Source organism: Lissotriton vulgaris, chromosome 11, assembly GCF_964263255.1.
Source record: "Lissotriton vulgaris chromosome 11, aLisVul1.2, whole genome shotgun sequence".
Lineage (NCBI taxonomy): Eukaryota > Metazoa > Chordata > Amphibia > Caudata > Salamandridae > Lissotriton > Lissotriton vulgaris.
The window spans coordinates 228,050,869-228,339,226 of record NC_141699.1 but is presented as its reverse complement, the minus strand read 5'-3'; positions in this window follow the sequence as shown (position 1 = coordinate 228,339,226).

Genomic DNA, 288,358 nt, shown 5'->3' with positions numbered 1-288,358 from the left:
TCGCGTCAAGGTCATTTTCAGTTTCAGTTGGACTTGGGAGAGTCATAATCTGTATTGGTGGGTCAAGATGCCTTCCCTATCATTTTATGTCAGTTATTTTGTTTGTCTTTCTAGGGTAATTCCTTATCATCTTTAAATAGACTTGTTTTTAAACAAAGGGGCCCTAAAAAACTGGAGTAACAAAATGCAGCTCAATTCGCTGTGTTGCATTACTCTGCCCCAGGGAAGGCCTTCACTGGCATTGTGTGGGTGCTCCCACGCAACTCGTATGGTTTTTGATGCATTCCCCGATTTACAAGACCTTTTATACCTGGGAATGCACCAAAAAGATATGCCTCATCAGGAGAAGCATAATGAGGAGAAATAGCTTTATTTCTCCTTGTTACTTCATCTGTTTATGTGTGCTGCATTCTGCAGCACATATGCATAGACAAATATGCCTCTCAGGATTGTCTTTGTCCCTTTCTGCACAAAAATAATCCTGTATGCAATGCAGGGTCTCTCCCTTGCAACTTGGTGCGTTGGCGCTAGGCAGCACATTGTGTGCCAAGGCAGGGAGAAAAGTCAGGAATGCGCCATGTGCCTTAAATGCTGTGCTTTCCTGCCTTTTCTCAGCAACTCAGCACAGCACAACAAGAAGATTTGCTGCACTGCGCCACTTTTTCATGAATTTGTTCAAAAGTGCATTGCCCAGAGGTGCAGTTTGGGATTAGCAATCAGACTTTGTGAGTTTAATTCTAGGTGCAGGTTGGAAAATTTAAATTTTGCTTTCTTTGTTCCATCTTTAATTTTCAAATATGTATTTGTACATTTAATGTAAAAGAAAGCTGTAACTAAAACTGTTTTGCTTTAAAAGGGTCTTTATCTCCTACTATATGGTTGTTATATAGCAATAACTTTAGCCGAGTTGTTTATTCACTGTGTGTGGGCGTTCAATTCCCTAAAGTGGAAAATGTTAGGGGAAATGTTTTTAAAAAACTATATATATTATATATATATATATATATACATATATATACATTTCTTGACACTTCAGTGGCAAATTCTATATGAAAAGTAGAATCTTCCTCTTTTAACAACTCTGACCTGAGATATAGGAATCTCAATGGCCACAGCGATAACAAGCTCCTTGGCACTCCCAAGGGGCAAAACAAAATTAAAAATAAGCACGTTTGCGCAGAATCATGACCAGGAGCATGATAAATTAGGCTGCAATTCAATTCCACATACTGATATTAATTTTGTTGGTAATAAGAGACAATTCATTGACAGTTCTGAGGTATATTTGGATGATGTGGACTATGATGATAATTGGTATTACCAGCATATTAATCCTAATATAGCGAAAATGTTGAAAGCAGATACACTGTGAACTGTTATTTTCAACGCTGGGGGCAATCCTATGCTTGATCCTGAGTTTCTGGGTTGCCACAGCACACCAATTCAGCAGTGTGGTTTCTACCTCCATTTCTGGATGAATATCTAAAAATAGGGATTAGGACTATTATGGATAGGGCAACTAGGGCTAGGATGAAGGCTGAGTGCCGTAGGGCCTCTATTACAGTTAGGACAGCCATTACAACTAATAATGACCCTATAATTGTAAACTTTAAGGACAGGGAAGGCAAGGACCTCCGGAACGTACTTGGCAGGGTCTGGGAATACTATCAGGACAAGCTTCTGTACACTTTAGGTCCTTTGTCTAAGATATTATAGTTCTGGTGAGCCTTTGCTCTCTATGTGGGCCCAGAGGGCAATTATATTTCTGACCAAATACAAATTTGAGGTATTTCGTTTTGCGTCCTTCTTTTTCTTTTCTTTTTATTTATCACCTCCCTCTTTCTTTTTTGCCTTCCTTTCTTTATTTCCTGTCTTCTTTCTTTCTGACCTTCCTCTTTCTTTACTTCCCATCTTTCTTTGTTCTTGCCTTCATCTTTCTTTCCTACTTTCTTGTCTTCCTTTCTTCCATGCATTCCCCCTTTCATTCTTTCCTTCTGTCTTTCTCCCGTACTTTCTCACCTTCTTTCCCTAACACAAAAGACTGGCTGCCTATGCCAGATCAATTGGCTCTTTTAAGTCTGTGTTAGCCTAGACCATTTGATTTTACTAATATTATGTGTATAACATAGTTACCTATAAGGGGTACCAGCCAGACTTCATCCATTAATTAGTCTGTGGTTCTGGTATTCCCATTTTTCTTCCACCAGTTCCAGCATACATCAAAGGGCAATGGGTCACCCCACCTAAGCCATTGACTGAATTCACTATGAGTTGGGGTTGCTGCCATTTCACAAGAAAAAATCGATACACAAGATAGTTCCCCCCGTGCTGGAGAGTACAATGCAATGTATGATTTTTTTTTTAGATCATACCAAATTTTTTGCCTTTAGTAAATGTTTTGTTTAGATTGATACTGCCCTGGTTGTTTCCTTTCAAATAAAGGTTTGCAAAAACCATGCTTGTTAATAGTGTAGTTATTGGCTGCTGCTTTCACGTAGTTTGTGCAGTTGGTAAACTATGTTAAAATAGTTTAAACTGTTGATTCGTATTTGTTTCATTACTTCATCTGTGTAGATTTTATTTTGCTTTGTATACTATTTGCACGGCATGCTTTTGATTGAACAGGTGATTACATTTTTACAAGTGTGAGGGAAGTCATTATTTGTTTTTTGTTCAGACAATATAAGTGCCTCAGTTCAGTAGTTTTAAGTGCATTTATTCTTCAACATTTTTCCTTTGACTTTTTTTGCTATACATCTTCTGACGTGGCTTCATGTAAGATGTTTTCTGCTGCAGCATAGGAGCTGATTCTAGAATTCAATTCAGTACTTGAGCCAATGCATGATTCAGAGACTGACACCATATCAGATGTTGAGAGTGGAGAGGACTGTGGCTGAGCGGAACTCAAAGGAATCTGATTTCTTTGATAATGGTGATGCATATGTTGTCGCAGGGTCAATGTCTTTCACTGTTGAGCATGAAGTGGAAGCTCCATCAGTATGGGTACCTTGAGCTTATACAGTCTCTTAGAATTGTGCCTGCTGGAGCAAGAGTGCAGGAAGAGCTAATGTGTGTTGCTCTGGATGTAGATCAACATGTTCTACTTTATTTTACAGGGATTCCTGGTGGCTCTGTGGACACAGACAATTTTACTCCAATAGTTTATTTAAATATATTTGTGGATGATGATTTTTTCGGCAAGATAGACTATGCTGAAAAATATTTAACACAGCACTAGGACAGGCGTCATCCCAATTCAAGAGTACATTTGGGAAGATGCTGTTCATGCTGTGCAGATTGTGGCACTGCATAAAAACTCAAAATGTGCAATTTTGGGATGCAGAAAGTCCCCCTCTGATCATCACAAGGGCTAGAGGGTCAGGGTATTCCTACCCTGCCCCTTCTGTCCTTAAAAAAAAAAAATCAGGACAGTGAACCAAGTTCCCAAGTCCTTTAATTAATGCTGCAACATTTCTGTTCATGTTGTCACCAGCCAATCAGAGTACTCACACTGAAAAAGCCCCCGCTGCGAATTAGAAGGCTTGAATTTAGAATTGTATCCCAATGGTGCAGTTACCTATTAGTTTTGAACGTTAATTTGTCAAAAACTACTTAACATAATTACACTAAATACCATAAAGCAACACTTTCGAGATAGGATAAAGATATAACTTTCTGCAAATATGGTGTAAATTTGTTCAGTCTTTTAGGCTGTAGCACTGTTCAAAATTCCCTATAGAGACTGCCTAGGGAAATTTTGTTTTGGGACTCCCTATTTTCTTATCACCCGGGTAACAGAATACCACTAAACTTTCTAGGAAGCAGCTGAGGTTGCTGAATCTTTTTGGGAAACTTTTGTGAAGATTCCTCAGTCTATTTTGAATAATTTTGACCTTCCACAATGCCTACTGCATGTATGTTGTGCAGCTCTCCAACATCTGAAGTGTCTTAGTTTGTTTTCAACTATAATAAACAAATCTGAATGTGGAATGACAGTCATATGTATGAGGGATTTTAGTGCATCTTATGATAGAAATGAACAAAGTTGTTACAATAAGTGTGAATTAATTTTCTACTATGTTAACAGTAGAGTTTGAATTAGAAATGGCTTTGTTTACCGAGCATAGGAAATTGGAGAGAAAGCTTAGGTAAGAGTTTTTTTGGGGGTACATTATTAATTTGTCATGCTGAAAAGCTGGTTCCTAAGACAGCTTCTCTACAAAGCCCTTTTGTATGTATCCTTGCACAAGCATTGGACGAGATATAAAATAGGCCCAGGCACTAAAATAAAAGTGGCCCCCATTAGAAAAGCAGATGTCTAAAAGAAAGTGGCCCATATTGGCAAATTATACTAGTTTTGAACTTGTAAAGACGGTATTTAGGTATTTTCCAAGGTAAGGGAGACTGCATGTGTAGGAAAGTGGATTATTGTAGTGGCAAATAGGCATCTACCACTGGCAATAATGCCACTAACACAATATAGGGCTCAAAATAGGTCTTAGAAAATTATTCCCATGATCAGCCCTTGGTAGCTTGTCTGTGAGCAGGCAGGCTTAACTTCAAAGACAGGAATATAAAGCATTTACAAAAAAATAAAGTAAATAAATAATACACAACACACAATAAAAATCCAACACCAACTTATAAAAATAGGAAATATTTTTATCTTTTAAACGACACCAAAACAAAAAGAGATCCCATGTAGGGAATCAGAGATATGATTTTTTCAAAGATGTAGCACTATATAGCGCATAATGCCTATTGGGAAATGGTCGTGACGAAGTCAAAGTTTTAGGCAAATCGCATTGGAGCCCTCTGCCACTACCCCTCGCAGTAGGTCTTTGTCAAAGTATTTACCTAATGACTTAAACTTTTCTGGAGCTTTTCTTCCCTGGGTCCCTTGAAGCTCTCAGCTAGTCTGGATTCAGTGACTGTTCACTGGCTTTCCTTGCAATGAGATCCCAGACAACTTATGGAAGTCAGACCTCTTGAGCTTTCCATTGGGACGAACCAGAGATCCAGGCTGACTTGTGGTCGAAGGTGGGCGGCTTGACTCTTGCGGTTGATCCCAGTCACACTTTCTACGTTCGGAATTAGAAACGTATACAGACCTTTTTCGTCTGGAGTCCCTCGATGCTCTTCACTAGCCAGATTCAGTGAGGGTTTGCTGGCTTGGGTTGCTACCAACTCCCGGTCAAACTCTGGAAGTGGAATATCTGGAGCTCTCCAGCAGGAGGAACATGGAGGGCAGGCCAGCTCATGTTTGAGGGTCATCGGCTTGGCTGGTAAGATAGATTCCGTCCACTCATTGAGCTTTTATTAAAAGTTGCTCTAAACTTCTTCAAACGTCCGGAACTTCTTTCTGAAGTTCCTTTGAGGGTCCCAAAGTGTCCAAAACGTACTACAAGGGTCTGGAAGCTCCAACATGGTCCTTGGAAGTTTAGGACTTCAATTCCCACAATCCACTTGGACAAACCCCTTACAAATTCACTGGCAGTACTCCAGGGTGAGCTCCGTTAACCTATAGCTTGCAGGGAGTCCACTCTTTAGTCCTTTTGAAGCAGGTTTGATCCACATGGCTGTAGTTGCAGACTGTGTAGCAGGCGTAGTCAGTCAGAGCGCAGGGCCTGGTTGGTGCAAATCAAACTTCTCAGCATAAACTCTTCTGCTTCCTTTAGTTTCAAGCAGCAGATCTAAGAGACTCTGCCCCTCTCAGGAACGTTTCAGTGTTATTTGGCTCAAGCAGGGTGGCAATCCTATCCAATGAGGTACATGGTAACACCCCAGAGCATGACCATTTCCTCCAGAGTGTGGAATTATGGTCTCCCAGAAAACACTATTCTTCCAAAATTCAATATGGCTGAATTCTCAGCAGAGAAGCACGAGCTGGCTAAGTCAAACTCCAGGATGGCTCATTTCCATATTCTCTCTCCCCCTGTCATCTGAACACTCCTTTCTTAAGCCTACCATATGGCTGGGTTCAAAAGATAATGTTATAGGTGGGCTTTGCTTCTTTGACTTGTCCCGTCCTCACTTTGAAGATCATTGTTTACGACCCCTCCCCCTGCTCTGGTATTCTTATGCAGCAGACCCCTCTCCTCTCAAAATGGCTCTTTCACTCCAGGGGCTACTTATTACCTCATCAAAGTAGCCTGGCTAACCCACTTTATTCTGACCAATCATGGAAGATCACTGGAAGGCTGAATTTTGGCTTACATTCCAAGAAAGTCTTATAACTTATTGTCTGTACATTTTAGGAAAAATTCAACAGTAGCATATTGTTGGCTTTATCAATACCATTCTAGTAAGTCCTTGAATTATATTTTTTCGGGTTTTCCTGGAGGAAGTTATTCATTAATAACTTTTTGCCATGTTAACCTATATGGCTGGGGATCTACAATGGGGAAAATTAACTGGGCAAGTTCTCCAACACCAGAGTTTATAAAACATATTTTATAAAGTCCCTGCCTATATATCAAGGACCCCTCACCCCTGGAACATCCAAGGGAGACTTTAGGGGTACTGAATATGCCAAAATATTCCAGATCCTTACTCCATAGTGCTCCTAGCACAACATTCGATTCTGGAAAGCACGTTACTGCAATGGGGAAAGGGAAATGTGCAATTTCACTAAACCCAAGGCATATAAAACCTGTTTTATGAGGGTCCTCCTTATAAATACTTGACCTTCCCTCTCCACTGAGACACATTGGTGAGACCCTTGGAGTACCTAATATGTCAACATATTGTAGTTTATTCATTTTTAAGTACCCCAAACACCAAAGTAAAGTTTGGGCACAATTTGCATTTTAAAAGTAGTCCTGCAACACAGGGCTGCTTTTAAACTTACCTCAGGCCTCAGCAGTGCACACATGCGAGTGCAGGAAGAGCTGCTGGCCTCTAAACTGCCTTTCCCTGTTATATATTAGGGACTTAAAGGTTATGTTCATCCCCCTATCCTATTATGTACTAGGGCCTAATAGGCGAGGTCATTGTATACCCTATTGTATATAGGTGTTTTTACTGTATTTCAAGTGTGCCCTTGCATAGCACTGGGCCCTTGGCCTGGTTACGCAGAGCCCAGGGACAGTCAAAGTCAGTTACAACCAATACACAAAAAATGGAGGTACCCAGGGCACAGGACGACTTTGCAACAGCATGCTTTGTATTTAATACAGGCAATGCTTGTGGTAATATCAGATATCAACAGTAAAAAAACAGCCAACTGGCAATGAAAGAAGCCCACTAACCACTGAAAACCGGCCCACACCTTGACCAGTCAGACCAAATCTTCAGCCATTGCTATTTTGTTCAATAGGCCAGTCGGTCCCTCTCTTGCTCACACGCTGAGATTCAGCTGACATGTGAGGTGGCGTGTTGTATGTCATCCCATCAGCCAGCATGGGGCATGAAAAGGATTACACAAAAACAGGTAGTGACCTGTTAAAAAACATGTCCACTGTCAGGAGATTTAGGTCCTGGTTTAGATTTAGTCTTCACCACTTGTTATGCGCTTTTGCTTTGCATTGAAATAATATTATTGATATTTTTCTCTGTTCACCGCTTCCCGAAAGATGTAACATTTCTACTCTTTGTCACTTTTTTGATGTTTTCATTGCTGAACCATTGATTGTAGCTTTGACTCATGTTACCATGGGAATACAGACATTTTGTTAAGTTACATGATTTTATTTATCTTTGCTATAATAATGGCATTTAGAAGTCATTTTATGGCATTTTCGAGTTGTAGGAGCTGTCTTTAATTATATCCACGATTTGCCCGTCATTTTTTGCCTAAATGCATTATGGAACCTATAGCAGAAGTTTTATCATTCATAAGGATAAAAAAACAAAAAAACTAATGCAGATAAATACTGTCAAAATACACCACTTAACATCTCTTATCTGGTTTAAGGATACATCAAGTGCATCCGATATACTCATACTTCACACTATTCATATTATTCGTATCTTTCAGCGGATTAAACATACACAACTTACATCGACATAAGTCAATGTATATTCAGTATACTTAGCAACTGTTCTACTGAAGACACTGTGGAGCAATTGGCTGCCCAAACATCTCCATCTTCTTTTCCCATCGGTAATAATAATGTGAGATTTTGCATGAAAATGGGATATCTTAAAAAATGAACATTATTGAAAATTAATAATCATTACAAATACAAAAAAGACAGCAATATGACATTGACATGGACAACCTGTACCAAAGGCATTCGTAAAACTAAAACCTGCCATACATAAGCAACATTTTAGGATTTATTTAAATTGTTGTAACCTCTCGAGGTATGTTAGTGGTGCTGCCTGGATTCCAGATATAAACCAATGCCTCGACAGTGGAACTTTGATGTGCCACACACTCCCTCCTGGGAGAAGCCTGTTAGCCAGCGCAGACCTCTCTGAAATGGGAATCGCAAATGCCAGAAAGGCTTCAGCCACTTAAAAATATTCATGAGCCCGTTTTTTCAATCAACCTTGCATTTGGTGCCTTAGATTGACAAACTGAATGTGATCTGCATTCCTGCCCTGGAGCATATCTTGTTATAGCCGGCTAGACTGCTCACATTTTTGCAAATGTGAAGTTGTTCAGTACATAAAACCTGCTGCAAACTGTACCCTTTTGGGTTCTTCCCGTTTCTCCTATGTTCCATTACAAAAGCTTTAGACGCTTCCTCGTCGTAGCCTAATTGGGCTGAAAAATGACAGATGGGATTCCGAGCACATAGTGAAGATTGTGTGTACTTCTTATAAAAGCTGCACGAAAAGCATGGACACCATGGGGCATATTACCAACGATTAGCGATATTTATCTCTAACTAGGCTTAGCAACACATTTTTTATCGCTAAGCATCGCCGGGAATTAGCGCTGAGATAACATGCTATTAGCAACGTTTATCTCCAAAGCGATAAATTTTCCGGCGATAGCGTGAATATCGCTGAGAATACAGCGATTTTCACGCAATAGCGGCAAAATGCTCTTAGCCATGGTATCCACCTCCCATTGGATAACATGGCTAAGAGCTGGTCAGAGCAGGCGTTAGTTTTTGGCGATAGCGGGAATATTTGCATCGCTACACCTGCCTTGCTAATAGGCAATAACGACGTTGGCGACTGCTTTCAGTCGCTAACAGGTTGGGTACGCCCACTTTGCATGTCATTAGCGATAAATATCACTGACATGCAAAGTGGGACCCAAACCGCTCCCTATCGCCTAAAGCTGTCGCTAACTGCTGTTAGCGACAGCTTACTAATAGAGCGATAGAATTATTGCCGCTTAGCGGCCGAAAACAGCCACTAAAGCGGCGATAATTGCCCATCGCCCTGCTTGGTAATATGCCTCCATTTGTTTTCCTTTTAGGTATCGTTATGTGAGTGTGTTAGTACCACTGTGACACATTAGTTTTACCTTTAAAAGCAGTTGCTTAAAAAAGGAGACTCTGGGAAGAGGCCAAACATTTACCACCTTAAAACTTTTGAACAGCTAGGCTATCAGAGGTTTGAGTTCTAATAAGAATTCAGAGGACTGAGCCTGGATTTCGGTGACTTGAGGTATAGTCTAGCTGTATGAATAATGAGCACACACCATGTCTGTAACCTGAGTATATCTCAGCAGTTTGAATCCTGAGCAGTCTTAAAATATTTATATATATCTTTATTTATATATATCCCTAATAACTCTGGCACAGATTGACTACTCTTCACTAAACTTTCCAAAAGAATGCATGTGTTTAGTGTCTTCATCAAACGTTTTTGGGGTATGCGTCAAGCAGGGGCCACAAAAAGTGTCCCAAAACACAACATCCCCATTCAATTTCCATAGGGAGTTTAGAAAAGGACTACAGCAAATATGTTTGAATGGAATTACATCAAATTTGACAGAAAGCAAGTTCTAGGACCAGAATGCATACGTTTTGTGATTTGGTGTAAATACTTCAGTAGTTTTTGTAAAAATTAAGGTACAAAAATCTTTGTATATCTGAATGGTTGGGTTTCAGGGACTCTTGCAAGAATACTGTGAGCATAACTTAAAAAAACAGAGCGTTGTGATTAGTTAATGGAGCCGGTTATCCCTTGACTGACCTCTCCTTCACGGGGGTGAGGCTGTCACTGGAGTGTGTGCTCTGATTGGCTGGCTGCAACATGAACAAAACTGCTGCAACAGCCATTACAGGTTTCTTGGGAATCAGGGGCATATTACCAAGCAATAGCGATAATTATCGCTATTGCTTGGTTAGAGACAAAAATTTACCGCTGAGCTGCGGCGATTTTTACCGCAAATAAACCTTGGTATTACCAAGGTTTATCGCAAATGCGATAAAAATCACTGCAATGCATGAATATCCCTGACAAGTCAACGATATTCATGCATTACCGAGCTAATGCTCTTAGCCATGTTATCCACCTCCCATTGGATAACATGGCTAAGAACTGCTCAGGGCAAGTGTTAGCTTTTGGAGATATTCGCGCTTAGTGCGAATATCTCCAAAAGTTGGTAATAGGAGATAGCGATGTTAGCGACTGTTTTCAGTCGCTAACATCTTGGCACGCCCACTTTGCATGTCATTAGTGATAAATATCACTGACATGCAAAGTGGGGCCCAAGATGGTCGCTATCTCCTACTAGCTGTCGCTAACTGGTGTTACCGACAGCTAGGTAATAGGGAGATAATTTTATCTCCGCTTTCCTGGCTTTTAAAGCCAAAAAAGCGGAGATAAACCCCCTTGATAATATGCCCCTCAGTCACCTAAAAATAGTTAAGAAAAACGAAATAAGAGGGCAGGTAGGGATTCCCTACCCCTTCTAGCCCATGTTGGGGGACCCCACCCGGGACCAAAGGTTTCTTTTTTAAATGGGGTTTTGCCATTATCCTGCGGTAATCCTGAAGGATAATGGCAGGAAAAAAACAACAAAATAGCAGCTGCCTTTATTTGATTAAAATAACTACTAGTATTGCACAGGGCCATGTGGTCAAAATGTAGGCAATTATTTGGGGGGTGTGTATGGGACCCCTTCTCATGCCAATTCTGGCCCCAGGAACCCCATCTACTGAGACCCACCATGATAATGAAAGGAGAGGGGGCAGGTGACTGCCCTCCCCGAGCCTTGGAAGGCCCCAGGGACCCCAACCCCTGGGGGTGATTTTTTAAATAAGGGAAGGGGCCCACATATGGGGCCTCTTCCTTGAGCCAATTTCGACCCTGGTGACCCCATCAGCTGGGGCTGACAGCACTTGAAGGGAAAACCTTTTTGCTCCCACTTGGCAGGAGCTTCTAAAAAGGGCTCAAGGAGGGTGGAACAGACATTAGTTTCCCTGCCTGTGCTCTTGAGGTCAAGAAAACACAGACTGCTGCTGCCAAGTGAGAGCAGTGCAGGTTCCTTATGCACCCAGTATGGGTGCGTGCGGGGAGCCGGTGATGGCTGCAGGAGGGCTATGTCTCCATCTACGGCACCCAACATAGTGTTTTGTGGGTGCCACAGTAGGCACCAGGGCCACCACCTAAAGCCTTAGGAATGGGGTCCCCGGGGTCATTATTGACTCTGGGGGGGGAGGGTGCATGCCCCTATTTTCCTCCTTTGATTAAAGCAACAGCCCCAGGGGATGAGGTTCCCCGGGCCTGTAAAGGCTCTATATAGGCTCAGGGAGGGGTCGGCATGCTGCTCCCCAATAATAATAACATTAAAGAAATTGCTGACTCCCGTTGTCACCCAAAATCGATGCTGGCAATAGATTGGTGGAGCTAACCACGGGGGCCCTGAGGTTACCACCCCCCCACTCCCCCCCCCGCCCAACTAAAAATAGGCATCTGGGTGGGCACCTGGAGACCAGAAATATAAAGAAAATAAAAAATGAACATTAGCTGAGCAGCCCCGGCTGCTCATTATCATTTACTACTCCTAGCAAGGAGTATCCCATAATGTCATTGGGCATATTTACCTAATATATTTACATGCTTTTGGTGCCACTAGAAGAGGTATGGGAAGCACTTAACTTTTTTTATGTTATAGCGGGTGCAGGGAGTGCCCCCAGCGACAATAAAAAAAACTAAAACAGTAAGTTTCCTGGCTTTTTGAAATAATGTCCCCTGGATAGCTCACCATATTTTTTCAAAGCATTCCTATTTGGAGATCTCTGCTCTTCAGCTAGAATGTAAGGTCACCCTGTTGTGGTTTTATGATTACATTTTGTAGGTTGAAAAATGTTAAAAGAAAGACTCAGAAAGAAACATAACGGTTTTAATAATTATTTGTAAAAAACAGCACGTTTTTCATTCAATCAATCAGGGAATTGTAAGCTCTCTACTCACCCGTGAGTGTCTCAAGGTGCTTGGAGGTGTGGAGCAGCTCCGTTCAGTCGAAGAGCCAAGTCTTGAGTGTATTCCTGAAGATGTTCACTGAGGGGGCACGTCTGATGTCAACCGGAGCTCGTTCCAGGTCTTGGCTGCGATGTAGGAGAAGGCTACTATGTATGATGTCTTTGAGTCTATTATAATTATTCAGCCCACAAAGTTCAATCATAAAAACTATGTAAATAGAAAGACACACAGACATATGGATTTTATGTTTTTTAATTATAACTCTATAAACTCTTTTTTTATAATTACTATTATTAAACATTTTATTGTGTGACTAACTAAAACATATATGTGATTAAAATATTGGTGATTTTTGGAGAAAGATAATAGATCTGCCTAATATATACCGATATGCCCACTGCTTGATAAAGCCAATAGGTCTACCATTTATATTTGGGTGCTGTGCCTCTTTGACAAAGTCAAAAGTCTGCCTGAGTGTGGTCAGTACCTGCAAGACCAACCCCATGCTGCTCATGCCTTTTGCTGTGCATAGTGTTGGGATGCTTGCCTGCAAGGGGTTGGAAGTCATGCCCTGGGGCCAAATTCCCAGTGACAATGTAACGTTTTAATCTAAAAAAAAAACACTAGCCAATTATAGTTATCTCTATAATGCATGCCATAAAGTAACTATGACTATGACCTTCACTATATATATGTATATATATTTTTTTATGTAAAGTTAGATATAACTACAATCCCTCACATAATGTTACTTTAACCTTTGCTTTTTCAGTGAATTTTCTGGGATTTTTAGTGTAAAGTAATATTTTATTACCATAGATAAAGCCAACTGCAAGCTGCATATGTATGTATATAAATATATAAATATATAAATATATAAATATATAAATATATAAATATATATATAAATATATATATATATATATATGCACTCATGTCGAGCCTCTGATGACGAGCGATAGGCTCAGAAACGCGTCAGGCTGAAGAACCCCAGACTTGAGAGCTGAAGTCTATAACCAGAATGCTGAGGTGTGCTTTACCCGCCGAAAGCCGCTGCTGCAGTGCTGCCTCGCCTGAGGGCACACTAGTGCTTGAATATTTACGCAGCAGCCCAGCCGCGGAGGCTTGCACCACCCCATAATGGAGGTCACGGGTTCGAATGGTGCCGAGCCCACTTGTGAAGCAGCGGCTAAAGGGATCAATGGACGCTTCAAATACTGGGGCCCATCCAGGGCTTTTGTAGTGTATTGTATCAGCTGTTACTTCAAGCACCCATCTAGGGAATAAATACGAACTGCAAATCCCACAAGACATTGCACGCCCATCTGAGGGCAATTGAGTATAAATGGTGGGAGTGTCAGTATGGATGCACTCATGTCGAGCCTCTGATGACGAGCGATAGGCTCAGAAATGCGTCAGGCTGAAGAACCCCAGACTTGAGAGCTGAAGACAATTACCGGAATGGTGAGGTGTGCTTTACCCACCGAAAGCCGCTGCTGCAGTGCTGCCTCGCCTGAGAGCACCCTAGAGCTTGAATATTTAAATGGCAGCCCAGCCGCGGAGGCTTGCACCACCCCATAATGGAGGTCACGGGTTCGAATGTTGCCGAGCCCACTTGTGAAGCAGCGGCTAAAGGGATCAATGGAGGCTTCACATCCTGGGCCCATCCGGGGCTTTTGTATTGTATTGTATCAGCTGTTAATTCAAGCACCCATCTAGGGAATAAACACGAACTGCAAATCCCACAAGACATTGCACGCCCATCTGAGAGCCATTGAGTATAAATGGGGGGAGTGTCCGAACGGATGCACTCATGTCGAGCCTCTGATGACAAGCGATAGGCTCAGAAACGCGTCAGGCTGAAGAACCCCAGACTTGAGAGCTGAAGACAATTACCGGAATGCTGAGGTGTGCTTTACCCGCCGAAAACCGCTGCTGCAGTGCTGCCTCGCCTGAGGGAACTCTAGAGCTTGAATATTTACGCGGCAGCCCAGCCGCGGAGGCTTGCATCACCCCATAATGGAGGTCACGGGTTCGAATGTTGCCGAGCCCACTTGTGAAGCAGCGGCTAAAGGGATCAACGGACGCTTCACATCCTGGGGCCCATCCGGGGCTTTTGTATTGTATTGTATCAGCTGTTAATTCAAGCACCCATCTAGGGAATAAATACGAACTGCAAATCCCACAAGACATTGCGTGCCCCTCTGAGGGCCATTGAGTATAAATGGTAGGAGTGTCAGAACGGATGCACTCATGTCGAGCCTCTGATGACGAGCGATAGGCTCAGAAATGCGTCAGGCTGAAGAACCCCAGACTTGAGAGCTGAAGACAATTACCGGAATGCTGAGGTGTGCTTTACCCGCTGAAAGCGGCTGCTGCAGTGCTGCCTCGCCTGAGGGCACCCTAGAGCTTGAATATTTACGCGGCAGCCCAGCCGCAGAGGCTTGCACCACCCCATAATGGAGGTCACGGGTTCGAATGTTGCTGAGCCCACTTGTGAAGCAGCGGCTAAAGGGATCAATGGACGCTTCACATCCTGGGACCCATCAGGGGCTTTTGTATTGTATTGTATCAGCTGTTAATTCAAGCACCCATATAGGGAATAAATACGAACTACAAATCCCACAAGACACTGCGCGCCCATCTGAGGGCCATTGAGTATAAATGGGGGGAGTGTCAGAACTGATGCACTCATGTCGAGCCTCTGATGACGAGCGATAGGCTCAGAAACGCGTCAGGCTGAAGAACCCAAGATTTGAGAGCTGAAGATAATTACCGGAATGCTGAGGTGTGCTTTACCCGCCGAAAGCCGCTGCTGCAGTGCTGCCTCGCCTGAGGGCACCCTAGAACTTGAATATGTATGCGACAGCCCAGCCGCGGAGGCTTGCACCACCCCATAATTGAGGTCACGGGTTCGAATGTTGCCGAGCCCACTTGTGAAGCTGCGGCTAAAGGGATCAATGGACGCTTTACATCCTGGGGCCCATCCGGGGCTTTTGTATTGTATTGTATCAGCTGACAATTCAAGCACCCATCTAGGGAATAAATACGAACTGCAAATCCCACAAGACATTGCGCGCCCATCTGAGAGCCATTGAGTATAAATGGTGGGAGTGTCAGAACGGATGCACTCATGTCGAGCCTCTGATGACGAGCGATAGGCTCAGAAACGCGTCAGGCTGAAGAACCCCAGACTTGAGAGCTGAAGACAATTACCGGAATGCTGAGGTGTGCTTTACCCGCCGAAAGCCGCTGCTGCAGTGCTGCCTTGCCTGAGGGCAACCTAGAGCTTGAATATTTATGCGGCAGCCAAGCCGCGGAAGCTTGCACCACCCCATAATGGAGGTCACGGGTTCGAATGTTGCCGAGCCCTCTTGTGAAGCAGCAACTAAAGTGATCAATGGACGCTTCACATCCTGGGGCCCATCCTGGGTTTTTGTATTGTATTGTATCAGCTGTTAATTCAAGCACCCATCTAGGGAATAAATACAAACTGCAGATCCCACAAGACATTGCGCGCATATCTGATGGCCATTGAGTATAAATGGTGGGAGTGTCAGAACGAATGCACTCATGTCGAGCCTCTGATGATGAGCGATAGGCTCAGAAAAGCGTCAGGCTGAAGAACCCCAGACTTGAGAGCCGAAGACAATTACTGGAATGCTGAGGTGTGCTTTACCCGCCGAAACCTGCTGCTGCAGTGCTGCCTCGCCTGAGGGCACCCTAGAGCTTGAATATTTATGCGGCAGCCCAGCCGCGGAGGCTTGCACCACAAGATAATGGAGGTCACTGTTTCGAATGTTGCTGAGCCCACTTGTGAAGCAGCGGCTAAAGGGATCAATGGACGCTTCACCTCCTGGGGCCCATCCGGGGCTTTTGTATTGTATTGTATCAACTGTTAATTCAAGCACCCATCTAGGGAATAAATATGAACTGCAAATCCCACAAGACATTGCGCGCCCATCTGAGTTCCATTGAGTATAAATGGTGGGAATGTCAGAACGGATGCACTCATGTCAAGCCTCTGATGACCAGCGATAGGCTCAGAAACGCGTCAGCCTGAAGAACCCCACAATACCAGCTAACGGATGAAGAACAAACTGTCTTGAACAAAGGCTTATCATTCTGTCCCGAAGCTCACTTTGATTATCCTCAGATGAAAATCGATCTATATAAGTTTGTGAGAAAATTAAAATTAGCAAAAGTTCATGCTAATAAAGTGATATCAAACAACTTGAACAATATGACAGAACAGGCAATAGAGGAGGAATGTATAACAACTATTGAACAATTACCTGACTTGAGAGAGAGATTTGAATCGATGTTCAACCCCATGGGCGATACAATAACAGATTCACAAATGTTGGAACAAATGAATATCAAAACCAATCAAAGTAAAAATACTGGTCTAAAGAAAAAGTCTCGATTCTATCCAGTCCTATCACCAGGGAACAAAGTTGATCTGTTCTCAGATGCCATGACAGAAGAATTGGATAATCTTGTTAAAATCAAAGACAACAAAAGAGAAAACCTGTCAATGAAAGAACGTAAGGCAATTCAGAATCTGATGGACAATGAAACAATAACAATTAAACCCGCCGACAAGGGGGGAATATCGTTATTATAGATACTAGTGACTACATCAAGGAGGCTGAGAGGCAGCTTAACATACAACAACACTACAGCAAATTAAAATCCAACCCAATATTGAGAATGACGTCTGATTTGAAAGAACTATTGCAAGGTTGGCATGCAAAAGGATTGATAAACGATGATGAAAATAAATATATGACTACAGAGTATTCAATTACTCAGTGCATCTATTTTTTACCTAAGATTCACAAAACACTGATCAATCCGCCAGGAAGACCCATTGTCTCGTCATGCAGTTCACTATATGAGAACGTCTCAAGGTACGTCAATACCTTCCTTGCACCGATTGCCCAGAGCATGCCATCCTACCTAAAGGACACAGGAGACTTTCTTAGGATCCTAATGGATGTGACATGGGATCCAGGCTACCTTCTGGTGACAATTGATGCTGTGTCACTCTGCACATCGATAAGACACAACGTAGGCTTGAAAGCTTGTAGACATTTCTTGCAACAACGTAGCATTAAGGAAATGGATCATACATTAATGCTCTTAAGAATGATAGAATTATGTCTTATGAACAATGTGTTTCTTTTTAACAATGATCTGTACAAACAGGAATGTGGCACTGCCATGGGGATATCTTTTTCTCCAAATTACGCTAATATCACCATGGGATGGTGGGAAAAGACAATTGCATGGAACAATACCAACCAGGAAGAATTAGATCGAATAATTCTTTGGGTCAGATATATTGACGACCTTTTCCTAGTATGGAACGGCACCAATGAACAGTTTCAAAAATACTTTGCCGCATTGAATCAAAACGAGGTTGGACTGCAATTTACATGTTCAACAAACAGAAGAGAAATAGACTTTTTAGACACCAAGGTTTATATCTCTAATGGCAAGCTCGAAACCACTTTGTTCCGCAAAAAAACTGCAACTAACAGTGTGCTACACGGCACTAGTTTCCACCCGAAGGCATTACTGAAGAGCATCCCATATGGAGAATTTGTACGCTTAAAAAGAAATTGCTCAAAACCAGAAGATGCCGAAAGCAAAATATATGAAAGCAAAGCCAGATTTCAGTCAAGAGGATACAAAGACTATGTCCTAAAAAACTGCAAAAATAAAGTGGATAAGATCAGCAGAGCAGAGACTTTGATTGAAAAGCCAAAACCCCCACAAGACAAAGATCCTCCAAGATTTGTCACCACATACAGCAAGGAAAGTGGAGTAATTGCCAAAAAAATGAAAAAATATTGGCACCTGATATCCAGTGATCCGGACATAGCCTCAATGGCTGGCAAACATCCTTCCATCACATACAGAAAAAACACCTCACTTCAAGATCTACTAGTTAAAAGCTACTTCCAGACCAAACAACAACCTAAATGGTGGACAGAACAAAGTATAGGCTTCATACCTTGCACTTCATGCAACGCGTGCAAAATAGGTAAAAGAATGAGAAATGTGGTAGAACCGGATGGGAAATGCATGCCTATAAAACAATACATCACGTGTACATGAAAAAACGTGGTATATGTCATTGAGTGCAAGTGCGGAATGAAGTACATAGGATGCACCACATGCATGCTTAAAAAGAGGATACTGGAACACATCCGTGCTGTAAAAAACTCCAACATGTTGTATGCTACAGCGAAACATTTGAGTACCTGTCAAAATGGGGATTGGGGAGCAATGAGCTTCTATGGATTGAAAATGCTCACCAAATTGGAAAGAGGAGGGGACACTGTCCGTCTTCTTCGACAAATGGAATCACGTTTAAGCATGGGCGAATTTTGTTTCACCACTGCCACCCTCTCTTTCACCCATGCCACCCTCTGTTACATCAATGCCACCCTCTGGTTCATCATCACTGTAGATGATGGGGGGTAAAAGCAAGCACACCTGCCCTGCTTCAACTGACATGAATTAATTTGGGGTTAGTTTATTAATGTGTCACTGTTTTAAAATTCCAGGTCTGGCACCTGCTTCCTTATCAGTAATTTGCTTTCTGTTGCAGTGCAATTTTTTTTCCAGGACCTTTGTGGCCTACTTCTAGCTATTCTATGAGCCTGCTGTGAGGGTCAGAGCAGGGTCATACAATTGTTGCATCTAGCAACTGAACTCTGGAGGGGCCCCAGTCAGGAAGCATTACAGTGAATTGTTACTAATGATGAGTTTGAACTCTTGCACCTGCCGAGTGCTTTCAGTTTTGCAAAACTCGTTTTTCTGCAATTTCGCGGGATTCGCGGGGCGCGAACACGCGCAAGATCGGATTCGGAAGCCGCGAATTCGTGCGAATATGCGATTTCTTTTTTTGCGGCGTGTCAGTTCGCAAGGTTTTGTGCGTTTTCGGGAGCCGCTTGTAGCGCAAGGCGCGAAGTTACCCTCGCGGTCGTTCAAGGGCGTGGCCATCTTGTTTGCATGATGTATTTCCGTTTCCGGGCACGAAGGGTAATCTCGCAAAGTGTGCGGCTCGCAAGTACAATTTCGCGAATGTTCGCGAGGAACATCTCGCGCGAACTTACCCGCGCGGTCCTGAACGGGCGCGGCCATCTTGTTTCTCATTCATTGCAATGGTTCTGGGCATGCTTCTTGTATCCTCTCTAAATCTGTGCCATCCTTTGCTTGTTTGAAGTTTTTTTTTATCTATTTTACTTATTATCTATCCCTCTATTTTTCTAGCCCTATATTTTTGTGTTTACTGCTACTTTTTGTTAATTTTAAACTACTTTTTTAAACTCTTTTCTTTTCTTCTCTTCCCTATTCTATTTTCTTTATTCCTTTCCACCCAGACCATGGTGAAGGGAGCCGGGAAGCATCCCGAGAAGGGGAAGGGTCCCGCACCCCGTGCCCGGCTCCCGTGCGGGCGTTTGAGGGGGGAGACAGTCGCACCCCGGGAGATTTTCAGCCCGGAGGAGGTGGGCGCACTAGTGTTCTTTGTACAGCGCCACCTCCCCAGCACCATAATGGCAGGCGGCAAGATCGGAGGCGGGTACGGGATGCAGGATTGCCGGAAGCGGTGGGATAAGGTGTGCCGGGCCATGTACCACCACTCTCGGGTCCGGCGCACCTACAACCAGGCCACCCACCGCTGGACGGATGTCCTGAACCGTGAACAAGATCTGCTCAACCTGCTTGGCCTCGAGATCCCCGGGCTTGGTGAGTAGTAGTAGTAGCTATTTCTTTACTACTCTGTTTTCTCCTGCTGTGTTATTATAATGCATTTTTTTTTTACCAAGAGCAATAATGCTGCTCATTACATTGTAGGTATATTATATTTCAAAATCTTCTGTGCATTTCAGGTGCACTGCTCTCCTTCTCAGTGGTGTTGCTACTATGCTTATTTGTTTTCGATTTTGTGTTCATTTCATTGGCCTGTGAAATTATGTTTGAGTGTAGTTTAAAGAACTGTGTAATACTACACACTAAGGTTCAGATGTTTAATTACCGGCGCATCCCTGCAAAGTAGCAGGGATGCGCCAGTAATTGTGCGCCACGCCACTATCACCCATGGTGCGCCGTATTTACAATGCGGCGCACCATGGGCCCAAAACGTCACCAAAGCGTTACGCATCTGTGCAGTAAGGGCGGCGCATTGCTGGAGTTGCGTCGCAACGATGGCGCAGCTCCATCAATGCTATGGGGTGCCCTATCTCCCCAATGCTGCGTCAAGCCGTACGTCTGCTTCAAGCAGGCGCAGGGTTTGAGTCACGCATCATTGTCGTTAAAGTGAGTGATTGAAATCTTGTAGATTTCCCTCAGCCACTTTTAGGATGCGTTCCTGCGCAGGAACGCCCTCCCTTGCGCCGGAACGCCCCCTGATGGCGCAGGGCTTTACAACGTGATGCATCTCCTATATGCGTCACGTTGTTAATATACGCCGTACCATTGCGCCTCTTTTGTGCTTCCGCTGCGTCACAAAAGTCACGCAACAATGGAGCAAAAGAGCCGCAAGGGGCTTCTAAATCAGCCCCTATAGACTCAAGTCCAGTCCTTCCTTTGTACACATGGCGATAAGAAGAAATAGTGGTGGTGGATTGATAGTTTGAGTATTTTAATGACTGGTTAATGTAGTAGGAAACTTTAGTGTTGTCGCTGATCAGCAATCATGATGGACTTTGGCTGTCACTTCGCGTGCTGCGGACTGCTGCCTGCCAATCCTAGGCAAACCTTTTTAGTACTTTGTGTAGTGAGTTACATAAGAAGTTTCCAATTGGACGGTCCGCAAATCAAGCAATACTAATAACGTAGTAGACCACATGAGATTGGTCAATAATATATGCCGTTGAATAGTTGTCTATTTGCTATTTCGCCAAAATATTTTGTTAGATCTTTTGAAATGTTTGATTTGGTTGACAAATATCATCCATGTTTTCTGTTTTTCTTTCTTTCATGTTGTACATCAGCTTTCCCCAGGGGCAAGAGGAGGACGCAGAAGGAGGAGGAGGAGGAGGAGGAGGGTGCTGTTGAGGATGCAGGCCAGGATCGGGCAGGCGAGGGCTCCTTTGCTGGCCCCAGTAAGTTTTAATTTTAATATAGAGTACTTATTTTTTCCCAGCGTTCCTCATTCGATTTTTTCTAAATCGTCTTTGATATTCTTGTAGACTGGATCTAAATTCTTATCCTGCCTCGACTATGACTCCGTGTGGTATTACTAGATTATTCTTATTAGTCTGTCTGTGTAGCTAACTAAGATTGCACATTTGGCAATTCCATTGGATTCCCATTCTAGTCAGCAATAGCTCTATGCACAGAGTGCAGTCCTCTGGGATTGTCCATAATATCTTTTCAAGTCTTCTAAATGTTTATGCCTTGACAATTGCCAACAATAAAAAGGTGAATGACCACCAAGAAAGAATAAGATACTACTTACTTTTGGTTTGTATAGGAGGACAATCCATTCTACTACTGTTGCAGGGACAAATCTGCTCAAACAGAACTATGGACACTAAATAATGCATTGCTTAGCTTATCAATTGTAATAGGTGCTGTTAGACTTTCCACATACCTCAGTGATAACAGACTTTGTAGTTGAACCCCCAATCTCCTTACTGACTAGATAGTGTGGCAGAGTCATTTAGCTCCCAAAGTCACCGATGATTATTCCCCAATGATGTCAGAGGCACGGACTCATGCTTGCAAAAATTGCAAAACCTTTAGCTCATCCACTCTAGTCTGGAGGACCAAAAACCACAGAGTCTATTTAAGTTTAAAAGCTTTACTAAAAGTAAACACATTTCTTAAAATCAAGTTTGTCATAAAAGTAAACGTTTAACTGAAAATGGAAAAGTGCTTAGTGCTGACGATTAATTGGACACATTTCTTGTGGTCGAGCCGAGCTCTCACCTGGTTTGAACTTGATCCTGCTTGTGTTCTTAGAAGTCAAGCTTCTGTCTGTTAGGAGAAAAAGTGGTGCGTGTTAAAAATAAAAAGCAAGCATTCATCAGTTGTGCCAAAAAGTGCAGCAAGACAACAGCCTTCCCTGGAAAAAGGGACATTTTTACTTTAGAGTAGACAGTCACAAATTATTAAATTGTATTCTGTTTTTTTAACATTTCTTTCTTCCTCCTAGACCAAATATTATATAGTAGTGAGTGGTGTATTCTAACATTATTAAATGTACTTTGTAGGTGCAACATCTGGAGGCGGGGCCAGCGCGGAGGTGAAGGTGGCATTGGACGAGGACAACTCTGGGGAGGAGGCGGTGGAAGTGCCGGACGATCCTGTGAGAGTTCACACGGTGGTGGCGGGCAGAGGTAAGCTATATATTCCTTACTTATTGAGATTGAAGACTGCAGAGTGTGCTTTCTGCACGGATGTATTATAAATAAACCAGGTAGTAGCCTCCTCTAAATGTACTTTGACTTAGCTGTGAAGTTTTTGGCGAGAAGAATCCCAATGAGATCTGATATGAACTTGATGGATGGGATGAACGAAAAGCGAAAGAAGGGTGTAAGTAAGTGTGGAAGGACGAGAAATGTAATGATGACTGGCAAAGAAGAATGATATGTGTTTGCTTGGTCCCCGAGGTGGCTGGGAAGGAAAGAATATGGTATGGTGCATGGCTGGGTGAATGATGAAGCAAGGATGGGTGGAAGGAGAACAGCCTGGGTGGGTGAAACAGAAACTGTATGTGTGCATATACTTTGAATGGATGGATGCCTGGATCAATCATGGTACTATCTGACACTTAGATAGCATATGTGTATCTAGAGAGAATAGACGGTCACTGGATGAACTAAGTGTTACTTTGAAGAGCATGTAACACCACACCCGCACGTCCGTTCCAGTGTAGGAAAGGCAAGGAAAAAAAGTTGTAATTTTGTCCAAATACTACCATGAATAGTAGCACTAGTTTGTATTGCAACTGCAAGCACAGCATATATCCGGTTATTACGGTGGACACTCCCTACCTCTCTTAATAACTTTAGTTTAGTAGTAGTACGTCATTCATGTGTGGGGGTATCACTGTTCACTCAATAATAAGCAAAGCACCTAAAGTCATCCCATATGTCATCAAATACATCCCATGTAAAGTGATAGATAATCAGATTATTTAGCTTCTTCATTTTCCTTTTCTAATATTCATTTGCACTGTAGGGTGAAAGCTAAATTAATTAAGCAGTAGCCCTTTTAACAGAGCATTCTCAGTGCCACCCGTAATAGAAAAGTAAGAGCTTCACCACCTGCATGTACTGGACCGGTACAGTAACGCAAGTCTGTCTCACTCACCATGGTGTGCGTCTGTTTTTCTCGGGTGCAAGTTCACTGCGCTGGCATTATGCCGGCTTGCATAAGATAACGTACCAATTTTCCTAAACAAGAGAGAAGAAGAAGAATAAGACTGGTGTACTGTCATAGTCGACTGTAATGGAAGTCCATAGTGCTCGTAGAATTTGTTCCTTAAACTCCCACTAATGTTAGAGCAAGGATGAAGAAGTCGAAGGTTACATAGATACTGTCCTCAATAGTTATGTACTGTGCTTTCAATTTGCTACTTGTACTGTGACAACTTTCTGCTCAATCATTTTGGGTTAATCTTGAGGAGCATTGGTTATAGACTATGTCTTTCTTTCTTCATGTAGTTGCTCCTTCCAAACCCAAGAGACCATCAAGGAGGAAGGAGCTGGCTCGAATGGCCCGGCAACGGAGGCTGGATGCCACTGTCACTGAATATCGGCGGCTGGTGGCCCTGGAGGAGGAGGAGACGCAGTCTGGTACAACAACAACGTCCACTGGGACAGCTGCATCCTCCTCCGTGCGGGCTGCCAGCCAGTGCAGTGCTCCAGCGGTACGGAGCCGGGCTACCAAAGCCAAACGCCACCGCCGAGCAGCAAAGACAGCAGCTGCCCCCCACAGGATTTGCAAGGCACACCGGCGCCGCTTATCCCTCAGACTGTCCTACCTGCAGCAGGAGGTCCTGAACTATAAGAACTTGGTGGAGGGCCTCCGCTTCGAACATGCCACCCTCCGCAAGGAGCATGATGCCCTGGCTGCTAAAGTCAACAGCACCCTGCCATAGTGTCCCTTGCCCCTTTTTTAGAGACTTTTGGGGGGTGGGAATTGGGAGTTGGGTTTTTTGGGGACTTTTGATGGACAATCGTTGGGGTTAGGGAGGGTCTTGCGAGAGATTATTTTGTTAGGGCTATAAAAATATACTTTTTGAAACTTTATCTGACCATACCTGTTTTTTACTGCTTTTGAGTCTGGTGGGTGGGGGTTTAACAGTAAGTTTGTTTTCCTGAATAGTCCTAGGACTTTAATAGTACTACCGTCAATCTCTCATCTCTCCTAATACTCCATTATACTACCTCCAACCAAACGCCTATCTTACCTGCAATTTCTGTTTGCAAGTAGGGCTAGGCCCAGGGCTGGCTCCACGGGAAATGGCGATTAAGGTTGCAATCCAGGGCAGCTGAAATTTCCTCCTCATTGTGGTGGTACTAGTGGTGTGACACAGTGGCAGTTGCATGGCTATGGAAAAAAAGAAAATGAAACCTGGTTTGTCCTTACTGTAGCATTACAACGGTACGATAGAGAATATAGCAGGTGACAGTACACTAGACTACAACAGTGCCACAATGTAGCCTAACAAATGGTAAAGTATTTATAGTATAACTTGTACTTGTTTCCTTGACATTGGCTAATACTACAAGAAATAGTACTGAAGCTGAGTAAGTCTAGAATATATCCTTGGATTCCTTCACCAGCCTGTTGCTATGACCTTATCCTCCCCAGCAAGTGTGTGGAATTATTGATGTCATTTAGTCACACATCAAGCAAAACCACACAACCCGGGGGAAGAGGGTTAGGGTTTGTAAAATGGATAGGAATGGGGGTTTCTTTTTGGGTAGGTTTTGTTGAGAGAAAAAAAAGAAAGCACAGCATGGACACAAACAATAATTGAACATAAAGAAATGTTTGAGTACAAAGCTAACCATAAATCTTTTACATGACATAAAGGAAGTGCATGCACTACTGAATGCATTGTTACAGAAAAGTAAGTAGTACTTTCGACAACCGTGAATGACAGAATGCGACAGTACAGGGCTACATTAAATTAGGTTTAAAAAATAGCCGAAGTAAAACCTATAGAATGGCTGTAGGGATCAATTTAGAAGCAGAGAGAGATCCAAGAAATGCAGTCACACACACTCATTGAATAAAAGAATGGACACTGTACCTGTATTGTTGTAGTTGTCCTGTTGAATTTGGTAAGTAAGTTGCATGCAGCAAACAATTCCTCTTATTAGCGGCACTCCTCCATTCCAGCTGACGCTTCGTCCATCAATGTTGGTGACCAGAAGACACCCTGTCCATTGCCTGCCTGGAGGATGCTGAATTGCGGCTCGCTAATGTGAAGCCTGACTCCATCCTTTTTTCCCCATTGCAGACTGAAACCCGGCCTGTAATTATTGAACGAAAAACAGCACTGATAAATAAATATAAGGTATGTACGCTGTGTAGTGCAAAAAGTCACACTTTGATTTTCCTAATAGACAGTACAACATTTTTGAAAGTGCGTACTCTGTCTGAGTCACCTTTTCAAGGATAAATAAGTATGGGCAAATTAATTTAGCGGATCTTTCCCCTCAAGCTAGGTGTACTGTAAACTGTGTTTTAGAACAAAATTAGACCTTCCCAGCAGTGCTTCCACCCAGACCCTTACTAAAGCCAGTTGCAAAAATGTAGAAGACCCCCAATCAGATCTGAAAAAACGAGGCCTAGCAGAAACCTGGTGACAAAATGTACTTCGAAAGTAAAAGTAGGCCCAAATACCCCCTTACCCACCGTGGATTGTATTCAAACCACTTGCAAGCAAGCAAAAGTATCCATAGCCAGCATCGCTCCAAGACTCGAAAACCCCCCCACCCAAACACATGCAATAGAAATACAGCTAACCATAACGAGCCATAAGTTAAGAATAGTGGCAGAGGCTTTCTTTAACTATGCCAAATCCCCCCTTTCCCACCATGGATTTTCTTCAAATGACTTGCAACCAAAATTACACTTTCTCACGAGTGCTCTAAGACCCCAGAACTCAGTTGCAAAAATCTAGAACAGCCCAAAACACATGCAATCCTGCTGCTAGGGCTAACCCCAACGGACCCTAAGTTACAAAACTTGCCAAAAGGCTTTTCCTTATGGATTTTGTCCCAACCACTTCTATCTGGTATTAGACCTTCCCAGGAATGCCCCAAGACCCGCCAACCCACCCGCCAAAAAGCACAACACCCCCAAAAAGCCCAAAAGCAAAATCTCATACTTAAAATATTTCTCGGCCTTCGGTCCAAACGCGCTGTGTAGCTAGGCCATAACTCCAGTTTACCACCACGGATTTCCTGAAAAGCAAATGCAATCGAGATTAGAGTGTCCCAGCAGTGCTCCCAGACCCCGAAACTCACCCACAAACAGCCGGAACCCCCCCAAAGAGCTCCTCAAAGGCAAGCAAGTCAGCAAAAACACAAAAAAAATTCCGCCTCCGATTTGGTCCAAACCACTTTTATCCGGTATTAGAGCTTCCCAGCAATGGCCCCAGAGCCGTCAACCCAGGAGAAAACGAGTAGAAGACCCCCAAACAGCCAAAGAGCAAAAGTACAAAAATGGGGACAGTAATTTTTTGGCCAATTTCCCAAATCACTCTGCAGCTAGGCCCTAACTCCCCTCTGCCACCATGGATTTGCTTCAAACCTCTTGCAAAGTAAAGTATCCATAGCCAGCAGTGCTCCCAGACCCCGAAACCCACCCACAAACACCAGCAAGCCCCCCAAACAGGACCCCGAAAACGCCACATTGAGCAAAATGTCAGAAATAGCAAAAAAAAAATCAGCGTGGATTTTGTCCCAACCACTTCTATCCGGTATTAGACCTTCCCAGGAATGCCCCAAGACCCGCCAACCCACCCGCTAAAAAGTACAACACCCCCAAACAGCCCAAAAGCAAAATCTCATACTTACAATATTTCTTCGGCCTTCGGTCCAAACGCGCTGTGTAGCTAGGCCATAACTCCGGTTTACCACCACGGATTTCCTGAAAAGCAAATGCAATCAAGATTAGACTGTCCCAGCAGTGCTCCCAGACCCCGAAACTCACCCACAAACAGCCGGAACCCCCCCAAAGAGTTCCTCAAAGGCAAGCAAGTCAGCAAAAACACAAAGAAATTTCCGCCTCCGATTTGGTCCAAACCACTTTTATCCAGTATTAGAGCTTCCCAGCAATGGCCCCAGAACCGTCAACTCACCCGCAAAGAAGTAGAACCCCCCCACAAGTGCTGAGTCTTTCTTCATTGGGCGTAATCCAGCCCTCTGCTTTGATGGAAATAGGAGGCTGGAGGAGGAGGATAGAGGAGCATGTTCTTCTGAACTTGTGAACCTGAGGAATGCAGACTGCGGCACCTTCAAATCAATAAGCAAACAAGTGAAGACAGTTCTGCTGATGGGCTTGTTTTTGTGATTAGGTGATTAAAGTTTGAATTATATTAACTGTGCACAACAAAGAAAGACAGACACAGAGGAATGAAAGTGAATGAGGACGAAAAAGAAAGTTATTGATTCATTGTCTCATTTTCAGGCCTCGGTGTTAAGGTCCAGGAATAAGAATAAGGCTTCGTCATCATACTCTGCGAATTCAGGCAGGGTGAGCTCAGTGTCACCTGACAGAGTAGAAATTCCCTCATCTACGCTGCTGTCCACCTCGTCTTCATCCGGCGTGCTTTCACGTACTCTGTAATCTGGTGGCATGAGGTGCTGATTCATCTTGATCATTGTTAACCTCTCCACATTTTTGGGCGAGAGGCGGCTCCGTTTGGGAGTTACAATGGCACCAGCAGCACTGAAAACACGTTCAGAAGACACGCTTGTGAGTGGGCAAGACAAGTAGTTTAAAGCCAGGTTGGAGAGCTGTGGCCACAATTCTTTTTTCCCATGCCAATACGCCAATGGGTCAGCATTAACATAGACCTCTGTTGAGTCATTCAGATAGTCCTTCACCATCGACTCAAGGTCCTCCTCCAAGGTTCCTCCACTTTGCTTAGCTGTTGCTGTGACCTTTTGAGAACCAAACCCAAGCCGAGCTAGCCAATCCTCTTCAGCCTCCAATGTTTCTGTTGTGTCTGGTGCAGATGATCCGGTTTCCGGTGTCTTTAACGGCTGAGAGGTCACTTGTGCCACAGCCACAGGTGCAGAAGTGGATTGTTTTGACTGGGGATGGCCTGCTGATGCTGATGTACTGCCTTTTCCTTCAATTTTCTGCCGTTCTCTTTCAAACCTCTTGGCTGACAAGGCTAGCCAACGTTTGTACTTTGGAACATGTTCATCATCAAAAGGAAAGAATGCTCGGCCTGCCAGCGCCTTTTTGTAGCGTGGATCGAGAATAGTAGCACAAATGTAATGCTGGTTTGAGTGGATCATTTTAAGACGTTCATCACCTTGTAGGCGCTCTAATAATTTCTCCACCAAAACAAAAGGGTCTTTGTTTTTTTCATCTTTTTGAAACACAGAAAACACCTCCTTCAGTTGGTGCTCCAGCATGTACAACAATGGGATAGCTTTTCCCAAATTACAGTCCTCCTTGCTGACTGCACGCGTGAAGACCTCAAAAGGACGAAGCATGCGTGTCAGGCTTTTAACTATGTCCCATTGCGCCGCACCCATCCTCAGGTCCTTCTGAGCTGTACCCTGTGTTAAGAAATACTGATTGAGTACCGTATACTACTCATACAGACGCTCAAGCATATAGAAGGTTGAGTTCCAACGTGTTGCCACCTCCTGGATGAGTGCTTTCACTGGCATTCGACGTTGATGTAGCAGGCTCCTCAGGTGCTTCCGGGCCTTAAAAGAATGGCTGAAATGGTTGCACATTTTTCAGCAGGTCTCCACTATCTCGTACGCTGGACTGCCTTTATCATTCAAGAATTTTTTGACAACCAGGTTTGTACAGAGCGTCAAACACGGCACTCTGAAATACTCACCCAGCTCCATGGCCTTAACTACATTGGCGCCATTATCCGTGGAAACATAACCAATCTGGCGTTTTTTTAGGGACAGCCAGTCAAGGACCTTTGTGTTAAACTCATCCAAAATGTTTTGTGCTGTGTGACGTTTCTCCAAACCAAACATGGCTAGTGTAGCATGTTTCCGAGCAGCTTTAAAAACTTGGTCCGGGTCAACACCTGCGTTTAGCTTTGCTTTATCCCCTGAAAAAGAGACCCAGTGTGCAGTGATGCACATGTAATCAGCGCCTGCGCCACTGGTCCACATGTCTGTTGTCAGATGTATAGTGTGAACAGCACTCTTCTGCAAAGCTGCCCCAATCACCTCCAGAACATCTTCATGTAGTGCTGGAACCGCAACTCGGGCAAAATAGAACCGACTAGGAACCTTCCATTTAGGGCAGAGCGCTGCCACTAATTCTAGAAAACCAACCCCTTCTACAAAAGAAAAAGGGAGAAGGTCCAGAGCTAGCATTTTAGCCAGCTTAGTGTTATACAGACGCGTCAGTGGGTGGATGCGTTCATCTTGCGCTTCTGGAAACAACATCTTTTTAATGTTGCCCTGGACCAAGCATTTATGGGATGATGATGATATCTTCGACTCAGTTACGTTCGCTGATGAACTTTTTCGCATTGGTGTTTCACTCTCTCCCACACTCTTAGTGTGGCTCACATGGGGTGTGCTGCTGACAGGGGTACTGGGTGTAAGAGAAGTGTTTGACACGTCTTCTTCCTCCTCGTCATCATCAGATGAAACATCAACGTTTTCTTGACTTGCACTTCGGGCTTCCTTGATCTCCTTTAGGTGCGCAAACCATTGGACAGCATGCTGTCTCTCAAGATGACCTCTCTGGCCTCCGGTACCAAACTTACCACGACTAACTGCAACCTTACAAATGCTACAAATGGCGAAGTTTTCCCTTTTTGGGCAAACACTAAAGAAGTCCCAAGCTGGGGACTTGAATTGTCTTTGGGGGCCGGAGGAGGCGGCGATACTGGTGGCGGTGGTCTTGCTGCTAATGCCAGATGAAGTGGAGGATGTGGATTGCCGAACTTTAGTACGTTGTGCACTTTCACCACCACTAATTGAGGTCGAGGTGGATGGAGGTCCCTTCTTGCGAGGAAGAAATATGGAAGCGGTAGGTGTTGGTGTACTAGTTAACTCCAATGATTGTTGTGTTTCCATTGCCTCCTCGTCGACATCATCATCACACTCAGCAGCTTCTCGGGCTAGGGTTAAAATGTCTCTTTGCTGCATGCCCGCTGGGGCTGCAGTGACCTTCATGATGACTGGCTCGTCGTCGTGAGAGGCTTCATCAGCAGCAGTATCCGTCACTTCTTGTTGAGCCTCATCACACTCCATAGCTATGAGTTTTTCGACGACCTTCCTTTTACGCTTAGGTACCTTTGTCAGATCATGGTGTGCCTCACTCTCAGACGGCCGTGATGGTTCCCAATCTTCATCCAGATCATCAGAAGGAGGTGGGCTTGAAGAAGATGTAGACACCCCCCTTGATCTTTTCCTTGCTAGGGATGTGGAAGACAATGAATGATCATCAGGAGTACAGTGGCTTCCTCAAATGATACCTCGGTTTGATTGTCGATTTCCTGATGTGCCCCTACTTCGGGAGGAACAACTATTGTGGGCACTTGTGACCCTCCATGCACCTCTGCTTGCGCATCTCCTTGTGCTGCCTCTCCTTCCACATGTACTTGGGCCTGTACTACTACTTGCACATGTGGTTGTTGTTGCGGCTGTGGTTTTTCAACACTTGTCAGATGAGTTACAACAACCTGTGTTGATTCAGGGACATTGCTGCTACTTTCTTGCGATGAGCCAACATCACTGGTCGATGGCGATTGAAGAAGTACACTGACTGCCTCTGCAGCACTCAAGGGCTTGAACTTAAGTTGGCGTGGTGGTGGTGGTGGAGGCACTGAGCCCAATGGAGCCGGGGTGCTGCTCCCAGCTTGGTCCCCAGCAGATCCCGCTGCTGCTGCAGGCGTACTTTTTTTTTTACTCCCAAAAAACGCGGCGGCCGGCACACCAGCCTCCTTGGTAACTTGCTTCTTCTGCTCCTTACTGGCAACTTTCTTGCTAGAGGAGCTACAGAGAACTTTTTTTGGGGCCATCTTCTTCAGAGCAGGTCAGAACAGCAGGCCGCAGTTGCACGAGTTGCAGAGTTGTCTGTGGTCAGACGTGACGTCGCGTGACGTTATGCTGCACACACACACCGCTGCAGGACTTCTTCCTGGCACTGGTGGTTCTCTTGAGTCTTGTGCACCTAAAAGCAATGGAAGGCAGAGGAACATCAGTTCCGTTATACACCCCCAAAAAAATAAAAAAAAAACAGAAAAATCAGCACAATCCCATGCCCTCCCTGATGTTTGAATTGAGGACACCCCACAGAAAGACTAGGCTCATGCACCACTCACTACCCCTGGTGAAAAAGCCACAACAGGCCAAAAAAACGAAAATCACAGAAAAATCAGCACAATCCCAAGCCATCCAGCCCCTCCATGATGTTTAAATTCAAGACAACCCACAGAAAGACTAGGCCCATGCACCACTCACTACCCCTGGGCATAATGGATGAAAGCTAGGCAAAATGGGCGCAGGCCTGAGAACACTGCCTGCATTCAAAATGGCCCCCTCCCTCCCAGCATATGGCCAGGGCCTGTAGCAGCACTCAAAATGGCCCCCACCCACATGGCCTGTCCCCATGAACACCCCAAAAAATCAAAAAACACAGAAAAAGCAGCACAATCTCAAGCCATCCAGCCCCTCCATGATGTTTAAATTCAAGACAACCCACAGAAAGACTAGGCCCATGCACCACTCACTACCCCTGGTGAAAAGGCCACAACAGGCCAAAAAAAACGAAAATCACAAAAACATCAGCACAATCCCAAGCCATCCAGCCCCTCCATGATGTTTAAATTCAAGACAACCCACAGAAAGACTAGGCCCATGCACCACTCACTACCCCTGGTGAAAAGGCCACAACAGGCCAAAAAAACGAAAATCACAGAAAAATCAGCACAATCCCAAGCCATCCAGCCCCTCCATGATGTTTAAATTCAAGACAACCCACAGAAAGACTAGGCCCATGCACCACTCACTACCCCTCGGCATAATGGATGAAAGCTAGGCAAAATGGGTGCAGGCCTGAGAACACTGCCTGCATTCAAAATGGCCCCCTCCCTCCCAGCACATGGCCAGGGCCTGTAGCAGCACTCAAAATGGCCCCCACCCACATGGCCTGTCCCCATGAACACCCCAAAAAATTGAAAAACACAGAAAAATCAGCACAATCCCAAGCCATCCAGCCCCTCCATGATGTTTAAATTCAAGACAACCCACAGAAAGACTAGGCCCATGCACCACTCACTACCCCAGGTGAAAAGGCCACAACAGGCCAAAAAAACGAAAATCACAGAAAAATCAGCACAATTCCAAGCCATCCAGCCCCTCCATGATGTTTAAATTCAAAACACCCCACAGAAAGACTCAGTGCACCCACCACTGAGTACCCCTGGGCAAAAGGTCCCAAAACAGCCCAAAAATCGAAAATTCCAAAATTGCAGTTGCAGCAACTGTAATGCCCCAAACAAACTTACTTGTGAAATTTCTAATCCAAAAGTGATCCAAAGAAAGGCTAAATGGCCTCAAATCCAAATATCAAGCAGCATCCACAAAAAGTAATCCTTCCAGCTCCAGATCCAAATGAAAAGTGACCAGGAGATGGACAAAGCACTGGGAGGAGCCTGCTGGACAGGAACAGGAAGTTGAAGACTGTGGGGCACTTCCTTCCTCCCACCCCCCCCTCCCCCAAATGGACTCCTCGCAAAAAAATTGCAGGGAAATGTCAACCTGAGGAGTTATTCAGATAAAAATCATCATTTCCAGAAGGTTTATGCTGCTTGCTGGTGGATTTCTTGTGCAGAATTGCAAATTTTGTATTTTCGCGAGTGCGAGATTGTTGCTGCTCGCCGCATCTACAAGCTCGCAATTGCAAAGTACCGCGATACGTGATCACGGCGTACTCGCGTTGACAAACTCTCGCTGTGCAAGTTGGCAAGCCGCGATTACATAATCGCGCTCGCCAAATTCCCGCGGGATCCCGCAGCAAGATCCAAAATGGCGCAGCACTCGCAAAATATCAAGAAAAACAACTCGGCAAACGCTGAATGACGGTAAGTAAACGCCACGTGCCGCAAAATTGTATCACCAAGAAAAATAAAAATCCGATTCGTGCGAATTTGCGGATTTTTGGTAAATTCACGAGCGTTCGCGGATTGCGAATTTACCGAAAATCCGCAAAATCCGCGAGCGTAACGGATTTTCCGCCCATGCTTAATCACGTTTCATTGTTAGGTTCCGAACAAAACATCCTAGAGGCATGAACTTTGGAGAGGACCTCCACATACATCTGGAGTAAACATGAATTCAACCGGCTAATAAACAATGGAAAAGGGTACTATACCCAAAACAGTGAAAAAACTCACATGTATAAAGGAAAGTGAAACGATACATGCCCTAAGTGAAATTAACTTTGGACGTAATGTACTATACATGAACGAAAGGAACACACCAGTCCTTTGTCTGTTCTAATTGTTTTTAAATAATTGTTTCATAAACTACGTATCCCATAATGCCACCTTAAGGCTAATATGGGGCAGTATATAAATGAAAACTAAGGACTTGCTGACCGTGAGAAAAGCTGTGAGGCTGAAACGGGTCGGTGGGGTGTTGTAAAGTGCGAATAAAAGCTTCTTAAAAAGTATCCGGTTGTGCCGCCCTTCTTGTGCTCTAAATAAATATATATATATATATATATATATATATATATATATATATATATATATATATATATATATATATATATATATATATATATATATTTTGAAAACGCACTCCACAGCAGACCAGTTAAGATCAGACAGCTTTTTATTTGTGGCTGTTTCATCTGACCTGAAGCGTTTCGGAGCCTTGTTCACAGGCTGCCACGATGTTTGAGATGCTGAATGGGGGCCAGGAGATCCTGACAATCAGGAACTTAATTGTGGAACAGCAGGGTAGCGTAATTACTGCTTTTTACTAGTTGGAGGCCCACTAAGGGTAATGTACTATTGCTTATTGCACGATGTTGCGCAGACTCTTCTATAGAGCAGTCACCAGTAGGTAGTCATAGTTAGGACCTAGTTTCCATAGAAAAAGTGTTTTTTGTTTTCTCAATATCTTTGGCGCCGGTTGACAAATCTTTATGAAATATTCAAAACTAGTGGCCCGCTCCGGTCAGATCCTGTCTTGAAAGTTTTGGGGTGATTCGACAAGCAGGGGCTGAGAAAAAAGGGGGGTCCCAAAACGTGTTTTCCCCATGTAATTTTCCATAGGAAAATTTAGACACCGCCACAGCCCGAAGTGCTAAACGAAATTACACCAAATTGGCAAAAAGCTAGCCCTTGGTTCAGAAAGATCCCTTTCTGTTAAATTGTGTCAATCCGTTCAGTAGTTCCTGAGAAATTTGAAAAAGAATAAGTTTTGATATCTAGGGACACGGTGGAGTTGCGACCCCTCCTGAGCATGAGCTTCACCCTGATTAACTGCCACACTCCAAACCAGGAAGTGTTGCCAGCCATCTTGTGACTCTGTAGAAGCGAGTCACAAGAAAAAAGTGAAACACAGTGAAAAAACAAGAAAAGGGGGCAGGGTAGAAATACCCTGAACCCCTAGGCCTGCTCAGGGGGTCCCAAAAAAGTATATATATTTTTTAAATCCTCTGAAATCACGCTTGGGTCACAAATCCGGATGTGAAAATTAAAAAAAACAAAGTGCGTGCTCCCACACTTCATTGTATTTAAGCCCCCGGGTGGGCCAGGTCCCGGTGGCACTGAAGAAAAATATCCCCCAACCCCCTCCCCGGGGCAAGATTTATGAGTTGCGGGGGCACACAGCCCCCTACAGCCCCAGGAACCGCGACCTCCCCGGGCCTCAGTTTAATAATAAAAATAATTTGTGGGGGGCCAAACCCCCCACACTGCCCCGAGGACCACCACCTCCCTGGGGCTCAGTTTATTAATAAAAATAAAGTGTGGGTAGGGCACGAGCCACCCCACATGCTCCGGGGACTACCACCTCCACGGGGCACTGTATATTTAAATTTGGGAGTCTGTTACAGACCCCCAAACCACGGGGACCACCACCTCCCTAGGGCATTCTAATTGAAGGGAGGGGGCCATGTGTTCCCCCTACTCGAGCCCTTGATTGCCCTGGGGACCACAACCGCCCCAGGACCAGCTCCTGCAGTCTCCCGGTTGCACGACCTCGGGACACTGCTGTTTGCTATGGCAGGGTAGGAGCCGTGCGGCTCTCGCCCTGTCATAGCAAACACTGGTTTGGATTTTGTAAGCGAGAGCAGGTTTCCTGATCTCGCTTACAAAATCCAAACCAGATTGCTTTTCCACAAGGGGAGCTGCATTTCAGCAGCTCCCCGTGTGGAAGAGCGATGCCGGCTCCCGCAGGAGGAGGGGAGTAAGTGGGACTGTGGGGGAATTGGGGTCCACCCCGGTCCGCAACGGAAAGGGGGATAGGGTCCCCAGAGCCATGAGTGGCCTGGAAGGGGAAACCAGATAACTTCAGTAAGAACAACAGAGTTGAGTTGCAAAGAGGTGGAAAAAGAGGCTTGGCCTCGGACCACCTCTCTACAACACAGTTCTGTGGAGCTTACTGTAGGTACCTGGTGGGATAGTTGGTCCTCAGGGACCCTCAGGATTCATGGGACTTAATCCCCCAACTTAAAACACAACACAGACATGTTTGCACACTTGTCACATCAGGCCCCACCCCGTCCCTTCACCACTGTGCAAAGGGGCCCTCTGGCGTGTTGTAAATTGGGGGATTAAGTCACCTGAAATACTGAGGGTCCCTTGGATCCAACTTGGGTCCAACTTACCCACCAGGTACCTACAGTGAGAGGTGTAAAAAGGGGCATGGCCTTGGACCACCTCTCTGCAACGCAGCTCTGTGGTGCTTACTGTGGGTACCTGGTGGGCTAGTTGGCCCCAGGGACCCTCCGGATTCAAAATGCAAATTAACATTAACATTAACTTGTGCCACAGTGGTGGCGCAAGAGGTTTTGACTGTACAGCAAAATAACTGGCGCATCCTTGCTGATATGCAGGGATGCGCCCGTTAATGTAAATCTGCCCCTTCGTACTTATCCAATCACTCCGCCAAAACCCAAGCAGTTATAACATGCTTTAATCATCCAGTCTCTACCCATGTACTTATGCAATGACCCATTCACTAACATGTGCACTGCTGCATTCCATTGAGGACTACCTATGCAGTCCAGTAATCTCCCTGGTACTACCAATACAGTCCTCCAATCACCCAGCCAGTCCTATGTCCTTATCCAATCACTGCGCCTAAACCCAAGCACTTATAAATTCACCATGCACTCTCCCGGCAGTACTCTAATCATCCAGTCACTACCCATGTAGTCATGCAATGATCCATGCACTAACACATGCACTTCTAGCAGTCCTTGTGTACTACCCATGCAGTCCTCTAACCACCTGCACACTTCTCATTTGCTCCTTCAATTCCCCTGGTAGTACCCATGCAGTCCAGCAATCACCCTGTCACTCCCCGTGTAGTCCTCCATTCACCCACCTACTACCATGTACTAATCCAAACACTCTGCCAATACTCCCTTGATTGCCTGCATCGTACAAAACAGCTCGCGGCCCCCGCTTCGCGGGAGCCGCTCGCAGCTGAGTCAGTCTTCGTGCCATAGTGTGGATTTCTTCCTGTTCCTAAGCCTCTGCCAAAAGGAGTGAGGAGAAGGCGTTTCAGAGCCTCAACTAACATCGGGAAGCCTGCTGCTTCAGGGGACGGGACTGCGAGACCCAGGGTTCCGCGCAGGAGCATCGGAGCGCACCTGGAGTCTCTTCCCGCCCCCTGCTCCTCCCTTGATTGCCTGCATCGTACAAAACAGCTCGCGGCCCCCGCTTCGCGGGTGCCGCTCGCAGCTGAGTCAGTCTTCGTGCCACAGTGTGGATTTCTTCCTGTTCCTAAGCCGCTGCCAAAAGGAGTGAGGAGAAGGCGTTTCAGAGCCTCAACTAACATCGGGAAGCCTGCTGCTTCAGGGGACGGGACTGCGAGACCCAGGGTTCCGCGCAGGAGCATCGGAGCGCACCTGGAGTCTCTTACCGCCCCCTACTCCTCCTACAAAAAACGTGCAACAGACGCACAGCGGGACGCGTGTGCTGGACGCCGGACGAAGCCCGGACAAAGGGCGGACAGTCTTAGACAGTCCGAGACAGGCTGAGAATGGACTGGACACGTTACTCTGCCCCTGTTGAACCTGACCTTTTTGGTTACAGTAAGACTAATAATCCCTGAAATTCTCGTTCAATCTTTGAAATTCTGTATTGTATTATTGTGTGCCCTCTTGACTTATTAGTTCGCTAAAGTCTAGGTTTTAATACCAACCTCTATCAGAATGCCAAAAAAGAACGTTGTGGTGGGGGGTAATTCCATTGAAAATGATATGGTACAAGTAGTGTCAAAGATCAATAACGATAGGAGACAATCCTTAGGTCTTAGTCACTCCCCTAATTTATCTCCCTTAAGCCCATCACCAGAATCACCATGGATTGATATCCCTTCTCAGGCTGAGGGAAGTGTAATCTTAGATCCTGATACACTTGACATTGGTCCCTCAAATTTGAGTATCAACATAGCACAAGGTCAAGATACAGTCAGGATTAATGATTCGGACTCGCAGATAGTTGATCTTGAAGAAGATCACACTGCACAAGAGAGTGAGCAGACAAATACTGATGCTGACCCCCCTGCTCAAGCCCCAGCACCTCGAGCTATTAGAAAGTGTAGAAAAACACAATTACTCCGTGGTGGAGTTTGCTCAGGGAGGAAGAGGGCCGCGTCACCATTGAGAAGTAGGGAAAAAGGTAGGAGGAAAGTAGAAGATGTGGAGAACCCAAACGTGGATGAAGAATTTATAGCTAGGATAGCAGATTTAATTGACACCAAACTCAAAGCTTTAATTAAACCGGTTGTGACTAAACTGGATAAGTTATCTGCAGATGTAAAAAAGCTGGGTGCAGATCAGAAGAAGATAATGGAAGAGGTGTCAATCATATCTGGAACAGTTAAAAACTTGGTTTTACCTGTAAAAGAGGTTTTTGGCCTTCGATTAGATGAGGGTACAACTCCCAACACCATACAGGTAAATCATTTAGAACAGACTCCAACTATTGCGTCCAATCACTCTCCGTCAAGGGAGATCCAACCTCCACATCCTCCTGAAATAACCCTACCAAGTGTAGAAGAAGATACACTACACTTCATTGAAGACGCAGCCCCATTAGTGCTGGTATTAGCAAATGCTCCCCCATTAGCACCGGATCAATCTGAATCCCCCACGGCGCTAACAAGTAAAGCCCTGCATTGGCTATCAGGTAATATGCGGTTGGCCCCATGGGGGAAGCAACAGCTAGCTAGAGATATTAAATCAGCCAGAAGGGCCACATGGATAGGACAAAATCCTAAAAAATTTAAGGGCGACTGCATAATTATAAATTTTGCAAACTCTGCAGTCTTACCAAATATCCTTCCTAATATTTTACCGCCGCAACGAAGGAGAGGTACCATCATCCCTCTTACTCTGGAATTCTTTGGTAAAAAACAACGGAGTATGACATACCCTAAGCCCTTTCACACCTATACTAGGCCGATATGGCCAGAAACAACAAACGGATGGGGTTTTGACGCACCAACTAATAACTGGGGCCATAGTAGGGACAGATATGACCAACCATTACGACCATACCACACAGATCACCAATACTTTAATATTCTCATCTCCAATAGGTACGATGTCTTCTCTGCTGAGGGTGGGCTGGATGGGGTAGAATGACTATTAGATACATTCTGCAACACTGCCCCTATTGATTGCCTACCGGAAGACACAGGTTTAGGGATTGTTAACCAAGTTTTAAATTCAGTGGCTGGTAATGTTGTGGTAATGGGTGCAGACATCCTTCAAAATGATAATCCTGGTCCACATACTGATACAAATTTAGCTCTTCACCTGGCTCACATCATGGAGAATCCTGGGACAGCTCAAGAATATCACAGTACTGTTATTCCCACTAGCCCACTTGTATGTGAGAATATGGATATAACACAAGGTGGACGTCAAAAATGTAAGGAGGGATTATCACTGCTATCATGGAACATAGCTGGAATCTCTGACAAACTGAAAGACAAAGATTGGTTGCACTTTGTTAAAAAATATCCCATAATATGTCTCCAAGAAACTTGGGTGGTAGGGAGAAATTTACATATTGAAGGATATCAGAGCTTTATAATCCCGGCAATTCCATCTGCTAGTGGAAGAGCCAAAGGGGGTTTGGCTATCTTTGTTAACTTGTCGCTCATATGTCACAAAACTGAACACTATTCTGGTAATAATAACATCCAGATCCTAGAATTTAAAAGGGGTAAAACTAACTTTGTATTGATTAATTTTTATAATGTTGTTAACCAGTTTGGAGATTGCAATATAGAGTCTTTACGTGACTTGCTAGGGGCAAATGATAGCTCTCTACCACGTCATAAAATCTTAGTGGGTGACTTTAATACACATTTATGTGGGAACCCTAGCGTGAGACCTGCTGGACAATTGGGTTGTAATAGTATGGAAGGAATACACTTTGAACACTCGCGGAGGGGTGCAGGTTTAAACGACTTAATGAATGAAAACAATCTATTCACGGCAATGTCGACAGTACCTGATCAAACTGTATTCTTAACCCCTACCTTTAAAGGTCATGCTACAGGATCATATATAGACCATATTCTTCTTTCAGTTGACTTTGTGTTAATATTATTGAGGAATTTTTGATCCTTATGAGTATTTACAGCGACCACAACCCTTTATGCATTACTATGGGCATGAGTTTACTTGAAAAGTACAACTCTCGAGAGAACCGTGGCCTTTTAAAATGCATTAATGGCAAGCGTCGCCTAAAATGGTCAATGGTGGACTGCGATCAATTTTATACCTCTATTAATGTAGTATGTAACCACGAACTGACGGTATGCACATCTCCTGTATCAGCACCTTTGCAAATCTTGACATCCTTCAAGGAGATAGCCAAGAAGGTGGAGTCATTTTTAACGATACCTATCAAGGGGAAAATCAATTCAAATAGTAACCCGAAATGGTTTGACAGTGATTGTTCGAAGGCTGGCCGTGAGCCTAAGAAAGCTTTAAAAACAAAACCAAGAGATCCACTGATCATCAAGGGCTTGCGGGCTGAATATAAGAAGTCACTGGCCGCCCGCAAGCGAGCAGTTAAAAAAAGTGTATGGGAGTCACTGTTAGACCCCGAGACACTAAAAAACAGCTCGAAGTTCTGGGAGATTATCAATAAACCAATATTTGATTGTCCTAGTATCTCAAGTGTGGGCACAAACATCCCAGAGGATGAATGGATAAATCACTTCAGCTCTATTTTTAAAAACAATGAGTCACAGGCAGAACACAGCTTAATGAAAAGTAGAGAAATTTCACTATGCTTCTCAAATGATGAAATAATTAAAGGAATTAAAGGTCTATCAAATAACAAGGCCCCAGGTCCTGATGGACTTCCGCCTGACCTCTTTAAATCATGTGTAGCACTATGGGCGCCGGTACTTACAGCAGTACTTAACGCAGCCGTGTTATGTGGATGCCCAAAATCATGGGGGGTATCTACAATTGTACCTATATTCAAGAAAGGAGACAGTAGCAGCCCGGCCTGCTACAGACCAATATCACTAATAAACTCCGTGGCAAAAGTTGTTGGAGGAGTCATCTTAAATAGATTGATCAGTTGGTCAGAGGAAAATAACATAATATCTCCAATCCAGTATGGTTTCAGGCCTGGACATTCTACTATCTCTCAATGTCTAAACTTGTATCTTATCATTGGGAAGTATACCAAGGCTCGAAGAGGAACGATTCACATGGCCTTCATGGACCTTTCCTCGGCTTTCGATTGCGTGATTCGGGAAAGGCTCTGGGGCGTCATGGAAAAAATGGGCGTGGATAAAAACCTAGTAAATTTTTTAGAAGATATGCACTCAGATACTAAAGCGAATGTCAGATACACCCAGGACCTAAAAGTGACTAAAGACTTTGGAGTGTATCGGGCGTCCGACAAGGGTGCATTCTGGCCCCGTTCCTTTTTAATTTATACATTAATGACTTGGAAGAGCACCTTTTAAGCACCAACACAGATTATCCGTACATTGGTAGAAAAGGACTGCCGGTTCTATTATATGCGGACGACGCAGTCCTTTTATCCAGAACGGCAAATGGACTCCAAATTTTATTAGATTCCTTTTATTCTTTTATGAAGACAAGAGATTTAAGTATTAATAACACCAAATCCTACATAATGAAGGTTGGTCAAGGCTTTAAAAAATCAAATCGCTTAAATGTAGCTGGAGTAGAAATCCCTGTAACCCACACATTCTCCTACCTCGGGGTCCTCTTTGACAGTCAACTAAATTGGGGACCCGTGATCCAAAAAAAGAAGGGAGATGTTACTAGGGTAAATGCGGCTATATTGGATTTCTCCAGAAAAATGGGAAATAGCCCAGTTGCCGCTCTACTCCAACTTTACAAGGCCAAAAGCATTACCACAGTTTGTTATGGCAGTGAAATATGGGGATATGTTCCACTGGATGCACTACAGATAGTTGAAAATAATTTTTTAAAACAGGTCTTAAGGGTCCCCAGGGGTACAGCAAATCTTTCTGTGCATGAAGAACTGGGGGTCCCGTACGTATGTGATAAAATTGCAGTGAATCCCCTGTTATGCTGGATGAATTGTTGGCTAAATGACAATATCCCACTTACCAAGCTTATTCTAAGAGAAGCACTTACATGGGACAACAGGAAGGAGGTTCCCTGGCTTAAGTACTTATCTAAGTGCTTTACTGATCTAGGCCGCCCTGAACTTTTTCTATTCCCGGATTCTATCACTAAAATGGATCTTATTACGGTCAAAAATGCTTTTATTGACTCAAGACAGCAGGAAAGGGAATCATGTGAACTAAAAAAAGAAAGTGTACGTAATCATATACTAATCAAAAGCACTTTGTTTACGGAACCCTACCTGACATGGCAAATGTCGAGTTATGACCGTTTCTTGCTGACAAGGTTCAGGTTTAACCTGTTTCATTTTTTGCTGGCTGTTCCTGGGGGCTCTCATCGAGGTCAAGTGTTGCCGGCTTGCGGCTGCGACGATAAGTCTCCGCAAGACCTGGCACACTTTCTGTTCTTTTGTCCTTTTTATGCTATACCAAGGAAGCTATACCTGAAACCCTGTTTGAAAAAATTGAACTTTGTACAATTTCGTCCTGCACAACATTTTCTACAGCTGCTAAACTGTGAATACACTTTGTTTATATGTAGTTTTTTAAAGCTGGCAGTTAAATTCAGAAACAGTATGGAAGGATAATAATACTGATATATGAATTGTTATTTATAACTGTTGCTAAAGGAATTCTATTTTTTAAACGGTCTTCAATTTCTGATATAGTTTAGTACTTCTAATCTTGTGATTTTTAATAACAATTGAATTCTCTCTTCTAAATGAATATGTGTTTTTTTTTTTAATTGTAATGTAAATACTTTTATGGTTGTCAAAACGAACAACCGAATAAAGTTTATTGACTTGACTTGACAATACTCAAGTACTTAAAAGTTCACTCACGCACTCTCCTTGCAGTATTATAATCTTTCAGTAAGTAGCTATGTACTCATGCATTGATCCAGGCACTAACTGATCACTGTTATAATCCCATATGCTCTACCCATACAGTCCTGTACCCACTTACACACTTCTCATTTGCTCCTTAAATTCCTCAGGTAGTACCCATGCAGACTGGCAATCACACTGTCACTCCCTGTGCACTCGTCCAGTCACCCAGCCACTACCATGTACTAATCCAAACACTCCTCCAATACCCAAGCACTTATAAATTCACCACGCACTTTCCTTACAGTACTCTACTTATCCACTCAGTACCCATGTACTCATGCAGTGACCCATTCACTAACACATGCACTGCTTCAATACCTTGAGGACTACCTATGCAGTCCAGTAATCTCCCTGGTACTATCTATGCAGTCCTCCAATCACCCAGCCAATCCTATGTGCTTATCCAATCACTGCGCCAATACCCAAGCACTTATAAAATCACCATGCACTCTCCTTGTAGCACTCCAATCATCCAGTCACTACTCATGTACTCATGCAATGACCCAGGCATTAACTAAATGGCAAATACAGAGGAGTTCATGCTAATCCCAGGGGTACCCCAATGAGTAGTGTTCCCTAGTGTATGTAGGTATTTTCACTGTATTCTAAGTATCTTTTAGCATAGCATTGACTCTAGGCCTGGTTAGTCAGAGTCAGTTACCACCAGTACCCATCAGCAAAAAGTTGGAGGCACGGGAGGAGTTTCTGCTCCTCTGTTGGTTCTTTCTGCACATCTCTTCTTCTTCCTGCACTTTTCTTCATTTTTCTGGACTTCTGTTGCCTCTTTCTGCATTTGCCTTGCTTCTTTCTGTGCTTTTCTTGCTCTTTTTTCACATGTCCTACCTTTGTAGGAATAGTTAGAAATTAGCATTTATAAAACCTTTGAAATTCACTGAAAAAAACATAGGTTTCTGGGACGTTATAGTTAGAAATTAGCATTTAAAAAACCTTAGCAATTCACTGAAAAAAAACATAGGTTTCAGGGACGTTATAGTTAGTTGGAAATTTCCCTCGTACAAAACCATAGAAATTTGGCTGTTATAGTTCGTAGAACTAACGAGTCAAATGCAAAAGCATTGAAACCCTTTCATGAAGCTGCAGTTCCACTAGTCTTTACAAGGTGTTCCTCATGAGTCAGATGCAAAAGCTTGATGTAATAATTTCAGCATGTAAAGTTGTTTTATCAAAGCATTTGTGGGTGCAGTTTAGTAGCTGACACAGCTACGTGGAGGAATGGAGTTTTTGCCTGAATTCCGTGTTTTTAATGGAATGCGTAGTTACCAAATCTCCGCAAACTTCGCTAGCGGAGCGGAGTTCGTTGCCCAGGCCCACATTATGCATGAGTGCATCCCTCCGATTGCTACCCCTCCAGTAGGTTATTCTGGGTCTAGTAGGGATTGATTTGCCTATTATGCGTTCTTTAGAGAATATTTCCCAGTTTTTGGGAAGGATCTTTTGAACTTCCTGCGAGTCATTGTTAAATGTCAAGATGACCCTGGTCGTTTCTGTCTTGTCCTCAACAGTTTGAAGAGAATACTGCAGTAACGTGTCCCTATCTTTCACTTTTACTTTTTCAATAGTTTTCTGTAAAACACACCCAGGGTAACCTCTTTCCGAAAAACTATCAAGCATGATTTTTGTTCCACTAGAATGAACTCATCAGAGCAGCAATTGCGCTTAGCTTTGAAGTGTTCCCCATAGGGGATACACCATTTAAAATTTTCTGGGTGGCTGCCCATAGCGTGTAAAAGACTGTTGCCAGCAGTTGATTTTCTTTAGAGTTCAGTGTGTATTTCATTATCCTTAATCACCACTTTTGTATCTAAAACTTCCACGGGATTACTGCTAACGTTGCTGGTAAGGGTAAGATTGTTGTTGTTGAAGTTAAGTTTGTTGACAAAATTAGAGCTCTCTGTCTCTGTGACTCTCCAGATCATGAACAGGTCATCGATGAACCGTAGCCATGCGTCGACCTGTTCAAAATCCTTTGTCAAATTGGGGTCAGTCGTGATGTCTTCCTCCCATGCCCCCAGAAAAAGATTAGCAAAACTGGGGGCAAAACAAGAACCCATGGCGGTACCAAGGGTCTGTCTGTAAATATCGCCATTGAATAGGAAGTAATTGTTGGTGAGGCAGTAACATATCATATCCACCAGTATTTTGGTATGTTCTAAATACCATACTGGACATTGTTTGAGATATCTCTGTCAGGCTCATATCCCTTCATTGTGATCAATTATAGTGTATAACGAACTGACATCAATGGTCACCAATAGAAAATCTGCTTGCCACTGGATGTCTTTGATTTTAGTGAGGAAGTCTTTTGTATCTCTAACGTGTGAAGGTAAGGTAGAAACTTTGGCAATGAGAAAGTGATCAACATATCTGGAGACATTCTCCAGTGTGCTGTCCATTGAAGAGACTATGGTCTCCCTGGTGGATTAAGGACATCTTTATGAATCTTGGGGAGAAGATAAAGGACAGATATCTTGGGGAAATCAAGATTGAGAAAGCAGTATTCCTCCCAAGTTGAAAGTCCCCAGTCTCTCCAATCTGTGAGTAATCTACAGATACCAGATATCAGTGACACTGTTGGTGTACTCATCCCTTGTGCTCTTCATGTAAAATCCGGAGTCACTTAATTGGTGCATAGCCTCAGCAACATACATGTTTCACCCGTTTTTAGCCTGTTACGGCAATCTTGCAATTCGTGACACCTTGTCTGCATTGATATCGGCCCGATATATCACGAATATGGGCAGGTCCGTAACAGTATTCTGTGTTACTCGCAATTACAAAAGTAAACAACTATGGATTGTCCAACTGTACATTTCCTAACATACAACAAGCTCTAAATTTTGCTATTAGCGGTTTAGTTTGCTTTTGAATTTAATGAAGGGTTCAACTGTGACATAATTTTGTGATGCAGTCCGATTTTTGATATATAATGTACCACTTAAAATGGCTGCCATACAACCTGTAGGGTGGGTTCTATGTTGATAGTCCCACCTTAATTTCTATGTATTGCTTAAATCACAGAGTGGTGGCTGCACTATTTTGTTGTGATCAAGGCAGCAGGTCTATTAAAACGCATCACGTATGGATTTATGAAGTAATAAATTATTTAGTATCAGAACCTGCCTGTCTGCTTCCAGAGTGCGTACATACTTGCTGCTATTTTGGATTAAATTGTAAATTGCTGGTTTCTCCTCCAGCGTTGCACACCACCTCCCACGGGTCTATTTTGTATATACATATATATATATATATATATATATATATATATATATATATATATATATATATATATATATATATATATTCAATGAAAAAACCATTGGTTTTAGGCCATATATAGTTAGGGATTTGCATTTACAAAACCTTATTTTACTCGCATAAAACCATTGAAATTCCATATATAGTTATAAGCGCTAACTATATATCGCGCACCCGCAATCCACTGCTGATGATGTCACATATTACATCATTCATGACATGGTTAGTGACATCACTGATGACATCACTGATGACATCTCAAATGACATCACTGATGACATCACTGATTACAACATCCAGTGACTGTATGTTTCTGTAAAGTTAAAAAATGTTTTACATATTGAAGAATGAGTTGATATATAAGTGTCTGGATGAAGGATTTACTAGGTGCATGACTGACTGATTGAGTGAGTGATTAAATGTGTCTCACTGAGTGCATGGGTTAGTGACTAAACTGTTTTAATTTGTGCATCATTATATCTGTTGTTCTACAAACTGCTGCATATGTTGATCAATAGCTATATGAGTAACTGTATGGGTTGATTGGTTGTCCAAGTATTTGTATGGGAAACTGAGTGTGTGTGTATGGGTGGCTGGAAGGTGTGTGACTCTGTACATAGATGTGTGAGTAGTTGATTCACTATATGTATAGATTCAAAAGTGCATGTGCAAACAGCTGTATGGGCGGTTGACTGTGCATGAGTGTATTAGTGAGTGAATGGATATCTCAGTGCTACATGTCAAATTAAGTACATATGTAAAACACAGTACATGTGAGAGTTGACATCTATAAATAACTGTGCATAAGAGCCAGTGAATGTGTGAGTGGCTGTATGGATCATTGTGAACATGTATCAGAGATTGTATAAGAGAGTAAAGTAAATATGTGTTAGTATATGTTTGAATAAGTAAGGTGTGTATAACTGTATAGTTGAGAAAATGGAGGTGTGATTGATTTTTGGCATAACTGACTAGGTGTGTGAGTAACTCCATGGATGAGTGACAGTCTGTGACTGTCTGTTTACACTGATTGTATCTAAGGTTATATTAGAGTCTGAAGAGGTTCATGGTATTATCACATGAATGATATCATCAGTGATGTTATCAGTCATGTAAAATGAGATGTTTTCAGTGATGTCATCAGTGATGTCATTTGAGATGTCATCAGTGATGTCATCAGTGATGTCACTAACAAAGTCATGAATGATGTAATATGTGACATCATCAGCAGTGGATTGCGGGTGCGCGATATATAGTTAGCGCTTATAACTATATATGGAATTTCAATGGTTTTATGCGAGTAAAATAAGGTTTTGTAAATGCAAATCCCTAACTATATATGGCCTAAAACCAATGGTTTTTTCATTGAATTTTCAAGGTTTTGTAAATGCAAATTCCTAACTATATATCCACTATAACCTATGTTTTTTTCTGTGAATTTCATTGGTTTTTTAATAGCAAATATGAAAAGCTTTAAAATGTCAAGTACGTGATAGATAAAAACATTTTCGTATTTATGCACGCTGATGTGCTTTGAACGCTGCCTCCCTCCCCTCTTTTCTCTTAGTAGTACTCTCTCTTTGCAGATAGTGAAGAGTAGTTAACGCAGGCCTTTACCCCCGTTGTAATCCGTCCTGCCTGCTTGTCTCTCCATTTGATTGATTATTATCCAAGCATTTACTGTTTTACAATTGATTCTCTTTGGTTCATTCTCTATTTACAAACAAGCACAAAGTCGCAATACTCTGTTTAGTCTTTGCAGATCGTGAAAAATCGTGTAAAAAAATAAAAGTAATCGAGCAAAATCAGTAGGCCACTAATTGGATCTCTTTTTGACCTCGCTAAAATAGAAATATTATAAACAACCCTTCATGAGAAATACGAAAATAGTGAGATGAACTGAGCTCCACACCATGAGGGCTGCAAGACAGCTCGGCTCCGTCACCCACCCCGCCCAAAATAACGACAAACCCTATGCAAATATTAAAAATATAGACAACACACCAGCAAAGAAACAGGGTAAAACATTTTATTAAATACCTATTTACATAACGTTGGTTTATAAGATGATGTCAGTAGTGGACCGATGTGTGAATAGGTCGGAAGCAGCACAAGGCGCCAAGATCCGGATGGAAAGTCCTGGATGTAGGGTTATAGTTCAGAGTTCTGAGTTTGAGCCTTTTTCAATGCCTGTGCTTTGTTGTTTCCCCTCCATCAAAAACAAAAAAATATATAAAACTGTGCAAAAATACAAAAAAATCAAAAAATGTTTACAAAAGCAGTGCTTGTAAGACTGTCTGAAGCTTATTTCCACCTACTGCAGCTTCACTATTCTCAAAGTAAGTGAGGGTCGTTTGTGGACCTGACTGCATTTGAAAACAATGTTATATGGTACCTCCCTAAACCGCTTGACGGAGGCCCCCGAGGGGCGGTGTGATGGCACGGACTCGGAGAAGACGCTTGGCTCCGACCCCCTCCCCAAGTCTTATAGCACTGGTGTAGCCTGAGATCGCCCCCGACATAGGCGGCCGGCACCCGGGGTCCGGCGGAACTTTTTGCCTTTTGATGACTCTTCTATTCTGGACTTTGTCCCACAATCCGTTTGACCCGAAGACACGCTGTAGTGGGGCGCCCCTTTACCGTTTTAGTTGCCATTCCGCCCGCTTTTGCTACACTGTGCCTCTTCCGCCATTCAGCTGTTTACCGCCCGCTCTTGCGACTACAGCGTCTCGCTCACCATGTAGTTAAGTTGTTCCCGCTCTTGCGGTGCAGCGATAGGCGGCTGCCACAGGACTCTCAAAATGGCGGCCGGCTCTTCGGTTTTGGGCCTGGTCCACTAAAATGGCCCTGGGACACCTTGGAACTCGGACGCTTCCCTGATAGGGCTTGGGTCCCATTCTCGAAAGCGTCCCCTCAGCCGTGAAGATTCTACAAAAGTCTTGGGGGCCCCCGACTCCCGCAGGCTTCTGGTGGGGAGCGGCTGCCATGTCTGCTCGTGGAATGGCCATATATACATATATATATATATATATATATATCTCCACTCCACAAGTGCCGGAAAAGAGAAAAAGGCTGTCTAGGCGGTCCGAGTTGTTAATGCCGGCGCTTTACAAAAATTCACTCCCAGGCTCCCTTCCACAAAGGAACCACTCAGACACTTCAAGTGCTGTTTCAGTATTTATTCAACAAGGGAAAAACGACGCGTTTCGGGGATTAGCCCTTGATCACGCTCGAGTATACTACTGTCCACCATGTTTAAATACATTATGTAAACAAACTAAACACCTCATGTGACTACCAGGAGCAACAATGGCGGCCATCTTGTAATGTGCAAATTCGCATCTAATACATACAATCGATTTATATACACAATTGTTGAATAAAAAAGTGTTCGTCAGTATATGTACATATGAAAACATTGACATTATATTGTTTTCATATGTACATATACTGACAAACACTTTTTTTCTGGGGCAGTGATATGTAAAATGACCTTCCAGCTCCAGGGACCTGCATTGTCTGGAGTTTTTTATTAATGTTGGGAGGGTGGGCTTGATAATACGTCCTTTTAAATTCCCATAGAAGCTTATATTCTGGTGTTAACATGGGCTTCTATGGAAAATAATAAGGCCGTATTATGAAGCTCAATATCGCCATTTTATCGGCAGTTTTCTGCCAATAAAACAGCGATAATTTTAACACCGGTCCTTGATAATATGCACCTAAGTTTACTGGTCAAAAAAAAGAGCAATGGGCCATATTATGAACAAAAGGTGATACATTATTGTTGCTTTTATTGGTAGGAAACTGCAGATAAAGCGGCGATAATGGGCTTGATATTATGCCCTTGTGAATAACCATAGCAGCCCAGGTTAACATCAGAACTTGGGCTGCTATGGGAATTTACAAGGGCCTATGTTTTTTTATTAATGTTGGGAGGGTGGGCTTGATGTTACGTCCTTGTTAATTGCCATAGAAGCCTATGTTCTGGTGTTAACATGGGCTTCTATGGGAAATTACAAGGCCGTATTATCATGGTTACTATCACCGTTTTATCAGCAGTTTCTTGCCAATAAAACGGCGATAATTGTAACACCGGTCTTTGATAATATGCATCTAAGTTTACTGGTCAAAAAAAGAGCAATGAGCCATATTATCCACAAAAGAAGATACTTTATCATCGTTTTTAGCAGCAGGAAACTGCTGATAAAGCGGCGATAATGGGCTTGATAATATGCCCTTGTGAATAACCATAGGAGCCCAGGTTAATAACAGAGCCTGGGCTGCTATGGGAAGTTACAAGGGCCTATTATCAAGCACATTATCGCAGCTTTATCGGCAGTTTCCTGTCAATAAAAGCGGCGATAATGTATCGCCTTTTGTTGATAATATGCTCCTTCATTTCTATGATAGTATGTACAGCTTTCCTTTATTTTTGGTGTAGCAGTTGTACTCTCTTCGCATGCTCAGCATCGTTTCGAATCCCAAGTTTTCTTTTTCTTCAAGTTCAACAAGCAAACCTTTCTTTATATCAGTTAGTAAATCTGTCGCTTTCTTTTCCCGGTGCGTGTGTGTCATCCGCTGCTGTACTTTTGTACAGTATTATTAGTCATATTTTTTATATATTTATTTGAAAGGTAGTGCTGAGGCCCCAAACGTTGATTACCTACTCCATCCATCGCCATTTTCGTAGTTTCTCACCGTTGTTTTTATTATATCCTTTAGTTAGAACTCAGTAGTTTTCAATCCTAGTCTTGAATATCTTACTATAGTATTTCAACATTATTTTTATTGTGGCCCGTCATACCCCTCCCCCACAAAATAAAAGAAGTATGTAGTTTTTTTTAATTAACATTTATTAAAGAATAAATATAAATGAAACTGAATTATAACTATATTAGAACTGGAAAAATAACTTAAACAATGTTATAAACAAATTGTGAAATGGATTCCAAAAGGTTTCCGATTGGTAATCTGCAAAAGAAAAAAGAAAATTAGAGTTTAGAATTATGTAGATGTGAGTAAATGAGCTGAAGCATTACGGGGCATATTATCAAAAACGGCGATAAAATTATCGCCGTTTCAGTGGCAGGAAACTGCAGCTAAAGCAGCGATAATGGGCTTGATAATATGCTGTTGTGAATTCCCATAGCAGTCCAGGTTCTGGTGTTATCCTGGGCTACTATGGGAATTCAGAACGGCATATTATCAAACCCAATATCGCCGCTTTAGCTGCAGTTTCCTGCTGCTGAAACGGCGATATTTTTATCGACATTCTTGATACTATGTCCCTACAAGTTATGGTAACTCTACGGTTTTACGTGTGCAGTGTGACTCGTACATCCCAGTTCTGTTATAGTGCTGCGTTCAAGTGGTGTCTATATGTAAGTGCGTACTGCGTTACTGATGCCCGTTATGGCGACTTATTTCTAATGCATTCCTATAAAGGCTTTGTACATCTAGGCCTCTGTGCTTACTGTTGTATAAACCTTGCTGGTAAACATTTCAGGCAGTTGGTGTCACAACTTATTCTGAACAATTCTTCTACATGTCTACACATCCAAGACAGAAGTGTTTAAGTTTAAGAGAGAAAGAGAAATGATGTCACAGAGAGTGAGAGAGAGAAAGAAAGAGAAACAACATTAAAACTGTGTCGCAGAGTCTGGAGTTGAGATTTTTTCTTGAAAAGTCAGACGTAGATTTACTAGCTTCTTGCATCACTTTACCCATGTTAAAAGTGACTCAAAAGTGGCGTAATAAGGTTGTGGATATGTTTGTAAGACAGTTGTAACCTGTCTGTTGTCACTGCTCTGAGGTAATTATAGATTTTACAGAGAAGGTGCTGTACACTACGCACTCTGGGTCATAATATCAAGCCTGGGCGACAATATTATCGCCACTTTATCGGCAGGAAAGTGTCGCTAAAGTGGCGATAATGGGTTTGATAATATGCTCTATGGAATTCCAATCAAAGCTCATGTTAGATGTCCTTCACATCTAACATCAGCTTCGATTGGAATACAATACAAGTCTTTGTTTCAATTTGCGCTGCTGGTGAAAGTGCCTGGGTGAATTTGCATGTGTTAGGGGCGGATTTACAATCCCCTTGTGCCTCTTTACACAGCCGTTGCGTCACTTTTGTGATACAGCAGTGGTGCAAAAGATGTGCCATGGTGTGAGCTATTAATAATGTGACGCATCTGGAGGGCGTATTACATTGCAAAGCGCTGCGCTAGAAGAGGCTTTCTTGTGCAGAAGGGGGTGCAGCAAGGCCTCCTAAAAGTGACTCAGTGAAATGTATAACATTTTATTCAGTGACTTTTGAGCTTATGCTGCATCAAAACCTTGCACATACTTGAAGCAGGTGTAAGGATTGATACAGCATTATGAGCATAGGGCCCCAAGAGAATTGCTGGAGCTGTGTTATACTTGCAACCGACTTCAAGCAATAATTCATCCAAAAATTACTTTGCAATTTAGTTTTGTGGTATTATTTTATAATAAGAATATGAAATATAATCTATAAAATAAAATAAATATAAATATTTATATTAAAAATATCAGAAATTAGTATAAAAAGAAAGACATAATAATTAATACATTCATAAATCATCATTTACAAAACCTTTGAAATTCACAGGAAAAAAACCATAGGTTTCACACACGTTATAGTTAGGAATTAGCATTCAAAAAACCTTGCAAATTCATTGAAAAAACCATAGGTTTCACACACGTTATAGTTAGGAATTAGCATTTAAAAAACATGCAAATTCATTGAAAAAAACACAGGTTTCACACATTTTAGTTAGCTGAGCATTTCTCTCATACAAAACCTTTGAAATTCCTCCGTTATAGTTAGCTCAGCTAACTATAACTTGTGCGCCCGCAATGCACTGCTGATGACGTCACATATTACATCACTCATGACATGGTCAGTGACATCACTCATGACATCACTGATGACATCTCAAATGACATCCCTGATATTAAGCATGGGCGGAAAATCCGTTTCGCTCGCGGATTTTGCGGATTTTCGGTAAATTCGCAATCCGCGAGATTCGGGAATTTCCCGCAAAATCCGCGAGCGGAACGGATTGGGTCAAAAGTTCAATCTGACATTTTTTTAACTATTTTAGAATGGCGCCGGCAAGCTGCCAGAGCCTCTAAAATAGTTACAAAAAGTCAACTTCAACAGGAAGCACTAATAGATAAAGTAAAGCAGGTGCTAGAGTTGAATCTCAAATTCAGTTACACAATCATTAATCACCCCAAACATGGGGTGATTAATGACTGTGTAACTTAATTTTACCTTCAACTCAAGCACCTGCTATACTTTATCTATTAGTGCTTCCTGTTGAAGCTGACTTATGGCTGAGGGCAGAAGGGCACACAGTGGGACAGATGGCATGAGTTAGGCAGAGGGCAGAAGGGCACAGAAACCAGTGGGGCAGAGGGCAAAAGGGCACAAACAAGAGTTGGGCAAGGGGCAGAAAGGCACAAAAACAGTGGTACAGAGGGCAGAAGGGCATAAAAAACGAGAGGGTGGCAGTGATGAACCAGGCAACAACAAAAAAAACGCGAACACGCAAAGCGCCCCGTGAATACGCAAAGTTCCCCGCGAACACCTGCGAACACGCAAAAATAAAAAATCCGCTAATTCGCACGAATTTGCGAATTTTGCGGATTGCGAATTCGCAAATCCGCAAATTCGCGGATCACGAATTCGCAAAATTCACCCATGCTTACCTGATAGCCCTTAACCCCTTCCATGCTCATGATGGAACGGTTCCGTCATGAGCGTCGGTTGGCCTGTGCTTATGACGGAACTGTTCCGTCATGGTTCCATTGGTTCTTTAGAACCTATAGCACCGCAGCGGAATTCGCGCAGCGCTGAAGGGGTTAATATATATATATATTACCTACTGGTTATAGTTAGGACCTAGTTACCATAGGAAAATGGCAACATTCTATTCCCAATAACTTTGGTGCAGATTGAAGAATCTTTGTGAAATTTTCAAAACTCTTTGTTGAGATCAGCTCCTATGTTGAAAGTTTGGGGGTGATTTGTCAATGGGTGTCCGAGAAAAAGGGGGGTCCCAAAACTTGTTTTTTCAATGTTAATTTCCATATGAAACTTTAGATAAGGCTACAGGTCAATCGGGTGAACCGAATTACCCCAATTTTGGCAGGGAGAAGGGTCTTGGTTTAGAAAGCACGCTTTTGTTTATTTGGTGTAAATCCGTTCAGTAGTTTTTGAGAAACTTACAGATATCCATATTTGGGAATTCTGCCATATGATTGGCTGAAGCGTTACGAGCACGAGCTTGCTGCTGATTGGCTGCAAGAGGTGTGAGCGGTTGCAACTAGGAAGTGTTGCCCACCATTTTGTGATTTTGTTGAAGCAAGTAAGGGGAAAAAAGTGGGAAAGAGGAGGGTAGGAGCACTGTAACCTCTGTGGGTTGTTTGGGGGGTGCTATAGAGGGGGTGCAAAGTGAAGTATTCACCCCTACTGGTGTGAAAGTGCTGTGCTACAGAAATTAAGTGAGGTATTGCGTAGTGTGTGATCTTGCTAAGGTGAGCTGGTGTGTGAATCAGGATTAATGCGTGAGCCCAAAGTGTGTGTCTTATGCTGTGAAGTCATGTTCGGTGGCCGCTGCACTACAGTTGTGAAAGTAGTTTCTGCATGTGTTCATAACTACTAGGATGAACTACTGACCCGTACTGGTATGAAAGTCCTGGGGTACGGCAAATATCTGAGGTATTGTCTAGAGTCTCATGCTGCTAAGCTGAACTGCTGCCGGAATCGGGGATTAAAGCGTGAGCCCAAACTGTGTGTGATATGCTGTGAAGTCATGTGCTCTGGCCACTGTGACATACCTTTCCAAGTAGTTTGAGCATGTAGTTATAGATACTTGGATGAACTTTTGTTTCGAACTTTGTAGCTTGTGTATGGTGTCTAGGGGGCGTTATAGAGTGAGTGTGAAGGTAAATTTGCAAGTATCAAATCAATTTGGTATTTGTGAAGTGCTAACTACTCACTCCTATGGGTGTGATGGCACTGGGGTGTAAGCTGAGATGCTGATGGACTCAGGGTATAGTCGCTGAACTACTGACCCCTACCAGTAGTGAAGTAGTGTGGCTCACTGGTTAGAGGCGGCAGACCCGAGAGCAGAGGACGGCCCGGGACCAGGGTTCGATTCCCGGCGCGGCAGGTTTCTGGACCAGGGTCAGCGGACTCGATAATTCTCTCGCCTCGGTGCCCACTCTGATCAGCGATCACACTCGGCAACTCTGGGCATTAGCTTGCCTCATCTTCACTAACGGCCCCACCAGACCGCCGGGGATGCCTGGTCTCACCCTGGAGATACCCATTAAGGGACCATCTCTCAGGGAAGCCAGGAAGGGTTTCGCAGCGGTCGAAGCTCCTTGGGACCGTAGGGGTAAGTAGTGCGCTATATAAATGCCTATACAGTCTGAAAGTGCGGGGTATGGAAATTAAGTCAGGTATTGACTAGAGTGTCATGTTGTTAAATTCAGCTGCTGCTGGAGTCAGGGATGAAACCATGAGCCTAAACTGTGTGTGGTATGTGCTCTGGGCGCTGTGCCACACGTGTTCAACTTGTATATGGTGCTTAGGTGGTGTTGTATAGGGATTGCGAGGATAAATCAATACGGTATTTGTAAAGTGCCAACTATTGATCCTTATGGGTGAGTAAAGCCGGTGTTCAAACCGAGAGCTCTGTGCTGCAAAGTGAGATGGTCTGGCCGCTGCGTCACAGCTGTGTGGGGAATACATTTTGGCGAGGGTCCGGGAGTTGCCATTATCTGGCCCTAAAATAGCGGGCCTAAGTTGTCAGTAATAGGGTGGCTCTATAAAGAACCCTTGTGTTCATTATTTGGAGCTACATATAAGTGTGGATGCACAGCTTCAAGTTATTAAGGAAAACTCTGTTTCCCTGATCTGTGAAGTGTACTCCATCACTTCTGTATATATCTGCCATATCAAGACGTATATTGTTGTTGTATTTGGACCCCATTTTGTGGTCTCTGAGGTATGCAGAGAAAGCTTTGTTGACTTTTTTCCGAGATTTTTTATTCTGAGGACAAAATTATTTGGACAACTTCCACTTCTGTCTTTGGCATATATTGGAATATACAAAGACAGTTTGAGGCAAAAGTAACATCAATTGTCCAAAGGTGTCCTTCATAAGTATTTCGAAACCTACCTCAGTCAATGTGCCTAGGTTGTTTCCACCACAGTGCACTATCACGAGGTCAAGGTGTTAGAGATGCAAACAAGTTTTAACCAAAGGCAAAAATTGGTGCCACTTCAATCCTCTCTGTCCAAACCATTTAATATCCACATTTTGTAAACCCAGGTCTAAGTCAATACGTCTCTGTTCTACACACCTCTTGCACCAGAAAACATAGCTATGTCCAATGATCCACAATTTTGAAGGTATGGCTGGAAGGTATGGAAAGATGTCTGCAGTAGAATAAGAGATATGTTTAAAGATGGGGAACTAGTTTCTTTTTGCATTCAAAACGGTACCTGATTGGGAGATGAAAAGCATTGTTTTTTAAAAGTAGGGTGCACATTTGTTATGTGGAAAAGCATCTTTGTGATTGGTTAAGAAAAAGCAGTTTGCACGTGAAGTACATAGTATAGGATAAAATTTGCTAACTCAACCACACCTGCTACTTGCATTTGGAAGGCACTGTTCGAACTTAAAACAATCGTGAACTTTTAACCTAAACATGCCGTTACATGTTTGAGAAAATGTTGCAAAAAAATATTGTTAGGCTTAAAAAAATTGATAAACTTTTAACCTCCACATGTTGTAGAATGTTCAAGAATGTGTGTTGAGAATACGTTGCATTTCTGACTTCGATGTGTACTTGAATATTAAGAAAATTGTTTATATGGAAAATTAGAAAGACAGTAATAGAGAGAAGTTGAGAAGTTTTGAAAGCTAAAAGATTGAAGGAACTATTCCAATTTGTTCTTCCTTACCTACTGGCGGTTGCCAGTAGGGAGTTATCACTGTTATCGGTCTGAAAGTGCGGTGTTGCTCAAAGGGCATACTGATGATATGATATGGTGCTACACTCGGGTACGAAACCGAGAGTCTAAACCATGAGGTCATTGCTGTAAAGTGATGTGGTCTGGTGTTTGTACCATACATGTGCAAGTAGTGTTAGTAGGCGTTTATATCATACTGGAAGTGGGAAGCTAACTACTGACCGCTACTGTGTGTTGATAGTTTACTGGAAGCGGGAAGCAAAGTAGTTAGGCCTACCGGTGTGAAGACTTGGGGATGAAATCAAGGTGATTGCTGTAAAAGGATAGGCTCTGGCACTGAAGTATACGTGTGTAAGTAGTGTTAATAGGCGTTTATACCATACAGGGAGTGGGACGCGAACTACTGACTGGTACTGTACATTTATACTATACTGGAAGTGGGAAGCGAAGTACACACGCCTACCGGTGTGAAAACTTGGGGATCAAATCGAGCCGATTGTTGTAAAGTGATGGGCTCTGGATGCTGTAGGATACTAGCTGCTGTAGTATAAGTGTGTAAGTAGTGTTAGTATGCGTTTATAGTATATAGGGAGTGGCATGCAAACTACTCACCCCTACTGGTGTGAATTGTAAGCTCATTGCTGTAAAGTGATGTGCTCTGGGCTCTGTAGCATACCTGTGGAAGTAGTGTTAGTTTGCGTTTATGCAATATAGGGAGTGGGAAGCGAAATACTTACCCCTACCGGTCTCAAGACTTGTGGATGAAACCATGAGCCCATTGCTGTAAAGTCATGTGCTCTGTGTATGTGTAGTATTCCAATGTAAGTCATAGTAGAATGTTAGTATGTAATTCTACTAGAATCTAAGTATGTAATGTTAGAATGTAGGGCTGTCATGAGGGGAACCTTGCAGAGTTTGTACACCCTGCTGGAGAAGACGGTTGCCTTGCTGTCTGCTCCTGTTGGTGGTTGTTTTAGCTGTCTTGTTTTCGTGCAATAAATCTACTTATTGGATCCACTACTGTCTGCCTCTGCAGTACATACATTTGGTGACGAGTGGGAGAAGGTAAAAAGAAGGCAGCACTCACCAATATTTCGAGGGTGCTTGCGTTGTGCTGAAGACCCATTTTTTTCATGTAGCTGTTTCTACTCATGCCAGTGTCGTCGGTTTATTGAACTTTCATCCGACTTCTGGTAGGATTTATATTTTGCGCTTCCTCTGCTTCTTCACTACATTCTGGTCGCTGTACTACACGTGTGTAAGTAGTGGTAGTATGAGTTTATACTAACAAATGCATCATGGTCTTAGGGAGGGGGACATGTCAGGCTCAGGGCATACAAGATCCCGGGGTGTGCATTCGCTGGACATTTGTGTTTGCTATTAGAGGGCTGGTGCATGGCTTCCACCCTGTGATAGCAAATACTTGTTTGACTACTTGAAGCGAGAGGAGGAAAACCTTGTATCGCTTTAATAGAGGGGATTGCGGATGGTAAAAATGGAGAGAAAAAAAAACAACCCAAACAAAAGCGGAGTCTCACCTGTTCTTTTAAATGAGGCCCCTGGTGGGTAATAATCCATGTCCAATCCAAATATTATATTGTGGGGTCTTTGTAGGACTGGGGATCTTCATGTCACATGTAAATTAGGTGCGGAAGGGCATAGAGACGTTTTGCAGCCTAGGGGACCGCCACACCTTCCCGGGTATTGTTTACTAATTGTTCGGGGGTCCCTGAAGCCTCCGTGGTCCTACCAGTGCCTTATTTGTTCAGTAATCACACGGGCAGTATTTATGGTGTTATAAAGTGATACATGCATAGAACTCTTGCAGTTGTACAATTACCCAGGCTTCATTTGTCTAGCAGTCAGTTAGATTATGTTTGGTAGGTGCACTCTAATATTAGATATGTTTGTCCTTAAAATCTCCTATAAACAGGTGATTTTCACAATAAATAATAGACAAGTATTGTCAGAAAAAGAAGACCTATACACTCAGTTATTTATTTGAAAAAAGTAACCTTTATTAAAATACAAATAAATAGAAATGTAACTTTAATAAAAGAAACAGTATAATAAAAAAAATGTGGGTTGGACTCCAGTGGAAGTAGCGTAGGAAACCTGCAAGACAAAAATGAAACATAAGTATGTGTGCTGTGTGGAAGAAGTAAAGAAAGGTAGTACAAATGAAAGGACGAGAGTGAGAATGGAAGGGAGGGGGAGTGGGTGGAAGGGAGAAGGGGAGGGTGAGTCAAAAGGAGAGGGAGGAGGAGACAGAGCGTTGGCCTACTGCACCCAGCCCTTAGTATTTACCCTCCCCTCACCCATTTGTCTAGGACGCTGAGATCTCTACTGCACCCAGGCCCTAGTCTTTACCTTTCCGTCACCCGTTTGTCTAGGACGCTGGGGTCCGCCAGAAAGAGTGTGGTTCAGCAAGTCCTTAAAATGAAACACACGAGGCCAGAGATTATGGGCCATATTATCAAGGAACGGCAATAACATTATCGCCACTTTAGTGGCAGGAAACTGCCGCTAAAGCGGCGATAACGGGTTGATAATATGCCCTTGTGAATTCCCATGGAAGCCCAGGTTGTGGTGTGAACCTGGGCTTCTATGGGAATTCGCAAGGGCATATTATCAAGCCCATTATAGGCGTTTTAGAGGCAGTTTCCTGCCGCTAAAGTGGTGATAATGTTATCGTCGTTCGTTGATAATATAGGCCTACATTATTAGCTACGGGAAAATTTCTTGCATGCACAGGTGCACCCAGGGTGCTGCACCCCAGCCCCTTTCCCACACTATGCTCAATTGTAGGTCTTGCACACAGAGGCTTCACTGCTCACCTGCCACCACCGGTGTGTCCCACAACGTGTTGGTGCAAGCTCAAAGTCCTGGGGTACGTTTGTATGGTAGACCAGGTCACAGGTCATGGATGGTGTCTTGATACCATGATGGAAGGTGTCAGAATGCCCAGGGCATCATTGCAGGGTCAGCTCCCTCTCTGCCCTTCTTGAGGCAATCAATGGAATGTCTGAAAAGGGAGAAATAATTTAATGGTGGAAACGTCTGGAGGTAAATGAAGGTTTATTTCAAGCTTGATAGAAAATAAGAGTCGAGTGCATCCTTCGTTTTAGAAGTACGATCTACGAACTGTGAGTGGTAATCATGGTTCAAAGAGGAGTTGGCGTGCACGAGAATACACAAGGTAAAATAATATGTTATACCAAGTTTGACATAAATGAGGAACAGAGCACATGCTAGAAGCATGATGTGCGTGTGTAATGCAGTGGGGGAAGCCTGTGTGCATGTACACTTAGTAACGAGCTCAATATAGTGTCCTAAAAGCCAAGTGCGTGTGTCTGTAGGGCAGCGCTGCCCGCTGGCTCAGGCCTACAGTAAGGTCCAGCAGGTCCTTAAAATGAGACAGATGTGACTGAATGAGGTCAGAGATGTATGTATGTATGTATGTATTGGTATTTTTGTATAGCGCAATGACTGTCGGGTATCCTAGCGCTTCGACTTGGATGATACAAACACAGTGTTTAGGCAGTTGCGCAGCTTACAGAAAAGGGCTTACCGAGTTTTTGGAAACAGATACGTTTTCAGAGCCTTCTTAAAAGGAATAAGATTGTCCGTGCTGCGTAAGTATATTGGTAAGGAGTTCCACAGTCTCGCCGCGGTGAACCTAAATGATCGGCCTCCCATCCGGGTCCTCAGAATCTTGGGAACTACCACCATACAAGCTGAGGCCGAGCGGAGAGATCTAGACGGTACATACCAGGAAAACAAGTCCTGCAGAGAAGAAGGGCCCTGTCCGTGAAGGGCCTTATGTACCAAGCAAAGGGCTTTAAAATCAATCCTCTGGGGGATTGGAAGCCAATGGAGATCCCTGAGTGCTTTTGTGGAAGAGTCAGAGCGACGGCGCAAGAGGGCCAATTTGACGGCAAAGTTTTGAACGCATTGCAGTTTTCCCACCAGGGTCTTAGGTGCCCCCTGAAGTAGTGAGTTACAGTAGTCAAGCCTACTTAAGATGATACTCCTCACTACTTCTGGCCTGGTTTGTACCGGAAGCATAGGTAGTATCTTCCGCAACATCCGCAGTAGTGTCATACAGGTGGCCACTGTTTTGTTTACCGACATGTCTAACTGCAGGCTGGAGTCGAACATCACCCTCAAGTTACGAACTGATTCGGCCGGCAGGCTGGTGTCCTGTAAGGATGGAGGCCAAAAGTTCAGTGGAAGAGGCCTGGGGGTACGATCCATTGAACAATGTAGTACCTCAGTTTTGGAACCGTTGAATTGTAAAGAATTGAGGCTCAACCATTCCGCCGTGGTGGACATGCACTGATGGAAAGTCTCCTGTGACACAGCCTCCTTGCCCTTAAACGAGAAGACAAGTTGGGTGTCATCAGCGTAGTTGGTGACTGCTATGCCAAATGATTTTATCAGCTGGATCAGGGGACGTAGGTAGAGATTGAACAGGATCGGACTGATGGCCGATCCCTGGGGCACTCCCTGCCCTACCATTCTGGTGTTGGATTTAAAAGGAGGCAGGGCCACCATTTGGTCACATCATTACACACGGCAATATCGCTTATTCGCACGTGCGCACTCTGGCTGAAGTATCCCACCCCTCCTGCAGGACCGCGCTCAAGAGGTATCTGTAAGGCAGCGCTGCCCACTGGTGCAGGTCTACAGTACGGTCTAGGAGGTCCTTAAAATGAGGCTGAGATGAGACTGGATGAGGTCAGAGTTCACATCATTATGCACAGCAACATTGTTTGTTCGCACCTGCACACTCAGGCTAATGCAGCCCACCCCTCCTGCAGCACCGTGCTCAATTGAAGCCCCTGTGCATCCAGGCCCCACTGATCACCTGCTGTCATTGTTGTGTGAGCGAACACTATGGGCAGCAGTGCTCACAAATCAGATGGAGTGTTGATTGCAGGATAGTGTACACCTCATGGATCCCTTTTGTAGATGACAGGCAGTAGGGCTCACAATTTAGAGCCCGTGTTGATTGCCAGGATGATGTACGACTCATGGATCCTTTTTTTTATTGCACATTGTGATATTCGAGGTGGATGCGCCATATCACCTGAGGCAGTGTGGAAGAAGAGGGACGTGTGATGTTGTCGATATATCATATATACTTACGCAAAGTGGGCTAGGCTTGCATATGCCAGTCCAGCGTAGGGGTGTGAATAATTATTCCAGAGACCTGGGCGTTGCTCAGTTCCAGTCTAGCCAGGAAGTGTACTTATGTGTGTTTCTTTTGTAGTTTTGACCTCGCAGAGTATGCAATTTAGATTAGTGTAGCATGTGTCGGCAGGGCAGAAACTATTGTTAATGAGATGGTGTTTGAAAATATTGAACGATGAACATTACATGTCGTTATCACGGTTGTGGATATGCGCAGACAAGCATGTTATTGGTGTGCGGTATTATTGAAAGCGTTGCTATCACAAAACGTACACGTAAATGTGCTCGGATGGAGGGAAGATCAGCAGTGAGACTACATCATACACAGTGATAACACTCATTACAGTGAAGCAATGCATGTCAAAGGTTTATCTGAAAGTCTTACATATAACACACTACTATATTGGTAAAGCCTGACAATAGATAGTACAGCAAAAGAAATCTACACATTGCCGTTCACTGTTTGTCACATGTGATCTAGGATGTGCACTCTGCCCGTCGGTCCTGATACTTCTTAGAGCCACGAATACCAAGGCCGAAAGAGAGCAAAATAATGTGTGCACACAGACATCAGGGGCATCGTATAACGCATATTTTTTTTTAATGGAACGTTTGAGAAGCATGGCAATAACACGTGGAAGGCTAATGTATAGAGCATAAATATTGATCAAGATGATCGTTGCAAGTTGTGTGTAGTATAAGATATGTGTATACAGGAAAACACTTTTCAAAATAGCTTTCTAAGCAGAAGAGGTGTCTCATCCCAACGCTGTAGAGAGAATGAGTAAAATGGGTGGGGTCGTCCAACTGTTACAATGGGAAAAGTTCTAAACCGATCAAATGCTTTTTTTTTAGGTCACATGGCAATCGCACACCGAGCGCGCAAGGAGGCAGCATCCGACTCGATTTTGACAAAATATATTTATCATTATATAAGTTTATTACAGTTAGAAATATATAAATGTTTAAAATATTTCAGATTATTACTTGCTCATGTACTGTTTAAATTTATTTAGATATACTTTTGATACAAAAAAAAGGAAATGGCATACTCTGCGCGATTCTATACGTCTGTGAAGTAACTCAGGGCCTGGCAGCGTATACTTGTTGCATACGCAAAGCGCTGCCGGCGCGACCCAATACGTACATGACGTAACGCGTGGCTTGGTACTGTGTACCCGTCGGACACCAAAGTAGCACTTGGGGTGACTTAATGCGTATATGATGTTACCCGGGACGCGGTGACATGAAGTCGTCGGATACAAAATATGCATCATTTACGAGTTTAGTAATGCGGCAGATAGGATTTGTGTGGTAATGGAGTTTGGTACGCTACCAGTATAGGAGTGCCATTTTCTCCCCCCAAAAAATATATACATATTTTTTGGGGAAGATTTTAAACATTACATAATTTTTAAAGTTAAAAAAAAAGAATTATAATAGAGTTCCAAAATATTTAACAAAAATATTTGAAAAAATATATATTTTTTAGAAACATTAAAATATGAAATGAACATTTAAAAAACTTTCGAAATTCACTGATAAAACCATAGGTTTTACAGACGTTATAGCTAGGAATTAGCATTTAAAAAACCTTAGAAATTCACCAAAAAAAACATAGGTTTCAGGGACGTTATAGTTAGTTGAACATTTGACTCATATAAAAACTGAGAAATTTGCCTGTTATAGTTAGTTGAGCTAACTATAACTCGCGCTCCCGCAATGCACTGCTGATGATGTCATATATTATATCATTCAAGACATGGTCAGTGGCATCACTGATGACATCACTCATGACATCATCAACGTGACAATCTGATGCACATACTGATGCTGTAATATAAACTTTGATACACCCATTCTAAAATGTTGACTACTATTTTTGAATCATACACAGAAGAATGCCATATACTACATAGCACTCACTATTTCCTAGGTCTGCACACACATCCAGTCACTTATACATGTAGTTACTATTCGATACAGGACTATAATATGCACTGATACATCTATACTTTCAGTCACACTCTGCCAGTCATCCATAGAGTTACTCACACACCTAGCCAGTAATGCAAAGAATCAATCATCTCAAATGACATCTCAAATGACATCAATCATAACATCACTCATGACATCATCAACACCACAATCTGATGCACATACTGATGCTGTAATATAAACTTTGATACACCCATTCTAAAATGTTGACTTGTTGGTTCGCCGCACTACTCTAGAGAGACTCTTCTTTATATTGGTGAGCACCACGCTGACAGGGGTACACTTGGTTTGTTGGATTCAGCTTATCCTCTGGCTGACTTTCTCGCTGGGGATCTCCTTAGGTGTGGGCTCCTTAATGTGAGGTCCCTGCCAAGACATAGTGCTGAAATCCAACTGCTGATAGAAAAACACGAGCTGGACATGCTGTTTATGACAGAGACTTAGACTCGTCCTGACTGTGAGGTTGACCCGGCTGGGCTTGCCCATCTGGTTTTAAATTCCTCCATCTCCCTAGGCCAAACGGGAGAGGTGGTGGGGTTGGGGTCATATACAACTCATCTTGGAAGATTGGTACCATCAACATGGATCCGGTTGATGGAATGGAACTGCTTGGCTTATCTATAAAAAATTGCTCCGAGATTATTTTTACTGGGGTTTTATGCTATAGACCTCTGGGGCCTTCCAGTGCTCAGCAGCAACAATCGCTACTAGCTACCTTTACTAATATGGCAGCCACGCACCACAAGCTGATAATATTAGGGGATTTTAATTTATGGCTAAATGGCTCCCTAGACTCAGGTTTATTCTCTTGTGGAGGCCTTGGCCTTTCTCAGCAAGTCGCAGAAGCTACTCATAAGGCGGGTGACCTCCTTGATTTAGTTTTCACTGTTCCCCGCTTGTTGTTTATGGGGGAAGTTATGCCTATGGATTGGACTGATCAGCCCCTTGTTAAGTTCTATGTTAAAATTAAGGGTTCTCAGACAAGGGCTCCATGGGCTCCAAAGGAGTTTTTGTGTAGAGACTGGAAGGCCCTTGCTCGGCTGAAGTCCTCTGACTCAGTGTTTAAAGTTGGAGAGTGCTTCGCCTTGGATAAACAAGTTGGTGAGAATTATGCCTCAGTCTGTGCTAAGATTACCTTGGCGCTGGACTCTCATGCGCCCCTTAAAGTACGTAGTTGTGCAGGCAGAACCTTTGCTCCCTGGTTCAATGATACTTTGAAAATTATGAAACTGGGTTGCAAACAGGCGGAGAGAAGTTGGAGGCGTGATTATGAGGAATCGGACAGGATGCTTTGGAAGCGTAGAATCCTGGACGATAAGAATCAGATTAAGAAATCTAAGGCTGACTATTTTTCTTCCTTGATCTGTAATGCTACTAACAGTTCCAGGAGTATTTTTAACATATTAAATAGTCTCACGAGCCCTGACTGTTCCAAGAACCCCATAGTCCCTTCTCAGGTACTTTGTGAGAATTGGGCTAAATTCTTCAAGGAAAAAATTGAGCTAATTATTAAGGATTTGGAGGATTCTTCCGAGATTAGCAGCCCCTTTGTCACCGGGTACAGGATTCCGGAGGACACGGCTAACTGTCCAGTTTTGCCATCAGGAGAACTATTATCAGAGTTCCCGCTTCTTACGGAAGAAGCCTTTAGTGGGCTGGCACGGGGTATTTCCTCCGGCTCTCCTTTGGACCCCGTGCTCCAGAAGATTTGGAAGGAGTATGAAGATGAATTATTCCCTACTCTTCGCCTGATCTGTAATCAATCGCTTGCCAGTGGCACTGTCCCAGTCCATTGGAAGCAGGCTCTGATATCTCCCCTGCTGATGAAGCCTTCCTTAGACCCTGAATGCTTTAAGAATTTCAGACTTATCTCCCTGCTGTCTTTTCCTTCTAAAATGGTTGAGCGCATGGCTAGCCTTACTCTCTCGAAACATCTGGAACAGCATCACTTATTGGTGGATGATCAATTTGGGTTCTGGCCGGCTCATGGGACCAATCGGCCCTGGTGACCGCTATGGATGAGCTTCAAAGGAGTGCAGACAGGGGACAGGCAGCAGTACTGATTCTGCTTGACATGTCTGCCGCCTTTGATACGGTTAACCATGAGATTTGGCTGAGTCGACTAAGTGATGCTGGGGTGAGGGGTAGTGCTCTGATGTGGCTTCAGTCATTCTTGCAGGATAGACAGCAGGCGGTGTCCCTTCCCCCTCTTCAGTCTGTGTTTTCCCCTGTTCCTCACGGAGTGCCACAGGGCTCGGCAATTAGTCCTATCCTTTTTAATTTATATCTAAGACCTTTGATCACGCTTATAAAATCTTACAAGATCAATATAATAAATTACGCGGACGATACGAAGCTGATCCACTCTTTTGAGGGAGAGGACTCAACACCGGTGGATGTGTTTCATAAGTGTCTGTGGGATACGTAACGGGGTTGCAGAACAACTCCCTTCAGTTTAATGCTGGCAAGACTGAGGTGCTTTTTTGTGCTGGGAATAAGATCCCCTTCTTTTTCCAGGGAATTTCTGGCATCTTGAAACAGTGACCAAAGTGCGGCCAGTGGAATCAGTCCGTAATTTAGGGGTCATGCTTGACAAAAAACTTAGCATGGAGACTCAGGTTGCAAAAATGACATCTTGCTGCTTTGCAATTCTGCGATCTCTGCGTAAGATCCTGCCGCTAATAACATCTCAGGCGCGCGCCCAAGTGGCAAGATGTACGATACTTAGCAGGCTGGATTATTGTAACGCCCTGCTACTTGAATCACCGGGCTTCTTGTTGGATAGGCTCCAAAGAATTCAATCAGCGGCTGCTAGGTTGGTCTTGGGGCTTCCCAGAAAAGCGCCTGCGCCGGCAGCTCTGGCGGAACTTCACTGGCTCCCCTTGAGACAGAGGGTACAATTTAATTCCTATGTCTCGTTTTTAAGGCTCTTCATGGGATAGGACCTTTACCTCTGCAATCAAAATTTGATTGGTACACCCCAACTAGGCTGCTTCGCTCCTCATCGGCTAGACTGGTGAGAGTGCCTAGGTTTAGGAAGGTTAGATCAGGGGGTAGATCCTTTGAGGTAGCAGCTGCCAAACTATGGAGCACGCTCCCGTGTGAGATCAGGCAAATTAAGGAGCTTCTTCCTTTTAGGAAAAGTGTCAAAACTTGGCTGTTTCCCAAGTAACTCAGTTTGGCCGGCCTGACCTTACATTCCCCCCCCCCCCCCCCCTATTTTGATCCCAGCACCAGGATGCCTGCAAGGTGATAGTGCGCTTTATAAGACAAATAAATAAATATAGTGCCTTAAAATATATGTAGTTAGTCACAGATATACCACTGGCACATTTATTCACTCACCAACACATCCATAGACATACTAATTCATCCATACCGCCCTTCCTAGATACACATTTTAATCCATACAACCACTGAATTACCCACTCAGACATCTATGCACAGACTCATACACCCACCCACCCACACAGAAACTCAGGGACCCATACAGAACTCAGACAACAAATCAATAACCTATATATACACTCATGTAGCTATTCAGCAACCCATGCAGTTGCTTACACACCAATGGAGAGACTAATATAGACTTTCACACAGTTTAGTCACTAACCACTGCAGTCAGTAAGACATGTTCAAACACTCACTTACACAGTCAGTCAAGCACCTACGAAATAATTCCTTTAGGCACTTGTAAATGCATTCATATTCAATACACCTTGGCATATATATATATATATATATATATATATATATATATATATATATATATATATATATATATATATATATATATATATATATATATATATATATATATATATATAAAACATATCTAAACTTTACAGAAGAAACAAACATTCATTGGATGATGTCATGAGTGATGTCATGAGTGATGTCATTTGAGATGTCATTAGTGATGTCATCAGTGATGTCACTGACCATGTCATGAGTGATATAATATGTGACATCATCAGCAGTGCATTGCGGGCACGCGAATTATAGTTAGCTCAACTAACTATAACAGGTGAATTTCTATGGTTTTATATGAGTCAAATGTTCAACTAACTATAACGTCCCTGAAACCTATGTTTTTTTAGTGAATATATATATATATATATGACAGCTCCACTCGCACCAGCCTGTAGCACTCAAGAGTGCTACAGGCTGGTGCGAGTGGACCTGTCATTTATAATCCAGTTGCACCGCGGAACCAACGCTTTGGATATATTAGCGGTTTTTCCCACTACAAGGACGCCGTTTTTCGAGGGAAACAACAGAGCAAGCGTCCCTGGATTACACCGGGTAAGAGACTAACCGCTTTTGAACCACACATGTAAAGTTGGAACACCGCTGGCGAGATAGGTTCACATTTCGTGGTCACGGCTGTAACCACGAGCGTTAACAATGTTCTGTGAAACGGAGAGATGGAAGGCTGAAGAAGGCATGTTCAAGAACAAGAAATAGGCTGCTGGGGCACAGGGGGAGGCACCTGACACCACTGATAGAAACGCAACAGACTTGAATGCGAAGTTGATTGCGTTAGAACGTCTCTATGAAAGAGAATGCAGAAAATGGTGGGAAGCGACGTCGCTTCAAAATTACATAGATGTTGACCGTGTGCCTAGAGGGCTGAGGATCTACACTATCCCTGCATACGAAAATCCGGACCCCCTGCTACTGGACACATGGGCGGAGCATACTGCCCAGTCATGTAAGGGCAGTTTGATGATACTGGTACGCTTTGCCTGGTCCGATAGAGATAAAGCCTTGGCTGAAATTAAGGAAATTGAACATGACCTCACAAAAGAACAAGATCAACCCAAATTGGAAGAAAAATGTGAAGCAATGAAGAAAAGATTGAAAAAATATGAAGAGAAAATCAAACTAAGAAAGGAGGAGAAATTTGAGAGAGATGAAAAAGACTATTGCATGGGAAGGGTACTCACCTTCTCAAAAAAATATGACCAGCCACGCAAAGAATTGAAAATGAGAAAGAAAAAACAATCTGGGACAAGTATCCCTGTGCCTGAAACCTCGGAATCATCGCTAACTGGAGAAGAGGTATCAAGCGAGGACGGTCACGAAGACGTAACTGAACCCTCGGGTTTTCAGGAGGAGTATCAAGTAATGCGCACAAAACAACACCCAGGGGGGAGGGGCAAACCCCCGGAAAGAAGAACACAAAGAGGAAGACGAAGAGGGGGGGCTGGAGCCGCAAACACCGTGGGCTCGCCACCCGTAACCAGGAGCATGAAGAGTGCCTACAAGAAGAAAACATAGACATTGTAGACAATCTTACTATTGTCAACTTGACACCAAAAATCCTGACTACCGAGGAACAAAACATCTTAAAATTGGGACTCACTTTTTGCCCTGAAAAAAACTTTAGTTTACGCAAACACGCATAGACTTGTTTAAGTTCACCCGCAAACTAAAGCTGTATAAATATTTTAAGCTGAAACCTCCCTTACCCAAACCAGCGGCTGCTGGTGATACGGAAGAAAGCACATTGCTATGTAAAGATCTTGCGGGCATTCGATCTCTGGAAGAACTGAGAAGGGAGGTAGAGGATGAGGATATTGTCAACCTAAGAGACACACAAATGGTGACACATATGGAAGTACCGCAAAGAGGGGGTGCTACGAACTTCAAACCGAGTTCCACTTTCATGCCAATAATGGGAACGGATGCGATAGACACTTTTTCTGAAGCTGTGATTCAGGATTTAAGATCTCTCAGATGTAAACACAAATCGGATCATGGTAGGTCTAACTTCACCTATAAACAACAAATAGCATTAAAAAAGCTATGTGATGATTCGTCCCTGGTGTGCAAACCCTCGAATAAAGGAGGAAATATTGTGTTGTTAACTAAATTGCAGTATGAACAAGAGGCACTGCGACAACTTAACGATCCAAACACGTATATGAGAGTTAACGAATCTACATATAACAAGAGCATTAAAGACTACCACGATATGATACTGAAATGGTATAATAACAATATGCTAAATGGTGATGAACATTTGTTTTTGAGATGCTTAAACCCAGTGACCCCGACCTTTTATTATCTACCTAAGATACATAAGGATCCGGTGAATCCCCCCGGGAGGCCTATTGTAGCTTCTCAGGGCAGCTTAACTGAGAATTTATCAATTTATGTTGACTCTTTTCTTTCTCCCCATGTGGTCAATCTGAAATCCTATCTGAAGGATACTAAACACTTTTTGAACTGTATTGATCGAATGGATTGGATGGATGGGTATACTATGATGGTCATTGACATTGCTAGCTTGTACACATGTATCGAGCATGATGAAGGACTTCAAGCTATTTCCTGGTTTTCGGAGAGTAGGCCAGTGAAATACTATGAACACAATAAAATGTTGATGGAATTTCTAAGATTCTGCCTCAAGAATAACATTTTCCTCTTTGGCAAGAACCTCTATAAACAGCTAACAGGCGTGGCGATGGGCACTTGCTCAGCCCCTAGCTTCGCGAATTTATTTGTGGGGCACTGGGAGGAGCGGGTGGCTTGGTCCGAAACCAACAACAAATGGAATGACCTGGTGAAATGTTGGTACTGCTATATAGACGACCTGTTCATCATCATTGAAGGGCCAGTTGAACTAGCTGAGGAATATCTAGAGGTACTCAATAATAATGATAACAACTTGAGATTTACAGGAGAAATCAGCCAAAAGGAAGTCAATTACCTGGATTTGACTGTTTTCGTTGAAGGTGGTAATCTGCATACCAAGCTCTTTCGCAAGGCCACCGCTGGCAATTCGACATTATATGCGACCAGCGGGCATCCTAAGAGCTTGGTGAATAGTATACCGTATGGTGAACTATTAAGGATAAGGAGGAACAACACTAAGGACAATGAGTTCAGAAAAGCAGCCAGCAACTGCATACAAAGGTTCAAAGCTAGGGGATATAATGCAGAAATACTCAAACAAGCTTTAAGTAAAGTGGAGACTCTAGAGAGGAGCAAGTTGCTGGAAGACAAAACTCATGAAAGAAACACTGAGACTGGGCAATTTCGACTTATAACTACCTATTCTTGGAATTCCGGAGACATCAAACGCATTCTGCGTAGACATTGGAATATCCTGATGACGGATAATGTTATAAAACAAGAGCTGCCCTCCTATCCTCTAGTAACATTCAGGAAAGCCAGAGCACTAAAAGACTATTTGGTCCATAGTCACCATGATGAACTGAAGCCCAAACCTAAAATTGAACCTATGAAAGGTTTCTTTCCCTGCGGACGGTGTAAGGCGTGCAAGGGAAGCAAACGCATTACTAAATACAGCATACCAGGTGTTAAGGAACCCAAGAAAATTCTAAAATTCCTCACATGTACCACGCCTTATGTGGTGTACTGTCTGACATGTCCTTGTGGCAGAAGGTATGTGGGCAGTACAACCAATCCGGTGAAACTGAGAATATTAGAACACCAGAGAGCTATCCAGAATGCAGATGTTAGTTATCCTGTTGCAAGACACTTTGACAAAGAGCATGGACGCAACAGAGAATTACTCACCTTCTTCTGCTTGGATTCTGTCCCAGTTAGTGTTAGGGGCGGAGATAGACTCTTAAGGTTAAGGCGATTAGAATCACGATACATTATAGACTTGCTAAGCAAAATGCCTACTGGACTTAACATGCATGAGGACTTAGCTGTGCATTTGGTATGAATACAGATATTCAGAGTTATGGAAAATTGAATTGACTGTATCATTGCTTTATGTTTTCTGTTTGTTTCTAAATTTTCAACTGTGACGATGAACTGATTTCTAATAGGAGTTATATTGTCCATGAGGGTTGTGGCACGTTGCAGATACTATGAATGGTTTATGCCCATCCAGGGCGTGATAATGCAGATATATGGGGATCATGTGCTTTGTGTAGATATTGTAGCCATAATGGCTCTTGCGAGTATTATTATCCAATGATTACACCAAGCTTTTACATCTGTATACTTGAACCCATTCTAAGATGGCGGATGCCGATTGAATTTGAGTTTTATTTTAATTTATGTTTGCCCATCCAGGGCGTGATTTAGTACTACACATGAGAATCAGTCGCATTGTGTGGAGATTGTAGCCATATTGGGCTTTTTGCATTTGAATATTGATTTATGCATTATTGTTAACATAAGCGTTTAGCACAATGCTTTCATATCCACTCTAAGATGGCGGATGCCGATTCTAATTTGAGTCCTATCTTTATGTTTATTACTCGTGCAACACGAAAGTTTAAATGAATGAGTATTGGAACTTCCCACTGTCTCATTACTGACGAAGGCCGAGTGCCGACAGCGCTATTTGTGAGATTAAAACTTTGTGAATCCTATCTTTGGAGTGCTGCCTCCTGTTTCCCGAGTTTTGCGGGGAGGGACTGTTGGAGCGGACATATATATATATATATATATATATATATATATATATATATATATATATATTTCATTCCAAAAATCCCCGTCGCAGAGGGAACACAAATTGTTGGTGCCCGCGTTGGAGACGGGGAATGTGTCTCATTTATTTCATAAACAAATGATGGCGCGGCACACTTCTTGGCGGTAAAGATGTTGTTTATTATCAGATCAAGAGCAAAACTCCTACGCGTTTCGAACTAATGTTCTTGGTCACTGCCGTAGGAGTTTTGCGCTTGATCTGATAATAAACAACATCTTTACCGCCAAGAAGTGTGCCGCGCCATCATATATGGTGAGGGTGTGAGTCATAGTTACTTTATGGATTATCATAAACATTATCTGCAGCAAGCATAAAGGCACGCAGTCTCACATACCTTACAAAATACCTTTATAGCTTGTATTTAAAAGTTTAAAAATGCACTTATTTGCAAATGTGGGCCACTTTTTTAGCCATATTACTCTCTAAGAGAGCACTCTTATTTTGGTGCCAGTGCCTATTTTCTGTCAAAGTCCAAGCTTGGAAGCAAGACACAAAAGAGCAGGTTGCAATGGCACCATGGAAATGCTTGCTTTGCTTTGATGACTGTTTCAGACTTTCAAATGAAGATAAATTGAAGTGAATTGACACCATTGAAAGAAGGTGGATGCTTTAAATGAGCGCCCCTTAATTTAGACAACCTCCTTCTGTAGAAACTTTTATGGGCCTCATTCCGAGTGCTCTGTTTATTCTGGAAAGTACAACTGGAGTAACATGTGATACTGCCAACTGTGATATTTTTGAAGGCTGAGTATTCCTCCTGATTTCATGTTAGGCGCCTCAGAATGGGAGCTAATACTCTAGTACTGCGTGCTATTCCAGCTGCGAGCTCTAAAAGGAACATTTCTGCATTTTCCCATGAACGAATTACACTTGGTTTTATTGGGTGAAATTGTTGTGGGTTAAAGCACATATTTTATTGTTAGACCAGGCATAGACTCCTGTTTGCATTCTAATCAGGGTTACCAGCCTATGTGAAATTAAATACTCATCCTATTAAACATCAAAAATGCACAAATCTACACAAATGCTATGATTGATAGATTAAAACAATTTTGTGAATATTTTCTTACTTGCTATCGAGATTATCTGACTACTCACATCTCAAGGTGTTTCCTGGCAGTGTATATTTCGCAAATCTTTGAAAATCAGAAAGTACATCATTCCTGAGCAAGAACATGCTCTAGTAATGTTAGCAGAATATCAGTTTGTTGACCAACATAAAAGACACACAGTAACAAATAAATTTGTGGGGAGGTTGCAAGTCTGAAATGCCCTACGAAGAAATGGCTAGCTCAAAATCCAGCCGACAAGAGACAATGGACAGAGACCAGATTATACAATGATAATAGGATATTGCCAGTGCCTAATTTGCAAAAGAATATGTGTTGGGTCACTATGTTTTGTTCAGAATCCTTGGTCCCTATCAAAAATGAGGGTGCTGTATACTAGGGCTGCATAGTACTGATTAGAGATCGGTGGTATGTTTTATTTCTCCCCCGGAATTGCAAGAATTATGGCCCACATGCATCATTGTGACATTTTGCACTTCCTAATTTGCGAAAAATAAGGAATCGCAAATTAAGAAGTGCAAAATGCTATGCATCATTATTTTCGGTATTCATTTGTGATTCGGTAAAAATCGCAATTTTTACCGAATCCCAAATGAATACCGAATTCTTAAGTTAATTTTCGCAATTCCCATTGATTCCTATGGGCCAAAAGGCCCATAGGAGTCAATGGGAATTGCGAGTGGCACTTTGAAAATTTCATGGGTGTCCTAAGGACATGTGTGTGTGAAACATGAATGTTGAAAAAAATACATTTTAAGCATTTTAAACACTTTTTCCAAATTTACCGAGTGGTTCAACCACTCGGTAAATTTGGCACCCTAATTGCGAATTTACAGTTTTAAATTTAATGATGCATTGCTTTTAAGAAATCGCACATCTGCGACTTCTTAAAAGCACCCGCAATTTTAGAACTCGCAAACATGTTACGAATTCTAAAATTGCTTCATGCATCCCAAAAAGCACTTTTGCATTCGCAAACGGCCGATTTTAAGGAATCGCACCGTTTGCGACTACAAAAATGCTTGATGCATGTGGGCCTTAGCTACTCCGCATTACTCTCGTAATGCAGAGTTCCAGGCGAAATCCGCCAATTGCTGTGTCTGGAAATTGTTCGCTGTGAGGCTCCAGAAATACGCGCTGGTGAGCTCAAGCAGGTTTTGCCATTACCTAGCATGCTTTTCAGTTGCAGTCAGAGGGCTACTTCTCAAGTAGATTTGCTGCAGCTAGAAAATAATTTTTACTCAAGCGATAACAAAATCAACTCGAATTGCTGTGCGGTCTTGCGCATCACATGTTTACCAGGGGATGAGGATCTAGAGTAGGAGTACCAGGAGGGCTATTATGATGAGGAAGAGGTGGAACAGAATAACCAGAAGGAGGACGATCAAGATTAACTGAGGTGGAGGACCAGGAACCAGAGGAAGAGGAGCAGTACGCTGAGGAGCTGCACCAAAAGGCAGACCAGGAAGATGAGGAGAAGGGATTGGACCAGGTATACCATGGAAAACTTGAGGACTAGTACTAGGGGAACCATGAAAATGGGAGCAATGAGCATCATGGTCGGGAGAGCAGGTTCAGAAGTACAAGAAGGATGAGAAAGATTAAGACCAAGAGTACTATGTCCATTGATAATGAGGACCAGGAGCAGTACCAAAAGGAACAGAAACAAGAAAAGTCAACACAAGTCCTGTGCACACGTTGCGTTAAATCAATATCAAAAGTTTTTTTTAAACAGTTATAAGCAAATTTGTAATCAATGAAACAAGGTAGACACATGTGAATGGTTTCTTTTTAAATGCAATGTATCAAGTCTTCCTTTTGGGAAGAGAGACCTCAAAGCAAAACAACCAGCCGACACGTGTTTCATCATGCGGGCATGAAGCCCGTGACTCTTCAGGGCTGTTGAGATTTACAAAGTTAGCAGTTGGTTTAGCCAGTGATATTTCCAACCCGGCATGAATGGGTAGAAAATGTAGAGTATCTGTTGTGGGTGATAAGGTGAAAAGAAAGCGAAGGACGGACGGGTACAGCCGTCGTCGCTGGTATCTGCTTTTTCCGCCAATAGCGAAAAGAAAGCGAAGGACGGGCGGGTGCAGCCGTCGCCGCCGAAATCTGTATTGGTACCGATAGTGGAAGACCGGTGGTGTCCTCTCTTCTGTGTTGGAAGCACTTCCTTTTTTACATACCGCTACTAGCCCAGGCTCCATTCTTCCTGCACACGCTAAACCCCTACACAGAACCCTTAGAAACAAGAAAAGTATTAGGAACTTAAGGGGGCTCAAGACGAGAAGCTGCAGCATCGAGAACACCAGGAGGACCAAATAGATCAGAATTGGGAGGGTCAGTAGGAAGAGGACCAGTAACAGCAGGACTAGGAGCAGGAGGGGAAGCAGGATGGTGTGGAGTAGTCCTAGGGAAATGAGTACCAGCATGAGTAGGAGTTTCAGTGCCCAAAGCTCTGCTCAAAAGCATGAGACTGGTGCTATTAAATGTTGGTGTACTGAATACTAAGGCTGTGTAATCCTGAATTCACCTCATGCCTTTTTAATCCACTTGCAGGCACTCTCTGCCCCTTTACCTCATTTTGTAAGTTCCTCCTTTTTTCCTATGGGGTGGTTTTTCCAACTTTCTCTTCCTCCTTTTCCCCCCTATGTGTTTTCCCTCTCTTGCTGTCAATAAATGATTGGTGAGGAAAAATAAGTATCAGGTTCTAGAAATGAGTGGCGGTGGGTACCACTGACAACCTCCAGCTCAATTAAATCACTGGCCGGAGGGTGAAGGAGGAGGACCGGGTGGCACAACACGGGGAAGAGAAGGACCTATAAAATGGAGGATGCGAATCAAGACTAGGGGAATAAAATCAGGGCCTAAAATAGGAGCAGAAGTGTGAGAAGGGTAGTGGTGGAGGTCAGGGCAAGACGAAAGACTAAGAGGAGGAAGAGGACCAGAAGGAGGAGGATAAGTAGCAGAAAGAGGAAGCAGAATTGGGGTATTGTGAAGAAGAGGAGAGAGACAAGGTGGAGGAAGAGGGAAAAGTGATTCTAGGCACCATGTATAAGTGCGCACTCTTAGTTACAGTGGCCTTACATCTTATGAATGATTCCTACTTTACTTAGGCCTGCATCCCTTTAGAGAACCCTGTTTTTTCAGCCAAAATCAATCTTAAAATGGAGCCTATTTCTGTTCAAATTAGTAAACCAGAAGACCTTTAGTATCACATTATTCCTGTTGCCTGTTTCTTTGGGCAGAGTTTGCCAAAATGAAAGCATAGACTGACAGTCATTGGCTCCACCCCCTCGACGCCGCAGCGCATGAAGGATTCCCATTTCTTCCAAAAACAGTCTATGGGATCCCAGTAAATAAACAGCATATGTTAAGTTATACAAAAATGCCATTTATTAAAGTGACATAGCAATTCAAAATTGTTTGCGTTTTATTTTTTAGCTTGTTCTCTGACTGATCTCATGAGAAATCAGCATGCTGCTCTCTTACATGGCTTCTGTACACGTTATCCAGGCCTATGCAAATTACCAGCCTCGCAGAGGACACACGCTTTTCCTGTAGTGGGGGTAGATGAGATAGGGGAGAAAGGGAAGCAGCAGGTGGCGTGAAAAACTAACAATGGGAAAAACAAAAGCATTCTGGGAGCTCTTTGAGATTCAGTAAATAATGCATCGGCGCTGCGTCGCAGCTGTCAACGTGAGATTGCTCATATTACATTCGGATTGCTTTCTGCACTTCAATTCGTTCCCATGACGCATCTCTCAATTTCAAGTATCGTCACATAATAGACGTGTTGTTTTTTCTCCCCCTCTCGACACAAGGCTGTCATATGCATACAGGCATTTCTGAAAAAAACACGCACGCAAGCATACTCGAATCTTGCAGTTAGTGTATTAGCTTGGCCTTACTATATTATAAACTTACAACCCTAAGGTTATAAAAACACGTGCACGTCTATGCAGAAGGTGCATTCAAAATGTTTGCTAAATCACTGCCAGAGGTTGTACAGAGATCACAGTAACAAATAGTCAGCACCCTGGACTATCGTATTTCGCCTAGAACATGTAACCTAGAGGCTGCACATTTTTCAGCACGGTTTTCTGTGGCACATGTTCAACTCACTGATCTACCTCTAGCCAACTCTGAAGCTTTTTTTATACCCAACACAGCTGTTCGACCGTTGGATAGTGTTTCTGTACTTATTTGTACCCCATTCTGTAGCATTTTATTTGAGCACTTGGATTAAACAGACGAAATATACACTATTTGTCTTTAAAATGTAACACGGGTGTTATTATTACTATACTCCATGGTTCATAGTTTAGTTTACCAACCACAGAAGGATAGAAAGGTGGGTCAATCCTTCCAGGATCTGAAACTGCAAATCTACTGGTTTAACATTTCCTTTTTTTCATCATCCATCTGTATAGAAAGTGACATCACTGGATTTCCCATCATCCATCTGCACAGAAAGTGACATAACTGGTTTCTCGCACATGGCACTCTTCACTCTACCATCCTCCAATGACCAATGTAATCCCGGCTGCAACATTGATGTGCCAAGGTTGTGCCAAATGCAAACCAATCTGTGTTCACCCATGTCTGGACCACACCCACCCCTAGGGATCCTTGATCTTCCCCCACCCGCTGATACCCTGCTGCAATCTTCCATGCCCTAAACCCTGGCTGCTGTTTGCCGCACTGCTACCACAGTGCACAACACAACAGGGAAGAAGCATCCACTTGTGCCTCCTACATGTTCTCATTCACTCTCCCACATCCTACATCCACCATTCCCACACCAACATCACTTATCAACCCACTTGCTCACATTCACACAAACTAGCCACCTGCTCACTCTCACACAGACTAAAAACCACCCAAACAACATGCCACACTCACATGCATGCCCACAAAACCTGCTTGATCACCAAATATGCCACAGAGAAATGGGACCTACTGCAAGACCATGCTCTGGACCTGCTATTTCTCACAGAAACGTTGCTAAACCCAACCACTGAACCAGACATTGCTTTAGCCATCCCTGACATCTATAAGATCGTTAGGCATGACCATCAGCATAATCCCATATTCAAAGATACCATCACCGGAAAAAACTACACGGTCACCTCCACCAGCTACATGGAACATCTCACATTCAAGATACCCATCTCAGCTAATTTTTCCCTGGGTGGAACCCTTATTTACAGACCACTGGACCCCACACAAATGTATCCAACTACATCACAAGCTTTGTCGCCCTCCTCATCATCAGCACCAGTGCCTTCATCTGCATTGGAGACCTTAACATTTACATAGAAGACTGCACTAACCCAAACTTTATGGCCATTTTAGAAAACTTTGTAAACCTTTGCCTCACCCAGCACGTTACCAACCCCATCCCCACCACTGGACACCTATTTGGCCCTAAATTCTTCTCAATCAGCAACATCAGAGTTGACAAGCCAGCAACTATGACCTGGACAGGCCATGCCCTCATCAGTTTCAGCATATCTATCCCACACCCTTACAGACTTACTATTACCAGAAGCCTCTGCCGCAGCTGGAAAATCATCTCAAAAGAGGAGTGGGCTTCCTCCCTTCCCAAGCACTGACCCAAGCACACCAGAGACTTGCTGAAAGTTATTGAAAATCTCAGTAGCTGGATCAACGCATATGACCCTGGCTCCCCTCAAGTACAACCAACGGCAAGAGCCTCACCAAAGGCCAGCTGGTATATAGAGGACATGAAGAAACACCACTGCAAGCAACTGGAGTGGAAATGGAGTACAAGCCAAGACACCTCAGATAACGATATCTTCAAATCTGCCCTAAGATGCTACCCTCAGCAGATGTGGAACACCAAGTGCACAGCTCTTACAGATTGAATCAACGCCATCATCAAATAGTTCATTGCTCCTCCTGCCACCTCCAGCAACATCAGCCCCTCAAAAGACCTTTGTAACAAGCTCATGAAATTCTTCTGTGCCCAAATCACCTCCCCTGGACTCTGTCAGCCCCGCACCTCAGCTGCCCATCATGACAGCTGAAAGAACCACGACCTCCTGGCCTGTAGTCACTGCCATCAAAATCACTGCTACCATGAAGTCTATCCACTTGGGGGCTTCATCTGACCCTTGGCCCCACCACACCTTCACCAAAGGACTCCTACCGATCAGCAAAGCTCCCAGCAAAGGTCTTAGAGGAACTAACAATGACACCTCACAACCATCTCAGCAAACACCAGCTCCTCTAAACCAGGAGGCTCGGATTCAGACCTAACCACAATACAGAAATAACACTCTTCACTGCCACAGCAGAAATCCACATAATACTTGACAGAGGAAAGACGGTAGCCCTCATATCCTTGACCTCTCTACAGCATTTGACATGGCCCCATGTCCCATCCTGCAAGAAATTAGCATTCAAAGACTCACTTTCTGCTGGATCTACTTCTGAATAATGGATAGAACACAGACTGTCACCATAATTCTCAGTAGTCTTCAAACTCATCTGCAGAGTGCCTCAAGGCTCTCTTTTCAACCTCACCCTTGCATACATGATCTCTCTGGCCAGCATCATCCACACACATGACACCACCATCAGGGGCCTTATCTATGACTCCACAGACAAGGCTTGCATTGTTTTACCAAACAAGGATTGCCAGAAATATTTTTATGATACCCAAACATTGTATTAAAACTCACTCAGAGGGGAGGAGCTACGACACCAACCAAGATGGCCGCATAGTCTCCCGGCTCCGCTGACCTCCGTCCTACGCTCTACTATCCTGTCATCTATCCTCATCTCCTGCTCCGGATCCGTGTGTGTGACCCGATTTGCACTCCGATGAGGTGATCCCGGAGTTTCTCCGACACCGTGGAGCGGAGTAACGTCGAGGCCTAATTTTAGGCCTAACCCAGCCGAGAAGCCGGTGTCTCGAGTGCTGGCCTAGCCGGGTCCGAGTTGAACAACAATGGACTGTTGAATGCGGTTGGGTCCGGTCTCTGGAACATTCGGAATTTTGGGATTGCTCTGCTACCATCTGCTGCCTGGTGTTCTATAGGAGGTGAGGTGACAAGTGACGCACGGCGCTGTGTTGCGGGGGTCACGGACCGGGGGTCCGGCATTCATATTGCCGGTGCCCCTTGGGTTGGAATCTCACTACGCGCTACTGCACGCTACCAGTCTGTCCCTCATGGCTCACCCCTGCTCCGCCTCATCTTCCCCCGGAGAAGGCGCCTCTCCTGTGGGGAACACCATGCCTGAGGAAAAATGGAGGCTGACGGAGCAGGCTCAAAGTGGCCCGTCATTGCGGACGGTACTGGAGGCCCTTGTGGCACTTCAGGAGACTGTTAAAGCCCAGACCTGCAGCCTGTTGTTGGCGGCGGATGGAATCAAAGGATTGAGACCGGATCCTGACTTAACGCCCGAGACCCGGCGGCCAGCCCGCCTTTCAATTGACGCCCCGGTGGCGTACTTAGACCCGGCGCTGGAAGCTGTATTTGCCCCTATCGCAGTGGATCTACCCGAAAGTACTGTGCTTGGTGACTCAATTAATCCGTTGGAATCCCCGGTTTTGCAACTGTCGGAACATTTACATGCTGTCCCCACTTCGGATCCTTTTAATTGGTACCGTGAACTGTTTTGGACTGTGTCGACCCCCCTCCCCAGTCGCTCTATCACGATGGCGTATGGGATAAAGCCTGGCTTCCGAGACTGGGAGGGGTATCGTTGGTACCAGCCAGCTAATTTGGGACCTGCCGTTCCTTTTTCATCTGTGGACCCCTGTTCTGCTAACTTCTGTGTACCTTTTGACATTTTGAGGACGGGGCGTTCTTCCCCTGAAGGACTCAGCGAATTTAATCGACGGGGCCAAGGCTGAGATTGCTGTCTGGGTTGTTCATTGTGGTATTATGGTTAACGGGATTGTTTTATTGAATTAACGGAGTCCGGGGCGGGGTTGGTTAGGACGGGGGCGAGAGACCGGGAGTGCATTGAATAAAGCCCTCCTCCATTTCCCCTCTTCGGGTGGGGTTTAATTTCTTTTCCCTTTTTTTCCCTGTTTCTTTTATATTTCGGGTGTCGGTTCTTGGGCGACAGGCACGCTGCTAGGGGGGTAGGCCGTAGTCATCTGCAGGGGTGCAAGTTGGGGGGTTGGGGGATGGGAGTTTTGTTTTTTCTTTGTTTCTATGGCCTCTTTTCTCTTCTTATCTTCTTTGGCCTTTTCTTTCTCTCTTTCCGGGTCAGCGTAGTCGGTTCATTGTTTGGTCCATCTTTGCTTTCACATCTGTGCCTCAACTCTCGCGATGTTTCGGGGCCACGGGGCAGGCATAAATGTTGGCGCGACCGTAATGATATGCTTGTTTATCCGGGTGTCGTCTGCTTTAACGCCACTGACCTACATGAAAACGAATTGACTGTGAACACACTGCTATTTCACTCGCCCCCTCTTCATAGCTTGAGATATTGTATGGCACCTGATCCTTCTATTTTATATTATAAAATGAAACCTTTTGTATCCTGTTCCCAATTTGATATGTCTTCCAACCAGTGCGCATTGTGGATGTAGCGACTATGCTCCCCGGGAGGCTGGTTCTGAAGTTTTGATCGCAATATTGTGTTGCAATTGCTTAGCGGCCAGCCCTGGGGGTTGTAGGCCCGTGTTTGTATCTGGTTGAAAATGTCAAATAAAGGTTTTCAAAAAAAAAAAACTCACTCAGATAGATTGTACCTTGAGACATCCCTCAGATCGGCTTCTGTTACTGTGCTCCTGGTCGAAGTGTTTAATTATATCAACTGTTGCTGTTTAACTAAATGCCTCTTGTTGTTTGTTAACCCTTTCGATGCTCATGACGAGCTCAGCTCGTCATGAGGCACGGTTGAGCTGTGCTTATGACGAGCTGAGCTCGTCATGAAACTATAGTATTCAAGCAAGTTCAGCACAGGAGGGGAAAAGTCACAGCAGCCAAGGTGTTAATTCAAGGTAAACTCATATTCAAGCAACAAGGGGAAACTTCAACATTTACTATAAATTAACCTCTGGTGGCTTAGCACTATAGCATTCAGGCTTACCTTAGAGGTAATGAGAAAAGTGTTTATGTAGCCCACAAACAGTGACAAAGTAAAAACACAACACAGGAAAAATCCCACACCAATTTAGGAAAAATGGGGCCAATTCACAGAACTAATATGAGACAAAATCCTTAACGTACAACTTTTGGAATTCGCGAAGGCATTTGGTAGTAGTAAAGTTAGGATTTTGTCTTAAGTTAGGATTTTGTCTAAGTTAGGATTTTGTCTTACGACCAAAACTCATGACAAACTTCAGTTTCACTTAACTTTAACTTAAAACAAAATCCTAACTTAAGACAAAATCTAATTTAAGACAAAATCCTAACTTTACTGCTACTAAATGTCTTCTGTGAATACCAAAAGTAGTAAGTTTAGGATGTTGTCTCAGATTAGTTCTGTGAATTGGCCCCATAGAGTAGAATGTAATAAATAATTGAGACCACATTGATAAGAATTTAATCAGAAGAACCAGAGTTATGAATTTTTTAAGAATTAAGTTCAATCTACTGCGTTAAAGATCAAAGTGCCTTCTGCAGACATCTCGGCACACGAGACCAGGGCAAAGTCGAAAGTTATGGGCGACCGCGATGTAGCGTGGTTCAGTTACGGGAAGTGGTGTGGACCCGGTCTCAGCTTACTTTTAGAATTAGAAGATTATTTGACAGAAATATATCTGAAAAGATAATGTTCAGTGGGGCACGGCAGCCGGCCGTGTCCGAGGAGGAGGCATCGCGGTTGGGGAGTCACTGGACAAAGTCGCAGTGAAGATTTATTCATTCAGGCTTAGTTTCTTTTCTAGATGTCAAAGCTCTCCAGTGGGATGCAGCTGCAGGTTGAATCCGACAAGGGCTCCAGGAGACTGGAAACCCTTCCAGATGTGAGCCACTGAACAGAATTTGTTGCTCCGGAGAAGACAGTAGTGGGAGATCTTGTGAAGTCAGGCTAACCTGTAATGCACCTTAAGTGGATTGGTGAACATTTAGGTCCCGGTTTTTTATTGGATTTCTTCAATCCAAATGATCAAGCCTTTTCCACCCATCCAACAGATGTAGCTTACAAGTGTTTTGTCAAGTGCAATATAGCCTAGATTTCCGATGGGCTTTGACTGTGTAAGACGCTGGAGATCTTAGAAATCACCAACATTAGGTTTCATCTTTATCTCAAAAGAAGCCATCATATTTCAAAGTTTATCCCTACAGCACCATTGTAAGGCTTAGCATCAAAATTAATGACCTCAGTGTCCAATAATGGCTACAGTTGTAAGTGTCAAGTACTAGAACCGGAAGTCCTAGTATGATAAATTATATGGACAAACCCCCAACAATAGGAAACTATAACGAGATGCTTTGCTAATTGAACCAATGTGTCAGCACACACACTGCCTTGATGAGAAAATCAATGTTAGACAAAGGATTGAAAAAAAAGTTTAACAGTGCACTGGTATCAATAGATTAAGTAATACTCCAAAAGCAATATGCGGAGTTGAAAACTTACAAATATTAGCATGACATTATGTCAGTGTTAGGCATTAATTGTGGAATCCTCTCAAAGAAATTCTCAAGCCATGAGTGAAATACAAGTAATGGCTAATAAGTAGGCTATCCTGTTTTTGGTGTTTATTTTTTGTGGATTTCAGTGGTGTTATTATCAGTGATTATGCAGCTGCCTAGCCTGCAAAATACACAAATGAAGTGTTTTTCAAGTGTTTATAAAGCATGTTATGTTTTTTGCAGTGACTGCACATTTCATTTAAAGGAGAACTAATGTAGGCTACGTAGTGCCTTCTGTAGTGATTATGGAATCAATAATGGTTGAGGAGTCGAATTGATGTATTCTTTTTATTAGAATAATTCCGAGCATAGAAGAAGAAAACATGCAGCTCAGGTGGAGCTGACTGCAGAAGAATGAATCATAACATTCTTAACTGTACAAGGTTACAGAGAACACATTACAAGGTTCTACATACAACATTCTGTACATGACATACAGCATTCCTACATCATATTCCATAAAGGAATATGCCATTACTACACATCCCCCTTCCTTGATAAATTTAACTGAAGAATAAAACCAAATAAAACAAAAGGAAAATAAAAACAAACCTAACATTAAAAACTGACAAAATCCTGAAGATTCTTTGGAGTAACTATACGTCTTCCAACCCTAGTGGACTTGTTAACAACATCACCATCAGGAACAACCGTAACTTCCTTGGGAATAGAATCATCTCCTGGTGGTTGAACTTGGGAATCAACACAACGCAAAGAACTCCTAGTAAGATTGTCACATCCCCTTTCACTAGAGAAAAAAATATATCACCCTGTGAAGGATGAGGAACTACTGGACCCTTCCTAGGAATCTGATCATGCCTTTGGAGCTCAACAAGATCTCCAGACTCATCCTCTTTCTCCAAATTAGATAAAACTTCCAACCACCAGTAATTTCTCTCTTTAACAGGAGAACTTTTCCTCACATCAGCAGCATCACCAGCTAAATCAATGCGACTCATGTGATGAACAGTACCATCATCTAGTTCTACCGTGTTCCTCATAACCTTAGAAATAACTCTGGGATTCGAAAATTTAGATTGTAGTTTCTCAGACTTCCTAGCAGACTTGACTCTAACACATTGTCCAACTTTGATATTCATGTCTTTAGTACTGTGTTTAGTGTCGAAATACAATGTATTTTTACATTGAGATTTAATGATGGACTGTTTCACATGATCAGGATCCCATTCATACTTCTTACTCCTACCAATCCAACCAGGATTTAACCTACAGTGAGGAAATCGTCCCCTCATCAACCCAAACGGACTCTCTCCAACTGTTTTATGAACCGTGACCCTATATGACCAAATCAACTTGTTAAGTTCATCATTCCAATTCTTAGTTCCTTTCTGAGCTAATTGCAGAACACCTTTCAAAACCCTGTTCATCCTCTTCACCACTGAAGTTCCCCTAGGGTGGTACAGAGCCGTAAATCGTTGTTCAATCCCAGAATTACACAAACATTTCTTCATCAAATCAGACTTAAATTGCACACCATTATCGGTTAAAATGGAAGCTGAAAAGCCTTCCCTCAAAAAACACTTGTCCCAAAAATGGATGAAACTCTGTGTATCCACACCTGTGACCACTTCGACTTCAATCCACCTTGAAAATAAATCGACAAGTGTACTTTGAAATGCCATCTTGCCAAACTACAGGACCCATTATTTTCAAAGCAATGTGCTCCCAAGGTAAATTTGGAAAACCTAAAGAGGACATTGGTGGATTAAGAGTTTTTTGTGACTTGTTTGCACTCTCACAATGAATACAGTCACGAGCATGTCTTTCAATATCCAGGTCCACTCTAGGCCACCAATACAAGATTTTAATATTCTTCTTGGTGCGAGAAACACCTGGATGTCCCTCATTACCCAAAATCACAATATTATCTCTCATGCCCACTGGAGGTACAATTTTTCCAGCTCTACACAAAAATTCCCCATCAACCCATAACTCATCATGAACCTCCCAAAATGGCATACATTTTGGATCCATTTTACAATCTTTACTCCATCCCTGAATGACTCTGTCTCTCACAGTCTGCAACACTTCATCCTTTTTGTTCTCCTCATCCCACTTATCCTTAGATGAACCTGGTGAGTCAGTAAAGTACTGCAGCCAAACACATATCATTCCAAGGATCAGGTTCAATTTCCTTGAGAGGCAAAGGAAGTCTACTGGGGAGATCTGCAATGACATTTTTAGCACCAGGCACATATTGCACTTCATAAACAAAATCTTGAATTCTCATTGACATTCTTGCAATCCTGGCAGAAGCTTTGGACAGACCCTTCGTGGTGAGCAATTTCGTTAAAGGCTTATGGTCCGACCTCAATAAAAATGTCTTTCCCCAAATGAACTTTCTAAAATGTTCCATGGCCCATACACAAGCTAATTTCTCCCGCTCTATAACCGAGTACTTCGCTTCAGCAGGAGAGAGAGAGCGGGATGCAAAAGCAATGACTACTACATTTCCTTTCTCAGTGATCTGGGACAACACACCCCCCAAACCTGTTCCACTGGCATCAGTTGTAACAATATTGTTCGCCAGCGGATCAAATCCCTGGAGTGCAGGAGCATTGGCAATGGCTTTCTTAATACATTCAAAAGACCTCTGACACCCCTCATTCCATACAAAAGGAACCTTGTTCTTCATCAGTAAAAGCATCTCATGTCTTTTGCGAAACATTATAAACAAATTTCGCATAAAATTCTGCCAAACTACGAATGAACGCAAATCATCCTTTGATTTGGGAACAGGGGCATTGAGTATAGCTTCCACTAAGGTATTGTTTGGTTTAATACCATCACCTCCAATTTCGTGGCCTAAATACGTGACCGACTTTTCAGAAAACTTACATTTGGTACTTTTGGCTACTAAGCCATTGTTCTTAAGGATAAACAATACTTCTCTCAATAGAGCATCGTGTTGGGCTTTGTCCTTCCCCATTATCAATATATCATCTTCGAAAAATACGACCTCTTTAATGTGGCCAAATAAGTTAGACATGAGCCTCAGAAAAACGGCAGCGGCCGATGCCAATCCAAAAGGCATACGTCTAAACCTGTAACACCCGAAGGGTGTACAAAACGAAGTAAATTTGCTACTATTTATGTCCAGAACCACTTGATGATATGCCGCCGAAAGGTCTAGAGTGGAGAACCATTTTGCACGACGTGTCAAAGCAAGCATTTCATCAATTCTGGGAAGGGGAAACTGGTCTACCAAGATGTTAATTTTAAGATACCTGAGGTCCACACATAAACGGACTTTGCCATTGGATTTACGGGCAACGACCAATGGAGAAACTTATTCGGCAGCCTGTATTGGTTCAATTACTTTATTAGCAAGCATTTTGTCTAACTCCTCCTTGGCCTCTTCTCTGATAATGAACGGAATATTCCTAGCCTTATGAACTTTAGGACATCCTCCCTCTTTCAAACAAATCTGATGTGTAAAACCTTTAAGTTTTCCCATGCACTTCTCAAATACTTCTGGAAATTCCTGTAAAACCCACATCTTGGTGTCTACACTTTCACAAGATACCAAAACCTGCTCTTTACTATTAGGATTAAGGATTATGTCCAACATCTTCTGGTCCTTCCATCCCAAAACCGATGGCCCCTCCTCAGATATGTACAGCTTACCTGTACATTGTCTTTCCTTAAAGCGGAAAATCAATTTTCTGAAACCTAACATTTCTATGCTTTTACCAGTATAACCTTCAGCCGCAATGTCATTTGGTTCTAACCATTCCCAATTGACGTTGATAAACTTATCCCTCCAAACATGCTGTGATACAATCGTAAAAGGCGAACCTGAGTCAGCCGCCAACTGCATCAAAACTCCTCCCAACGAAATGTGACACAAGGGTTTAGAAGAACAATCACCAGTGATATTAAGTACAACTTTTTTCATTTGTACCAAATTCCCTTGAGTATCAGAGTCACTTGAGGCTGAAGAAGACGTATCTTGGACATATGCAACCTTTCCCTTTGAATTTTTGTTGTTCTTGCGATTACACACCCTAGAAAAATGGCCTACCAAACCACATTCTATGCATTTTGTAGACTTAGCAGGACACCTTTCATACGTAGCAGAATGTGAATAACTTCCACACCTGTAACATATCACAGTGCTAAACTTGTTTTGCCCTGCACTATTTTCACCTTTCTTCTTATCAGGAAAATGTGTTCTCTTTTTTTGTATACTTGTTATTTCTATACCCCACTTTTTTCTCAACAATTTTCCCTACAATTTCTTCAGCACCTTTTTTGTCTTGAGAAAGAGTGACTTTAGCACATCTCTCAGATAGTTCGGCTTTTTTTACCATGGCAATAATGTCCTTGATGGACTTATCACCCTCCACCCATAACTTATCCTGTAAACTCTTATTTTTAGCATTCATGACTACCTGGACCCTAATAAGTTCTTCCTGCAACTGTGCAAATTTACACTTGGCAGCCAGTTGTTTCAATGCAGAGACATACTCTTCAATGGACTCATGTTTCTCCTGTTTTCTATGAAAGAAAGAATGCCTAGTAACTCCTATACACACTGAAGGAGACAAATGATCATCAAGGTTTAACAACGCTACCTTAAATACGTCTAAATCCCCATCATCCCTTTCCTGAGTGTGCACATCATTAAAAATACGTAACCCCTCAGGACCTAAGGAATGCAAAAGCATTCTCTTCTTTCTTTCTGGAGAAAATGTACCATTAACACCCTCTAAATTTGCTATGTAATTTAGAAAATATTCTTTCCAGTCTAACCAAGCTACTATAGGTTCGCCTGGAATAGACAAGAATTATTTCGGTGAGTTAATTTGAAGTTTTGCTACACTATTGTCCCCCGACGTATTCGGTCTTGAAGAAACAATTTCCGTCGTCATATTTAGTGTTATATTAAAAGAGTCAAATGTCTAATAGTTGATGAGTGTAACAACAGTTACTTTTCCTTTTGTAACAGTTCACAGGATGGAGATTCAATAAAGTTTTTCACTTCAAGAAAAGAAATAATAAAGAAAACAACCTCAAGAATATGATGCTGCATGCATATTCTTCTTCCAAAAGTACCTCTCACAATCGCCGATGTCCAGACTTGATCAAATCTGCTTTAGTCAGTTTCAGGTTGTACAGTCAACAAATTGCTCGGATGTCGGTTGTCTTGGAAACCAAACTTCTTGATTTCCAAAATGGCTGCCGTGCGTAATCTGTGAACGCGGCGACGTGCGCTTTCACGTAGATTGCATTGCGTGACCTTTGTGCGCGGTGTACGCTGGCGCTGTCGAATCTTGGAGACTCCATACCACGTCAGTCAGAAGGGAACTTCTCGAGCTTATGGCACCCACACTCCAGCGGCAGATTCAAAAGTAAGAACCTCCAACGCTCTCTGACCAACAACAGACTCAAATGCCACAAAACATCTTTAAAAAATGTATTTTCGGCATGTAACGAATTACAGCGATGCAATTTTCACTGCTCCACCAGTCAGCCCATAAACTCTTTACACAGAACGTGTATTTCCGTAGAAAAATGCCCAGATTTAGCATCCATGGGAATAAACAGAGTTAACTACAATTCAGGCAGAATACAATCTCTCGTGCCAATCAAAAAAAAAATCGGGAAGTACACGCCAAAATAGCACCAACGTACTCACAAAGTGGTTAATGTTCATAGAGAAACGACTCCAGTAGTTTCTGCTGTTTTGACTTCAAGAAAAAGAAAATTTCGCGTGGGCCATCCTCTTCGCCAAAAATTGTAGTCATTATGGAATCAATAATGGTTGAGGAGTAGAATTGATGTATTCTTTTTATTAGAATAATCCAGAGCATAGAAGAAGAAAACATGCAGCTCAGGTGGAGCTGACTGCAGAAGAATGAATCATAAAATTCTTAACTGTACAAGGTTACAGAGAACACATTACAAGGTTCTACATACAACATTCTGTACATGACATACCAGCATTCCTACATCATATTCCATAAAGAAAATGCCATTACTACACCTTCCTATTGAAAATGTGTCCAATGGACTTATGTTAGGCTATTTTAAGCACAGAAGTCTGTTTATTGCACTATTACTCACACTCATAGTACATTGTTTATGTTTATGTTTATGTTTTGGGAATTTTTATTGCGCACAACTACCCGGGGGTGTCTCGGCGCATATCGGACTTCCTGGGACAGAAAGCAACCAGATGATCATTGATTGAATAACCAGGTTTTCAGAAGCTTACGGAAGATGATGAGAGTGGAACTAGTTTTGATGACCAAAGGGAGAGAATTCCATAGCCTGGGGGTTGCTACTAAGAAGCGTCTGTCCCCCAGGTAGTGGTTCTGGTACGTGGGACGGGGAGAAGATGGGTGCAGGATGAGCGAAGTGATCTTTTTGGAGCATAGATCCGAAAAGCATCCTTCAGAAACCTGGGTCCTGAGTCGTGGATGGCCTTATAGGCAATACAAAGTGCCTTGAATTTTATCCAACTCTTGACCCTTAGCCAATGCATGTGACGTGTGGTCGAGGAAGTGGGGCGGTGACCAGGGATGCCGAGCAAAATTCTGGCTGCAGTGTTTTGGACTGATTGTAGTTTGGTTAAGACCTGTTCTTGCGTGTTGAGGAAGAGAGCATTGCCATAATCCATCTTGAAAAAAACAAGGGTGATGATCAATGTTTTTCCTGCAGCTGGAGGGAGATATGGCAACAGCTTCTTGATCTTCCTCAGCATATAGAAGGTGGATGCGACCACTGCATTCACATGGTGCTTGAATACCAACTTGTCATCGAACATGACACCGAGGTTTCTGACCTTGGCAACTGGGGTGGGAGGAGAGACCATTTCAGTGGGCCACCAAATGGAGGACCATTCCGGTGAAAGGTTGCTAAAGGTCATCACCTCGGTCTTGTCCGAATTTAATTTCAAGCAGTTACTTGACATCCACGAGCTAATGGCCGACATCCCCTCCTGAAATCTTGCAGCAACGGCTGGTCCATCCTTATATACCGCCAACACCAATTGGGTGTCATCCGCATAGGTGGTTAAGCGCAGCCCGTGTGCTTTTATAACCCTTGCCAAATCCGCCACATACATATTGAATAATGTGGGGCTTAGCGAGGAGACCTGGGGCACCCCGCACGGAACGGTGAAGGAAGGCGAGTAGAAAGTGCCCATTTTCACCGCCTGCGTGCAGTTGTCCATAAATGAGGCAATGAGGTCCCTGGCAAGATGGGTGACCCCCAGCGATGTGACACGGTCGATCAAGATGGAGTGTTCAACCGTGTCAAAGGCGGCAGACAGATCCAGGAGTATAAGGACCACCGCCCCACCCTGGTCCATTTTAGTCCTAATCTCGTCAGAGGCCTTTATCAGGGCGATCTCTGTACTATGGTCCTTCCTAAACCCGAACTGGGTGTCATCTAACAGTTGATGACAGTCAATGAACCCTGAAAGCTGTTTGTTCATGACTGCTTCAAATATTTTGGCCGGGAATGGGAGGCAGGCGATGGGTCTGTAACTGGCTGAGTCAGCGGGGTCCAAGGACGTTTTTTTTAAGAGGGGCTTGATGACTGCCGTTTTCCAAATGTCAGGATAAATGTCTGTCTGGAAGATGGAATTACATAAGTCCGTGAGCGGGGAATTAATAACCTCAGTGAGAGCGCTCAGTATGGAAGGGGGGCAAGGGTCTAACGGAGATCCAGATTTAATAGAGGTGATAATTTTACTGATCTGGTCTGTCGAGACCACTTGAAAGTTGGAGAAGATAGGTGTAGTCCACCTCCAAGTGAGACAAGGTCAACTGGATCACCCACAGGACCCCGTCTGTTTGGCAATGCAAACCCAGTGGATGACCTCCTTAAAAGCTTCCCAGAGGGTGCATGGGAAGTCTACTGTCTGCTAATTGAGGGCAAAGTATTCAATGATACTCTGAACATCTCAAGCAAAACACCTGGTTCCGCAGCACACCTGGAGGGAACCTCCAAGAAAAGGCACCCAGGGCAGTGTCAAGCAAGCGCACCTCCAGGAGTACAGCTGCATGGTCATAAAGCATGAGCGGGAGGTCATGTTACGGGGACATCAGCAAACAAAAGGAGGAGCAGGCCAAGGAGTGGTTTGCCGCTACCAGGGAGATACTGCCAGGGACACTGCTGCATCCCCCCACAGCTCAGGAGAGTTGTGGCTAGTGCGTTGAGTGTGAGGAGTGGGGTAAGAAAGCATTAGAGAGACCGGCAATTGGTTAAACAAATTCTCTGTCGGGAATAGGATAAGGAAGCCCATTCAAACCTCAGGAACAAAGCTGAGAGAAGAAAAACTATTTTTTTTCTTTCCCTTTCACATTCATTGATATGCACTCATTTGTATTTATTATTATGTATTTATTTCACTCACTTACCTGAATACTCAAAGCATGACCTGGACACCTCCTCTATCTTGACGTCCCTATGAGAAAAGGAAAACATAGAGAAAATAAGACTCACACACATCAGGTAATCTGGTGATGGAGTAACTATTAGAGTGAAATGACATTATTATTCGCACAGCACTTTTCATATTTTTTTCCTTTGAGGGCTCTGGTGGTGTTCCCGTACCTCAGGGCCCTGTAAAAGTTGAAAAGATAAAAGGAAGTTAGTTCTGCACTGGTGAAGACAGGAAATAATGCCTCTTTACCCCAGAATTGTGATTCTTTGCCTAAGTTTTGACTGCCTTGTAATTTAATTATCAAAGTGATATTTCATAAAAAAAGGCAAAATTCACCATACCACTAAGCCTCCAAAGCCATTCCACCCTTCCCTCCCACATGATTGCAATGGGACCACTTGTGGTTGATTGCATCAATACCATGCACACTGTGGTCTTGCCTTCCACCCCACGCTGATTCATGTCTCAATGTACACGGACGATGATACCTTATATGTTAGGGAGCATTCGGTTAATCTGGATCAGCTCCTTTGAGAGTTTCTCAATTTGGTGGTATTGCAGCTATTACTGTCAACTGGGTGAAATCCATTCATCTCCCACACACCAAAACCACTCAGTGTTTTACCCCTTACTTGGCGGGTTAGGGACAACTATGGCAGACTGATGACATGGCTCAAGGACTGGGTGGCTGTCTGGTTGAAATTGCCACTGTCCCTAAGTGGTAGACTGGCTATCGCTAAAATGGATATACTTCCCAAATTCCTAATATTTATTTTTCACAATGCCCCTCCCTGTCTCAGCCTGCTTCCATCTGCAACTCCTATCTAATCGTGTTTCACTAGTTTTGGCGGGTAAACAGTCTTGTGTGTTGTGGGAAATCATGATGCTTCCTTTTGACCAGGGTGGCCTTGGGATGCCTGACGGATGTACGTTGTTATAATGCATGCTTTTAGCACGCATGTTGTAACAAGGCGGTTTTTATAACGCATCCTTTTACAACGCATAATTCTAAGGGGTGTTGGATAGTGAATATTATATTTTACTATTCCAACACCAGTCCCCGTTGACACTAGGGAAGGTGTTGAATAGTAAATTAAAAGTATTCCCTATCCTTGAGCGCCCCCCAGAGTCATGCGTTGTAATAGAATGCAATTTAAAAACCGTGTTGTAATAGCACTGAGTGCTAAAAGTTGTGTCGTAAACGACGTTCCCCGTGCCTGACATGGATCTTTACTTCCTTAGCTCCTAGTCAGACTTTGCACATTTCTGATTATATCCTATTCAATTGCAGCTCCACACCACTCCTGAGAAAGACATATGGCCCCATGCCAACTTCAGACAGTACTCTATGGTCCTCCCCGTCGGGTTCGATGACAGGTGGACACTGTGGCATTCAAGGTCTTGGCATGCAATGACCTGTGGAAGAAGGTGCACCTTGACTACATGTTTGCTCTGTCAATGTTGGGATACCCGCTAATCCCCATGACCTCAGAGGCTGGGATGCGGGCGCACCTTTGCTGGCTTCAACTTACCTACTTTGCGGCGGCATATCCTGATGACAGCTTTGTTACCGATCAGCAAAGTTCCGAGCACCTTCTTGGCACCTTTTGGATGTCATGACTTATTATCAACTCCTAGTATCCATGCGTGCATTTTTTGACGCGTCGCCTGGATCATAACTTCTCTTTTCAAGTTCGGGCAGTGTTTATCAGTCCTACTCTACCAAAAGTATCCAGTACAACACTATTGCTAAGATACATCTCACAAGCATTGAGGTATACAGAAAAATCTAAACTACGATCTTCTCAACTGATGTAGAGCCTTGAAGAAGTTGTTTTTACGATGAAACACGTGTCGGCTGTCATCTTCTTCAACAGCAATTCTGACTTATCAACATATTCAAGATCATTTTTTGCATTTTTACTAGTTTTACATTTGAAAGATCATTGTTGATATATAACATGATGCTATGAATGTATTAAAATATACTGACAACAAAGTCAGCAGTGAAACATATTAGTGGCTGTGCTCTGTAACTAAATAATTGTTGTTATATGTGTGGGGACAAGTTCTTTTCCATACTAGATAACACTGGATGAGTGGCACAGTGTTGTACATTGAGCATGTCCATTTATAGATTGTTAGAATTTGGACTTCTTTGATGAATATAACGGAGTTGCTGGCTGATGTGTTGCTTTATCACTGCTATTCATATCCGAATTGCTTTGTCTGCCGAGGGGACTGGCTCCCCAACAGTCTGCTACACATAATCATTCCTCCAAGTACCCCCACAGTGGAAAGTTACCAGCTTAGGCCGAGCATGAACAAAGGAGGCACAGATGATAGTCTACCCCCTGCTAGATGGGTATATGCTTTCTCTTTCTCAAGGTTGCCTTGCTGGGGCTCGACGTCTCCTAATGTGGGAGCTGAGTTACACACAGGGATAAGCATGCAAAGGCAGAGTGGCCTTTTCATTAGTAAGTCACAATGCAACCTTGAACAAAAAATGAAAATAATAACTGAATACAGTGTTCTGCTGAGGCAAGCAATATGAATAATGATGCCTAGTTCAGACACAACCTAATAGGGATAACTCAGTTGGTTGCATGAAATGGATATGAATGATGCCTAATTTAGCAGCACACTGCTAACTTAATATAGCATCAATCAGGTATAAAACTATAAAGGATTTTTCAAACCTAACAGACCCTCCTTTTAGCAGTGGAGGCGAAATAACTTTTATTGGTGCTATCGGGTAAGAGTCTTTACAATTCTATTCACATGATCAATATCATGATACTCAGAAATGTTCAAGGGCTTGCAATTAAGCAGGGAAACTACAAGAGACATGTTGACATAAAGAGTATCTACATCAATGCTCATCAACCCTTCGATCTCTTTCTGAAGCATGATCTTAGCATTTTTATTGCATGGATATCCTTTTCTTAGGAGTCAAAGTACCTACTCAATGGACACATCAAGCTAGGAGACAGTGCATTCAAGGGCCTATATCTCGTATTTTTACATTGTAGCTGATAGAATGTATGAAGCTTAGACGATGCAACAAACATTGGGGGGAAAGTAAAGAGAAGCAACATCTGTCAGACCATTCCCTCATAGGAAAAACATAAACGTGAAAGTAAACATTATAAAATAAGATCCAAGGCAGACTTGTTATCAAGCAAGCTATAAGTCAGTGGGCTGCAAAGAGCTGTTCTTCTTCAATAATGAACGACCAAAAGAATACATGGCAATTGGGAGAGAAATGTGATACAGTGGAATTGTTGACCAGGGAACAAGAGGATGGGCAAAACTCTTCTTTCCAGTGTCTTTCAGACAGCCATCAATTGCAGGCTCCTATTGTTCATCTGGCGTAGGCGCTGTTGAGCACCGGCGATGGAGCTACTCAGGTAGTTCTTTCTGGAAAAATCCTCTTCACTCAGGATAGGGCACCCTCCCTCCTGGGAGGACACCCTCAACTAATCCTGTTCAGTGTCCAGGCCAGTGCACCAATCTCTTTTTCCCTACTCTATAGTTGGTACCTTATACTGGGTACCTGCACCCTATTCTTCATCCATGAAGTCCATCCCTACGTATCCAACTTTCCCTTGGTGCACTGTTCCTCTGCCGGGCGTATATTGTACCTTGTCACTCCAGGCGCAGAGGGGTCAGGAACAAAGGGGTGGTTAGACTCAAGAGGACCAAGGGGCAGAGACTCAAACACAGGCAAGCCCACAGGCTGGGATCAATGGGCTAGAACCCAAGCACAGGTGGGCCAACAGACTGGGGCTCCTGGATAGCCCCTCTCTCTCTTTTTTGTTTTACGGTGGTACTGCCTCATCCAGCACTTCTTTGCTCTGCAGCTCCGCTTCAATCTCATTCAAGTGGATGGTCCATAAAGAGCATCCAGGCTGTGCATCACGTCCGGGACACCTCTTTTTATGACTGCAGTGTGTCCCGGACCTATTAATGGGTAGAATGCAGATTTTTTAATTTAATCCTACCAGCGCCCCAGCGGCGGCGTTCTGGACTCGCTGGAGTCTAGCTTTTTCAGCTACATTCGTTCCTAGCAAAAGGGAGCTGGCGTAATCCAGCCTGGAGAGGATGGCTGCTTGGACTATCGGCTGACGGGTTTGGTTGTCAAAGAATCCTAGGATGGGTCTAAGGTTCCGTAAAATGCTGAAGCAGGTTGCTGCCACTTTTTTAGTATGATGAGTAAATTTAAGGGCAGAGTCTACCCAGACTCCCAGGTTTTTGACACAGTCCTTGGGTTCAGGTGGTTGTCCTAGGTTTACTGGCCACCAGTTGTTCCCCCAAGTGTTAGTCTTTTTTCCTACCACCAACACCTCGGTTTTGCCGGCGTTAAGCTGGAAATAGTTCGCTGTCATCTATTCTGTGATGTCAACGAGAGTGTGTTGGAATTTTTGGGTACTGAGACCACTTTCATCATTTATTGCCACCACCAGCTGAGTGTCATCAGCGTAGGATACAAGGGACATTCCGTGTCTCCTGGCTACCTCTGCCAGGGGCTGGACATACACATTGAACAGGGTGGGGCTAAGAGCTGACCCCTGGGGTACGCCCTGTTCAATGGGGCATTCCCTGGAGAGGTGGGGGGGTGGAGACTCGGAAGGACCGACCAGATAGAAAGTCTCTAAACCAGTCGAGGGCTAGTCCTGATACCCGACCACTTTTAGCCTGAACAGCAGAACCTCGTGTGACACCGTGTCGAAGGCAGCACTGAGATCAAGTAGAATCAGTGCTGCCGTTCCACCAGAGTCTAAAATGGTGCGGAGGTGTTCTGTCACACTTAGTAGGGCTGTCTCAGTGCTGTGTCCAGCCCGGAAGCCATGTTGTGACCAGTCTAAGATGTTATTAGATGACAGGTATTTGGTCAAGATGGTGTTTACATGGGCTTCTGCTACCTTGGCTGGCCATGGGAGGAGGGATATTGGTCTAAAATTTTCGGGTTTGTTAGAGTCCAGCGTAGGTTTTTTAATGATTGGTGATATCCAGGCTTGTTTCCATTTGGAGGGGATTATAGCAGTAGAGAAGGAATTGTTAATAATCTCTCGCAGAGGGCCCAGGACAATTGCGTCAGCTTCTCAGAAGGTTTCTGGTTTGAGAGGGTCTGCCGGTGAGCCAGACTTGATTTTACTGCAGATTTTAGTGAAGTCTTCTTGACTCAGGGCCGTAATGTTAGCGAGGTTAGGTTTTTTGGGGTCATTTGATGGGATAAGGTCTGAAGTGGGGGGAAAGGTGCTTTAGATTTTTTGAACTTTTTCTAGGAAAAATTAGGCCATATTGTCACACAATGCAGGTGAGGTGTTTGGGTTAGCCATGGTTTTTTTGGCACTGAGTTCTTTAAGAATTTTAAAGATGGTTTTTGAGGCATTATGGCTGTTATTGATCTCAGTGGCGTAGTAGGCTGCCCTAGTCCTGCATATACTACGATGGTAGGTTTTTTGAGATTGTGTGTACAGGGTCTTGAGGGCAGGATCGTAATTTTTTCTCCAGCATCTTTCAGCTTTTTTGCACTCTTTTTTTAATGCGGAGAGTTCCTTGTTGTACCAGGGACTGGATTCATGGGCACATGCTTTGATCCATTTAGTTGGGATTAAGGTGTCTAGGGCTTGGCTGATCCATTCGCAAAATTGGTCGTAACCATGGTCAGGGTTTTCACTAGGTGGGGGAGGACAAGTAATGAGGAGGGCGTGGAAATCCTCAATACGGAGCTTCCTCCATGGTCTTTTCCGAACCTGCTGAGTGGGTTTAGTAAGCAGGATGTTCTTGCAGGGAATTGACATGGTTACTAGATAGTGATCAGTCCAGGTCATGGGGATGGGCATTTCGACCTGCGCATTAGTGATGTTCGAAAAGATGGGGTCCAGGAGATGACCGCCACTGTGGGTAGGGCCTTTTATAAGTTGGTCTAATTGTAGAGCTGCCAGATCAGCTAGTAGAGTGTTAATCTTTGAATCTTCCGTACGATCAAAGTGGATGTTCAAATCTCCAATAATAGTGAAGTTGGCGGTATCAGTGATCTGTGAGCATAGGTTCTCGAGGAGTGAGTCAGTGAATTTAACGTATGCGCTTGGGGGCCTGTAAATCAGGAGTCCTACCAAGCTGATCTGGGGATTCATTTTGATGTTGTAGCGTGCACATTCGCTATCTTTGATATCAGCTTTAGTTAGCTGGCACGTAATATGCATTTTGGTCATTACGGCAATACCACCGCCTCTGTAATTTCTATTGAGCGTGTGAGTAGTGTATCCTGCTGGGGTGGCCAGGTTTAGGACGGTATGCATGTCATCTTGGAACAACGTCTCAGTTAGAAATAGGATGTCCAGGGCATGGTTAGTGACCAGATCATGGATTTCAGCGTGATGTTTTGGCATAGATCGAACGTTCAAATGGCCGATTTTGATCACTGAGCACTTGGCTATGGTGTGGGAAGTTTGCCGGTGTGGATTCGGAAGAGAGAACCCACATGAGCATGCTTGGGGCGTATTTATGTGGGCAGGGTTGAGGATATCGCATCCTTGCTTGGGGTGCTGTAATTTAAGTAGCTTAAGTTTAGAATACGTTATCTTACCACTTTGGTGTAAGTCAGGGTGTCTGGCGTCTGGCGATGCCTCAGCGCTGACGGGCGCAGTCGGGCAGGACTCTGGCTTGACTCCGGTGCGGCCCCGGCGCGCCCACTGTACGCGTCCGCTGCGCGGAGTCATGCCTTTCCCTTTTATAGTGTCCACTGGGGTGCCCTGAGGCTATTCCCAAGCTAAGATGGCCGCCGCATTTTGAAGTGACGAGGTGCCTTCAGCTCTTAGACAGCTGGGACAGTATAGGTGAGTGCGGGGTGCGAGGGGCTTATTGTGTCAAGCCGATCGTTTTTAGCGCTGGGGGAAGCTGATGGGTTGCGGAATTTCGTTATCAAACCCGTGTGCCACAGAGTTCAGCAAAGTTACTTTAGCAGTGCACAGGGAGGCTGGGAAACAGTGCGCGTGCTGTAGCGCTGAGGAGATTCCTTGGGGAGAGGTGAATAGAATTCAGTCACACTTTCCACAGATTAAAATAGTTATTTACAAGCAAAGTAACACACAACAAGATAACAGTTAAAAATCGCTACTACCTCCCGGCTATCCGCCTCAGGAGGGGTCCAACATACTACATTGCATTTAAAGTAGAAATATAGATTTAATATAACCTTAACAAAAATAAACTATGTAAAAAAAACACAAAAACTAGTCCATCCCCCCTCCCTAACCCACAACCAATGTCCGTAATGAGAAAGTCCAATTATCCAAAACCCCAACGCCCGATTCCCACCCACCAAAACCAGAACTAAAAAAGGGGCAATAGACAGGGACTCTATGTGTGGCGGGATTGGAGGACGACACGCATTTGCTCCTCTAGTCGGGCGATGCAGCGCTTTAAAGCGCGGCAGTTGCAGCCACAGTGGGGGGGCACCAGAGATGGAAATGTGGTGGCGGGCGGACGCCAGACGGTGGTGCCGTACCGCTGGAGGGTGGTGGCTGGGGCCCGGGGCACTGGAGGAGGCTTCAAGTGCTGCAGCCTCCTCCACTTCCTCTGCCAAGACCGCCAGTCGCTAGATTGCCTCCAGCTTGCGGCATCGTGCCTTGTTGGCCAACTCCTTCCGATCAGGTTTGGAATAGCTGTATATCAAAAAGAAAAAACAAGACAATTGTAAAATATACTCTTAGAAAAACAGTAAGACAAGTTAATTATACACATAGTGGCATGGTAGCACTATAAAGCACAGTACATGACATTTGTGCTATGTATCTATCCTCCCACTTGCTGGGCTTTAACATTTGCAGGATTTTTTTCAGGCATTCAACCAACCATGCATCAGATCATTTACTATCAGCCACCTTTGCAATTTGCATGCTTGCATCACACGTATCCTTCTCTCTGTCAGTCATAAATATTAAATCTTGCCCGTCCTTCTTCCTTCTACCTGTCTTTCACTTTTAAGTTCAACACCAGGTGATATGATCTGACTTTTAGTCTTCTCCATAAAACTTTCAAAGCAGAGTTGAAATCACAGATAGATGAGGCCATTGGTTACTCAATACTCCCGCCCCTAATGCCTTTACTAATGCCAATTAAAGGGTGTCTTCACTCTTCAAACGTTCACAACAACTCTTACTTACTTAGGGCATCATTAGGATCCTCACGCTAAAAGGGACCACCCGCTATAAGGGCAGGGGTCCAGTGGGGGCAATTAGGATGCACCAGCCACAGTGGCCGGCGCATCCCGTATTTTTAACATTGTGGCGGGCACTACTGAAAGCACCGCGCGCCGCAATGCTAAAAATACATGTTGTGCTTTTCCAAGCACAGCATGACAGGCCCCGCATGATGCCTGCCACATTGTGCTTTGAAAGGCAGGGGGGTACCATAGGTACCCTCCAAGGGTGCCCGCAACGGGCCCCCCAAGCATACTCCACATGCCTTTCCATGGCGGCATTGCCACCACGGAAAGGCATTCCAAAATCACATTATATGGCTGGCGGTGTGTTTCAGACACCGCTACCATATTGAACCCTTTTCGGCCCGGTCGACATGTTGACTGTGGGGAAAATCGGCGGACTGTTTCTATCTGCCGCGGACCCCCCAGCCATTGTAATATGGTGGGGGGGGGTCTTTTCTACAGGGATGGCGGGTGGTTAGGTTTGCCCCTGCCGGGCCGGAGGTGACTACCGTCGGCCCGGCGGGGGCAATCCGCCCGCCATCCTAATGGGGCCGTAAGTCTCAACAGTACAGTAAGTATACATACAGTACACACTTGCAGTGAGTGTAATGTCAATAGTTGAGGATTATGAATCTAACTTACCACCGCCCACCACTGGTGCTTGCTCGCCCCCTACAGCTCCATCGGCAACTGCTGCATCCTCTCCATCCGTGTCGCCTTGACCGCTAGCCCCGGCAATGGTGGTAGGTTGTGCACCTAGAGAACATTACATATTTTTTAAGCGTCATATACACCTCCCCCTATTGGTCAGTTACAAGTTTGAAAAATGAGTTAATAGTATACAACATACATCACTAGTACAAATCAGGTAGTTGTAGAGTAGACACTAGTAGTTAATTATATATGGTCCCTAGGGTCATTCTAGCCTTTGCTTAGTTAGCCCGAGCCATGCAACCATTTTACCTTTGAGTCTTTTATTTTTGCACATGTGACGTTACCTTGCAGCTTGTTGTAAAAGACACTTTTGAGCCCACATGACCTCATACTGCTACTGTCCAAGCGCTGCATACAAGGTCAACCAAAACATTAACAAGCCACTTTTTTATGAAGTTCAGGTGTACTGTTAGTCCATTTTGATTATCCATAAATGCTACATGTTGGACTTGGCCCTTTTGGCAGGTTCACCCCTAAAGTTTTTGCTTTTATATGAGACCTAGTGTTAGTTGTTTTTGGCTCCTGCGCACATTAACCCTGTGTCCCAGTGTAAAGTGTGTGCGCAGCCTGAGTGCGTGTGGTGAGATTGGCCTGCCCTCCCATAGGAATGCATAGGGAATGTGTGTGTCCATGGTAGTTCCTGATGTGTGGGAAGTGCAGGGGCGAGTTTGGTATGTGCGAACTCGTTAGATGAAATGCTGCGCGACGGTGTGCGCAGATTTAATGTGTCTAGTGTAGAAGTGCTAATTCTAGAAGTTGGCATGCCTGTGCAATGAATGTGAATTGACTGTCTGGCTTGTGATTGGCTGGAGCTAGCTGGTGTGCCTTGCTCCAGGAGTCAGGATGGGTCTGCCCCGGTGGTGAATGGAGAGATCTGCATTTTGATGGGAGGGATGAGTGCACCTGGGACCTGAATAGGGCTGGGCATTCCCTACACAATGCTGGCTCCGTCCCCTGTGGTGCGACTGATGTTCCTAGCCTGTCCTCTGAATGGGGAGAGGGGCTGAGCACAACAAAGTGTTCCAGAACCAGCTGTGTCTGGTTTTCCCCCTACCCTGCACCCTCGAGACAAAGGAAATATGTGTATAAAAGGGGCTGTGACCCCTTGTAAGGTTGTTCTCTCTTTGGATCCTATCTTGAGTGGGGCCTGCTGCTGCTGGGCACCAGGAGGTACTGCCACTGGGGACTGCCTCCCTGCCTAGAGGGCCCTGTTAGCTGGCCCTGATCCCAGCCTTTGCCCCCCTGCCTTACTTCCAAGACTTTCCCTGGACCTGGTACTACAGCGTCTGGGGAGCACCATACCTTTATTGCTGGAGAAGCGCTTGACTGTGGTGCTGGGGAGCGCTTTTCTTTTCTGAGCAGCGCTTCTGATTGTGGGCAGCAGCATGAAGCTGCGATCATCTGGGCCAAGAGTATCCCCTGCATGGAGATTCCCCCACCACCCGCCTAATTTGCGGCACGGGCGCCACCCCGCTTATTGTTGGATTTTATTGCACAGGTGCCCACCCTGCGACTTGACCTTGTGCCAGCTTTGTTTTATATTCCTAGCGGGTGCCCACCCCACCAGGGACCTTGTGCCCATTTTAAAACTCCTAGTGGGTGCCCACCCCCCAGGGACATTGTCTTCAGAGGGAGCCTACCCCTAATTTTCCCCACAAAGAAGCCCATGACATGCGGAGGGCCGCCGCGCTGCCAGCGGCGACCCGGAAGTTATAATTTGCAGCCTTGGTTGCGGGCGGGGCTTGGGAGTGGCCCAGAAGAGAAGTGCCGTCGGAACACAGGCAGAGCCGTGCCTGTGTTCCCGGAAGCGCTGCTCTCCAAGACCGAGGCGGGTGTCCACCCCGCACTGGGCTGTGCTGTTGTGGAGGTCAGGAGCTTGGCAGGCTCCACATCCGAGTCCCGGGTCCCAGGAGGGGGCCCGGGGGAGGAGAGCCCTATGTCATCCTCGCTGTCCTGTGGGAGTCTGCCCGGGAGGCAGAGGAACAGAGTGCCTGTGTCCCTGTGCCCAGCTGAGACCAGAGGAGCCGGATCAGAGCCCCGGTGAGTAGGGCCAAGGGCGTTCTCTGTCTCTGCATTGACGCTGGTGCCGGGCAGAGCACAGAGTCCCGACCTATGTTCTGAGCTGCCTCTGCCTGCTAGGGGGCTGCTCCAACAGTGGGCAAAGTTGGGATTCGCCTTTTGTTGAGCCCCAGAGCAGGACTCCAACATTGGGGGGCATATGTTCAGAGTCCCGTGGCTCCAAACATCTTTCAGGGCCATTGGTTTTAAAGTCCCAAGGAGGAGTTTGGGGAACATTGGTTATAGAAGTCCCAAGGAGGACTTGGGGGGCCATGTTCTTTGTAGGAGTCCCGTGTGGCTCCAACAGGTGACCTCTTTGTTTTAAAAGCCCCAGAGGGGCCCGTGGCCTTTCCTCAGCGCTTGGGGACATTTAGTTTCCGAGCCTGTGGCTCCAACGTGTGGCGCCATTTATTTACAGGGCTACTGAGAGCCCATGCCACATTCCTTATTTTCCAGCTGCCCAGCAAGTAGTATGCAGCTGCACCGTTTAGGTTCCTCATCTCCAGGGGACATGTATTTTGGGATTACAAAGCTACCCAGCAAGTAGTGGGCAGTTGCCACGTTCAGGCCCTAACCTCTTGCGCATTCTTCTTTGGCTGCGTGCTCAGCCAGCCCTGACACTGTGGGGCAAAGGGCGTTTGAGCCCCACGGAAGATCAGTTGGCCTAGGGTTAGTTTCTCAAGTGATTCTGTGCAAGGTAATTGGTGTTTGGTGTTTATGCTGATAATTGACTACTGTCTCTTATGTGTAATGTGCAATGCCTTTATGCCTGTGATACCTCTAGCTGTGTTTTATGCTTAGGAGGTTGTTTTGCCTAGTCTAGTTTATGCTAGTCAGTTTATGTGTCCCTGCGTGATCTATGCCTAAGGAAATTAGTATTGCGTAGTGTGTACCTACCTTTTACCAGTGTTTACAGTTTTCTGTTGCACAGGCTAAAGAATATTCATGGAGAGTATATTCAAAATAGTAACTGGTTACTGGTAGTGTCCTACAATTGTTATTTTGTGCTACAATTATTCCATGTTCTAGAAGTGCTATTTCTACTAAGTGCTGATTGTGACAGTGGCCCACGTGGCCCTGTCATGTGTATATAATCCCCTGTGCTTCGGGACCCTGAATACCGAGACCCGTTTTTTCCCCGTGACGTTTTTTTCCACAACTTACCATAACTTACCCAACTGGTAAACCTAATCGATGATACATCAAGATCATCTGGATTTCGAAATGTATCTAATGTCGCTTCGGGTCCCGAGCGGTGTCTTGTAATCAGCAGCACATCATATCTGCTCAATATTAAAGTGCCTCATAATTGGGCCATTTGTTGAAGGTCTATTCAATTGCAGACCTCAATTTGTTATTTCTTCTGTACTCATACATGAAAAGTGTGATACATTTATCCATCTACTGCAGGCGCCATCTATCATTGGTTTCTGCAATATAGTGCACAATTTTTTGAACCCATGTCATCTCTTTGAATTACTTCCCTTGCGTCACCTTGCGCCTATGCTTCATTGTTTTTTAGAATTTCCCAGTGGTTCTCCAGAAGAACGGGTAATGCCGAAGATTACCTTTTAACCCACTGTTCTGCTGTTTTATCTTTTCATTCAATTTGGTATCATTATATATGTATTGTATTCACATTATTTCATGTACTATATTGTGTTAGATATTATTGTTATTCATTGTACCCCTGCTACTCTATGTGGTTTTTATCTTTCATGTATATTTGTTTTTTAACAAATGATCAATATATTTTTTTTAAAACTGATTTGCCGTTATTTGTTCAGTACACTGTCATATTGATTTAACATGTGTTGATGTACCTGACAATTTTCAGGACCCTCAAGTTGCCTAGGATTTGTTATATTCAAAACATAATCCCCTGCAAATACTGCCCAGTGCCAGTTGGCACAGTGTATCTGTGTGATTATGATCTACTTTGTTTATGGTAATACAAAGGCTATTTTTATGTATAACCTTGTATGGAGTCCCTTTTCGTGGTGTGCCTAGTGTTTTGCTGCTGTGTGTGTGTGTTGCGCAAACGCTTTACACATTTCCTCCAGGATAAGCCTGACTGCTCGTGCCAAGCTACCAAGGGGGTGAGCAGGGGTTATCTTGGCGTGTAACTCCCTTGCCCTGACTAGAGTGGTGGTTTCTGCCTGGCTTTGGCGCAAGCCTTAGCCAACCAGCAATCCCATTTTTAACACTACACTTTTTGGCACGGCTGAGAAATACTTGCAATATACTAACGCGCACCATTCCATTTTTCACATTACAGACGGAAGATTCCCTCCTAAGAACCAGAGCCTTGCAGAGCTTATAATGCAACAACTACCAGTACTAGTTTCTTCTAAGGTGAGGGGTTCCCCAGAATTCACTCCGAGATCTTCATTTATAAATTTATATAAACTATATTCCTACCTAGGGGATGGTGGTGCTTCCACCACTGTTCAGTTATCATGATTTATTTCCCAACTGGAAGTAAGTGTAAAAATGTTTATTGTTTTAATGTTATTGATTTTACTGTTGGTGCTGCATTATAGAACAACGTACAGAGCTTGTCAATTCAAAATATATATTTTTTAACTTACATAGACTTGGCGGTATTTGGTGTGGACTTACACGAGTGAGCGAGCGAAAGAAAGGGTGTGCATGTGCATTGCTTCCACAACTGAGAAGTTGGGTGTGTTTTGTTCTGGGTTGTCTACTCATTGGGTATCTTGGGGGGAGGGTTCGGAGAGCTAATAGTGACAAGACACTACTATAACTAGTCGGGCAGGGGATTGTGGTGGTTTCTGAACTTCTGATTGAGGTGTGTTAGGAAGGTCCAAACTCCAATCACCAACATCCTATTTTCTTGTGCAAAGTTCTGTATGTGCAAAATCTCTACAACAGCAGTAGTATGTCCTATCATACCAAAATACCAAAATAGTAATAAATCTGGTTGGGCATTTGTTGGTGTGAATTGTCAAAGCCTCAAGATTACCAAAGACTCAAGATTAATAAGACTAGAAGTAGTACAAGAGGACAACCCACAGGACTGTCAATGTCTAGAGCTACTGGTGAATCTGAGTTTTATTTAAAAACTTTTAAATAAAGAGTGGCCAACTGGGCAAGCTTAGCTACTACATTACAGACAGACTAATAGATTAGTACTACAGAGAATCATCATAGCAGAGGCAGGAATAACAAGATTTTCGAAACAGTACAGATCGAAGGATAATTGTTGGTAAAAAATAGCATTAGTAAAAGGAAACAATAGTTCGGGGAATAATATGGTGCAGTAAAAGTTATGGAAAACGAATTATTATTAAAAACAAGAAGACTTACTAGGGCCAGCAGAAGAGCCCACGTTGGTGTCCTCCTCTTGATGTTGGTATCCCGCCGACTGCGCCCCTGTCTGCCTGCCCCTGGGTGCTGAACAGGAAAGATATAATAAAGAGAAAAACATTGATGGATAGTGTCAAACAAATAAAATATTTTAAAAGAATGGTCAAAAAACACTTATGTAACCAACAATTGCAATAACTAAATTGACCGATCTCATCTGGTCAACAAATAGTATCGGGGGATTCGACTACTTACTATTTACCAACACTAATCTAGTCTTCCATTCTGATTCCAGAATACTAACTAAGCCTAAGTACGACGTACCACCTGACCTAGCCCACCAATTCCAGGCGTGCCAATTGTACATTATGTATGCATTTCCACTTCTTTTGGCCCTCAACAATGCATATGGTCAAATGGAGAACACATGACTACATTTTTGCATACACCAATTTTTTGGTTGATTGGTTGATGCTGATGTTCTGCTAGTGCTAATCATATTACCACTCATTGAACAAACTAGAAAAGGTTCTAATAAAGACTAGGGTACTAGCAGCACGTGACGTAACAGAGGGGGCATCACGCATACCACTAAAAAATGACAAACTCCTACAAAGTAACTAAACCTAGGTATCAATCTGCCCCTATCTCTTTGTGACAGTACAAAGTAAAGACTAGAGTCACTATAGCATTACGTAACTTAATTTCTCTAAAATAAACTCTTACATAATCACGCTAAGCGAGCGCAAACAAGTAATATTAGTATTAGCGCAGAAGAGCACCTTTGTCATAACAATCACAGAAGACTTTTAAACGTAATATTTAACCTGTAATGTAAGCAGCAGCATTCTAGCTGGTTGAAAAAAAAAAGATATTCGCAATATAATTATATAACACAGAAGAACAGACACAAAGTAGTAATAATTATATAGTTACTCACCAAGACCCGGTAACTCCTCTCCTAGCAGGTCCAGCAGGTCCTGCTCCCGGTCCAGGATGTCGGACCACCGGTGTGTCAGCTGGGCCTGGGTGCGACGCACCCCAGAGCAGCAGAGCACTGCCTGGCGCACCTTCCCTCACATCTGCCGACGCTCCCGGAGCTCGTACCCGGACCCAGGCCTGCAATCAGCTGCCAGGGTTAAGGGGAGGTGGCTCTGCACAAAGAAAATGAGTGCAGCCAACTCCACCTCCCCAAATAAGGCCCGTGCCTGCACCCCTTGTGGGCGCGGCTCTGGCTCCTGCGGCGAGCCCTACCCTTGGACTTGGTTCTGGGATAGAGAGAGAGTGAGACGGGGTGGGAAAGAAAAGGTAATAACATTTAAAAAGTAAGTAACAGAAATGAAAATAGCAGGCAATAGAAAAAGAGTGAAAAAGTAGCTAACAAACACACAAAAAGTAGACAAAAACCAACAATATAGAAGCAGGAAAATAGTCAGAAAGATAATAAATAAAAAAGATTTTTTAAAAAAAGTGTCTTGAAACAAAGGATTGGAAAGATTGAAAATCAGGCCCCAGAACCATATCAATAGAGTGAAAAACAAGATGGCCGCGCCCATTGTGACCACATGCGCAAGTTCGCACGATATTTTCTCCCCGAGCATGCAAAAAGCGCATCGAACACGTAAAAGCATTCCCGAACAGGAAATACGTACCGCAAACGGGCGCAAGAATGCATTGTGCGACCCGTAACAGGAAGTAAGCATCGCGAGCGGGCGGGACAAGGGAAAATAAGATGGCCACGCCCATATGTAACCGCATGGGTAAGTTGGCGAGACGCGATCACGCAGAAAATAGCACGAACGGGTGGGAATAAAACATCCGCGTCTTCGTGATATTTCCGCGTGTTCGTAGAGATTTTTAACATTTTCGCGATAGTTTGCAAAAGTGAATTTCGCAAATTCCGCTCACCCCTACTAATTTCTTGGGATCAGCGTCCCAATATTTATACTCCAAAATCCTTTGTTCTCTGAGGGGAGGGCCTTTGCCCAGTCGAAACCAGTTCTGAAGCACTCTGTTTACCAGACTTCTTCTTTCTTTTCACAGTGCAGGGCAGGCACATCAGACGCCCCACAGGAGGTGGAGCCAGCATTGTGGAAGACAAGTACAGTACTGGTGCACTTTGTTTACAGGACACCTTCTTTTCTTTCAGTGTGCAGGGCGAAGACATCAGCTGCTCCCCAGGGGGTGGAGCCAGCATTGTGGAAGGAAGGCACACGCCTATTCAAGGTTCAGGTGCAACTCCTCCCTCCCATCTAGATGCAGATCTCTCGATACACCAATTGGTGACTCAGCCTCTCTCCTGGAATTCTCCAACCCTGTCACTCACAAAACAAGACATAGGAATACACAACGTAGCAGAGGCAGGTTTGAATGGTTTGAATGGTTAGACAAGCAAATACCTACTTTCTAAAAGTGGTATTTGCAAACACAGAATATTAAAATAAACTATACTAAAAGATGTATTTTATGATTCTGAGTCCAGGCATACTAAACTCGAATTTCTACCATGTTCTCTGAGACAGTTAGGATTATAAAATGTAATAACTCTAACAGCCCGTTCTGGCCTATGGAGAACAGGTAGCCCTGCAATAGTGAAAAACGAAAATGGCTGTAATTCACTATTAGGACATGCCACACACATCAGGGCTTGTCCTACCTTATACTTACAATGCACCCTGTCCTTGGGCCTACCATAAGGGTGACTGAAAAGGGAAGGTTTAGGGACTGGGAAGTGGGTGCACTTGCCCAGTCAGCATGACAGTACCAGACTGCACGCAGGCTCTGCAATGGCAGACCTTAGACACACTTTACATGGCTGATTCTGTGGGTGGCAGAACCAGTGCAGCAAGCCCACCAGCAGCATTTAAATTTACACGCCCTGGGCACACTCAGTGTGCTAGACTAGGGTCTGAAAAGTAAACCAAATAGCCAAACATTGAACCACTGATTAGTACATCACTTTTACAATAGGAAGCACTTGCACTGTGGCACTGGATAGCAGTGCATAGTGGCACAGTGCCCAAAGCATCTAACACCAGCACAAATACATGAGGCAACAACAAAAATGGAAGGGAGACGCACACCAATGGTTCCAGGTCTAACAGCACACATACCAGGTCCTGTTTTGATGTCAATGAAGCATTTGTTTGGATGTGTCATTAAAGTGAAACATACCCTCTCTGCTACAACCCTGTATTGGACTCTAATCCATCATCCACCTTGAATGGAAATACTCTCTGCAGGATAGCAATGCCTCTATCAGGAGAAACCCTGAAAGGTTGGGGCACAGTACATTTTGAACATTCCTGACAAACTCAATGTGCCCTGGACCTGAGAATTGAAGTATATCAAGGACAAGCAGTAGCATAACCAAGTGCCATGCATATGTAGAAAAGGCGTAAGTGCAATTCATGAAAGCAAACACAGCAATAACAGCATGCATCATACAGCTAGATAAAGTAGCTGTAAGGTACACACAGGAAAATGTACATATGTCCATGCAGAACTCTACAAAGGTATGACAAGTTAACACCCTCCATGTATGGATACACAAATCTCTAACTTCAACACACCTAACACATATCCTACATAAATCATAGGTACAACTGCTACCTAAATGATGTGTGCAGTGGTCAGGACGAGCCAAAATACTTACCATTTCCCATAAAACCCAATACAATATCTGCACCAATCGGAGTTTATCCATCATAAATATACATCCAACATTACCCCTTGTCCTGTATAACTCTAGCACTGGCCCAAGGTCATATCATACTAACCATTTCAAATGAATCAGCAATCAGGGATCAAACACAGCTTTAGTCACAGATCATTAATAATACAAAAACATCAACTTGTTAGATTAGTAATAGCAAGACTAATGTCTTTCAAAAGATGAAAGGTTGTATTACAAATGGAACAAGCCATCAGGGGGAAACAAAGGCCAGTGGCCAGCCGATTGCCATGTCACATGCCACAGCACAATGCTGTACCTCCAAGCATGCCCTTACTGACACAGTCAGGGAACCTTCTCACAACGGGGACATCCAATGGGCAAGGCAGGCATCTCAAAGATGGTACTTGGGAGGGGTGGAGGGTTTAAGGAGGGGTGGGCTTAGTTTTCGGAGGGGCCTTCTTTGGTTTAGGTGGTGTTTGGCTGGATTCAGAGGGGAGGTAATATTGTTTTTCAGGGGTCGATTGGGACGTGTAAAGGATGGGTTTGGATTTGGGAGGGTTTTTCTTTTTTTTCTTTTTTGGGCTGGGTTCAGGGGGGTGGGGATGCCGTTTTTCTGGGGAGGAGTGGGAAGTGAGTGGGATGGGTTTTGGTGTGGCAGAGGTTTTTGGGACTTTGTGAGGGAGTCCGGTTTCACAGGAGAAAGGGCAAGGGCAAATAAAACAACTTCACAGAGAAAATGCGTAAGATGTTCAGGATGGCCAAGGGTTAGGAAGTGTGAGCTGTGTCTGCTGTCTATACTGTGTGTTGTTGGCTGTTGTGTGAGTGATTGTGAATGTTTGTGTTTGTTGCCTGTGAGTTCTATGGACATGCTAGGAGTTGTGGAGGGGTCTGTGTGTATTGCTGTGTTGTCTGCAGGTATGGTAGTGTCTGTGGCAGGCTCTCTGTGTTACTGTGTTGTCTGCAGTTATGGTTGTGTCTGTGGAGGGCTAGGTGTGTGTTGCCATGTTGGCTGTGGGTATGGTTGGCTGTGTGGAGTGTGCTGTGTGTGTTTCTGTGTTATCTGTGGTTATGGTTGTGTCTGTGGAGGGCTCTGTGTATGTTTCTATGCTGTCTGCGGGTATGGTTGTGTTTGTGGAGGGCTCTCCGTGTATTGTTGTGTTGTCAAAAGGTATGCTGGGAGAGGTGGAGTGGTGAGGGGGTAAGCGTATGCTGTGTGCAAATATATTTACGTTGTTTGACTCTTGTGTCTGTGTGTAGTGCTTGTCTGTTGAAGTGTGGGCTTGCTTAGGTGTGCATGTGCTTGGGATAGGAATGGGAATAGAAAATCTGGATGGGGAAGCAGCAGGAGGTGTGGTGGAAGGTTGAGATGGGTGTTTGGCTGTTTTGAGGGAGGAGACCAGAGCCTGAAACAATTTCTGTAGTCCAGACATTGCTGTGTAAATTCCTTCCAGGTAGGTCACCATCTGGGTCAGCTGGTTGCCTTGCCTCTGGATGTCATTCAGGCTGTATTCTGGCCCACATTTGGTAGGACCTACCCAGCTGGACCTCCACAATCTTCTGGGTCTAGTGCTGCAGGCCTTCCCACCTCTTTCTGCAGTGGGCACTATACCGTCTGGGCGATGGCTCTACAAATGGCCTTTTTTTGATGGGCATTGACCTGTATGGCTGCAACAGATGTAGAAACAGATTGTAACTGGAAGTTTGAGGATAACTGCAACTGTGATACATATTTTGTTGACATCTAGCACAAGCAAATCTTCATGAGTCAATATAATACATGTGTCCATGTCACATGCTAAGCACAACTACAGCATGGATACACACGTTTGTGGTCATCTGATGAGTAACCTCAACCCTGACCTTGACCGACACCAACTAAGGCAGTCCACTAACATAATGTAGGCCCCGGCCATCCTACGTGGAATTTGATGTGATGTACCATGTCACATTGGACACCATTTGGAACTTCTGAAGGGTAAACTATCTGTGCATGCCTGTCCAGACACCTTTACTGTCAGGCCCATTGCATTGATGCATATTGTCCATAGAGGCCTGTATCATAGTATACACATCCTAAGACTAAGTTCACAATGTAAGGGCTGGTATGTGTGATACTGAGAGCTACCTCTGTGGGATGTGTGTACATGTGGAAATTGTATTGGATTATCCTAGTAAGTAAAGATACGTGTGTATGGTATGTACTGCCATCACATGACACACCTGTGGCCATAGGTGGTACTATAACAGGGATAACAAGCAACATACCATTGTATGTGTTGTGTGATAGGAAAAATTGTAACCAAGCAGATGATTCACATTCCTAAATCTATTCTAAGGTAACCACCTATCTACACTGTTCATGCCCCAGATGTGCTAAAAGGCCAGCACAGTGGAAGGAACACTTTGGAAAAGTGCCAATAGACTTGTGTGAAGAAGGGGGCAGTCATTAGTGACAAACACACATTAACACTGTAGATCAATTGAGAGAAGTATTAGGTCAAGGTTAACCACAGTCACTGTGCCTTATATTAGCCATGTAACAGTTATCAGGGCAACTAGTTGTACAGATAACTCTTTCTGGGAACATCCATGGATCAACAGCTCTATAAATCTGTTCTCCTGCCACAGTAACTCTGGTCTAGGTTGGACCATAACCCAATTGGTCCACATATCATTATCAGGCCTTGCTCTTTACAGGCTAAGGCTACTTATCCAACATGAACCTGACATTTCCACCAATTCAATACATAAATGTGAATATTCTGTCTATCTCACGTGTGAGCATGTGATTGTGTGGCACTCTGAAGTGGGTCTGTGAAGTATAGCTACCTCCCAGACAACTGTTTTGCAAAGTCTGATGTGGGCTGAGTGATCTGGGGGGATGGTACACTTGGCTAACATCATCCTGAAATGTTTTTAATAGTTTACAGACATGGCTCATGTTGTAAAGTCCTTCATACATATATGCACACAACACAAGTAGTTTCTCTCCACAAAGTACATGGCCCTATAATCCATTACATGTGTGTCGTATGTAGGCCCCACCCAATAAATGCAATCAACATAATACCTACTCTCTGACACTCAAAGGCATCTTGTAGCCTATGATAATAGAAAGGAAGAAGTTAAATAGAGTTCATTATGTATTTGGGAAACTTACCTATTCCTCTGATGAGCTATAGAACTGACCATGCAGGGGAAGGACCTCATCAACCAGGTTATTCAGCTCCTCTGGAGTGAAGAGACAGGCCCTCTCATCTGAATGAAGTGGAATGCGTGCTCCCAGAGGTAGCAAGCAGCAGCTAAAATGGAGCAGGTGTTAATAGCAACAGTGTCAGGAGGCAAGTGAACTTTTTTTTCAAAGCCTGGCTTAATCAGTGTCGGTGCACACAGCCATTAGATGGTGACCCTCACTATCACAAATGTTAGCCTATGGCTGTGTTCGCCGTACATGTGACCACCCACCACGATCGACTTCTGCCACCAACAGACGTTTGAAATGTCCTATTAGTGAGGTCAGGCATCCGACATGTTAGCAGTTTGGAAAACAGTATTGGTGACAGTTAAGTGCATCACCACCACCACAAATGAGAGCAAATATATATATATATATATATATATATATATATATATATATATATATATATATATATATATATATATCTCCGCACACTTCTCCAAAACGAAGAAAGAGGCCACACCAGGGAAAGGCTTGGAGGGAGCTTTAATCTTGAGCACATCACAACATGGCCAATGCATTTCGGCTATTACTGCCTTCTTCAGTGCCAGGGTTAGCAGTGAGATCGCAGCCCAACTACCTGCTTTAAATGTCCTGCTGCGTCCTGATGGATAGACATCTGCTCCGCCCCTCTAGGTCCCAAACGCTAACACCTCCTGTGTGTTGCCTGGTACACGGCAACTACAGTTCCCAGAATGCCCCATTCCGTGTCGTGAGGCGTTGCGGTTGCGGAGCGGTCTTTCATCATCCAACCCCCAAGTTCCTCAGTGCGCCACATCAAGCTCTCTCCTCCAGTGCCTGACTGCAGCAACCCCCAAGTCTCCGGAAAGCAATCGGCCATGGTAAAGCAGGGAATCCGCTTCTCCAACGTGCAGTCAATGACTACCACCCCGCCCCACATTTTTCCGAACCTGGAGGTGGACCAAGGATATCCAGGTGAGTGGAAACAAACAAATCCGCCAAAGCAGGTACCTGTAATCCATGGTCAACTTGACGCTGCAGGGGCCCCCACGCGTGGCACTGGAAAACCACGCAACAATGTCCGCACACTTCTCCAAAACGAAGAAAGAGGCCACACCAGGGAAAGGCTTGGAGAGAGCTTTAATCTCGAGCACATCACAACATGGTGAATGCATTTCGGCTATTACGCCTTCTTCAGCGCCAGTGTTAGTAGTAAGATCGCAGCCCAACTACCTGCTTTAAATGTCCTGCTGCGTCCTGATGGATAGACATCTGCTCCGCCCCTCTAGGTCCAAAACGTTAACGCCTCCTGTGTGTTGCCTGGGACACGGCAACTAAAGTTCCCAGAATGCCCCATTCCGTGTCGTGAGGCGTTGCGGTGTGAGAGAGGTCTTTCAGAATCTAACCCCCAAGTTCCTCAGTGCGCCAAATCAAGCTCTCTCCTCCAGTACCTGACTGCAGCAACCCCCAAGACTCCGGAAAGCAATCGGCGGTGGTAAAGCAGGGAATCCGCTTCTCCAACGTGCAGTCAATGACTACCACCCCGCCCCACATTTTTCCGAACCTGGAGGTGAAACAAGGATATCCAGGTGAGTGGAAACAAACAAATCCGCCAAAGCAGGTACCAGTAATCCATGGTCAACTTGACGCTGCAGGGGCCCCCACGCGTGGCACTGGAAAACCACGCAACAATGTCCGCACACTTCTCCAAAACGAAGAAAGAGGCCACACCAGGGAAAGGCTTGGAGAGAGCTTTAATCTCGAGCACATCACAACATGGCGAATGCATTTCGGCTATTACTGCCTTCTTCAGCGCCAGGGTTAGTAGTAAGATCGCAGCCCAACTACCTGCTTTAAATGTCCTGCTGCGTCCTGATGGATAGACATCTGCTCCGCCCCTCTAGGTCCCAAACGTTAACGCCTCCTGTGTGTTGCCTGGTACATGGCAACTACAGTTCCCAGAATGCCCCATTCCGTGTCGGGAGGCGTTGCGGTGGGAGAGAGGTCTTTCAGAATCCAACCCCCAAGTTCCTCAGTGCGCCAAATCAAGCTCTCTCCTCCAGGCCCTGACTGCAGCAACCCCCAAGTCTCCGGAAAGCAATCGACGGTGGTAAAGCAGGGAATCCGCTTCTCCAACGTGCAGTCAATGACTACTACCCCCCCAGGTGAGTGGAAACAAACAAATCCGCCGAAGCAGGTACCAGTAATCCAAGGTCAACTTGACGCTGCAGGGGCCCCCACCAGTGGCACTGGAAAACCACGCAACAATGTCCGCACACTTCTCCAAAACGAAGAAAGAGGCCACGCCAGTGAAAGGCTTGGAGGGAGCTTTAATCTCGAGCACATCATAACATGGCGAATGCATTTCGGCTATTACTGCCTTCTTCAGCGCTATATATATATATATATATATATATATATATATATATATATATACATATTATCTACTGGCGGTCGCCAGTAGGTAGTTATAGTTAGGATTTTTTTCAATGCAAAATCTCAAAATTCTATTTGGAATAACTTTGGCGCCGGTTGACGAATCTGCCTGAAAATTTCATCAAATTTGCCTCGTCGAGCTCCGGTCCTTCCCTGAAAGTTTGGGGGGGATTCGTCAAGCGGCGTCCGAGATAAAAGGGGGGTCCCAAAACGTGTTTTCCCCATGTTAATTTCCATAGGGCGGTCGAACTCACTTTTAGCCCGAACGGCTGAATGGATTTCTGCCACACTTGGCAAAATTGTAGGGACTGGTAGCCCGATGTGCCTTTGCTATGTCTCAAGATATGTGCTCTAGTGGATTTTGAGTAATTTAGGTTAAAAATAAATATATATCTATGGCAGCGCCCCGGTACGCGCACCGGGGAGAGCACCGGGCACGCTACGCGACTTGCGCACGGAAAGCTGATTGGCTCTAGAGTGTCTGTAAACATTCGAAACAGTCCGGAGCGGCCGCCATCTTGTGTCTCGGTAGAATCGAGACACAAGAGGTGGCAAAAACAAAGGGGGAAATGACCATAGGGGGCAGAGTAAACCCCCCCTGACCCCCTAGGTTTGATGTAGGGGCCATAAAAGGGCACCGCCGGGCCCAAAAAAATTTACTTTTTTTTTTATTTTCGCGGGGGAGCACCCGGTACGCGCTCCGGGGAGCGCACCGGGGAGCGTACCATGGGGAAAAAAGAATGACAGAGTTTTTAAAAAATGTAGCCTTTTTTTTATAATTTGGAGGTAGTTCTAAAAAGAACTGGGTTTTTTTCTTTTTGTTGTTTTTTTCAGAACAAAAACAAAACTGCTCAACAGGAGCAAAAAAAAGGGAAAAAATTAGGGCCGGGGAAGGAAGCGGTGTTCTTGCCTCTTTCTTCTAATAAGCTTGATGCTCTGCTCACCATAGCAAAGCAGTTCATCGCATTGCTTGCATTTTATAGTAATATCACTAAAAACAGGTTGAATGTTCGGAATCATCTCCAATTCCGCTGCACGTCCTCTCCCTGATGTTGTGGGTCCTCCTGAAGATGTAGAGGCACCATCCCTTGGGGGATTACGTGCCAGGTCTCGGACACTCTCCCGGGCATAGTTCTGGGGGTGCCTGCGTTGGACGTGGCCAATCATTGTCGAATTGCCAAAACTGTACTTCCTTTTTAGGTCTCCTCAGGAAAGCACAGTATGGCAGATTTGGCATTCTACTTTGGGAGCATTCACCTTTTTAAATCCTTCAGGTATTGAAAAAAAATTCCAAATAAAATGTTCCTTGATCTTGGGCTGAGGAGGCTCTTCCTGAATGAAGCCATCTGAGTCCTCACTACTGCTGGATGGTCTAGCTGCCATTCTTTGCACAAAATGGCAGGACAGAAAAAAACAGGTCTTGCTGTCTCCAAAGTGAAAGAAGAAATGAAGGAAATGGGTGGGGTTTTCATTAGTTGTAAAAAAAACTGATAACAACCAATGAAAAGAGTTATTTTCAGGACACATGACCAGGGCTTTGATCATTTTGAAACCAAAACTGTCCTGAACCAATAAAAAGTGTTATTTTTAGGTCACATGACTGACGCGCTTACGCTACGCACCCCGGGGCGCGGCCCGGGGCGCGCCCAGGGGCGGGTCACGCAAGCGCGTCGCATGCTTACATTGCGCGATCGTATTTGCTCGAGTGCTTCCGGGTGCGTTTACGCCGTGCGTATCACTCGGACGCGGCTACGCAATACGTCACGATGATGTTTTCGTTTGCTGCAATAGCGCTAACGGGACGCTCACCGGTGCGCGCCGAAAAAGTGTGCTTTCCGGTGCGCTCACCGGGACGCGCACCGGGAGCGCTCCAGAGCAAAAAAAAATTTTTTTAAAGAAAAGAAATATTACATTTCATAGCTATAGACATTTGCTATTAAAAAACCTTGAAATTCACTGAAAAAAACATAGGTTTGGGACCTTATATATAGTTAGGAATTAGCATTTAAAAAACCTATGAAATTCCTATGAAATTCACTGAAAAAACCATAGGTTTCACACCAGTTATAGTTAGGAATTAGCATTTAAAAAACCTATGAAATTCACTGAAAAAACCAGAGGTTTCAGATCAGTTATAGTTAGGAATTAGAATTTAAAAAACCTACTAAATTCACTGAAAAAAACATAGGTTTGACACCAGTTATAGTTAGCTGGAAATTTTACTGACATAAAACCATTGAAATTCCCACGTTATAGTTAGTTGGACTCATTATAACTTGCGCGTGTAATGCACTGCTGATGACATCACATATTACATCACTGCTTACCAGATTTCTACATTTCAAACATCTGTACCCAGTTCCCAGAATCTGCACATGATTATTTCATATTGTGGAACAGCACCATAGCCCAGCTGATGTCACAACTACTACTGGAGATGATCTAGCTTGTTGGTAAGTATAATTTGTCCTAACTTTTTTATGGGTGATGTCAGGTAGTCTAACCTGAAAGTGTGTAACTCATTGTTGCACTTCTGTCTATCTAAGAGACAGAGCGTATCCCAACTGGCATTGGTTGTTGGCACCGTTGAGGAATCCTACTACGCCAGGAGAAGTCCACTTCAATGAGGCCCATGGAACTTTTTTATGGGTGATGTCAGGTAGTATAACCTGAAAGTGTGTAACTCATTGTTGCAGTTCTGTCCATCTAAGAGAAAGAGCATATCCCAACTGGCATTGGTTGTTGGCACCGTTGAGGAATCCTACTTCGCCAGGAGAAGTCCACTTCAATGAGGTCCATGGAAGAACACTAAGGCCAGTGGACCAGGCTTTTGGACTCCTGAATTCAGACCCAGATGTCTGGACAAGATTGAGGAAGCTCTCCTCTACTCTCCCAGGAAGGTATGTAAGATAACCATGGCCTAGAGCATGCACACCAACATTGCGCTGTTACGGAGCATCCCTTACATCGTAGAGAATACAGCCCCTGGAAACCCAATTGGTGAGGAACCTGAAATGCCAAATGATGATGATGATAGTGGTTAGGAGGAAGGAATGAACTTGTGTCAAGATCTCATCCAAAACTACTACTTGTGAGTGTAAGTATGGTGTGAGATGTGATGACTTTGACTATTATTGCTACTCTTATGTGAGGAGGATGTTAATTCAACATACTAGGAATATATGAGTGTGGCTATATGTGGGGAAGATGTTTGTTTTGGAAGTGTAACTTTTTTCAGCTGTAAATGTTTTCCGGGACTGTGTTGTCTAGAAGTTGACATTGTGATTTGAGCCATATGAATGGTTTCTTAGCGAATCCATCTCTGTGTTGGTCTGTTTTAGATTATTTCACCATGGCATCTTCATTTGGACATTTCAGAGTTGTGACATTAGCAGGTATATGATGCTGTTCAGCCATGCAAAGTGAACATGGATTGGTCCAGGGAATGTCTGTCACACAGTTTGGGTGTACAAAGCTGTTACCAAGACAGCTTGCACAGCAATACGATGGAAGTTACATAGCTTCCATTGGACTTGTTTCTTGCAGTGTGTTGGTCATTATGAAATATGTGTTCCATCATGTGCAAACAACCAAATGATGTTTTGGTCCCAATTCATGCTATCCTGCCTTCACACTGGCTAATTCTTCATTGTATATGAACTGTACGCAGCTGTTGGTGTGTCTCCTCATTGTAGGCCAAAGTGTTTGTGACACATCACTGATATTTGTTCCTTACATTCCAGCAAATGCAAGCAACACTGGATTGAAATGTCCCTGTGGTCAGAAACTGTGGTACTGACATGTGTCTGTTTATTTGTTTATTTGATGTAGGATTCCTTTTGTGAGGTAGGCAAAATGGCTCCAGCTGATGATGTAGACCTAATCTATTGTTGCGTATTGTGTAGGATATTGTTAAATGTAGCTCCTCCTTCCATGTTATGAAAGTCTGTCAGTGATTATATGATCACTGGCTGCTTATAATAAAAATCGATTGAATCAATACAAATATGGTGATGAGGTTGGGCGATTACTGGCTTATCAGGTTGCAGACAAGAAAGCTAGACCCTGATTGATTTAATTAAGGGAAGAGATGGTCCATGATATAGCTCGACCAATTTAATTCTTAAACAATTATCTGTTCTATTTGGAGTTGTATTCTCTGTCTGATAATTTCGAACCCGCTTAGGCTGAAGAATATCTGCAACCATTGAATCCTCATATTCTTAATCCAGAGGCTATGGATTACCTCCAGCTAGATATAGCATAGGACAAAATCATAGCTGCTATAGCAGCGTTGCCTTCAGGCAAGGCTGCTGGGGATGATGATGATGCTTTACCCATAGAATTCTGTAAAGTTTTTTAAACTTTAATTCTTCCATTGTTTCAGACAGTCATACACCAGATTGGTTAATATAAGCTAGCTCCTAAATCCTGGGACATGACAAATATTATTTTTTTTCTAAAGAAAGGAAAGAGTGCTAATGACTGCGGGTCCTACCGCCCAATATCTCTTTTCAATACTTTTTTGCTAAGGTGCTGGCTAATCTCCTGGCGCCATATATGCCCGGTTTGATATCCCAACATCAACACAGATTTATTAGAGGTAGGGATACCACTGCGCATGTCAATACAGCCATAACTGCTTTTGATATTGCTAATAACATTTCTGTGAAACATGGGGATTATTCTTTTAGATGCTGAAAAATCATTCGATTGAGTAGTGTGGAATGCATTATGGCGGATATTGAGCAACATTTGTCTACCAGATCGATTTATGTATTGGATTAGGGCATTATATATTAATCCCCAGGCTCAATTAGTATACGCTAATTCGCATTCTTTAATATTTTCAATACAATGTGGTACAAGACAGGGCTGCCCATTGTCCCCTCTGCTTTTCGCTCTCTATAGCGGGCCGTTTATTCAAACTTTAAATAAGAAAAGCAATATAATTCCATTTAGTGATGGTATTTATCAATTTAAGGCTATCGTTTATGCGGATGATATTGCAGTCTTTACATCTGACCCAACACCTGCAGTTCGTATTATTCAGGAAGAGGCTCAAGTTTTTGGGTGCTTCTCTGGGTTTAAACTTAACATTAGCAAAACCCAAGCATCATACAATTTAGAATCTACTACACCCATTGTGGGTGCTTGCGCTGCCGTCATATATCTAGGCATTAGGATTACTATAGATGTGGACCAGATATGGAAACTTAATTATGAACCACTACTCCAGACAGTCATTAAGCAATTTAGGAACTGAAATACGTTGCCAATAACTGTCATCGGTCGGATTAATATAATCAAGATGATTATTTTACCCAAATTTCGTAATTTGTTTCGTGCTATCCCTATAACGGTTACAAATTACTTTTTCTAAAAATTAGAGGGCGCGGTTAGCAGTTTCATCATGGGATTATAAACAAGCACGCCGTTCGATAAAATCTCTTACGTTTTCTTATAAGTTTGGCGGTCTGCAACTTCCTGATTTAAAACTTTATTTTTGGGCGGTATTTACAGGGCGCATCCAAGGTTTATTTACTGATAAACTGCCATACTATTTACAAATTAGAGACTATTTTCTTAAACGTCAACTAATGCAATCACCACATTCTTACGTAGTCCTCACATGTTTTTTAAATCTTGCCCTTAAGGCCAGAACTAGCTCAATGTATATACACCTACACTGCGTTAGAAATGCTGACCTTAGTGAATTAGAAAATACATGGAGTCAGAAACTTAAATGGTTAAAGACGCATCTAGAATTACGTTGGCCTTAGAAAAATTAAATAACTCTCTGCACTATATCAATCGGAAGCTGCAGCAACACTGCACTATTTGCATGCTATATTATAATCCAGATAAAATAGCAAAATGGCAGCAAGCATCACAGGTGCCCGGTGGTAGAGGCATGGATAGAACATGTTGTCCTAAATGTGGTCAAAAGTCAGCTGATATTCTTCACAGGTTTTGTCTATGTCCTGCACTAACAGATTTCTGGAAAAAGGTTGTACAGTATGTTGGTCAACGCTGGGGTCTTGACTTAACTGTTTCTGTTAAAGAGATTATGCTAGGGTTTATGCCTTGTGATGATTTTTATATGGGGTGCTTTATGTCCATCCTACTAGTAACTGCTCGTCTTTGCATTGCGAGAGAGTGGATTAGCCCTAACCCTCCTTCATTATTCGATTGGCTGGGTCTCATACAGGACATATATGAAAGAGAACGGGCACTTGCTAAAACTCGATCTACTCGCTCAATGCTAAGTTTTAGTTGTATATGGAATTATTTTGAGAATAAAAATGGTATGTCACCCGAATGATGATGTATGTTTCTCTCTAGGATGTTGTATTATTATTTATATTGTTTCATCCCAAATCTGATTGTGACTTGTTACTTCTAAAGTATTCTATTCTTTCTTGCCCATGTTTTGCTTATTTGTTTTTTTTTCTTTTTCTTTTTTTCATTATGTCTAATGCTTTGATTTGTCTGTACACTTCATTAAAATAAAAAAAGGATTTATCCATGTTCAAAGATCTAGAACTATGTTTGCAAAATTATTGGATGATGGTGTGAAAAGATATCTTTAATATACATGTGCACTTTTTCTCACTTTCAAGAGCAGTAGACAGTCAGAAAAACATGAGAAAAGCTGCCTGCATCTTTTATGCAACTCCAGCAGGATTTATCGTTTAAAATGGGCATCTGTGTTGTTGTGTGCAAACGTGAGGAAGATCTTGGTTTTAATAGCATGTATAATGAGAAAGAGGCGATCTTTGAGATCACTACTTTTGGTTGAAGAAAGTTATAAAAGTCTCAATTATTTACTTTTACAAGATTTCTAAGGGTGCAAAAGATCTTTAATATAAAGAATACCTTTCTTGCTCCATCTTTTATCTAGAGCGTTTTGTCTGTCTACTTTAATCTGTTTATTCAAACAAAGCAAACAGATTGCAGTGAGCAGAGTCCAGGAAGTGGTAAGGAGGCAGACTAGTACTGTCTCTTCCCACCAAAATTAGTTTTTTTAAACGATTTTCCCTTTCTGTGATTTTTGTCTTTGCTTGTGGTTGTTAAAGTTTAAAAATTGTAGTTTTAACCTGCCTGTGATTGGACATGTTATCACCTGTTTTGTGTTTTAGACTTGTGTTTCTTTTCCTGCCATGATTGCTTCCATTTAATGTGTTGAATTGTGGGATTTCCAATCCAAACTCTGTATTTTTTCTTCTCATTGCTGATGACTTTCAGTTTTCCCTCCATATTTCTCCTTTGCTCCGTGCTAAGACCTGTATGTTAAAACAGTGCACCCATAGCCACCATTTTGTGTTCACAACCAAGTGAAACCAGCCCCCCTGCCTCCCCCCAGCAAAAGGGATATTCTACATCAGAGGGTGCTTCTGTGAGCTGTTTAAACTGTGTTTACTAGGGACTGTGCACTTCATTTTTTGGCCAGTAGAGGGACTAAAGTTTTATTCAAACAGTATTGTTAGATTTCAAGTTAGCGAGGCCTTTACCTGCAGAAGTCCAAAGTGTGGATTGAGCCTATCTGTCTCCTAGGAGATTTTGAACAGGAAAAGCAGCTCCCCAGCCCTCCCGCCCCAGGCCAGCAGACTCAGGACTGGGGATTGGCTATTCAACTACAAGGCAACTCTGAGCCGTCCCCTCACACTAGCCTACCTAGGCCCCTTAAGGCCTTGCTGGGTGCACCCCAAATCATTCTCCTCCATCTTGTGAGTTGCAGCCTCCCTGTGCCTCAGATTGCAGTGAGCAGAGTCCAGGAAGTGGTAAGGAGGCAGACTAGTGCTGTCTCTATTCCCCAAAACAAAAGTGTTTAAAAAACGATTTTCCCTTTCTGTGTTTTCTGTCTTTGCCTGTGGTTGTTACAGTTTAAGACCATTGGTTTTGACCGTGCACTGCTTTACCGTTAAGCACATTACGAGGGTAGTTCATGCTCCAAAGAATAACTCCCTGCTCTAGAGAGAATAATAATAATTGAAGTTGCACCAACTCAACACGTCTGTATTGGCGTCTCCTTGGGCACAGAAAGGGCGCTGTGTACTACAGCTGACACTTGAAATGAAACAATCAATCGGTTGTTCTTCTTAAGTATCGTAAGTGATTTTATTCATCATTTACTGCGTCCAGGTAGGCAAATCTGTATCAATGTTTATCACTCCTGGATATGCCATATAACATATATTCTTTTCATTCCCAATGCATTTCGGCATCTGCTTTCATCAGGGGAATATCTATTAAGAAACATATAGTATACATCACTATACATGAATACATCACTGAACATCAAAATGGCACATTAATGTGCGTAGCGGGTAAATAAAGTGTTAAAGGAATAGTGCTATTAAAAGGTACTGAGTATACATCAACTGCGAGTGAGGCTGAAATCTCAACGTGATATGGACCATAGCGTGAACTTCCAAAATGTTTACATGCAGGTGAAAAAACGAGGGTGAGGGGATTGTGAGGGCGAGCGTGCTCTATAGGATGATTCGGCGGTGAGGGGGTTGTGGGAGTGTGAGATGAGTAGAAACTAAAACTCCATTTGTGAAGGGTCTCATAACGGCAAAATTGAGCATGGCGGTTTGCGAGTGAATCAAGTCAACCACAAGTGTTTACCTCCACCTTAAACTCGAGGATAAGCCAGTAGTACGCTGTAGCAAGACTACGGTAAAAAATGCTTACCGATTGCACGGGCTGTTAAGCTGCGCATCGATGACAGTTAAAACGCCGTGCATTTCTGCCAAACCGGAATCGGAACACTTGATCTGTGACGTGAGTGGGTGTGGTTAAATACACGTGTGTAACAGACGAAATCTTAAAGATATACGCGCTAAAAGTGGGGAGTGTGTACGAAGCGTGACTAATAAAGTTCCGGCAACTTGGACGCCTCAGGGCAGCAATTTGCGCTTTACAAATCCACATCAAATCAAAAAATCAAAGCTAAAGCAAAGCCAGTGATGATACCTGCCTGAACCAAGTGACAAATATGTAATTTAAACTGAATAATGACGTACGAGAAAAATAACAATGAAAACTAAATGCAAAATAGAACCAGCATCTCACATGTATGAATGTGTAAATACAGATAAAGTTATAAGTAACAAGAAAATTCAACCCTTTCATTCATGCCGTGGGGTTTGAGGGTTTGAAGAAAGTAAATCCAGTGGTTTTCGTGTTTCAGGAGGGATTTCTTATTGTCCTTTTCCTCTGATCTTTCAATTATTTCTAAAATACATGCTTTTATCTGGCTCACTTGGTGATTAGCTTCAATAAAATGAGCCGCAACCACTGATTTTGTCGATTTGGTTCTGATGTTACTTTCATGTTCATTGAGTCTTATTTTGAGTTTCCTCTCTGTTTGTCCAACGTATCCCATTCCACAAGGGCATTTCAACATATAGACGATGTTGCTGGTGTCACAGGTAGCGTTCACAAATAGAGATATTATATGCCCTTTCATGGGATGTGTTATGCTGTTACCCTGCACTATATTGTTGCAGTTACTGCAATTCCAACACGGGACTGTACCTTTGTATTTTTTAGCTGTAGCCTTGGGTGTGGATTGCTTAATCATTTCGCCGATATTCTTAGCTCTGCTGAAGGCAAATAATGGAGTGTCATTAAAAATGGCGTGGAAATCAGGTTCTGTTTGTAGTAGTGGCCAATGTTTCTTGATAATATTCTTGAACTGAAAGCTGACTGTGGAAAATTTGCTGACACATGTAATTCTTGTTTTTTTTTGGGACGTTTGTGGCAGTTAAAAGTGATTTACGATCCTGGGTGTTAGCACGTTCAACTGCTTTATTCAGTACAACTTCTGGATAACCTCTCTCTCGAAACCGCTGTATCATTCTGTTGGAATGGTTTGTGTACTCCTCGGGTTTGAGACAATTGGTTTCACTCGTAAGAGTTGTGAATACAGTAGATGCTGTTTCAGTGCCTGGGGATGGAAAATTTGATAGGCCAACATGTTATTGCGATCTGTTTTATTAGTAAACAATGTGGTGGTAAATCCTGTGGTTGATTTTAGAATGGTTACATCCAGAAAATTGATGCAATGGTGTTTATTTTCAAAAGAGAATTGAATGCGTTCATCCACTTCATTGAGCTCAAGAATATTGTCCTTCAACTGTTCTTCTGTGCCTCTCCACATAATAAAAATGTCGTCTATGTACCGAAGGTACAAACGTAGATGATGCTTTCATTTTGACGACTGTAAGATATGTTGACTTTCATACTCATGCAAGAAGATATTCGCATAGCAAGGAGCGGCACAATTGCCCATAGAAGTTCCGCTCTTTTGAAGATACCACTGTTTTTCGTGTTTGAAATAGCTGTGCATTAATGTGAAGTTCAAAAGTTCCAATAGGAAAATGTTCATGGGTTCATCATAATCCATATGAAGTAAAGCCTTTTCAACCGCCTCTATTCCCAATTGGTGCGGTATGGATGTATATAACGATTAAACATCAATGCTACACATCAACAAATTTTCTTCTCCTTCTATGTGTACCTGACTGAGTTTATTCAAAAAGTCAGTTGCGTCTTTAATGAATGAGCCATGTTTTGTACAAATTTTTGGAGGTATTTATCCAACAATTTCCCAACTGGCTCATGGAGATTTCCACAAGTGGATACAATAGGACGGCATGGTGGTCTAATGGGATCTTTGTGGATTTTCGGAGTCATATAGAATCTAGGAGCTTTGGGTTGTTAATGGTGAGATAGTTTTTCACTTTTCCGTCGATGGTCCCATTCTCTATAGCTTTTGATAAGATCTAATAACATGTAAGTATTATCATCCCGTAGGTGGGCGCATACTTGTTCCTGGTAGTACGTTGAGTTCAGAATCACTAGGGCTCCTCCCTTATCTGCTTTTTGGCAAACAATGGTATGGTTGTTGGCTATAGATTTCAAAATGCCAAATTCTTTATTCGTTAGGTTTCTGGTTCTGGTCTGTTTCCGGCAATTGATTTTGGCTAAATCCTCTTTGACTAGTTGTTCGTATAGGTCAAGTGTTTTATGGCGTAAAGGTGCCATGAATGTACTGGTTTTGGTTAGACCTTTCAGAGGGTCATGTGGAGGCTCTTGTCTTTCTTCCGTGAGGTTTTCAAAAAATGTCTCAACCTTAGTTTCCTCATAAGTTTGTAAAAGCTAAAGTCCAGCTCAAGATGATTAGTACGTGCTGTGGGAACTAATGACATGCCCTATTGGAGAGTCTGTAATTGTATATCAGAAAATGTTACATCGGAAATGTTAATTACCAGGTTATTTAATGCTGAGTCTTCTTCTTGTCTTTTTTGGCTGCGGTGACATTCCGCGTCTGTGGCGGGTCCTTTCTTTCTCCTTGGTTGCCTCTCCTCTTTGATCTCCTGGGTCGTCTTTTTCGTTGCAACCAACCTCTAAAAAAGGCTGCGCTACAGTGCTAGATGAGGCTTGTTGCCCATGTTGTCTACGTTCCTTATTCGTTTCAGACATATCTGTATCAGTGGATGAAGTATCAGTTTGTTGGGTATATGGGCAATTTTGTCGTTTTTTTGCATATACATCAGCCCACGTGTATACTTCGCCGAGTTTATAATCGATGGTATCCCTGCAATACTTCCTAATTTTATGTTCATTAACCTCCTGGGTGTGTTTTTCAAGTTGTGTTTTAACATCTTCCAAGATTTTATTGAGTTCTTCAGTTGACATGGATTTTTCTAATTCGGTCTTAACCATAGATATTTCTTTTTCCAGATCCTCTAGGATATGCGAAAGTTCTTCGATGATTAGCAATATAAGATCAAGGGAGCATTTATTCAGAATCGCAAACCATTTGTCTGTAAATTTCTTTGAGTTTTTGCAAAGAGAAGGTTTAAGGGAGATTCTCAAGCCGCGAGGAATCCTCTGTGCTTTGTGATAATGGATCATAGTACTGGCATGGAGACGCTGGTTGATGGTTTTACGAGATAAAAAAGAAATTTTTTAAAGTTTTGTTCATTTGACTGTGCGGTGGAATATTCAGTGATTTCTTCATTAATTAGTGAGTAAATATGTGAGCTTTCTTCACTGCTAAATGCAAATGTTTCTGCCCTATATTCAGTGACATTAGTGATTTCTTCATATTGCCATTTTGATGTTCAGTGATGTACTCATGTATAGTGATGTATACTATATGTTTCTTATTAGATATTCCCCTGATGAAGGCAGATGCCGAAATGCATTGGGAATGAAAAGAATATATGTTATATGGCATATCCAGGAGTGATAAACATTGATACAGATTTGCCTACCTGGACACAGTAAATGATGAATCAAATCACTTACGATACTTAAGAAGAACAACCCATTGATTGTTTCATTTCAAGTTTCAGCTGTAGTACACAGCGCCCTTTCTGTGCCCAAGGAGACACCAATACAGACGTGTTGAGTTGGTTCAACTTTAATTGTTGTTACTGTTTAAAAATTGTAGTTTTAACCTGCCTGTGATTGGATATATTTTATCACATGTTTTGTGTTTTAAACTTGTGTTTTTTACTGCCCATGATTGCTTCCATTTAACGTATTGAATTGTGGGATTTGCAGTCCAAACTCTCTAGTTTTTCCCTCTCATTGCTGATGACTTTCAGTTTTCCCTCCAAATTTCTCCTTTGCTCTGTGCTAAGACCTGTATGTTAAAACAGTGCCCCCCAGCCACCATTTTGTGTTCAAAAGCCACATTCACCACTAAAATTACTATCATGTTTCACCCTACTAATTTAACACTAATCCTGATGGTTTCCAGAGTAGAGTGCCACTTGCGCTTCAAAATCCCATCAGGGGTAGCAAGCGCTATATAAATACAAACCTCTTTCCCTTCACTATCCTGCCACCTACCCTTCTCTACCCAAATAACTGAATAACATATCCACTCCTCAAATTACTTCATAGTTTACTATACTAATTTTCAACCCTAATCCTTTATGAGTTCCGGAATGGCGTGCTACTCGCCAGAAAAGCGCTTAACATCCATCAGGGGTAACAAGTGCTATATGAATACAAACTTTTCTTCCCTTTTTATCCCTCCTCTATCCTTCTCACTCCAAATAACTGACTAATATCCACAACTGATATTACTTTCATATTTCAGCATATTACTTCACCACTAATCCTTTATGGGCTTCCTGAATAGCATGTTTCAACACCCCATCAGGGGTATCAAGCACTTTATATATAAATACAAACCTTTTTTTCCTCTTGTATCCTTCTGCTATCATTTCAAATCCAAATAACTGACTAACCTATCCACCACTCAAAATGTACTTGCATGTTTCACTAATAATTCAACACTAATCCTCTATGGGTCCCGGAGTAGCATGCTATCTGCCGAAATTGAGCTTCGACGCCTCGTCAGGGGTAGTAACCGCTATATAAATGCAGTTACAATACAATGTCAGCCTATGATTTGATCATAATAATATATAGTAATCCTGAGTTAAACACTGTTTACTTAAAACATACCCATGTTTTCAATATTTCCTAGTTTTGACATTGCAAAATTCACATGCTAGTACATTCACATTGTTATGATTTGGTGATGTGTGTTTTGAATGAAGATAACAAGGATAACATAAAGACAATTATTAAATATTTCTACAGTGGCAACAGAAAATGAAGTCTTTAGTCACAGTAGATGAAACCATTGTAGTAGAGACCAAATTGTCTGGAGTCCAAAGTACAAAATACTCCTCCCATCAGTTATGAAAAAGTGGTCAGGAATAGTCTACAAAGTGAATGTGCAGCACACACAGGATGACATTAGGGGCAAGGTTTCTTAGTAGCAGTAGTGAGTGTCTTGCCATTACCACCTCCAGGAATCTTGCATGGACTTTTTTTCCTTTGGACATAGTGGAGATCCACAGCTGCTGAGACAGTGGTGCAGGCAGGCGTGTCCTCATCTGACAGGGACTCTCTTCTTGTTGCTGCAGCAGATATTGATGGCAGGACTGGACTTTGACCACAGGAAGTGGTAGATGCATGTAGAAAAGCCCTCCAGAGGTTAGTGTTGATGCAGGCCACCTCGGTGTGTATGCCAGCCACCTCGATGTGTATGCCAGCAACCTCCTGGTATGTGTCCCTCTGCAGCTCCTTCATTTCCCAATCAATACCTGGCCAATCACACTTTGGGAGTCATGGTAGACTCCCAGGACTTGGGTGGTGGCAGCCAGGGTGTCCATAGCCCCATTGGGCTCACTCTACAGGCCCACAGTTACCCTCCAATGACCCCTAGACGCACTGGCCTGTGCCTTTGGCACAGACTGCACGCTCCCATTGGGTCCTTGTTCCTACATGACGGGGGTTTTGATAGCGACCACAGAATCTAGGACTGGGGTGGCACAGGATGGTACTGACTGTGCTAGATACACAGGTTGGGGGTACAGTGGTTCGCTGTGTTGTTGCACCTGTGGTGGGAGGTGTTGTTGTGGGCACAGTGAGCCTGACTGTGATCATATGAAAAAGGACTGTCATCCACCTCCACATTTCCAGGAGCGTTGTCAGAGGAACATGTACTCATAATAGGCTTGGGGGTACACCGTGGCCCTCTCCGCACTGCTGGATGCAATGCCACCATTGCAGACTGCCGAGTACCGGCAGGAAGAGGGCTGTGGTTGGCGTTTCAGGCAGCACAACTTGTAGTAAGGCCGGTGGTACCCAATTGGTGCTGCGGTGTCCTGGAGGACGCCCGACGCTGCAGCCGGGCGGTCAGACTGTCAAATTTGTAATCAGGGTTTTAGTGTTGTTTTTAATATCATTGTCAAAAATATCAACGTTGAAATTAACCCCTTGGGCGCGGCCGCGTTCTGCGCCTGGCGGCGTTTTCCATGGTGGGCGGGTTTATGACGGCCCCCAGCCGTCATCAGCACACGCCCACCGTGATGCATGACGGCTGGGGACCATCATCAGCATCAAAGGGGTTAATGGTGTATGTAATATTGTTTGTAAGTGTTAATTAATATGTAATGTATTGTAGTGTGTTTGATTGTATGTTTTAAATTGCTTTTAATTCTTTTAGTAAAGTGTTACTTTTTTATGAAATTGTTTAACCCCTTCGATGCTGATGACGGAGCAATTCCGTCATCAGCATCGGTTGGGCTGTGCTGATGACGGAACCGCTCCGTCATCAGTACAGCCCTGGGGGGGAGCGCTGGCGCTCCCCCCCTTGTGCAGGGATCTTCGTTGTTTTAGCAGGGGTGGCAGCGGAAGACCTTCCGCTGCCACCCCCTGGCCCCCCCACGCTTCCTGGTGACGTCAGCGCGCACAGCGCGCGCCGACGTCATCAGGAAGCGCTGGACGCGCTGGAAGCCATTTGTTTCCAGCGCGTCCAGGAGCAAGGTACGTGTTTGGTGCTCCGGTGGGGCGGGGGGGGCGTTTTTCGGTGCCTTGAGGCATCGGGGGGGAGGAAACTGTATTTCCTCTCCCCTGATGTCCCAATGCAGGTCATTCCTGGTGCACGATCGCGCACAGCGTCGCGATCGTGCACCAGGAATGCCCCACTAGACACCAGGGAGTGATTTTGGCATGATATTTTTGTGCAGGAAGCGACCCCTTGGGCAAGGGTCGCTTCCTTTTGGGGCTAAATAATTTATCAGACTTTTCTGCCCCCCCTGGGACAGATCGGCCGTTTTTTTGGCCGATCTACACCCAGGGTGGGCAGAAAAGCCCACTAGAGCCAGGGATTACTTTGTTTTTGAAATCGGAAGCGACCCCTTGGGCAAGGGTCGCTTCCTTTTGGGGGCAAATAATTTTTCAGACTTTTCTGCCCCCCCGGGGCAGATCGGCCGTTTTTTGGGCCGCATCTGGACCCAGGGGGGGGGCAGAAAAGCCCACTAGACACCAGGGATTGATTTTTATTTATAAAGGAAGCGACCCCTTGGGCAAGGGTCGCTTCCTCAGGGGCATACAATATTTTTCAGACTTTTCTGCCCCCCCTGGGGCAGATCGGCCGTTTTTTCGGCCGATCTGCACCCAGGGGGAGCAGAAAAGCCCACTAGTCACCAGGGATTTGTTTTTATTTGAAAAGGAAGCGACCCCTTGGGGAAGGGTCGCTTCCTAGTGGCCATAATATTTTTTTTAGACTTTTCTGCCCCCCCTGGGGGCAGATTGGCCGTTTTTTGGGCCGCATCTGGACCCAGGGGGGGCAGAAAAGCCCACTAGACACCAGGGAATAATGTATATTTATAAAGGAAGCGGCCCCTTGGGCAAGGGTCGCTTCCTTAGGGGGATAAATAATTTTTCAGACTTTTCTGCCCCCCCTGGGGCAGATTGGCCATTTTTTGGCCGATCTGCACCCGGGGGGGGGGGGGGCAGAAAAGCCCACTAGTCACCAGGGATTTGTTTGTATTTTGAAAAGGAAGCGACCCCTTGGGGAAGGGTCGCTTCCAGGGGGCATTATAAATATTGTAGACTGTTCTGCCCCCCCTCAACTTTACCGTTTATGGATCCAGGGGGGGGATAGAAAAGCCCACTAGACTTCAGGGTTTTTTCTTTATAGGGAGCGACCCCTTGGCCAAGGGTTGCTTCCTTGTGCCCATTTCAAAAGTATGTTCTGCTGTGTCTTTATTTGGGCTCTCTGCCCTCCAGTTGGGTTGCTTCCAGGGGGCCCACGTTTATAATGATTTATAATCTCCCCCCCTTGGGGACAGACCCCCCATTTGTGACATAGCCTGTTGTAATGTGTGTTGTTTTTGTTTCTTCTAATGTGTATTGTTTTTTTTTCTCTTTAGAGTGTTGCAGTGTGCGGTTCCGTTACTGGTGGTTCTGTTGTTCTGCTGTTTCTGTAGTTGTATGTGTTTGGTAAGAGACCTCTTTTTTGTTCAATTGTACTGTGATTGTATTTTTTTGAAAAGTGTGTAGTAAAATACGAGTATGTTTGGTTTCTGTTTGTTGTGATTGTAAAACATGTTTTGCATTTGTTTTTGATGTGTCCTTCTGTAGATGTAAGTGTTTTTTCTTCTTCTTTCTAGTGGGATATCGTTGCCCCTTTGCTGTGTCTTTGCAGAGTAGGTGCTGGTGAGTGTAGTTGTGTCTTGTAAGTGAATTGTATATATTTTCTAAATTAGTTTTTTTTTTGGAAAAGGCTTACATTTTTCATCTTACTTTGCGCAGTGTTGGGGTTGTTGTTGTTTGTGCAGACTCCTTTATTTGTAAGGATAATGGCTAGCCGCCGGATTACTGCTCAGCAAGTTGTTGGATTGCTTTTTGATTCTTCCTCTGACCATGGTCCAGAGTCTGACTCTGATTCTGAACCAGAGGTGGGAGGTGAAGATTCAGGTAGTGAGTTTTCTCTACACATGGCTTCATCTGATGATGAAGACACTCTGAGTGCTGATGAAGCTACTTTTGGTGTGGATGATGTGCCTGTGGTTGCGGAGGACATTGCTGCGCCTGTGGTTGCAGAGGACATTGTTGTGTCTGTGGTTGCGGAGGACATTCCTGTGCCAATAGTGCGGCAAGAGACATCTGGGCTGCAGCCTGGGGTTGCTAGTATTCCTGTTGGTGCAGTAAGACGAGAGGCAGCTGGGCGGCAGCCTGCGGCTGCAAGACTTGATGTTGAAAGTTCTGACCTCTGGGTTGCACCAGGCATGGTGCAGCCGGCATTGCCTGAATTTACTGGTGTTCCAGGGTGTAGGGTGAACACAGAAAACTTTTTGCCTATTGATTTTTTCAAGTTGTTTATGGATGATGTGTTTGTGGCAGAGATTGTAGAGCAGACTAATTTGTATGCTGAAAATTTTTTGAGGGTGAACAGTGCCAGCCTTAAGCCCCACGCTAGAGCTACCCGGTGGACTCCCACAAATTTGGAGGAGATGAAAAAGTTTTTGGGTTTAACTTTTTTGATGGGCTTGCTTAGGAAACCATCAATGGCTTCATATTGGTCTACTAGTCCCTTGATGGCTACAGCTATATTTCCGGCAGTCATGAGTCGTGATCGGTATTTGCTTCTGCTTCGGATGATGCATTTTGTTGACAATAGTCTTGCTTTGCCACGAGATCACCCTGATTGTGACCGTCTTTTCAAGATTCGGCCTGTCATTGATCATTTCGTTGATCGATTTTCTGAGATCTTTTATCCTGGGAAAGAAATTGCAGTGGACGAGTCTTTGCTGTTGTTCAAAGGTCGCTTGGTATTTCGGCAATACATTCCTAGTAAGAGGGCACGCTATGGAATCAAACTGTATATGCTGTGTGACAGTGAGACTGGATATGTCTCTAATTTCAGGGTGTACACTGGTAAGGAATCCAGGATTAACCCCCCTGGTTGTCCGTCGACTTTTGGAGTGACTGAGAAAATTGTGTGGGAACTTGGTCGTGGATTGTTTAACAAAGGCCATCATTTGTATGTCGATAACTTCTACACTGGTGTGCGGTTGTTCAGGGAATTGGGCAAAGTGGACACTGTTGCTTGTGGCACAATCCGCTCAAACCGTAAAGGTTTCCCAAAAGAACTTGTGTGTCAGAAGCTTGCTCGGGGACAGTGTAGTGCATTGCGTTGTGAGGAGCTTCTAGCTGTGAAGTTTTCAGACAGGAGAGATGTCTACATGTTGACTACACTACATGATGAAAGCACTGAACCGGTGACTGTTTGGGGTCAGGTTGCAGAAGTGCGCAAACCTGTGTGCATAATGCACTACAATAAGTACATGGGTGGTGTTGACAGAGTAGATCAGAGGTTGGAACCGTATGCTGCTCTTCGTAAGGCTTACATTTGGTACAAGAAGTTGGCTATCCATCTTTTCCACTTGGCAACCTTTAATGCTTTTGTTGTGTTCCAGAAATCTTGTCCCCAGTCAAAGATTACTTTTGAAAAGTTTCAGGAGTCTGTAATAGGCAGCCTTGTTTTAGTTGAACATGCAAGTGTTCCTAGAGTTGGAGTGGTGGAGGATATTGCCAGATTGAAAGATCGCCATTTTCCTGGTCAAATTCCTCCTACAACCTCAAAAGACTTTCCCAGTCGGAGATGTAGAGTCTGTTGGCGAAGAGGTTTGCGGAAGGAGGTTCGTATGTACTGCCCTGACTGCCCTTCAAACCCCGGGCTGTGTGTACCTGCTTGTTATAGATTGTACCACACGCAAAAGAATTTTTGGGAGTATCAATGAGTGGTAAAGTGAACTGGTTGGTCTTATTGTTCAGTTTCAAAGTTTGCATTTGTGTAGTCTTTTTAGTGTAGTTGTTGAGTTAGTAGATTTGTATCAATTTGCAATTTGTTTTTGTTTTTCTTTCATTTTCAAAAAAAACTAAAGTATGATGTTGGTTTGCGTGTAGTGTCCTTGTCTGACGGTGTGCATGGTTTGGCGCTTGGCTGCCGGTGTCTGTGGACTGGTGCTTGTCTGGCGGTGTCTGTGGACTGGTGCTTGTCTGGCGGTGTGCGTGGTCTGGTGTTTTGTTGGCCATGTGCGTGCTCTTGCGCTTGCCTGGTGTTGTGTTTGGATTTGTCCTTGGCTGGTGGTGTGCGTGGAGTGGTGCTTGGCTGGTGGTGTGCGTGGAGTGGCGCTTGGCTGGTGGTGTGCGTGGAGTGATACTTGGCTGTCTGTGCACGAAGTGGTGCTTGGCTGGCGGTGTGTGTGGAGTTGCGCTTGGCTGGTGGTGTGTGTGGAGTGACGCTTGGCTGGTGGTGTGTGTGGAGTGGCGCTTGGCTGGTGGTGTGCGTGGAGTGCTACTTGGCTGTCTGTGCACGGAGTGGTGCTTGTCTGGTGGTGTGTGTGGAGTGGTACTTGCCTGTCGGTGTGCGCTGAGTGGTGTTTGGCTGGCGGTGTGCATGGTCTGGTGCTTGGATGGTGGTGCGCGTGGAGTGGCGCTTGGCTGGCGGTGTGTGTGGAGTGGTACTTGGCTGTCTGTGCACGGAGTGGTGCTTGGCTGGCGTTGTGTGTGGAGTGCCCCTTGGCTTGCAGTGTGCATGGTGTGTTGCTTGGCTGGTGGTGTGTGTGGAGTGGTACTTGGCTGTCGGTGTGCGCTGAGTGGTGTTTGGCTAGTGGTGTGCATGGTCTGGTGCTTGGGTGGTGGTGGTGTCGGTGGACTGGCGCTCGGCTGGCGGTGTGTGAGTAGTTACTTTGGTCACTACACACACTGCTAGGTGAGTGACACTCCACGCAGTCCATCATTTTGTGTTGTTGAAATTTCAGAAATGTGGGCGTGTGAAAGTGATGGGCCCTTGAATGGCGCTGTCTGCTGGTGGGAGTGTTGAAATGTGATGGGTCCGCGGCTGGCGGTGTGAATGTTTTGTATGTGTCACACGTACGAAAGGTGTATGAATGGCCTGTAAAGAGGTTGGTGCCTTGACGTGGCTTTACAGCTCACGAGCTGTGAGTCAGTGGTTCAGTTTATCATACTTTCAATTATACGCAGTGTATTTCATTTTTTTGAAATTACTTGCAAATACAATTGTATGTACAGAATCATCACTCACCCTCGTGCCAAATCCAACCAGAATGTGTGTGCTTGCGGATTTGATGGCTGTGCAGTAATGTTTGTCTTTTATCTCTTTCTGAAGTAGGGTGTACCTTGTCCCTTATTGTGATTGTTGTAATGTGTTGCTGTTCTTTCCGGATGGTGTCAATGGTCTGGTTTGTATCAGGTATGAAAGGCGCGTGAATGGCCTGTAAAACGGTTGGTGCCTTGTCGTGGCTTTACAGCTCACGAGTTGCGAGTCACTGGTTCGGTTTTTATGCATTTATTTATTGACAGAGCATTTCATTTTTTGAAATATCTTGTTAATTAAATTTTATGTACTGAACCATCACTCGCCCTCGTGCCAAATCCAACCTGTATGTGTGTGTCTTTGAGGAATAGTTAGCCGTGCCTTGAATGTTTGACTTTTGAGTAACTCTGTTACGGTGTACATTATAGCCATAAATAACTTACTAAATTTAGTTATTATTGTTAAACCATGGAAGTATATGGTCATGTCTTTCTGGTGAATTCTATTGTTGATTTTTATCCAGAATCTCCTGCAAACTTGAAATTGTCTGTCACAATTTCCTTGAATCACACGCTCTCAAATTGAAAACTTAATTCTCCACTGTACGATTTGGACCGTTTCCTGTTGCAGCCACTATGCCTACCCACGCAAGTGAGGTACCATTTTTATCGGGAGACCTGGGGGAACGCTGGGTGGAAGGAAATTTGTGTGTGCCCAGTGATGCCACGCTTTCCCATGCAAAAAAGTGTGAAAAAAATGATTTTTTTTAGCTAAAATTGAGGTTTGCAAGGGATTCTGGGTAAAGGAACGTTGGAGGATCCATGCAAGCCATACCTCCTTGGAAGCCCCCGGGTGTCTACTTTTCAGAAATGTGTGGGTTTGGTAGGTTTCCCTAGATGGCCGTCTAGCACGGGGCCAAAAACCCAGGTAACCCCTCTTGCAAAAGCTGGTGGTATTGAATGTCAATCCCACCAGCTTTTGAAAGAGGGGTTACCTGGGTTTTTGGCCCCGTGCGAGACGGCCATGTAGGAAAACCTACCAAACCCACACATTTATGAAAAGTAGACACCCGGGGGCTTCCAAGGAGGTATGGCTTGCGTGGATCCTCCAACGTTCCTTTACCCAGAATCCCTTGCAAACCTCAATTTTTGCAGAAAAAGTAAGTTTTTTCACACTTTTTTGTGTGGGAAAGCGTGGCGTCACTGGGCTCACACAAATTTCCTCCCACCCAGCGTTCCCCCAGGTCTCCCAATAAAAATGGTACCTCACTTGCGTGGGTAAGCATAGTGGCTGCAACAGGAAACGGTCCAAATCGTACGGTGGAGAAATTGCAATACCCAAATGCAAAACAACCTTGATTTTGGGGGGGGGGGCACCTGAGTCTTTGGCCCGGGGCTCGGTGGTATTCTTTGGAAACTACCAAACCCAAACAGTTCTGAAAAGTAGACACCCGGGGGAGTCCAGGGAGATATGGCATGCGTAGGTCCCCCAATGTTTTCCTACCCAGAACTCCTTGCAAACCTTAAAATTAGGTAAAAATATCACTTTTCCAAACTTTTTTGCGTGGGATCTCCGTGCCGGCAAAAATGTCCTACCACCCAGCGTTCCCCTTGTTCTCCCGAGTAAAAGGATACCTCACTTGTGTGGGTGGGCTAAAGGCCTGTGACTAAGGCAGGGGGGCTTAATTTGTTACACTGAAATACTACTTTTTTCAACATTCGTTTTTGGCCTGTTCTGCTTTGGGGCACCCACACAAGTGAGGTATCCTTTTACTCGGGAGAACAAGGGGAGCGCTGGGTGGTAGGACATTTTTGCCGGCACGGTGATTCCACGCAAAAAAGTTTGAAAAAGTGATTATTTTACCTAATTTTAAGGTTTGCAAGGTGTTCTGGGTAGGAAAACGTTCGGGGACCCACGCATGCCATACCTCCCTGGACTCCCCCGGGGGTCTACTTTTCAGAACTGTTTGGGTTTTGTACTTTCCAAAGAATACCACCGAGCCCCGGGCCAAAAACTCAGGTGCCCCCCCCCCAAAATCAAGGTTGTTTCGCAATTTGGGATTGTAAATTCACCACCGTACAATTTGAACCATTTCCTTTCGCAGCCACTATGCCTACCCACGCAAGTGAGGTACCATTTTTCTCGGGAGACCTGGGGGAACGCTGGGTGGGAGGAAATTTGTGTGAGCCCAGTGACGCCACGCTTTCCCACACAAAAAAGTGTGAAAAAACTGACTTTTTCTGCAAAAATTGAGGTTTGCAAGGGATTCTGGGTAAAGGAACGTTGGAGGATCCACGCAAGCCATACCTCCTTGGAAGCCCCCGGGTGTCTACTTTTCATAAATGTGTGGGTTTGGTAGGTTTTCCTACATGGCCGTCTCGCACGGGGCCAAAAACCCAGGTAACCCCTCTTTCAAAAGCTGGTGGGATTGACATTCAATACCACCAGCTTTTGCAAGAGGGGTTACCTGGGTTTTTGGCCCCGTGCGAGACGGCCATGTCGGGAAACCTACCAAACCCACACATTTCTGAAAAGTAGACACCCGGGGGCTTCCAAGGAGGTATGGCTTGCGTGGATTCTCCAACGTTCCTTTACCCGGAATCCCTTGCAAACCTCAATTTTTGATGGAAAAATCAGTTTTTACACACTTTTTTTGTGTGGGAAAGCGTGGCGTCACTGGGCTCACACAAATTTCCTCCCACCCAGCGTTCCCCCAGGTCTCCCGAGAAAAATGGTACCTCACTTGCGTGGGTAGGCATAGTGGCTGCGAAAGGAAATGGTTCAAATTGTACGGTGGTGAATTTACAATCCCAAATTGCGAAACAACCTTGATTTGGGGGGGGGGGACCTGAGTTTTTGGCCCGGGGCTCGGTGGTATTCTTTGGAAAGTACAAAACCCAAACAGTTCTGAAAAGTAGACCCCCGGGGGGGTCCAGGGAGGTATGGCATGCGTGGGTCCCCGAACGTTTTCCTACCCAGAACACCTTGCAAACCTTAAAATTAGGTAAAATAATCACTTTTTCAAACTTTTTTGCGTGGAATCACCGTGCCGGCAAAAATGTCCTACCACCCAGCGCTCCCCTTGTTCTCCCGAGTAAAAGGATACCTCACTTGTGTGGGTGCCCCAAAGCAGAACAGGCCAAAAACGAATGTTGAAAAAAGTAGTATTTCAGTGTAACAAATTAAGCCCCCCTACCTTAGTCACAGGCCTTTAGCCCACCCACACAAGTGAGGTATCCTTTTACTCGGGAGAACAAGGGGAACGCTGGGTGGTAGGACATTTTTGCCGGCACGGAGATCCCACGCAAAAAAGTTTGGAAAAGTGATATTTTTACCTAATTTTAAGGTTTGCAAGGTGTTCTGGGTAGGAAAACGTTCGGGGACCCACGCATGCCATACCTCCCTGGACTCCCCCGGGGGTCTACTTTTCAGAACTGTTTGGGTTTTGTACTTTCCAAAGAATACCACCGAGCCCCGGGCCAAAAACTCAGGTGCCCCCCCCCCCAAAATCAAGGTTGTTTCGCAATTTGGGATTGTAAATTCACCACCGTACAATTTGAACCATTTCCTTTCGCAGCCACTATGCCTACCCACGCAAGTGAGGTACCATTTTTCTCGGGAGACCTGGGGGAACGCTGGGTGGGAGGAAATTTGTGTGAGCCCAGTGACGCCACGCTTTCCCACACAAAAAAGTGTGAAAAAACTGACTTTTTCTGCAAAAATTGAGGTTTGCAAGGGATTCTGGGTAAAGGAACGTTGGAGGATCCACGCAAGCCATACCTCCTTGGAAGCCCCCGGGTGTCTACTTTTCATAAATGTGTGGGTTTGGTAGGTTTTCCTACATGGCCGTCTCGCACGGGGCCAAAAACCCAGGTAACCCCTCTTTCAAAAGCTGGTGGGATTGACATTCAATACCACCAGCTTTTGCAAGAGGGGTTACCTGGGTTTTTGGCCCCGTGCGAGACGGCCATGTCGGGAAACCTACCAAACCCACACATTTCTGAAAAGTAGACACCCGGGGGCTTCCAAGGAGGTATGGCTTGCGTGGATTCTCCAACGTTCCTTTACCCGGAATCCCTTGCAAACCTCAATTTTTGATGGAAAAATCAGTTTTTACACACTTTTTTTGTGTGGGAAAGCGTGGCGTCACTGGGCTCACACAAATTTCCTCCCACCCAGCGTTCCCCCAGGTCTCCCGAGAAAAATGGTACCTCACTTGCGTGGGTAGGCATAGTGGCTGCGAAAGGAAATGGTTCAAATTGTACGGTGGTGAATTTACAATCCCAAATTGCGAAACAACCTTGATTTGGGGGGGGGGGCACCTGAGTTTTTGGCCCGGGGCTCGGTGGTATTCTTTGGAAAGTACAAAACCCAAACAGTTCTGAAAAGTAGACCCCCGGGGGAGTCCAGGGAGGTATGGCATGCGTGGGTCCCCGAACGTTTTCCTACCCAGAACACCTTGCAAACCTTAAAATTAGGTAAAATAATCACTTTTTCGAACTTTTTTGCGTGGAATCACCGTGCCGGCAAAAATGTCCTACCACCCAGCGCTCCCCTTGTTCTCCCGAGTAAAAGGATACCTCACTTGTGTGGGTGCCCCAAAGCAGAACAGGCCAAAAACGAATGTTGAAAAAAGTAGTATTTCAGTGTAACAAATTAAGCCCCCCTGCCTTAGTCACAGGCCTTTAGCCCACCCACACAAGTGAGGTATCCTTTTACTCGGGAGAACAAGGGGAACGCTGGGTGGTAGGACATTTTTGCCGGCACGGAGATCCCACGCAAAAAAGTTTGGAAAAGTGATATTTTTACCTAATTTTAAGGTTTGCAAGGTGTTCTGGGTAGGAAAACGTTCGGGGACCCACGCATGCCATACCTCCCTGGACTCCCCCGGGGGTCTACTTTTCAGAACTGTTTGGGTTTTGTACTTTCCAAAGAATACCACCGAGCCCCGGGCCAAAAACTCAGGTGCCCCCCCCCCAAAATCAAGGTTGTTTCGCAATTTGGGATTGTAAATTCACCACCGTACAATTTGAACCATTTCCTTTCGCAGCCACTATGCCTACCCACGCAAGTGAGGTACCATTTTTCTCGGGAGACCTGGGGGAACGCTGGGTGGGAGGAAATTTGTGTGAGCCCAGTGACGCCACGCTTTCCCACACAAAAAAGTGTGAAAAAACTGACTTTTTCTGCAAAAATTGAGGTTTGCAAGGGATTCTGGGTAAAGGAACGTTGGAGGATCCACGCAAGCCATACCTCCTTGGAAGCCCCCGGGTGTCTACTTTTCATAAATGTGTGGGTTTGGTAGGTTTTCCTACATGGCCGTCTCGCACGGGGCCAAAAACCCAGGTAACCCCTCTTTCAAAAGCTGGTGGGATTGACATTCAATACCACCAGCTTTTGCAAGAGGGGTTACCTGGGTTTTTGGCCCCGTGCGAGACGGCCATGTCGGGAAACCTACCAAACCCACACATTTCTGAAAAGTAGACACCCGGGGGCTTCCAAGGAGGTATGGCTTGCGTGGATTCTCCAACGTTCCTTTACCCGGAATCCCTTGCAAACCTCAATTTTTGATGGAAAAATCAGTTTTTACACACTTTTTTTGTGTGGGAAAGCGTGGCGTCACTGGGCTCACACAAATTTCCTCCCACCCAGCGTTCCCCCAGGTCTCCCGATAAAAATGGTACCTCACTTGCGTGGGTAGGCATAGTGGCTGCAACAGGAAACGGTCCAAATCGTACGGTGGAGACATTACAATAACCAATAGCAAGATTACCTTCTTTTTTGGGGGGGGGGACTGAGTTTTTGGACCGGGGCTCGGCGGGCATCTTTGGAAACTACCAAACCCAAACAGTTCTGAAAACTAGACACCCGGGGGAGTCCAGGGAGGTATGGCATGCGTCGGTCCCCCAATGTTTTCCTACCCAGAAATCCCTGCAAACCACAAGTTTAGGTTAAAAAAACAGTTTTCCATACATTTTTGCGTGGGATCGCCGTGTCGGCACAAATGTCCTACCACCCTGCGTTCCCCTTGTTCTCCCGAGTAAAATGATACCTCACTTGTGTGGGTGGGCCAAAGGCCTGTGACTAAGGCAGGGGGGCTTAATTTGTTACACTGAAATACTACTTTTTTCAACATTCGTTTTTGGCCTGTTCTGCTTTGGGGCACCCACACAAGTGAGGTATCCTTTTACTCGGGAGAACAAGGGGAGCGCTGGGTGGTAGGACATTTTTGCCGGCACGGTGATTCCACGCAAAAAAGTTTGAAAAAGTGATTATTTTACCTAATTTTAAGGTTTGCAAGGTGTTCTGGGTAGGAAAACGTTCGGGGACCCACGCATGCCATACCTCCCTGGACTCCCCCGGGGGTCTACTTTTCAGAACTGTTTGGGTTTTGTACTTTCCAAAGAATACCACCGAGCCCCGGGCCAAAAACTCAGGTGCCCCCCCCCCCAAAAATCAAGGTTGTTTTGCACTTTGGGATTGTAAATTCACCACCGTACAATTTGAACCATTTCCTTTCGCAGCCACTATGCCTACCCACGCAAGTGAGGTACCATTTTTCTCGGGAGACCTGGGGGAACGCTGGGTGGGTGGAAATTTGTTGATGCACGCAGATTCCGGAACTTTCCACCACAGAAATGTGAGGAAAATGCGTTTTTTTTTCCAATTTCTTAGCTTTGCAAGGGATTCTGGGTAAGAGAACCTGGGGGTAGGCAGTCGAGTGACCCCATCCTAAATTCCCCTGGGTGTCTACGTTTCAAAAATGTATAGGTTTGCTAGGTTTCCCTAGGTGCCGGCAGAGCTAGGGTTCAAAAACAAAAGGTAGTCTCTTTGCCCAAAACGTGCACAATTTCACTGAAAAATTGAGTTGTGACCACGTTGCGTTTTGCACTGTTTCCTGTCGCAGCCACTATGCCTACCCAGACAAGTGAGGTACCATTTTTCTCGGGAGACCTAGGGGAACGCTGGGTGGGTGGAAATTTGTTGATCCACGCAGATTCCGGAACTTTCCACCACAGAAATGTGAGGAAAATGCGTTTTTTTTTCCAATTTCTTAGCTTTGCAAGGGATTCTGGGTAAGAGAACCTGGGGGTAGGCAGTCGAGTGACCCCATCCTGAATTCCCCTGGGTGTCTACTTTTCAAAAATGTATAGGTTTGCTAGGTTTCCCTAGGTGCCGGCAGAGCTAGGGTTCAAAAACAAAAGGTAGTCTCTTTGCCCAAAACGTGCACAATTTCACTGAAAAATTGAGTTGTGACCACGTTGCGTTTTGCACTGTTTCCTGTCGCAGCCACTATGCCTACCCAGGCAAGTGAGGTACCATTTTTCTCGGGAGACCTGGGGGAACGCTGGGTGGGTGGAAATTTGTTGATCCACGCAGATTCCGGAACTTTCCACCACAGAAATGTGAGGAAAATGCGTTTTTTTTCCAATTTCTAAGCTTTGCAAGGGATTCTGGGTAAGAGAACCTGGGGGTAGGCAGTCGAGTGACCCCATCCTGAATTCCCCTGGGTGTCTACTTTTCACAAATGTATAGGTTTGCTAGGTTTCCCTAGGTGCCGGCAGAGCTAGGGTTCAAAAACAAAAGGTAGTCTCTTTGCCCAAAACGTGCACAATTTCACTGAAAAATTGAGTTGTGACCACGTTGCGTTTTGCACTGTTTCCTGTCGCAGCCACTATGCCTACCCAGGCAAGTGAGGTACCATTTTTCTCGGGAGACCTGGGGAAACGCTGGGTGGGTGTAAATTTGTTGATCCACGCAGATTCCGGAACTTTCCACCACAGAAATGTGAGGAAAATGCGTTTTTTTTTCCAATTTCTTAGCTTTGCAAGGGATTCTGGGTAAGAGAACCTGGGGGTAGGCAGTTGAGTGACCCCATCCTGAATTCCCCTGGGTGTCTACTTTTCAAAAATGTATAGGTTTGCTAGGTTTCCCTAGGTGCCGGCAGAGCTAGGGTTCAAAAACAAAAGGTAGTCTCTTTGCCCAAAACGTGCACAATTTCACTGAAAAATTGAGTTGTGACCACGTTGCGTTTTGCACTGTTTCCTGTCGCAGCCACTATGCCTACCCAGGCAAGTGAGGTACCATTTTTCTCGGGAGACCTGGGGGAACGCTGGGTGGGTGGAAATTTGTTGATCCACGCAGATTCCGGAACTTTCCACCACAGAAATGTGAGGAAAATGCGTTTTTTTTTCCAATTTCTTAGCTTTGCAAGGGATTCTGGGTAAGAGAACCTGGGGGTAGGCAGTCGAGTGACCCCATTCTGAATTCCCCTGGGTGTCTACTTTTCACAAATGTATAGGTTTGCTAGGTTTCCCTAGGTGCCGGCAGAGCTAGGGTTCAAAAACAAAAGGTAGTCTCTTTGCCCAAAACGTGCACAATTTCACTGAAAAATTGAGTTGTGACCACGTTGCGATTTGCACTGTTTCCTGTCGCAGCCACTATGCCTACCCAGGCAAGTGAGGTACCATTTTTCTCGGGAGACCTGGGGGAACGCTGGGTGGGTGGAAATTTGTTGATCCACGCAGATTCCGGAACTTTCCACCACAGAAATGTGAGGAAAATGCGTTTTTTTTCCCAATTTCTTAGCTTTGCAAGGGATTCTGGGTAAGAGAACCTGGGGGTAGGCAGTCGAGTGACCCCATCCTGAATTCCCCTGGGTGTCTACTTTTCACAAATGTATAGGTTTGCTAGGTTTCCCTAGGTGCCGGCAGAGCTAGGGTTCAAAAACAAAAGGTAGTCTCTTTGCCCAAAACGTGCACAATTTCACTGAAAAATTGAGTTGTGACCACGTTGCGTTTTGCACTGTTTCCTGTCGCAGCCACTATGCCTACCCAGGCATGTGAGGTACCATTTTTCTCGGGAGACCTGGGGGAACGCTGGGTGGGTGGAAATTTGTTGATCCACGCAGATTCCGGAACTTTCCACCACAGAAATGTGAGGAAAATGCGTTTTTTTTCTCCAATTTCTTAGCTTTGCAAGGGATTCTGGGTAAGAGAACCTGGGGGTAGGCAGTCGAGTGACCCCATCCTGAATTCCCCTGGGTGTCTACTTTTCACAAATGTATAGGTTTGCTAGGTTTCCCTAGGTGCCGGCAGAGCTAGGGTTCAAAAACAAAAGGTAGTCTCTTTGCCTAAAACGTGCACAATTTCACTGAAAAATTGAGTTGTGACCACGTTGCGTTTTGCACTATTTCCTGTCGCAGCCACTATGCCTACCCAGGCAAGTGAGGTACCATTTTTCTCGGGAGACCTGGGGGAATGCTGGGTGGGTGGAAATTTGTTGATCCACGCAGATTCCGGAACTTTCCACCACAGAAATGTGAGGAAAATGCGTTTTTTTTCCAATTTCTTAGCTTTGCAAGGGATTCTGGGTAAGAGAACCTGGGGGTAGGCAGTCGAGTGACCCCATCCTGAATTCCCCTGGGTGTCTACTTTTCAAAAATGTATAGGTTTGCTAGGTTTCCCTAGGTGCCGGCAGAGCTAGGGTTCAAAAACAAAAGGTAGTCTCTTTGCCCAAAACGTGCACAATTTCACTGAAAAATTGAGTTGTGACCACGTTGCGTTTTGCACTGTTTCCTGTCGCAGCCACTATGCCTACCCAGGCAAGTGAGGTACCATTTTTCTCGGGACACCTGGGGGAACGCTGGGTGGGTGGAAATTTGTTGATCCACGCAGATTCCGGAACTTTCCACCACAGAAATGTGAGGAAAATGCGTTTTTTTTCCAATTTCTTAGCTTTGCAAGGGATTCTGGGTAAGAGAACCTGGGGGTAGGCAGTCGAGTGACCCCATCCTGAATTCCCCTGGGTGTCTACTTTTCAAAAATGTATAGGTTTGCTAGGTTTCCCTAGGTGCCGGCAGAGCTAGGGTTCAAAAACAAAAGGTAGTCTCTTTGCCCAAAACGTGCACAATTTCACTGAAAAATTGAGTTGTGACCACGTTGCGTTTTGCACTGTTTCCTGTCGCAGCCACTATGCCTACCCAGGCAAGTGAGGTACCATTTTTCTCGGGAGACCTGGGGGAACGCTGGGTGGGTGGAAATTTGTTGATCCACGCAGATTCCGGAACTTTCCACCACAGAAATGTGAGGAAAATGCGTTTTTTTTCAAATTTCTTAGCTTTGCAAGGGATTCTGGGTAAGAGAACCTGGGGGTAGGTAGTCGACTGACCCCATCCTGAATTCCCCTGGGTATCTACTTTTCAAAAATGTATAGGTTTGCTAGGTTTCCCTAAGTGCTGGCAGAGCTAGGGCTCAAAAACAAAAGGTAGTCTCTTTGACCAAAGAGCGCAAGATTTCACTGGGAAATTGAGGTGCGACCACGTTGCGTTTTGCGCTGTTTCGTGTCGCAGCCACTATGCCTACCCACGCAAGTGAGGTACCATTGTTTGCGGGAGACCTGGGGGAACACTGGGTGGGTGGAAATTTGTTGATCCAAGCAGATTCCAGAACTTTCCTCCACAGAAATGTGAGGAAAATGTGTTTTTTTTGTCAAATTCGTAGGTTTGCAAGGGATTCTGGGTAACAAGACCTGGTGGTAGGCAGTCAAGTCACCCCATCCTGAATTCCCCTGGGTGTCTTCTTTTCAAAAATGTATAGGTTTGCTAGGTTTCTCTAGGTGCCGGCAGAGCCAGGGTGCAAAAACTACAGGTAGGCACTTTGCTAAAAAAGGGTCAATTTGTAACTGCAAAATTTAGGTGTCACCACTTTGCATTTTGCGCCGTTTCCTGTCGCAGGCACAAGGGCGACCCACACAAGTGAGGTACCGTTTTTATCGGGAGACTTGGGGTAATTCAGATTTGTAAATCAACTGTTATTACCAATTGAGCTTTTGCGCATTTCTCCCTTTCAATGAAAGACATTGTGTAAAAAAAAAATAATTTTGAAAAATGACCAATAATTCTCATGCTAGTATGAGTATTCCCAATTTTGAAAATTAGCAATAATATACTGTTTCTGAACTCTATATTTTGTACCCAATTCAGAAATACATAGGTGTCTTTCATACAGATTTTTCCATGTATACATTTTCCAAGACAAAGTGCTCTATACCCAGTAAATGAAAAAATACCATTGCAAGTTGCTGCTCAGTTTTTGGATCTGGGTTCGTTGGTTTCTTGGTGAAACTACAAGTCCTATATATCCCCACAACCAGGAAGGTCTAACGGATGTAACGGTATATTGCTTTCTAAGACCTGTCAAAACTAGAAAAAGTTATAGGTGAAAACGTTGAGACAAAAGGCTGTTTTTTTCAACAAATTTTCAATTATTCCAATATTTAACTGTTAGTTTCTATAAAGAAACCTTCATGGATTTAGACAAATGACCCCTTTCTGAATTCAGAATTTTGCCTACTTTTTGAAAATGTACAGCTTTCTAGGATCCATTATTGCTTTCGAACTCATTTCTACCATTAACTGGAAGGAGGTGGAAAGCTCTAAAAATAGCAAAAATAGGCTATGTCCCAGAAAAATGCCAAAACTGTGTGAAAATGTCGGTTCTCTGACAAAAGACTGTCATTTCCTAAAAGCTGAGAAAATGGAGATTTCAGCCCCACAAACCCTTTTTTGATAACATTTTCAGGGAAAAACCCAGAGGCTTTCATTTGCAGCCCGTTTTTCCCATTTTTCTGAAAAAAACAAAAAAATCACTATATTTTGGTTAATTTCTGGGACCCCTCCAAGGTAATCCACAAACCCTGGGCACCTTTAGAATCCACATGATGTTGGAAGAAAAGGACGCAAATTTGGCGTGGATACCTTATGTGGTCAAAAAGTTACAAGGGCCTAAGCGCGCACTACCCCAAATCGCCAAAAAAGGGCATAGCACAGGAGGGGAAAAGGCCTAGCAGCGAAGGGGCTAAGTTTGTATTTTTAATTATAATAATGCATATAATTAATTGTTGGATGTCTTTTTTTAGTAGCAGGATATTGGGCTTTAGATATCATGGATGGGGAGATCTTTAAATAATTTAAATATACGTTTTAATGTGTATGGTAAATATTTAAGTGATATGTAAATTAGTAATGTGTGTTTTTCAAATATTACTTTAGCATATTAATATGTTAATATATTTTAAATGATGTTAAGTCATATATATTTTAATGGTATGATATATATATTGCCTCATTATATACTAGCATACACAATCGTGATGGCTTGTTGGCAACTTAACTTTATTTGAACACTAGACCCAGACAATTTTGCTTGCATAACAAAATGTTATTGACTATGATCTCTACATGTTTCGAAAACAATTTCTTTCTCTTCAACAATCAAATTTTCCAGCAGGTCAGGGGAGTTGCCATGGGGACCTGTTTTTCTCCCAGTTATGCCTGTCTTCATATGGGCATGTGGGAGGAGCGGGTCCTCATGGCAACACATGGTGACATCGTTTCCAGGCACGTACTTTGCTGGCACAGGTATATTGATGATTTATTTCTGGTGTGGAGGGGTAATGAAAACGATGCTCAACAATTCATATCTGAGCTCAATGACAATAGCTTAAACTTGCAGTTCTCAGCTCAGATGAGCAAGGAAAGCATAGTTTGTTTTTAGATGCAGAGGGATTTGCATCAAACAACAAACTAGAAACACGCCTCTATAGAAAACCAACAGCTGGTAACACAGTGCTGCATGCTTCCTGTCATCATCCTTCTCACTTAATCAACAGCATTCCCTATGGGGAAATGCTGCGGATCAGAAGGATATGCAGTACTGAACTGGATTTCATGCAGGCCCAACAAGTGAGTAAGGATAGGTTTTTAGCTAGAGGCTATTCCAAGGGTGCCATTGAGATAGCAATAAACAAAGCCAACACACTGCAACGCTCTGAAGTGCTAACAGACAGGACCATCAGGATAACAGTACTGCCAGGCCCACTGATCAGCCCACTTGTTTGGTGTTAACCAAAAGCATAAAACACTACGAAAAATTGTAAATAAAAACTGGCCTATGAGGCTGCAGGCATGTTGGGACTTGTAGGCGCCTCTGTCCTCGCAAAGATGGCTGCCTCGCAAACCTGTAATTTGGCATGTTGGCATCACCCTCCAGTGGGTAATTTTGAAGAGGAATCCAGTTTTAAGGTTTTAAAGACCCTCTTCAAACTAATGAGGTTCCTTGTTGTTCTTTGTGTGCGCTTCCAAGCAAATGGCACCCCTTTTCCAGGTTTAACGGCCGGCCACGGTCGTGGGGTGCGCACCACCATAAAACAATGTGGACTGCTGCGGGATACCAGAATCTCGAAGTGCGGGAAGACAACACCCGTCCAAAAGTTAAAACTGGATTCCTCTTCAAAATTACCCACTGGAGGGTGATACCAACATGCCAAATTACAGGTTTGTGAGGCAGCCATCTTTGCGAGGACAGAGGCGCCTACAAGTCCCAACATGCCTGCAGCCTGACATCGGAGCCAGCCCACTTAGGGTAGGTAATGATTATTTCAATGCGGGACTTTCAAAGATGTTACTGCCAGCAAGCACTGTGGTCCGTGATCAGGAGGCAGGAGCCTCGAAACGCGTAGGACCTAAAAGGGACTTTTGAGGGAGAATGCCGGTTTTTTAAAGGGAATAAAGGACACTCTTCAAACTAATGAGGTTCCGTGTTGTTCTTCATGTGCGCTTCCAAGCAAATGGCACGCCTTTTTCATGTTTAACGGCCGGCCACGGTCATGGAGTGCGCACCGCCATAAAACAATGTGGACTGCTGCAGGATACCAGAATCTAGATGTGCGGGAAGACAACCCCCATCCAAAAGTTAAAACTGGATTCCTCTTCAAAATTACCCACTGGAGGGTGATACCAACATGCCAAATTACAGGTTTGAAAGGCAGCTATCTTTGCGAGGACAGAGGCGCCTACAAGTCCCAACATGCCTGCAGCCTGACATCGGAGCCAGCCCACCTGTGGGCAGGTAATGATTATTTCAACGTGGTACTTTCAAAGAAGTTACTGCCAGCAAGCACTGTGCTACGTGATCAAGAGGCAGGAGCCTCGAAACGCGTAGGACCTAAAAGGAACTTTTGAGGGAGAATGCCGGTTTTTTAAAGGGAATAAAGGACCCTCTTCAAACTAATGAGGTTCCTTGTTGTTCTTCGTGTGCGCTTCCAAGCAAATGGCACCCCTTTTTTCATATATATATATATGTATATATATATATATATATATATATATATATATATATATATTCACTGAAAAAACCATAGGTTTGACACCAGTTATAGTTAGCTGGAAATTTTACTGACATAAAACCATTGAAATTCCCACGTTATAGTTAGTTGGACTCACTATAACTTGCGCACCTCCAATGCACTGCTGATGACGTCACATATTACATCACTCATGACATGGTCAGTGACATGATGTCAGGAAAATTACAGGCAGATCCCTCAATCGACGCCAAAGTTATTCCCAATAGAATGTTGCAGTTTTCCTATAGAAAATAGTCCTAACTATAATTACCTACTGGCGACCGTCAGTAGGTAATATATATATATATATATATATATATATATATATATATATATATATATATATATATATATATATATATATATATATATAAATTCAGTTACCTGGCAGCCGCCAAGCTCCGCTCTCCTCAAGCCTCTTAACGAAGGCGGTTCGTGTGTAGGTTGCGAGCCTTAACATAAATTCCAATTCTAACTTTATCGTTCCGGTCAGAGAACACACGAACAACTTCTTGCTGGAGAAAAAGCCTTTTAATGGAGTTTCAAAGCAAGAGGAATTGAGCCGCACTCGTCCCTGGTAAATCAGGCAGATTTTATTTTGCTGTTACAAAAGCGCTGGCATTTTGAGTTTTCCCTGACGCATTTCGGTCTCCCAGACCTTTTTTTCAAAGGGGAAGCGAGAAGCATTTGGAGACTGCAACAAACCACGAAAACCCCAGTATGCGATTTGGCCACAAGGAAGTATACGCCCGCCGGTGGGCATCGCAATGGATTTCACATCAGTCATGCAGCTGCACTGCATAAATAATAAAAGCACTCCTGGGAGAAGTTCACCCAGATTTTATTGGGGTGATTGTGCACGCAGGCGCGTTTTGGCTACCTCCTTTCTCAATGACAGCCAGTGCCTCAAGATGACATCAATCAATACAAGATTCATTGGGTAAACATTTCATCGACATAAATGAAGGACACACTTCTACATGATTGCGGTTCGGCCATATTGGAGCATGCATTTCAAACACAGAGCTCATGTAATCATATAACTCTATCTGCAGAAACCTTTCTATTTAGCCCTGAATGGGCACCCCATTACTTTACATTTTAGTGCTGTATCATGACTGTTGTAATTCTAATGTCGTGCTCTCTCTAGGCACATTACATCAACATGTATGAACGGACATGTCCACATGATCCTATATTTTGGCCATATCGGAACATGCACTGTTAAGTCTTTATTTTCAGGTAATCATCTGGCTGTATCCACAGCTAACATATTATCACGCCCTGTATGGACGATTGGCACCAAATAATTGCGATGCTGATGTTGTTGCACAAATGTTATATTTGTATTATTGTGCCCTGAATGGGCATAACATGTGCTTACACCTTGAATGCTCCTGGTAAAAAAAGTTCAAATATCACATGCAAACTCTACTGTATGATGTCCCCATCACAACAATTATCCCCCTAGTGCCTTCTTCATCACAGATGGTGAATTGAGCTATTTTGATTTTAGGAAGTCCTTTCTTTTTCCTCAACCAACATGTTTAAATCCTCCTCTTTATTTAATCATACCTGTTGTCTTTTAAATCCATCTTGTAATGCTAAGAATTTGACTCGAGATTCTTTTTTATCTTCTCCTCTTTGGTACAATCATTTGATTACTTTAAAAAATAGACCTAGCTATTGGAAATCCTGAAGACAAGGAGGTACAATTTGGGTCCAAGATGTATTTAACGGTGTGAATCTCCACTCTTTCCCTAAATTCCAAGCATCTTTCAAGTGTCCAAATTCGTTTTTGCATACACTTTCTATTATTTTTGGAATTGTTTTAGATATTACATTTCTAAAACTGCCTCCACTGCTCAGCCTGTTTTTCTTATACCATAGATTATATTTCACTCTGGTATATATTGGCAGTTTTTTACACACATATTGTCAATCTTGTTGGTCATGTGGGCATTCTCCAGGTGATTTTATGCAACTTCTTTTTTATGCCCTCCCACTGCAGTTTTTTGGAAGAGCGTTTGGTCAATAATTCTTTAATTTTCACTGTCCTATGTCCACGTCCTTGGTATTCTTAAGTAGCTTATTTGATGTTCTCCTCTTGAGTTCACATAACAGAGGATTGTTTGACCTTATGCTGGCTTTAGCTTTTCAGCAGATTACTCTTACTTGGAAATGTGCACTAATCTTTCATTTAAAGCTTGGTGGTATAATGTTTTTTATTATCATCATCTGGATGCTGCTTTTGCTGTATCATGTAGACCACATGTTAAAATACATTTATGTTGGTGTTCATTAACTGATTTCTTAGATTTCTCTGCTAGTAATCAGGTTCATTTAGCATGTTATGAAAACTTTAAACTACCATGAACTGTCTTTTTTCTGCTCTACTTTGCTAATTTTTACTTATTTTATTATTACGGATATATATCTTTTTTTCTAAACTTGATTAAGTGATTCATATTACTAGGCGATCTTCAATTGTTGAGATGATCTTTTCCTTGTTCCTATCCTTCCTTTCCCTTCTTATCCTGTTTTAACTTCCCCCTGATATTGCTTAACCTCTTCCATGCTCATGACAAGCCCAGCTCATCATGAGGCACAGTGGAGCTGTGCTCATTACAAGCCGGGCTCGTCATAACTACTGTGGCGCGCCCACGCGCGGCTAATTCCCCGCCTGTGCGGGAGAATTAATGAGTAGGCGGGGTTGTGACGAGCTCAGCTCATCATGAGCACAGCTCTTCTGTGACTCAAGACGAGCTGGGCTCGTCACGAGCACCGCTGCACCGCGGCCCCTCCCTCCGCCCCGCGCCGTGTGGGAATTACCCCCGCGGCGAAGGTGTTAAAATTATAAACAGCTTTATTTGCTGTCATTCCATTTCTATATTTATGACTTTATATTCATTTCTGATGTATTTATTATTCATGTTTATCTTTCTTGCATTTTAATAAAGCTGCTTAAACTTAAAAAATGAACTCTTTTGATATTACAATTATCAACCTCTTACATTGAATGCAATCGACCCACATAATCTTACCACATAATATTGAAGGTAGCCCTCTTTAACAAGCAACATGCAATAACTCAACTCAAGTTTATTTTTTACAGTTATATTAACATTAACTATATTTCAGCTCAGAAAAAATATGTTTCATTCCAGAAAAGACGTCAGAAATAGAGAGAGGCTCACCATATACGTTATATACAACATCAGAAGTCAGATGCCGTCAGTGTACATAAAGTCTAGGGGCGCAGCTAGGGAGTCTGACAATCCCCAGTGCCTCTCTTTCTTTATCTTGACGCATTCCCCTTCCCCTTTTCCCTGGGTCTACGTGACTAGGTCTAACCTACATATTGTTGTTGAAAGATACCCAGCAGGTCCGCAGAGGGATGGATGCTGACATCACTCCCAGCCATCTGGATTGGAAGGCGAGTGCATCTTGACGGGGCGTTAGACAGTGATCTGTATGGAAAACGACCCTTGCTACAAGAATGGCACAGTTAGGAAAAAATGTGAGCATGGCTACTCGGCTGTATTTCAAGCAATCAGTTAAAATGTAAGCATATCAGTTGTTTCTGTGAACAATAGCCCGAAAAAATAAAAATCGAAGCTTGTACAATATTTCAGTTTACACGTGATTGGACTAGGAAGAACGCACATCACCTGTCATCGTTAAGTCATGTGAATATTTATTTGATTTCTATACGTGTCGCACTCTATTAGTCTCTGAGCCAGGAGGGGAAACAGCTGTTTGTGAAAGATGGGTCCTCTGGGATAGCCTTTGATGACTGGAGATATTTCGAATAATGTGTTACCAACCTTGAAACAAAAGCGTTTTGAAGAATACATACCTTACTGACATCAAAATCCAAAACGTACAAATACTTGTTAAGAAAACGAACATTTATTTGCGGTTTTTTTAAGTTATGAGGCACCTTTTTCTTTTTCGTCTCATTATTGAAGTGGAAAAAACATGACATACCATCAAGAATCCACCAACTTTTATAATTCTCCCTGATTTGCTTCACGTTCAGGATTCACATAGGGGACTGGCTCTAATAAGTAAGAAGCGTGGCAGTTCTTAACCTGGCTAACCACGGGTAGTTCGTCTCAGCTAGTCACATGATTATAAACTAGGTAAATGCCCAGGTTTACAAACCCTCACTTTTGCAGAGGCCGCCGCACCCGCCCGAAGGGTGGGGGAGGCTCGAAGGCCGGCGCCATAACCCTCGTGGTGCCACCAGCGGGGGTAAACTGGTTCTGGGCGCTTCGATGCGCACAGGAACCAGCGGAAGCGGGGTGCGCACCAGCCACCCGACCGGAAGTGACCTGTTGACCGGAGCGCCCCCAAAGGGCGCCCAATGGTCAACCTGGCTTTGTTTGAACCCCCCAATCAGGGGGACTCACCTGAGACCTGCATGGAGGGCTCAGGAGGATTTAAGCGACGCCGCCCTCCCAGCAGAAGCACATCGCATTCGAGGAGCTGGGAGAACGGCGCGACAGCAACAACGACTGAAGAGGAAGAGAGGCGACGCGGCGAGGGACGAAGAGGAAGACGGCAAGGCTCCAGTTGAAGATCAAGGTCGTCATCACCGAGGACGCATTACGGAGCGCGGCGCGCCGTGCCAGCTCCCCCGAAGCAGCAGCAGGTAAAAACCGCAGCAAGCTCAGAGCCCGGGATAAGCACACGCAGATAGCTGTGCCTCCAGCTGACGGCCTGACGCAGACGCGGAAAACCAAGAAGCCACACACCAGTGCGCAGGGACTCACGACATGTCGGAAGGCCAGCCGGACGAGAGGGCGGAGGTGCTGTTGAAGATCCGAGAGTTATCGGCCATCCACGGCGACGACTGGCTTCACCCCCACCTGGGCAAAGGGAAAGAGAACAGACCGGTAGAACAGGCGGAACGAAGAGCCAGGGCCTTCCGCACCCAAGAAGTTGAAAAACACGCCGATGAAGAGAACATCGAAGAGGAACCCTCTGAGGAAAGTGCGGCAGAAACCCCTCCCGCCGAGACCAGAGGGCGGCGACCAGAGCGAGACCACCGACCAAAAGAAAAAGGGTGAGCATATTAGCAACATCGTAAGGGAATGTCTAAAATCGCTGGCGCCGGGGCTACTTAATGGCACAGGGCAGGGGGTACCAGGGCCTAGGGAGCAGCGCGTGGAGGAAGCGGCAGGTTTCACGTGGCATATGGTCGACCCGGGGTGGGCCCGTCAGACAAGAGTGCAAGAACAGGTAAGCTTGTCCACCCAGGGGGAACAAATCTCCCCACTACCCGGTTGGGGTTACGGCCCCGTTTCGGGAAGCCCGCCTCCGAGTGGGGTAGTCAACGATCATTACATCAGGCCATCCCCTGGTCCGGCGTCCCTGACTACGAAAGCCACCGGCTTGGCATGTCTCATCCCCCTAGCGGTGAAAGAGAGGATATGGCGCAAAGAATTCATTGACATATTTTCGCTGCTCGAAATACAGCTAGAGGGACTTGATCTAACCACGTGCGACAGGAAGGAAGAGGACAGGAGAGAAAGGCGTGGGGCCAGAAAGGAGCGCAGTTTCGACAATTGGTTAGATGCCTTTAGAATCATGGCGTGCATTATAGTGGAAAGGTTCCCCCATTGCGCGGCTGACTTGTGGCTTTACGAGGCCAATATCCACCTAGCACAGAGGCAGTTCCCGGGGGATGCCTGGTTAGAATACGACAAAGGGTTTAGATTAAAAATGCAGAGGCACCCCGAAATGGAGTGGAATGAGGAGGATGTCTCGGGTTTCATCCACAAGATGCTCACAGCCAAAGATGTTAGGGCCTGGGCGGGAAAAAGCGACCAGCCCTTTCGGAGCTCCTACCAAAAGGGGAAGAGCGGTTCTTATCAAAGGCGGTCGAACGGGAGATCGTACTCCCCAACCACAACCAAGGCGATCTGTTGGAGATACGAGGCGGGGGACTGCTCATGGGGCTCGTCTTGTAAGTTTCAACATGCATGCGCTAGCTGCGGGGGCAAGCACGCCACCGTTGCGTGCAAAGGTTCCAAGCACGAAGCGAAAAGAGAGAAGAGAGAAAAGAGCAAGAAGCGTTAGCCCCAACGCAGGGAAAAGGGGGGGACTGGTGGACATTTGTAGGCGCCAGCTGGCCAGATCCCCCATTGTTGCGCAACAGCTGCGCAGATTAACAAACAAATACCCGAACAAAGCGGAGGCCAGATCACTGGTAGAGGGCTTCGAGCAAGGCTTTGTTATTCCATTCCAGGGCCCGCTCCCCTCGGCGGGAGCGAGTAACCTGAAGTCGGCAAGCCAACACCCCGAGGTGGTGAGCGCCAAGATAGAGAAAGAGTTGAAACTGGGTAGAGTTGAGGGCCCCCTCCCAAAGGAATTGCATGAGGGCATAGTCATCTCCCCGCTAGGCGTGGTCCCCAAGAAGGAACAAGGTCAATTCAGGCTGATACACCACCTATCGTTTCCGGAAGGTTCCTCCGTGAACGACGGTATCGACCCCGAAGCTTGCTCGGTGAGTTATGCGTCAGTCGACGACGCTATCGAGCTGGTTAAGGCGACAGACAGAGGGGCCCTCATGGCAAAGGCTGATATTGAATCTGCGTTTCGACTATTGCCGGTCCACCCCTCCAGCTTCCATTTATTGGGTTTCCAATGGGGCGAGGACGTGTTTATTGACAAAGCCATGCCCATGGGATGCGCAATTTCATGCGCATACTTTGAGCAGTTCGCCACTTTCTTAGAATGGGCGCTGCATGACCGTCACCAGGAAGGCGGAAAACTGCACTACCTAGACGACTTCCTGTTCACAGGCCCGGCAGGGTCCTCAGTGTGCGCAAGCTCATTGGCAGCCTTCGAGGAGCTATCTAGGTCCCTGGGGGTCCCCCTCGCAAAAGAGAAAACTACAGGCCCGACCACAAGTCTCACGTTCCTGGGCATAGAATTGGACTCGATAGCGGGAACGGCCAGGCTGCCTCCCGACAAGGTGAAAGAATTTCGCGAGGAAGTATCGAAGCTACGGGGTCGGAGCAAGGCCACCCTGAGGGAAATCCAACGAGTGATAGGGAAACTTAACTTCGCGGCTCGGGTTATCCCGCCCGCCAGGGTATTCTCAAGACGCCTAACGGGGCTAACGGCCGGCGTCACCCACAAGCACCACCACATCAGGCTGAGCGCAGGCGTGAAACAGGACCTGCAGGTGTGGGACGAGTTCCTACAGGATTTCAACGGGGTGCTGATTTGGAGGGCAGGTTGGGTAACGGCCGAACAGATAGCGCTTTACACAGACGCGGCCGGAAGCCTTGGCTTCGGCGCGGTCCTGGGAAACAGTTGGTGTGCCAGCCAGTGGCCGGATGAATGGCATGCGCAGGGGCTCACCAGGAACAACACGTTTCTCGAGCTGTTCCCGATCATTGTGGCTCTGACCATATGGAGCGAGAAAATAAAAAACCTGAAACTCACGCTTTGGTCAGATAACATGGGAGTAGTACAGGCCATTAACAGAGGCGCAGCGAGATGCCCGGACATGCTGAGGCTAATGCGACGGTTAATTAAATTACAGCTGGAAGGGAACCTGGAGCTGAAAGCACGCCATGTGCCAGGAGCAGAGAACTCAGCAGCAGACGCGCTCTCACGGGCCCAAATGAAACGTTTCAGAGAACTGGTGCCCGGGGCGGACAAGGAGATGACCCCCTTTCCATCGTCCCTTTGGGACCTGGGGGAGTAGACTTATCATGGCTAATAGGGCAATCACTTACCGCAGAGGCCAACAGAAGGTACAAGACATACGCGGGCACGGTAATGAGAGTGGGGGGCCTAAGATCGCTGGAAGACAGGGCAAAAACTCGCACAGCAGTCGAGAAATTTGTGCAATGGGCATTCGAGTCGAGAAAAACGAGATCGTGGGCCCAGGCGCATTTGTCCGCCTTCGCCCATTTTGCCAGGCTTTACACAGGTGAGGACCCCACTACCTCGGCCTTAAAAGGCTGGAGGAGGGTTGAAGGTAGAAAGAAGGACGACAGGCGTCCCATAGATTTTGCCAAACTGGGCCAGCTCCTTGGAGCCCTCACGGGCTTAATATCGGATAAATATGAGCTGCTGCTGTTTAGGGCGGCTTTCACGACGGCTTTCTTCGGAGCATTCCGTATCAGCGAGCTGGTAGCCCCCAGCAAATCGGGCCCAGCGCAGCAATGCATGCAGGCAAGAGACATTAAACCAATGGAGAGGGCAGTCGAATTAACGTTGAGACAGTCCAAAACGGACAGGGCAAGGAGGGGGACGACGATACGTCTCCATTGCATCCCAGAGTCGGGGCTCTGTGCGGTATGCTGGTTATTTAAGTACATGGGGGCTCGACCAGCTGGGGAGGGCCCTCTCTTCATACATAAGGACGGGAGGAACCTGAGTAAGTTCCAGTTTACAGCCATAATGCGCCAAGGCTTGGGTAAAGCCGGGTATTGCGCGGCATCGTTTGCCTCTCACTCCTTCAGGATCGGCGCAGCGACCTCGGCAGCGCAGCATGGCATGCCAGAGGACAGGATCCAGGCAGTGGGCAGATGGTGCTCCAGGGCGTACTAGTCGTACATACGCCCTCACCTCATATAAAAAAAAAAAAAAAAGGAGAAAAGAGAGAGAAAGCCACGGGGGGGGAGGGAACGAGAGGGATTCGCCTTGGGATGCCGCACGGCATGGTGACAGCACCCCCCTCCCTCTCCTAAATGCACACGGTGCGCAGATAAGCCACCTAACAGAATGCTTTCTCTCGACAGGGGGACACCCGCAGCTGGTCTGGGTGGTGGGGCACTCATTCGTGTCCCGGATGGAGTCTTGGTGGCGGCAGGGGGGCCGCAGCATAAACAGGCCCAAAGCGACGTACATCCGGTGGATAGGGCAGCCAGGTATGAGATGGGAGCAGCTACTGCCGACGCTGGACGGCCTCATGGCAGATTCGGCCTGGTTGCCCGACGTCCTGATCATCCACCTTGGGGGCAACAACCTGACCCGGCTAGGGCAAAAAGCAGTCGGGCAAGCCATCCAAAGGGATCTCACCAAGACGGCAGCGGGGCTGGGACCCACGACGGTAGTCTGGTCCGAAATGATCAGCAGGAAACATTGGAGAGGGGCCGATTCCAACAAGGCCGTCGACAACGCAAGAAGGAAACTAAATGTGGCAATGCACAAGTTTTGCCTCGCCAATGGCCTGGAATCAATTCGGCACGGCCTCATCCACCCGGGCCGCTCGCGCTCTATGGGCAAGACGGGGTACACCTATCCGAGAAGGGGATGAAGGTGTTTTGGGATAACTTGTGGGGTGCAATGTCACTCGCAGGTTGCATATAAAAAAAAAAAAAAAAAAGGGAAAAGATATGGTGAAAGGTGGGGAGCCACGAACCAGGTGCAGGGGGGGAGCCGCAGTGAGACGTGGGCCTCTCTGCGGCGTGGCGGAAATCCTACACTGGTTGGCTAAGAAAACACACCGGCGGGCAGTGTGTAAGAGGATGGCCACTCACTTTTGAATGCCGCACGGCAGGGTGACGTGGCGGCATAAAGGAGGGGAGTAACAGGAGGAGACGGCACTCGCGGCCCAGACCCGGCCGGACGGCAGGGCGCAATTTGGTAGCGAGCTGGGGACCTAACTCCCGACTGGAAAGCTCCCCTCCGCAACACGCAAAGGGCGTGGTCAACCAACCACTGGAGCACCAATAGACTGGCAACAAACTGGTTTGGGTACAAGCCCCATTTTCGAACTAAGGAGGGCACAAAGAGACTGACACCCGCTATCACAAGAGGGTGTCATAATGTGTAATATGCCAATTATGATTGATAATTATGATTGATGAGTAATGTTCGCAAAATGGAAGATTGCTTGAAACCAGTTTGTGTTATTAATATGTCTTTGGTTATTAATAAACTGCGGCCAACAACGACCACTAATGATACCAGGTTTTGTTGGCTGACATTATTTCCCACCTTTGGCAAAAGCAAAATGCGGGGGCCGGTAAGTATGGAGACTGGGGTCTCCGCTGAATAGGCACATGCGAGGGTTATTGCAGAGGCCGCCGCACCCGCCCGAAGGGTGGGGGAGGCTCGAAGGCCGGCGCCATAACCCTCGTGGTGCCACCAGCGGGGGTAAACTGGTTCTGGGCGCTTCGATGCGCACAGGAACCAGCGGAAGCGGGGTGCGCACCAGCCACCCGACCGGAAGTGACCTGTTGACCGGAGCGCCCCCAAAGGGCGCCCAATGGTCAACCTGGCTTTGTTTGAACCCCCCAATCAGGGGGACTCACCTGAGACCTGCATGGAGGGCTCAGGAGGATTTAAGCGACGCCGCCCTCCCAGCAGAAGCACATCGCATTCGAGGAGCTGGGAGAACGGCGCGACAGCAACAACGACTGAAGCCCACCCACCCACACCTAAGGAACAGCAAAAGTCGCAGTGCTGGATAAGGGAAAGGGTGTTAGCGGAAATCCTACACTGGTTGGCTAAGAAAACACACCGGCGGGCGGTGTGTAAGAGGATGGCCACTCACTTTTGAATGCCGCACGGCAGGGTGACGTGGCGGCATAAAGGAGGGGAGTAACAGGAGAAGACGGCACTCGCGGCCCAGACCCGGCCGGACGGCAGGGCGCAATTTGGTAGCGAGCTGGGGACCTAACTCCCGACTGGAAAGCTCCCCTCCGCAACACGCAAAGGGCGTGGTCAACCAACCACTGGAGCACCAATAGACTGGCAACAAACTGGTTTGGGTACAAGCCCCATTTTCGAACTAAGGAGGGCACAAAGAGACTGACACCCGCTATCACAAGAGGGTGTCATAATGTGTAATATGCCAATTATGATTGATAATTATGATTGATGAGTAATGTTCGCAAAATGGAAGATTGCTTGAAACCAGTTTGTGTTATTAATATGTCTTTGGTTATTAATAAACTGCGGCCAACAACGACCACTAATGATACCAGGTTTTGTTGGCTGACATTATTTCCCACCTTTGGCAACAGCAAAATGCGGGGGCCGGTAAGTATGGAGACTGGGGTCTCCGCTGAATAGGCACATGCGAGGGTTATGAGTGGTCGCGCAACGCGAAGGGGTGCTGCAAAAAGACAGCGCAGCTCAAATAGCAACATCGAGCAACATTTCTGTTTAAAATGTTTTCTTTTGTGCTAAAAGTTCATGTGACCGAAGGACTGAAATAGCACTGCACAGCGTGGAGTGAATCCAATAATAAGCTATAAAAATTCGGTGTAACAGGGCGGGCCCAGCACAAACAGCCCTAGCATTCCACTTAAAGACAGGTCAACTACAGTACGTAGCACATCGTGCCTCTGCATGGAATTCTAGTGGCAAACGAAACAATGAGTTTGAGCTATTATCATTGTAAATGGCAATGCCTTTTATTTATGTGTTGTTTTTCAAAACAGATAAATAAAAGGTATTGTCATTTACATGCAAAGAGCTTAAACTCTCGCAAATGCGAGACCCATTGCATTGCAAATGATTGTTAAACACAGTAACAAAGTGCAAACCCACCTCCTCAAATCAAAAAAGCCAATGGAAAATGAACAGCTTCAAAAACTTCTAAAAGCTTTTGTCAGTCAGGCACATACGGCAGAGAATATCTTACATTTCACTGCAAGCATTGGGAAGAGCCATATCTTAGCAAACCACTGATTTCTTTGTTAAAAGGTGGCCTATGCTGACAGACTATAAAAACACTGTGGCCTCCTACATCACTGTGCACAATGCATGACTGACTTCAAGCAAGCACACAATGGCATCCAGGGAGAGGGCTGTGACGTAACACACTGTAACAGCTTTCAAACTGAATTTTTAAATGTTTTGCAAACTTTCTTCGTCTTTTCCTTCAACTTTGGACTGCTTGAGAAAACCAGGAAATGTACTTTGCAGAAACTAGTCGAGAAAAATTTTCTCTCAATATATTTAATGCACAAAATAATAAAATAGAAATTATCACGATAGTTTGAAACACATTTCACATTAATTTGATTAGGCACAAGGTCTAAAGTCATGTCAAAACAGAATAGTCGAACTTTTCCCCTTGTCCCCCTCAATTTTAATATCCTCCCACTGAATGGCGGAATACCCTCGTTTGGCATCTGCCAACATTCTAGGTTACTAACTACATATCAGCTTGCAGTAATGCAAAGATTGCTTTCAATATCACAGCTGTGTAAAGACCATGAGAGCCATCTCGATAATGCAAATGTATTTTTTACAGCAACATTGTGTCCTTACAATGGTTATTCAAAAAAAATGCTGCAAATCTCAATTCCTTTAGTTTATAACCCATCCAAATAATACTGTTCGTCTGTGCCCCCCACTGAGACATCTCTTCTCTAGGATCGTCCCATGGTTTGAGGAAAGGTTTGGAGGGAAATATGACAAGTTACTCCATTACTGTGGTGCAGGTGACTTGCGCAGTTTAAGTTCACCTCTTCAGACAGCTAAAGAGGGAACTGTTCTTTAAAGAGAGGCTGTAAATTAAAGGATACCTCCTGCATGGGCGTGTATTAAGTGTGTATTGTCCCACATCCAGCCATGCATCTCCACGGTTTTCTCCTTGTGTACTCGCACTCTTACTCCAAGTAAGTTTCCAGCGAGGAGCACGTGCTAATGAGGCTGGACTAAAGACATCTGAGTCACCATAATGGTACATTTTAAAGACTTTCGCCGGCGCCCTGATCTCCCGCCTGCCTTCCCAACCCGTTGGGGGAGATGTCCCAGCATAAACAATTGAATGTAGGAGATTGCTTATGCGTAACCAGGAAACAAACATAAAAAAACATTTGTTGCACACGGACACCAGGAAAAAGGACGAGAGAGCAAAGCAAATGAGCATCCTGAGAAGATTATGGCCCAGAGGGAGATAAGGTGTGCGTGGCATGTTTTTGTTGTGAGGGCTTGAAGAGAGACTCTGGATGCCTGGCGCTGTGAGTTTGAAGCTCAGCCATGGGAAACAAAAGAGACGAAGGGATTAAGGGTGGGTGCCTGGTGGGAGGATGACTGAGGAAGAAGGGCCGGACTGGGAATCAAAACCGGCCCGGCAGAGTGCTTGGCTGGCCCCCCTTCCCACTGGGGGAGGGGGAGGGGGGAGTTGGAGGTGTCGCCGAGCTCCTTGGCGGGGCCGGTTTTCGGCCAATTTTTGTAGATGGCCTATTTTGCAGCTATGCTGCAAAAACGGCCCTGTAACGTAAACGGTCCCCAGGGGCCCAAAACCGGCCCCCACCCGTGCGGCGCACCAGGGGATTGCCCGGTGCCTGCTATGGCTAGTCTGGGCCTGTGAGGAAGATGGAGATAACAGTTGTATTGTTCTTTACCATGCTACTAAACGCTGTGCAATAAAATGGATTTATACTGTGGTACATTTTGTTGCACTGTGTCTTGTTATCTGCTTGACGTTTGACAAGAGTGCTGTTCCATATTGTATTCTGACATAGCATGCTTTGTGATATTTTGTTCTGCTGTCTTGTGTTATAGTATTTAAGAAGGTTGCACATTTTACGTTGTGGTTTGTGAGATTTCTACCGCATCACATTACTTTACTTGAGGTTCAGTGCCCATTCAGACCTTGGCCACTTTGCTCAGACTCTGGTGTTTCCTTTTAGTGAGAACCGTGGCGATGTGGTCAGTTCATTTCTCGCGGGTGAAACAGCCACACGGTGGTGCCGATAACCAATGCTGACACCCTGGGCTGCTCGAAACGCCCATATGTATAACACAGAGTGTAGAGAAACTCATTCGTGGAGAAGGAATCCCCTGCCCTGGGTGTTTATGAACCGTGTTATCGTGGCAACGTATTTGACGTTTAAAGCCTGCAATAAACAGATTTTAAATTACAGTGTCTAATGGCATCTGCCCGAATGGACGGGGCACTCTGGTGTTTAGAGATGGGGAAGGGAGTAGAAGCGAGTTCGAGAATGTTTCTCATCAGCCATTTGCTTGTAATAAGCCGGGCTAGTGGAAGGAGTGATTTTTCCTCAGAATTACAGCTGGCAGCTTCACCTTTTTTCTGCCAACGGAAGTGCATTGCAGATTAAGCTGGAACCGTAAATCACGGTTTTCTGCCTAGGCGGCAAGGACTGCAAAACGGTTTTTCCCCTCACACTTTCTTCCTTTTGCTGTGCATCGTTTTCGAGGAAGGAAAGAGGGGACGGACGAATACTAGGCAAGCAGTCCGATAGACCCCAAAATTAGACTGAACAATAACTGGATAAGATAGATAGACAGACAGACAGGCAGGGTGACAGGCATTCGCACAGACCGATCGATCAGTGGTTGGAGTGCATAAAAAAGTATAACAAGAAAGGAGCCAGAGTGATTTATAACTGCTGGGAGAGCCGGGGGCAACAGGAGAGTCTCCAGTTACAGACACAGGCTACAGTATGAGAAACAGATGACTCACTGCAGGCAATTAAAAGAAGTGTGAGCGGACTAAAACTGTAGTTAGGCGCCACTGACTACACGGAAGTTAGCAAATGACCAACCAACAGCCAACAGAAAGGGAGATAACAAGAACAATACTACAAGTAAGCCAATAGCAAGCGGAAAAACAGATTACATGAAGTTTAAGCCAACATGTAGAATACTTTATGTCTCGCTGAGACAGTGCATCAGCTTGTGCGCTGCCAAGGCGAGACCTAAAAACGTTTTCATCCTGCGGGGGATTGTGTCAACTAAAACAGGAGGGAGGGGAGGGGGAATGGGGTGAAGAGGGAGGGGATTTTCAACTTTTTGGAAAGGGAATGGATGTGTCTGTGAGGCTCAGCGGCCTCAATATGTAATTAATTAGGGGGGAGACATAACGAGGAGGTAATGTGCATTTTCCTAAAAAATTACACATTTTATGCTTCCTTACCTTGCATGGTTGGCTGTGAACAGAAATGTATATTCAAATGTCATGCATTACACAACTTTTTCAACTTTGCGCCATGTCGCAAAGCTTTAGCATTGCATTAAAATCGAAGTATTAGCGTGAGTGCGGCCAATTACATCATCTTTACATGACTCTAACAAAATATAGCGCTGCACAATTTTGTCTCTATTGCACATCATATCACTGGGCCTTTTCATGCAGCAACACACAGCCAGATTGTTAGTAAGGTTTAGAGTGTCCATAGGTTCCGGGCAATGGTATTATTGGCTCAGCTTTTTGGCTCATTGCCCGAGAACCCTCACACCCAGGGTCTTGCCTGGAATTGGCCTTGCCCTCCTCTGTGAACATTTTCCACAATCCCTTTAGGAGCCGTATAGGTATGCAGCAGCATGGTTAATGGACACTCTAAAGTTAATGACAGGTATCCAGGTTCTTGTGAGAGATCAGCAGCTCGCCTGCATCTTCACATTCTGTTCCTGTCAGGCAGTGGTTTGTGGCAGGGGTATTTTAAAGTCAAATGCACGTCTCCCACTCCCCAGATGGTACAGGACGATTGGTGAAAGGATGTTTGTCCCTCTTGGACACACTTGAAACTCTCTGAACTCTTTACAGCTGAAAGTCCCCTAAGTACCTTAAAATAGTAAAACGGTCATGTCCTCATCATGCCCTCGTTTTAAACCCCTTAGTGAATCTTCTACCCTTTAAATAATCATTGCTTCATGTCCCATTTGTAAAGGCTGTGACTGTCGACCTTCAGAATTGACCTATCCTCCTCAGATATCCCTACAAATGTCTCGTTGTGACGAGCCCCGAGAGATAACTAAACCCCAGCAATAGCGCCAATTGGGCAAAATATCTTGGCAACATGCTTTTCATTAACTGTCAAAGGGTAAAGCTCCACAATCCTCAACATGCTTCTTAGATCCGCCCCGACTTTGAGTGTTAACGCAGAAGGAGGACTGCTTTACATCAATAACCACCACCTGCAGTGCAATCCTTCTCTGTGGGGAAGCAGGCTACATCCACATCATTTTCGTGCCACTTAATTTCACAATATAAAAGACTTAAATATACAGAAGAGAGAAGAGGAAATAAAACAAAAAGAAAATAGCGGATTAAAATGAAACAGTACACAAGGTTACATTTCAGCCCTATGTGACCAATCCCAAGAAAGTGACATAGTCAAACAGTAATATGACCTAAATAAAGATCGAATCCGAGTGGCTTTCGAAAAATTTACACAACAAAGTAACAAGCAGTAATAAAAAGTTCACTGTAAGGTAATGGGTCCTTAACAAGACCACTCCCACACCCTTCCTAACAATCAATTGAGGTTTAACTAATACAAAATGGGGCACATCATCTGTGACCACGTAAAAGGAACATACCCCAAAGTAATCTCTGCATAACGAGAAAAGAATATGTAAATCACAGAAAAGAAAAACAAATTCAACATCAAATGTCTCCCTTAAACCAGTCACAAAACTTCTTCCTTTAGTTGAATTTGTCACACCTAACAATTCTGCACCCAAATCCACTTTTAATATCTATGAACATGCTTCTTAGCTATTTGTTGACTCTGTTTGTGTGACTGAGTGAAAGCAATAATTAGTCAGTGGGCAAAATTATGGATGAATTAGTTGCCGGATGGAGGAATGCATGTGCGACAGGGCATTCATGGATGAATGGAGGAGGGGGTGCATGGATGAATAATTGAGCACCCCCAGTAGTGGGAGAAATGTGCCACATAGCAACAATGAGATGCCAGCCACCTCCAGCACATTGCACATGGCCACTCATACATTCCATCAATCAATAAATCAATTAGTCAGTCAGTCTTGTATAGCCCCGCTCCTCACCCCTAAAGTTCTTCAGGTGCTGAGATAGCATAGGTCTTAGTCGAGTAGCCAGATCTTGACTTCTCTTCAGAAATTCATCATGGAAGGTGATGTTGGTAGGTTGAAGGGCTGGTCGCTCCAGGCTTTTGTGGTGAGGTATGAGAAGGCGTGGCTGCAGCAGATGCAGGGGGTGTGGTCATGGGCCAAGGAGGTAGATAAAATGTGTTTGGCGGGCTGATTTAAGTTCACGTGGTGTTAGATGTAGGATGGTTCCTTGTCATATAGAGCTCTGAAAGCATGTCAGAATCTATGACTGGCATCTTTTCTTGATGGGGTGCCAGTGGAGGTTCTTGAGGTGGGGGTGGTGCGGGTGCATTTGGAGAGGTAAAAGATGAGTCTAGCTGCTGCATTTGAGGAGTTGGGAGGGGATTTCAGCCTAGAGAGCATTGCTGTAGTCGAAGCGACTGATGACCAGGTCTTGAGTGACGGTTGTCCTGGTGTTGACCAGTATCCAAATGAATTTATTTTGAAGGATGCAGAGGGCGTGGAAGCATGAGAAGGGGACTGCATTGACTTGGCACTTCATAGTGAATTTGCTGTTGAGGATTAAGCCAAGGTTGCGGGTGAGGTCAGTGGGTCCATGTTTGGAGGGCCATCTGTGTCCTTCCCGAATATCAGAGCTTTCATCTTGTCTGCATTAAGCTTCATAAAGTTGGTCCTCATTCAGTTTGCCATGCTGATCATGGCGTTGCAGAAGTTTGTTGATGAGGGTGTAATGGGATACAGTGTTTAAAGCTGCTATGAGGTTGAGAGGGAGCAGGGTGGCTGTTTCACCATGGTAGAGGAGAAGTCTGATGTCGTTGGTGGTGGTGATTAGGGCTTTCTCAGTGCTGTGGTTTGCACAAAATCTTGACTAGGAAACAACAAGCAGGTTGTTTTCTTCTAGGTGTTTGGTGAGCTGGAGGTTGATGGCCTTCTCAAGCACTTTGTCATGGAACAGGAGCAGTGAAATTGGACGGTAGTTTTTGAGCTCACTGGGGTCTTCAGGAGCGGTCTGACCTCCACGTAATTTCATCTGTTGGGGTAGGATGCTGTGGTGATGGAGGCGTTGAGGATGTTGGTGAGTTCCATGATGATTTCTTGGGTTCCAAGTTTGAAGAAGTGGTGGGTGCTCTGGAGTGGATTAAGGACATGAGGGATGGGGTGGTCTGCGTGGGGTTTGGACTCCATGAGGTGAGCGAGGCAGAGATCTCTGTGGGTGGGCTGAGATTGTTGAGGTTGGTGGGTTAAGGGTAGAAGTAGTTGCAGATCGAGGCTATCTAACTATGAAAGCATTCCAATAGGGTGTCACAGAGTTCTTGGGAGACGTGGACCATGTTCTCATTGACCAACGGGGTGGAAAAATGCCTGATTGTTGAAAATCTCCTTGTGTTGTAGGCGCTAGTCTCAATGCAGTCAGTGAAGGCATCTCTTCTGGTGTCCTTGTTGCGCTGGTGGTACCTGTTGAGGACTCATTTTAAGGTAGCTTGGTTGGCAGGCTCTTGGGTGGTGCACAATTGTTTATCTAGCCGTTTGCAGTTGCGCTTATGGTCCTTAGTTCCTTTGTGAACCAGCTAGCTCTTCTTAAGGCTCTCTGGGTATTGGCTGGTGTCATAGGTGCTACTCTGTTTGCACATTTGGTAATCCAGTCAGAGAAGTTCTGGAGTCGTCCTGCTCCAGGTCTGATGTAATATTGGTCTGGGAGGTGTTGAGGACCCGCCTCCATTGGGTCTCTCTCTGTTACTTTGTTCCAGCTGCAGTGCAGGGAGCTAGGTGGCTCGGTGATGGTGCTCAGTGAGCCCCTGATGGTGAAATGGACGATGACGTGGTCAGTCTAGGTGAGTTTGGAAACGTGAAAAACAACTGTCAAAAGGAGGGTCTAGAGGACTATGTCTAACGACCTATCAAGCTAATACCCCTTACAAACTATGCTATGACAACGAAAGCTTGAAGGTCTAGAAGGCTGAGTAAGAAAAACACCAAAAGAGAGATACAACAACAGCAGTTCCAACTTGCGGTGAAGGACCATCAGATATAAATAAGTCCTATCAGCCCACCCATATGGCGGAGCATCGTCATTTAGGACCTTTCGAACAGGTTCTATGTAACCAAGCCCAGGAGTAGTGGCTTAATATCATTAGACCCTTGTTCAAAGGAAAGATGTATCCTCACCGCAAGTGGTGCTGATAGAGTGCAGTGCTCAAAAAAGAAAATGTATAGTGGTGATTAAGATGACGATCAGGGTAAAAAAATATGTTTATTGGTATCTACCTAGACGTCAGGTTAAAAACAGTGCAATGACAGTGTGAGAATATCACTGTATGGTATGTAGGCTACGGTAGGGTGGTCAAGTTGGTCTCACCCATCTATTTCAGAAATAATCATTTTTTCTGATTAAATAATTCACTTTAAATTTGTTTCACACTTATTATGGTGTATTTTGCAGTAGCTAATTTTCCAGCCTGGCCCTGAAGAATGCCGGTAAACTTTTACCAAAACGCCAGAAACATGTTGGCCTAAAATTCCACAAGCATACTGTACAGTGATATTCTCACACTGTCATTACACTGTTTTTAACCTGACGTCTAGGTAGATACCAATAAACATATTTTTTTACCCTGACCGTCATCTTAATCACCACTATACATTTTCTTTTTTGAGCACTGCACTCTATCAGCACCACTTGCGGTGAGGATACATATTTCTTTTGAACAAGGGTCTAATGATATTAAGCCACTACTCCTGGGCTTGGTCACATAGAACCTGTTCGAAAGGTCCTAAATGACGATGCTCCGCCATATGGGTGGGCTGATAGGACTTATTTATATCTGATGGTCCTTCACCGCAAGTTGGAACTGCTGTTGTTGTATCTCTCTTTTCGAGTTTGGAAACGTGGCTGTACTTCATTCTATCACTGGAGGAGAAGATCGGATCCAGTGTGTGTCCAGCAAGACCACTGACTCATTGTCAGTGAAATTGCTCTCCCACCCTCGTAGCTCCACCATTAGGTGAGGTACCCCTGCACTCTTGAGTGTTGGTGATCGAGGCCCTCCTCCACCCGCAGGTTTCCCTGCGCCTCACCCCTGGTGGTCCAGTGGACCTCTGTCTCCTTTCTTTCTTTCTGCTCCTTCACTCGTTTTTCTCCCCTTTCTATCTTTCACCTTTCTGCACCTCTGCTCTTTTGCGCCTTATTTCTGCCCATTTTCCCTTTCTCTCCCTCTGCTCCTTCACTCGTTTTCACTCGTTTTTTCCCCTTTCTATCTTTCACCTTTCTACACCTCTGCTCTTTTGTGCCTTATTTCTGCCCATTTTCCCTTTCTCTCCCTCTGCTCCTTCACTCGTTTTTCTACCCTTTCTATCTTTCACCTTTCTGCTCTTTTCTGCATCTCTGCTCTTTTGTGCCTTATTTCTGCTTATTTTCCCTTTTTTCTTTATCCCTTCTTTCCTCCCTTTACCTTTCCCCGCCGCTGCTGCCCCCGCGGCCCCCCCCCCCAGCGTGACCGGCCCAATCCAGCTCCCCTCCCCGCTCCCGCCTCCCAGCTGTCCAGCCCTCCCCGACCCCTACTTAATGGCGGCCACTGCGGGGACAGGCGAGCAAGACCACTGACTCATTGTCAGTGAAATTGGTCTCCCACCCTCGCAGCTCCACCATTAAGTGAGGTGCCCCTGCCCCTGCACTCTTGAGTGTTGGTGATCGAGGCCCTCCTCCACCCGCAGGTTTCCCTGCGCCTCATCCCTGGTGGTCCAGTGGACCTCTGTCTCCTTTCTTTCTTTCTGCTCCGTCACTCATTTTTCTCCCCTTTCTATCTTTCACCTTTCTGCACCTCTGCTCTTTTGCGCCTTATTTCTGCCCATTTTCCCTTTCTCTCCCTCTGCTCCTTCACTCGTTTTAACTCGTTTTTTCCCCTTTCTATCTTTCACCGTTCTGCACCTCTGCTCTTTTGTGCATTATTTCTGCCCATTTTCCCTTTCTCTCCCTCTGCTCCTTCACTCGTTTTCACTCGTTTTCTACCCTTTCTAACTTTCACCTTTCTGCTCTTTTCTGCATCTCTGCTCTTTTGTGCCTTATTTCTGCTTATTTTCCCTTTTTTCTTTATCCCTTCTTTCCTCCCTTTACCTTTCCCCGCCGCTGCTGCCCCCACGGCCCCTCCGCCCCAGCGCGACTGGCCCAATCCAGCTCCCCTCCCCGCTCCCGCCTCCCAGCTGTCCAGCCCTCCCCGACCCCTACTTAATAGCGGCCGCGGGCTGCGAGCGCGCCGCTGGTGCACCGAAGGCACGTCAAAGGCAAGCACGTCTGCGCCCGTCTGCGACCCGTCCGCGAACAGCACCAGGAACCCTGGACCTCCGCCCCGCCAACGCTACGACCCAGCAGCACTCCACGCACTCAACCCAGGCTGCAACAACAACTGCAAGCTAGCATCACCAGCTGACACCCATGGACCCTTCAGCTGTCACCGCTGCCGGCACACGTGCAGCACCGCCAAGAACACGGATCCAGCACAACCCGCCCACAAGAACACAACCGTACCGAAGACCCTGCAATGCATCCTCCTCAACGTCCGATCCCTCCACAAACACGCCACAGAAATCTGGGTCCTCCTCGACAGCACCACCCAAGACGTAGCATTCTTCACCGAAACCTGGACCAACACCACCTCGGGACCGGACATCGCCATCGCCATCCCCCAAGGATACAAGATCTCCAGGAAGGACCGCCCCACCCACCCAGGAGGAGGAATTGCCTTCGTCCACAAATCCATCCTCCGCCTGAGCACACTCCCTGACGAGTCCACAGAACTGATGGAACACCTTCACTTCAAGATACTGGCCAGCCCCACGGCGGCCCTCCGAGGAACCCTCATCTACCGACCCCCTGGACCTCGCGGACCCTTCGCCAACTCCATCACGGACATTATCTCCCCGCAGGCCATCGCATCCACCAACTACACCCTGCTGGGAGACCTCAACTTCCACCTCGACAATCAACTGGACCCCAACACCACATGCCTCCTGGACAACCTCCACAACATTGGACTCCGCCAGATCGTGACCGAGCCCACGCACTCAGCAGGACACACCTTCTCGGCCCCCTCTTCACTACAGGAAACTCCATCACCTTCAGCCACACCACCTAACTCCCATGGACCGACCATCGTTGCGTCCACTTCACCTTCAGAACACCCACCATCCACAGACACCAGCACCTGCTTCCACAAAGAAACTGGACCAAAATCACCGATGACCAGCTCTCCTCCTCACTCAACAACTCCACCCCAACCATCGCGGAAAACGACGACCCCAACACTGCAGCCCGAACCCTGCATAGATCGATCTCGGACAGCATCAACACTATAGCCCCCCTCAAGAAAAACAACAATACCCGTGCCAAGAAAGCCAGATGGTTTACCACCGAACTTCGAGAGTCCAGGCGCACATGCCGCCGCCTCGAAAAGGCCTGGAGAAACACCAAATCCACAGAAGCCCACAACAACTTCAGAGCCCCCACCAACGCCCACCATCAACTCATCAGAGAAACGAGGAAAAAAGCGATTGAAGACAGAATCTCCACCCACGTACACAACAGCAAGGAACTCTTCAGCATCATCAAGGAGTTCGCCCAACCCACCAGTGAGTCTACCGACATCCCTCCCTCACAAGACCTCTGCGACAAACTCAGCATCTTTTTCCACCACAAAATCAAGAGCATCTGCGACAACTTCGACGAAGACAACCAACACACTGAACCCTCACCAATCACCCCTGACACCCGGAAACCAGCGATTGATGACTGGACAGCCCTCACCACCGAAGACACACTGAAGACAATGAAGTCAATCCACTCAGGGGCCCCCACGGACTCCTGCCCCACCACATCTTCAACAGAGCCGCCAACACCATCGCACCCATGCTCCGCCAAACCATCAACCGCTCCCTGGCGACCGCCTCGTTTCCCGTTGACTGGAAAAAAGCCGAGGTCAACCCCCTCCTGAAGAAACCCTCAGCGGACCCCACCGACCTCAATAACTACAGACCCATCTCCCTGCTCCCGTTCCCAGTGAAAGTCATCGAGAAAGCCATCAACAGCCAACTCTCCACATTCATTGAAGAACACAACATCCTCGACTCCTCCCAATCCGGCTTCAGAAAAAACCACAGTAGGGAAACCGCCCTCCTCGCCGCAACAGACGACATCCGCACCTTACTGGACAAAGGAGAAACAGTAGCCCTCATCCTCCTTGACCTATCAGCGGTGTTCGACACAGTCTCCCACCGCACCCTAATACGCAGACTCTACGATGCAGGAATCCAGGACAAGACCCTCGACTGGATCTGCTCCTTCCTCTCCGGCAGGACGCAGCGGGTCAGACTCCCCCCTTTCCTCTCGGACCCCACACCTACCACCTGCAGAGTACCCCAGGGCTCCTCCCTCAGCCCGACGCTCTTCAACGTCTACATGGCTCCACTTGCCCCCATCGTCAGAACCTACGGACTCAACATTGTGTCATATGCAGACGACACCCAGCACATCCTCTCCCTATCCAACGAGCCCAACACCGCCAGACGCAACTTTCGAGAAGGCATGAAAGCTGTCGCCAAATGGATGAAAAACAGCTGCCTACAACTAAACACCAACAAAACAGAAGTACTTATCATGGGCCCAAACCCCAACGCCTGGAGCGACACCTGGTGGCCCACTGCCCTCGGAAACCCGCCAACCCCCACAGACCACGCACGCAACCTGGGAATCATCCTGGACTCCGAGCTCAAAATGGACCGCCAGATCAACCCTGTCTCATCTTCCTGGTTCCACACCCTCCGCCTCCTTCGTAAGACCTTCAAATGGATCCCCCTCGAACACCGAAAGACAGTCACTCACGCCCTGGTCACCAGCAGACTCGACTACGGCAATGCACTCTACGCCGGAATAAACAAAAACCTCATCCGCAAGCTACAGAACATCCAGAACGCCGCCGCAAGACTGGTCCTCAACCTGCCAAAACACTACCACAGCTCCCAGCACCTGGGCACACTCCACTGGCTCCCCATCGAGGCGAGAATCACCTTTAAGATGCTCACCCACGCACACAAGGCCCTCCACGGCACCGGACCAGCATACCTGAACAGCCGACTCAAATTCCTCGCACCCCAAAGGACCCTACGATCAGCCCAGCTTTCCTACGCCATGGTCCCCCGCACCAGAAAGACCAGAAAGATTCCTCGCGGCCAAAGCATGGAACGCCCTTCCGCTCCACCTCAGACAGACAACATCGCTCCCCATCTTTGCAAGAAACCTCAAAACCTGGCTCTTCGACAGACCCCCCTGCTTGATGGAATGCAACCTGCACCCCCCACCCCCCACCCCTAGCGCCTTGAGACCCTTACGGGTGAGTAGTTGCGCTTTAACAAACTCCTGATTGATTGATTGAGCGGGGTCTGTGACCAGTTGGGTGAGGCCAATATCACTCATATTTTCTAGGCGATTGGTGGAGATGGTGTCTTTAGGGTCATCAAGGTGGAAGTTGAGGTCACCGAGTAGTACGTAGTATTTGGTGTCAAGGGCTAGCGGGGTGATGAATTCAGTGATAGTGTCTCAATACAGGTCACAGTCCCGAGGGTATGTAGTTGAGGGTTCCTTTAATGGTCTTTATAGAGTCAGTTCAGATTTGAACGTTCAGATGTTCCATCACTGGTGTAGTGCAGTCTTCAGAGGTGGTACATCAGATTATTTCTTTGTGGATTATGGTGAGGCCTCTTCTGTGTTTGTTAGAGTGGTCGCGAGGGATCATTTTGTAGAAATTGGGTGTTAGGGTGGTGATGTTGGATGCTGCAAAAGAGGTATTGAGCCAGGTTTCGGTGATGAAGATCACATCCGGTGAGACTGGTGATGGTGTTCCAGAGTTCTGTAGCATGTTTGCAGAGGGACTGGGTGTTAATCTGGATGCATTGCAATAGTTCTGGGGTATTTGTGGCCTTCTGGGTGGGCATGGCGGGGGATCCTGTGCGGGCTGTTGGCCTTGTGTTGCACGTGTAGTGACAGCAGTAGCAGGCGAAGGGTCCTTCCATAGATTGGGGAGTGAAGCTGCAATAGTTGTTGTTGTAGCGTCTCTGGGTCAAGAGCTTGGAGTTCAGTGGCAGAGTACTTGTGGGTGGTCAGACTGCTAGGGTTCCTGTCTCTGAGTGAGGTCCAGGCTCGGATGAGCTCATGCAGGCTTACGACTGGCAAGCCTTCAGCACACCGGCGGTGAGTGCACTGCCTGCGGCCACTGCACACCCGCTCTGCAGCTTACAATAATTAGGTTCTGGGTGGGCAGGGCACTGGGTGGCAGTAATCAGGAGGGCAAAGGGTTTGAAAATGGGCAGCTTCTGGAACAGCTGAGTGGCAGTGAAGGGCAAACTGGCACCAGTCAACAGTCACGCTGAACAGTGCCAGAAGGGAACATAGGCAGAGTCAAAACACCTGCTACATTAGGATATGGTCGGGGACCTGCTTAATGGGATAGTGCTGCGGCCTTCATTAAAGAAGGTCCTGGGCGGGGTTGCGTGGCTCTGGGTAGCAGGAAGTGGGAGGGAGAAATGTGGGAAAATGGGTGACTCCAGGCCCAGCTGAGCAGCCGTGATGAGCGACCTGATAGCAGTCATGCTGAACAGTGGCAGAAGAGAACCTGGGCAGAGTCAAGAGTCCTGCTATGTTAGGAGATGGTCGGGGATCTGCTTAATGGGGATCAAACTGCAGCCTCCATTAAATAGGTCCTGGGTGGGTGTTGGGTGGTGAGAAGCTTTAGAGCGAAAAAACAGGAACAACTGAGCGGAGGTGAAGGGCGAGCTGGCGGCAGTCAACATTCATGTTCAACATGCTTACTTAACAGCTTATTCATTCATCAGTCCAAATTCGTATTTAGTTGTTTCTCTTTTATTATCTAGGCACTCATCAGTTCATTCATTCATGCAACCACGTTTTTATTCACCTATTTCTCTATCAAGAACCCACTCACCCATTGACCCATGCTCCTACTCATCCTTCCATTCATTAACTTATCAAGGCACTCAGTCACTCTTTCAATCAGTTATAAATGAACCTTTGAATATTCATTTTTATATAAATCCACACACCAATCCACACAAACAGACACAAAATAACCAATTAGTAGATTAGCTTTCATTTATAAAAAAAATGGTTTGCTAATGATTGCTGTGCAGAAAGAGGGTCAGAGGAACAAAGATATAGACAGGGTGGAAAGAAAAGAATACAAAAAGGGGAAAAAATAAAGAATAAGAAATAAAGAAGGAATGGTTGATAAGCGATGAAGGAAGAAAGAGGAAATTAAGAATGGGAAATGCAGAACCAAGGAGAAAGGATAAAAGAAGACAAAACTAAATAAGTAATGAAGGAATAAGAAATATGTAAGACATTGAGGCATTGGTTTAGGGGGTGGAAGCCCCACTCAGGCACCAACCACAATCCTTACCAGGGTGAACCATAAAAGTCCCTAAATGAACCTGTTCTTAACCCTCTGATAGATTGGCAGAAAAGCAGCCAGGCTTAACTTAGAAGCAATATGTAAAGTATGTATACAGAACACAAACAGTATTAAAGTGAAAACATAACACAAGAAAAATCCCAAGCCACTTTAGAAAAACAGAGTGAATTTTAACAAATGAAATGCTATGCGAAAGACAAAGTCCAATCAGTAAAACTGGAGATATTTGATATTTTAAAAGCACAAAGCACCACCCACGGTCATCTGTAGGCCAACTAGTAGCCTGAGACATGTTTAAAAAGGTTACTTAAGTGGGTGGGCCAATGAGTGTTGCAGGCCCACTAGTAGAATTTAATTTACAGACCCTGGGTACATGAAGTACCATTTAGGGGTGTACAAGTAAATTAAATGTACCAAGTAGGTGTGGGCCAATTGTATAATGCTTGAAGTAGAGAACACAAGCACTTTAGCACTGGTTAGAAGTGGTGAAGTGGACAGAGTTCAATAAACAGACAAGAGGTTTGGGGGAATACTACACAGATGATATCAGACCCAACAAAATGAAATGATTGAAAGAGAATAGGAGGAATGTCATTTGAGAAATGACTGAATAGGGATAGAAGGCATAATGCCATAAGGATGAGGAAGGAATGAGAAAGGACAGAATAAGAAATCCATACAAAATGAATAAATGGGACGGTGAGGAGATATGACATTATGAAAAATGAAGAAGAAAGGAAGGAAAAGGGGCAAGCTATCCAGGGTACAGCAAATGCAGTGATACTGCTGCCAGAGGCCCAAGGCATCTCTTAAAGGCACCTTTATAAATCCTGCCTTTAACTACCCCGCAGGTATCCAGGGTACTAACTTGCACTGGGGTCTTAGGCATCCCTCCAGCAAAAGTGGAAGAAATGAAGGATGCAGTAGCAGATGCAGAAATTAAGCAGACATGATAAGGGAGGATTAGAAATAAAAAAAACGAGTAACAAATGAGTAGGAACAATGAAGAAAGAGAGGAGGAAAGAAGGAAGTATAAAGGATGGAACACCTAAAAACAAAAATAGCAGAGGAGATCTGCTGAAGAAAACCATGCCCCATTGGTGATGTTGAATGCTCCCTTTGGCCTATTTAGGTGATGGTGAGATAAGTCAATGTTTCTGACTATTTAAAAGAACGCATGAGCAATGGGTCTTCAGGGCATCATAAGGTGGGAGAAGTCTCCATGAAGTAAGCAGATAGTACAGTGGTATTAACAGGTGGCATTTGGGAGTGACAGACTGGAGAAAACAGGCACAGCACTGAATAAGGGACTAATTCATTGGTGTATGTGAGTGGATGAGAGCAGAATTGAATGACCAATTGTGCATGACTGAATGAGTGTAAGCAGTGAAAGAGTGCATGATTGAATGAGAGTAGCAGGGAGTGAACATTCTGGCAGGAACGAATTTGGTGTGGACAATATATTCTGCTCCACCGGCAGAATTTTGGTCACTCTGCATTATGCTTGGAATGCGGATTTCTGGCTGAAAAACAGTAAGTTGGCGAGCTTGAGCAAGATTTGACATCCCCTTGTGTGATTTTAGGTCTCCAGCAGCGCACCCAGAGAGATTTTTCCAATGCAGGTGACCGCGATTAGGGGAATTCTGCAGAATCTCGTTGAGGTTTTTAGTAACTCTGCAGAATTCAGTGGAGTAAAACTCTGCAGGTTCTGCCCAGGTCTAGAAGGAGTGCACATGTGCTTAGGAGCAAATGTGCACATCAACAAATGGGGTAATGAATCAGTGACTGCCCAAGAATGAATGGTTGTCATAGTGAATGAGTACATGATTGAATGCATGAGTGTACAGAGATGAATTAGTGTAGCAATGAATGTGTGAGCGCACAAAATCAATATAAGCTGCAGTAAATCTGTACATGAATGCCTGTAATGCTGCATATGTGTGAGCCAGTGCGGCTGTAAATGAGTGAGGGTAAATGGATTCAGATATAAACTACTACTTCAAATAATAGGTAGGGGTATTGGAATGTTGGACTTGTCTCGCCCTAGAGGGTCACTCCCAAACATTTTGCCTTCGCCCCTCCTGTTTTCTGAGCCCGTTTTTTGGGGCTTTTAGAACTCTGATTACATTACCACTGCTGATCAGCTCAAAGTGCTTGTGCTCTCTCCTTTAAACATGATAGAAATGGCCTACACCCAATTGGCACATTTATTGTACATGTACTGTTGTGCAGTTCCTACAAATCTATATAGGATCTGCACGTTTAGACAACATAAACTAAGGGATTGGTGTCCAGACTGATCCAGGCACCCCTGAAGGATATGTTGGTCTGTAGACCAGCTAGCTCACAGTGCCACTATGAACTCCTTTTACTAAGGGGTGAATAGTTTCTGGCAACTATCGAACACGACAACCCTGACCCTCAGTGATCATGGAAACAGTAGAGTGCTTTTCGCTCAGGCACTCGTGCTAACTTTGTCCCAGAGAAATACACAGCCTACACGATGGGAACTTTTTCAATTAGCATTTATTGAACAAGAGTCGTTCTAGTGTAAAATATGTGTGCTCCAACAACCATATGACAAAATCAGATGTATACTGGTATAAGCATCAACAGACAGAGTAAATAGATGGCAGAATTCTACCATAATGCTAAACCAATGGATATATGCTGGCATGTGAATACATGACAGTAATTATGCGTACTCCTTTAATGCAAACCCTAACTACATGTACCTAAGTGTACCTAGCATGTATGTAGGTGTATAGCGAGGAACACCTTTAGGATTACCTTTACCATTACCTGATGTGGGAGTGTGAAGAACCCCGTCTTGGTCTTGAGATGGACACCCCATAAGCGATGTCAGACCACTGCGTGCTGTCGTGTCTACATGCAGGAACCTCAGCATCATGCGTCACTGTGTCAGCATGGAAGTCTTTCTCCTCTGCCTGCCTCAGCAAAGATATGGAGCTGATATACCCTAAAGGTACCCTCAGGGGTACTACCTTGCTGTGTCTTGTCAGTCGAGGATGATGATAATGATGAACCTTATACACAGTTATTATGCAGAAGATGGTAGGCCCCCTGTGATTCTGAGAATCTTCATACATAATAAGGTTAGTTTTTGGGGACAACCACACAACATTTATGCAGCACCTAACTAGGTAAAAGGTTAGCACCAAAAACCTTTTATGTAGTACAATGGCAGGGTAAATGTAGGTATACGGTTAGGAGAGTACCCAGGCCTATATTGGGGTACATTTCCATTCATAACAGTACGTCCTTAGTAAAGTAGTAGTACATGCACCCAAGGCCTATAAATTAAATGCTACTAGTGGGACTGAAGCACATATTGTGACACCCATACATATATGTCACCACTAGGGTAAGCCCCAAACAGACCTTACGGCAGGGTTCAGTGTATTTAAAAAGTTGAATGGTTTTGCATGTCCTCCTAGAGAAATCCTTTAAAACTATTTTTTCACGACTGAAATGCCTAGCTCTACCATAAGATAACATTGTTTTACCTTATGACATTTAATAAGTGATAACCTTTGGTTGGGACAGGTAAAAATGCCATGCTTGATCTGAAATGAACTGTAATTTGAAACTCTTTCTAATGATACAGTCAACTTTCTAGAAACACCACTTTTAGTAAGTTGGCTATTTCTTGTCCTAACCATTTCCTGGGTCACATGACTAGGTGAGGTTGGCAGGTGACTTTTTTGTATTCCTCTTTGACAGTATTACAATAGCGGACAGGGTGTTGGCAAGATGGGCCATCCTGACCTGATGAAAGGGGTGTTGCTGTCACCTACCACACCATTGCACTTGATACGAGCTGCCTCAGCACACACAAAGAACTTCACACTAGACTAGACCAGAGAAGGTAGGAAGGAAATTCTACAAACAGATGTGGGGGGGAGTCTAGAAGGTCCTACCAGGTGTAAATATTGGACCCTCTGACCAACTCTTCAGTACACCCCTGGACCTGTAAATACTACAGAATAAGGACTGCCCTGCTGCCAGCCAACTGCTCTGTTGCTTGAGGCCTACCCTGCTGTCTGAGAAGGAAGACTAACTTCCTCTCTTCATTCCAGGCTACCTGAAGTGACTCCAAGAGTCAGCTGACTGGCCTCCTGTTCCGAGCTACACGGAAGTAACTTGCTCCAGAGGCTGCTGCAGCAAGACCTGCCTTAACCTGCAAATGGACATGCCTGAGTCCTTCTGGCCTCTGCTAGAGTGAATTCCTGATCCCCAAGAGGTGCCTCGCAGGACCTGAACCCTTTGTTTGGCATCAGTTGAGCTCCTCTGTGGAGAAAAGGATAAATCCTAAAGGTTTGGGCTCTTCGCACCCACAAGGAGGCCTGTTTGCACCAAGATCTTGCCAACTGTGCTGACCATCAACCTGAAGCACAGGTGAACCCAACTCTTTGAGTTTCATCGATCCCCAGCGAAACCCGCCAATGCAGTATCTGCATTTTGGGCTACAGCATCGACAGCTAGCAAAGTTCCAATAAAGATCATCCACGACATCTGACAACATCTTCATGCTACAGCAATGACTGTCCACGACAGCTTGTCAGCTCTCTTTGCTGCTGTAATGACCGTCCTCAACGCTTTCCCTGCTCCTCATGGCCTCCTCCACCGCAAACCGGGCTCTTTGCCTCAGACTTTGAGAAGGTAACTTTTTGTAATGGGACTAAGCTGATCCCTGTATCCAGCTCATGATCCATCACATTGACCTGAACTTGTGGCTTTCCCCATATCTAACATGACCAGATGACTGTGAGTAGCACTTTGTGCTTTTAGGAGCTATACTTACCAAAATCATTGAGATTGCATAACTCCGGTTCCACTGTTTGGATTTATATTGTTTTAATGTCTAATCATTTATCACTCTGTTTTTTTTAAAGTGGTGTGGGATTTTTCTGGTGTTGTGTTTTCTCTTTATTACTGCGTGTGTGCTGCATATATACTTTACACATTGCTTCTAAGTGAAGCCTGACTGCTTTTGTGCCCAGCTACCAGAGGGCTAGGCACAGGTTAATTTTTGTGGTTCACCCTGACAAGGATTCTGTTTGCAGATTGAGAAGGGCTTTCACCCTCCCCTCTACTCAATACCCCACATTTCAAATGGAATAAAAGAGTGTAGAAATAAATGGCTATGCATAAAGTATGAAGGTAGCAGTGAAAGAATCGAGAAATGGATGAGTGCATGAGAATGAAAGAGTTCAGCAATGCACAAGTAAATACTGGGAAAAAGGAGAGAGTGTATAGAAGTACATGAATGCAGCAGTGAATACACGAGCAAAGGAATACATGAACAAATAGACAAGTATAATGGAGTGAAAGAATATGCGGAGATGAGTGTAGTGTGAGAGTGGAGCAGTGATTGAATAAGTATAGCAGTGGGCGCATGCAGCAGTAAGCAATGACAGCAGTAGCTCAATACAAAACATTTGGGTGGCATTCGTCCTAACACATGATAAGTGGATACTCTTTGGGAGTTAACACAGTCCTGGGCACACATGTATGATCAAAAGTATTTTTTACATTTGTAAAAAATGAAGTGGTCGACACCAGTGGTTTTCTATAGGGATGATTTAATGAAGATTCTCATGTAAAAACAACAACGCCAGCCGACACGTGTTTCGTCAGCAGGTCAATGCCTGTGACTCTTCAGGGCTTGTAGCACTGGGAAGTCCGGTGATAATTCCAACCCGGTTCATGGGAGCTCCGACACACTCCTGAGAGAGACGAGCAACGACCTGGAACCCGAACCATCAGGCTCCAGTCTACTATGGATGAACACGCCCGTTTTTCCCCTTTTAATGCACCATGCCTAAATACCTGATGGCCATACCGGCCCACGAGAACCCACGTATGGGTTGGAATTATCACCGGTCTTGAAACCCTGACTTCCCAGTGCTACAAGCCCTGAAGAGTCACAGGCATTGACCTGCTGACGAAACACGTGTCGGGTGGCGTTGTTGTTTTTACATGAGAATCTTCATAAAATAATCCCTATAGAAAACCTCCGGTGTCGACCACTTCATATTCTACAAATGTATCAAATACTTTTGATCATACATGTGTGCCCAGGACTGTGTTAATTGTATTGAGTTAAGAGCTTTGCTCTTTCTCCTATTTCAGGGTTTCTGGGTCTACCCCTGACCTGTCAGCACCATATACTCCTACTTTCCGCACGTCCACATTGGACAAGGTTACCTGTATGAGCGCCATTCACCTGCTACCTCAAAACCCATCGCAGAAGTAACTCTTTGGGAGTTAGGTGAAGAAGAATGTAAAGTGACTGCATTTACAAGTTAGGAGCAGTATTTTAGCTTTCTCACTGTTCAGACATGAGCAGATTTCCTGCAATAGGCATTGACCTTAGTATAGGTTTGGGATATATCTGGTATGCTTACCAAGTTGTCTTTGAAATTGAGATGAATTGAGATATTATGAAGGTACACATAATGATAGCCTATCTCATAGGAGTGAAGGGACTAAGTAAGATGGGTCATGAGACCATTGAAAAGGATTGTCGATAATGTGATGCCATCAGATATCCCATCAGTCATGTTGGAGGATCTGGAGAGGAACAGAACCAATTTGATATGAGGATTGTGGTTCGGAAGGAAGAACTTAAACCTGGATCATGTTGTACCACTGATGCCTGCCGATACTCTCATCGTATGCAAAGACATATACTGTTTGCCAAAAATTTAAATTACATACTGCTTGGCAACTGATGTTTTTCTTATTTTGCGCCATTGGTCAATGACTTCATTATGACATCAATAGTTTGTGTAGAAACTAACTTAACTTTTTCAGCAGAACATACTTACTACTATATCTTAGTTACAACCATTGCAATAAATGCCAGAAACACTCTGCTACCCAAAATATATATTATGTGTTCTGTGAAGCAGCATGGAGATACAAAAATGAGGGTCCTGTTAGAAGTTGGGTGGAAGCAGGGCTTCTGCTATAAAATGACAAATGTCAGCCACTGTATCAAAAATGCATCAATGGCAATGGCCCATACATTCAGATGTCATGACATGAGATAGTTTGTTTTTAATGTCCTACTTCACAATATTCTAAGCAAGACCCTTGGACTCTCAAATCCTCCAAATGTTGGAAGAGAAGCTAAAATGGCAAAAAAATGCAGGTTAGATTACCTCAACAAATATCGAAACAAAGAACAATATGGCCGGGCATGTTTATGATGTAAAACACTGATGCTCTGAGCCTGCACCCCTAAAACTCCAGGCAGCAGCAGACATATCTCTTCAATGCTAAGACAGTGAGCTCTTTCTCCTAGGACCCGTCAGTCTTTTGCAGGATGTCCTCTAGTACTCATGCCCTTTTGGGCAGCACAGTCTTAAGCCAGCAATCCCTGCCCTGCAGCACTTTTTTCCCTGACATCTTTACCACACACTAAATCCATCTGTCTTCTGCAGCACAGCCGGAAGTCCTCTTGCTCCTGGCAGTCAGAACAGTCTAGAGAGTTCCATCCCATCAAGACAAAAGAGTCTTGTATACTCATATTGATTATGCAGCACAGTCTAGAGACCATCTGCAGTGCAGCAAAATATAAAGCCATCGTGTAGAGGGCCTGCAGCAACCCTACATCCCCCCTGTATTACTGCTCATTAGGTCCTTCTGCCCATGTCATGCAGCACAGCCTGGAGCCAGGCTTCACCAACACAACATGGGGACACAGCCTTACAGTACAGCCTGAAACTTTTGCCATGCTTAACAGCATGAATTCCTGGTCCTGCAGTACTGCCTGGCTCCCTTGCACTACTGCACAGCGCAAGTATAGCTTGGGCAGATATGCTGCAGCATAACCTCGAGCTGTTGCCTCAGAACAAACCTGCAAGACCTAGTTCTGAAGCGCAGTCTGGAGCCCTGGTTATACAGCACATCCTGGAACCCATAGTAAATTTTTGAATATTTGTCCTGCAGCACTGGCTGAAGCCCTAGCCCTGCAGCACAGTCTAGAACCTATGCCCTGCATCTCACTTTGGGGTGCCGCTCGTGTTTGAGGTTCTTTGTACACTGACCGCTGCCCTTTGCTACAGGAGTAGCCTTTCATTCTGCCCATTGCCTGCTGTCCCGAGTGCGAGGAGAGGAGAAGGAGAAGTGCCTGGCCGCAGAGGAGGTGAGAAGCGCGGCTCCCGGGACTGCGAGGACCAGCATTCAATAACAACAGCTGGGTCCTCTTCCCGCCAGAGCCGCGCCCCCTTCCAGTGCCACGCCCCCACCTGGATTACTGATAACCTCTCGCGGCCCCCGCTTCGCGGGAGCCGCTCGTGTTTGAGGTTCTTTGTACACTGACCGCTGCCCTTTGCTACAGGAGTAGCCTTTCATTCTGCCCATTGCCTGCTGTCCCGAGTGCGAGGAGAGGAGAAGGAGAAGTGCCTGGCCGCAGAGGAGGTGAGAAGCGCGGCTCCCGGGACTGCGAGGACCAGCATTCAATAACAACAGCTGGGTCCTCTTCCTGCCAGAGCCGCGCCCCCTTCCAGTGCCACGCCCCCACCTGGATTACTGATAACCTCTCGCGGCCCCCGCTTCGCGGGAGCCGCTCGTGTTTGAGGTTCTTTGTACACTGACCGCTGCCCTTTGCTACAGGAGTAGCCTTTCATTCTGCCCATTGCCTGCTGTCCCGAGTGCGAGGAGAAGGAGAAGTGCCTGGCCGCAGAGGAGGTGAGAAGCGCGGCTCCCGGGACTGCGAGGACCAGCATTCAATAACAACAGCTGGGTCCTCTTCCCGCCAGAGCCGCGCCCCCTTCCAGTGCCACGCCCCCCTTATGTCATACCCAACTTAAGCAGGACCAGTGACGCGTATCGCGGGACGCGCGCGGGTCGAAGCCCGGGACGAAGAGCGGACAAAGAGCGGGCCGTTCTAGGCCGTTAGAGGCCAGATAGAGCCGGGCCGGGCCACCCCCCTAACGTCTCGCTTAAAAACTTATTGTAAAGACCCTCACCGGTACAAACATGTCTTCAAGGGGAAGCAGAAGCAAGACTGCAGCAAAGAAAGGTAAATTAACTGGCCCAATAGACAGTTTTATAACAAAGGCTAATACCTTTATAGATCAGAGTATATCACTGATAGAACGGAAAGTATCCCAAGACCTCTTGGAGGCCCGACGATCCTCAATGGGACACCTAGCAGCCGCTAGAACGCCAGTTCCTACCAAAGATCAAAGACATAGTGAGGGCGGGACTAACAACAGGCAGAGCCTCCCAAATATAGTTGATTTATCGGTGTCACAACTCTCAGAATCACAATTAATAGCTGACTCTGACCTAGAAAAAACTCCTGATTTAGTCCTACACCCCACACCAGAAGAGGTAAGACAGGCAAGAGGGAGGAGGGAGGGAGCTATAAAAAAGAAAAAGAATCAGGTAGCGACAAATAAAGCACCACACAGATGTATCAGAGTTCAATGACATTCCAATGAACATAATGTTATCCATTGATTCATCCAAATACCCAATGCATTTCGTGCTGTCTGCACTTCGTCAGGGGAAATAGATTTCGGTCGGGTAGTTAGGTGGGACGCGTAGTTAGTTTTCACTGTTCTAGTCCGAGGACTAGAACAGTGAAAACTAACTACGCGTCCCACCTAACTATCGTTGAACTCTGATACAGCTGTGATGTAACAGTTCACGTTTGGAACAATATTGAACTATATGAATAAACTTGAGCAACAAATTGGTTCCTTTGGTATACTTTAAGAATATCTCACGTTTGAACTGAGTTGAAACTTTGAAGGGATTGATTTCCCCAGGGGAGTGCGATTGGTTAATCTGTCAATTCTGACAGCATCTAACTGGTAAATATGCATCTACCACAGGCAATAAGGCCCCTAACACAGTCTAGGGCTCAGCATAAGTCTCAGTAAATTATTCCCATGCTCACCCATTGGTAGCTTGGCTGCGAGCAGGCAAGCTTAACTTAGGAGACAGGTATGTGAAGCATTTAAAAAACACAAATTCAGTAAATAATTAAGACATAGCACACAATAAAAATCCAACACAAATTTATAAAAATAGGGAAATATTTTTATCTTTAGAAATGACACCAAAATAGCAAAATCCAATGTAGGGAACCAGAGATATGAATGTGAAAAGATTTAACACTATATAGAACTTAGAAACCTATAGTGCCACTCTGGGACATCTAGTTGTGTTTGACTCAGACAAAATCAAAGTTGCATGCCAACCGCAATGGAGTCCTGCTCAGATACCCCACTTGGTAGGCCTCTGTGAAAATTTAGCTTCTGACTTAGAAAACTTCAGGGAGTGTTTCTGCCAGGGTCTCTTGGTGCTCTTCACCAGTCCAGATTCAGCGAGGGCTCGCTGGCGTGCTTTTCAGGGAGCTCCCAGTCAAACTTTGGAAATTGGACCTCTGGAGCTTTTCAGTGGGACAAACCAGCAGGCCAGGCCAGCTCGCAGTTGAAGGTGGCCGACTTGGCTCTCATTGCTGAGTCAATCTCCTTATGGAGCTTTTTTCCCAAAATTGCTCCAAAACTTCTGGAACTTCTTCCTGAAGTTCCTCTTGAGGGTCCAAAGTGTCCAAAACACATTCAAAGGGTCTTGAAACTCCAAGATGGCCCTTTAGAGGTTGGGACCACAATTCCCAAAATACATCTCAACAAAACCCTTACAAATCTACTAGATGCACTCCAGGTAGGGTATTCTTGGTGGTGATGATCCAGGTGAGCTTCAATGACTGGAGCTTGCAGGGAGTCCACTCTTTATTCCTCTTGAAGCAAGGTACAGCCAAAGGGAAGAAGTTCCAGGTAAGTCAGCAGGCGCACTCAGTCAGAAATCAGGGCCTAACAGTGTAAATTAAGTTTCCAGCTTGGTAAGCCTTTTTCTTCTTTTAGTTTCAAGCAGCGGATCTGAGAGGCTCTGCTCCTCTCTCATATTTATGCAGTGGCTTCTGGGGTCAAGCAGGAGAGCACTCCTGTCCAATGAGGTGCAAGGCAACACCCCGGAGCATGACCACGTCCTCCAAAGTGTGGCTTGATCTTCTCCCAGAAAGTACTATTTCTCCAAAATTAAGTATGACTGAAATCCCAGCAGAGGAGCAAGAACTAGTGAGATCAACCTCCAGTATGGCTCATTTCCAAAGCTCTCCTCCCCTACCATCTGGAAATACCTGCCTTAAGCCTGTCATCTGGCTGGGTCAGAGGGGCTGGTGGGTAGATGGACCTGGCATTCACTGCCTGTCCCATTCCCCCTTTGAAGCTTCATGAATTATGCCCCCTTTCCCCTGCTCTGGCATTCCTGTGTAGTAGACCGCTCTCTACCAGATAGTCTCTCCCTGCGTGAACCACTTATCACTTCATGAAAGCAGAATGGCCTATCCTGTGAACTCTGATCAATCGCGAAAGACACACAAGGAGATGAAGGACAGAGATATGATACTTTACAGACACTCACACCCAGCCACAGACCTGGGTTTAATCCATCATGGTTCTTTACTTCACTGCTCTACCCCAGTTCATACCCAACCATATGCAAATCAGTCTTGACCTTGTTCCTAAGGAAGGCTGAATTTAGGCTTAAAGACAAGAAAGTCTCTTAACTTCTTTTATCTATGTTTTAGGATAGATTCAACAGTGGCATACTGTTGGATGTAACAAAACCATTCTCCTAAGTTCTTGAATGGTATTTTATTTAATCCCTAGCAATAGTTATGCATTCATAAACTACTGCCTTGTTATCCTAAGTGGATAGGCATCTACAATAAGGATTCTGCAATGTGCAATTTCTCCATCATCAGGGCTATGAACATATTTTATGAAGCCACCGCTTATAGTTACAGGACTTTCCTCCCACCCCTGGGACACCAAGGGGAGACATTAGGGTCCTGAATATGCAACAATAGTGTAGATCCTCACTCCAAAGTAGTCCTAGCACTAAAGTCGATTTTTGGTGGCAGTTTACTACAATGGGGAAAGTGAAATGTCTATCCCAGGGCACATAATATATGCTTTATAATGGCCTTCCTTATGATGACATGACCCCCACCCCTGGGACACCTAGAGGAGATCCTGGGGATACCTGAAATACCAGAATATTGTAGTTTATCCCTTTAGAAGTGCCTCCACCACCAAAGTCAAGTTTGGGCATAATTTATATTTAAAAGCAGTGTTGCAACACAGGGTGGCTTTTAAAATGATATCAGGCTCTCAGCAGTGCACACTTGCAAGTGCAGAAATGGCTGTTTTTTACACTAGGGACCTTTAGGTAGTTTTAATCCCCCTGTCCTATTATGTACTAGGGACTTATAAGGTAGTTCATGCCAATTGTAAGTGTCCCCTAATATATAGTCAACCCTCAAGCATGTCTGAGTTTTCAATGTGTTTTCAACATAGCACTGGCCCTGGGCCTGGTTAGACAGAGCCCAGCAACAGTCAGAGTCAGTTACCACCAGTACCAGTCAGCAAAACATGGGGGGTACACAGGGCACACAGAATGACTTTGCAACAATCCGGCATGGAAAGTTTGCATTATGGCAAAGAGGTACTTGGGAACATGGAGCAGGCTATGCAGCAGTGAGAATGATGTGTAGACATGGCCAATGACAAGGTAGAGGCAGGCCGGGAATTCTTGACACCGGATAGCACCAGTATAACAGTGTGGACATTCAAACAAGTAGGTCTTTGGGGGAAACCCAAAATACCCACGGAGGGTGGAGTGATCCTTTCTACATAAAAGGAGAGGGGAGACACACTCTCATTGAAACAACTTTAATACGCAAACGGGTATCCACTCACTGAGATTAGAAAAAAGAGAGAGAAAGGGAAACAGTAAGTATGTGAGATGCCACTACCTTCAGAGGTGGGAAGAGGAGAAAAGCTTTTTTTTATGTATAACCCTCACCCACTCTCATAGTGGAATGCTTCATCATCGGGTTCAACCTGACACCTATAAGTCAGGTTAGGCTCCACCATATTCCTGGATCACTTAGGAAACAAATTGTCTTACTGCTTAGGGGGTTTTAACATTAAGATACAAATCCCTAGTTCACCCATGGTATCCCTTTATTGGTGGGGTGAACACAGATGATAACAAGCATTAGAAATGCAATAGGTCTCGCAGCATTAGAGTTAGTGCTTTTAGAATTGTTAATGGTTTTTTTTGTAAATCTTTAGCATGAGGTTGAGGGTGAGTGAGGGTGAGTGAGGGTGAGGGTGAGTGAGGGTGAGTGAGGGTGAGTGAGGGTGAGTGAGGGTGAGGGTGAGTGAGGGTGAGTGAGGGTGGGTGAGTGTGAGTGAGGGTGGGTGAGTGTGAGTGGGGGTGAGTGGGGGTGAGTGTGGGTGAGTGTGGGTGAGTGTGGGTGAGGGTGAGGGATTGAGGGTGAGGGGTTGAGGGTGAGTGAGGGTGAGGGGTTGAGGGTGAGTGAGGGTGAGGGGTTGAGGGTGAGTGAGGGTGAGGGGTTGAGGGTGAATGAGGGTGAGGGAGGGTGAGGGGTTGAGGGTGAGGGGTTGAGGGTGAGTGGGGGTGAGTGAGGGTGAGGGGTTGAGGGTGAGTGAGGGTGAAGGTGAGTGAGGGTGAAGGTGAGTGAGGGTGAAGGTGAGTGAGGGTGGGTGAGGGTGAGTGAGGGTGAGTGTGGGTGAGTGTGGGTGAGTGAGTGTGGGTGAGTGTGGGTGAGTGTGGGTGAGTGTGGGTGAGTGAGGGTGAGGGATTGAGGGTGAGGGGTTGAGGGTGGGTGAGGGGTTGAGGGTGAGTGAGGGTGAGTGAGGGTGAGGGGTTGAGGGTGAGGGGTTGAGGGTGAGTGGGGGTGAGTGAGGGTGAGGGGTTGAGGGTGAGTGAGGGTGAGGTGTTGAGGGTGAGTGAGGGTGAGGGGTTGAGGGTGAGTGAGGGTGAGGGTAGGTGAGGGGTTGAGGGTGAGTGAGGGGTTGAGGGTGAGTGAGGGTGAGGGTGAGTGAGGGTGAGGGTGAGTGTGGGTGAGGGTGAGTGTGGGTGAGGGTGAGTGAGTGCCATTACCCTATATAGAAAAAATAACAAAATTAGCCTTAGTCTTTGTTGTGAAGCGCTCTTATGTCCATGGGAAAGGTTTGCACTATTTAAAACTGCCCAACATTAAATGTGGATTCTACCAGTCACCCACCTCTTGTCTCAACCTCCAAAATTTGAGGACAAAGCAATAACATTTGATACAAGAAAGAATTAAACCAGGTAGCAGCTAAATTACACAGTGAGAAAAAAGAATGTGGAATTAATATAGCCTTTATTGCTGGAGTAAACTGTGTGATCTTAGGCAAATACCTTATTTCACTGAGGGCCCTTCATATGAGAGTACCTTTAAATAAGTGAGCTGTTCAAAAACCTCTTTTGTGTTTAATAGCTTATAACTTTGCTCCACCTATAATACGAATCTAGGCAACATTTAAGGTATACGTGACAACTGGTTTGCCTCTTCGTTACTTGTACGCAACGACACCTGACGGGGCACAGGAAGGCTTCTCAGTCCATAGTTAAAAACTCACTTTTAATAAATAATTTTCAAATAAACTAGTGTACCTAAGGTGAAACGCTTACATGCGTTAAAGACATACAGTTCAGCCCTGCCACCCCCCCCTCCCCTCCCCATCTCCAATATTTCAGAAGCCCCGTTTCAGCTCAAGGCTAATGAATATCTGTGAGACACGGAGCCTCTGAGGCTCCTAATCACATTTTGGAGCGAGGGGGGCAACACCAGTTCGTGTCAGGCCACTGGTCAGACAATGTTTGTGGGAGAAACAACTGAAAACACTGTAGGAGCCACAGTGTAGGATAATCGATTGGAGCAAAGATTGAGAAGGAAGGCTGAGCTATGCAGTCCTGCGGGGAGGGAAGAGTTTAAACTGCAGAAGGCGCGGCCAGGACGAACTTCAACCATAGACCGATGACCCGAGACTTTGAAAACGAGCCTCGTCACTGGCCAACTTGTGTCGCCGGAGAGACGAGACAGGAATGCAAATTCGGCAGACAAATGCAAACCAGTACACCCCTGAGAAGGGCGGGATAAATATTTGATGCTGTCCAAATGGGAAGTCACGGATGCAGAGGACTAATCCTGAAACAGAAAGCAGGCCCTTCAAGGGAAGTCTGGCCGCTTTTCATGCACGCGGCGCGAGGCTCCTTTCCTCTGCAGAGCGCGAGCTGCGGCCGTTATTACAACACAACTCACATGCCGAGCACGAGCAAGCGCTTGGATACTGTGTGTGCAAACACCGCACTGTGGAGAGCGGGAGAGACATCTTTTTTTAAATAATACAACTCGGCGCGAGGCTCCTTTCCTCTGCAGAGCGCGAGCTGCGGCCGTTATTACAACACAACTCACATGCCGAGCACGAGCAAGCGCTTGGATACTGTGTGTGCAAACACCGCACTGTGGAGAGCGGGAGAGACATCTTTTTTTAAATAATACAACTCGGCGCGAGGCTCCTTTCCTCTGCAGAGCGCGAGCTGCGGCCGTTATTACAACACAACTCACATGCCGAGCACGAGCAAGCGCTTGGATACTGTGTGTGCAAACACCGCACTGTGGAGAGCGGGAGAGACATCTTTTTTTAAATAATACAACTTTAGAAGCTAAAAAAACATTTTAACCAAGTCAAAACAGCTCACTTGTAAACAACCAGATTGCTCAACAAGCCTTTCACCGTAACACGGCGGGCAGGGGAGGGGGCGGAGAGGGGAGAGGTGCGACACGGCAGGCAGGCAGGGGAGGAGAGTAGGAGGAGGAGGGGGGAGGAGAGTAGGGGAGGCACGGCCTAGCGGCAGGCAGGCAGGCAGGGGAGGAGAGGAGGAGGGGGGAGGAGAGTAGGGGAGGCACGGCCTAGCGGCCGTGCAATCAAGTAGTGAGGGGGCGGAGTTGTGGGAAGGCTGAGAGAGAGAGTAGGCGGCTGGGGGCATGTGCACGCGCATTTAAGCTCAATGCGCATGCGCATTGAGCTTAAATTTATCGTGCACTGCAAGGAATCGCCACGATTCCTTGCAGTGTGGATAAAGAGTGGATAACTCGCAATAGTCTCGCTTGCTCGATGCGCATGCGCATCGACAGGCGAGACCTAAAAAGGAAAAAGGAGCGGAGCAATCAGGATGTTGTAGTCCTATGAGCCTAAGCTCCATCTGAAGGCGGTGGCAACTCACATACTTACTTTTTCCCTTTCTCTCTCCATTTTCTAATCTCAGTAAGTGGATATCCGTTTATGTATTATAACAGTGTGGATACCCAACTTTGCTACAGCAGTGAGGCGCTTATGATTGATGAGTCAAGGTGCACTTGCAATGAGCTGTGTGGTGCAGGAGTAGGCAGAAGCAGGGGAGGTGGCACTCGGCATTGGGAGCCCTGCAGAGAGATCTGACGGCGTCTCTGTCATCAGAGCCTACCACCCTTGCAACTCCATGATTGCAGGTTTGCATCGGGTATGGGAACCTCTGCTACAACTGTTGAAGGACTCATTTTCCATTTGGCTTGACTCTGCATGGATGTATATGACTGCTCTGCCAATTAAATAGTTATTGAGATAAAGAGCCATTTGAGTTACCGCACCGGCCTTATTACAAGAGCATTAGATCCTATAGCACTCGCATGAAGGCAGGCAGGATATCCATCACATTGTGACAAAGTAACCCGCCCGCCAAACTATAAATCAGGCTCAAATTGTATTGAATTTAACAGCCCAGCCGTATTAATGTACTTGAATGTCATGTGAGATCGAATATTTTGGACAAGTGCCAGAAAAAACATAAATTAAATGGAAGCAACATTTATGAGAGCTAAGGCTGGGTGATCACCCTTATGTCCCTGTAGAGCACTTAAACAGTGCACAATATTGAATCAACCACATCACTTTATGAAATAAAAGACTAATCTGCAGAGAATCTCAAAATATAAACAAAGCTCCATCATAGAAATATCACGAAGGTATCTCTGTTTTATCTATGAACAATATGTGCTTCGAGAAAGCAAAATTAATACCGGTATTTCCATAAGATCAACTGGTCTATTATGAACAAATAATTGTTGATTTAGTGACTTTATTAATGATGTCGTTATCTAAGAACCTTTGATCAAATGTGAGTTTAATCTGATGACACTTTGAATTTGGTATCAATTGATGTTAAAACACACTAAGAAACCCATTACAACAAATGCAATTTATGTTTCCTTTCGTGTTTTCTGATGTGTGAACTCAGATCAGAAAAGCAAAGAGCGGTTACCCCCCCATTCTCAGGTTTCAGCTCATTCCATCAAATCACACACATATACAGAAAGGACTTTGAGTCAGCCGCTTCAGCCATTCCACATTTGAAGTGTCTTTCATGTTTTGTGTCAGCCCGCAAGAGCATTGTGCAGCATTATATTTTATATTGGTGAATTGAAAAAAAAATGTCTCCAGCTTAGAATATAAGAAGTAAAGTGAAACTAGGTAGGACTCCAACCGTGCATTATTTCAAGCTCTATAGTCAAAGACTTTCAGATAAAAGGTGGGACTGAAAATAGAATCTGCCGTCTGTGTACCTTTTTCCCTGTCCATTCGCATCTTTGAAATATTTCATTTGTGGGTGCACATGACAATTGAAAGGTAGGAAACAGCACCACTGTGTGATCCGGCCCGAGGCAGGAGGGTGTCCTAGGAACGCAGATGGATCCTGGCACGGCTGCTTTCTGAGCAGTGCTTGTTAAGGGCACTGACTGAAGATCAGGTTGCTCGTGCTGATGGGAAGCTTCAACTTACAGAGCACGGGAAAAAGTATGAAAAGTAGTTGGTTGCATCTGAACTACTGGTGCAGTGGCAGTAACTTTTAAAAAGCAAAATATATTGATGCTACTTGTGTGTTTGTGTTGGCAATCCAATACAAACGCGTCCCACATAAAACAACTCCACAGCCACCAATCATGTAACTATTAATTATTCCTTAACACAAGGATCATGAGTGGATGTGAAATAAGGCAGTTCTCAAGTAGTAGATATAAATTGCACCCACTATTTGTGCTGTCGAGTGTACTGGGAGTCCTCAAACCGATGTTTATTATTTTTATATAGTAGAATTCAACGCAAGGGCATTCGAGCACTTCACATGAGCACCAGTTACATTACCCAAGGTCACATTCTTGTGTTATATTTTGAGACAGGATGGTGTGAGTCGAAGCCAGGACTCGAAGCTGGTTCCCCATTTAAAAGTCAAAAGCTCTAGTCGTAACCCATATCTTCTAGATCGTGGTACTATATCTTTCTGCTGACTTTAGACAGAGAAAATACCTAAGACGGGGCGGAGCCGGGAGCCGAGCGGACGATGATCGTCTCGGCTCCCGGTCCACGAGCTGCTCTAACCCGGCCCTAGGCTGCTACAGCCCTTCATTTTGATCGCTCCTTTTTCCAACTTGAAGCGGAGCGAGTAGGGTGTGTGCGAAGAAACAGCGATCGCTCCTAAATTGGCGGACAGGCTCGATCTCCCGAAGTGAAGGAAGAGAGGGCGGGGGCGCTCAAAATGGCGGGCGGCACTACGCCGTGGACTCCGCTGACTGCGGCCGCCGCTGGGAGGTAGGATTGCGTCCTGCGCTACCCCGGTTTGTCGAGACTCTCGCCGATCTTCGCAGCAGCTGGCATAATTTCCACTAGCTTCACTTCGGTGGAGACCCCCACCGAGGGAATCCTCCCAGCGCCTGCCTGACTCTAAGATGGCGGCAGGTGGCGACTTTTGGATGGCGATCGCCGCTTCCACTGGCTCGCCCCAACTCCTCTCCGGCCTCCTGATAATCCTGCGGCCCTCTCTCGGATTTTCTGGCCTGCCTCCCGACCTGCTGCCAGTTTGGGGCCACTGCCAGTGCCGGAATGCCCTGCGGCCCTGCAACTCGGGCCGGATCTCCGGACCACTCACCCCTCCCCCCACATGGCACCAGTGTTCTGAATGTGCCGCTGCTCCCGGAGTCCACACTGCTTGCGGTTGAATCCACACACAACCCACCGGCTGCCGTGCAGTGCCTCACGGCCAACGCATGACCGCACCACCAGCGTCAACATGGCCTTCACCACCTGGCGCACTCTCACCCCCACCGAGATGGCTGACCGCAAGCTCTCCAAAATGGTGACGCGCCTGCGGCTGGCCTCCAGCTTCATCTCCTACCTTCTCTCCTGGACTTCTTTACTTTTTGTTCTGTCCTGGCTGACACTTTGCTGCTGATTTCGGACAGTTTCCTCTGGACTCTGACCCTCCTTCCATTCCCTCGTCCTTTAACCCTTTCCCCCGTTGATGATCCTCAAATGGTTCTTCCCTTTTCTTCTTTGCCTTCTCTCCATACACTTGCATCCCTCTTACCCTCCCTTTGTGCTGTGACTGCATCCACACTTATGAAACTCTGTTTTTTTTGCATACCCTAATCACTAGTATATGCAGTAGACCGTTGTTCTCTCTACCATTCCTATCTGATCCTTAGAGTATATCCAATCATATCCCTTCCTTTGTATATAGAGATAACTCTAACGACTAGTCTCCTATGTGACTTTTAGAGTATATCCATGTGTTTCCCTTCTCTATGTATATAGAGATAACTCTAATCACTAGTATATGTAGTAGACCTTTGTAATATCTACCACTCCTATGTGACTCTTAGAGTATATCTAGTCATATCCCCTCCCTATGTATATAGAGATAACTCTAACCACTAGACTATGCAGGAGTCCGCTATGCTCTCTACCATTCCTATGTGACTCTTAGAGTATATCCAGTCTTATCCCTTCCCTATGTATATAGAGATAACTCTAATCACTAGTGTATGCAGTAGTCCGCTGTGCTCTCTACCATTCCTATGTGACTCTTAGAGTATATCCATGTGTATCCCCTCCCTTTGTAGATAGTGATATCACCAGTATATGCCTAGAGTATTTCATTTTGTATCTCCTCCTTATGTGACTCTACCTCTTGTACATTTGCATTTTTTTTCTGTTTGTATCCTCTATGTAACGCATGTAATCCTAAGTCCTTAAGTTTTCAACTGGTTCTTATGTAAAGCAAAAATGTGCTATGTTCTCAAATGGTTCTTATGTAAAGCACTCTGACACCTTCGGGTAAAGTTCGCGCTATATAAAATTGCACAAATAAAATAAAAAAATAAAACAATTAAAATAAGACATTGCACCCTTTCTGCTAACTTCATTGGGGACTCTGATAATGGCTTGAGATAACTCACACGTTCTCATGAGCTCAGAGGGACATGCATGTGTGTTCATGTGGAACGGCCGGAGGTACTGCACTCTTATGCAGCCAGCACCATAAGGAGAAAGGAGCTGATAAACAAGTGTATTACTGCTGGAGAAAGATGGCAAATGGGCAGAGCTCCATCAGTATAAACACTGTGGGGCAGATGTACGACCTGTTAAAGAGCGACTCGCAAATTGCGTTGCTTTTGAGACTCGCTATATGGCATGTACAACAGTGTTTTGGACACTATTTGCGATTCCCAATGGGATCGCACAATGAGAGGCTCATGAATATTAATGAGCCACTAGCATTTTGGGACCCTATTTGTAATGGCTGGCCCTCCCAGGGATGATGGCCTGCTGGGCTTAGCAGACCCCCATGTCTGGGACTGCTTTTAAATAAATTAGTTTTTTTTTTGTTAAATGCAACCCATTTTACTTAAATGTAAACAGGATGCATTAAAAAAACAAAATGAAACGCTTTTGTTTCATTTTTTTAAGGGCAGGCAGTGGTCTCGGGGAACCAGCCTGCCCTTAAAAAATAATTTTGCATGCATTTGCAAATTGCAAGGGGTCCCCTGGGGACCCCTTTCAATTTGCGAATACATTACCACCTACTTGAAGTAAGTGGTAATTTGCGAGTGTTTTGCGACTGCAATTGCAATTGCAAAACATTTGTGCATGGCTATGGAGTCGCTATTTGGAAGGGAATGGCCCTTGCAAATACCGAGTCATAAAACAGTATTTTGCAAGTCGCAAAATACTGTTTGTGCATGGGCCCATGGTTTTTAGCATACGAAACGAGTCTAAGACCGGTTTCCGCATGCTAAAAACCGTCATACATCTGGCCCTGTGTCATTTAAATTAGAAAATGGCTTTTTGTAATAGAGTAGTGAAAAGCTCTGTATGTGGAGCACATAGATTGCAAGCCTTAGGGAGCGCTAGATAGGTCCAACTGGGTACGCCCTCAATCCAGTCAAATGAATCATCTTGATGCAAGAAATTACCCTATTACGAAATAGATTATAGGTTATCGTGAACAGTTGTTTATTTTCATCATTTGTAAACAAATATGTGGGTTATCATTAGAATACGGCACATATAGGTTCCATTCAGGAAAACACATCAACCATCATTTCAAATTCTTAAGAAGAGTGTTTCTAGATTCTGCATCCTTTTCATTGATGAATAGTTGGCCTCTGTGTATACAGGTTTATTGTTCAAGGTTTCATTGCCACAGTAATAAGAAAACATCCGCCAAGGTTAATCTTCTAAACCCTTGCTTGTTTCTCAAAGCTGTAATGTTGTCAATATGAGGTTTTGCTCGCCGTGCGAGCGTTATATGGAGAGGTCGCCTCTAAGGTCTTGTGGAGTCCAGGGTTGTCTGTCCCATCCGTTCTGCTATCCACCTCCAAAAGATAAAACGTGGCTGCTGTTCTCTTGTTGCTGAAGAAAATGAAAAACTGACAGGAAAGATAACAGGAAAGGTGATACGAAATTAATTCTAAGGGATTGAAAAACTAAATATTGCAAAAGCATTCTCTTAAAAGCATCTACTGCTAAAATATCTACCACAGGTAAGTGCTGGTACCTGTGTTTTTTCAGCCAATGTATTTCTCAGTCTATGTTTTCACAGGCTACTAACAAAGGTGATCTTCAAGCAAGCTAGGGAAGGTATTTACAGATAGGCAAAAATGTATGATTTTTATTTTGGATATCTTTATTTATTGGCTGCGACAATTGTTTAGAACAAAGGTTCTTCACACTGTGCAGATTGGTTACTGAGACAACCTTATGCATAGTGTTTTATTGAATTAATTCAGAGTAATGTCTTGATATGTTTCCAAAGTGCCCAAGACAGTGGCATACCACAACATAATGTGGCAACCCTGAAGAATGGGATGGGGGCCTCTGAGTTTTTCATATCTCATAGAAATTCATTGGTTATGGCTTACCGGCCTCCCTGAAGATGTGAGGACCCCTTGATGTGTTGGGGTCCCTCTGTGCCACATGGTCTTATGGGGCCTTTTTTACTCCCCTGGCTCAAGATGGGAAATAATTTTTTTAAGGAAAATTAAAAAAAATGTAATGAGCCCTATCTTAATAAATGTATCTTTTAATGCAATTTGGTACAGCCAGAAACTATATTCAATAATTGATAAGGAATGCACTTATGTGAGAAAATAATTTCTAATTTGTTTATATAGGTTATGCCTCCTCCTTAATAGGTTCATGATATGTGTGAGAAAGTTCAAATGTGTTTATGTGTTTTTTTCAATCAAGAAAGATCTAAAATAATAAAATAAAAAGTAAAAAGGTATTAAGTAGATATACCAAACAAACTACAGAGTAATCTTGGTTTGTTTTCCTCAATTTTGAGGAGAAAAGAAATGTGAAGTTGGCAATCTCATTTTTGTACAAGTATTGATGGTCCAGCCAACTTCACGCCCCAGGACCTAACGCCTTTTTGTAAGAGAAAATACACCAATGGCATGGGAAAGTTAAATGTCAATGCGGACTGCCGCACATACTTTGTCATTCACCAGGCTGACAAAGGAACCTTGACTTCAGTTGCCTAGTTTTTAAAAGTGGGACATGCAAGAATTTAATGTTGGCAAGTACCGATAGGGACTAGCCACAAAAAGCTTTTTTCACTGTGAAGAGCTATAGCTGGCCAATGAAGAAAAACACATGTTCAGAATTGTATTGGGACTCACCTCAGAAGTTATTAAACCATTAAAAAAATATTTACTAAAAATGTAATTAATTGCTGAAGTTGATTTTTTTAATAAATATTTAGGGAAAGTCAATTTTAAAAAGTAGCACTTAGCATTAGCCTGCTGTGAGATGAACCTGTCAGTTCTTCCCCCTTAATGAGGTGTGCAACTGCTCCCAGAGTAGGAGCAATGGCTTAGACTGATTCACAGGAAGAGCTTGGTGCCACATATTTGACAGAGATGAGCTCAGGAAGGACCGTTGGGAAGGGTCCAGGTACTTCAATAACTTGAAAGAGACCAGGTTGAGCTCATAGTTAAGTGTAGTGGGAGACCTGGAAAAGAGAAGCTTTTTGTTTCGTAGGCTCTCTGTAATCAGTTTGGCACCATCCCAGTGAGAGAGGGGGCTAGTACCAGAATCAGTTTGGTGAGGCTGCAGAGGCGATAACTGCCTACTTGCCTACTTCCCTAAACACCCCTTTGGCTTGCATACAAAAGCCTTTCGAGGGCAGAACAATTCTCCTGTGCTGAATTTGCCTCTGAATAGTGCATTGTGGGACAGTTTTCAATAAGGCAAACAGGATGTGCTGCAAAAGTGGGAAGGTCTGTCCCTGGGAAAATGTTTCCCAATATTTAGGGAGAGTCTAGAAGTGACTCCCACTCATTGGTCAGAAAAGCCTTCAAAGCTGGCTCCTCACCCACAGCTCATCAGAACACTCTCTGGACTTTTTTGCTTCCCAAAGACGTTCCCTAGCCTAACATGGCTGCTTCATTGAAACCTAATGACGTGAAAGCAGGAGAACCCACCAATAAGCTACAATGCTATTTGCTGATAATTTTTTATTCACCTTCTCCACGTGAGCCGGCAGCCTTATGACCTTCTTGCTCAATGTGACATCATTAAGTGTCCACCAAAGATGGCCTAGTAGAAAATTTGTGAAGTAATTTGAGAGTGTGCTATCTAGAGACTGCTTCATGTATCACCCATCACCCAGAGAAGGTAAAAAATGATGCACACTCTAGATGATTCACGCTGACGTACTGGAATAATTGTAAAGGGATTCTCTTCAAAAGAGATCAGCGGAAATCAATATCAAGATTCTTCTACCATCTCGCATGAGAAGACTCATTTTATTTTATTTGAGGAGATATATTATTTATTTGTTTATTTTTAAACGGATCTTGCTTTCGCATTGGCTCTTCCAATGAGCCCCTCCAATGTGCCTCTGGTTTCAGTGGACGTTTTCACACTTCTATTCTATGGATGGTTGAGTGTCCAGTGCAGGGCAGCTATGGCCGGCATACTCAAGCTCAGTCCTGCACATAAAGATGAACATACATTAATCTGACCCTGAAGTGAGAGGGCTTTATTTTAGTTGGGAGGCTGCTTGTGCTGTGGGACTATGAAAGAAGGCATTTATTTTTCTAAACAAGCATTTGCAATGCAATAGGTCTAGCATTTATGAGAGTTTAAGCTATTGGCATTGTAAATGAAGATGCCTTTTATTATCTGTTCAGATAATTAACACATAAATAAAAGCCATTGTCATTTAGAATGCCAATAACTCAAACTCTTGTAAATGAGAGACCTATTTTATTTCAAAGAAGAGGTCGCTATTGTCCCAGGCTGCTTTGAAATTGGAAGCGCGCATGGCGCCCTGAATGTTGCAGGATAGCATGTTGTGCCTGAAGTAGGAGACACTCATTAAATAAATTAGGTGCACTTGCATCAAAATAGGCAATTGCAATTCTTTAATTGTGATTTTTAAAGAATCTCAATTAAAGAATCGCAATTGCCTATGCTTGTAGGAATTGCAAAAAAAGTGTGATTCCTAAACATTCCTTAATTGCGACTTGCAAATTGGGAGTCGCAATCAAGAATTGCTACCCATTCATTCCTATGGGTCTGGAGGCCCATAAGAATCAATGGAAATTGCATGAGCAATTTGGAAGTACCAAATAGGTACTCACAAATTGCGCCTGCAATTTCAAGGGTAAGAAAAGGACACCCTGTTGCCCCCCTGAAATTGCCATTTGACCACATGTTGCACACACACATGCCCCGGGGCATGTGTGTGTGTGTGTAATATATAACTTTGAAAAATGCACTATAGTGCATTTTTCAAAGTATTTGCAAATTAACGTCCTGTGTCATTTTACAGTAATTTGTGACCCCTGTAGGAGAGTAGGATCTGCTTCCTATGCTTACCCCTACTTTTTTGCTGTGTTTCACTGGTTTTTCGACTTTAGTCTGGCTGTGGCCCTGCTAATCAGAACCACAGATTAGCTGTCCTCTCTTTAAATTGATTGCATGTAATGTAGGTACATACCGTATTGGTTACTGGGTCACCCTTATGAGTCCCTAGTATATGGTACCTTAGGTACCAAGGGCATAGATACCCCAGAGGCCTACCAGGGGCTGAAGCATATAATTTGCCACCCCTGGGAAGCCTTCCAAAATGACACCTCAGGTCTGAACTGGCAGCCTGGGTAAGGTGGTGTAAGCACACTTTACTGGGATATAGTATACCTATATCCACCATTTAAAACAGTCATATATTAACCTATAAATCACTCCTATGGCAGGCCTTGACAATCCTGAAGTAAGATTTCTGCTACAGTTCGAAGAGCCAGGTCTTTAGGAGTCTCCTGAAGGTTAGGAGGTCTTCGGTCTGCCGCAGGAGGATGGGGAGGGTGTTCCATGTCTTGGCGGCGAAGTGGGACAATGACCTGCCACCAGCGGTCACTCTTCGGATGCGGGGGACGGTGGCGAGGGCGTGGTTTGTGGAGCTGAGCTGATGGGTGGGGGTGTAGAGGCTGAGTCAGCTGTTGAGGTATGCTGGTCCGGTGTTGTGGAGAGCCTTGTGTGCGTTGGTGAGGAGCTTGAAGGTTATCCTCTTGTTGATGGGGAGCCAGTGCAGGTCTCTTGGTGGGGAGTGATGTGGCTGCGGTGAGGTATGTAGAGATTCCGGCGTGCGGAGGCGTTCTGGATGCGTTGGAGCCATTTCGGGAGTTTGGCTGGGGCCCCTGCATAGAGTGCATTGCTATAGTCCAGTCTACTGCTGACGAGGGCCTGAGTGACCATCCTTCTAGTTTCAAAGGGGATCCACTTGAAGATCCTGTGGAGCATGCAGAGGGTGTGGAAGCAGGAGGAGGAGACTGCTTCGTCATGGAGAGGGTGGAGTCGAGGATGACCCCTAGGATACATGCGTGGTCGGTGGGTGTAGGGGGTGATCCTAGTGCAGTCAGCCACCAGGAGTAGTCCCAGGCCGAGGGGGTGGGTTCAAGGATGAGGACCTCCGTCTTGTCCAAGTTCAGCTTCAGTCGGCTGTTTCTCATCCAGTGGGCGACGGCCTTCATTCCCTCGTGGAGGTTGGTCTTGGCAGTGTGGGGGTCTTTGGTGAGGGAGAGGATCAGCTGGGTGTCGTCGGCATAGGAGATGATGTTGAGGTCGTGCCGTCATGCGACATGGGTGAGCTGTGCCATGTAGACGTTGAACAACGTTGGGCTGAGGGATGAGCCGCAACTGATCTTGGTGGCTTCGGAGTGGAAGGGGGAGAGGCCGACCCTCTGTGTTCTGCTAGAGAGGAAGGAGGTGGTCCAGTCCAGGGCCAGTGCCAGTCATGGAGGTGTGTTCGTAGTGTGCAGTGGCAGACCACATCAAAGGCGGTCGACAGGTCCAAGAGGATGAGGACCGCTGTTTCTCCGTTGTCAAGCAGGCCCCTGATTTCATCGGTGGCGGCGATGAGGGCAGTTTCGGTGCCGTGGTTGCTGCGGAACCTGGACTGGGACGGGCCCAGGATGCTGTTCTCCTCGAGAAAGCTGGTCAGTTGTTTGTTGACGGCCTTTTCGATAACCTTCGCAGGGAACAGGAGCAGGGAGATGGGTCGGAAGTTCTTGAGGTCCTTGGGGTCCGCCTTGGGTTTCTTGAGTAAGGCGTTGATCTCTCCATGCTTCCAGCTCTCCGGGATGAGGGTACTTCTGAGGGTGATGTTTGGGTCGGTGTGGATCTGGAAGTGTAGGTGTTCGGCAGTGGTGAGGGTATCCTCGGTGTCTGTCGAGATTTTGAGGGTGTTTCTGTAGACAATGGCAATTCCGTTGGTGCGGTCCTTGTGGGTGGTCCTGTATCCTTCCGGGGTCGCTGTTGCGATGTTGGGTGCCGAGGAGGAGTTCAGCCAGGTATCCGTCAAGAAGGCGACATCTGGGGCGAAGGTGTCGAGTAGGACCCAGAGTTCAACGGCATGTTTGTGGGCTGATCAGGTGTTAAGCAGGATGCATCTGAGGAAGTTTGGTTCTTTCATAGGTGGGTTGGTGGGTCGGATGCTGCAGTTCCGTCAGGAGAAGGGTCCTTAGGTGCGCTTCGGGGCAGCCAGGCAGCAGGTGCTTGATCGTCCGGCGTTGAGTGCATGGAGGGCGCTGGAGTCATAGCGGAGGTGGGCATCGTGGCGTTCGTGGGGAGCAGGGGTTCTGGCTCTGGGTGCAGTCCAGGCGCGGACGGGTGCAGACGGACTTGCCTTAGGCACGTCCGCTGCGCGCGTCTGCTGCATGGCCACACAGTGGTGTCTATATAAGTGGAGAGGGTAGGGGGAGGGGGAGGGAGAAGCAGCTGGGAGGCGGGGCGAGCGAGGGGGCGGGCTGCAGAGAAGCAGCAGCGGGCCCGGGGAAACATGGGATACAGAAGGCAAAAGGGGTCAGCACAATACAAGTAGGGGGGTCAGCACAATACAGATAAAAGTAAAGCAGTAAGGGGCACAAAAGGAAAGCGGAGCGAAGCAGGCTACAATCAGGCAACAATTACCACAATTACAGGAAACGCAATCACTGGTGCAGAATGAGGTGGAGGAGCGGCGAACTAACGGCAGCAGTGGGGGAGAGGCAGGACACACAGGAGGTGCTGTGTGGCGTGGGGAGCGGCCTGACCTGCAAGCAGGGTCAAGTGTTGCTTTCACTGCCGCGTAGCGGTCTCCATATAAGGGGAGGTGGGAGGGAGGAGCAGCTGGGAGGAGGGGGTGAGCGAAGAGGCGGGCCACGGGGATACAGCGGCGGGAGCGGGGGAGACACAGGATGCAGAAGGCAAAAGGGGACAGCAAAATACAAGTAGGGGGTCAGCACAATACAGGTAAAAATAAAAACAGTAAGGGGCACATAGGAAAGTGAAGCAAAGCAGGCAACAATCAGGCGAGGGGAAAGCAAGGGGGTGGGGTAGCAGTGGCAGGACCGGGGGAAACATGGGATACAGACGGCATAAGGGGTCAGCATAATACAAGTAGGGGGTCAGCACAATACAGGTAAAAGTAAAGCAGTAAGGGGCACAAAAGGAAAGTGGAGCGAAGCAGGCAACAATTACCACAATTACAGGGAACGCGATCACTGGTGCAGAATGATGCGGAGGAGCAGCAAACTCACAGCAGCAGCGGGGGAGAGGCAGGACACACAGGAAGTGCTGTGTGGCGTGGGGAGCAGCCTGACCTGCAAGCAGGGTCAAGGGTTGTTAAAAGAGCCCAAGCAAGTCTGACCTCCTGCTGCTGGATGAAACTCTGGCAGGGGAGGCCTGGACAATAGGGTTCCTGTCCAGGGAGGTGCCAGCACCTCCCCAGACAGGCTTTAGTGTATTGGGACAGGGTGGGTTGCATTCAGTGAATGCTTTTCAGACACTGCCAGGGGCACACAAGGTGCTCCGTGCATTTTCCAGTTCAAACCGGTTGCCGTGGCACTCAGCCCCAGCTCTGGCACAAAACTGAACAAAGGGGAAGGGGTGTAACCACCCCCTCCCCAAGTCCTCCCATAGGTGGGATGCTAGAGTTAGTCCAACCCCTGAACTTAGTATAAGTATGGGAACCCAGTCACTAGGACTTTAGATTACCCTGGAGGAAACTTTGAAGATGAAATCTTGGACCTTCAACATTCCATATGAACTGGAAGATGGAATAAATCTCCCTTGGGGTCAAGGAGTGACCTCCCTGTTCAAACAGGCACCAAAGAAGCATCTTGCCGGGCTGAATTTTTGAGGCTCCCGTGGGATCCCAAAGAATCTGCGACACAGGATACAGACTTCCAAACATCTCAGAGGCTGACACGAGTACTCAGCAAAGCTGAGACCTGTAGCTGTTATTGTTATTGTTGTTATTATTTTAGATTTATAGCGCGCCCAATCACCTGCAGGTCTCTAAGCGCTTGGAAATCGATGTTATTACAATAACTTGGCTCAACTCCTCAGAGAGACACAGCTACAAGACTACATTGCGATCAGGGCTCTTCCGAACAGCAGTGTTTTCAGTGATTTCCTGAACCGTAGGAGCTATCACTCGAGATGTGGGACCAGAGCTCCTGGACATCCTGCAAGTTTGCAAGTGTCCCGAAGTTTCCCGAAGTTGTGTATCGGGATATTTGTTGCCCTCACCCGAACACCTTTTGCACTGAAGCAGAGAGGCCTACACTGCACAAGTGTTCCGTGGGCCCGATTTCTTTACCACAGCTTGAGGCTCCTTCACGATCTCTTGTTCATTGGCTAGTGGGTCCTCACAAAGGACAATCCTTCGTTTCTTGGGATTTTCTGGTTGCTCCAGATGTGCCCTGACTCCCCTCCAAGGGGTGAGTCCCTCAGACCTTGCTGGTCTGCACCAAAGCCAATCTTGTCATCTTGCATGAGTTGCTGTTGCCAAGGCTTGTTGGGTCCAATCTGGATACCGACACTGCAGCACTCGATATCCGACATGGGACAGCTCAAATCCAGCTCCTGGTTGCCATCGACGCCTCTTGGACCTCGTGGCTGAAGAGTCAAGCTTCACCTACTTCACCTTAAAGCACTCAACATCGGCTGGTATCTTCTTGTCGCCATCCTGGTCACTGGCTAGTGACCCAGACTCTGTCCCCTTTGCTTTCAAGTTCTTCTGATCTCAGATCCACCCTTGGATCCATCCGGACACTTTTCCTCTGGTTGCCTGCATCACTTCTTCGCAGCTCTCCATTCGAATCGACGACGAAACCTGACACGAAAAGACACCTATGCACCCGGCTTCCCTGGGTGAGGTAACACGAGTGGGAAACAGCCTTAATAACGAAGTATGAAAAACTCCTGACATGAACAATAAACCCCAAACAACGACCAATCTGGTATTCACGACATCCTTAACTATGACTTACATGAACAACGACTTTCCTAAATCACGAAAAAAGATGATCTTGTGACTGGCCAATAGATGGCACTATTGTAAAAACAATGATAAGCCTTTCCAGACTGGGTCCCGCACCTGACAGATGACGCTTTTGTTGGAGGTTGTCAGGTAGGCCTTTTAAATGTATTATGGAACTTGTAACCGGATGTCATTAAGAAGTTTGTAGTCCTAGGGGATTTTAATGTTTTTTTCTTATAATAAGACCCATCTCCTTGGATTTTTAGGTGGTAATTCTCTTTCTGTGTAAGAGTTTATATTTTCTGTAACAATAAAACAGCAAGCTGAACACAGTGCAAACATAGGCTTTGAAATAAAAGTGTGTTTCCAGCAATAACAACAGCGCACATTGATTTGCAGAAATAGCGTTATACATACATTTATAGAGTAAGGCCATTTCCGTTTAGGGGCATGGGTATGAATAGCATAACAAATAAAGAAACATCTCAGGTGTGTTATTTGAATCAATTTGCATTTCACTCATTCGCCGGAAGAGAACCATCACAAAAACAAATGAATGAATCACTCCTTTAGGGGAGCTTGTTGGCTAAAGCAGAAAGACCACGGAGCATTTAAAATATGTTGGGCATGGAAGTTTTGTGAATGTACTTTTGCAATCAAACGAGGGTATTTTAGTCTATGTATCCGAAAGAAAGCTATTGGGTAACTTGCATTTAATATTTAATATAAGATACTTCTCTGTGATATTTTAGCAGAAACTCATTTAAGAAGAGGGACTTTCTGGAACATACGAAAAAACTGCAAAGCACTAAACAACTGGGCATGAGAGATAGCTCTAGGCCTACAATGCCTTTGTTGCAAATGTTGTTGAACTGTTTCATCCAGAACGTAAGAATGACATATTACATTGGCTGGTGTTAAGTGTTTGAGGTCATTATTACACTTGAAGTCTTTAGTGATGCAGTTTTTCAGAAATCTAATTTAAATTAAGCTTGTCCAAGCCCGAACGCGCCCCTGTAGTTATAGCGACTTCCAGATCAGGGTAAAATCCACTACTAAACTTCCAGACTCCACCCAGTGAATGCCATTAGATTCATAGGTGCCTGGAATTAGTGAAAACACCCACTCATAAGGCCAGCCAGTGGCTACGCCCTAGATATGATTTGGAAATCATCCAAGCTTATTAATATCCATGCGGCTTTAGATCTGCTATGATCTAAACACTTTCTGGGAAAATGTGAGACCTCAAATGCTCACAAAAATCTAAATACTTTACAAAAGACTTCAATCAGCTGCCGAAACAGCAAAACCACTACTCCAGAGGGAAGTGGTATAATCGGTATATGAGCAAATTGAAAACTTTTCGTGGTTTATGAACTCTTTGTTAACAATGTAGTGGTTTGGCATTTTCTCGTGGTTTAGCCTTAGTGGTTTGGGAATTTGTTGTTTAGGCAGTAGTTGTTTAATCATATATCCAACACGAGTACCCGTGGGTCTTGACTCTCGAAGTGTCTAGTTCTAAAGGAGTTTCACGGCAGTCCACTTCTAAGTGTGCTAAATCTTTAAAATTGTAACTTGAATTTCCTCCATGGAAGTCAATGCTGATTCGCCGCTGTGTTTAGACACTGCGCACATCCCCCGTGGGTCTCCTGCGTCCCTACCTTGGGTGGTTCCTGGTTGCCCCAGCGGTTCTACAGGCCCTAGGCCTAACTTCTATCCTAGGCCTAACTTCTATCCCTCACGTGGTTCTTATACAACTATTTTAGTATATGGTTTGTGAGGCCCCTAGAGCAAAACGTATACTGTGCTATTTACTGTGTGCTATTTAAGTTCTTGTATTGTACTTTGGCCTCCAGCCTCATAAAGAGACTAGAGGGGTGTGTTTTAAAATAAATACATATATTTTATATACATAACTTGTGTGGTGGTCTTTCATTTGATCATTCAAGAGATTATAGACTGGTAAAACAAGCTGCTTTACATTCTTTCAAGACTTAGTCTGAAGGCCGCTCTCCACAGCTACCACTAGGATAGCTTTCTATAAGGTTGTCTTTAACCTACCATCAATAAGGGTCGTTTGGACTGGTGCAAGGTGCCCACTAAAATAGTGGACATCATATGCCAGGCCAAATTCTCACAACCCCTAATAGCGAAATCGCTATTTCAATTTGCTTCATGCATTGCATTTAAGGAATCGCAATTTGGGATTCCTTAAATGGAATCACAATTTTAGTAATCAAAATTTTTGCAAAAATACCGGTCGCAAAGGGGCACATTCTGCAAATTTGTCCGTTTGCCACTGGTGCCACATAGTGCCTACAGACTAAATAAGACATACAGTGTAACAACAGAAGAGGGCCAGTACTCATGGGAGGTTACAAATGAAGACAAGGTGGTACTAAGGAGGGACTAACATGCCTATTAATGTATCAGAAGCCAGCATTTACAAAAGACAGTGACAGAAGTCAATGAAAAATATGGACAGAGAGTGGGCAGAGCTCCAAGTCCATATTCGAATACAATATGCCCCTGAGAGGAGCGCATGTGCTGCCCAGGCTCGACCTAAAAAGGGAGTATTTTTATTGCTGTAGGAGAGGTAGGGTGAACGACTGCCGGGCATGTGTTTGCGGTGTGCCTGCCTTTAGTGGATGCACACATGTGTGCGTGTGTTATGGCCTGGGCCGGCTCTAGGGCGGTGTGATTGGTGCCACCGCACAGGGGCTGACTTGGTGTGGGGGCGTCATTTTTGCAAGTATGTTTTCATTTTTAAAGCAACTGCTGCAGCGTTCCTGGCCTTAAGCAATTTTCAGGCATCAATTAAACTGTCAAGATCACTCCGGTGATTCATCGTCTTCGTGGAATGAGACCAGAGGTTTGTCTAGTGGAGATTTTGAATCATCCTAAGGAAGCGCAAAGGGTTCAAATGTCTACTGCTAGGAACATGTACTATGCTGATAACAAACTGCATATAATGTAAATCGGACCGTAGGCTACTGCTTCTGTAAGAGAGCTATTTTTGTAACTTGTTTATAAGTTAAAATCCTAATATAGAAGATTGAGATATTAACTGCCATCAAAGAGCTGCATGCAAATTGCAAGGTATATATATGTTAGAGCTATGTTTTTTGCCCAGTCTTTCATCATCTTAATCTTGCAAAAAGGGTTTATTTGGGTAGAAAACAATTCGTATTATTAAAGGGAAACCCTAACAATGACAATGACCCTAACATTTTAAATTCTGAATTTGTGCTTTTCCAGAACAAGGGCTCTTAAACTTTATTGCCTATGAGTATTGATGACAAGTCACTCCTACACCTTGTAGTCCTGTCTGATGTAACATTTACTATACACTGATTTGCACAAGTGTGTGATGTAAAGTGCTCTGACACCCTACCCTGGTATGAGCGGTGCCATAAAAATAAATTCATCTGAGAGACAGAGGTTATGGAGACTTGAGGGGCACTGTTAAAGGGTGCTAGTGAGGGAATCCATGGCAGAGGTGGCCATTGGGGGGGCACCAACAGACATTGTCGCACAGTGCGCCACCAGTGTTAAAGGCGGCCCTGGTTATGGCTGGACTGTCTTTGTGTGATTCAGTGCAAAAGAGTGTATGGAAAAGAACACAAAGGGGCAAGCACCCAGGGGCGAGCGAAGGCTGAGTAGGCACAGATCCCACACACAGAAAGCGAGGGGAGAGCAAATTTGAGCTGATGAAAGAGCAGGGAGAAACTGAAACAAGCATTTGCAATGCAATAGGTCTCACATTTGTAAAACTTAGAGCAATTGGCGTTATAAATGACAATGTTTTCTACTTATGTTTTTTTTCAGTGGAGTTGTTATTTAAAGAAAAAAGTGAATGTTGTCCTGTGGTGTTCATGTAGTGAGACGGTACATTAAATATGGAACCACTGGGTTCTAGGTGCAGGTGGAATTCAACGGATCTGGCTGCAGCAGGTTTGAAATATTCCACAGAGGTTCCAGGGCTTTGATCAGGTCCTCAAACATTGTGAATTAAAGACATTTAAATTATGACTACTAGTCACACGCTTCCCTTGTCCAAGCACGTATATCACAGAGTATCTGCAGTTTTGTGAATTATAGGCAAAACTGGTGATGTTAAATAAATAAAGTCACTTCGCCTTGCTGTCTTGGGAGGCGAGAGGGGTCTGAAAGCGCAGGTGATGTTAAATAAATAAAGGTGCTACGACGTGCTGTGTTGGGAGGTGGGAGGGGTCTGAAAGTGCTGGTTATGGTAAATTAATAAAGGTGCTTCGTCATGTTGTCGGGAGGGTCTGAAAGCGCTGAGTCATTAAATAAATAAGGGCGCATTGCCGCGCTGTGTTGGGATGCAGGAGTTGTCTGAAAGTGCTGGTTATGGCATATCAATAAAGGCACTTCGCCGTGCTGGCGGGAAGGGTCTGAAAGCGCGTGTTATTAAATAAAGGAACTAATCCGTGCAGTGTTGGGAGGTGGGAGGGGTCTGAAAACGCTGGCGATAATAATTAAATAAAGGTGCTTTGCTGTGCTGTGTTGGGAGGCGGGAAGGGTCTGAAAGCACCAGTGATGTTAAATAAATAAAGGTGCTTTGACATGATGTGTTTGGAGGCGGGAGGGGTCTGAGAGCGCTGGTGATATTATTTAAATAAAGGCGATTCGCCATGCTGTTTTGGGAGGCGGGAGGGGTCTGAAAGCACTATGATAGTATCTTCAATATAACTCCATATTTTAGTCCCCACATTACATTGCAACCTGTTGTCATGATGTGAAATTATGATCTCATGGCCACAGACTTCAGAATTGTGACATGCCCTCCAGCGCGTGTGTGTCGGGTGCAGCAGTTCTTCAGTCTCCATTTATACACCAAGCCAATACACAAAAAAAATGGTGACACATCCTTCAAGCAGCCGATTGATTGCTGTTCCACCAGGTTCAGAAGTGGGGCATGCCCACTGTAGTAAATGTTCTCTCCACTGTTCTTCCATGGATAGACTGTACTATGATATCTGTGACATCATAGAATGCCTGGGTGTCCCTCTGGCTCACAGTGCCTCTCTCTTACTTACTGTGGCAGTTGGTCATCTCAGGCTGAGCTGCTAACAGCTGGCTCCTGGTGGGGTCTTTATTAGGTTTTACTTCTCTACTTATCATCTTGGAAGGAACGTACAATAAAGGATCTTAACTTACACAGTGGACTGTGCATCTTCCTTTACTACAGTTTGGCGACGATTCTTAAAAGGATGAACCTATGCGTGAACTAAGGATAAAGACTACTTAAGGAACTAAGCAAGTTAAAGGAAGGAACTTAAGAAATCAAGAATTTTAAAAAGACTTCAAATTCAGACTAAAGGTAACGCCCTGCTGACCCCACCAGTGTCCTGTTCCACCTGGACAGCCTGCACCCAGGGCGTGTGTTTCACTTTGATGTCTGCAGTTAGCCTGCGTGTGAAGTGTTCCTGTGCACCTTTGAGTTTTGCCTACTGGATGTTATCAACTGTCTGCGCAGAAGACATCTTGCTAGCTGTTGTCACTTTACATTATTGAGTGATTGTCCACTTCTTTCTGACTGCTTTCAAGGTGCCTGCTGTCACCCTCTCTTGCCTGTGCGGTGTGTTTATTTCAATGGCCTTCGTTTTGTGAGGGAATCGTCAAGGATTTCATCTACTATCTCTGTTTTTGGTTCTTGAATTGGTATCTGACGAAGTCTGCCTGTATGCTGGAGAGGGGGTTGGCGCCTCTGGAGAGCTTGACGGCATTGCAGGGGACACGAGAGAGTGAATGTGTAGGCGTTGTGGGAGACTCAGGAGAGTCTTCACTGAATTTTGGGAGTCCCGCTTCGTGAACTTCCATTGCAGCTGGTCGTCACCGCAGCGCGCAATTGTGGGTTTGCTTCCTCAGCCTATTTCACTCACCGTACCTCTTTGACTTCGTCCCTCCATTGTCGTCCACATGATTGGCGGTTGACCGGCAGCGATCTGTTCTCCTCTCCTGCCATCCTCCAATTGATGACGTGTAGAGAACGTGCTGGGAGTCAGCAAAGTTTTTCTTACGCAGCGACATTCTAGTGACGTCTGGGGTATTTCTTGGAATGCTCCTTCCTCATCGGACACGTCACTCTTCCTTTCACGCTTCACGCTTTTCACGTCGTTATGCTCGACGTAGCAGCCATCTTTTGTTTGTTCATGTCGCCATAACAACTGCTGTCACTCGTTGCGTTTACAGTCAACGCATGAAACTTAGCGCGTTCTCATTTCTCTTAGGTGATATACACACCTGTGTATATTTGGAAATCTCTGTATTTTCTTCATGGTGCTGACCATGATGTTTCGTTTAGAGAAAGTGCGGAGAAACGGAGTGGAAGGATCTTTACTCATAGACTTGATCACATTCTACTTGGCTGACGGAAGTCCACGGCGACTGCAGGGAGCTCAGCGGCGTCTGCAGGGAGCAATGTACACAGACCCCGGGTGAGAGGTCGCTCACCGGAGCTAGCATTATTTATTATTTTGTTTGAAAGTGTTTAGCATCTCAATGTTTGTGATGATTGCATGCTGTTTTGAGTATAATCTTTTGTTTTGTTGCATTAACTTTTTGGTGGTCTCTGCTGTGTTTGCCCTATCGTCTGAATTTGGGATCAGGTCGACATCTTTTAACTCTATGGTGTACCCTTCTTTGGGGGAGTTGTGAGTCAGGCTTTGTCAAAATCAGTTTCCTAGGGTGATGATGTACCTCGTGGTGTATCCTATGTAGGGCTTGGTGTAGTCTTGTTTACCAGTGTGGGTGTGGTGTCATTGTGGGTAGTCAATGCCCATACCAGTTCCCAGGGTGTGTATCCCCACTAGTCCTTTTTATTTTCTTCCCAGGGTTTTTGTCCTTACCTTGAGGTGTACCCTTTTTAGGGGAGGTTGGGTATTTGCGGGTCGTCCATGCCCCATGTTTATTCCCAGGATTACTTTCCTGCGGTGTACCCTTTGTAGTTGAGTGCTTATGGGTAGTCCATGCCCCATCTTTTGTCCCAGGGTAATTGTTCTTTTCCTGCGGTGTACCCTTTTCAGGGGAGGTTGGGTATTTGCGCGTAGTCCATGCTCCATTTTTGTTCTCAGGATCTCTGTCCTGCAGTGTACTCTTTTTAGAGGAGGTTGGCTGTTTGCGGGTAGTCCATGCCCCATCTTCCGTCCCAGGGTTATTTTATTTACCCTGCGGTGTACCCTTTTCTGGGGAGGTTGTGTGTTTGCGGGTAGTCAACGCCCATTTTTATTCCCAGGTTTACTGTCCTGCGGTGTACCCTCTTCAGGGGAGGTTCTGTCCCCTGTTTTTGGTGGAGATTGTATGTGCACTATTTTCCTGTCGTAGTCTACCTTCTTGCAGCTACTGGCCAGGGCTTCCCTTTGGTAAGATTTTGAGCTGTGAATTTAACTTATGTTTAGTGCCAGCATATCTTTATCTGGGGTAGTTTTTTTTTTCTTTCTTTCTTTCTTCTTTGGTGAATTCTTGTTGAAGGGGTTTGCTCTCTTGGTTTATCTTTAGTTACCTTACCCCTATTGTGCCTCTCCCAGTCTACACTCATTTTATTTCTAGGGTGTTTACCCTGTGGTGTACCCATGTGTGGGGAGGTTATGAGTGTCGCCAGCTAACTTAGCTGTTCGTCTTGTTTTTTTCGAAGCCATGCTGTTTCGTTAAGGGAGGGGGATGAGGCATATTGTGACATAATGTTGTTTCTTTGTTATTTTCTCTGCTAATGTTACCTCATGCTAACGTCATCTCATGTCGTACATTATTACCTTTGGTTCATCTCAATTTTGTACTTTCCTACTGATGTTGCATTTGAGGTATTTTGCCAATTGTTTCTTTATTCTGTTCTTATTCCATAAGGGTAGAGGATGTGTAGTAAATGTCCTCTCCACTGTTCTTCCATGGATAGACTGTACTATGATATCTGTGACATCATAGAATGCCTGGGTGTCCCTCTGGCTCACAGTGCCTCTCTCTTACTTACTGTGGCAGTTGGTCATCTCAGGCTGAGCTGCTAACAGCTGGCTCCTGGTGGGGTCTTTCTTAGGTGTTACTTCTCTACTTATCATCTTGGAAGGAACTTACAATAAAGGATCTTAACTTACACAGTGGACTGTGAATCTTCCTGTAGTACACCCACCAGATTAAAAATCTGTTACCCAAAAGGCAGTTATCCAGGAAATGTGGCAACTTCAAAAGGAAACATCCGCCTGCCTTTTGCTTCTACAGCTCATGCTGCCAATCCCCAAACTGAAGAATAATTGAATGCGTTATCTCCGGGCCAGGAGAGGAGATTGGTCTAGTGATAACGTGTCTGGACTAGGCCTCAAATTTGGCAATTTACTAATAAACGTGTGCACTTTTCATCACTCTGAAAATTCAAATGCATGTAGTGTGAATGTGTGTAATGACAATGTGTAAAGACCAACAGACCAGTGTGCTGTCCAGTAGTTTCCCAGTTACATATTTCCAGCCCACACCAACCCATCACATACTGGTTTCTGCAATCCGGTCTCAACCGGACCCCACATAGACAGCGCTGTTCTATATTGTATAGTATTGGCACTTGTAGAGCGCATGGTTATCCGGAAGCATCCAAGCATTGTGGTCGGTGCTTAGAGGGCCGATCTCATTATGGAAAAATCCAGGTCTTCAGTTGTTTTTGGAGCTTCCGATGGTTCGTTTCTCTCCGTAGATGTAATAGGAGGGCGTTCCAGAGTTTGGAGGCACTGAGCGAAAATAGCCTTCCGCCACTTCTGGCCTTTTTGAACCTAGAGACCACAGCAAGATGAAGTTCATTTGATCGGAGTTTCCAGTGTGCCCTGTAAGGGCAAATCATAGCTTTTGTAATTAAAGTGCCGCTTCCATTCATTGCCTTGTGGGCTGTACAGAGTGCCTTAAAGTTCATTCTCTCTTGTACTGGAAGCCAGTGAAGAGAGCGTAATGCAGGTCTTGCTGAGCTGCGATTGAGGGTGTCAGTGAGAAGCCTTGCAGCACAATTCTGTATGACCTGTAATTTTGAGATCACCTCTCTTGGTGCACCTAAATAAAGAGCATTTCCATAATTCATTCTGGACAGGATTAGGGCCTGGGTCACTAGTCTTTGAGCTTCAGGTGGGATAGACTCATCCATGTTGTGTCTTCCTCCAGAAAGGCGGGGAGACCACTGACCTGTTGGCTAGGATGGCTCAGAGATACAGGTAACTGTGTGTTGTCGGTGTATGTTATCATGTGGATCCCAAAGAGGGCACTGCATCTGCCAATGGGGCCAAATAGGTATTAAAAAGGGTGGGACTCAGTGAGGACCCCTGTGCGACTCCGCACTTTCAGGGAATGGGCCGCAAGTTGGTATTGGCCCTATATGCAATTTAACATTATCAAGGTGTTCCTGGTCCAATAAAAGCCGGTTGTCTGTTAACCGCATCGCTGCGGCGGGTATTTTTCCGCTGTGCGGCAATTTACAAAAAGCCGCGTTACATGACGAGCTCAGCTCGTCATCCGCACACGACCACCGTGGCTGATGACGAGCTGAGCTCGTCATCAGCGGTGAAGGGGTTAAGCACTTCACACTTACAAAAGGTAGCAACGCGTATATTATATAAAAAAAAAAATGTTGAAATAATAAATTACCACTTTGCAGCACATAGCTTGATCTTCACAGTGGCACCTTGCTAACTACAGGTGCAGTAGAGACCCAATCAATTTCATAAACAACAACTTTTATACAGTGATACACAACACATTTCTGCTGTTTCTGAACTGTAAATAATACGTCACTACTGATCAGTTTAAGTCATTCAATTTACCGACCTCGTAACGATGGGAGGCTGAGCCCAAGCTGCAAAAAAAACAAGAGGTGGTATAGACCAGCAGAAGGGTGTTACAGGAGCTGGCCATGTACAGCTGAGGGCCGTTGCAAATAAGTGGTATCGGATAAAGGAGAGCTGTTGGGGGGGACAGCGGGGCAGAGAGGGAGACTGGCCCTGCAGAGGGGAGGGGTTCAGACAAGAGAATGCTAATATAGAGGCAGGTTGGTGGACGGAGTAGGAAGAGGGATGACGGGCAGGAGAGATACAGCATAATAAGAAGGAGGACTGCCAACTTTGCAGAGGGGAAGACATGAAAGGGAGACAACATCCGCAGGTTCAGGGGGACAGACAGCGGGTCAGCCAGAGATGAGTCAGGTGAGAAGGGCATGAAGGGTAAAGTCAGTACGGGAACGGAGTAAGAAGAGGGGTGAGAGGCATTGGGCAACGAATCACTCCCCACATAGGCGGCGCCGCCCTCCCCGTTATGGGTCTTCGACTCTCGGTCTCCGGGATGGAGAAGTGCATGTCCCCTGTTCTGCTCCTCTCCAGGCACAGCACGTGCACCCTGTACTGGCACGGCATATGGCAAGGGGGAGTGTTGTGCATGAGGGTATTGTGGCTTAATAGCTAGGTCCCCCTAACTCCAGGATGGCAACAGCACTCACCTCATAACCCGGGATACATGCATGCCGATCGGCACGACCTTCTGTTTAAAAGCAAAACAAGCACAGGCGCAATTGTTAAAAGTGCACACCCGTGTTTGAAAACTGAAAGCATTTGTTTGAAAAGCAGGAGTCAGCTGCAGCCAGGGAGAGGAAAGAAGCGTGGGTGCGCTGAGCTTGTCCCGGGATTTTAAAACGAGCACCAGCTCCACTGTTAAAAGTCCATGCCCGTGTTTTAAAAGTGAAAGCCTGCGTTTTAAAAGCAGGAGGCAGCTGCAAAACAGTGTGAGATCTGGTGGACAAAACAGTAGTTGGGCGCTGCTGCTCCGGACTAAACGGAAGTCAGCATCGCATCAACAGCCAACAAAATCAAACAAACAAACTTTAACTAATGGCAAGCAGCAAAAGAGATAACACAATAGGCGGAGTTTCACTTAACATACTAATTACTTGATGCCTCTAAGAGCAGCACATGCGCTGCCTATGCGAGACCTATAAAGGCCTCTCTTCCTTTTGCAACAACTCATGCTGTGCATCTATTTTGGACCGGCATGGGATATTTGTCTGTCCACACATTTCTGAAGAGGCTTTTCTCCTGGGCACAGTCTGACTTCCAAGTATCCTGCTTAAAAAATACATTGGCTGCAAAAAAAGCGGCTCCAAAAATATCACCAAATAACGTGTTCTTCACATACAATTTACCCTCCAAAATGTTTGACATGCACATTAACCCACTCTGAAGCACCTGTGCACAGATCTGCCAGGACTCGAGTGCAACAGTAATAAAACCCTGTCCAACTGTAGGTGGTAAATGAGTTTGTCAGAATTTAGGAATTTAAACCAAGTCGAATTTCTTTGTAGAGAAATATTTATGTGTGGCAGAAAATTTAGCAGTAGATGTTTTGTGTATGCCCTTCTGCAGTATATATTTGTCCAATCACTGAGAAGTATGTTTATCTCCCTTGCCTGACAGTATTCCATCATCTGCAGTGAAAGGAGAATATCAACCAAGTTGTATCTTGTCCTTGCCCTGGAAGAAACCGGCGGCCCCACACGCGATGAGATCACTCTGCACTACCCAAAACAATCTTGTGAGAAACTAGGCAGTGCTTTAAATTAGGGGTGGGCGGCCAGCTACGCTCCGTCCACGGAGTGTGCGTAGTGCCGCCTACTCCGCATTTTGCGGAGCGGGCGTAGCCAGGCGGCACTACGCACGCTCCGCAGACGGAGCGTAGCTGGCCGCCACCCGCCTCCCTCCCGCCCTCCCTAAATACTTTAAATGAAAGGAGACAAAAAATTTAAAATGCACTTACCTTGCCCGCCGCTGCCCGCCGCGTCCCCGGGGCTCGCTATCTTCCGTCTTCCGTCTTCTTTATTAATGCGCATGCGCGGGCGGCCGCGCATGCGCATTTTCTCGTGAGAAATGCGCATGCGCGGCCGCCCGCGCATGCGCAATAATAAAGAAGACGGAAGATAGCGAGCCCCGGGGACGCGGCGGGCAGCGGCGGGCAAGGTAAGTGCATTTTAAATTATTTGTCCCCTTTAATTTAAAGTATTTAGGGAGGGCGGAGGGAGGCGGGTGGCGGGGCTGGCGGCCAGTGGTGTTTGCGGAGTGGGGCTACGCGGAGTGCGGAGGTGGGCATAGTTTCTCGCCCACTTCGCGTAGCTCCGCGAAGCCCCACTCCGCCAACTCCGCCCAGGGTTACTTTAAATAGGATGAAAAAGGAAAAAACATTCCTTTACTAGTGGCAAGCTTATGCCATGAAGGGTATGGCCTATAATATCATATGCTTGTATGTGTGCCACCTTACTGCCTTTATGTGTTTTCTGTGTTAGTCCACCCAAACATTTCACGCGACAACAAACACATAGAATTGATTTCGGCGACATGACACAAATAACGAGAGATTCTCAATGGAAGTTCTGCAGCCATTTATCCAGAGTTATACTCCAGACGTTGTAGAACTTTATGTGCTTTTTACACCACCAACATTTAAAAAAACATGTGTTTGAATTTAAAATGCCGTTCTTTGATCCTTGATAAAATTATAGCAACCTCTGTTCTAAGCTTTTTTAATATGTAACATTTCAAAGCCTCCCACTCCACTTTGGCGTTTAGTGTTTGTGCTTTAATAAATACTTGAATAAATCAAACAAAATAATCATGATACTGCTGATAAATATGTGAGATGTTATGAGGACAATCTGTTTTCCCTCAAAATTCTCAAATTCTCAAATTTCACAGAAAAAGCGGATATGATGCATGTGTCTGGAGGAAGCAGCTTTTTGGGCCAGTCCCTAGTTGAAGAAAACATCAAGTTGAGATCTATCAGAAATGCTACAGTTGCGATTGATAAACAGTCTCTCTTGAACACTCTCACTTGAGGGAAAGAGAAAAGTGGTAGGAACATTTCTGGGGCGGAAACGGGAGAAATGTATTATAATTAGTGGTGGTTGGAATATTCCATTTCGCTTGTGGAATTGGTGGAATTTTGGCATTTCCGCAGAGTTTCGGCCAAATTGCACCAATCACCACATAGCGTGTGTGCCCTGCTCGAGAATAGCACGTTGGCGAGTGTGATTTCCAGGCGACAGTTTTCGAAGATGGGCTGTCGCGGCGGTCACAACTGTTTAATCAATCAATCAATCAAGGCATTTATATAGCGCACTACTCACCCGGAGGGTCTCAAGGCGCTAGGGGAGGGGGGGTCCGCTACTGCTCGAACAGCCAGGTCTTGAGCTGCTTCCTGAAGGCGAGGTGGTTCTGGGTCAGGCAGAGGTGGGTCGGGAGGGAGTTCCAAGTCTTGGCGGCCAGGTAGGAGAAGGACCTTCCCCCTGTGGTGGCTCTATGGATGCGGGGGACGGCGGCGAGGGCGTGGCAGGTCGATCGAAGCTGGCGTGTGGGAGCGTAGAAGTTGAGGCGGCTGTTGAGGTATCCCGGGCCTTGGTTGTGTAGGGCTTTGTGTGCGTGGGTGAGGAGACGGAAGGTGATTCTCTTGTTGACCGGGAGCCAGTGCAGGTCTCTCAGGTGTCCGGAGATGTGGCTGCGACGGGGGATGTCCAGGATGAGTCGTGCTGAGGCGTTCTGGATCTGCTGGAGTCTCTTCTGGAGTTTGGCGGTGGTTCCGGCGTAGAGGGAGTTGCCGTAGTCCAGACGGCTGGTGACGAGGGCCTGGGTGACCGTCTTCCTGGTCTCGGTGGGGATCCACCGGAAGATCTTACGTAGCATGCGCAGGATGTTGAAGGATGTTTACTGTCAGAAGGCTGCCATTCGAGTAGGAAATATACCCGAGTGGCAGCAAAATTAACTTGAGTACAGAGCCCTTGGGCAAACCACGTGGTGCCATTTGTGCTGATCAGGGCCAGACAGGGAACCAAAACCGGCCCTGGCAAAGTGCCTGACCGGCCTTCCCCTCCCCACTCGGGGGGGGGGGGGGGGTTGGAGGTGCCGCCGAGCGCTTTGCTAGGGCCGGTTTTCGGCCGATTTTTTTGCAGGGCCGATTTTGCAGCTATGAAAACCGGACCTCTAACAAAAGCGGCCCCCAGGGGCCCAAAACCGACCACCACCCCTGCGGCGCACCGGGGGATTGCCCGGTGCCCGCTATGGCCAATCCGGGCCTGGTGCTGATTTTTCAGTGCAGAACGCACTACCAGCGTTAAATCATTCCACCCATTGGCGGAACTCCGAGGAATCTCACAGTTTTTCATGTACCTCAAGTGGAATTCTGCTAAGTCAAATTCTGCATGTTCCACCCACCCTTAATTATAATTTTCTTTCAAGTTCAAATAAATGTAAATCATTTCTGTTCTATCTACATTTTGCACCACAAATTTACAGTTAGTATGATGCACAATGAACAATCAGTCAGTGTCTGCTGCAATGTTAGAATCAGGATGAACATCAGTGATAAAGGCCAGTTGAACAGAGGGGAAGCATGGTCTATTGTAACTGAGGCAGTTTGATGACTAAGTGAGGTTCGCTAAGCATATAATAAGGCGGGCTAAACAGTGAATGCTGCATGTAGAGTAATGAATGTGGCAGGAGCAGTTGTAAAAGAGTAAAGTGGCCAGTGAACAAGGCAGCATGAAGTGAATAGAAAAGGTGACCTGAGAATGAGGGAATGTGATCACTGACTGAGGCAGGCTGAGTAGTGAATGAGGTGCCAGTGTATTGGACAGAACTGTCAGTGCAACTACTGAACATAAAAGAGTAAAAGATGAAGTGGGTGGGGTCATCAAGGTAGGACAGCTGGAGAATTGGACAGGATGTTGCACGCTCATCAGTAATAGAGGCCATGTTACTTGTAAATTGGGGGAAATGTTATGTAAATGTAGAAGATTAGTCACTGCAAGGGTAAGGTGACGAGTGATGAGGTAGGGTGACCAGTGAATTGGACAGTGTGAGATGTAAGTGAATCAGGATGGCCAGTGAATTAACATTAGACACCGATACATAATGGCATGTGGCCTTGAATGAGGCAAAATGAACTCTAACTGGGGCAAGATGCCATGTAAAGACCTGGTAACCATTGAAAGAGACATATTGTTGAGAGAACAGGTCACCATTATTAGTGAAGGGGTCAGAGTGACCAATATCTGTGTCAGGGAAAGAAAACAGAGTTTTTGCAACTTAGTGATTCCTGAATGGAGAACATCAGATACATTTACTCACTATCATAGAGGACACCCAACAACATTCCCTAGTACTTCCCAATTCCTTCATGAAAAGAGATATTATGGAACTTATGGTAAATGTGGCAAGACCAACATTAGAATGGGGTCTTTTCAATGTCCTTAGAGTGAATCAGATAATTCCACCACAAAATAAGCTAATGTATGTTTTGGGGATCTGTGGACTTGTCCAAGCAGAGGAGGTTCTGGGCTCCTACATGGATTATAATTAAGGCTCCAAGTTTTCAGTTTTTACAGATTTTTCCAAATAAATACAGACAGAAAATAGAGAGTTTCCTGTCTGCATTTATTCTTAAAAGTAGAAAAATACAGGTATTTTGAGTACCTTCTCAATGCTATCACTCATGAATTCTAGACCAATAGCTGTGCAGATTGACAGCATAGAGAGTCTAAAACCAGAGTGAGAGTTCCTTAAATAACTCCAAATCTCAACGTTTGGTAGTGTTATAATGCTAATACTTTCCTTTCAGTGTATTGTTTTTATTATATTTGTCTTTATAAAGTACAAAAACAGTGAAGGTGCCAAAGTATATGTGCACATTCATCACTTAAATAAACATGGAAAAATGCAGTTACAACTTCATTTGTTCAGAAAATTCAAAATAAATATGGATAAATGCAGATGAGACGGCCAAAAAATAAATCTGGATGAATACAGATGGAAATGTTAAAACATAAATACCATAAAACTGAGGGCCCATATTATAATACTTTTTCCTGCTATCCAGTATTTATACAGACCCTTTGGTACACATACTAGAACAAACCTAGTTGTTATCAACTGATCTCTCCCTTAGACTCCACAGTGAAGATCCTGGGCCATGTCTTACTCTCCCACCTTGAGGCGTGGGCCGAAGAGACTGGTACCTTTGCAGACATTCAGTATAAGTTCAGGGGAGGGCTTGGAACAGAGTACCAATGTCTTTACTTATCCCTCTTGCTGGGAAATTATACAATCGTGAAGCAACGTTCTCTTTTCTAGGGTTTTATTGACATGCCCAGCACCTTTGACTGTGGGATATGATGGAAAGTGTGGGCGTGGACAGATGCATTATTAATCCCATCATGGAAATGTACAGTAACTCCAAAGCCTCAGGAAGGTTTGGTTTGGGGGAGAATGCTCCAAGGCGTTTGTCGTGAGCAGGAGTATCAGGAAAGAGTGTGTCCTTGCACCATTCCTCTTCTCTCAAGTTGTAACTATCTGGAGAGGGACACTGTCCTTATGGGCAACACCCCCCTGTGGCTCTACAGCATCTTTTAGAGGCTTTCTGCTCCTTTATGGAGAGATTAGATTTGAAGATCCATGTAAGATAGACCTTTGTTATTTCATGTGGACAAAAAAGCAATGTGAAACCAAGCTTCCAGCTATATGCCAACCAGTATGCAGTCTAAATATCGAGTTTTTTATCGGGTGGACATAATATCAAGTCAGGAATATCGAGTCTGCAATAATATCGAGGTAAGTAGGAGACCTTACTCTGCTATCGCGCGCTTTGCTGTGCTTATTTTAACCCCTTCCATGCTGATGACGAACCCCAGCCGTCATGCACTACGGTGCTTGTGTGCTGATGACGGCTGGGGTTCGTCACAGCCCGCCCCTGTACGTGCTGTTTACAGCACACCAGGGGAATCGCGGCCGCATGGAAAGGGTTAAATTGTTGTATTTTGTTTACTTGGGCACTCTGTTTTTAAAATTGCGCTGCCTCTGATTGCGCTGCTTTAATCTTTGCCTACTTATCAGGCGCTTGCTACCAACTATAATCGGGGTATAGTCAGGCTTACCTGCACTATAATCATTATTTCACCCGCATTTGGTGGGACTTAGTCAGTGGGGTTCCTGCTTGTGGCGCTCCGACCGCCATCTTGGGTGGGTGACTGAGGCTTGGGCCATTTTCAGGTGCCATATTTGTTCGGGTCCAGAGGCTCTACTAGCCGGACCCCCGTGTGGCGTAATACTATTAATAGGAATGGGTGAGCAGGCGCGAGGCGTGTGCGCGCAGCGGGCGCGCCGGAGGCGTGCCAGAGGTAAGCTCGTTTGCGCCCGTTCGCGTCCCGGTTGCTCCCGGTGCGACCGTGGTGGCCTCTCCTCATTTGGTATACTCTCAGGAGGAATTGTGTGCTTTGAACTGTCACACTGATTTAGGTAAGCAGCGTACTATGCTTTTATCTTCTCATGGTGCTCTCTCCTGTGGTTTGCTTAATGTTCGTTCACTCGTTAAGCATCACGCTGAGATTGCCTTTTTAATCGAATCCTCTAATTTGGATATATTATTTCTAACCGAGACCTGGACTAAAGTGGACATTGGGGTGGAGCTGGGCTGGGCTTGCCCACCGGGTTACCTCATAAGGCACACTCCCCGAGCTTCTGGGAGGGGTGGTGGAGTGGGATTTATCTACAGAGACTCGCTATCCCTCTCGCAGCTCGCAGTAAAAGAAGTGTTGGGGTTTGTGCTTATGGGCTTCTCTTTAACGGCCCAGGGTGGTACTTTGGTAGCAGGTCTTCTCTGCTATAGACCGGCTTCCCTGACTGCCTTGGCCTCCCAGCAATTGGTCGACTTTATCTATGACCTATCAAACTCCCATGCTAGATTCATAGTGTTGGGCGATTCTAATTTATGGCCCACCGGCCCTCAAGATCTGGCTTATAGAGAACTTTGCCAAGCGTGTAGCAATGTACAACTAGAGCAGCTGGTGCTGTCACCTACTCACGCTAAGGGGCACACTTTGGATTTGGTATTTGCTGACAAAGAGCTGGTTGTAGTTAATGATGTCATAGATCAATGTTGGACCGATCACGCACTGATTCTCATGTCCATCTCCTTGCCTGGAAGACCGTTAAGCATAAATGGTCCGGACAGGTTCAAACTCAGCAGGCAATGGTCCCGCCTACTAAGGGGGTCAAGTCTACCCACATTACTGCCTAGAGCTTTTTCCGTGGGGGACAGTGTGGATAAGAGCTATGCCGCCCTTTGCCAGCAGATCTTGACATCACTAGATGAATTGGTCCCCTTACGGAGGGTGAGGGACAAACCCATGAGAGCCAATGCCTGGTTTACTAGCGATCTTAGCCAGCAGAAACTTCGCTGTAAACAGGCAGAGTGTGCTTGGAGGAGAGGATACAGGGAATCAGATAGGGCGGCCTATAAAGAGGTCCTGCAGGAATATAAAGCCCATCTAAGGATGGCCAAAGCAAAGTTTCTGGAAGACACCTTGGCTAAGGCTTCTAATAAGTCGCAGACTCTTTTTATGCTGGTTAATCATCTAGCTAACCAAGCCTGCGCAGTAACAGCTATTCTGGCCTCTCAGGAACTGTGCGATTCTCTGGCCTCTGCGTTTGAGGAGAAAATCAGGAAATTTTGAATGGACTTTTGGCTTCCGGTCAGCCTGGCCCATTACTGCCTTTCTCCTCAGAATCTTTCTATTCTTCGGATTCTGAGTGGGCCAACGACTAGGAAGGGCAACCTCAGCTGTCCTGTTTTCCCATTCCCTCTTTGGAGGAATTTTGCGTACTGGCTAATGGCATCTCCACTTGACCCAATGCCACATAAGATCTGGAAGTCATTCCACGCAGAGCTGTTTCCTCCGCTCTACACCATCTGCTGTCAGTCGTTGGCTACAGCTTCAGTCCCAGACAGTTGGAAGTTGGCAGTAGTAACACCTTTGCTAAAAAAGGCTTCTTTTGACCCTTTATGTCCGGCCAATTACAGGCCCATTTTGCTTTTACCATTCCCGATAAAAATCATAGAGAAGCTGGTCACAAGAGCCTTATCCAACTTCCTTGAAATCAACTCTTGTCTGGATGTAGCCCAATTTGGCTTTAGGCCTGCCTATGGTACTGAGACCGCCTTGGTCGCCGTGTTGGATGATCTGCGAACGCGTGTCGACATGGGTAAGGCAGCATTTTTAGTGCTGCTTGACATGTCGGCCGCGTTCGACACGGTGGACCACGTGGTTTTACTGGGCCGCCTTCGGAGAGCAGGTGTAACCGGCCTGGCTTTAAGCTGGTTAACATCCTATCTCTGCAACAGACAGCAAGCTGTGGCGTTGCCACCGCTTCGATCAGCCGTGCGTCAGGTGAATCAGGGTGTACCTCAAGGGTCAGCGATCAGTCAGATCCTCTTTAACCTATACCTCCAACCCCTAATAAGTTTGATAAAGTCATTCGGCATATCAGTCATCAATTATGCCGATGACACTCAACTGATCTTTTCATTTGAGGGCAAAGAGACAGTCTCGAGGGACACCTTTCACCGGTGCATGTCGGCAACAGCAGAATGGCTACGACTCAACTCGCTTCAATTTAATGGGTCGAAAACCGAGTTTCTTACCTGCTCCTTGGATAGGCTTCCTCACCCGCTGCCGTACGACTTTTGGCCAGCCTCTATCTTGGGCACGGTGAACGCTGCCGAGTTGGCTCGCAACTTAGGGGTCTTGTTTGAGCCTAGCCTGCAGCTTGACGCCTCTGTCAACAGGACCACGGCGACTTGTATGGCTTGCTTCGAGCCTTACAAAAAATCTTGCCGTTACTTCCTCTAGGAGCCAGGGCAGAAGTGGTGCGTAGTACCATCCTCAGTAGGTTAGACTACTGCAACGCACTGCTTCTGGGGGCTCCCAATATCCTGGTATCAAAGTTACAGAGGATTCAAAATATGGCAGCCAAATTGGCTTTATCTCGCCCACGTTGTGCATCGTCATCTGCAGCACTCTCTGATCTCCACTGGCTACCTGTCCAGCAGCGGATTCTTTTTAAGGCATCATGCCTTGTTTTCAGGGCTTTGCATGGACTGGGACCAACGCTGCTTCAAAATCTTTTCTCCTGGTACCAAGCCGCTAGACCCCTGAGGTGTTTTTCGGCGTTCCTGGTGATGGTCCCCAAGATCAACAGAGTGAGGATGGGCGGCCGTGCCTTCAGCTTTGCGGCCGCCAAATTGTGGAACACCTTACCTCTGTCGCTGAGGAGTAGGCAAGATCTGACTTCCTTCAAGAAGGATCTTAAAACCCCCCTCTTTCCAAGAGCAATGTAGTGTATCACATCTGATGGATTGTTATGGTCACAGCGCCAGAATACCCTTTGGGTGGCAATTGCACTTAACAAGTATACATACATACATACATACATACATACATACATACATACATACATACATACATACATACAAGTAATATCGAGGTATGTAATATCGATTTTTATAGTAAAAAAAAATATCGAAGGTAGTAATATTGAGTTGTTAATATCAAGTGTGTAAAATATCGATTATGTTTGTAAGTAATTAATATCGAAATTAAAAATATAGAGTGTCATTATATTGAATGTAAAAATATAGTGTCAGAATATCGAATGTAAAAATATTGAAAGTTAGAATATCAAAATTTTTATTTTAGAGTGTAAGAATATTAATAATAGTATTTTAGATTGTAAAATATGTTTATTTAAGTTACAAAAAAATAGATATTTTTATATAATTTTTAATACATAATTAAAACATACATTTATTTAAAAAAAATGTATAATAAAATTTAGGAGCGGGATGTGGGTTTTTAGAGGAATAGGGTGGGGAGTGTTTTAAAAAAGTGAAAGTAAATTTTTTTTTTGTAAAAAAATAAAATTAAAAAAATATTTAAATAAAAGTATTATAAAATTTACGAGCGGGATGTGGGTTTATAGGGGAATAGGGTGAGGAGTGTTTTAAAAAGGTAATTTGGAATTTATTTTAATTTTTTATAAAAAAAATTTTTTAAAATATTTAAATAAAAGTATAATCAAAATTAGGAGCAGGATGTGGGTTTTAGGGGAATAGGGTGGGGAGTGTCTTACAAAAGTGAAATTGGATTTTTTTTTGTAAAAAAATTGCATTTTACAAAATATTTAAATAAAAGTATAATAAAATTTAGGAGCGGGATGTGGGTTTTTAGGGCAATAGGGTGGGGACTTTTTTAAAAAAGTGAAATTTGAAAAAAAAAATTGTAAAAAAATAAAATTTTACTAAATATTTAAATAAAAGTATAATAAAATTTAGGAGCGGGATGTGGGTTTTTAGGGGAATAGTGTGGGGAGTGTCTTAAAAAATTGAAATTTTTGTATTTCTTTTTTTTAAAAAAAAATACATTTTTAAAAATATTTCAATAAAAGTATAAGAAAATTTATGAGCGGGATGTTGGCATTTAGGGGAATAGGGTGGGGATTGTTTTTAAAAAGTGAAGATTGAATTTTTTAATTTGTTTTTTTTTTAAATAAAAACTTTGAAAAAATATTAAATAAATGTATAAAGAAATTTAGGAGCGGTATGTGTGTTTTTAGGGAAATTTTTTACAAATGTTTTTTTCAAAAAAATGTTAGTTTTTTTTTTAATTATTTAGAACATTTTTTAAAAAAATTTGTATTAAAATTTAGGAGTGGGTTGTGGGTTTTCAAGAGGAATAGGGTGGGTATTGTTATAAAATTTAAAATTTGTAATATTTATTTTATACATTTATAACAAAATTTAGGAATGGCATGTAGGTTTTTAGGGGAATCAGTTTGGGATTGTTTTAAAATGTTTAATTTGAATTTTTTTATAAATTTAAAATTTCAAAAAAATAATTTAAAATTGTAATAATTTATACTTAAATTTAGGAATGGGACTTGAATATTCTCTTTTTACAACGGTCAATTTTGAATGTGTATATTGCAATGATTTGAATTATTTGTGCAAATGAATGTTTTACTTTACTTTACTTTAGGAATGGGATGTGGCTTTTTAGGGGAATAGGTTGGGGAGTGTTTTAATAAACTTGAATTTGTAAAATTGGATTAAAAAAATGTTAAAATCCCCCCAAAAAATTATTAAATAATTAGAAAATTATATTGGTTTTGGGTATAGTACATTCCCTGACTTTGTAGTTGGTGGAGTGGGATTAGTTAATTATATTGTTTAATTGTCCAGCACCTTCCCTGAGTTAGTACTTGGTGGTGTGGGAATAGTAAATTATATGGGGTTTTTGTCCAGCACCTTCCCTGAATTTGTACTTGGTGGAGTGGGAATAGTAAATTATATGGGTTTTGTGTCCAGCACCTTCCCTGAGTTAGTACTTGGTGGAGTGGAAATAGTAAAATATACTGTTTGAGTGTCCCGCACATTCTATGAGTTTATAGTTGGTGGAGTTGGAATAGTAAATTATATGGGTTTTGTGTCCAGCACCTTCCTTGACTTTCTACTTGGTGGAGTGGGAATAGTAATTTATATGGGTTTAGTGTCCAGCACCTTCCCTGAGTTTGTACTTGGTGGAGTTGGAATAGTAAATTTTATGGGTTTAGTGTCCAGCACCTTCCCTGAGTTTGTACTTGGTGGAGTGGGAATAGTAAATTATATGGGTTTTGTGTCCAGCTCCTTCCCTGAGTTTGTACTTGGTGGAGTTGGAATAGTAAATTATATGGGTTTAGTGTCCAGCACCTTCCCTGAGTTTGTACTTGGTGGAGTAGGAATAGTAAATTATATGGGTTTTGTGTCCAGCACCTTCTCTGAATTTGTACTTGGTGGAGTGGGAATAGTAAATTATATGTGTTTTGTGTCCAGCACCTTCCCTGAGTTAGTACTTGGTGGATTGGGAATAGTAAATTATATGGGGTTTGTGTCCAGCACCTTCCCTGAGTTTATAGTTAGTGGAGTTGGAATAGTAAATTATATGGGTTTTGTGTCCAGCACCTTCGTTGAGTTTATACTTGGTGGAGTGGGAATAGTAATTTATTTGGGTTAAGGGTTTAGCACCTTTTCTGACTTTATACTTTGTGGAGTGGGAATGATTAATTATTTGAGTTGACTGTTCAGCATTTTTGGTAGAATATATAGTTGATGGAGTGGGAATAGTAAATTTTGATATATGAATATTAAGGGGTCCATTATGATGTCGGGCGGATTGCCTCCGCCAGGCTGGCGGTAGCCACCGCGAGCCTGGCGGAGCCAATCCGCCCGACATCCATTGCCAAATTCCCCCCGCCATATTTGTATGTGAGTTATGTTTAAAGAATTGTTTTAGCTATGGTAGAAAGGTATGGTAGGTCTCTGGTAGATGGGTATAGGGTTACTTGGCTTTGTAAGGTGTTGTACATTTTTTCGTTTCTTTAGTTAGTTTAGGGCCTATTTGTGTTATAGATTGTTCCATTCGGAGTTCTTGGTAGCTTTGCTCCTTTTGTAATGCTTGAAGGAGTTTATGTAGGGTTAGGGAACTTCTGCCTGGACCTGCTTGGAAAGCATTGTGCCATCCTTCGACAGCGTTGTTGCTTTTAACTTGTTTATTTAGTGTACTTAGGTAGACGTTCCACCAGGGGATTAGGAAGTTAGGTTGCCTTCTGTGTCCTGATCTGTGTAGTCTCCCTACCCATGTATCTTCGAAATAATCTAAGAGAGGGCTTAGTTTATTTCATTTTTTTATAATAGGGGTGTCTATTAGTAGGTTGTAGTGTTCCGCTACATCTGTAACTGGAACGTAGGCCAGTGCTATTAATTTCTTTATCTGGTAGGCAAAAGTGCTGTCAGTGCAGTATTGGGTGCTTAGGGCAGATTTTTGTATATGTTTCCATATACATTTGTTAAAGTGGTAGTAGCAACCTTGGATTGCTGTGTGAGGGTAGGTCTTTAGAATTGTATTTATCATTGCTTTCTCAAAGTCAATGATAATTTTAATTTTATTTAGTACCTCAGTATAGGTTGTTTGCTGTTTGTTGGGTAGTATGGCATATATGAAGGGGGGTGCACAGACAAAATATCGACTACAAAATATCGAATGGACAAAATATCGAGTTAAAAATATCGACAACAATAAAATATCGATTACAAAAATATTGTTGGTCAAAATATCGTATAAAATAATGATAAAAAAATATCGAGTACAAAAATATCGACTCAAAAAAATCGATAATATGTAGAAAAAAGGTTAAAAAAAAAAAAAATTATTAATAGTAATATACATTGTAGTTAATGTTTAGGAGCGGGATGTTGGGTTAATAGGGGATAAGGGTGGGGAGTAATTTAATAATAATTAATTAATTAATATATGTTTGTAAATATTTTTAATTAATAATTAATTGGTAATTAATTAGTTAATTAATGAATATAATTTTGTTCATATTTTTAATTAGTAATTAATTGGTAATTAAATAATATTAATTAGTTAATTACATTAATTAGAGTAATTTATTTATATATATATATAATTGTTAGTTATTGTTAATTAATTAATTGGGAAAAAATAATATTAATTATTACATTAAATTAATTACAGCTAATGTGCTAATATATTTACTTTATTGTTATTGTTAATTAATAATGATTTGGTAATTAAATAATATTAATTAATTTTGGGTAAAGGAGTATTTTTAGGGTTCAGGGTCAGTTTTGGGTTTTTGGGTAAAGGGGTATTTTTAGGGTTCAGGGTTAGTTTTCAGTTTTTGGGTAAAGGGGTATTTTTAGGGTTCAGGGTCAGTTTTCAGTTTTTGGGTAAAGGGGTATTTTTAGGGTTCAGGGTCAGTTTTCAGTTTTTGGGTAAAGGGGTATTTTTAGGGTTCAGGGTCAGTTTTCAGTTTTTGGGTAAAGGGGTATTTTTAGGGTTCAGGGTCAGTTTTCAGTTTTTGACTAAAGGGATATTTTTAGGGTTCAGGGTCAGTTTTCAGTTTTTGGGTAAAGGGGTATTTTTAGGGTTCAGGGTCAGTTTTCAGTTCTTGGGTAAAGGGGTATTTTTAGGGTTCAGGGTCAGTTTTCAGTATTTGGGTAAAGGGGTATTTTTAGGGTTCAGGGCCAGTTTTCAGTTTTTGGGTAAAGGGGTATTTTTAGGCTTCAGGGTCAGTTTTCAGTTTTTGACTAAAGGGGTATTTTTAGGGTTCAGGGTCAGTTTTCAGTTTTTGGGTAAAGGGGTATTTTTAGGGTTCAGGGTCAGTTTTGGGTTTTTGGGTAAAGGGGTATTTTTAGGGTTCAGGGTCAGTTTTCAGTTCTTGGGTAAAGGGGTATTTTTTGGGTTGAGGGTCAGTTTTCCCTACTGTTGCACCCACTGGAGTGGGAATAGTAATTTTAACCCCTACGCTATCCAACGCTTTCCCTACGCTTGCACTCTTTGGAGTGGGAATAGTATTTTTTACACTTCTGGTATCGTACGGTAATATAATAGTATCTTATTTAATTATAGTATGTTACTATATATATATGTTTTAACAAATATGATTGTAAAAAATTATTTTTATTATTTTCATTTATTATTTAATTATTAAAAGTTAATTTAAGTATTTTTCAGTATATTTTAGTAATTAAATTTGAATATTAATTTAATTTAACACTGTTTTTAATAAAGTCGATATTTTTTACAACTATATTATTGTAAATGATATTTTGTACTCAATATTTTTGTACTTACCTGTTTGTAGATGCAAACTCGATATTTTGACTGTCGATATTTTGTCCACGATATTTTTGCAAGTCGATATTTTGTCCCTCGATATTATTTCAGTGATCTATGAAGGGGATATTGCAGTTTTGATAGTGTCCATGGATGGTGTATAATTGGTAGAATGGTTTTGGGCAGACTCAGAATGTGCCGTCCATCATCCATGTTTCACATTGGTGTAATTTCACCATACTGTCTGCTGTAGCAAACATTATAATTCTTTTGTCTTTAGATGCATTGTCATATATGATGAAAGGTTCGTTATTATGGGTTATTGTTAGTTCAGGGGGAATTTGGACTTGCTCAAATGTGTGTGGGGCAGGTGGTGTAGCTGTAGTTGTTCTTGTTTGCCTAGCTATTGTCTTTTTTAGAGAATCAATAGAAGGGAGTTGGCTAGCTGCATGTTGGGGGAGAGTTCTTAGATGGTCTTTAAGAATAGTTGTAGATGGGCGGTCTGTGTTAGTGCATTCTTCTTTTAGTGAGTCAAGCATGTGTCTAATTTCTATTTCTGTCACGTTGGGAGGGTGATTATGTTCAGTTGTGTTAGTTACAGTTGTTTCATGAGCTATAGCACGACCATAACATTTATTACTGTAATATTTGCTGCATTTCCAAAACACTTTCAATTGATGTTGTTTTTCTTGGGTATATGTATGCATTTTGCCTTTTTGTCAAGTTACAAATTTAGCCTCTTCTGTCATTGTTCTGGTTTCTTTCTACAGTAAATAAATGTTACATAGAGAAATTTAGATTTGTTTTACGTTTATCATTACATTTATCAAGTTTCACAGTGTATTTACCAACTTTTCAGTTGTTTGGAGGGCTGTGCTTTCCTTTTCATTTGGAAGTTTCTTTCTAAGTTTCGTTTTATAAGTTGTCTCTGTTATTTTAGTTTGTATACTTACTTTGTTTTTAGAGTTGATAGGTTTGTAAATGTTGGCCTTTTTTTCTTTAAATGTGGTATATCTGCAAAAAATGGTCAAATTGAAAGAAAATTATTAGTTTGTTTTTTAATTTATTATTTGTAGCTTGTAGTGCTAAGCCTAGTAGTTAATGTTAGGTACTTACTTTTGTTTTCTTTATCCATTGTTTGATGGTAGCAGCATTCTGTTCTGGTGAAAATTTGGCAGAGTTTCCCCTTCTTCATGTTTTGTAGCACCAAGTGGTATCTAATTGTGTGTTTTCTTCTTTCTTTGTATAGTGTTTGAATTACGTGTTGGTTGATTAGATTGGTCAATGTAATTGTTTGGTGTTTTTTATTGGTTGTTAGAGATATTTTGAATTTTTTTGATAGTTATGTGATTAGTTTTGAAGATGCTCGGTAATGGTTTTATATTGTGATGTATTTATTTTTCAGTCTTTTTATTTAATATTCTTTTGTAATGTGAGCTGTATAATGTTATTTATGATTATGTTATGTGAATCTATTGTATTGTAAAAATGCTTTATATGTTCTAAATGTTGTTTATTTATTGTTTGTTTGTAGTATGTTATATTTTATATAAGTATGCTGATTTATGTTACGATTTACTGTGTTTTTTATCAGATATATTCGTTTATTTATTATGTATAGTGAAGTCGATAATTTGATTTAGCGATATTTTAGTGGTCTATATTTTTGTTTTCGATATTTTTGATTTTGTCTTTATGTGTGTTGAAAGTCGATATCTTTTGTTTGCGATATTTTTTAGGGTCGATAAAGTTGTTTTCGATGTTTTTTATTTGCGATATTGTTTAGTCGATATTTGTGTATTTTTATGTTTAAGTATTGGGAGTCGATATTTTTGTATTCGATATAATTACGTCGATAATTTTTGTACTCAATATTCGGTCCGTCGATATTGTTTCAGTGATCCATGCCAACCCATTAAAACACATGGGCAATTTTAGGTATCATGGGGTAATATTTAATTGTAGGGGCTCGTGGCTCTCTCAGCTGGAAGTTAGAAATAACCAAATGGCAAGGAGCATTAACACCCTCTTTTTCTTTGCAGCCAAATTGGAAAAAAGATCAAATGCACATATGCTGACAATTTATTGTGCAAAATGTACTAGTGTGGCATCCTATAGGGTAGAAATATGAGGTATTCACGCCGCCCCAATATTACAAGCCACTAAAAATACATTAATTTGTCATTTTATTGTCTCTCCCTCTATCGAACAGAAAAATAATTGAGGACTGCCTGTCATTGGCTCCAGGAATAGAGATTCCCTGGTTGAGGAGAGTTAGGGACATGGTAGTGGCCCTATGTAGGCAAGATTTGTTTGAATATCCATCTCCATCCCTGACCTCAGAGGACAAGAACTCACTCAGGGATGTGTGTTACACATTTCTTGAAGATATAAGGTGTTGTAAAGCAAGCAAGCTATTTCATATATGCAGCTTGAACCAGCCATTCATTCTCTTTTTTAGATACACAGCACTGCCATCACTTTCTCCTACTTAGGTTTTGCCTTAGCCTATTTTATAGGTTAGCTACCTTGGTGCAATGACTGAACACATGACCTTACACCTTGCGCCTGCGACCAGAAATCGGCACAGAACACTTTTCATACCCTTTTTTTTAAAATATTCTTTGTGTCATTGCACAGAAGCACTACACTTTCTGCAATCTTTGGCCTCAGATGAAATTATATTGATTGTATATATCTTCTTCAGGCTTGTGATCAAGGTCAGAAAATCTCTTGAGTAGGATTTTGCAGCGTATTGTTACTTCTGGTTGTGTATTCTGTGATTTGTGGGCCTAATGAGCTGTCCAATCTGCTGAGTGGGTACAAAATGAATGGGGTCTTTTTATTCTGATTGTTTTTTATTTTGCTTTGGGTCCCATTTGGTATTTGTCCAGCTTTTTATCATTTCTTACGTGTATCAACATGAAATTGTGCTGTTTTTAGTTACTCTTATTATCAATGAGTTTTATTTGTATATGTATTGCACCTTCATGGTCTATATTTACTAAGACAGAATAATGTGTTTTGAACTGAACTGGATGTTTCCTGTCAGTATTTATTTTTAAAAGTGGAAAAATACAGATAATTTGGATTCGTTTGAGTGCCTCTCTATGATATCACTCACAAATTCCATGAAATAGACATAGGAAATTACAATGTATAACTTCATTTGTTAAGACAATACTAAATAAATATGGATAATTGCTGATGAGATGCCATAAAATAAATATGGATAAATATGGATGGAAATGTTAAAAAATAAATACCATAAAACTGAGAGCCCTAATTATAATATGTTTTCCTGCTATTCAGTATTGATATACACCTTTTGGTACAAGTGTTAGAACAGCACTAGTCACATTTTCAAAAGTGCACACAGATGACTCCCAAATCAACAAGCAACTGGAAGTAATTAGGAAGCAAGGCAAATAGCATTATATGTCTAAAACCGCTTAATACATCATGAGAGGAACGCAGCTTCCAAGTTAATGACCCACAAATCTAGGACAGCTCCTATTTATTATTTATTTGATTTATTCTGGGTTTCATATAGCACGAACATGACCCAATTGGATATCAAAGGGCTTCATAGTATAAACAGTTGCAACAGTTTGATAGAGGGGGCATTTAAACATAACTAGAGAGCATAAATATGATATTCTAAGTAAAAACATTTCCAACTAAACTAACACATGGACCTAAAGTATATATAATATAAGAATTAGTACACTCAAATGTAAATAGCAGATAGTCTGATTTAACATTTTACTGTTATGGTCAGACTATTTGCTATTTACATTAGAGTGCCCTAATATTTATATTATTTATTCTTTAGTTCCATATGTAAATTTAGTTAGAAACGTTTTTACTTAGAATATCCTGCCATCAGAAAAATAAATATGGGAGACATAGTTCATACAGAGCTTATATTCACAATTCAAATCAATCCTACCATCAACTGAATAAAACTGCAACCATGAATGCTTTTGAAAATCTTTCCACTCCTTGAGAGAATAGGTGGTGAATCCAAGCCTGCAGGCAGAACATAACCATATGTGCCTCAAGCAACTGATGAAAACTATTAAGATTAGCCTTTGACTGTGGGCCGACAACCTACAGGCTTGAAAGGTCAGTGACTTAGGAATATCCAATAATTGCTCTTAAATCACATCCCATTTGGTTGTAACTTTCCACAATAATGTGTTGATCATAAACTCCAAAAAACACTCCTCCACTCCGAAGTGGATGGAAGGCAATGTGTGGTGCTTAACAAAACTCATAAATATATAATAATTGTAGGAAATTTGGTTTTGATTGAGGGGGTGAAAACCATTCTCAAGCAACAAAGACAATCCTTATCAGGGTGAATCACAAAAGTCACTAATTTAACCTAGGCGTAACCCTCTGGTTGCTTGGCACAAAAGTAATCTGACTAAACTTAGTCACTGTGTTAAGTATTTATGCAGCACAGAAATAGTAAGAACGTGAAAACACAACCCAAGAGATATCCTATTCTAGTTTAGAAAAGGAGAGCAAAATATAATAGATAAAATGAGCCAAAATGACAAAACTCCAATCCAGAGAACCATAGATGTTCAGTTTTAAAGGATTATTTAAGTATAGTTCCCAAAAGCGCAAAGTAGCACTCATGGTTGACTAGGTTAGTCCCACTGACTCCCTACGTGTGGTGTGAAGAATCCAGATTTCAGTGGAGGAGAGAGTAGAGAGAGCGTCAAAGATGTTCAAGCTTTGCATTGGCGGTTGTTGCAGGTGACAAGGACTCGGCACAAATGGGCCCATTTACGGTCGCAAAGAGGCCAACACTTCAGGATTTCTCCTTTTTCTTCACAGGAGGAGCTCAACTGATGCTAATCAGGTGTCCATGACCTTGGGTGGCACCTCTTGGGGAACAAAAAGTCACTCGAGCAGAGGCCAGCAGGGCTAAGGCAGATTAGGTACAGATCAAGGCTGGCCCAGTGTAGCAGATCAGTTGGGCAGATGCAGGAAGGCCTCTGGAGCTTACTGTTTTCCTGTAGCTCAGAACAGGGAGGTCACCCACCTGACCATTGGAGTCACTCTGCTAGGGATGAATGGAGTAGGTCCAGACTTCCTTCTCAGAGAGCAGGGCAGGCCTCGAGGAGCAGGGCAGCCCTCTGGCAGTAGGACAGTCCTTCTTCTGTGGTATCCACAGATCCAGGAGTGTACAGAAGAGTGGATCTGAGGGTCCTATCTCTGTACCTTATGCCAGCATTGAAGTATGAAAAACCTCGAGACTTTCCCCCCGCATCTGATTCTTGAATTCCCTTCCTTCCCCTGGCTAATAGGTGCCTGGGTGACAATAGACTAGTGTGAAGTACTTTGTGAGTGTGCTGAGGCAGCCACTTTGAAGTGGAAGTGGGGTAAATAACAGATCCATCCATTCCATCCTCACAAGAGGGCCTAGCCTGACAACACCTAGTCACATTTGTTTCAACGTCCAGGTGGAATACATAAAGGTCAACTGCCAACTACATCTAGTCATGTGACTCAGGATACAGGCGCAAACACCAAATTGTTAGAAAAAGAAAATGCAACTTTCCAAAATTGGCATTTTCAGAATTATGACTTAAAAACTGACTTTACCATTAAAGAAGATTTTAAATTAAAATGTATTTGAGTGTAAACACGACATTTTTACCTGTTCCAAAACAAACATTATCACTTATTAAATGTAATATGTTAATCCAATATTATCCTATGAGAGAGGTAGGACTTCACACTACACCATGCCCTATGGGCTATCTTAGGGGTTACATATGTATTAAGAAGGAAAGTTAAGGCCTGCCAAAAGGCTTATAATGCCAGGTCAAAATAATCTTTTAAAACTGCACACAGACTGCAATGGCAGGCCTGATACATGTTTTAAAGGGCTACTTAAGTGGGTGGCACAATAAGTGCTGCAGGCCCACTAGTAGCATTTAATGTAGAGGCCCTGGGTGGACATTGTCCACTTTACTAGAGACTAGTAAGTAAATTAAATATGCCAATCGGGGTTAAGTCATTGATACCATGCAGCAGCAAAGTGCACAGAGTACCAAGGCCAGCAAAAACATGATTAGCAAAAATGGAGGAGGAAGGCAAAATGTTTGGGCAAGACCACCCTAAGGCTGATAGGTCTCACAGAGGTGGTAGTTGTTTCTGAAAGGTGATGCTGCACCAGTTTTCTACGAATTGCATTTTATTCAGTTCACATTTGTTTTAGCCAAACATACATTTAGAAGTCTTGTACTTAATAGTAAACATGTTTTATGAGACAAACTGTGAGGCCAAGCATTTGCTTATGACACATAATGTTTCTCACTATCAATCCTGAGGTGAGCAATCTATTTTTTAGTTCTGGTATAACAAATGTTTCTTGTGGCATCCATTTTATCAAGCCTTGCAGGGACAGTAATTGACAGGGGTGTGCTGTGTGATGTTTTAAGTTTTATGACTGGGGCAGCTTGATAGATTTGTAGGTGCCATCCACGATGTGAGACGTTATTCCTGTGGCATCTCCTGTATAAATTGTTGGGGCTGTTAAAAAAAAGAAACCTTTTCTTCACAGAAACCATTATAGAACCAGGCGTTTACTTCGTAGATCTGTGTTTATAACATACTTATCTTGCTTAAAAAAAGTAAACAGTTTCAAAGTGGCTTCGTGGCCTCATCCTACCATTAAAATAATCTAATTTATACAATTCATCCTTTCTGCAGAGAATTGTAAACAAACTTGAATTAAACAGTTTGAGAGTGAAGCGCAGTGAAATATGATGCGTTGCAAGCCTCCTTTTAAATATATACTGTAGCAAAGTGCTAATAAGAAGCATGCCTGTCAATCAAATATGTTTATTTCGGAGGATACATCCATCAGACATAGAAACATAATAGAGATATACCTACATAAAAATGCAGTCTTTTAAAATTGCTTTATAAGCACGAATTAAAGATTCATTGTTTTTAAAATATATATTTAGGTGAACAACAGCAAATTCTCCAGTCAGCCAGTAAATAGCGCAAAATGGCAAATGTATTGACACATTCTGAGCATGTGTTCATGATTGCCTTCACCAAAGTTCCGAAGGATGCCACTTTTTCCTGGGCTTGTCATACATTGAACAGGAAAGCAGGAAATGATTTCCTGATTAAATACAATCATTTACCAATCCTTTTAAAATAATGTCCCCATAACTAGGTGTATGCTGATAATGGAAAGATTTCAACATAAAGCTCTCCGGCCATTGGGTGTTCTATAGTGTCTAAATGGTATCAACGCTGATTTAAGCAAGAATGGATACTCAGTGATCTTGCCTCTGCCAGGGCTGATCTCCCAGACTAAAACAATCTCGCTTTAAAGGTGGATCTTATAATATGTAAGGGCCATTGTTTGCATAACTTTTGGGGCCAGTTGTACAACGATTGCATTTTGCGACTCGCAATTTGTGACTCGCAAAATTCAATGTACAACCGTCTCTCAGACATTCTTTGGAATTCCGAATGGGGTCGCAAATTGGATGCCTCATCAATATTCCTGAAGCAAGTGGAATTTGCGGCCCCTTTGGGAATGGCCTGCACTCTCAGGGATGGTTGCCTGCTAGGGTCAGCGACCACCATGTCTGGTACTGCTTTTTAAATAAAGGCGGTCTTTTTTTAAAGTGCAGCCCGTTTTCCTTAAAGGAAAACGGGATGCATTGAGAAAACAAAGATGAAACTTTTCAGTTTCATTTTTTAAGGGCAGGCAGTGGTCCCTGCTATTAAAAAATATTTACACAAACACTCACAAATGGAAAGGGGTCCCCTGGGGAACCCTTACAGTTTATGAGTGGTTTACCACCGACTTGAAGTAGGTGGTAAACTGCGAGTGTTTTGCAACCGCAAATCCAGTAGCAAAACAACAGTACATGGCATGGTGACTTGGTATTAGGAAGGGATGCCCCTTCCTAATAGAGAGAGTCGCATATGCTATTTTGGGAGTAAGTGTCTGGTAAAATAGCATTTGCACATGCCTGAAACTTTTTTTGCGGTCACAAACGGGCCGATCTCCCGTTTGTGGCGCAAAAAGGGGTTGTACATCTGGCCTTTGGTGCCATCTGCAATATTGCAACACGCAAAGCACTTAAAAGATACAGTACCTGCTTACATCAATCTAGGTTTTTTCTACATCTCAAGAGCAACACATCACTGAAGGTGTCCCTACAGAATTTTAAATCAGGTGTCCTTCAGGTAATTGGGTTAGTACAATACTATTCTTATCGTTTTTTGTCCACTTCCCATCATAGCTTATTTTTATTTCCAAGTAATTGAAGTCTGATACTATGTCCAAAATGACAAAATTCAACATCGTTAACACCTTTGCATGCTTTTGAGGGATATAAACAATGCATTTGATATTTTTAGAATAAAGCATCACTTTCTTTAGGCAAAAAATCTGAAACCCTATCAACCAGCAGTGAATCATCCGGACCTAGTTGTCATAGGAAACGCTTTTTTTGATTTGCCTTTAACTTTTGTGTCATTTGACCAATCTTCATGTATTTTCCCAATAACTATGTGTCAAAGTAGTTTTTGTGTGTCATGGAAAGTTTGGGGGTGATCCGTGAAGTGGGGACCGAGAAATAGAGGTGCGAAAAAAGTGTGCATTTGTAATGTTAATCCCCATAGGAATTACACCAAGTTTGGCAGAAAGGTAGATGTGTTACACAGATTGTGCTTTTTGTTATTTGGTGTAAATCCATTCCATTCTGGCCCCAGATATTTCACCAAGGTTTTGGGATGAATCGCAAATGCACATGCCAACAGGAATGCTCTGATTGGCTGGACATAACCTGAATATAAAGTTGCAGCCGCCATTTTATTGCCCAGGAACAGTTGGTGGTGCTGAAAATGTGTGTAAAAGCTAACATAACATAAGGGGTCAGGGTGGAGGAGGAGATACTCTGACCCCATATTTGAGATGTGGGTGTGTTAGTGACACAAGTTATGTGTCCAAAACTGACCTTTTTAATTGTGTACAATATTTGTGACAATGACGCAACTCCTAGCGCGGCTCCCTATGTACTGTTGCAGGGGCATCGTGGCTATTGTGACGTCGTTTTGAATATTGGTGGAAATATATATATTTTTTAAATCTGTGAATTATTAATACGGAAAGGTATAGAGAAATCAGAATTCTAATAAATGTTTTTGCAGAGTTATTCAGATAGTTATCTAGTGTGATGTAACCTGTCACACACTGTTTGCATGTACTCATAAGAATTAGTGAGCTGTATGCTCTGATACTGATTAATGTGCAGACTTTTGTATGCAGTGTTTCTCAAAATTAAAATCCGACACATCTAAGTAGAAAAGTATTCAAACACTAAGGGGTCGATTCCGATCTGGGTTGGAAAGCTCTACGACCGAGCCGGATCCGGAGTGTTTTTTGACCGGACACCCATAAAAGTCAATGGTAGCCGGTCGTACGACGTGTACATGGGCTCCCATTGACTGAATGGGTACGTCTCGCACAAGGGCCCCCCCCTACAGTGGGTACGCCTCGGTGCCATCTGCACGGTACATGCCTGGGTTGGGTGAGACCCTTGGGTATCCCCCTGTGTCCAAGTCATAGGGCTGCGGGTGACAGGGGCTCCGATGCGGACCCCCAAAGGCAACTTCCCGGGCGTTTTGCAAGCCGGACACTCCAGCTCGCACCAGCTGTCTGGTGCGCGCATCGTACTGGCTCGGTTGTAAAATGCATCCATTGCACGCCACAGTTAGCTTGCGGCCGAGATGTACGGAGCGGTTTGGACCCAGAAACGACTCGGTCAGTGAATTTCACATAGCTTGCATCGTACTTGCTCGCTCGTACAGCTCTACTAGTCAGGCGGAAAACACACATAGTTTTTGAGGCCGGATCGCGTTCGGTTCATTTCCGACCCGGATCGGAATCGACCCCTAAATGCAATGACTCTGTGGTAGAGTGGCACAGAAATAGCTCTTATGTTGTGTTTTTGGATTTATAATATTGAGACACTGTATGTACTTTTACGCTTTGGTGGATGTTTACTCTCAAAACTTGAGTACATAAAGGATAAAGTGGTCTTTTAACATATGTAAGTGAGAAATAAGATATGGTGCAGGTGTGTTGTAGGAGAGGGTGCCATAATATTAAAAGGTATCACATAAATTACGTTTTGTGTTTTGGTTTGGGTTTAGTACATTGAAGTAGGTGCTTGTAGTTATATAGGTTATTTCATTTGTAGATTTAAAACAGCATAACATAAAAACAGTTTTTGTACTATGTGTATGCCAGTAATAAAGTAGGTACATCGGCTAAAAAAGATTTAAAATATAATTACTTGTTTACAGAACAATATCTGCAATTAGAGACAGATTGCCTACAAGTACTCAGAGGAAAAAGGAACAGAAGCAACTACAGTATCTATGCAGAACTGAGACTCAAAAGGGACAACATGAAGAAAAAGAGCTATTGGTAAGAGGACAAAGTCATTTGTTAAAAATATACTTTTGCATGGTACTGTAGCAGATATAGAAAAGGTTTGTGATGATGTGCAGTTCCTTTTTTTTGGTCCTGGGCAGGATTATAGGGAAAATGAAGAGTTGTTAAGAAGAGTAGCTGCAGAACAGGACACAGATATTACAGTTTATAGTTTTGAAAAAGAGATAACACATTTTAACACAGTGTGGTCTCAAAAACCAGAGTCTGTTTGCATGTGTTGTTGACGCACTATCTAGAAGATTCAAACACAGACCGTTGACTTATTTTAAAAAGTGAATAAGTAAATAATGATTGTAGTGTATTTATTTGTAGAGGAATGCTTTGACTTGTCCATATGGCAAGCTATATGTAAGTAGTGTTACAATAAATTAGAATATAATAAAATGAAGACCACATAGATATTAGATACCCATTTTGAAGGATAATAAAATGCTAATGTAGAAAAACTATGAAGGGCCAAAAATGAAAAAAAATCAACATTTATGATTCTTTGCAGCATTGCGAAGGGCTGTTAAGGACTGCTCTCAAGAATTCACTAGAGCACCACAACCATTGCTATGGGTTTTTTTTTAGAAAGTAAAGAATGTTTAAGATAGATAAATGGACGTGTTCTCAGTTTTTTTAATTGAAAAGTGTATTATTCAATGATATTCCTTAATTACTCAGTGACATGATTTTCTGTTTTGTTTTTGAATAATTTTTTTATTGCTTTTGTAAAGTTAGAAAAATAAATTGTTCTTTTTTATGGTAACAAAAACGGCAACTGGGACAGGAGGAATTCTAAAAATGTGCACTGAGAAATGTGCAAACAATATAAAAGGGGATACAAAATTAACATGTAAGCTTTGCAAATAGCTGTAGCACCCTGCTCACCAGCACTTATACCAGTACTACAGTCCACCCAATATGTGGCCGTTCTTGAAAACTCTGGAGCCATTTCTGTTATAGTAGTCTGTATCTCCGAAGATACTTTCTGGCAGGGTATTGTTGCTGCTGCCACTGATGTAGATGGTCCTCTGTAGATCCCCGGTTGGAGATATTTTCTCTTATAGGTTTTAAAATAATATAAAATTGATGGTGTCCCACATTAATATTTTTTGTTCATCCCTATAGGGAGGGTCGTGTCACACATTGTGCATTGCACTAGCTTTGAAGCAGTTTTTGATACCCCGTCAGTTTGGGTAACAATGGATAGTTTGATGGTTGTTTGAAAGTTATGTTGTGTTTGTGAGTTTAGATGTTGAAAGTTATTTTTTGAAACTGTTGTTCTTTTAGAAATATGTTGTTAAAATAAAGGTAAATCTATATGCTACTAAACAGCTAGACTCAAACTTTCTGTCAAATATGTTTCACACTTTGTCATTTGTATTTGTGACTGCTGATGTCATTGGGACCTCCGGTGGTGCTGTGAAGAAGGAAAATACATTTTTGTTGTAGTTATTCTGACAAATGAATACAAAGGGAAAAGTTAAATTATCATCTTACTAAATATTTACACTGAAACTTTATGAAAAACATGTCTATATATGTGTTTTACACTTTGTCAAAAATACCTGGATGCTAAGGGACCTCGGGGACCAAGCAGCCCTCCCTGTAATTTCTGTAAGTCCTACACTGTGGAATTGCTGAGTGCTGGTCGGGGGCCTGCCCCCTTTCCCCACCACTCTACAAGCACCATTGCTACTTAAAAAGCCATCGAAATTCACTGAAAGTCACTCAGTTGCACTCAATACATCTCCACAATCCATGTAGTATGATGCCACCCAGGAAAACTGTAGAGCCAAATCTTTGAATTGACATTGGAACTCTGAAGGGACTTTCTGACCTGGTGTTGTTGTGGTTGCTATTCAAGTTGAGGGTTCTTCAGCCTTGCAATGCCTTCTAACTGCTTTTAAACTATTGCTATGGTTTGTTTTTAGATGGTAAATCATAGACAAAGTTCTGCAAGAATATTTTTTATTTTAACCCCTTAACAATGTCTTGTGACTTAATGTGTATTGCGCAAATCTGCTCTCTATGAAATCCATAAATAATGTGCAAGAGATAAATGGGTGTTTTCTTCTTATTTGCACTTCTTCTTATTCTGCATCACTCTGCAAATGCACCTACTGGCACACTACTGGTTGGGGTAGGAAGTTCTATTGGATGCTAATGGACCTGGGGGACCAAGAAGCCCTCTGGGTACTTTCTGTAACTCCTACATAGCGGGACTGCTGTGAGTTGGTCAGAGGCCCCACCCTCTTTCCCCACCACTCTGCAAACACCATTGCTACTTAAGTTAAGAAGTAGAATTTTTTTTAAATGTAGAAATTCACTGAAAAAAAACAAAAGTTACAGGGATGTTATAGTTAGACTGAGCTAACTGTAACTCATGCACCCAAAATGCACCACTTATGACCTCACATATTATATCACTCATGACATGGTCAGAGACATCACTGATGATATCTCAAATGACATCACTCATGACATCAACCACAGAATCTCTGAGGTACCCACTCACACCCCCATCTAACCTTTCATACACTCACTCCAACTTTTACACTACCATTCACAAGCCATTTCACAAACCCATACTAGTACTTACTCAGCTAGTCACTGATTCATAGATCAACACACACATCCACTCACTCACCCATACAGGTACTCACACACCCACTCACTCACTAATACAGCCACTGAAAATATCCACACATACAGCCACTCACACACCGAGTCAGCCACCCATATATTTAGTCACACACCTACTCACTTATATAATCGCACGGTTACTTACTTATCCATACAGATATACACACACTCACTTACTCATACAGATACTAACACATACTCACTCACCTATACAGTCACTGACAAAAGCACACACTCACCTATATAGCCACTCTCAGATTCATTTACTCACCAGTCACTCACATACCCCATTACTCACCTATTGCCTTTCCCATATCCAGTTACTCACCCATATACCACTGATACATTCACTCACTCACAAACATAACCCTTTGTGCACACACTCACTAACCCATAAAGCTACTGAGCCACCCACTCACTCATCCACACAGGCAGTCGCATACGTCCTCACCTACCCACATAAACATTGATATAGCAGTACAGGAACTCAGACAACCTCTCACTCACCCTTACAGAAATTCATGTAGCCACTCACATACCCATACAGCCACTTAGACACCAACTGACAGACTGATACAGACATTCAAAAAAAAGTCACTCACCCATAAATTCACTGAGACACCTAATCACTCACTTATACAGTCAGTTACGCACCCATTGAATCATTTGTATAGGCACTCATACACACTTTGATTCACCAATACACTTTGGTATATATATTTAACACACATAAACGTTTGAAAAACACTCACAGTCACTGGATGATATCATCAGTGATCAATGTCGTTTGATGTGTCACTTCACTGACCATGCTATGAGTGATATAATATATGAGGTCATAAGCAGTGCATTGTGGGGGCGCGAGTTATAGTTAGCACAGCCAACTATAACTCTGAATTTCTCTGGTTTTGTACGAGTGAAATGTCAGACTAACTATAACGTCCCTGTAACCTTTAGTTTTTTTCTGTGACTATATATATACGCACACATACTAATATACAACATCTATATTCAATGTGTGATTTAACTGCATTAATGTGTGAATTTCATTTAAAGGAATTATTGAAATGTACCTATTGTGACCGTGAAGATTTGCACATGACATTATTAAAGTTGATTAGTTGACTACTCTAACCATGATTTGCCTATTTACATTCCACATTGATTATTGCTTCGAATATATATGTGTACAGCACTGTATGAACATTCATTTAATGTTTGAGAATGCTTAACTTGACACTAGGCCTTGCATTAAAATCTTACTTTAATTTGCCAATGTGTTGATTCTTTCTTCCGCAGGTCTATAATCATGTTTATCGTTAGTTAAAGAAAGCCTTATTCTTTGCATTAGATGACTGATAGTGAGGCCTGCGGGGAATAAGTTGGCAACAAATTTGGAGAAAATGATGGTGAAAGGAGGTCCTCTGTATACTTCATACCTGGAGGATGAGATGTCCAAGGCTACGAGCTGCTTTCCTAATTCTGAAAAGATGGTAACTCAGGGAGTATGTTAACTCCCTTCAAGCACAGTGATTTGACTTGCTCTTGGTGATAGAGAGAGATATGGATGTTTTTAAAGCTACTAGCTATATTCAATTGGTGTTTCCATAGTTAGGCAGACTTTCCCTTGACTCTGAGAGAGAACAGATCTCTTTGCTGATCTTTTCCTGAGTGTAAAGCTTCAAGTTGAACACTTCTCATATTTCCCTGAACTTCTACAGAAGTTGAACTACATGCTGGCACTTACTATGCCTTCTTCTAGGAATCCCCTTTAACAAATGTTGCCATAACCTATGTTTAGATTAGAAAGGTGCCCTTTCTTTATGGAACATCTTTTTACAACAATTGGGTCTCTTTGCATTGTGATGATTACTATATTGTATCTCATTTTATTACAATTTAACTTACTGGCACATTTTAGGTTTCAAATTATCCTTCTGTATCTTCTGAATTTATATCTACAGTGCATATATACTGGATGGATTAATTTCCTAAAATAAACCCATATCTTGAATTAGTCGGTCCTTGGTCTTCATTGGGGAGTCACACTGGCTTCACAAATTGGAAATATGTTTCTGATGTTATCTCCCTTGCAACACTTCCAGTCAACTAGCAAAGATCCATACACTCAATGGAGAAATGTATTAGATTATGCTAAAAGACTGAGGAGCATATATCCGCGTGCCATCAGGCCTGCAACCTTAACAGTTTTTTTAACCAAACGTTTAATATTTAAAGGTTGCCAAAAAAGATTTTTTTTAATTGGTAATAATGTCTCATTACTAAAAGCAATCACAACTACTATGTTACATTTTACTTTCTGAAATGGTAAGGAGGAAGGGAGGGTTCTCCTGTACCGTGCACATGATAAATAGCCTAGCAGTTTAACAATAAAAGGCTTGTTATCACCTCCTCGTTGTGGTACTTGCATACACATTGTGTAGTGCAATGAGGTGACTTGTGCAGTATGAGTCTCCAAAAAGGCAGTGCTGCAGAGAAATTGACTCAGAAGGCTAGATAGCTCAGTGGGTTGAGCACTTGCTGCTGAGACCAATATGTGATCCTAAGGTCAAAAGTTAAATCTTTGCAAGGCTGACTCAACCTTTTATCATTTTGAGGTCAATAGATAGAATACCACACTTAATCGAGTAATAATAATTGTATAATGTTAATCTCTATGTGAATAAGTTTGAATGGCAATCAGCAGAGCCTCACCTATATTGCCATATTGAAATGGTGAGTACTATGACCCTGGAATTGAAGCCAGGTGCTGCTGATCTATGCCAGTGTTGCTGCTCACCACCAGGTCTCACACCTTAATGTGACTCAACACAGGAAGCAGGGTTCTGAGGGTTGTCCTCACATCAGAAGACAATGCATGGCAAATAGGCGCACAGAACATATGAAGCACACAAGAGTTCTTTGCTTTATTTTTTCACCATTCAGGGTACCAACGAAGACGAGGTGGCCTGGGAGCCAATCAAAGGCACCGTGATTAACCTTCTGGAAGAGCATCAGTCACTGTTGTGAGGTGCAACACTATCAGGCAGCACCGTCCCTCAAGCCTCTTCTCAGTCTGGATCTGTCAAAGCACGACAAGTGCCTGCCAATAGGCCCCTTTCACCTTCAGTTCTGCAACAGACTGGGCTTGGTGGAAAAACACAATGCCATCAAGGAACTACTAATAGACAACACCCATGTAGGGGAGCATATTGTGAGTTGTGACAGACTCTCCAGGTGCTCCCACTAGCTCAGACCATTACTGAGTCTCAGAATGCATCTCCCAAGGTGACTTCAAAGCCAAGGGCCCTCTGCACTGCACACTACTAATCAAGAAATGTCCCTGAATGCAGCACCGGTACACAGCCTTCTTCTTTATTTCCCTAATGTTTTCTGGAGGGTCCTGCTGTAGCTCTGAGACTGTAGAATGAGCACAGTATACAAGAACACTACCTTCCTGCTTCTGTGTGCCGCATTAAAAAGAAAAACACTGAAACATTGTATACTTCATGGAAACAGCACTAGTCAAGAAAAATATTCTCTGACCCAAGACATGTAGGTGTGGACCAATAAACCACCAGAAAACCTCATATTTCAGTAAATATGATGTACATATATTGTTCGCTCATGCGGAATTGTTAAGTTTGCCTGAGCAGACAAAAAGCGGTAAGCCTGCACTTGGTAAGACCAAGTATAAATGAGGCATGTATAGTTATAGTTAGTTCAGAGCTTCCCAAAACAGAGCATTGTTAATAACTTTGGCACAGTTTGTTAAATCTTCACAAAAATGTTCAGCCACATCAACTCCTTCATGGAAACCTTTGCACCGATCCGCCACACAGGGGCCAAGGAGAAGGGGATTCCCTAAATGTTGATTTCCCATGTTAGTTCCCGTAGGAAATCTTGGGAAGTGATGGAGAGAAAAGGGATTAAGGTAATTCTGCCAAATTTGGCAGGAAGTTAACAGTGGCGAATCCCATGCTAAGGTGGAGGAGCATCACCCCCTTGATTTTTAGCAGTGTAAATACAGGAAGCATATAATGATAATAACTGGTTGGTAATATCATTTTAATGGTTCCATGCTGTGGCAGCTCAACGGGCGGCGCTGCTCTGCTCTCAGAGCAGGGCAGGGGAGGAGTTGTTTGCCCACTCCACATGCGCATTGATGCATGGCCAGCTGTCAAGTGCCGGCCAAACTTTCATGTGCTCTTTGCATGTTCTCCATGCAGGCTGCATTACAGCCTGGTTGGAGAACATTCTCAGGCCCCCAGTCCATGGATGAGCGCCAAACCACTGTGCTAAGACCAATTACAATGCCACATTGCAGTATTGTGATTGGCTATGGTGAGCCTGAGAGCCGGGTGCTTCCTTCGTCCCTGTCTGCCTGAAGAGAAGATGGAGTAGAGATGAGGAGGGACGTGGCAAACAGATATGTTTTTTTTTTTAAACCACCTCTCCCCCCCCAGCCTCCGATCCGTACCGGCCGCCACTGGAAGTTAAAACTTTACTCAGAAAATGGTTTTTTTTTATATCTGGTGTAATTCTTTTCAGCCATTTTCAAGAAATTTGTATTTACATAAGTAGCTTGGTCTGGTCATGAAGGTGCTAAAACGTTGGTAAATCTGGACGGCTTGTCCTGCAGGAGTCCCATCGTACAGTCATTTTAATGAAATGGGGCCTTCTGATTGGCCCAGTGAGCATTTTCTCTCTTGGACCTTTTTGGAACCTCAGGGTCAGGACCGGTCCACTAGTACTGAGGGACATGATAAATGTTCTTGCCGCCATTACACAAGTAAGGGATTCAGGATTTTTATTGAATTTCCCAAGGAAGCAAGGTGGGCACTCCCTGACTCCTAGGGCCATATGGGTGGGAGGAGGTCAAAGGGATGCTCCATTCGATTAAAAACCCCAAAAGAAAACGCAGGTCAGGGGCATTCACACAGAGAACGGGGGCAGCAATGGAGGACTATGGCAGCACAGGGGAAGTGGCAGCACAATAGACCAATGAGAGAATGGGAGGGGCACACACACGGAGGGCAGATGACTTAGGGAGAGTGTAGCTGGGAGAGTAATAGAGGGCAGTGGCTGCAAAGTAGCTGCAGCAGCACTATGGACCATGGAGGAAGGAGTATCAGGGGCACACACATGGAAAACATGGTCAGGGAGGAGAGTGACAGGAATGAGAGCAGTGGCAACAGATTAGTCCAGTAAGGGACGGAGCAGGAACATGCACACAGTAAATGAGGGGTCACACATGGCAGTGGCAGGACCAGGTAGGAAGACCCTAGAGCACATACAAGGAGAATGGAAAGAGGGTGGCAGAGGAAGGTAGAGCAATGCAGGCATTGGTCACAAAGGGACAGGGCAGAAACAGACAGTATTGGTAGCACAGGCCGAGTGGCAGCACAATGGCACAATTAGGGAAGGGGAAGAGCCACTCATGTGGAGAATGGGGGAGGAGGGAAAGGGGCAGTTGCAGCAATATAGGGCAGTATCAGTCCCAGGGCAGGGGCAAAACAATGGACCAGCATGGTAGGGGGCACGGGTGCACACAAGGAGAACTGGAGGCAAGGAACCAGAAGTAGTAATGGAGGACAGGGCAGCACAATGGCACTGATAGCACAATGGGCCATGGAAGGAGGGCGGGGTGGCATACGTATGGATTATAGGGTTTAGTGGGGCCTGGAAGAGGGGCCAGAACATGTAAACTGCATGTTCAGGCCATGAAATATGCTGCATCTTGCTATAAGCTCTGTAAGCTTGCTTTAGAGATGACTTACACATATTGTAGAGGAGGCAAGCCTTTTCCATTGCTTTAAATAATAAACACTAGGGGTTTATACATAAGGTAGCCTTTGCAAATCTGGCATGACCCACTATGATGTACACTTTTTAGGGTAAAGGCACTGGCAGGGAGGTCAGGGCATGCTAGAAATGTTAATTTAATTCTCATTATTCATAATGTGCTATCTTGTTGATTTTATTAATATTCTGTGCAGTTGTTTTAGATGTACTGAGAAACAGATTGTTCCTCTAGTAAAAAATACTTTTCACTTAAGAGTGTTAACTTAAGACCCGAACGATTATGACGTCATTACGGAGATGTCTGTAGTAATCATGGTTACCTCCTAATGTGGATGAGGGAGCATCTATTTCTGAAGTTTTTTCAAGCTAGACTCATAAAAAGTTATTCCCCATTCTGTGGGTTTTCTAATTATTTGATTCACATTTTCAGTTGACTCCACTGTTAGTTGTGGCACCTTTTGTTATAGGGTTACATTGCAGGAAAGCAAATACTCATCATCTTAAAGCTCAAGGTGTCCCCAATGAGGGGTGCTCATTTACTTTTGCAATAGCTGCACATCCATTGTATCCCTAGAAGACTTTGCACTCCTATGTGGAGTTCAAGCCTATTGATGCTGCCTCAGGGCTGTTCCAAGAATATATAGTGGTGGATCCAAAGGCACATTACAGGGCTTACCAAGATTTGAAAATCCCCTTAATTTACCAAGAACACCAGAACTGGTTTGGTCATCATTTACTGCACACGGATGGAAATGTCCGTTGGGGGCCTCTAAGTAATGACTGGGTTACACTGACAGTTTTAGCTGGCTATACTCCTGTTCCTCACCCTGACAACCTAACACACACTGAGGTAGCAGGGGTGTTAAATGACACGGTTGCCTGCTACAGTTTGTACAACATAATTTGTGATCCAGACTTGCTGCTGCAACAGGACCTGCTATTCCCGCACAAATAAAAACGATTAGTCCACAGACTATTAATATTATCATGAGAAAAGCGCCTACAAAGAGAGGTGGAATGGCTTTCTGGATTGCTCGTAAGACTAATCAGTTAGAAATAGTGTATCCTTACAGTACACCCTCAAGATAAACACAAAATACTTTCTATGTGTCTCCCTCTTGGGGTAGTGCCTCCTGTAGAAGGAAGCCCCACCCTAGTAGAGAAACCAAGCGGGTGGGAGAAACACTCTATTCCACATGTTATTCCCTTATGTGGTGAAGCACAAGTGCAACACCCTTTAAAGCCAGAAGCAAAACGTAGTATTAAAGCAATATTAGAGCAGCTACAGATTCAAGACATTTTCATGCCTTGCCGCTCACCAATGACCATGACTCTTTTTCTCATCTCTAAGCCAGATAGCTCCAATAGAATAGTTTTGGACTATAGAAATTTGAATTTGCACACATGAACATATGCAGTACAAATTGTGCAGAGTGCAGATTTAATGACAAACCTGTTGAAGAAAAAATACAGTACAGACCTGGATATTTCCAATGCTTTTTCAGCCAAAATATAGTGCCAGAAAGTGAGAATTTAACTGTTTCTAGTTTTGGTGGAGTGCAATTTTCATTCTGACATTTGCCCACGGGCTATAAGAACACTCCTTGCTTGTTTTTAGCACGAATCATAGAGATCTTACAACCAGATCCGGATGTACTATCATACATTGATGATATCTACCTAACTAACAATTATTTGAATCTACACCCATCCATGGTAGACAGAGTTGTGACCATATTAAATCACATGGTAACAAAACTGATTTGCAAAAATCAAAGATTGCCTACCTGACAGTGGCTTTCCTAGGATATGATTTATGCAGCAAAGGCAAGGGCCTAGCAGCAGACTTCCTTCAGAAATGTGCTAATTTGCAACATCCAAAACACTGAAAAAGTTGTCATCTCTGATATGGCCGGGATGCCCCCACCCCCTCCCAACACCAATTCCCCATGGGAGGAGACAAGCACAAGTTTGAGTTTTTGGAAGGCAGGGGGGAGTTACCCTCCCCCCGGCCGTATTTATTAAAATATGAAACAAAATTTAAAACTTTAAATTAAAACGTTTCATAAATTATGTACAATTTTACTTTCATTACATTTTGATGAAGACATGTTCTTTGGCTAACCTTAACAGATCTCTAATACAAAGGTTTCCTAGCCGAGTCTAGCATCCTGAAAATGCATAACATTCTAAAATAAAATTGTACATCCTAGCATTAAGGGCCAACGGCAAGGTCTTAACCGGTGTCAGATCCCTACTACCAAATTCCCGCCCTCACGGTGTGAGTGGCGCATGCGCAGAGGACTTTACCCTCGTTGCCAACTGTAACTTCCCTTGTCGTGGGGGCCCCTTTTCACTCGACGCCATCTTAAAGGTCGTCCGAGTTTCCGTGTGAGGTATCTGTAAGAAGGACAGCGTGGACTCCCCCCCTTCCCCACACTCTCTTGCGCCGGAGCGGATATCCGGCCCCCGGGAAATTTGTAGGAAGGGCATATAGCCGTCTCCCCCCTGGGAGGGGCCTATGGCCGTCTCCCCCTAGGTGACCCATCCGTAGTGGGTGCCGCCTCCCTATGGGAGGGGCCAATGGCTACCTCCCCCGGGCGCTCCCATCCGTACTGGGTGGCGCCCCCCCTAGGGACCTTGAAATCACTGCTCACCGATCATGACCTTACCGCCACAGGCCGGATAGTTGACCGACTATCCGGCCCCCCACACCTCCTAAAGGTCATGCCTCCTCAATCCCACTAGCCATGCTATGAAGTCTCCTATGAGTAAATCATTCCCCGCCCTGGACAGGTGAACCCCATCATTCAAGTAACAGTGATCACCCCGAATACACCCATGGGGAATGCTTTGCAAATGCGCGGAGCGAAACAATTTCCCAATTTTATTGTTGACCCTCTTTACCGAGTGGTTCAACGCCGTTACAGAGAAACCCCCCCGCCAGACTTTCCTGGGGATCATGTGGGACCAGGCAATTGTGCACCCCGGGAGCCTCCTAGCCAACCAGCTGACTGCCGACAATATGTGTTCCACTAACACCCGTCTTCCCAGTCTTACCAAGTCATTGCCCCCCAAGTGCACTATGATTACACATGGCGGTGACCTTTGCCGCCCTAAGAGTCCCTCCACAAACGCTTGAAATTTGTCAAAACAGAGGCCTCCCTTCCCATGGAATGTCACTCTGAACCCGTATTCCCCAGATGCGTGAGTCGCGTCACCTGCCATGAATACGTCCCACGCACGCCTCACGTATGAGTGGCCCACGACCCATACCACTTGATCTCCAGACGGTGATCCTTGACGGCTGGCCTTCTGGTGTTGGGTCGATCCCCAATTCCGCCCCGCGTCACAGGCTTGCGAAACTGTAATTTAAACAAAAGACAACAAGCGTGAGTGCATTTCATCAGTCTTTTACAACATGTGCAGTCGCACATACCTCTTGAAACAGTTTGAGGACCAACGGCCCAGCTGTTTAACCTCTTCCGCACCCATACCCGGGCCGTAGCCTCAGTAGCAGCCCATATTCTGAATGAGTGGGTCCCAAAATCGCACGGGTTCAAGCACGTCGCCGCAATTGTCAGTGCCAGCACCCTCTGAAACTGAAATTTCGTCAATGGGGTGCCGTCCTTGTGTCTAAGCAGGCTCCCTCCCCATGTCGCCGGCCTCTGTGCCAGGTAGTCCTCCAAATACCTTATCGGACAACTGGGGCTCCCTCGGGCGCGCTGCACAACAACACTACGGCCAAAAGCTTCCTGGTCTGTCTTGGACCTGGCTATCGAGATTAACATTGAATCACCCCGTATTTGAACGTGATCCCTGCACAGGCCTCCCTCCACATCCTTCTTGTTCCTCGCCACGAGTTCACTTACCCGCATGGCCCCATGGAATGCCAATGCGAAAGCCGCTCGGAACAGAACTACCTCGGAAGGGGAGGAGCATGTCTCAGCAAGTTTTGCTAGTAGCAAAGACAATCTCTCTAAACCAATCGGGTGCCTTGTATCTTGTCTGTGACCCTCCAGGCGCTGCCAACCGCGGAGCGCCTTCCTGACTAGGAAGGAATCCGTCGGGTCCCGTATGCCATGGAGCTGTGCCATGAATGATATGGCCGCCCTATGTCTGTTGGCAGTTGCAGCTGATCGGCCTCCTTTATGAAGCGCCACTAAGAACCCCAGGAAGGATTCCTCCTACCCCCAGCTATGTGTCCCCACCGGCCCTAAGAAGGCGCAGTATGAACAAAACGCTCCCTCATAGGCTTTCCTCGTCCTGGGCGCTAAGTTGGCTGCCACGAGGTCCTGTAATCCGGGGCACCGATCAGCCATAGTGCTTCGGGGAACGGTGCCGCCACTAGATCCGCTGTAGGTAGATAGCCCCTGAAAGCCTGTATGTGTGAACGAGAGAGTGCATCAGCTGCATTATTCAGTACACCCGGCACATGTTTTGCCCTGAACTGTACATTCAATCTCATGCATCGCAATACAATTTCTTTCAACAGTCTCAAGATCCACTTGCAGCGTGCTGCCTGGTGATTAATGCACTCGACCACCGTCATATTGTCAGACCAAAACACTACCGAGCGGTCCCTAAACTCTTCTGGCCATGCCAACAGAGCCACCCAAATGGGAAATAGCTCCAAGAACCCAATGTTACCTGTTAGGCCACTGGAGTGCCACCACGTCGGCCATACTTGCGCCGACCATCGGTTAAGAAAGATTGCGCCAAATCCCACGCTCCCAGCTGAGTCGGTCCATAAACCCAATTTGTCAGACGATGCTGGGGGTTTGTTCCACGCCACCCGACCGTTGAAGTCCGCCAGGAATGCCAACCAAAATGCGCATATCCTGGCGAACCTCAGCCGACAGTCTCGTGCGGTGGTGTCCCTCCTTGAGGCCCACCATAGCTTGTGCAATGGAACGTGAGAAGGGGCGAACCATCGGTATCACTCTTAAGGCAAAGTTTTTTTTTGTTTTTTTTTTAATTTTTAAAACCTTTATTATAAAAGAGCACACAGCTATTCAGCCTAACATCCCGGAGGCAAGGCAGCATAGACTCAGGAGGAGAAAAGTGCAAGGAGATACACATCAGAACATTGCAGGTTGTTTTTTATTTTTTAAGAAAGATAACTAAACCAAGAAAAGAAACGCCAAAAGGCGTGTGAGATTGGCAATGGAGCAACAGAGACGTAAAGAAGTTGGCTAAGGGCAGAGGAGGACAGGCAGAGAATCGGTAAAAAGAATGAATGGTAGGATGGGGAGGGGGGAGGAAAAAAGCAGGAGAAGTACAAGCAGTATAAAACAGTTGGTGTCACAGGTTAAGGCGATAAGTGTTCGTCCAGAGGGACAGGTTCCGGCGGCAGGCACACATCTCCCCTGTACGCATTCCATGCCCCCACACTTTATTCCATGTCTGAGGCCTCCCCCTAGCAACATAGACCGTCTTTTCTCGGAACATGCACCAATCCATGTTGGCTTTCCATTGTACCACCAGGGGGGCTGTAGCAGCACCCCACTTTTGAGCAATATCACGCTTGGCAACCATATTGCCCAATGTCACCCAACGAGTCTGCGCCGTGTTGTGATCAGATGGTTCCCAAACGTTAAGGAGGCACCTCCGCGCCTCTGCTGCCAACACCACACCAGTCACCTCTCCCATAATCCGGTGCACTCTCGCCCAGTAAGGGGCAATGACGGGGCATTCCCACAGGATATGTAAAAAGGTTGCGAGAGCCCCACAGCCTCGACGACAGAGGCCATCGGGCGAGAATCCCATGTGTACGAGCCGGGGGCCGGTAACATACACCCGGTGAAGGATTTTGAATTGCACCAATCGGAGACGTGAGGAGATAGCGACCTCCTTAGGGGAGGACACTGCACTCTGCCAGTCCTCATCGTCAAGTTCCAGGCCGTCCGCCGTCCATTGGTCTCGCAAGCACAGGAGGAGATCAGTTCGAACATTAATCAATTTCTTATAGGACATCCTATCCTCTAAGGGGGAGCTCTCGGGGATCTCTCCCTCCGTCGGCTTGGCAGAGAGCAACGCGTGTCTCAGTTGGGCGTAGCGGAAAAACTCTGAAGCGCCCAAATGGTATTCGGCCTGCAACTGAGGAAAGGTTTTGACTTCGCCCTTAGTAAACATATCGTCCACCCTGGAGATGCCTATGAGATCCCATTTGTCGAAGCCCTTGGTGTGCCACAGCCTGCCCAAGATATCAGAGTCATACAGTGGGGTAAACCTAGTCAGTCTGCTCTGCCAACCCTGCGCTTTAGTGATCGTCCGCCAAATGTGAACCGCTGCCTTGGTCGGGCCTGATAGGCGCCGATCGAAGGATCTGGAATACAGGGCACGATAGTAGTTGCCACCGTGTAAGAGCCACCTGTCCATTGCGTAGCCTGGGCTATCAATAGGGCCATAGAAGCTGTGGTTGATAGCAGTGAGCTGAGAGGACCAATAGTACCGACGTACATCCGGTAGGGCGATGCCTCCGTCGTACCATGGCAATGTGAGCTTCTGGATGGCGACACGGGGTCGACCATCCCAGAGCAAGGCCCGTTGCAAGCTCTCAATCTCCCGAAAATAGCGGGCCGGAACCGGGTCCTGAGTGTTCTGTAGGGCGTACAGAAACCTGGGCACGGACATCATTTTGAACAATGCTGCCCGGCCCAGGAGAGAGAGCGGGAGCCTGCGCCAACTATCCACGTCTCTCCGCAGCCGCTGGAGAGGGGGGAGCAGATTGTTATCATATCGCGCCTTAGAACTACCAGAAATGTATATTCCCAGGTACTTAAAGCCCTGTACAGCCATCTGGATATTGCAGCCTCTGGGGAGGCGCGGTGTGTCCCCCTTTAGAATGTAAAGAGAAGACTTGGCCCAGTTAATGACCAGGCCAGAGTGGCGTCCAAACAGTCTGAGCACGTCGCACGCCACAATAAGCGACTTGCAGGGGGAAGTAAGGTAGAGCAGAATGTCGTCTGCGTACAGGGAGACTCTATCTTCAAAGCCCGGGGCCCAGGTTATACCATGTAAGTCCGGGTGCGTACGTAGCATGGCCGCAAGCGGCTCAAGAGCCAGGGCAAACAGGAGAGGTGACAGGGGGCAACCCTGCCTGGTACCTCGGTGAAGGGTAAAGGATGCAGACACGCGGCCATTAACTGTGACATTAGCCAGCGGGCAAGCGTAAAGGAGTTGTACCCAACTCAGAAAGACCGGTCCAAATCCAAGCTTCGCCAGCACCGCCCAAAGATAACTCCACTCAAGGGAGTCAAAAGCCATCGTGGCGTCAAGGGAAGCAAGTACCGCCGGTTCCTCAAGGGTGTGAGCTCTGGCCATAACACCATGGAGCCGATGCAGATTAAGGGCAGTGTTACGGCGGGGAATAAAACCCGACTGGTCCGGGTGCACCAAATCACTGATGACTCCAACCAATCGATTGGCAAGCAGTTTGGCTAGGATTTTAGGCTCCACATTGAGGAGAGAGATGGGGCGATAGGACCGGCACACGTCTCTTGGTTTTCCCTCTCGGTCTAAGTCGGCACGGTCCTCTTCAGAAAGACAGGGAAGGTCAATCGTTGAGAGGAACGCAGCCGAGTCAGCCTCGGAGCGGTCTGAGTTGGAAGTGTAGACACCCCGGAAATAATCAGCAAAAGACTCGGCAATAGCACTTGGGTCCGTGACGGCGACCCCGTCGTCGCCCAAGATCTCAGGCACCACGCGGCTAGCCATCTCGCGCCTGTCCAGCCAAGCCAGCAGTTTCCCAGCTTTATCCCCAACGTCGTAGATACAACCTTGCTGTTCCTTAGCCAGGGTAAGGGCAGCATTTGTGGCGAGATCATGGTATTCCGCCTGTTTAAGGGAAAGGTCATGCAAAAGAGAGGGGTCGGGCTCGGGCCCCAGTCGGGACTCAAGGCGCAAAACCTCGTCTTCAATACACGTGAGGTCGGCATCTCTGACTCGCCTGGCCGTCGCAATGAGAGAAAGTGCCTCACCCCTTAACACCGTCTTGAATGCCTCCCACAAGGTAATAGCCGAGCCAACCGAGCCCACATTCTCTGAGAAGTAGAGGTTGATGGCCTTAGCAAGAAGCGCACGAGTCTTGAAATTACGGAAATACCATGGGTTAACCGCCACCGGCCGGTCAGACAGGACGATGTTAAAATCAAACGAGACCCACAACGGGAAGTGGTCGGAAATACCCCGTGCCAAAAAACGGGCTTCAGACATGGCAGACGCATGTGCAGCTAGGGTAAAAACGTAGTCTATACGAGAGAGACTACCATGGGCACTCGAAAGAAAGGAGAAAAGGCGGAGCGCGGGATGCAGTAGTCGCCAACTGTCCACCAGACCCATGGAGTCAAGAAAGGAAGGCAACCACAGTTGGGAACTGCGGAGATCTCTCGGCGGTTGGCGGTCCAGGGTGCCAGAGCAGACAGAATTGAAGTCACCCCCCATTATCAATAGACCATCAGGCAGGGATAAAATGGCGCCACCGAGGTCCTGGAAGGTACTAGATTGTAGGCCTGGGGGAACATAAACCGAAAGTAGCGCTAGGGAACGCCCTTCCCATCTCCCCGCCACTGCAGCGTAGCGCCCCCTCTCATCAATCACAGTGACGTCTATCTCAAGAGGAAGGGACGCACGCACCAGGATACCCGCCCCCCGGGAGCCCGAAGAGAACCCAGAGTGGGCCACCATCTTGTAGCCTTTGCGGTTAAGAGCCTTGCAAGAGTTTCCTATCAAGTGCGTCTCTTGTAAAAGCACAATATCGGGCATATGTCTCTTAATCAGTTGAATCACCACCCCTCTCTTAACACGGTCACCCAACCCATTAACATTCCAACTGATCACTTTTAATTTCCTACCCCCCATCGTCCCGCAACCCGTCCCACCCAACCCCAGCCAACCCAATCATCAAGTGGAAAACAGCAGTAAACACGATCCATTGCCTAGAGGAAAGAAGAGAGAAAGAACGAACAAACAAATAAACTTGTATAATTGCACCCCCCACCCTGCACCCCTGCATCAGACTAAAAAGCCCCCCCAACCAGCAGTGTGCCTGTCGCCCCATAAACTACTCTACAAAAAGTCCCAGAGGAGTAAGGAATCTCCGCGAACACCTCCCGCCACCCTCCATGTAACGACAGGAAAGGCAACAGAGTCACTTAAGAAACAATACCAACAGTCTCATGAAGCGGGGTCACCAAGCGCCGGTGTTACACAGTAGAGCCAAGTCTCATAGACCCGAGCCACCAGCCGCACCTCCATCTTGTTCATCTTGAGCGTCCCGACGTGGCGACAAAGTGTCCAACCATTCACTCACATTTTCGGCAAAGTCAAAGAACAGGGCACGGCCCTCATGCTCAATCCGGAGTTTGGCAGGAAACATCATAGAGTACTTATATCCCATATCACGCAGTCTCCGCTTTACTCCTGCATAGTTCTGGCGCTGCCGCTGAAAAGTCCTGGTAAAGTCCGGGTAGAAGTGTATTTCAGCATTCTGGTACTTAAGCGGCCCATGCCGTCTGGATGCCTGCAGGACCGCATCTCGGTCCCGAAAGTTGAGAAGCCGTGCCATGATGGGCCTAGGCGCCACGCCCGACTTTGGCGGGCCGCCCGGCACCCGATGGGCACGCTCCACAGAGAAAAAGTTACTAAGACCAGACGGTGCCAAATGGGACTTTATCAGTTCTTCCACAAAGAGGTCCGTCGCCGCTTCCTCCGACCCCTCCGGGACACCGACAATGCGGACGTTCTGCCGCCTGGCACGTCCCTCAAAGTCCTCCAGCCTCCTCGAAAATTGGTCCGCAGTCATCCGCAGGTTCCGGACCTCGGTTTGCAGGTCCGAGACGTCGGCCGTCAGGCTGGAGGTCTTAAAGTCCAGTGTCTTTACTCGATCATTAGTCTTGCCCAGGTCGGCTCTAATGAGAGTCAGATCAACAGCCATAGTGTCCACCTTGTGGGTCAAGATCTCATGTTGCTGCTGCATGTCAGCCCGAAAACTGGTGATGGCTCCCATGATGTCGCTCAAGGTGGGCTCGGAGCCGTCAGGCGAGCTCGCAGGTGGAAAGTTCTTGGCAGAGGATCCCGTGACGGCTGGACATATCGCTCAATTCTACTCTGTTGTGACTGTGTTTTTCCACGGACGCCTTTGTTCGATGTCTTGTCGGGGTCCCCTCTGCCCGCCATATTGGTTCCGTTGAGGACAAAGGGCTGCACCAGTCAAGCCCGAGCCCAGCGAGCCAAGTAGAAAATCCGGGCTAGACAGCTAGGTCAGGCCGATAAAAGAACGCACTGTAGGTACTAGCACTCCGCCAACAGGGACAAAAGGCAGTCACTCCGCAGTCCAATCGTGCGGAGTGGCGGAGACCGGAGAGACAATGGCACTGCTCTGGCACGGAGTTCAACTCGACGTAGCTCAGCGTAGGAACCACCGATTCGAAGGCGGAAGGCAGCTCCCGCCTCAGTAGACCATCAGCAATAAGAATCCACCCGCGTGGAACAGGATTTCAGACAGGATATATGAGGAGGATCGGAAGGTCCGCGGAGCTCCGAGCTTACGCGGCCATCTTGGTTGCCCGCGAAGCTCCTCCCCCCTCTTAAGGCAAAGTTAAGCTGGCCCACTGTTTGTTGTAACTGGTGCAGGGTCACCTTCTCTTTACCCAGGCATTGTATTAAGGAAGCCCTGAACTTGGCCACCTTCTCCATTGGCAGATGGAAGCATTCCTCCACGTAATCGAGCTCAATTCCCAGAAACTCCAGTGTAGTAGATGGCCCCACTGTCTTACCCGGCGCCAATGGGACCCCAAACTCCTGCATGAGAGTGCAGAAGTCCTGCAGTGTCTGTGCACATTTCGTAGTGCCTGCCGGCCCTAAGAACAGGAAGTCGTCTAAATAGTGCATCACCTGTCTATGCCCAGTGGCCTCGGTGAATGCCCATTCCAAAAAACAGCTGAACATTTCAAAATAAGCACAAGAAATTGCGCAACCCATGGGCATGCATTTATCCATGTAAAACTTCCCTTGGAACGTGAATACTAGCAAGCGCTGGTCCCGAGGGTGTACCGGGAGCAACCTGAATGCTGATTCGATGTCTGATTTTGCCATCAAAGCACCGGGGCCCAGGCGGTTCAGTAGCTCGACGGCATCGTCGAACGATGCGTATCGAACTGAACATACTTCAGGGTCAATGGCTTCATTCACCGAGGCCTCCCTCGGGGCCGACAGATTGTGAATGAGTCTATACTCCCCTGGGTCTTTCTTCGGAACCACCCCTAGAGGTGAACACACGAAATCCACCACTGGTGGGCATGGAAAAGGCCCTGCTACCCGTCCCAAGCTGACCTCTTTGGTAATTTTCTTGGCGGCTACTGCCGGGTTGTGTTGAACAGATAGCTGATTCTTACAAAAGGGGGTTCCCCCGAAAATTCCCCGCCGGGATGTTGAAGCCATACAAGAAGCCATTCCTCAAAATCCCGGCGGATACATGATCAGGGTATTTGTTCAGCCAGGGAGTCAAAGCCAGGATGTCGATGGGCGAAGATGATTGCTTCCCAGGCATCACATCAATCCTGCTTGGATCCCCCCTTTCCTCCCGAACTACCACTCTTGGACCTACAGCTACTTTCTGGGTGTGAGGAGTTCCCACAGCCCGCACAAGCATGCCGGAACCTACATGTTCCCTGGGGCCTGTTACAGTTACCTCTATAAAAACCCCAACAAATCCCACGCCTGCCCCCATTCCCGACGGTTTTGGGCTGTGATTCCCCACCGGCGTTTGCACGAAAGGGCCGCGCCGGTCTTTGTTGGACTGTCCCAGACCCGCTCCCGCCTGGCGAGGACGTACCCGCCGATCCAGGCAAGAGCTGTTTGCGCCATGACACCGTGTCGAGACAATCCCACGTTAAAGTCACATCAAACTCTTTAGATTTTCGAAAGTGAACATCATAACCCTTCCATTCATTCCCCCCGTACATCGAATAAAAATCCATGATCCTGTTCTGGTAACACGATAAATCGGGCAACACTTCGGGTTTACATTCCCCCATTACTGCTGTAAATATAGAAAAGGCCTTCACCCAGTTCGCCATGGTCTCATCGACCCTAAATTCCGCCATCTTGGCCCGCCATACGCTGGGGTGCCATAAATCTTTCTGGGTTTTTGCGTACTCTATCTCACGATGGTCGGTCAACAGTGAAAACATATTAATATATTTGTCCCCCCATATCATTTCCTTCGTGGCCGCCGGGATGTGCTGAGACAACATTTCCCGCCTCGAAGGCACTGAACTCTCCCCAACCATTGGCAATGGGTTCTTACCGGGTTCAACCGCCGTGTCCGCTGTCTTTGTTCGGCCATCCGTCGTGACTCCCGGTGCTACCTGTGGGGGAATATAAGGAAAATTCGCCGTCCCGGCTTCCCTTGACTGCCGTAACTGCTCAATTATTATTCTGGCTTCCTCAGCCAGATCCCCCACAGCCACTGCCCCCCCTGCCTTCTTCTTTAGCCAGGGTAACACTGCCGCTAACTGAAGGGCAAGTTCTGGTGGCATCTGATCATCCTCAACTGGTGTTATCACAACGGGGATTGGTAAACCCACGCCCGGACCTGGTACCGGGCTGTCCACCGGTGCGACTTCTGGGGGCACCTCCGGGACTGGGCCCTCACCGGAACCCACCCCCCTCTTACTACGCTTCCCCTTACCCTCCGGGGCGACGTCCGGCAAGGCCGGTCCTTTCACTTTCTTAGACCGCCCCAAGAGGTTGTTCTGGGCTGCTATCTGCTTCTTAACTTCTGCTAAGCCCCGACCGATCGAATCCACTTTACCCAGTTTTCGGTCCATCACCGCCATTCGGTTCACCAAGGTGCGTAGCATCTTCTCCATCTCGAGCTCTTTCCCGCTTTCTTGCCAGACATGCCTTCGGTTACTCCGTCCGACTTGATCCACAAGGTCCTAGATCCTCCACCCGCCTGGCACTGAAAGAGAAACAACAAAGATTACAAGTTCTCAAAATTGCTGCTTGTTCCGTCAAGGGCTCACGAGCAATGAGTGGTGCAGCCTTCCGAGCACTGGAACAAGAGGACGCTTCATTGGATTCCCGCTCTATTTATCTGTCTGTGGGAGGGCGGGGGCCCTCCTCGTGTACGCCCATCCGTGCGCCGACTTCCGGGCAGGTGTCTAGGACAACCCCTTCTGGGCGGGAAGGGCGTGCTCCGGCTACGCCGCTTTGGGCATACCAGCCGAACCATGCCCCCGCCCAAAACAGTTTCCCCGGGGGATCGGGGCACCCATCCATACGTTCGGGGGACCGAGTGGTCTTCCCTTTCCATGAGATTTCTTATCTTTAGACATACTTATGTACCTCACTATGCAAACGGAGTGAAATATTTGTGTGACATGACTTTTTCAGCATACCCAAAATGTAAATAAATCTCGTAAGAGATTTAATAGCTTTGACTCTACCCCAAAGGGAAAGCCCCAAGGCCTTCCATTTGTCTAAGTCACGCTGCATTTGGGAAATCAGAGGGGTTAGGTTATCTATAACCATATCTATTTTTTAATCTTCTTTATTTCTTACATCAGTTCCCAAGGGTAAGAATAGCGATAGCTTTGAGGTGGGTAAGAGAGCCAGGAATACTGCCACCAGAACAGGGGCAGATGGTTCTTCTAATCCCAGTATGTTGTGTTATTATTATTATTATTTCCCTAACTTTTTCCTCTGCACACTATTAGAATATTTTTATTTTGCCGTGTTTTTGTTTTATACTGTCTAATTTTTTCCAAATCCTCTATCAAATGATTGGTAAATTCTTGCTGTCCCTGAATTACCTTGTTTTCTACATTAGATTTTTGTGTAGCTGACTTCCTCCTCTCTGTAATAATCTGTAGTTTTCATCTTCATTGTTAATAAGATTTCCCATTCCCATATATATAATGTGTCACTGTAAGACTAAGAGAACAGATTTGTGATACTCTACTGTCTACTGTGAAGTTTGCAGGCCCAGGTTAGTTGGTATTATTCACCACACATGTTTGTTGATAAGGCTTTATTTTTTCTTGCTATTGCTCAAACACTTAAAATGAGAGAGTGGCCATGGTCAATCAATCAATCAATCATAGGCATTTATACCGCGCACTACTCACCCGGAGGGTCTCAAGGCGCTTGGGGGGGGGGGGGGGGGTCCGCACTGCTCGAACAGCCAGGTCTTGAGCTTCTTCCTGAAGGAGAGGTGGTCTTGGGTCAGGCGTAGGTCGGTCGGGAGGGAGTTCCAAGTCTTGGTGGCCAGGTGGGAGAAGGACCTTCCTCCTGTTGTCGCTCTGCGGATGCGTGGGACGGCGGCGAGGGCGTGACTGGTCGAGCGGAGATGGCGTTTGGGAGCGTAGAAGTTGAGGCGGCTGTTGAGGTAAGTCGGGCCTTGGTTGTGTAGGGCTTTGTGTGCGTGGGTGAGGAGCCGGAAGGTGATTCTTTTGTTGATCGGGAGCCAGTGCAGGTCTCTCAGGTGTCTGGAGATGTGGCTTCGTCTGGGGACGTCGAGGATGAGTCTCGCCGAGGCGTTCTGGATACGCTGGAGTCTCTTCTGGAGCTTGGCGGTGGTTCCGGCGTAGAGGGCGTTGCCGTAGTCCAGACGGCTGGTGACGAGGGCCTGGGTGACCGTCTTCCTGGTCTCGGTGGGGATCCACCGGAAGATCTTACGTAGCATGCGCAGGATGTTGAAACAGGACGAGCAGACGGCGTTGACTTGTCTGGTCATGGAGAGGGAGGAGTCCAGGATGAAGCCCAGGTTGCGTGCGTGGTCTGTCGGTTTGGGTGCGTTGCCCAGGGCGGGGGGCCACCAGGAGTCGTCCCAGGCGGAGGGTGAGGAGCCCAGGATGAGGACTTCCGCCTTGTCTGTGTTCAGTTTCAGGCGGCTGGTCGTCATCCACTCGGCCACGTATTTCATCCCTTCGTGTAGGTTGGCTCTGGCGGTGGCGGGGTCGTTGGTCAGGGAGAGGATCAGCTGGGTGTCATCGGCGTAGGAGATGATGTTCAGGTTGTGTTGGCGTGCAATGGCCGCAAGGGGGCTCATGTAGACATTGAAGAGGGTGGGGCTGAGCGAGGAGCCCTGAGGGACGCCGCAGATGACTTCTGTGGCTTCTGATCTGAGCGGGGGGAGGCGGACTCTCTGTGTCCTTCCGGCGAGGAAGGAGATGATCCATTCCAGTGCCTTCTCCTTGATTCCGACGTTGCTGAGGCGCTGCACTAGGGTGGGGTGGCAGACAGTGTCGAATGCCGCGGAGAGGTCCAGGAGGATGAGGGCCGCTGTTTCTCCATTGTCCAGCAGGGTTCGGATGTCGTCAGTGGCAGCGATGAGGGCGGTTTCGGTGCTGTGGTTGGCCCGGAAGCCTGACTGAGATGGGTCGAGGGATCCAGATGTCTCGAGGAAGGCTGCCAGTTGCTTGTTGACGGTCTTCACGATGACTTTGGCCGGAAACGGGAGGAGCGAGATGGGGCGGTAGTTCTTGAGTTCGGTGGGGTCCGCCGTTGGTTTCTTTAGTAGAGCGCTGAGTTCGGCATGCTTCCAGCTCTCAGGGAAGGTGGCGGTGTCGAAGGAGGTGTTGATGATGTCCCGCAGGTGGGGTGCGATGACAGCGTCGGCCTTGTTGAAGACGTGGTGAGGGCAGGGGTCGGTTGGAGATCCGGAGTGGATGGAGTTCATCGTGTTGATGGTGTCTTCGAGGTTGATCGGTGTCCAGGCGTTGAGGGTGGTGGTGGGGGGCGTTGGTGTGGTCGTGGGGAGCGTTGTTTGTGTGCTGAAGCTGTTGTGTATTAGTATAGACAACAATTGGTCCTTGACATGATTTTACCATTGAAAATAATCATAACATTTGATCAATTAGATTCACTCCACACCAAGACTGAATCTATAGTCTGTAATTACACTGATAATACTAGCCCACATCAACAAAAAATCACACAGTAAGTGCCAATAAGCCAATGAAACCGAAAAAAGTCCAATCAGGACAGTCAATTTAATATACAATATAACAACATTTGAAAATCAATGTTTCTATGTACATAAATTTACATGAATCATAAGGCAAAATACACTTTTCTAAAAAGAGAACGTGCACAGAGAAAGAGGTAAAGTATGTGCTCAAGTGAATGATCAAGAGGATCAGAAAATTAGTGTAGGTCATTTATATACAAAGAAACATGAGCCTGTCCTGGGTAATGCTTGTAAAAAATACTTCTTTTTTACTAGCCTAATGCTATATACAATTCCTTGGTCCTTAAATTGCACCAATTGCAATAGGATTGTCAGGAAGAAGGGAGGGGGGGACAAGGGACAAGGGTCAATAGGTACAGGCTCCCAAAGGGGAATGTCGTTGACGTTTCGACCCAACCATATAACGGGTGGTTCAAGTCCTCAACAACGGGTCTTCATCAGGACGGTGTGATAGGGGGATGTCTCTCAGAGTGCACGTCAATTAAAAATTACTATCATTAGGCACCCTTCCGTGGTGCCTCGACAGGAAAAACGTGCGGCGGTTGGTCCGCACTACAATTATGATAGTATCCAAAGTTATACCCAAGTGTACATTCGCGGGTGTTTTCAAAGTTGTTGTCCAAACGAATCAGACATCGAGTGCCCTTGTCTTTAGTGAAAGCGTAGAGTATTTGTTCTATTTGGCTCAGCTCTGTGGCGCTGTTGTGTATGTCAGCGATCTTGTTGTGGAAGTAGGAGGCGAGGGAGTTGCAGAGGTCTTGCGATGGGGTGATGTCGTTGGTTCCGGCGTTGGGATTGGAGAGCTCTCTCACGATGTTGAAGAGTTCTTTGCTGTTGTGTGCGTTGTTGTCTAGCCGGTCCTTGAATGCTGTTTTCTTGGTGGCGTGGATCAGTTGGTGGTGCTTTCGGGTGGCTAGCTTGAGGGTAGTCATGTTGTCCGGTGTAGTGTCTTTTCTCCAGGCTTTCTCGAGGGCACGGCAGTTCTTCTTGGAGCTCTTGAGTTCGTCCATGAACCACGGGGCCTTCTTGCTTCCGGGTTTGCTGGGCGGGGTCCTCAGAGGGGCGAGTTCGTCCGCGCAGGTGCAGATCCATTTCGTGAGGTTGTCGGCGGCTTGGCTGGGGTTCGCTGAGCTGGCGGAAGGGTGCTGGCTTAGGGATGTGGCGAGTTGGGCGGCTGTGATCTTGTTCTAGCTTCTTCGTGCAGCCTGTTGCTGGTGGTGGTGGTCATGGTGGACCCTTCCAATGGTGTGCTATACTTCATTTACACAGTATGCCAGCACTTTCCATGATAGTGCAGCATGGTAGGAAAGTATGATGTGCCATTCTATTTACCAATCAACACCATGCCCTACATTGACCTTTATTCTACCCCTTCATGGCACTTCAGTGACTCAGAGTAATCATAGTTCTGCCTCTCCATTACCAAACGTTTTTGGTAGGCTTGGCTTCCTGGCTTTACTAACATTGTCAACAAACAAAATGCCCAAGAGATACTTTTGATAGAAGATATTGCTAACCAAATTATAGTGATATATTGCAGTTGTATTTTGTTAAAATAAAATAATAACAGGAGGAGCTTTTAAAATGTGTAGTGTTTTTTTCAGCCACACAGACCACCAGTGCCGGGGCCAGCATTAGTTCTGCAGACACAGAGGCTGTTGGAGGTAGAGACACAGCGGCAGCAGGGATGGGTTATGGTAAGTCAAATTGCTTGCTTATTAACAAATAATAATATAATCAGTGCAAGGGCGTTGTGGCTGAGTCGTGAACCCCCACCCGCTTTAGTAGCTATAGCAGTGATTGAGTTCTTATGGCCTCTTCTATCTGCAACTCAGCAGGCAAAATCTCAAAATGAACACTAAAAATGATGGGTTGATGAAAAAGGGAAAGAAAGATGGCAAGTTAAAATAAAGGATGGGTGAAATGGTATATGAGTGAAAAGATGCATGGGTGGGTGAAAGGATGCATGGGTGGGTAAAAGGATACATGTGTGAGTGAAAAGCTGCATGGGTGGATCAATGGATGTATGGGTGAAAGGATGGTTGAAAAGGGTGGATAATATATGGATGTATACATTAATGGATGGATGAATTGGTCAATTTGGTGAAAGACTGGGTGAGAGAAAGTGAAGCTTAAATAGTGGCTATCATGGCTGAATAGAACAAAGAAAGGATAATTGCTTGGATGAAGAAACAAAGGATCTCTTCTGGAGAGGGGCATGCCCACCTACTATGCTTGCTTGGTTTTATCAAAGCTATGGTTCAAAGGGGGGGGGGGTATTTATATTTTTTGTCCACTCCCTTGACTTACTGTAATTGTTAAGCGAAGTTGATATGTATCCCACCCATCATCATTCCTCATCTCTGTTCCTGCCCATGGCATTTCGCCATCCATGACCAAAGTGCAGCATGGTGAAATTCGTTACTGCAGTGTTGGCTGTGCAATGTGCCCACTCAGTCACCTCCTATTACTTCATTCCTTTATTCTTTCTTAAGTTCTGTTCCAGCCTACCTACAAAAAGAAATCCATTCTTGACACATGCCACATATTATGGCAATGTGAAGTAATTTATATATTTCATGGTTTCCATAATGATGTAATGCCTGTTTTCCCTTTTATCAACTAAAGTGACTGAATACACCAAAGCTTAGACACATGACAATGATCAGTGACAAATCTACAATTCTATAACAAAATATTTACCTATTAATCCAAATCTCTTTAACTTACCCTGCAGTAGAGTAAGTTAAGTTTTGTTTCCTTACTGCCAACCAAATGAATTTGCTGGAAATAATGTTTGAAGGAGGGAGAGACCCACAGTAAAGTGGGACTAAGGGCCCAAATCAAAGTTCTGCAAATCGGACACTCTGTGATGTACATGTCAAATACAGTCTATATATCCTGTTCCGTTTCCTTTACTGCAGTGCATAATTTTTCCCACCCTGTGATGTACATGTCAAATACAGTCTATAAATCCCGTTCCGTTTCCTTTACTGCAGTGCATAATTGTTCCCACCGTCTACTTACGGCAGACAGGATATATGCATTTTAGATGTGACATGTGTGATTTAGCATCATATTTAATATTCAACTGCCTATTTGTGATCATGGTAGAAGTAAAAGACATTTGGAGAAGAGCAGGGCCATTGGAATTAAAGTAAGATAATTGTCAATTATAGCTGCCCCAGCTGCAGACTGCAGTGAGTAGCAAAGTAGCCGACGGGTTGGCTAACATGCGCCCATTAATTTAGCACAGCAATTTGTACTCCATAGTTCATAATGCCTTACTCATTAATGAGTGGTAATTTATATTGATTTTCCGACTAAAAGTATCTGTTTTTTCATTAGGGAAGCTTTTAAAAGAAAGAAAATCACTCTGTTCTTTTAATCTGATGTTATTCTGCCTTACTTCTTTTCAGCCACACAGTGCTTTTCATGTGAGGCATAAATGGGTAAAAAATGGCCCGGTAACTCTGCTAATCACATCAAATTCCAATGGCCCCAGGGGATCAGCAATGTACTGCTACTGTCCACTATTTAATTTTAAACAAGTGTTTATATAGAGCATTAATTATAATTTCTCTTTTTTCTTTTTCTTTTTTTCTTCATATGTCTCCTCTTGCTGCTCCACCACCTACATCTTCATGGCAGGAGATAGAAGCCTGGATGTGGCGGCAGAGGCCAGAGAAAATCCAGTGGGAGTGCCATCAGCTGGTATCGCTGGAGGAGGAGGAGGCTGAAACATCTTGTACTGCCCAGGGCCCCAATTCATCCAGCCAGTCACAGCCTCCAGCCTTCCTGCAACATTGCTGCCAGCACAACCGGCAGCTGTCAGACACTGGGATAACCACCACTGCTGCCTCTCCACCACTCAGACCACCAGCTCCAGGTCTGCGTCCTGCAGCATCTGGCATGGCTTGAAGAAAGGGTGGCCTAGATCGAGCAGAACCTGGAACTCCTCCAGATATGTGTAGAGGACGCCCTCTTAGCCCATTTTAAATTTCTTGTTTTGATGGAAGAGACTTTTATTGTGCATCTAGAGGGAGGGAAAGGGAGTTTGGACCAGGGTTTGGACTTTTGTGAGAAAGTTATCCTTTTTGCCTGGATCACCCCCATTTTTGACTGATACTATTGGTTTACTGGCTCTGATTGTGCCTGGGCACTGCTAACCAGGCTCAGGGACAGGGCTCTGTGTAAAAGGTATAAGGTAATTAGGAGCAAATACAATTGGTATGACAACCTACCTATTAGTCCATAGTATGTGGTAGGGCATTTAGGTTTAGAGATCCAGCAAATTTAATGCACTTAAGTGTGCACTGCTGTGTTGCCTTCTGTCATTTTAACTGCCACCCTGCTATGCAATCTGACTTTAAATTAAAACGATGACCACATCTGACTTTGGAATTAAAGATCCTTCCAAAATCTTAAAATACCTTATGTTTACATATAGGTCGCCCCTAAGGTCTGCCCTAGGTGCCCCAAGGGTAGGATGCAATGTTAAAATCAGCAGGAACATAAGATGTTGTATATGCACTGTGAGGGATAAACTGCCAAATTAATTTTTCCCCATTGTAGTACATTAACTCCCTAGGCTAACATCGGAATTCTTTAATAAAGCATAACTATTGACAGAAGTGAGCTAAAGTAATAATTCAAAGACTTAAAAGAATAGTTATGATAAATCTATCACCTTGCTAAGGTTAGATTTATTATAACTATTACAGAAAGGAAGTTAAAGAATTTGCTTTTCTAATTGTCCAGTCTTTGACAGGCTCAGCAAAACTGGTCTGATAAGGTGGGAAGTAGCCTCCATAGAGAGAAAGAAGAACATCTGGTAGGAGGAGATCTGTAGCTGCAGATCAAAAGACGGGATGGGTTTGGTGTAGCCAAACTGGTCTTCAAAGAGGGAATGACAGGACTGGGCACACGCTCACTCCCATGTCCTACACCCCCAGCCAGACTGCAGCCCCAGTAATTGAATTAGCAGAGGGGCGGGAAGGGGAGTATTAGGCAAAGTACGCCATGCCAGTGGGTTGGCTCATTCAGATCTTAATCACCAGGAGAGAGTTTCTCCATTTTGGATTTTGTCAAACAGTGCTTTCTGGGACAAGAATATGCCACACTTTGGTGAAGCTATGATCCTTCAGGGTGGTGCACTGTACCCAATTGGTCAGGGGTACTCCCTGCGTGTCACCCAGGAAAACTGGATAACTATGGGAGAGCTGCCCAGCAACTCTGATCCCTGTCTGAAACTAAAAGAAGAAGAATAACTGTCTGCTGTACCCCTGGCCTTCACCAAGAGGACTGCACTCTTAAGGATTGCACCTGTTGCACATTGTGGTCTACAGACAATAAGGACTTTTTGCCTTGCTTTGAAAAGTGAAGAAGTGGACTCCCTGAAAGCAACTGGTTAAAAGAGCTTTATCTGCATCATCTCAAACAAGAAACCAGCTGACCATCTTCTGCTGGACTTGAACCCCTTCGGTGCTGATGACAGCCCTCAGCTGTCATGAGTCACAGTGTTCGTGTGCTGATGACGGCTGGGGCCGTCATGACCACGCCCGCGATCGGAATGTCCAGCACAGGCGTGGAATTCCGGCCGCAGCCAGGGGGTTAAAGGATTTGGCCAGGTGAATTCTGGGAAATGCAGTCCCAACATCCCTGGGAGCAGCTCAGAGCTTCTGGAACCTTGGATTGGTGTTGTGGACACTTTAAAACCCCAATAGGAAACTTTAGGAAGGAATTTCAGTTTGGAGACCTTTGGAGAATTTTTGTTAAAAAGCTCCTGAAGTGGGCCCACCTGTCGTTGAAAGTCAAGCCGCCGACATAGAACTGAGACCCTGAAGCGAGAGCGAGAGCAAGTTCAGGAGTGTGAGAGAGCAGAAGCTGCAGTCCGTGCTACAGTTCCCACTGGTCGGGAAATAGAAGAAACCAGCCACAATACCCTCGACAAACTTGGACCCTAGAAAATAACCAAACTACATGACAGTGGGTAGCAAAAGGAAAAGCTTATGTACTTCTGCTACAAAGACGACATCACCATTTGTCCTACTACAACTGATATCAGCCCTGATGAAGACCTTGCAAATTCTAATGTGTTGGTCCCACAAGGTTGAAAGACGTTGTCACAACAAAGTGGTCTAGAATGATCCTTATGAATACCAATAAGCCGTTTTTTCTCTATTTGGTAGAGTTGGAATAAGATAAACTCTTCCTTTGACAATAAACTATAGAATCCCTTCCAGACCACTAAAAAAGCACCACAATTCAGGAGAGGTGGACAAGACTAACACTGCCTATAGTCTTGCCACAGAGAATAATAATAGGACATTCGAACTTTGTAGAAATACGAATAATACGTATAAAAGCGGAAGCTAATCAAAGGTGTCAAATGCCTTTCTTTTCCTGAATGAAAATATGTAAATGTCTTGTAAACTTTTTAAGTGTAGTATTGTATATGTATGATAAGTGTTTTTTGTATACAATTTCATCCTCTGTAAAAGATTATTTTCCTTTCTCTCTTTAAGAAAAATATTGGTGTTGTGTATATGGTGAAGGAATGCTTAATTGTAGATATTAAGACAAAGATGCAAAAAAGAAAAACAAGCGCAGGGTCAATAAAAAGGATTACTGCTGCTAATAAATTAGTGTCATTTATGGTGTCAGTGGTACCTTGCTTTGTTGAAATTCGTTTTTTTGATTCCAGCCTCTGACTTCCTTAATCGAATCAGTCCCCTTTATTATTTAAACGATAGAACTGAGACCCGGCCTAAATTTCAGGTTTGTTCCACTGAAAGCTCCAGAGCTCTAGACTTCCAGGATTTCACTGAGGCCTGCTATCCAAGCTGCTATTGTCAACTCAAAACCCAGCTTGACGGGGTGCCTTGCTCAATGTTGAATGAAAAAGCTCCAAAAAAGCGTATGTCGATTGGTAAAACTTGAACGGCCCCTACCGCTCACTGTATCTGACTCTTGCTCCTTCACAGTCAGCCTGAAACTTTGACTTTGTCCTGGTCAAGCATGACCAGATGTCCAAAAGTGGCGCTTTGGCTTCTAGGCACTAGAAAGTATTTATTCTCAAAAAGTTTAAATCTTTGGTTCCCTACATTGGATTTATGTTGTTTTGGTGTCATTTTAATAATAAAAATGTTTCCTATTTTTGTAAATTGGTATTGGATTTTTATTGTGGGTTCTCTCTTATTTAATATATTGGTGTTTTTCAACGCTTTACACACCCTGCCTGCTCCTAGTCAACTATCAAGGGTTGAGCAAGGGAATCATTTATCGAGACCTTGTTTGGGCCTTATGCTGTGATTGCGGCCTTATTACTAGTGGTACTTACCCCTACTAATATACGACATTCCAACAAATTTGGACAGTTAATTTTTCCATAGACATTGGTTAGGGATGGGGTGATTTGTTTGGGGAGAGGGGTGGACCTGTTGTGGGTAGAAAGAGTGACTTTTATTGTTAAAAAAAACAACAGGAAAAAAAGATATTTTACTTTATTTTTGCCTCAAATCTTTTGGGGTGTTTTACTTTGCAATGCTGACTTTTAGCACAACCTGTTTTCTAAAAAATCTACTTGAAAAATTGTATACCAGTTAGTTATACCCTCATCCTACTACCATCTGTAACTATTTTGGCCACTGGGGAGGGCTAGCCATTGCCTATATTGCCTACAACAACCTAGATAAACAACATCTTCAGTAGAAATTAGTTACTACCAAACTAGCTCACTTCACTCCATAGTTCTCTTACCTGAATAAATAAAGCATGGGCTGATACCTCTCAGTCTTCTTACCTCAGGATTTTCCAAGATGCCATGTTTTGGTGGTGGTAGTAGTAGCATGCTAGTGCACTAACAGGGAAGGAATTACAAGTGGGGTCCCATTCCCACCTAGGTGAACTCAAGCTGTAGGATTAATCAAAGGATTATCCTTCACAGACAACTAGATTAAAAGAAAACAGAGTTTGTGGGTTATATTATTTATATTATAATATATGAAAGACTAAGACCAACTAGCACCGTGACACAATAAAAAAGACCTTATGTGATAACAAAAACTAGCAATAGTACCTTCTTCTGAGAAATGGGGAGCTAGTATTTAAGTAAAACTAAAGTTACAAAATCCTCGATTCAGGAGAAGTAAACTCAGATTCTGGAGTGGACAAGATTAAGCATTTGTGCACTAAAACACAACAAGGCCTGAATGATGATGTTGACAAATGATGTTCTTCTATATCTAAAATATGTATCACTTTTATGTGTGGGTGGGTAAATGGAGCCAGCGGTATCGGCTATTGCTCAGGTAATAGAAGATCCTGCATGAGTTGGTGTTGCTTTCACCATAACTGCCTCACCAAGTGTGTGATCCATTATCCGTTTATGGAATAAATTAAGTCACACCTCAATAAAATATAAAGCCTGGAGAATGAGTGCTAGGGATTTCTTGAATAAATGGGAAAAGGGATTTTGGTAACGGTGTGACAAAGAAAAACACTACTCAACAACAATGTTCTTCAGGGTGGTGAGCAGCACATCATTATCAATCTTTTGTGAAAGGAAATGAAGGAATGAGTATTACACAGTTCAGTTAAATGCATTACAAACAGTCCTTCAGTGCCAGAGACCCAACATATTGTTGTATATCTAAATGTACAGTCAACTGGGTTTAAAAACTACAAATTGTGGAAGAGTGAACCCACATAGTTCTAAAAATTATTATTGTTAAAAGAAAAATTATACTGTATTGCAAAATTGGGGGTGCATCTGTTCTCTTCTCAGAATATCCATCATCTTGGGTGCTTGGATGAAGCGGTCTCGTAAGGTAACCAGAAGTGTAATGGAGCTTTTAACCTTTGTGCAGTAAAAGAGAAGGCCTGTAGTTGTAAAATAGAAATTATATTGTAGCGTGAGGAGTGTACCAAGAAGACTAGGGGGCAGAGCGAGAAAATAGTCTGCTGCAATCATTCATTTTAGGACTCCTGTGTGATTGATTAACTGAGAAGTGAGAGCAATTAATAATTACAACCAATCAGGGACAAGTGGTTGCATGTATCGGGCTGATCAATCTCACAACTGTCATCATAACATTTAGCTGAGTGCTTGCATAATGTGATGCTGTGACATCACATCTCAGTCTCCAGTTACTTACACCAATTAGCCCCCAACCTGACCACAACCACATAGTAGAGGAGTTTCACATTTGAGCCAGCACATACACTCAGCAGCATTGCATCTTGCAAATTAACACACCTCTCCACATTCTACAGAGATTAGTAGGCCTCTTAGAGTCATCATCCTGTTGTTTTTACTGAGGTCAGCACCTTCCTTCTTCTGGCTGTTGTTGAGGTAATCCTACCCTGAGTCCTTCTATCATCCTCCGAGTGACGTATCAGTCCAACTCCATCATGACCCAAATGAGAGAGATTGACCTGCAGTTTACTGCTGTTGATAAACAGGAAGAGAAACACTGAGTATTTGTTTTGCGTAAATTTGTGTTTGTTACCTAAAATAACTGGTCTGGTCTTTTAAGATTAAGAATCAGAAAAAAGGATTGTACCCAGTAAGCAAATGTCAAAGAGGAAAGATCAATTACCTTCAGGAAAGATGATCATCCATGAGGTCCAAACATTGCAAATCTTCACAATCAAGCTTGCATATTAGTTGGACACCCTCCCTCACAGTTTGCCTTCACATGGATCATCAATTATCACTCGCAATCACTCTCTATTATATCACTAATTGGTGCAATAGTTTCTTGTTCAAATCCAAGCACTGCAGTGCACAAAAGTATCTCATCTTTGATGCAAGCAACACACATTGGGCAGTGTAAATCAAATGTTCTGGGGCAGTCCTTCTAGGGGATAAAAAAGGATAAGCATGGGACAGAGAGGGGCATTGTCTCTCCAATGTCCTTGAAGGGAATGGAGAGGAGTCTTCTTCACTGCACACTATCCAAACTCCAATCCAGCCATACATGTGCCTAAAAAGGTGGGGCTGCATAAATCAGTCAGACACAAACAAACAAAATATATAAAGTACCCTGGTTAAATCCATTTCATTTGATAAAGTAGTTTGACAATAAAAAGTTCTAAGGTGACCTACTCAGTCAAAGAAGTAGAGTTTGTCCTCAGACTCAGGTGGTTCGCCCAGAAGTTGGTTAACTAACACACTGTAGTCAAAGTCTGACCAATCACCCTCACCCTCCTCATATGGTATTTAAGAACAGTGTAATTTGGTGGTATAAAGTGTTGGTTCATTTTGATCATGTGCAATAATCAAAAATAGAATGGACACTTGTTTCTACAAAACCATTGGTTTGTATTTGAAAACCCTCATAGACATCCTGGTATCGTCGAAGCGGTATATCTTTTTTCCGCCCCCTCAGGAGTCATGGCGTATTCATCGGGTGTTCGATTGACGTGCTGGATGCTTGCCTCACCCGAGGCTACCTCTGGTTCAAGTAGAAGTGTCCAGAGATCAAAAAAAATATATGTGAAAAAGTAGACTACAAATAGTGTCTAATCAAAAACGATTCTTTATTGTAGATAGCTAGGCACTATAGTTAGAAGGGAGTTGCGATATGTAGGTGGTCAAGTTACTGGACTACCATATCTCTTAAAAGACGTGTCGACATGTTTCAGCTCACTGGGCCCTGTCGGGTCTATGGAGCTTTCGTCAGGACAATAAAACGTATAAACAAACAAAACGTACAAAAGATAATTAGAAGATGTGACTCACACAATTTGTGTGGGATTCAATGTTGAGTATAGGGAAATTCCCATGCTGTGGAAACAAAAACCAACACAAACTTTTATGTAGGTTGGTGCTGTTATCAGGTGAGAACACAAACATGCAAGATTCCATGTGAAGCACTGGTTGTGTACTCCATGTATAGAATGCGCGCCATCATTGTGGCTTTAACACAGTTAATAGAGAGGAAAGGAAAACATTCTTGGTCTGAGGGAGGGAAAATGGGGTAGCAGCGGTTCAGAGGAAGTTTTATCAATTGTTATTATAGCCAAGGCGGCCCATATTCGTAAAAAATACACAGTTATTTCACATGCACAATAGACGGTAAAGGTATTGTGTCTAAACGGTGTTCTTTTGTTAGACCGGGAAATAAAATGGTGACATCTATATGCTCCGCAATCATCTGTTAGTGTGAAATAGTGCGCAACAGATTAAAAGTATGGCTACTTGATGAGACACTTTAGTTTAAAGGAGAATCACGTGGTGACTTATGTGCCCCGTATTGGTGAATAAAATTGCAGTTACCTGTTTTGCGCAAAGTAAACACTTCAACAGGGGACCCAGAGTCGCATATGGTCTTTTACTGTCAAAGTAAAGATGGGCCCACTGATTAATAAAGCAGTTGTTTGTCTTACCCGTTTTGCTGGAAAGCGGTGTGCTGCCATTCTTACCCATGCGGTACAGTGTAGCGTCCCTTGTGCTGACTCTTCCCCTGGCTATGGGCGGGACTCCACATCCCCGTCTTTTGTATGGGGCCTCAACATCAAAGAGGGACAACTCTATGTGAGTTTAGATACTTGTAAGATGGAGGCCACCCGGGTACATACGAGTTCTTGTTTGTACCCCAAGATGTCTGGATAATTAATTCTCGGGGGTGATAATATGCATTTTAGTGAATATCTGAAAGTATCGGTCTTATGAAAGATTCATTTCAGGAGTATATGCGCCACTCAAAATAACAATTTTTTAACAACATATATTGCTTTTAGGACCTACCCATTATGTCATAGAATTAGAAGTTCACTCATCTGGGGATAGTATTCTTCAGCAATATGTGTGTACCATATATAAGATAAGAACTTATAATTGGGTATAGTATACTTCAGCAATATGTGTGTACCATATATAAGATAAGAACTTATAATTGGATTGTCAAATGGTGGTGACAGTATCCCAGGGATCCGTTTATAGTGTGTTCCCTCGTTTGATATAGTCAATTCAGTAGAACTGGTGCCATGGAATATGATCGTTCATCCCCAGTGTATCTGTTTTGAGGCGGTCTACCCATCTTTGTTCTTTTTCGAATAAAATTTGCTCTGCATTTTGATTTTTGAATTGAAGCATTTCAAGAACTGTCCATCTGAGATCGTCACAGGTGTGACCTGCCTCCACAAAATGTGTACATAGCCTCGTGGTATTTTTCTTAAGTCTGATGTTGCTCCGGTGTTCTCCTATGCGGAGTTTGATCTTGCGACAGGTCATGCCTACGTATTGACGTTGGCAAGGGCAGGTGATTAGGTAAATTACATGGGTCGAGTTACAGTTAGTATGACTTCTTTGGGTCCACAATATGTTGTCAGTTAATTGTAGGGTCTTGGTGGTGTTGGTGAATTTACAAACTCTGCACGTGCCACAGGGGTAGTGGCCAGTAATTGGGGTCATGTTTGTATCTCTGATAGTGGACTTCAAAGGTTTACTCTTTGGCCTGGAATGTACAAGGACGTCTTTGATGTTTTTCGTCCTTCTGTTCGCAAATCTGGGTTTGGGCCAGTTGAATTTGCCTGAAGTCAGTATCTGCCAATTTTTTCTTATACGTTTTTGGACATCATAAGTTGCAGGGCAAAAGGTGGTAACACAAGTGCCAAGGTCTTTTATTGGTTCTCTGTTGGTGTTCTGTAGGAGACATTCTCGGGGCTGATGTTTTGCACGTTTCCTGCACTTAGAGATTACTGCTGGAGTATAATCTCTTTTTTGTAGCTTACGACTCAGTTCCTGTGCTTGTTGTTTATAGTCGTCTTTTTTACTACAGTTGCGTTTGTGCCTCAAAAATTGACTGTAAGGAAGGTTATCTCGCAGAGGGCGAGGGTGGTAACTATGATAGGAAAGCAGGCTATTTTTAGCTGTAGGTTTAGTAAAAGTTTTGGTCTCCAATCTCCCATTCTCAGCAAAAATAGTTAAGTCCAAGAAATCAATTTTTTGATTGTTCGCAGTGAAGGTGAATTTTAACCACTGGTCCCTACCATTTAGCCATTCCATGAAAGTGATGAGATCGAGTTTATTATACTGAAAACGTATGGGTTGGTGTTGTGGAGGACACATTCTTGTTCAAGACGACTCACATAGAGTCCCGCTACCGAAGGCGCAAAAGCGCTGCCCATGAAGGTGCCATGGCATTGCAAGAAAAGTTGGCCATTATATTCAAAATAATTTTCTTGTAAGGCCAGTCTGCAACATTCGAGAATGAAGTGTCGAGGGGTCTTATGCGTCCAATCTTGCATAAAGAGAAGATTTTCCAGCATCTTTAAGGTATCCTCTTGGGGTAAGCTAGTGTAGAGGGACTCTACATCCAGTCCCACTAGTAACATCGTATCTGGGTTGAATTCTCGACTGCAATCTGAATCAATAGATCTCTAGTGTCTTTTAAGTAGGTAGGGGTACTTTGAACTAATGGTTTCAAATATTCATCCGCGAACTTGGATAAAGGTTCTAACAAAGATCCAATACCCGATACTATCAGGCGTCCTGGGGGAGGGAACTTGTTTTTATGTGTTGTAGGCAGTGAATAGAAAAATGGTACCTTTGGTCCTTTTGGTGTTAGAAAGTCAGCCTCTTTTTTGGAGATCCATCCATTGGTCTCTGCCTCATGTACCATAATAGCAACAGTGTTGGTTAGCCTCTCGGTAGGATCAGTGTCCAGTCTCAGACACTGATCCTACCGAGAGGCTAACCAACACTGTTTTATTGTCCTGACGAAAGCTTCATAGACCCGACAGGGCCCAGTGAGCTGAAACATGTCGACACGTCTTTTAAGAGATATGGTAGTCCAGTAACTTGACCACCTACATATCGCAACTCCCTTTTAACTATAGTGCCTAGCTATCTACAATAAAGAATCGTTTTTGATTAGACACTATTTTTAGTCTACTTTTTCACATATTTTTTTTTTGATCTCTGGACACTTCTACTTGAACCAGAGGTAGCCTCGGGTGAGGCAGGCATCCAACACGTCAATCAAACACCCGATGAATACGCCATGACTCCTGAGGGGGCGGAAAAAAGATATACCGCTTCGACGATACCAGGATGTCTATGAGGGTTTTCGAATACAAACCAATGGTTTCGTAGAAACAAGTGTCCATTCTATTTTTGATTATTGAACATTTGTCCAGGGGAAATGAATGGACTTCTAATCCTCTTCCCTCCTATTTTGATATGAGTCATTTTGATCATGGTCAATCTCTGCATGTTTTGTGGCAACAGACTGGTACTTCTCACTGTGACAACTGTACCAGCTGCACTGAACACATGCTCAGCAGACTAACTGGTGACCAGACAAGCCAGATACTCTATTGCCTGCCTGCTGAGCACAGGCCATTGGCACATCTTTCCATACCAAAACACCAATGAGTTTTGATCCACATAGACCTCGTTTAGGTCATGTAGATACTCTTGGAACATCCTTTTGATGGTCATTGATGCTGCCATATGGTCGACCTCATTTTGCCATCTCTTTTGCACTGGACTTAAACCTTGCCACTTGATACCAAGCTAATGCAGAGTTGGGGGCTGATTCTTGTGTCCCTGCTGTTGTTGTTGCCAGTGTTCTTGATGCTGGTATTGGTTGCTGTAAGCCAACAGTACTGCCCTCTCTGGAAGTTGAAGGCAGTACCCCAGAACTTCTTTTCAGGCATGGGACTCTCATTTCCAGCCGTTCTTCTTTTAGGACTCTGGCTCCCTCAACAATCCATGTCTTGTATGGTGAAACCTCCCCATCTGAAAATGTAATAAAAGTGATCAGTATATTTTTGTACAGTGGATTAAGTATTCTGGGACAGATGATCTCTTTGGATGACACGATGTCTTTTGCAGCCTAGTATTATCAGTCAAGCGAAAAATTAAGTCCTCACCCAACTCATGTGGATCTTGATTTTCGTTCTCACCTGCGAGTGTGAACCTTTCAGACACATTTTTTAACTCATCTTGTAGCAAATGCAACAGTGGGATAGCTTAACTCATTGTACTCTCCTCCTTGCTGACTTCCCATGAGAAAACCTCAAAAGAAAGTAGCATCTCTATCAGGCATTTGACTGGGCCCCATTTGTCCATATCAATGACCATGCTTTTCCCAGTTGCATTCGCTCTTTTCATGGCATACTCTTTGATCAGTTTGTATTGCTCAAACAGTTGTTGCATGTAATAGGTTGAGTTCCAACCTGTTCACACTTCCTGTATGAAGACTTTAAATGGTACTTCATTAGGACACTGAATGATCCTAAACTGCTTTTCAGCTTTAAAATAATGGCTGAAATGAGTGCAGATTCTTCTGCAGGTGGTCAGTAACAAGCCAGAGTGTAAAACTCTGCACCATTCACTGAGTTTGCGGAATTCGGTAACTCCCCATTCCACAGAGAACACAGAGATACCGGTTAACTCCACACTCCGCAACGGGCTGAGTTTTTTTTGGTCTGTGCACTTCAAATGCAATTTCAACTGTGCGCAGGAGAGACTTGCTGGGCGATCACCTATGAGATTTTCAGGGCCATTCACCGGCGTCACGAGATTTTCTAGCCGGCTGCATGTTCCCGGGGGATTGTGCGTTCGCCAACACGTCATTTTGACACACCAGCAACTTCCGGTGAATGTTTTCTGTCGTACACGATCCTGATCTACAAAGGCTGCAATCTGGGGAAGATTATCTCCATTAGCAGCATAAAAATCTTTCCAAACTGATGATTTGGAGTTGATAACCTCCTCGAATTGACATTTGGCAGAGCTTTTTTGTGTGAGGAGTAATTTTTGTGTGTTTTTTGTACTTTTTTTTCAACTGTAAGAAAGCACCCCCGAATCTCCAACTTCCTGTTCCTGTCCAGCAGGTTCCTCCCAGTGCTTTGTCCATCTCTGGTCACTTTTCATTTTGATTTTAAGCTGTACGGATCACTCTTTGTGTCTGCTGCTGCATATCCCATTAGATTTAAGGACTTTGAATTTGAGATTTCACAAGTAAGTTGAAAAACTGGTGTTGTTTGTTTGATTGGAGCCATTCACTTGGATTTCTTTGTAATTTTAATCGATTGCCTCTTGTTTCAGTAGGGGCCTAGTGATTTCTTTACATTTCATTTTTCATCTTTTGTAAAGGAAAAATGTTTCAAAGATTACAATATTTTCTACATGTTTTTAATACATTTGAAATTTTGAATAAATTCACTATGTGGCCTAGTCTGCCAACTGGCCTTCCAGCCAGCAGGCCCAGTGCTAGTCATGGATGCATAAAACAATAGTTTTTGTGGTGTTTACAGCATTTAGGCCATGGATCGATTAGGATTGAAATACCAAATGTGCTTTTTTTGTGGTATTTCAGGTTTTTTTTCATGCAAACTGTGTTAATGGAGTCAGTACTTGGTGAGGTAATGCATTTGAAGGAAGTGTCTGTTGAAATAAAATATTTTATGCCAATAATTTTTGTTTTTGGGATTACTGAATTCATTTTCTCTGTTTTACCATGCCTCTTTTGCTGGTCAGTGTGTGTGTTTGCCATAGGCCAACATTTGCCTTTGGCCCAGTTGCCATGTGTCCACTGGCCAGGAGCCATTTTGTATAGCCAGTGCACTGGCCCAGCCTAGGCCTGCATGTGCTGTTTGATTGTTTCACAGGCCTCATGCCTCTTGTTGTGGCTTGTGGGTGACCATGTGGCCTACATATGTGTTCTTTGTTCTAGGCCTCCAACTTTTTGTTTGTGACCAAACTGACCATGTGGCTGGTGGCTATTTTGTGGATCCAGCCAGTGTGCTTTCCATATAGGCCAGCATTCTCTTCTTGACATTTCTCCTTGTTCCCAATGAATGCCTTCCTGTTCAGTGTTGTTGTTGATGACAATGTTATTATTATTATTACATTTTTTGTATAGCGCCAGAATCGACCCCCGAAGGGGTATCTCCGCGCTTGCCTTGGGAACCCGTCCTGGTTTTTCCCTGTGAGATAGCCCCTACAGGGCATCCCCAAGGTGAAAGCCAGGCATCCCGCCGCGGGGGGACCGTTGTGGAGATTAAGCAAGCTTAATGCCCAGAGTTGCAGAGTGTGAACCCATGATTAGGTCAGGCACCGAAGCGAGAATTATCGAGTCCGTGGATATTTGAGCTCAACACCCTGCCGCATCGGGATCGAACCCTGGTCCCGGGTCTGAGGCATTGGTTGGCAGGCAGCCATTTTGTGAGTCCAAACAAATTCAGCCCTTTTTGCTGTAGGCTGCATGGATGGTTGAGCAATGAGATAGCAGTTTAATAATACCTTAATAAAAATATCTTTGACGAAAACTTTTTTTTACAAGTAACTAATTGGTCAATACGTTTTTTCATTTATTTTTGCATAATTAAAACAATTTATACCATCTCCCACTACATCTTGCTTCAATCAAATCAACCCCATGTCTGCTACAGGTGAACAACAGCATTCATTTTCCTTGAATGATTATTCCCTCCATTGTCATTTGTCAATGTCGGTGGCACCTCCCTCAGAGTCAGTGCCACATCACATGTCCTGAGTGACATCACATGAGAGGTGTGGCGCATTAGCGCTTTTCTCGGGGACCTCCAATTACTGTACCTAGACCAAGAACAGGCGGGCGACTTGGGTAGAGACATAGAATTGGGAGAGATCAGGGGAGCGGTTAAACGGATGGCCCGCAACAGAACGCCTGGTTTAGACGGGTTGCCCATTGAATTCTACAGCAAATACCTGGACTTGTTAGCGCCGCGACTCCAAACGTTATATAATGAAGCCAGGAAGGCTGGCTGCCTGCCCCAGTCTATGCGCGAAGCACTAGTGATACCACTGCTGAAGCCTGGGAGGGAGGGCAGCAACCCGGCCTCCTTGAGGCCGTTGTCCATGCTAACCACGGACTACAAAATATTGCGTGCTATACTGGCAGCGAGGCTCCTACAGCACATGCCCGACCTGGTCCACACAGACCAATCAGGTTTTATCCCTGCGTGGAACACGACGATAAATATTAGGAGACTTGCACGTCTGATGGAAAGCCCATACACCGAAGCCCAGACGCCCCTGGTCCTATCAATAGACATTGAGAAGGCAATTGATAGTCTGGAGTGAGAGTACCTATACATAGCCATGGAACGCTTTGGCCTGGGAGATGGCTATATCAGATGGACCCGAGTATTATTCCTAACGGCCGCGGGACGCCAACAGCCATCTTTTGCGGCGCCCGGGCATTCATATAAGCAGCACGCCGTTTTTCCAATGATCCATGTCGTATGAATTGAAGTTTTATGAAGGGACACAGTAACTGATCATGACGTTGTAGTTTCACTGTAAGCAGCCTATGATGATTTTTAACGGAATTGTAATATGAAACTAACAATCAAGTAAAGCGATCAGTTGAAATATATACCAGATATCGATTCCCGTTTACATGAACAACTAGACGGCTTAGTGTCAAAACAATTTGGGTTGCGATTTTGGGTCACAACTACCTCTTTTACTCTATGATCATATAAATGAACAGAATCGATGGACAGAGAAGGATAAAGAAGGCGTGGTCTTTGTTTGGACCACATAATATATCGATCTTCTTAAGAACCGATACTAGACAGAATTTGTGGCTCCTGAAGAAGGCGTCTCTTGCAAAGCCGAAACGCGCGGCGGAAATATTGATTGCCACTGTTTTATATTTTTTATTAATTGACTGTATTGTATGGAAATTGAATAATTTGTCTTTTTTGTAATTTTTGTTTGAATTTATGTGGAACTAGTGTTTGGTTTTAACATGAATATTTGTATACCTATTAAATGAAACAAAGGTTTTTTTATAATTGCTTGGTATTGTGGTTCCTTTATGTACCTACCTCCCCCATGTCTTGTTAATATTATGCCATGTTTTTCACACCCGAGTCCTATGTACAGCGGCAGTGGCAAGAGTTCAAATAGGACCCCTCGTTTTGCACCAATATCCGGTGTAGCGGGGTACTAGGCAGGGCTGCTCCCTATCCCCCCTATTATTCGCCTTGGCGATTGAGCCCCTCGCGGCCGAGGCCCGGACGGGTAAACATTTTCAGGGCATAGATGGTAGAGGGGGCCAACAATTCATCTCCCTGCATGCAGATGACCTCCTAATATTTCTAGAAGATGGATCAAAAGCACTGGAGGGGGCGGAGAGGCTACTAGAGCGATTTGGAGAACTCTCGGGCTGAAAGTCAACTGGTCTAAGACTTGCTTATTTCCTCTGAGACGGGACATAGCACGGCCCGACCACCGACCCGAGCTTAACTGGGAGCCCACCTGTCTGAAATACCTAGGGGTATATATATACCACACGGCTGCAGACATGATGGAAGGTAACGTGGGCAGATGCATGCGGGCACTGAAGGGCAGTATGGCCTTTTGGGCCACACTCCCGCTCTCGGTCACTGGGCGCATTTCTTTATTGAAAATGATCGCCCTGCCGCGGCTTCTGTATTACTTTTGCACCCTCCCCATCTGGATACCTAGATCCTTCTTTCGCCAACTGAAGTCACAGCTGACCACCTTTCTATGGGGCTCGGGCAGATGCAGAGTGGCGCTGGCGACGCTCACCCGCCCGAAAGATGAGGGCAGACTGGCAGTCCCTGATTTTGAGCTTTACTATCTTGCTGCTCAACTTCAGACCTTTACGCAGGAGGTGGCGAGGGTATACCGAGGCCCGGAGGAGGAGAGAGATGGGGGTACACCACGACACGTTCTGGCCTATATCACCTTGCAACAAGGGATCGCCCTTAGGGATCTGTCACCCGAGGAACGGACTTTTAGGCTCTGCTGGAACCGTTCCCAGAGACGTGCAGGGGTGCAACACCCATATGCCCCAGAGATACCCCTGGGAATGGTGACTGCGCTTCCCCATGGAGGAGATTGGTCGCAGTTGCAGGGCTGGGAAGACGCTGGTATACAAGTTATTGGA